Genomic DNA, 275,530 nt, shown 5'->3' with positions numbered 1-275,530 from the left:
TGATCCAGGAGAGGGCACCCAGATGAATTAATCAGAGGGCTAGAGCTGGTGATGAAATGAGGAGAAAGCAAGGTTGTGCCATGGACCTGCTTGAGACCAAGCTGACAGTCTCACCTGAGCCCTGGTTGTCTGCAGGTGGAGTGAGACACCAGGGGGGGTCTGAGTATCTATTGATAAAGTGGGAAAGTTGGGAAGAGATGTCACGTGCCTAAGGGATGATGACCTTGATTAGAAGCCATGCCTAATAGACTTTAGCTTTGAGTTCAAAACTCAGTTGTGATGTGAGCTGGGTATGGTGGCCCTCACCTATAACCCTGGTCCTGTAGAAGTGACAGCAGGAGAATCCTAAATTTCAACAGAGAACATAACTAAATAAGAAAAAAAATACGAGAAGACAATATAATGGAACCTTGGGCAAGACCTGACTCAGATCCACCCTCCACACCCGATAGGGACCTCCAACCTCTGACTCTGTCTTGTACTTTCATCCACTAGGTCCTCTGGCCACAGACATGCAGCAGTTGGCTTAGAAACCTCCAAGGACCCAGAGTTAAGGACCAGACTGCAGGAGCTAAAGTCAAATGGGAAGCTGGTGGATTGTGGGACCTCAGCCAAGAAACTACTGACTTTGTTGCAAAGGAACACATTCCAGTCTGGAGCCCACATTGACTTCTATGACAGTTAAGACCATGTCCTGCCAAAGAGTCCCAAAGCTAGCCTAACACAGATATAGCCACTCAGACACAGCCAGGAGAGAGTGGATGGCACTACCAGTAATCAGATGGCTTCATCAGGTCTTGAGAGATAGGTGATGGGTACTGGAGATCTCTATCCCCAGGAAGAGAACTTTAGAGCTGGGAAGAGGAGGAGAAGCTGAAACAATGGACAGAGGAGGCTGAGTGTCTTGTCTGTGGGGTGAGTAGGATGGGATCTGATGCAGAAAGAGGACCAAAGGCATCACATTAATGCTCCTTGAATTTCTTGTTTGTTTTGCTGTCTTCTTCCTCTGGTGTCCACAGTTTCTCCCTTGACTCTCGTTCAAATACCTAGGTATTAAGGCAGATGCAATAGTGTGTAGGTTGTCCTTCATGAATGCCTGCTGACCTATTCTAGTGGACACAGGAGTGACACCCCAGTTCCTTAGCTAGAGTGTCCTGGGAACTTGCTTCTATCACTTCCCAGAGCATTGCCAGAGAGCTGTCTCCCTCCTGGCATCCAGGCACACACAGTGGTAAGTGTAGTTCCAAAGACATCAAGATGGATCTCCCAGAACACCTATGCCTTTGTCATGCTTCTGTCCACACTGACTCACTTTCCTGCCATTTTCTTAGAGTCCTAGAGCTAGTTGATGAGTCTCCATGCTCAGGGCCCAACACAGCAGACAGCCCTCACCAGTGGGTGCTGGGATTTCCAGTTCTACCCCTGGCCAACATGCTGTACCATGCTGTACCAGGCTCTGGCTCCTGTGGTGACCACTCTTGACACTGTCCCTGTGGTTCATTGTCTGCTGTGGGGAGGAGGAACAAGAATCCATGAAGGAAGTGCTGAGAGATTCGAACCTTTTGCAGAGTGCAATCCTGACTGCATGCCTACCTGCAAATACACACACACACACACACACACACACACACACACACACACACACACACACACACACGGGTCCATAGGTCCATGTCAGGCATCTTTCATTCATTTATATTTTGAGGTGTGATATCTCACTGACTCTAAACTCACCAGTTCAGCCAGACTGGGAGAGTGGCAGCCAGAAAGTCTCAGGATCCTCCTGTCTCTACCACCCAGACTGGAATTACTGATTGTGTCACTACACCTAGCTTTTTACAATTCTGCTGGAGATCTGAACTCAATTTGTAATGTTGAACACCAAGTATTTTCCCTATGAGCTGTCTCCTCAAACCCCAAGACTTGCATGAGACCCAAAAGGGAGGAGCAGCACTTTGGTCTCTGGAGAATTCAGATACAGAGACCAAACCAGACCTACTGAGAGTCAAAAAGTGGGACAGGTGAGCATAGACACAATGTCTGTATAGAGAGTTGAGTGGATAAAGACAGTTGTTATCAAATGGTCCCCTGGAGTTCCATCCCCAGAATCCAAATGATTGAATAGGGAACCAACTTGCACAGGTTCCCCAGACCTTCACAATCATTCCCCCTCCCCCAAATATAAATAACAATTTGTTTTAAAACTTCAAAGTGACACTAAGAAGCCTGAGGCAGGCAGATCTCGGTGTAGTTCAGGGCAGCATGGTCTACAGAGTAAGTTCCAGGATACCTAAGGATGTTGCACAGACAAACCAAGTCCTGAAACAAACAAACAAAAAAAAATGCCAAATTTAAAATGGAGCTGGTCAGTGGGCTTTCATGCTAGCATTCTGGAGGGAGAGACATGGGAATCTCTGAGTTTGAGGCTAGCTTGATGTTCAAATTGAGTGCCATTACAGCCAGGGCTACCCAGAGATATTACACAGATGCTGCATTGGGAAATTAAAAAAATTTAAACGGGAGCTGACCTTGAACTAGAGGCCAACATCCTGTCTCAGCCTCCTAAGTGATAGGAGTATATTTATGAAGCACGAGCCCTATAACCTAGAACCCCTAAGGAAATAGAAACAGTCATCAAAAGTCTCACAATGTAAAATCTCAGGGCCAGATGGTTTCAAAGCAGAATTCTACGAGAACTCTATGAAGCCTTTTCTTATAGGCCACATATCCTACTGTTTGGCAAGTCTCTAATGCTCATGCATTCCCAGATGTTAATACTGTTATATTAGAATTGAAGTTTCAACAGGGACTTGGCAGGACTCAGACACACTTATACACACACACACTACACACACACACACACACACACACACACACACACACACACACTCACCACAATCAGGCATGATTCAACTAGCTGTGCCCAGTCTGAGAGAGCCCTTAATGGTCAGCTGATGCACCATATGTAGGAGATCAATGGGAATGCCAAGTTACTTAGAGAGTGTGTTAATAAAATTAACCTTGGATTAGAGGGTGGAGCCATCACCTAGTGGACAGAAATTAGCTATACAAAGGATGGAGGAGTCAGGAATAGGGATAGAGAGACACACAGGAAGCAGTAGGGAGGGACTTAGATATATGGAGCCTTTTTGATTTGGGACAAGTGGAAGAGATACTTCTCTTGTTGGACCACCACTCAAAATGGAAGGTCCACTGGTTGCTTCTGGGCTTTCTTGATCTAACAGGTTTTCAGCCTACATCTGACTCCTGCGTCTTTATTGGTAAATAGAACAATAGAGTCTTAGTTACAACCTACATTTGGCATCTGTGGTCAAGCTTGTGCCAGCAGGACCAGATATCCTGCTAGGCCCAGGTCTCAGAGGTGTGGTGTTGACTGTGGGTCCTTGGAGCAGTGTTGGTAGTTAAAATATTAGTAGATTTCGGTGCAGCTGCTAAGCTGACAGAAAAACAACTAAGGTCTCATAAAGGTGAATACATGGCAATTATTAAATTAGGAAAGTGGATGCAGGAGGACCAGCAGTTCAAGTCATCTTTGGCTATACAGTGGCCCTGAGGCCAGCCTGTGCTATAGGAGATGCTGTCTCACCCAACCAAAAAGCAAAGGCAAAATCAAAGAGCAGAAGAGCAAGGACTGCTTTTGTTTTGCACATGATCAAGGTAACCGATGCTTCATAATAACATTTGCTGTGAGATACAGCTGATGGACGCAAGCCTGTGTCACATCAACAACTGAGCTGGCATGGCTGTGATCAGCCTTTTCCTTTTTCTTGAAGCTAAGCTGCTGTCACCTCCAATCAGATGTTATCAGTTTAACACTTTAAATGGACCTCACAGGACCGACCCAGAGCCAGCTATGTGACATAAGCCACAGAAAGTGGATGAACATTTACAAGAGATCAAATACAGTGTTTTCTGTCAATAAAACATTCACACCACTGAAGGCATCGCATGTCTACACAATCCACACACAAGCACTGGTTAGCAATTCTATCGAGCTAAATCATCACATGGTGAAAGACAGACATGGGTACTGTCCAGCAAAGGGCACCGAAGCTGTACTTGCCAGTTCTCTATCAGAGATTAGATTTTTTGAAAGTCACAAAGGTAGACCCTTATCATCAACACCTGGGAAAACCAAAAAGGAGACTCAAGAGCTCTGTTGTTGGACAATGAAGGTTATGCTTGTTATTCTTTTGTTTAAGCTGCAGCTGCTGATATAAAGAAAGGAACAATGGATGAACAACCCACGTGGAGTTTTTATTTACCAGAAAGGGGGGGAGAGGGGAATGGGTAGTCAGCCAACCCAAAAGGAGCCAAAAGAAGAGAGAGAGATGGGCGGCAGGACCTTTTAAAGGGGATGTTGAGTATGCGCACTGGGGTTTTGCACCTCACAGGTCGCAATGCATGGCGGGTGAGTGCCCCGTTGTTAGGGGGCGGGGTCAGGGTCATCCAGGTGTATTGTTCTTACAATCCTGGCTGTTGTTTATTATAAAAGTTGGAGAATTGAGCGTGGCAGGTTAGGGAAGTAAGGGCGAAGATGTCTCAAGGCTGCTTCCTGCTGGCCTGGGGCGTTGACCGTCTTTGGGGGGTTGGGGTGCTGCCACGTCCTGGAGTTGATTGTTGTTTCATTACAGTCCAGGCCATATGGTAGTCTCTGGTGCCTTTTAGACCTGGCAAGATGGTTGCAGAGCAGAGGGCAAGGTTTAGTTTAGAAAAAAAAATTTTTTTCTTAGGTCCTGTCACTTAAGGGGAAGATTGTAAGATGAGGGAGGGGTCCCCGAGGTGTCCCAAGATGAGGGAAGGGAAATTGGGACTGGGGAAAGGTTGGATATTACCTGGAGTGAATCTGACCTGTTTGGATCTGATTCAGCTCCCTGGAACTTATAAGAGTCCTTAAAGTTTGTGAAAACATAAAGATTAGACATATTAGATCATATCTAGGTGGTATGAAATCTTTCTGGTTACCTTTAACCAGAAGGCACAAACACTTGTATCTTGGGCGCCAAAATGTTATTCTTTTGTTTAAGCTCCAGCTGCCGATATAAAGAAAGGAACAATGGATGAACAACCCACGTGGAGTTTATTTACCAGAAAGGGGGGGAGAAGGGGATGGGTAGTCAGCCAACCCAAGAGGAGCCAAAAGAAGAGAGAGAGGGATGGGCGGCAGGACCTTTAAAGGGGATGTTGTGTATGCACACTGGGGTTTTGCACCTCACAGGTTGCAGTGCATGGCAGGTGAGTGCCCCTTTGTTAGGGGGCAGGGTCAGGGTCATCCAGGTATATTGTTCTTACAATGCTACCCACCAATTCTCACCCAAGATGAAAAGTTTAAGATTGGAGGTGGTGGCACATGGCTTTAATCTCAGTACTTGGGAGGCAGAGGCAAGTGGATCCCTGTGATGTCAAGGCCATCCTGGTCTACAGAGAAAGTTCCAGGATAACCAGGGACACACAGAGAAACCCCATCTAGAAAAATGAGAAAAGATTAAATGAGGGAGTTTTATTTAAACCCAGGCTTGGGAAAATCAGGAAAGACTGTCCTTGTCAATAAAATGTCCCTGTTTTTTTTCAAAGGGACTGTTGTTTGGGGATGGGTCTATGAAGTGCTGCTCAGATGATTCTAGTCCTAAGTTGTTTTGTCCTTGGACATCTTTTTTGAGTCCTTGGACTAACAGTACTGATCTTTTGCTTCAAAACCATTATTATCCACACCTCCTTGCCTGATAACACAGTAGCTTTAGTACTATAATTGACTCACCAGTATAGATAAAAAATGAAAATGTCCCATGAAGGGACAGCTTCAGTCAGACAGAGAGACAAAGAAGGTGAAGGACACATTGTGTTATGTCCCATCAAGGAAACTTCTTTTCTTCCTCAAAGAACAGGCTGTTGTTAGACTTTTATTTATTCTGTTCTTGATGCTTTCCAGCTGCCCTGTTCCATGCATAAGTGATATAGTGGAAGCTTTGCCCCAGCCCCTGGCATCCCAAGAGTCTGGAATGTTATAGTGGGACTTTCCACCCAAACCTCCCTTCCAGAATCTCCTCCAAACCCTGCTGCATCTCAGAAAGCCTGCCAAATGATAGCCACACCCCCAGAGATACTCAAGACCACTCCCACAGGGTATTTAAACTGCAGCCCAGAGAACAGACTCATGGTTCTTCTAGTCTCCCTTCCCCATATATTCTTTGGGAGGCTAGAAGGCCACCCGGGAGCACAGTATTCATTAAATGTGGGCTTTTTCTAATTTGGGGTGATTTGATTTGGTATTGATTTGAATTGCTGCATCGGAGGAGAGGCTAATCAGGTATAGAAACTTTTCAATAACATCAAATGAATGGGATCTGACTGTTACCTCTGCCCTTGCCAGTCATGACATTTGAACTGCCAGGAAGATCCTAAGATAACCACCTAGCAGGAGGCTTTCTGCTAGATCACAAAGACACATTTGTGCCCTTAAGACACTAGCTAGCCAGGTGATGGTAGCACATGCCTTTAATCTCAGTAGTGGGGAGGCAGAGCCAGTCAGATTTCTGAGTTTGGGGCTAACCTGGTCTACAGAGTGAGTTTCAGGACAGCCAGAGTTATATACAGCAAAACCCAGTCTTGAACCCCACCCACTCCCAAATAAAAGAAAAAATAAAGATCATCCAATGTAACCTGTCAGTCCTAAGAGTAGGAGTCCACATGACTTGTGGTATACATAGAAAGAAAGGGGCTGAACAAAAAAAGAAGAAAAGAAACACTGTGTTACTTGGAATCAACTTGGGCCAGAGTTAGCGAGATCAGAGGGATGTGTTCAAGTTCATATACATATATGGAAATGTCACTGTGAGATTTCTTACTCATGTGTAGTTAATATAAGCTAATGCATATTTTTCACTGTGAAAAAGGGACACATAAAAGTGGAAATGACATAAACAGAGAATATAAAAATAAAAGTGGGAGATTATAAAGAACAATAAGTTAAGTACAGTCATTCCTGAAACCAATAAATGATTAAATAAATGTGAAGGCCACAGCCTCAGAAGGGAACTCACTCTGCAGAGCTTCAACAGCTCTGCAAAGTCCTTAGGCTGCTCACTAGTGTAGAGATCCACCAATCAACAGCTACCACACTGTATGGCCAGAAACTATCCCCAGGGCATTCTGTATATGGCCAGGTGTCTATCATTTCCTACAACGTCTCCTTGTGACATCAGAGCAATAAATGGACTAACCATTTCTAGGCACAAACCATACGGATATCCTCAGTTTCTGCTCTCAAGGACAGGGAAGGCATGGTAACAGGAAAGGCAGGTAGCTAGGGCAATAGGAACCTGAGGAGGCTGGTTACATCCAGTTCTCTCTTGTTGTCAGTGACCTACTACTTCTGGCAAGGCTCTAATTCCTAAGGACCACACCTTTCCCAAACAGTACCACCAAACAGTTCAAACACATGATTTTGGGACATCTGCCATCTAAATCATAAGAAGGATACTTTCCACTTTAGTAACAATAGAAGGATGGTGAAATTGCCTGCAATAGGCATGAGAATGTTATGATCCAGTGGGTTGTGGACACCGATGTTCATCTATTAGTGGAAAGGTAGCACTAACAAGTATACTCTAACAAGTATCCACTCACAGGCTCATATTTTTTTGGAAAAAAAAAAATGGTTTTATTTTTTTTCCTTAGGAGAAGTAACAGAAGTTAGGGAAACACAGTTTTTTACAACCCACATTAACTTGCAGTTGGTCCTAACCCTTTTGGGAACAGATGTTAAAAATGCTGATTCTACCAGAATGAAGGTATTCACCACCCCAGGTAGAATGTACATGGATGCTTTAAGACAGTATTTTTTTTCCCTGAGAGAAGTGTAAGACAAACAGAATTTGCTGAGAACCATCTTTCCAAGCTGCCTCTCCCTATTCACTTTGGAGGATTGTTAGACCCCCGGAAAACTCAGGTATCCGGGGTCCCAGGCCACGACTACGGTCACCCCAATTACCAGGCGGATTTGAGAGCTTGATGCAAACTGCACGAGGCTTTATTGTAATTTAACAACGAGCTAACCCCATGTTAGCTCGGGTCTTTCACCCACCCGCCATGGCAGATGGCTAGAAAAGATGGTTCCTAGGCCTCCCAAGAGATCTTATAGGACAGCATAAGGGGAGTTTCTAGGGGTACGCACAGGCTCACGATTGGTGTGCCTCCAGGCTTGGAGGGCTTGCCCTGTGTTGATTGGTCAACTGGTTGTTATGGCCCATAGGCTCTCCCAGGGTGGTTGCTATGCTTTGTGTGTCATTGCTGTGCACTTGTCTGTAAAGCACACTCAGGGTCGTAAAGCATAGCGCCACTAGCTAACTTCTGATTGGTTCCTTCCCATGAGGCAGGCATCTGACTTTCTAGTGTCTAGGACAAGGTCACAGAAGCAAGTGTTCAGCCGTTATGGCTGCCAAAAGGGAAGCTGGTCCCTTCAGGATGTCTCAACCATTCAGCTAGTCAGCACTCAGACCATTGTGCCTCTTCTCTAAATAAAAAACCCCTTTCTCAACAACTTGGGCTCTGCAAGTCTTCATGGCCCTGGCACTAAAACACCTGTCTGTATAAACACAAACTCGCACAACTGGATATGGGGCACTAGCCTTTAGTCACCTTAACCTGTAGGGTTAATTAAGCTACATAAAGTGCTTGTAAGTCCAAGAGATAAACATAAATAAGCAATGTATAACCAAGGATAAATACATACGTACAAATGATTCCAGCAAGATGACCTGTGGCTGAGATGGGCAGGCAGGGCACTTCTTCCCCAGTACATTCTTAGTCATCTGATTCATGATTATTTTTCTCTGCAGTCCTGACTAAAGGTCACATTCTGAGACTGAAGCTTTCAAATGATCCTAGCTCAAACAAACACCTCAGTTTACCAGTGGCTATTATATAACTGAAGCTCAACAAAACTCACCTTTCTCTAAATTTAAGCGAGCATATTGACATTAGGAGGAAACTGTAGAAAAAGTTCATGTATGATGCAGCTCACTCCAACTTCTGAAATTCCCAAGGGGACTTTTGCCCAATAGGATAAACAGTGAAAAAGATACCAATCCAAGGAAAGGGAGTTTCACCCCCATACCCATTACTGTTGGTCATAGGGCTCAAAGAGGAAGTATTACTACCCTCTAAGGAGACAAAGTTCTGCTGACTGATAGGATGGGAGGGAGATCACTTAGGTTCTTAGTTGGAGGGTAAGGGTGGGGGTTCCAGGGAGGAAATGTAGACTTGGATTATATCTAGAGGGACCAGAAGGATTGTAACAAGTCAGTATGTAAAGAAAGGAGAGGAAGTAAAGGTTAATATAACAGGTGGGACATTTAGAGACTAATACAGAAATTCAAAACAAAGCTTGGCAATCATTAGTAGAAAAGAAATACATATTTGTTTTATTGACACCACCAGGCTTAAACTTGTGTCAAACAAGTAAACCTTGTGAATATCATCATGGTTATGAGTCTAGCCTGTGTTACCAAACCACTTTACAATTTAAAGTCAACAGGGGGTCAAATTCCTTACATCTACATGTGATCCTTACATACAAAATCAGACTGGAAAATTAAGCCTGCATAGTTATGAATCCGATTTGTTTCACTACAACCAGTCCACACACACAACTGGTTCTGTATATACTCTAGAGCTGATCATGACAAAGTTTTAAAAAGTTGTAAGAAATAGATTTCTAACTAGAGAAGTTGCAAATTTCAAAAGGGTATGGAAAAACTAAATTGGAGTCCCTCGTTTTAGGTCCAAAGAAATAGATTTTCTGTAAAAATATATATACAATTTTTACAAACAAATACATTTTATATGTTGTTTACCTTAAAAATTGAGGCTTTTCAGTTTTGTAACTAATTAGTGAACCTTAAGTCAAGTATTTTGGCCATGACTAGGCTAATAAACTTAAGATTATCACAAAACCAAGCCAAAGTAGACAGGTCTACACGTCCTGAGCACTTGGACTCTATCAAGAAGTACACCAGGGAAATCTCACCACAGAGCCTCCTTTCACATTCTTGTACATTACTGCAGCTTCTAGTCATGGCCTGGTTCCTTGTAGCTTAAATCCATCTTACACAGATCGCCACCATCATTAGTGCTTCTTTCAACACCACAGGAGAGTGATAGACTCTGCACATTTATTGAGCTCTATGACTAGCCTGAGGACTGGCCACTCTTCTAGACAAGGAAATCAAGTCTGTCCACCTAGCACTTCCATTCAATCTACAAGTCCTCCTCCACGGCCTCCCAAAGTTTGCTGAGTGAAAACTTGGCTTCTTTCAGATAGTAACTCTTCAAGAGGGAGCACTTTTGCCATGTATTTATTCTTGTTAGCCACAATCTGTAGCCACTTGCTTTCTTTCTGGCTATGTTGCTAGAGTGGAACTCCTGGATTGTTAAAGCCCGGGCTGCTTCAAGTCCAACTCCATAAATACATTTGTTTTCACAGAAGCATGTGGTTTGGTGGCTGGAGTTAAGAGTCCCCTACTGCACTCACAAGGCTATCTTATTTGATATGCCAGACCAGCGCCTACTCCAGCAACACCCGCAAAAGCCAGCAGCACATTTCTGATGCTGCCTTCTAGGTCCTGTACCTGGAAGAACTCCACAAACCCATCCCAGCCTCTTTGTTTGACCAGCCAGTCCCGTTTTGTCCTTACAAGAACATCTGTGATACTTTCTGCAAATGGTTCGATGCAGCTTTCCTGGTTTATGCTCTTCAAGTGTTTTTCCACATAGGCACCAAAAGAAATGAGTCACAATCCTGCCCCAGTTTGTTATGCCATCTTTGAAAACATGGACCATCACTCGAGAAAAAGATTTGACATCGTCTTCGTTTTTAATGTCCATTTTCTGAAGCATGCCCTGGAAGGCCGTCTCATGGTTGCCCTGCACGCCATCCCACACGCTCCGCAGGGTCTTTTACAAAAGTAAAAGAAGAAGAAGAAGAAAAAAAAAAAAACAAGTCCAGACGGATAAGATAAATGGGATAATTTAACATAAGAAAAACTAGCAAGAACAAGCCAAGCTAAGGCTGGACATTCATAAGAAATAATAAGACTGCCTTTGCTTTATTTGGGAGTTGGGTGGCAGGCCATTAAAAAGAGCCAAAAAAAGTATGATACACACACACACACACACACACACACACACACACACACACACACCATTATACAACATGAATGCTTGTGTTTCTGGAGGTTGGCAAGTCAAGATTAGGTACCAGTAGATTGTGAGTGGAGTGAGGGCTGCTTTCTCCATCTCCTATGGTTCTATGTTGTGTTTTCCCACATGGCTGGGAGAAGAATTGAAGACAGCCCTTCAAGTTCTGATGGTTTTGTTTTGTTTTGTTTTGTTTTTTTGTTGGTTTGTTTTCGAGACAGGGCTTCTCTGTGTAGCTTTCTAGACCAGGCTGGCCTCAAACTCACAGAGATCCACCTGCCTCTGCCTCCCAAGTGCTTGGATAAATGGTGTGTGCCACTACCTGGTCCTTCAAGATTTTTTTGTTGTTTTTCGAGACAGGGTTTCTCTGTGGCTTTGGAGGCTGTCCTGGAACTAGCTTTTGTAGATCAGGCTGGTCTAGAACTCACAGAGATGCACGTGCCTCTGTCTCCATTATGCTGGGATTAACAGTGTGTGCCACCACCAACTGGCAAAACTTTTTTGTTTTCATTTTAATTTGCATTGCTGTTTTGCCTGCATGTATGTCTTTGTGAGGGTATAGGATCCCCTGGAACTGGAGTTACAGACAGTTATGAGCTGCCAAGGGGGATGCTGGGTATTGAACCTGGGTCCTTTAGTAAGAGCAGCCAGTCCTCTTAACCACTGAGCTATTGCTCCAGACACCCTCCAAGATCTTTTTAAAGACAGCATATTCTAACTCTGCAAACACTAGACTCCTATGAATGTAATGTTTCCCCCTCTATGGCCCAAATCCTCCTCAAAAGTTTCAATTCCTGAAACTTAAAGGTAACCCCCAAGCTTAAGGAGCCTTTCCAGTCACTGCAAGAGTGCTGCTTATCTTCAGAACCCCAGCTGTAAAACAACCAAGAGAGTTCTTGATCATGAAGGAGCTGGGATTTGGATGCCCCAGCTCAGCATGGTAGCTAAATTCCGATGTAAGGCCTTGAAGAAACTTGAGGATGAACCCTTAGATGGAACCCCAGAAGTGGACACAGGCCATAAACCTCCTAAAACAAGCATATCCCTGCACACTAGTGTCAGCAACCACGACTTTAGTAAACCCTTTCTCCACATGTGCAGGAGTGATAGGGGCTGGCACTGGGAGTTTATCATCTGAGTTTGTTTTTATTTTATGTGTGGGACTTGTCAGGTCCAAAGGAAACTCCATTTCCCTAAACTGCAGAAGGGCAAATGGCTATCTGCAGTGCTTGTTAGCATAGCAAAGTGCACGCTGGCCTTCAGGGTCCCTCAGTGTCATAAGTACTGTTCCACATTGCAAAGTCCATGCATCTTTCAAGCCATTTCTCCTCCTCCCCTTCCCTCACCTCCTTCCAGCCCACAGCTTCCTCCTCCTCAGCTATTCACTCTCCTTATAACATTAATAGTTTGCTTCCCCTCCCTTCCTCCCTTCCTCCTTCCCCACCTTTGTCTTTGTCTCTGCTCCCCTCCTCCCCTCTCTCCCTCCCTCTCTGTTTTTTCTCCCTCCCCCATCTCTTGGCTCCTGTTTCTATCCTGGACTGGTTGGGTCTGCTGGCCATGTTCAATCTACTACTTTCTCTCTCTGTTCTGGAGTCTTCCAGATGCCTTTGGATGTTGCCTTTCTCTCTCATATATACAATGAACACCTTACTCTTAACTATATTATGGAGTGATCTTCTTGTCAGTTTATCTATGCGTGTTTTACCTAAATGTATGCATGTGTACCATGTGCATGCCTGATGCCTGTGAAGGCCAGAAGAGGGTGCTGGACTCTCTGGAACTGGAGTTACAGATGGTTGTGAGCCATCATCTGCATTCTGGGATATGGGCCTAGGTCCACTGCAAGAACACTTAACTGCTGAGCCAGCTCTCCATTTCCATAGCACCGGATACTTCAGCACAAGTTTTGGGGCCTCCCAGCACTCAGTCACTTACTGTTTTTAAATCCTAAAGATTCTTTTCAGGCTTAACAGAGAATCATTATAATGGATTTGATTCCCAGAACCAACAGGGTAGTTCACAGTTACAAGGGAGATGATGTCCTTGTCTTGTGTCTGCAAGCACTGCATGTGATGAACATACAAATTTAGGCACAATAACCATGAACACAAGATCTCTCTCTCTCAGTCTCCTCCTCTGTCTTGGTCTCTGTCTCGTTCTCCCTCTTTCTGTCTCTCTCTGCCTCTCTCTCTCTCTCTCTCTCTCTCTCTCTCTCTCTCACACACACACACACACACACACACATGAAAACACGCACAAACACAGAGGCCTGTTGCAAATAAACTTTCTAAACTTTACTTGCATTTCTAGACAATGTTTTCCAACTGTTAACAAACAGTACTCAAAGAATTATATAGCCTAACAAATTTTAATGGTGTTAAGGAACAGAAATATGGTGGAACCTAGGGCTGGAAGTGGAATCACTTTGCTTCATTTGAATGTCCTCTACTCTGCCCCTCCTGTATCGTTTTAAGACACAGTCTCCTTTAGCCCACAATGGTCTCTAACATGCTGGATGGTCAGGGCTGACTTTGAACTTATACCATGCCCAGTTTTATCTCTTTGAGCACTTCTGGGACAGGGTTCCTATCTCAGCCCATTCTAACACAGACCTCTCCTCTTAAAAAATTATATCTGCAAGGTCATTTGCTGCTGTTTTCTGTCTGAGTCAGAAAGCAGCCACTTCAACATTTTCTTCCTGCTTAATAAAGGAAAACAGGTGTTTGGGTGTAGTTTGTGCCTAATCCGGGGTCTGGGAGGAAGTCTGGGGTTGGGGAGGAGTCTCCTTTAAACATGGGAGGGAGTAAAAAGATAAGGGAAACTGCAGAAACAGCCAAAGAAATCTAGGACTGCAGTGAGAATGTCTGAGGATACCAGTGGAAGAGATCTCTCAACTGAAGGCTGGCTCTGAACTTACATTGCCATATACATGACACTTTATCAGGTTCCAATGAGAGACCCAGGCCCCAGAAGATCCCTGATCCACAGCCCCTACAAAGACCCAGAAAGGCTCTGCTCCAAGCCCCAAAACAGTGAAAGAAATACACCCTGGTTTTGGGACCGGAGCCAGCGAAAGAGACATAGTATCCCTAATCCTAGAGCCAGGGAGAGAAACACCCTACCCCAGAATTAGCGCCAAAAGAACACACTTTGCCCTAGAGCCTGTAAAAGAAATTTGCCCAGGCCCTAAAATTGGTGCCTAAAAAGCCAAAAAACAACTATAGAAGGAAACACAGTTTGGCCCTGAAACTGGAGCCATCTCTGCCCCTGACACAAAACCAGCCAAACCCTGAGCTGGAAAAACCGACCAATCCCTGAGTAGTACAGTAGTAACCTCCAGCCTGGGAGTGTGAAGTTTCCGGCCCAGGGAAATATGGAAGTAGTACCCTCTAGTCTGGGGGCACGACTCCCCATAGTTCTTAAGCCTAGGAAAGTAGTAATCCCCCGCCTAGAGATGTCCTCTTGTCACCCGGACTTGAGCAGGAGGCATGACTGCCCCTCCTCCCCAGGACTTTATAGACCATGGGGGGGGGGCAATCAGAAATGAGTAAACAATCCCAGGTGTCCTCATACTGAGCCCACAATGTTACAATGCAGTTTTGGAAGGTTTGAGCCAATCCCAAGCCTGTAACTAGGCAGGTTTGGAGTTCCCCAAGCCCTGCCCTCCTGCCTGGCTGCTATATAACCCACCCACCCCTTCCCTCACTGCTCGGAATCTCTCCTGTTCTGCTCCTGTGGCCGTTGCTGCCGCTGTTCATTGACAGTTGGAGAGACTCACAAACTCGCAAATAAAGACTCTGTTTCTGTGTGGGAGTTGGTCTCATGGTGGTGATTCAGGTTGTGGATTTTTGGGCTCTAACACCAGAAGCACCCCCACCCCTCACCCCCAGCAGGGTATCACTGAACTAAACCTTCACTTCTAAGGTATTGGGTTTTTTTGGTTTAATCCTTTACTAGTCTAGAATTTTGTACAAGTATTTTGTTGTTGTTGTTACTTGTTTTGATTTTTTTTTCCTTTCTGTTTCTTCTTCCCCCTCCTTCCCTTCTCTGCTTCCTTTTGTTTGAAAGACACAATTTCTGAGTCCCAGGTTGGCCTTGAACTCACTCTGTAGCTGTGGATGGATGACTTTGATTTTCAAATCTTCCTGCAGGGATTACAGGTGTACACAGCCACATCCAGTTTATATAGTGCTTCATGAGTGCAAGGTAAGCCTTCTACTAACAAAGGGGCATCCCTACCCCTTCTTATATCATATGTGTGCCTGAGTCTTCACACCCCAGCCTATGCATACAGAGGCCAGAGAAGGGCGTTGGGTGTCTGTCTACTCCTCTGAGACAGGTTCTTTCACTGAACTTGGAGTTCTGTGGTTTGTTTTGTTTTGGGAAGGACTGCATTTGCAGCTCAGCTTCTGGAGTCTTCTTGGCAGCTCAGTTGGTCTGAAAGTGTTCTTTTCAGCCCAGCTTCACTTCATCTGGCAGGGAGGGGTGTAGTAATTCTGGTCAGTTTCAGGGACTTCCTGAAGCTATTTTGAGTTGTTTACTTTGTGTTGAAAGAGTTCCCCTCCAGATGGAATGTTAAATCTCAGAGGAAATGGTTACACAATGTGGGAAACTGTTACACAATGTGCAGTTGTCTTACTTAGGGTTTCTATTGCTGTGAAGAGACACCATGACCACTGAAACTCTTATAATGGAAAACATTTAATTGAGGTTGCAGCTTACAGTTTCAGGGGTTCAGTCCATTATCATCATGGTGGAGAATATGACAGCAGGCAGACAGACATGGTGCCAGAATAGTGGCTGAGAGTCCTACATCTTGCAAGCAACAGGAAATTGACTGAGACACTGGGTGGTATGCTGAGCATAGGAAACCTCAAAGCCCGCCCCACAGTGACACACATCCTTCAACAAGGCCATACCCACTCCAACAAAGCCACAATTTGTAATAGTGTCACTCCCTATGAGATTATGGGGGACAATTGCAAATTCAAACTGTCATATGGGCCAAGCCTAGTTTTTATCTGTGCGTTTTCAAACTGTCTTCTGGGATAATCAATTTGGTTGTTTTGAGACTACAGATTTCCCTTTATGGGTTGCTTTATGTTATAATGTAAGATATTTGAATTATTCAGTTCAAAATGTTCAAATTGGCATTATGAACTTAGAAGCGTTTCTTAATTTCCAGACCTGTGGTTTTGTTTATCTCTTTGCCCCTGAACTCTAGCATGGCCAGGGCACATGCTCAGGGGTGTTGTTATCTTCCTACTTTTGGAGCTTACTGTCAGGGGGGTGGACGTTCAGACAGTATTTTCAAGTATTTCTTTGTGTTCAGATTTCATATGGGAAGTCTACTGATGCCCACTGCATCACCTGTCCTTTGTGTGTTCCTGAAATCATGTTGTTCTCATTGAATTCCTTTGTTTGTTTGTTCTATCAGCTACTGAAAGAGTTGCTTCAACACTTCCATATGGGCTTGTCTCGTTTCCTCTCATTGCTATTATGTGTGCTCCTTTTGCTGCATTTTGATACTGTTTTTCAGTAAATGCACATCTAAAATTGTTATGAATTCTCTTATGAGAAATATTAATTTAATCCATTAATTATCATTTTTACTTTAAAATGTTGCTCTGGATCTTACTGCAGTGGTCCCAGTCCGTGCTGTTGACCTCTTCACATCCAAGTATGTCTACTTGGTCCTCTAAACCTCTGTGGAAGGAGCCTGCATGCTCCTGCAGATCTTGACCTCAAGGAAATGAGATCAGAGATTCCTTTTTAATTCGAAAATGTTTACTTTGAGGAGAATAGTGATGCAGAAATCCTAACAGATTCCAAAAAGTCTAGTGTCTCTCTTCCTGCTCTTTTGGTGGCACCAGAGCAGAGCTTCTCTTCTCTTCTTCTCAGCTACCCTTGCTGAAACTAGTGATGTACGACTTGAAGCCTGAGCGGATACTGAAAACATAATAAACTGGAGTCTTAAAGCTTTTAAATGTCTTTTTTTTTTTTTAAAGGCCTTTCCGTGCAGGAATGTATGTAACACACAAGGCTCATTCAGAATGTGAATGGGGAGTAGGCATTCGAGAGGCATGGCCTGCTTCTTTAGTAAGAACTTTCAAAACATTAAAAAAAAAAAGCACAATTATAGTGACCCAAATAAGAAAAACAGAGAAACCCGAAATCTGCCCAAACTTGATAAACAACTGTAACTTGATTTATTGCCGCATCGGAGCCTGCAATTCAAGCTTCATGCCAGGACATCTCCTTAGTATCTTTGAGACTGTTTCAGGTCAAAGCCATGTCCCATGTTCAGCCATAAATCTCACACTTTATATGCTTGAAAGCAATAAAGCTTTCCATCCCGTTGACTTTGTTACTAACACTCATCCTGTAGAGTTGGACTGTGGCGTGCAGTGTGGCAAATGTTGAAGTGAACCACGCCGTAGGAAAATAATCTGCTGTCAATTTACTTTTCTCTTGGAGTGGAGCAACCCTTCCCTCCGCTGCTGGGTGCCAGCTCTTCTCCACTCCATCAGATGGCCACAGGGTGGCTGTCACTCTTGCATTCTTTAGTGGTCTCTTGTCACATGGACAAGGGACTCCTGCTTGGGACTAAGGGTACAGACCTGCTTCTAATATGGCTACATGGAAGATTCCAGATCTCATGGGCAGATACGACGAGGGGACATAGTCCTAAGAGGTGTTATCACATCCTGGCCATTGGATGGGTGCTGGGTTCTCTGCATGGCAGGAGTATGTGAGTACAGTTTAAGGCCACCACTGAAAAATGCCAGGATGACAGAGGGCACAGAGTGTGACCAACGGAAATGGGAGGTACTTTTCCAGGCTGCTTCACAGGTTATCAAGTGGTAACCTCCTGGGAAGACCTCGGCATTGATGGGAGAAACTGGGGACATTGGTGCTGATAGGCCAGACTGCTCTTGGGGTTTTTGTCAGGGCTGTGTCAAAGAACTCCCTGACCCCCAAGTTCTCAGGGGTATATGTAGGAGGCTCAAATCCTTTGTGAGCAGGTGGGAGAAAAACTCAGAGAGAGGGAAATAGGGGTCACTATGGGTCACATGCTAATGCTGTTTCCTTGGCCCTGAGAACTTGTAAGGCCCAAGGAAACTTGGGTTACATAAAAATTTTTTGAAAGGGAGAGGCATACTGTAGTTTGGCAGACAGAATGTGTCTGTGTGTCTTTGTGTATGTGTAGAAATGACTTTCATTTAGAAACTTTGGCAGTGATTTCCACTGTGTCCCTAAGACTTTTAAAATGATATTTTCTGGGCTTGGAAAGCAGGCAGGCAAATTGTGGAATTTTGGCTTCAATGTTTCTAGAAATGTTGTCTCTAGGCAAGCAGAGAGAAAAGTGGACATAATTTGGCTTTGAGGCTTCTATGGGTTGCAGAACAAACCAAGCAGTATTACCATGGCAATACTTCTACTGTTTATAAAAGCAAAGGTCCCCTCCCCCCCAAGCATACTTCATATTTAATAAACTTTAGTCCACAGGGGCCTCTTCATGCTATTTTAACTTGGGAAGAATTTTATTGTTGTGTTGTTTTCCAACACCCAAAACACTTGGAAACAGAGTGTTAAGTACTGATACCTAGAAGGGCAGAGCAAGAGGTGCTTGGGGTGGGGGCTGTGGGCGATGGCCAAGCAACATAAAAACACAAAGCAGGCCTTTCGAAGAGCAGGCGTCGCCTACTGGGCTGGTCCCCAATTGAGCACTCAGAAATCGAAATTTCTCCTTTGATTCTGTTCATGTGCTGTTCAAAACTTGCACTCTGCTCACCGAGCTTTCCCTCCAGTGCCCTGCGGCCTTCATGGGGCACTGTGTAGATGTACATCCCTTCCCTGTTTTAAGCCCTGTCTGGTTATCTGTGAAATCTTAAATGCTAGTGTGGTCAGAGAATGCCATTGTAATAATACTCTTCTATGAGACTGGAGCAGAGGTTAGAGATGGATCCTTGTAACTGAAAGGCTTTATTTTGGATCACACAGCTGGAGAAGACAGAGGAAGATCCAGGAACCAGTGTCCACACATCCAGAGAGCCCAAGCTTCTGTCTGTCTGCATTGGTTACCACTCTCAGCTCCGGTCTCTAAGACAGTTTTCTTGTCTCAGTTCTAGGGATCAGGGCCTCATATACACTGAGTAAGTAAGTACTCTGCCAGAAAGCCACATACCCCGGCTTACAGGTTTTGGAAATTTGAGTTCTGAGGGAAGACTTTTGGGCATCCTTGACCTGGGAATTTACAGATACCTCAGCAGCTGAAGTAAACCCATTTGCAGATCATGCAGAATAGCCCTTAGCTCTCGGCAACCCAGAATCTAGGAGCGGCCCATCATCCTCCCAGGGTCCTTGTCTGCCCTCTGGGGCTTCTAGACCAGTGGCCAGGGCCCGTTTCCAAGCTCAGACACCGACTTCTCCACAGAGGCCGCTTCTGGTCACAGTCTTTCCAGGAAGACCAGGGCTGGGATACCATGTCATCACCACTCACTGCCTTTCTCTTTTATGTTCAACCAACGCTTTCTCATCAATAATAACTGAAAGGTCTGTTGTTTTAAAATGTCAAAACAGATTGTCCTAATAAATCTTACAGCTGGGTTAGTCTGAGAGGCCAGTCTACGAACTGTACAGGAGCAGTTTGCCGGGGGTAGGGGGGGGTGGGTCTGAGGAGCCTCCAGGGAAGGAGCTATATATAAGAAGGGGCAACTGGCACCCCTTACCTAGCCACTATCACTGGTGTGAGGAAAGCGCCCCTGGTCTTGGTGATAGAGGCTGGGCTGCTGGGACAGTGTTGCTCAGACCTGAGCTCTGGAAAGAGGGAGGCTCCGTTGGACTGTACCGGAGGCCTCAGCAAGCGCAGCTCCCCAGCTGGGGCGGACCCAGACAAATGCTATTTCCTGGTGTTCTTGGGGCCCTCTTGCACCCAGGGCCCTGGAGAGGGTCTCAGAGGGACAGCTTGGAGCATCATTCATGTAGGGTAGCCAGCAGGGGGCAGCACCCTACCAGTCCCGGAAACTGCCGGAGGGGGACAGCACTCCTTGACCCCGTTGAAGCACCAGGGACGCCTGTCCCCGAAAAGTGGGGCTGCTGAACCACCCAGGGCAAGCGAACCCACCTCGAAGAAACCCTGTCCAGCACCTGGGGCAGCGGACCCGGCTAAGAACACAGCCTGCGCCTGCTGCCCTCTCGCCAGAGCTCCTTCCTGCCGGGAGGAACAAAGTTGTCTCCGCAGCTCCGGCTCTCCTGTCGCCTCTTTACCTGCACGGGAGCCTCAGGTGATATTAAGAGGGTCGGGGTCACCCGCAGCCTGGCACTATTTAGATCCCACACACAGCGGGGACAGAGAGGTGCAGGGAGCATATGGCCGCAAGGCGGCGCCCGAACCCGGGGGACCGAATCCTTAGAGCTCACGGAGGTGGCTGTGGCAGCTGTAAAAATGAAATTATTGTATAAGAAAGTAATCTATTTTCAATAAAAAATAAAAAGTAAAATGCTGCAATTATTAATAAAAATCACTAATAAAAATAGCCAATGTTATTGCATGTAAGAGCAGGAGAAAATTTTCTCTAACAGAATTGTTATTTAAATGAGATGTTTTTATAACAGTATTTATAGAATAAAGACTGATAAAGTTTTTAAAAATGCAATTATTACACTCGCCGGAAGATGGGTGCAACTGGATACCATTATGTTAAAAGAAATATGCCAGACTGCAGAAAGGCAACTGTCCAGTGCTTTCTTTCATATGAGGAATCTGTATCTAAGTTGATATAAACATATAAGACATGGACATAGTAGCGGGTCTAGTAGTAATAGCGGAGAGAGAGACCTGGGGGCTGAGGATGACACCGAGAGAGGGTAATGGGACACATGTGGCCATGCATGCCATGTCCACAGGAATATATACCCTTTCCTCTACTTCTGCATCAGGTAGAACTGGTGTTTGCCCATAACATCTACATTCAAGGTCCATGTGGCTTCCAGCAGGGGACCCAAGGTGAGCTTTTGCTTTTATGCAAGATGGTTTCCCAGGAAAGGCAAATCTTGTTCTGGAGTAGATCTAAGTTATAAACACAGACTACCTGGAGCCTTGACACTCAATGTATGTGGTTTCAAAAAAAGCAGACAGGGGAATATTTAGAGGAAGAGGGAGAGAATGGGAAAGGATGATAAAAGCAATGTATAATTACGTAAGTGTATAAAAATGTCACAACGAAGCCCATTGCGTTGTAGTCTAATCATACTAATTTTTAAAGACAAACATGCACTCGTGCGTGTACACACACACACACACACACACACACACACACACACACACAAGGTCCCAGAAGCAGAACTGGCCAGTTTGCCTTTGGAAGGCCCCACCCTTGGCTCAGAGCATCCCAGTTCTCAGAGCACAGAGACCCACTAAGCAGTCTGCAGTCTGCAGAAGCCCAATTCTGGGCAGAAACTGCACCTGGACCAAGGCCCTTCCCTTCCTGCTCTGTAGGTTTCTTTCTGCCTCCTTAACTGGAGCAGGAAGTGACCGTTCCCTGGGAAAGTCTGGCTTCCTGGGAAGAGGAGCAGCAGGAAGTCTGCTCCAGGCTGTGGGTCCTGAAGTTAGATGTTGGGGGACACTTGTATGCTCTTCTTGGACTGACTTTTAGGAGAACCCAGGACACTGGCTGCTGTTGCCTCCAGCTAGGGGGCATCTGACATCTGATTGTAAATTTACCTCTTCCTAAGGCTTTGGAGAGCAAGGGCTGAAGGCAGGACTGGGCCTTTCTGCCCACATCTTTCTCACCAGGGCCTTGTTTTCACACTGCTTTCTGGGCTTCTATTCCTTTTGGCACCAGGAGACTAGCAGAAGTGAGGGAGGGTGGGGCAGTTCTCAGTCCATAGCCCATTAGGGACCCACAAAGAATGCTGGTGACTGAGGTAAGCAGGCTGCCTGCCCTAGAGCAGGTGGGGGTGGGGAGGTGAAAAGTACTGGCTTCTCTGTGAATGATGATGGAGAGAAGGGCCCGTTCCAGTCTTCACCTCCTGTGTGGAGATCTGCCTCAGCTGGGATTCTTGGCAGGGGAATTGGTCACCCACTGCCTGGGGACAGTGGCCATGGGCTCAGATGTTTCCCTGGCCCTGCAAACTGGGCACTGTGAAGTCACAGTGCACCATCTGCATAGGGGGTGTGCCCCTTCCTCTGCCTCCTGCATCAGGCAGAGCTCATGTCTGTGTACAACTTTTGGAACCCAGCCCGCATGAGGTCTCTAAGAGTTGTTTTCCAGCATAACCACAGGTATCTCTTGTTTTCCTGACCTCACCCCACTGGGATCAATATCCTGTTGTGAACCCTTTGACCTGGAGGTTTTGTAAGTTTGTATATAAGGCTGCTCCACAACAAAGGTGAGAGACATTCTCTCAGAAAAGGACCGGGAGTGTTGTGGTTCATCCAAATCTCCAGGCTTTTGCCCAATACTCGACTTAGTGGCCAAGAGCAGCCACACACAACATCCACATTCAGGGACCCTGTCGTTTTACAGTGTCCTGCAGGGATCCTAAGATGGAGCTTTGCTGCATGCCAGAAAGTTTTCCCAGGAAACAGCGAATCCGATGCTGAGGTAGGTTTAAGTTAAGGACATAGACTACCTGGAGCCTTGACGTACAGTGTATGTGGCTTCAGGTTCTCTGGGCTCAGGTCCCAGCCACAGCACGGCTTTACATGAGCTCTCTTCTTCACACCTGACTTCCTTCTCCACACCTGGGGTGGTAAAGCCCAGCCTTCTCCGAAAGCCTCCCATTATACCATCTGTACCCCACCCCAATCGCATACTTCCCTGTCACACTGGAGAAGACCCAGGCCCCAAACCTATCTCTCCACATTCTGGAGGATGTGTGTAAGGGAAAAATTAATGGCACACTGAAGGGATATATCTGGATAGAGGCAAGAAAAGAGATGAGAAAGAGATGATAGAAAGACCCTGAAGGTGTATGTGTGTGTGTGTGTGTGTCTCTCTGTGTGTGTCTGTCTGCCTGTCTGTGTGTGTGTGTGTGTGCATGAGTGCAGTGAACATGGAGGCCCGAAGAAGGTTTCAGATACCATACATCTAGAGTTGCAGGCAGCTGTGAGCCACCTGACCTGGGAAAACATTATCATTGGGATATTTAATTACACAGGGGCATGCTGACACTCAAAGAGACACAGTCACCAGGATGTAGCTGTAACTTGCTTCGCTATCTCATATCGAACTCCTTGAAGCTCTTCATGGTCCAATGCTTTCATGACTATCTGTTAAGACATTTTGTCATCTTTTAAAATGAAGCTTCATGACAAAAATTGGGGTGAGGGCTTTACAATACTGTGTCAGGCTGTTTAATCAGGAATAGGGTTTGGGGTTGTCCTTCAGAACCTCTATGTTGACTAGTTCCTATGTCAACTTGACACAAGCTAGAGTCATCTTGGAAGAGGGAACTTCAGTTGAGAAAATGCCCCACCAGATTGGGCAAGGCTGTGGCATATTTTCTTGATGACTGATGTGGGAGGGCCCATGCAACAGTGGGTGGGACCACCCCAGCAGGTGGTCCTGGATGGTATAAGAAAGCAGGCTGAGCAAGCCATGGGGAGCAAGCCAGTAAGCAGCACTCTGCATGGCCTCTGCATGGGTTCCTGCCTCCAGGTTCCTTGTCTGACTTCCCTGGATGATGAACTACAAGTTGTTAAGATGAAATAAACTTGTTCCCCCACCCTCTGCTAAGCTGCTTTGACTATGATGTTTCCCCACAGCACTAGAAGTCCTAACTAACTAAAATAACCTCCTTCCCTCAGCTGCACAACTTGTCTGTTTTCTAAAAGATGGGTAGTGCTGTTCTAGCAGCAGAGACAATGTCACCTTCTTGCAGCCAAGGCGCTAGGACTTCCTCCTGGTCCCTCCAATACCTGCTGCTTCTCCGCCTTGAGATGAACCATCCTAGTTCTGCCCAGGTTCTGCTGCATCTCAGTCATGGGCAATTCTGCAACAGCTGCCACAATAATTCTTCCATGAGCCCCCCAGCCTGCGATTCCAGATTCATTTGCCATAGTTTTTGGAAAGACCATTATGTATTTCACGCTTCCCTTTATTGCATTGTCATTTTGCTCAGGTTATTGGTGATGTCAACAATGACATCACTGAGGCTGTAGATTCTGTGTCTCTCCAGGCACTGTGGTGGCATTGTGGGGTTGGAGGTAGCTGCTGGTAGTGGCTGGGACCCCAGCTGCATTTCCATGGCTGCTCAAGGCAGTGGACAGTCACCTATTACCTCCTGCTTGGAAGCTATTTAGGTTCCCATTTATTCCTCTGAACTTCCCTCACAGAATGGCCTTCTAAATCTATGGCAAGTTCACTCTGGAGTGTTTGACTGGGGAACCCATCTCATCTTTCCCTTCAGTTTACCCTCTATGGGACAAGACAATGGCTTTGTGTTGCAGAACAATCCTTTTGTACACTGTGAGGATGTGCCATTCTGATTGGTTTACTAAAAAGCCAGACGGCCAATAGCCAGGCAGGATTTCTGAGCAGAGAAGATGGTGAAAAAAAAGCAGACGAGCCAGAGATCGAAGTGCAGAAATGATGAGCAGCGTGTCACTGAGGTAATAAAACCACAAGGCAAAGTGTAAATTAATAGAGACGGGTTAATTTAAGTTATAAGAGCTGGTTAGAAACAAGCGTAAGGTAAGGCTGAACTTTCATAATTAATATAAGGTTATGTCTTTTTTTGTGAGCTGGAGGCCCAAAGAGAAGCCTGATTACACATGGCACCATAACATATCTCCACATAAGGTCTGAGGACTGTGATCTCGTGGGTAGGTTCAGTGGCATAAAGAGACATGGCTACTGGGCCTTTCCTGCAGGCTGGAGCCAGATGCCAATGCTCTGTGCTAAGCCAAGCTGCATGGAGCCTGACATAATAGCTTAAGATTTGTCTCACATGGTTAGACAAAAACTACAGATGCTCAGTTAAGACATATCCAATGGACAAAGCCTCTAAACTTGAGTTTTAAAAGTGTGCATAGGCTTAAAAAAGAAAAGATAATGGGTACAGACAGTCAGAGAAAAATAATAAGATAAAGTCCTTAAAGAGAATAAAATAATATAAAAAGGACATGCCGTGTAAAGATGGAAAACATACAGGAAGTCAGGATCCTATAAAGTGTCTGTTGACTTTGTACTTTTTGAATGGTAATGAACAGAGAACAACAGCTGCTGAGAGACATTGTGGAAGGGACTGCTGAATTATGCCAGCATATCTATTTTAGGAATGCCTTAATTTTAAAATGGAAGTCAAAAATATATTGCTGTGGGGAAGAGGTTATGCTTTTGTTTCCACAGAAAACAAAAGGCTATGGGCTTGTTCAAGGTTAAAGAGGATTAGGTTTGATTGGGGTACACATCCTGAAAACCCTGGCTACAGACATAAAGAAATAAACCTAGAAAAACTACAAGACACGTGACATATATTTTACCTGTTCAAAAACAAAACAAGACAAAAAAATCCATCTTTGGCTGGGTTGTATAAAACTCACAGTCCATACTTATGTTAATACAGACACGTATGTTACCTTTGAAAGTTTGTGTATTTTCAGAGTAAGGGAACCAAACACCAATAAAAATGGGTGGCTCAGGTGGATTCAGTCTTTCAGAGGTCTCTGTTGAAGTTTCCACAGAGATCTGCATCCAGAACACCTTCAAGGCTGCTGGCTGATCCAGCCTCACAGACTATTCTAGTTAGGACTACAGATAAGCCTTGCATTTTCCCATTGCACAGAAACTGGACAACAAATGTTATGGCTAGTTTCCCCAGGACTTGACCATTATTTTAATTTTCTCGGGTTCCATAAAGATGCCATCACTCACAGAGAGCAGGAAACAGTCCAGAGAACACAATGCCCACATTTCCAAGAGGTGGGGTGGGTGGGTTTTGGTCATTTGGTGGGTTATGGATGTTTGTCATCATTTTGTGGAGTGGGCTACAAATTGTCACTGGCCATGGTTAGGGAGAAAGCCAAACAAAGGAGACTAGATTCAGGGATCTCTTTCTGAAGGGTAAAGGGGGGATATATTATAGAAATGATGGGATAAAGGGGTGGATTATTGAGTCTACTTTTGAACAACTACTAATCTCAAATATTTTACATTGGTATGGATTTTTGTATATTGACACAAATTTAAGGTTATTTTGTTGTACTGTATTATATGTTTCTATTTCTTGTTTAAAGTTTGTACCTATGAAGCTTATTTAAAAATATAAGGTTCTAGTCCTTGAAAACTATTTAGGATAATAAAGAAATACAAGTTAGTATTTAGTTATCTGTAACAATCAAGTTTATAGTCATGTTAGGCGTACTTTCAAGGTCAATCAAAGGCATATTTTAAATAGGTTTCTTCAAACACTTCAGAACATGGCATTTTTATGTTTTAATAACATCAGGCTTTTCATGACAGTGAGTTAATGTCTGCTCATGGCAACACCAAACTACTTCAAAAGAGGATGGCATGCACTGAAAAACCTCCGTATGGAGTTTGCTTTCATTTGTGGTAAAGTTAGCTACTGGGCAAAGAGACTATCCTTGTCTTAACTGCTGACAGTATGCTGTCCAAATTGTACAAGCAGGACACAAAAGAAGGAAACTGCCAAACTATGCCAAGACAAGGTGGGACAGTCCTTCAAAATTCCTGCTTCACAGAAAAGTCTGTCAGATATTCTAGGACTGTAGGCTGAAGATGGATGTCCAATCTTTGCAGAGGAAACTTGGGTGATTGTCCAGGCAGCCAGCTGTTTCTGTCATTTCTATAGTTTTGAAAGTTGCTTGCTCTGTACTTCCTGTTTACTTGGGTAATATTATATTTTCCTCAGGTCTCTGATAGGGTTTAAGAATAGATAGTTATAGTTACAGTTTTCCTTAGTCATGATAGAAAGGTAATTAGGAACAAAACTTTGGACTCATCAAGAGAGAATAGATAATGGAGTATTTTCTCTGAATTTGCCAATTGCAAATGGTCTGGACATTATAAATGTAATTCTTACCTGATAATTGTTCTTACTGTATATAGTTTTACTATGTTAGAGTTAAAACCTTTCCTTTATTTAAATAAAAAGGTGAAAATGTTGTTCAGTCTTGGTGTGATGGGAGGGTGCTAAAACCTTTCTTTTTTATTTAGACAAAAAGGGGTAAGTGTTGTGGAATAATCTCTTTGTACACTGTGAAGGTATGTCACTCTGATTGGTTTAATAAAAAGCTGAATGGCCAATAGCTAGGCAAGATTTCTGGGCAGAGAGGATGCTGGGAAGAACAAGGCGGAGACACAGCAAGCATTATGGGCAGTACATAGATGAGGTTATAAAACCACAAGGCAGAAAGTAAATGAATAGAAATAGGTTAATTTAAGTTATAAGAGCTAGTTAGAAACAAGCCTAAGGTAAGGCTGAGCTTTCATAATTAATGTCTCTGTGTCTTGTGTGTGTGTGTGTGTGTGTGTGTGTGTGTGTGTGTGTGTGTGTGTGTGTGCTGGCAGCCCATAGAAAAGCCCAGTTACAGTTCTGCTTTCTCTTTATACCCCCTTTTAAGCTTATACTCTCCTTGTGTTGCACTGCCCCAGGTCCACCTCTGGCTGGCCTGTCTCCCAGAATAACTGGTTTGTTTTAGGACAGGGTGTCAAACACATGACCCTCTCCTGGGCTCATTTCTAGGTGAGCTGTCTTTTACAGTAAGACATAACTAGAATCATCTGTGGGGAGAGTCTCTTCCTTATAGATTCTGCCATAACCTTACTCTGCCAGCCCCTGCCCCACAGACCCCTCCTATATCTCTGCCCAGCCTGTCAGCCTCCCCTTTTCTGAGCTTTCCTAGCCTTCTGACCACACAGTTCTGCCTCTTTATTCACTGACATTTTGAACTAGTTGGTGTGAGCATTTTGGTTCAAGTCTGTGCCTCCAGCAGGTTCTACCTACTCAGGGCAAGAACTGCTTCCCTCTGAGAAAGAGTCTACAGAGGCAAGAGTGGCCTTGAACTCACTATGTAGAACAGGCTGGTGTTGAGCCTCTCAGGCTGGTGTTGAGCCTGAGAGCTGGGATTACAATGTGCACAAATATGCACTACCATGTTCAGTTTATGTGGTGCTGGGAATAGAGCCAGGGGTAAGCACTCTACCAAATGATCTTTGTTTTTGGCCCAAGCATTGCTGTCTTGTTCTTTCAGACCCCCTCACCCACAACCCTGGGGAGCATACTGGAGGGGAGAAGCCATGTGAGCCTGAGATCTTGAGCTTCTTTCTGGCCTTCTCCAAGTTACTAATATCATGTCTGACTATGGTAAACTGTCCACAAATAACTGTAAATGTGATACTTTCAGGGACAGGCCATACTCTAGAAGAAGCTGGTGGGACAGAGAACAGCCCTGTTCCCCGCAGGCAGCCATGGCATTGGTTCTCAACCTGTGTGCCAAGCCTGCTTTAGGGGTTTCATATCAGATATTTTGCTGTGAGAATAGTACAGTGTCCTGAAGAGATGCTATAAGGCAATGGTTCTTAACCTGTGGGTCATGACCCCTGGGGGGGTGTCAAACAATCCTTTCACACCTAAGACCATTGGAAAACATAGATATTTACTTTACAATTTATAACAGTAGCAAAATTACAGTTATGAAGTAACAATGAAGATAATTTTATGGTTGAGGGTCATCACACCATGAGGAACTATATTAAAGGGTTGTGGCATTAGGCAGGTTGAGAAACCACTGGTATAGTCAGAACTCCCCTCACACTGGCCTTCTCTGCTCATTTGCGACCTTGCTCTTATATATGGGACACCACAATGCCAGCACTTTCCAGGCATCTTGGTGAAACTCACCCTTTCTGGAAAATCTGGGCAGCTGCCTGGGTATGTTCCCAGCCTGGGAAAAGGTCAAGAAACCCCACCTGGCTCATCCTACACTCCTGCCGTTTGGAAAGGATGGCTACCTCTCTGCTTTGAAGAGAACAGAGGGGTATGTGGTGGGAGCAGCAGGGTAGGGCCTGGGTATTGCAGAGTGAAGGTCAGGACAGGGTGTTCTGGATGGGTGTGGAACTTCCAGGAGTTGCTGCCCACAGTCAGTAGCACTCAAATTCCCACAGGAAAAGTCTGAGTACCCTAAATGTAAGTCACACAAAATGCAACACCTTCTTGTCCACTCATCACCAGCAAGTACATGGGACACAACTTCACATCTTTCACAGTCTTGTTACCCAAAAGATGGTGGTCCAAGACCTACAAGGTGGATATCTTACAGGGTTAAGATGTGAGGGTTTGGGTAGGGCATGACTGAAACACAGTACTTGGGAGGTAAAAGCAGGAGGATCAGAAGTCCAAGGCCATCCTTGGCCATGCAGTGGGTTAATTACTTTACACCTAGGGATGGCACTACCCACAGTAGTCTGGGCCTTCCTGCACCAATTAATAGTTTTGTTGTTGTTTTTTAATGCCCCATAGACAAGACCACGGGCCAATTTTATCTGAGCAATTCTTGCAGGTTCTTTCTTCTCAGGTGACTAGGTTTGAGCCAAGTTGACAGCTGAAGCTAACTATGACAGTGAGTACAAGGTTAGCCTGGGATACTTGGGCTCCCATTTCCAAAAAGCAAACAATACAAAACAAAAATATAGTCTTCCTGGGATAGGGTACACACTCAGCCTTGGGCCGATTACTGTTCAAGTGCAGCCATGGTACCTTTGACCTTAGCACTTACAATGTCTCTACAGAAAAATACTCTGGCTGTTTGGAGGGGGCTTTAAAAGCTGGACTCCTCACAACTCCTCTTCCCTGAAATACTGAGTTGCCTCTTGGCATCACACACTGGAAAAGACACTTCCAAATACTGCAAATTCAGCTGTGACCCTTAAGCCTGCTCAGCCCTGAGGAGATAATGTGCTTGCTGCTTTTTAAAAAGTCAAATAATACAACAAAACAAAAAAACCTGAAATGTTTCCTTTCCCACAGCTGAGCCCTCAGTGTTGTCAACAGCTGCAGCTGCAGCAACAGCTGCAACAACAGCTGCAGGATCAGCAGCAGCTGATGCAGTGCTGGTGCCTGCTAAACAGCAGCAGCAGCAGCTGCTGCGACAGCGACAAAGGCAGCAGGAGGAGCATCAACCCTACCACCACCACCAAGGCCGGCAACAACGCCAGCTGCAGCAACAGCATCAGCAGCGGCAACACCATCAACAACACCGTCAGCGCCAACAACAACAGCAGCAGCATCAGCAGCGATAATCACAACACCACCCATACCTCCAGTGGCAACGGACCCCCCGTAAGCTATAGCACCTCCATGTAGCACCACCAACAACCATAGCCACTGTCTACCAGCTACAGCACCGCCAACAACCAGAGCACCGCCGCCAGCCATAGCACCATCGCCAGCCATAGCACCATCGCCAGCCATAGCACCGCCAACAGCCATAGCACCGCCAACAGCCATAGCACCGCCACCACTTCAGCAGCCCTCCTTAGGGATGATTTCTCAAGAGTTCACTGCTGTGCTTCTTGAGTCTTACAGGCCACATGTACTTCTTTTATAAAAGATTCCTTGCCTGAGCATCTCCCCCAGTGCCCCGTGAGGATGAACTCATCCTCTGAAGTTGGCAGGCAAGAAGCATTCCGATGTGGTTCAGCACAAGCACAGAAAGGTGATTGTTAAGCACAGTTATCCAGTCAGACAGAGCCAGTCCTTTCTTTACCCAGAAGATGCTGGCCAACTTCTGGAGAAGTTTCTGCTGGCAGGATTTGCTTAGACCCACAGATCCTGCCTTCAAGTAGAGGCTGTAAGAGCTGGTTAGCTTTGAGGGCCTCTATAGAGGAGAGGAAAGGGGGACCCAGGAGAAGCAGACTAACATGAAAACAGAAATGTAAGAGGAAACCAAATCAGAGAAGTTGCTGGAACCCAGAGACTGGAAAAGGAGAATTTGGAGGAGAGCAGGACGCTCAGCAACTGAGATGAGGGTGTGCCTGTCCTGCTGTTGTTATTAGGTGGGTGTGGGGATCAAGCAGATGACAGTGAAGGCCTCGGGCCAGTTCTACACAGGAATCAGAGCAAGAAAGCAAACAGCTGGGCAATTATGGGGCTGCATGCTCAGTGAAAGGGGCCTAAGGTTAAAAGCAAAATCACCCATTGAATTGAATTGGAAAGATGTCAAGAAAGCTTTTCCTGTACATTTTTGAGTTGTTCTTTGTGTTTCCAGTGGCGAACCCCCCCCCCATTTTTTAGATCGCTTTATTTTTATGTGTATGAGTGTTTTGCCTGCATGTAATGTAAGTACAGTGCCTGGTTGCTGCAGAGGCCAGGCGAGGGCTCCAGGTACCTGGAGCGGGAGTTCTAGATGGCTGTGAGCCTCCATATGGGTGCTGGGAGCTAAACCCATGTCCTCTGAAAGAGTAACATGTGTGCTTAGTGGTGGAGCTATCTCTCTATTCCCCCAAATAAGTCTTCCATAAGAAAGTAAAGTCCTAATTTACATGTTAAGAGATAATAAAATAGATTTAAAATGTATTTTTATTTTTAAATTATGTGTATGCATACATTAGGTTAGTGCCTGTGGAGGCCAGAGGCATTGGGAAGCTGGGGCCAAAGTTACAGGCAGTTCTGAGCCACCTGATATGGATGCTGGGGATTGAACTCAGGTCCTTTCCAAGAGCAGAGTCTGCTCTTAACCACTGAGCCATCTCTCCTGTCCCTCTCTGAGAGATTGTGAAGCCTGAGTGTGTACCATGGATTGACACCCTTTAAACAGGTAAAGAATGATATGCATGATTTCCATGTAGACGCTGACTGGAAATCACTTGATCATGAGTTCTGAGGGAAAATAAAAACTCAGTTCAAAATGAGTTTTTACAAAAAGCCAGAGGGAAACCAAGGCATTTGTAGACACACTGAGCAAAGTAGGAGTAGCTCCAAACCTGAGATCAGAAAAACAGTCAAAAAGAAATGACAGCAGACTACAGCATGCAGGAGTGCTGTAATTACTAAAGAGAAATAACACAAAGAACCCACAACAACAACAAAAATAAAGACAGAAAAACACCAACAATAAAACATACATGTGTTCAAGCTCAATTGTAGAAATAACCAAGCTAAAATTAAGGGCAGTGGGGGCTAGAGAGATGGCTCAGTGGTTAAAAGCACTGACTGTTCTTTCAAAGGTCCTGAGTTCAATTCCCAGCAACCACAGGGTGGCTCACAACCATCTGTAATGAGATCTGGTGCCCTCCTCTGGCCTGCAGGCAACATGCAGACAGAACACTGTACACATAATAAATAAATCTTAAAAACAATAAGGACAGTGGATGCCACCCACCCCTGAAAACAAACACAATACCCAAACACGCAAACATACATACCCAGGCTTTGGAAAGCAAACACTGAAGTCTTCACCATATGCTTGCATCTGAGTTTCTCACCTACTAAAGCTCGTAATGGTCTGTGCACCCCTGTAACATCTACTCGCTATCTCCAGGTTCCTTACAAGGCAGAGACAACGTCTAGAAAACCACATGATCTTTGTTGTAATGATATGATAAATGTAGGGATGGGGGATATAAGAGCAGTAGGGTTTCTGGGTCAGCTGCCCCATGAGATCATAGGGTAGGAGGAAATCAGAATCAAATGGAAAATGTGTGTGTGTGTGTGTGTGTGTGTGTGTGTGTGTGTGTGTGTGTGTGTGTGTGGAAGGTATGAGTGAATACACATATGGTGTGGATGTGGAGATTAGCGGTCAGTCTCTGGTGTTGGTCCTCAGATGTCTTCCACCTTTTGTTGGAGACAGGGTCTTCTACTGCCTACAAGTTTACATGTCTAGATCTCATTTCCATGGAGACTGTAAATCCTATCGAGTTGCAAGGTGGTGTACAACTTTAATTCCAGTATGCAAGAGGCAGAGAGGCATGTGGGCCTCTGTGGGTTAGAGGCAAGCATGGTTTATGTAGGGAATTTCAAGCCAACTATGGCTATAGAGTGAGACCTTGTCTCAAACAAAGCAAAACAAAAATGAAATTTCATCAAGTTGACAATCAGGATAACTGTAACACTTAAAAAGAATAAAAGGGTTACCATATGTGAGATGAGGAGAAAAATGGATCCTGTGACATCTACAGGCAAACTCATAGAAATGACTCTAGAATTCATCAGTGTTGCTGGAAACATGATCATCAGTGTGGTGATCTGAAATAAAATGATCCCCAAAGGGAGTGGCACTATTTGGAGGTGTGGCCTTGTTAAAGTAGGTGTGGCCTTGTTGGAGGAAGTGTGTCACTGTGGGGGCAGGCTTTGAGGTCTCTTTTACTCAAACTTCCCTCAGTATGACATTCAGTCCACTTCCTTTAGTCTTCTGATCAAGATGTAGCCAGCACCATGTCTGCCTCCATGCTGTCATGCCCTTCATCATGATAATGGACTGAACCTCTGAACTGTAGGCTGCCACCTTAATGAAATGTTTCCTTCATAAGAGATGCTGGTCATGGTGTCTCTTCACAGCAATAGAAACCCTAAGACACAAGTTGGTATCAGGGACTGGATTATTATTGTGATAGGCCTGACCATGTTTATTTTTATTTATTTTTACAGGAATTTGGACTTTGGTACTTTGGGTTTGTAAAGCAGTGGAATGCGCAGCTTAATGGGCTGTACTAGTAGGAGCATGGAAGACAGAGGTGTTAAGTTATTTAACTGTCAGGGGCCCACTCAAGAGGTTTCAGAGAAGAATTTTAATTTGTTCCCTAGAGATTGCTCTTGTGGTATTTTGGTGAAGAAAGTGGCTGCCTTTGCCCTTGTCCAAAAAGTCTGCTGGAGGCTAAAGTGAAAAGTTTTGGATTAATTCCTTTTGCAGAGGAACTCTCAAAAAGTCTAATACAGATTCTCTTGTATGGTTATTAGTGGTAACTATAATGAAGATTTATAAAGAAAATGAACAAGCAGAGCAGGGTAAAATGCAAATATATAGATTGAGAAAAGGGGCACCAGGAAGTAGAATAAAGCTAAATCCTGTATTCAAGGAGATAAATAGATTAAGAAATGGAATAAAGAGAGTGGTGACCTCAGGGCAAGACCCTACCTAGCTAAGTTTCCAACTTGTGAAAAGGACCTGGACCTAAAGAAAAGCCCAGAGCTGGGTATGGTGGTGCACACCTTTAATCCCAGCACTCAGAAGGCTGGCAGATCTCTGAGTTTGAGGCCAGCCTGGTATACATAGCAAGTTCCAAAACTACCAAGCTTAGGCAGTGAAGGAAACCATCAAAAACAGAAAAGTTGGTGAAGATGTCATTAAATGAAGGGGCCATGTTCCAGCCTCAGCGAGCAGCAGAACTTGGCAGCTTCAGCCATGTGATTCTGGCTTTAGAGTTAAGGATAGAAGAAAAGGCTATGGAATATACCTCCGTGTCTAAGGAAAGCCACTGAGGCCAGGAATGTGTTAGGGGTGTCCCTGCATGGAGGTCTAATAGACCATTTCATGAGGCTGTGAAGTTGAAGCCCAGGTTGCCTTGGAGACCCCAAGATTAACATTAAAGATGCTAAAGCCATGGGGCACCTGCTGAGGAAAGCTGATAATAGGAAGTGGAATGAGCCCACGAGAAAGAAGTGTGTCAGTCAACAAAGCTAAAAGGTGTTAGAGATCTGAAGAGCATTTTCTGGGAGTCCATCTCCCAGAACTGCACCAGGGTTGCATAAGGAATGCTTTCAAAGTTGTAAGTGTTATCTCTCCGAGGGTCTTTAGGAATAAACTCACAGATTCTGAAGATAATTTTATTACTGAATCTTGAAATTTTCTCTTTCCCCAGAAAAACTCTGGACAATATATATGAGCTGCATTTTGAAGGTCATATTACATTTCTTTAGTAAACAATAGAGACAGATCCATTCTATAAACCTTTAGGAAATCACACGTTTTCTCCTCTCAGGCTGGAAAAGTCATGCTGACCATAACCATGGCAATGCTTGGCTGTCAGCCAGGTTCCCTGATTCACAGTCTACAAAGCATAAGGAAAGAATACAGCCAGAGACAGCTGCCTAGAAAGTATTCCAAATCTTAATACTCTTCTATCCAGCATAAACAGCTGGCTGAATGTTGAATTTTGTAACATAAAAATGAAGTTAGAAGTACATGCAAAAAGTCTATTGCTGACTTTTAGTTATGTCTACTAAAGTTGCTTCATGCCTGACCTCGAATCATCAAACTCCTGGGAAATTGTCCTTGCATATTCGTCTCCAGGGGCAACCAGTTTGCTTTGAATTTGTACTGAAGCCTAAAATTAGCTGTCTTTGTGACTGAGAATACTATTACTTTCCTATGTTAGTCTGAGTAATGAGAAGTATCCTAGTATTATTTCTATTTTATCAGAATTATACAGTTAAGCAAAAATCATCTTCCTGACTATTCACAGCTATATGTGTGCCCAGTAGATGGAATATTTTCATGAGATAAAAACACAAGCAATGGGGAAAATACTCTTAGCTATATTTTTAGGGAGGACTCATGGTAGCACATGAGAGAATTACAGGCAGAAACAGATTCAGAGTCAGTGACACCCACAGTCTCTTCTGAGTGGGAGCTCCCCATCAGAGACTCATTCATCTGACAGCCGACTTACTGAATATCAGTTGTTATCTTCTGTATATTCTTAATGGCCTTCGGCAAGTGTTTTCACATCAGACACGGAGATGCGGAGTTTGGAGTTTGCCCAGCTCGTTTTCGGTCTCGCTTTGACCCAGTATTTCTTCACTGTGCTCCTTCCCTACATTTTGGAATGATAATGTATATCCTGTGCCATTATATGTTGGAAGTATGTGATTTTTTTTATTTTGATTTTACAGGGGCTTATAGTTAAGAGATTACATGAATCTCAGAAGATACTTTGGGTGCTCCCTAGTTACACTGTGTTCTTGAAATAGCGGTCCCCTACAGAAAACAGTTTCAGCCAAGCAAGAAATGGAGCACTAGAACTAGGCAGACCTGATACTCCGATTTTGGATCCGGGAACCAGTTTATGGGCTGTGAGCGGCAGACAGCTCCGTCTGCTTTTCTATTGAGGAAAGAGGACCACGGTCTTCAGCTCTAAAAAGATCAGATGCTTCGCGCATCCTGGTCTCTCCTGTCTGGACTGTTTGTCTCAGAGAATGAAGTTTGCAGAAAGCTAAACGCTCAGATTAGTGCAAGGTAGCTGTGACTAACTCAGCTTCTCCGGGGGTCTGAGAGACTCCAGGGAGGTCTAAGTAGGTGCTGGGCTTTTTAAGAACCTCTCTTTCCAGGGAGGAAAGCTCCGGCTTTGCCAGAGCTGAGTGTCCGGACACTGAGTGTTTAGCTTTAGGTTGGTGACAGTGCGACTCCGGTCCCTTTTCGGCTCACCGAAGAGCCAAAGGAACTAGCATTTATCTGACTGTGAACTGGGTGAGAGTCCCTTTAACCGTTTGAATGAAGGCTTCAAGTCCTTTCATGGTTGAATTTTCTGAAGTCTGAAGCCCTGTACTCTTACTCTCCTTGCAGTGTCAAATAGAAGATCTGGGACGCTGCTTCACTGGTTTCATTTGTGGCTTGGAAACAGAGTTTTGCACAAATGGCCGTGAATGCAGCGTCTCTCTCCATCCCGGCCCTCGTTGCTATGGATGGAATCCAGGTCCGGCATCAGTTATTTTTTAAGTGTTTTCAATGTTTAGCCAATTACATGAAAATAAAATATATTTGGATGAAACAGAAAACTAGAAGAAAACAAAAATGGTAGTGGGCTATTTGGTTTGCTTTTTGGTGTTTTGAGACAGGGTTTTGCTATGTAGTCCAGGTTGGCCATGAACTCATGGTGATCCTTCTGCCTTAGCTTTGAAAGTGCTAGGATTATAAGAATGTACCACCATATCTGCCAATTAAAAAAAAAATGACTAGATTTTTTCTTTTTGTTTTAAAACACATTTTAAATTTAATTTTATGTGTATGTGTGTGTGTGTGTGTGCCTGAGTATACACATATGTACTGTATTAGTACAGGAGCCTGCAGAGGTCAGACCCCCTGGAACGGGGGGTTACAGAAAGTTATGAGCCATATGGATGCTGGGAACTGACCTGGGTCCTCCTTAAGAGCAGTGAGCACACTAAATTGTTGAGCCATTGCTCCAGCCGCTGTTGTTTTATTTTGAAATTTAAAATTTCTTATTATTTCTCATACAATGTGGGTATGTGGGCACTTTGCCATGGCATGCATGTGGTAGTCAGAGGATGATTTTTGGGAATCAGTTCTCTCCTTTCACGCTGGGTTCCGGGATTGAGCTCAGGCCATCAGGCTGTCATGGCATGCTTTTACTGAATCACATGTTATCTCATCAGCCCTGCTTTTTAAAATTTTAATTCATTTATTTTGTGATCCATTGAGTTTAATTAGTGTTGTTTCCATGAGCACCAATGGTGACTTACTGGAGTGTGGAGAACTTGCCAGTGGCAACACCAAGAAAGAAAATGACTCAGCTGCCCCCACCCCACAAGAGTCAGTTGTATATTGTCACGTCCACCCTTGACCAGCAAGAACGATGCAACACCGAGGAATCCTCTTCAACACAGTTTAATCGGGAACTTCTTGATTTACAGTGAAATGGCGGCAGCCCCGGGTCGAGGGAGACGGGGCCTGATATAGTCTACATCTACCAATCACCTAACCCTACGTGGTGCGCCAGGATTGGTTGTCTCCAAGCATAATTAAGAGGATACATGACCTTTACCAAATTAGGAGTTATTTACCACTGAGAGCACTCCTGCTGTCGGGCTGGCGGAGGGCGGAAACCGTCGCCATCTTTTGGGTGCGGTACTTTGCAGCTCCCAACAGTATCAGATCTTTCTTTCTTTCTTTTTCTTTCTTTCTTTCTTTCTTTCTTTCTTTCTTTCTTTTTTTGGTATTTTTTTTTTTGAGATAGGGTTTCCCTGTGGCTTTGGAGGCTGTCCTGGAACTAGCTCTTGTAGACCAGGCTGGTCTCGAACTCACAGAGATCCGCCTGCCTCTGCCTCCCTAGTGCTGGGATTAAAGGCGTGCACCACGCCCGGATATATATATATATATATGTATGTATGTATGTATGTATGTATATACATATATATATATATATATATATATATATATATATCACATAAGGTGATCATTAGTGAAGTGAAATACATTAAAGGAAAAATTAGCTACATTGTTTTATTTTTTGTCTCTTATTAATTATATCCTATCAGGTACTCCATTTCCCTTTGTGGGTATGTATATGCATGCATTTTTGTGTGGTTCAAGTATGATTATGCCACAGCATGCTCGTAGAAGTTGGAGGATAATCTCAGGTATCATCTTCACCCTCTGCCTCACCCCACTGTGCAGCATCTCTTGTTCTCCATTGTGTAGGCGGTATGTGAGCTGCCAGGGCTTTTTCCTGTCCCTCCCTGTCATTGCGCCATAGGGGCACACTGGTATTACTGCTGTGTGCTCTGTGCCCAACATAACATGAGTTCTTGGGATCAGAACTTAGGTCTTCAGGCTTGCATGCAAGCGCTTTACCCACCAAGCCATCTTTCCAGCTTCACTTTGGATTTCCTCTGTTTGGTATTTCCCAGAGTTGAAGCCTGCCTCTCCTCGGGGTGCCTTCTCTTGTAAGGTCTTAATGTGTTTTCTTTGCTTATGATAAAAACTCTCTCTCTCTCTCTCTCTCTCTCTCTGTGTGTGTGTGTGTGTGTGTGTGAGGAGAGAGAGAGAGAGAGAGAGACAGAGAGAGAGAGAGAGAGAGAGAGGAGAGAGAGAGAGAGAGAGAGAAAGTGGAGGCAGTGGAGTTGAGAGGTCAATTTCAAATGTCTTCTTCTCTATGTAACCTTGGCTGGCCTAGAATTTACTATGGAAACCAGGTTGACTTTGAACTCAAAAGAGAGCGGCCTGCCTCTTGAATGCTGGGATTAGGTGTACACCACCATTCCTGGCCATTCACTTTGTATTTTGAGTATCTGGAATCCTCCTGTCTCCAGAGCTGGGGTGACAGGCATATCCCACTACCTTGGCTTTCTATCTGAGTGCTGGGGATCTGAACTCAGCTCTATTTACCCACTGAGCCTTCTCCCCAGTCCTGATGCCTTCTGGTTCTTTGTTGCCCTGGTTCAAAACTACAAGCTAAGCCTTTCTGGGTGTATAATTTGTGTTGGCATGGCTTCCTGTTGGTTACCCCTCTGGACCCAGGCAGGGAGGGGTTTAGCTTCTTTACAGTTGAGAGCAGTCAGGCAGGGCAGGCTGGGTCAGGTTGAGCCTTTCCACTCCGAGGTTCACTGGGCATCTGGTCTTGTCTCTCTGTAGGATTCCACACAAAGCTCTCAGTCTGACACCTACTTCTTCAGTGTAGCTGGAGAAGGCCTTGTCCGACTGGGTAACGTATTTGGAATTTACAAAGGATGTCTCACTGTAAATCTTGATGCCATCAAGTGTGGGGGGAATTAAATCTCGACTTTCCCCCAGCCCTAGTGTGGTTTCTTGAGGAGCTTAATTCTCACTGGTTATACTGAATGAGGATTTGTCAGGATTTGGGCTGAAACCTCACATTTTCCATTCCTCCCTTCCCAGAGACCTGGGGCTGGTATTGTGATAGCTAGAGCCAGAGAAGAAGCAGACTCTTGGGAACGCAAAAAAAAAAAAAAAAAAAAAAAAAAAGTCCAACTTGGGGGCCATTTTTCTAGTAAGTGTAGGAAAATGGAATATTTAAAAGAACACTGTTGGGCATATTGGGTATGTTGGATGTCTACCATCCCAGCACTTGAAAGCACCTGCCTGTGACTGTGAACACACAAGGCACATATCCTGGGTGCTTTTCCTTCATCCTCACCAAAGCCTAGAGCTCTGCCCTTGAGCACCCCACAAGTACCTCAACAATGCTGCTTGTGGGTCAATCAATCATCCAGGTGGTACCCACGCCTTCTGCAGCTGTCACTATGCAGCTGCTGATTCTGAACTGTCCTTTCCCATCCAACCCTGTCCACAGCTGGAGCACCAATCATTCCTCAAATCTGCAGGGCACCTCAGACTTCCACCATGCTTTTGCAAAGGCTGCCAAAGCTAAGCTTCCATTTTTTACTAGATTTTTGTTCACGGAATTACAACTTTTAAAGAAAATTATAAAACTGAAAGTGTGTGTATACTGATGTATATATAGTCTATTTTATATTTTATATATTTTATAAATACATATAATTTTATGGCAGGACCACATCTCTCATACCATCATTTTCCTCCCCAAATTCTTCTTCCTTGGGGGAACCCTTCTTAGATATTTACTTACCATTTTATTTTTATTAATTTTTTTTACTAGCTAGCATATGACACAACCCCTTTTATTTCTTGGTTTTTATTATGGCTGTAGCTAGGATTTCTACCATTAGTCTGGATAGGAGAGAGAATGGGGACGCTTGTCTACTCCAGATTCTAGAGGAGATGCTTTCAGTTTTTCTCTCACTTAGTGAAATGTTAGTGTATTATTTTTCCTGTCCTTTAAAAAGCAATTGAAGGAAGGAGAGTTTATTTTGGGTCACAGAGGGTACCCACTGAGGTGAGTAAGTAAGGTGGCAGGGGTATGGTGTAGCTGGTGACATTGTGCCCACAGTCAAGAAGCAAAGAGCAGTGGAGGCTGGTGAGCTACTTTCTCATTGTGTAGCTGAGGGCCTGAGACCAGGGAACTACTATGCTCTCCTATATGATGGGACCACTCAGTCAAGATAACCCCTTAAAGATGTGTCCAGAGGGTTGCCTCCTGTGGTGATAAATTGATTGTACAAATAAAACCTGTCTGAAAGTCAGAGAATGGAGCTTGCCACTAGCTAACCATAGAGGTTTGGAGGTCTGTATAGACAGACAGGAAGTGAGATAGCTGGGCAGAAACAAGATATAAGCAGGGAGAAACAGGAACTCGCTCTCTTGTCGGCTGAGACTCTACGGAGGTAGGGTGTGGCTGTGGCTTGCTCCTTCTCTCTGATCTCTCAGCATTTTCCTCTATATCTGACTCTGGGTTTTTATTAATTAGATCAATTAAGAACTCCATTTACAGCCTCCTTAGTGACTGATACCAGATCCTGACCACTCTCCATCACAGCTGCTATCCGCTTATTGTATAGGGCCTTAGTATGTTCAGGAATCCTGGGAACACTTGTCATGCAGGGATGTTCAACCTCGTTGAAGGCATTTGTGCATCTATTGAGATGATTGTGATTTCTGTCTGTAAGTCTGCCTGTGAGCTGTGTTACATTTATTAATTTGCATGCGTTGAACTATCCTTGCATTCCTAGAATGGGACCATGATGTATGGTTGGCCTGGAACTAACTCTGTAGCCCAGGCTGGCCTCAAACTCACAGAGCTCTGCCTGCCTGAGCTGAGATTAAAGGTGTACAACACCACTCCTGGCTCCCCAGTTTTACTCATTTTTTTTGTGTCTTTTCCTGGTTTGGTATCAAGATAATACTCACTTTACAGGATATTAACTGTGTTCCTTCCATTTTGTGGAACAGTTTGAGGAGCATGGGTGTTATTAGCTCTTTTCTCAAAGACTTGGTAGAACACAGCAGTGACTTTGGGATTTTTGTTTTCGGTAGACAATTACTGCTTCAATCTCATTGTTTTTTATGGGTCTGTTTAAGTTGCTTATATCCTCTTGATTTAATTTTGCTAAGTTTCAGGTTAATGCAACTCCCCCCGCCTTTTTTTAGACATTCTGGGATTTTCCTGTAGTTAATGTTTAGAACTATTCTCTAACAACCCTCAGCATTCCACAAGCATGGCTTCTTTCTCAGCTCTGCTTTTTGTTAGCTTGGGCCTTCTCTCTGTTTAGTTTGATCTCTTTGTTCATTGACTCTTATCATTCTTTTAGGACCCTTTTAATTACTTGCTGCTCTGATTTTAATTATTTCTTTCCACTAACTGCTTTGGGATTGTTATTGTTTTCCTAAGACTTTGGTATGCATCCTTAAGTCATTTCTTTGAGAGCTCTGATCTTCTAACATAAACACTCCATAGCTCTGATTTCTCTTCTTTGAGCCACCTTTGCTGCATTCCAGCAGTTGTGACAAATTGTGCTTTCTATCATGATTTCGTCAATGACTCACTGGTCATTTAAGACACTAATGTTTAATGTGTGCTCTGCAGCGATTGGGTGGCACATTTCACAGCTGTCTGTTCAGCCTGTGTGATGTATGAACTCTGAAGTTTCCTTTTTTAAAGACTAATTTTCATTATTTTAAATTATGTATATCTGTGCATGTATCTCTGTGTCGTAATGTGCACCTAAGTGTGGTTGCTCTTAGAGGCTAGCAGGGGGTATGCACTGAGCTATATATAGGTCAGTGTGAGCCTCCTGACATGGAGAGTAATCGAACTCAGGTTCTCTGCAAGAGCAGATGTGCTCTTGACCAGCGGGGCAGCTCTTCAACCCAAGTCTGAGGTGTCTTTGTTGATTTTCAGTTTGGCTGAGCTATCTATAAGGAATGGGGTGCTGAAGGTTCCACTGTGATGGTATTGGGAAATATCCCAATCTTTTGTTCATTAGTGTTTGTTTTATGAAATGGGGAGCCCCAGGATTCAGTGCATATATGCCTAATACACACACACACACACACACACACACACACACACACACACACACACACATATGTGTACATGTATTTGGTATATTGTTCTCTTTATTGATATGTAGTTACCTCTCCTGACTTGTTTTGGCTTGAAATCCTCTTTAACAGATATCCGAGGAAGGTAGCATTCCAGAGAAGTTCTGAGGTGAGGAGAGGTCCTTTGATTGACTAGAAGGTGGGTGGGGCAAAGTAGGAAGAATCCCAAACTGGCCTCTGTGCTCTTAGCTGTTCCTGGTCACAAGTCTGCTCAGACGGTGAAAGGCACAGATTATCAGGGTGAAAGCTGAGTCCTGAAGCGCCAGCTCACAGGGTCATTGTTTCTGTTCATGGTGTGTATCTTACTCTTCTCCCCTGTGGACAGAGGTGGAAATAGTGAGCCTGGCCAGAAAGGTAAGTAAACAGAGGCTTCCAGTGTACACCTTCCTCTGTTCCAGCTGGAATGCCAGGACCAGCTCCACTCCCTCATCTGTTCTGATCCAAGGGAAGTGGGCTGCTGCTGGATCTCACTTGAGGCAAAGCATACCGACTGTATGCCGTGTGTCCAGTTGAGTAGGCCACCACACACACACACACACTTGGTGCCACAGGCCACACTGGTGGCCTCACTTCAGTGGGGTAAGTCTAGGAAGGTGTCTGGCTGGCTTCCAGGCATCTTGTGTATGTCATACCTTCCCTGAAGATGCTCTGACAACTTGTCCAGTAGGCAGCATATTTTTTTTTTTTCTGGCTTGAAACTGGAGAAAAGGGGGAAGCTCAGGCCACATAAATAGGGTGAAGTGGGCATTATTTTATTAAACTTTTCTCTTGTGCGAGTGGTGATACAGCTTGGTTAGCAGAGTGTTTGCCTAGCACATGCAAAGCCAGTGACCTGGGTGTGGTGATACAGGCTTGCAATCCTAGTACTGGAGAGGTGGGAATCAAGAGGTTCAAGGTCATCCTGGGTTGCAAGGACAGTCAAGAACAGCATGGACTACAAAACAAATGAAACAACTAAAACCCAAACACGATTCTTTTGTTTCAAATATTTTAAAGATTAAGTAAAAGATACATACATACATACATGCATGCATGCATGCATACATATATGAGTTTCTGTGTGGTTTGTACATGTGAATGCAGTATCTGCAGAGGCCAGAAGAGGGCATCCGATTTCCTGGAGCTGGAGTTAACAGTGGTTGTGAGCTACCTGACATGGGTGCTGGGATCTTAACTCCAGTCCTCTGCAAGGGCAGTACACAGTGTTCTTTTTTTAATTATTTTTATTTATTTAACTTTATTTAATTAATATTTTTCATTTAATTTACATACTGAGCACAGTTTTCTCCCTCTTCTTCTCCCCCTCCCATCTACCCCCTCCCATCCTCATCCACTCCTCCATTCAGAAAAGGGCTTGAGCAAAGTGTGGCACATCCAGTCGAGGCAGGACTGAGCCCCTCCCTCTGCATCAAGTCTGGGCGAGGTAATCAGCATGGGAAACGGGTTCCCAAAAGCCAGTTAAGCACCAGGGACAGATCCTGATCTCATTGCTAGGAGCCCCACAAATAACACCAAGCTACATAATGTCAACACACGAGCAGAGGGCCTAGGTTGGTCCCATGCAGGCTCCCTAACAGTTGGTTCAGAGTCCATGAGCTCCCACAAGTTCAGGTCAGCTGTCTCTGTGGGTTCCGGTCATGACCTTGACCCCCAAGGCTCATACAGTCCCTCCTCCCTTCAGCAGGACTTCTGGAGCTCCGCCCAGTGCTTGGCTGTGGATCGCAGTATCTGCTTCCATCAGTTACTGGATAAAGGGTCTCAGATGACAATTAGTATAGTCATCAATCTGATTACAGTAGATGACCAGTTCAGGAACCCTTTCCACAATTGCTAGGCATCTTAGCTGGGATCATTCTTGTGAATTCCTGAGAGTTTCTCTGGCATCCGTTTTCTCCCCATTAAGACATCTCACTCTGTCCCATCCCCAGCTCGACCAACCCAATCCCTCAAGTTCCCATCCACCATCTCCACCCTCAGTTTACCCAGGAGATCTTTTCTATTTCCCCTTCCCAGGGAAACCCATTCATCCCTCTTTGGGCCTTCCCTGTTATCTAGCAGTACACAGTATTCTTAACCACTGAGCCCTTTCTCCAGCCCCTGTTATGAAATATTTAAACAAACATTCTATGACTGTGATAACTGGTGCTCTTTACCTACCAATAGCTTTACAAGCCTCCAACATGAAGCCATTCCTGCCTCAGATTTTCTTAAAGGAGAATGAAATATTAACATGCACAGCTGAGGCTTTGTCTTAGTTAGGATTTCTATTGCTGTGATGAAACACTGTAACCAAGCAAGCTGGGGAGGAAAGGGTTTATTTGGCTTATGTTTCCACAGCACTGTTCACCATCAAAGGGAGTAAGGACAGGAACTCAAGTAGGGCAGGAATCTGGAGGCAAGAGCTAATGCAGAGATCATGGAAGAGTGCTGCTGCTTACTGGCTTGCTCAGCCTGCTTTCTTATAGAATCTAGGACCACCTGCCCAAAGATGGTACCACCCATGCTGAGCTGGGCCCTTCCCCATTAATAAATAATAATAATCACCAATTAATAAATTTCTTATAGGCTGGCCTAAAACCCGATGACATGGAGGCATCTTCTTAATTGGGTTTCCTCCTCTCAGATGACTTTAGCTTATGTTATTGATGTAAAACTATCCCATGTAGGCTCCAAATCCCTTTCCTGATGTTTCCATTTCTTGAGGAGTTGCCACTATTTAATGCTGGCATTAATTTTTTCCATGAATGTGTATTTATGTATATGTTTGTGTATGTGTGTATACACGTTTGTGTGTGTATGTGCACCCATATGTGTGGAGGTCAGAGATCAGTCTCAGGTGTCTACATTGATTGCTCTAGACCAATGGTTCTCAGCCTTCCTAGTGCCATGACCCTTTAATACAAGCTCCTCCTCCCGTGGTGATCCCCAGCCATAGGATTATTTTCACTCATAACCATAATTTTGCTACTGATATGAATTATAATACAAATATTTTTTGGAGATAGAGGTTTACCAAAGGGGTCGTGACCCACAGGTTGGGAACTACTCTCTAGAGGATCTCTCACTGAGCTTACTGATTCGGGTGGGCTGGCTGGCCATTGAGTTCCAGGGACCTGCTTATATCCACCCCTGTAGTGCTGGGATGCCAGACCTGTGCTGGCACATTGTGCTTTACATCAGTGCCGGCGATCTTAATCAGGGCCTCATTCTTAGGTGACAAGCACTTCACTGACTGAGCCATCTTTCCAGCTCCAAGTGACTACACATGAAAAACAGCACATGGGTCATTTTTCACATTTTCAAACATTGAATAAATAGCCTCAAGCTCTGTATTTATTCCTGGTCTCTACCCCAGTGATGTAGCTGGTGTTATCTTCAGCTTGTGCCGAGCCATCAGCCTTTGTCAGCTCTGCCATGAGCTGGTCACAGGTTCTGGAGGGCTCTGTGTCTCACGGTTCTCGCTGTCTGCATGAGTCAACGCTCCAACGTTTTAGTTCTGAATGCGAATGTTTAGGTCAATTTCCTTACTTCCGTGGATAATATTACAGGCTGTATTATTGGAAGCTGTCTTGGTCAAGAATTATTTCTGCCAAACCATTCTGTGTAATGGATAAACTGTGAGCAGTATTTTCCATAGTGCAGAGGTGGGGTGGCTGGAGGGGGATGGAACACACAGCTCCACCAGAAGTTCCATAGGACTCCACAGCTTGCGAGGCCGCCTGAGGTTCTCTCTGCCCTTCTTTCTCTTTAACGAAGAGAGCACTCCCATTTGGCACAAGGAACTTTCCTGGTATTGAACCCAACAGGAAGTGGAATGTTTGGGTTTTGTGGAAGGCTATTTCTCATGTTTTGCCTGATATTTTCCATGAATCAAGGACTATGAAATAAAAATCTACAGTTATCTTTTTCAGCAATGAGCTCTTAGTACAGTGTTGAAGTTCAGTCTCTCTCTACAACTCTGCCTCCTTTCTCTTTCTTTAAGGTTTTTTTGGGGGAGGTCTTGTTTTTTGAGTCACTAAATTAGCTCTGGCTGCCCTGAAACTCACTGGGCAGAACAGGCTGGCCTTAAACTCACAGAGATCCTTCTGCCTCTGCTTCCTGAGTGCCACCACACCCAACTAAGTTGTTTTTTTTTCAAGGTCAACAAACCTTTGTTAGATCAACTAAGAAACATAGAAGTCTCAGGAGCAAAAAGGATAACATTAATTATCACAAGGGAATTATGAATAATTATACACTAATAAACTGGATAACCTCAAAGACAAGGGTGATTTTCTGACTTGCAAACTTATCAAAATGGAATGTAAGGAGGAAATCTTAACAGGCCAATGATTGTGAAAGAAGAAATTCAATTAATAAAAAAAAAAGATACATCCTTTATCAATGGAAACCTAAGAAACTGATGCAGCTGTGTGAGTCTCTCATGAGAAGCCGTACTCAACTCTGGTGTGTGGTTTCTCCCAAGTGCTCTTCCTCTGTTAGCACCTTTGTTGGATTGATGTTAAACTATCTTCTCAGTAAACTCCAGCAGGGCCCCACACTGACTCAGAAACCCAGGAACCTGGCTTCACCTGCATGGAGGTCTTGGCCCATGGAGCTCTCTGATTTCTCTGGGACTTATCTGGATGACTCTGAGTCTTCAAGGACCCTCTGAGGACAACATTGATTGCATCTGCAAATGGTTAAAATACTTAAAAGTCCTTTTCAAACTTGATGTCCAAACTTGATTTCTGTAGAATCGTGGAATGTCTGGATCTTTCCACAATGATGGAAATTTCTCTGTCTATACTGATGGTCACTTGCCAGGTGACTAGTGAGACAGAGGGACTGATCTTAAATTTTACATATTTAAGTTGAAATAGACACATATTGGATAGTGTCGCTCTGAAGGCATTGTACAGGTACCTGCTGCCAGAATTTCCAATCTCACATCGGGTGAGTTCCCATTAAACTGTCTGCTCCATTGTTCCAAGTGCACAGTAGATGCTGCAAACTGCACAGCCTGGATCCTTGCTTCCTCTGGACACTCTTACATGAGGACTGCTCTTCTAGAGTCTTGTTCTGTTGTGTGTAGTTGGTAAGCTTTGCAATTTTGTAGGTGTTAAGTACCAGGCATTGTTGGTCTAGCTGTCTATACCCCATTGTTGCCTAGGGCCCCCATCTCTGCTCCCTTGGTCCACACCTCAAGCCTTCAGTTCTTATTCTTCAACCCAGCTGCCCAGGGTAAGCTACCCATGTGACTGCTCCACTCTTTCCCTATCCTATTAATATCTGCATCTTGTATCCCTACAGCTACAGCTTCATCCATGCCCATGTCTACAGCTCTCTTTATGAATGTGTGTGGAACCCTCAGACAGGTGTATTCTCCCACATAACTACACAACAGTGGGACAGACCATAAAATGAATACTGCACCTGTAGACCTCATTTAAGCTTTTCCAATTGCACCATTATGTTCCAGAGCCCTCCCCTCTTTCCCACTATTAGCACTTATGATCATTTTAAAAATTTTTTATTTAATTTAATTTTATGTATATTGGCATAAGAGTTTCAGATCCTTTGGAACTGGAGTTACAGATAGTTGTGAATGGCATGTGGGTGCTGGGAACTAAACCCCAGGTTCTCTGGAAGAACAGCCAGTGTGATCTTAACCACTGAGCCATTCTCTCTAGCCCCCTGCACTTATGATCTTTAGTAAGTGTTTGAAATCATAGGCTACTTTTCTCAGAAAGTCATTTGCGATGACAGTGTTCCTAAGTGTAGAAATTGTTACACTGGATAGTTTTATGTGGACTTGACACAAGTTAAAGTTATCTGAGAGGAGAGGGAACCTTAAAGAAATGCCTCCAAAGGATTGGGCTGCAGCCAAGCCTGTAGGGAATTTTCTTAATTAGTGATTGATGGTACAGGCCCCAACTCAAAATAGGTGGTGCCATCCTTGGACAGGTGGTCCTGGGTTTTATAATAAAGTAGGCTGAAGAAGCCATGAGGAGCAAACCAGTAAACAGCACCCTCCATGGCCTCTGCATCAGTCAGGTTCCTGCCCTGCTTGAGTTCCTGTTCTGACTTCATTTGATGGTGAACAGTGCTATAGAAGTGAAAGCAAAATAAACCCCTTTCTCCCCAACTTGCTTTGGTTACAGTGTTTCATCGCAGCACTGTAACCCTAGACAGCCCATGAGGTGGCATTAGACACAGTCAAGAGAAATGGGAGAAATATTACAAGTTTTGTTGAAACACAGGCTCTCTTGGTGTTGTTAACCCTTTCAACCACTATGCAGTCATTTAGCTTCTGTAGTATTTTCTAGCTGCTTTTCTTTTTTCCTTTGATTCCCTCCCACCCTTATCCAGAACTCAAAGGTTCTGAGTGAAGCCGCCACGTTTTGTCTAGGGTGTGGATAGCAGTACTCTTTGGTAAAAGTGTGAATTGGTACAAAATCTGAATTAAAAAAAAAAACAGTCAACGTTGATTGATGTTGAAAAGCGTGTGTCTTATGACCCAGCAATTCTATTTATTGGAATGTTCCCAACCACTGTTGTGTGATGTGGTAGCTGCTGGCCACATGTGGTTCTTGAATCTGTGAGACGCATCTAGCTAGCACTGCAGCACTAAATATAAAACACCCAGTGGGCTGTGAGGAGTTATTAGAAATTGAACTATCTCTTTTAAATTTGTTTTAAAATATTGAGTATATACTGAAATTATAAAAGTTTGGGCATATTCACTCAAACAAACAATTTTATTATATTTTCAGTTTTAAAATATGGCTGGTATGTAATTTGTTAGGTTGTTGGTGTAAACAAGCAAGGGGCAGTAGATGTTCAATGTAGGTATAAGAGGTCTCGGCTGATGCAGGGGAGTTTCAGGGCTGGGAGTCTCTCAGAAAGTTCTGAAATTGAAACACGGGGGAGGTCTTTGTGGCACTCTACCAGCTAGCCTGTGGTTTTGTCTGTCTTCCTGGACAGGAATGGAACTAAGGAGTCCTCTGTGGTGGGGAGGGAGTTGTCTCAGAAGGGACTCAGCCAGGAGCCATTAGCCCTGATAGTCCCAGCAGCTTTGGAACAAGGCGCTGGCTTTGCAGAGAGGTCCTGAGCAGAGCACCCACTCTGCCATGGTTGCTTTGGGTGTCGCACCTTCAAATCTGAGTATTCTATTTCTAGGTTCTCATTTCTTGGGGACTTATGTGAGAAATAATTGGTGGGATGCACTCTGTGTGGCTGGCAAGATGATGAGACTCTGCGTCCATAGGTTTGCTAATGGACACAGTTACTGCTATTAGAAGAAATCTTTTGCAGCAGCTTGAGTACTTCTGGATTTTTGATGCAGCAGAGATGGAGGTTCCACCTTATTTCTTTTTCTTTTCTTTCTTTTTTTGTTTTTTGTTTTTGTTTTTGTTTTTGTTTGTTTGTTTTTTGAGACGGGGTTTCTCTGTGTAGCTTTAGAGCCTATCCTGGCACTCGCTCTGGAGACCAGGCTGGCCTGGAACTCACAGAGATCCACCTGCCTCTGCCTCCTGAGTGCTAGGATTAAAGGCGTGCGCCACCAATGCCTGGCCCTTATTTCTAATCGCCATGTGATCATAACACTGAACCAGATGAGATGCTAGACGCTCCTTGCACCAGCTCTTGTCTGGAGGGAAGAAGACGACCCAGGGTTTGGCATTAGGAGGATTGTTTGTAGCAAACACCTGCCAGTTTGAAGTAAGAAAGAAAACCTCTCTTGTTGGAGAGATAACTGCAACCTGCCCCACTCCCCTGCAGGGTGATTTGCCCACTGGATGCTTGAGGTCTGCAGTCTTTTCGGTCATCGGGAACCTGGGGAATGGAGTGCAGTGGAGCCCAGGGAGAAGCCAGTCTCCAAGATGATGGATCATGGAGTGGCTGAGCTCCGTCTTATAGATGGACCACTCAGGATTTGCCTGACACCCTTATCTACATGAAAGCATGTCTGGAAACATAAGGCTATCATTAATTACAGTTCATCTTTTTTTTTTTTTTTTTTTGGTTTTTTGAGACAGGGTTTCTCTGTGTAGCTTTGGTGCCTATCCTGGCACTTGCTCTGGAGACCAGGCTGGCCTCGAACTCTCAGAGATCTGCCTGCCTCTGCCTCCTGAGTGCTGGGATTAAAGGCGTGCACCACCAACACCCAGCAAAAGGGTTTTATTTTTAATACATGTTTGTGTGTGTGACATGTGCCTGCAGGTGTGTAAGTGTATGATACGTACATGTGCACGCCCATAACCAAGGAGTCCAGAAAGGGGCATCAGATTCCCTGGCAGTTGTGAACTGCCTGACATGGATACTGAGAACCAGACTCCTGTCCTCTGCAAGAGCAGGAAGCCATGATTCCCCCAGTCTTTTATTGCATTTACTGGTATCCTGTAAATAATACAAAGAATAAAACTAAGCAAAAGCCCGTGAACTGTGAGTCCTGCAGTGTTGGGGTAGCGTCCACAGATGGGGGTGTCAATATTCTTGCATCTAGAAGACTGTGAAGGGGGCAGAATAGGTTGTGGTTCTCTCGAGGTGGACAGTTTTGGACAGGACTGAAGCATGGATAACTGACAGGCTCCTCATTTTATGACTTTCTCTGTTAGAAGAAAGCACATTTTCTGCACTTATGGCACACACAGCTAACGATTCCCACGCATTTAAAATCTTTTGCAAGAATGTAAATGTTTACACGAGGGAAACTGCCTTTTCTGAGTTCCTCCTATTTTAGTGTTTGCAGTAAGTTCCCCACTAAGGATGTGTTAGAAGTCCTGATTGTCATTAATTGGGCAGTTTTCAAAGGAGCTTTGTTTGGACTTCTCTACTGACTGGCGAAGGTCTGTGGACTGCTGCCACGGCTTTACCAGAATGCCATGAAGTGGCACTTGAAATATGAGGAAAATGTTGCAATTTTGACTTCCACATATTAAAATAACATGTCCTACCAAGCAGAGAAGACAACATCTCTAATTCTGTGGCCATGTGAATGTTGAGGGGACAAGAAGGTAGGTCACATAGGGTAGAAGCTCAAGGCTTCTTAGATGTGGTTAGCTTTGGCACGAGCTGTGGTGGTTCCAATGATCACAGTGCAATTGTCAAAATAAAAAGCACGTGTTTGGTGTATGCCAATCCTGCCTGTATGTCACATGTGGTGGTTTGAGGGAGAGGTGTCCCTCATGGACTCATGGGTTTGAACACTTGTTGCTAGTTGGTGGTGCTGTTTGGGGAAGTTTTGGGACCTTTGGGAAGTGGAGCCTTGCTGGAGGAAGTACACCACTGGGGGCAGTCTTTGAGGTTTTGTAGCCTGACCCCACTTCCTGTTCCTTCTGTTTGCTTCCTGTGTGCAGAGGAAGTGTGACCTCTCTACTTCCTCCCTTCCAGGCTAGCCTCATGTTTCTGCTGCCATGCCTTCCCCACCATGCTAGGCTGAATGGCCCAGGAACTACAAGCCAAAATCAATCCTTTCTCTTCCACGTTTTTTTGTTTGTTTGTTTGTTTGTTTTTGTTTTTGTTTTTGTCAGGCTATTCTACCACAGCAACAGAAAGTATAGTATATATTTTATATTATTTATATTATAATGTATATATTATAGTATTCTCATTGTTTTATACCTGAGTACAAATACTTCAAAAGAGTGTGCTGGCTATTTTTTTCTTGTCAACTTGACACAAGCTAGAGGCAATCTCCAATGAGAGCATGCTTCCATGGATTTATTTATAGACATGTCTATATTGCATTTTCTGGATTAATGATTGAGGGCTCAGCATATAGGATGCAGTACCACCTCTGGTCAGGTCTAAGAAAGCATTGGGATCAAGTCAAGCTCAGCAAGCCAGCAAGCATCATTCTTCATGGCTTCTGCTTCAGTTCCTGCCTCAAGGTTCCTGCCCTGACTTCCTTTGATGATGGACTCTGATAAGGAAGTATAAAATGAAATAAACTCTTTCCTCCCCAAGATGCCTTCAGCATGGTGTTTCATCACAGCAAATGAAACCTTAATTCAGACAGGTTGAGATGGGATCAAGTAGTGAGCACCCCTGGGACTCAAAGCTCTTGTTCACAGTCTATAATCTCATTCCTGTCCTGAAGATTCTTTTGCTTATTCAAGTCAATGCATCATGACACTATTCAGAGAACTAGAAGCAATTTTAGGAGAAAGTTGACAGGTCATGTAAGTGCAATGTAAAAATTTAAAATTATTTATACTACACAGAATATTTTTTCCATTTGAAAAAGATTATTTTATTGCCTTTATTTATGTTTATGTGTGTATGTATCTGTGTGTATGTGAGCATGTGAGTGCGGTGCTCTCAGAGGCCAGAAGAGGGCGTTGGATCCCACTAGAGCTTGAGTCGTAGGTGCTTGAGGATGCCCTGACATGGGTGCTGGGAACTGAACTCAGATCCTCTGGAAGAGCAGCAGATGCTCTTAACTGCTGACTATCTCTCCTGCCCCATTTTCCCAGTATAAGACAATTGGAATCAATGTTGGTGTAAGGAGTAAGATAGGATTCCAGCTTTCCTTTTTTCCTTTCAAATTGCTAGTTAATTATCTCAGGTTTTGTATTAAGGTTGTGATTAAAAATGCATACATTACCCAAAACTTTAAAGTGAATATTAGTGAAAACTTGGGGAAAATGGTGGCCTGATTGTGTTTACAGATGTCCTTATTCTGATTAATATTAATTTAGGCCTGATGAAGTCTTACAAGAAATAAACCAGGGAACTAGGAAAAGACTATCTCCCTAAATGAAAGCAGCTGCATTGGGAGGGCTGGGGGGGCAGCATAACTGGGGCCATGAGCAGAGACAGGATAAAAAGAGTGACATATTCTGTGATGGACATGAAATCATCACAGCATTTCCTGACCTGTATTAGTTACTTCCCTATGAGGTCAAGTACTCCCTGGTTATATTAGTTACTTCCCTATGAGGACAGGTATTCCCTGGTTATATTAATTACTTCCCTATGAGGTCAATACCTGGTAGGGGCAACTTGAGGGAAAGTGGGTTCAGTCACATCTGTCATGGCAAGGAGAGCATGGCTGTAGAAGAACATGGTGGCTTCTCACATGGGAGAAACCACAGATTTAACCCTCAATGCTGCTGGGTGACTTGTCTCTGCCATCCAGGTCCCACTTCCTGAAGGTGTGGGAGCCCTCCAAAACCTCGGAGTACTAGGTGTTCAAACACAGAAGCCCATGGGGGGATGGTATTTCAGACTCAAATCATAAAACCAACACAGTATTTATGTGTGTTTGTTTATTTGAGACAGGAGCTGACTATATAGCCCAGCTAATCACTAACTAGCAGCAATCGTCCTGTCTCTGCCTCAGTCTTTTTTTTTTTTTTTTTTGGTTTGAATTTCTCCATCTTCACTTTATTTTTTCATTTACCAACTGAAATGAAGACCATTTTGAATCTTAGAGCTAAAGAAAGCGTTAAAAATTTTAGTGGATAGACCAATTTGAAGAAAGATGTATTTCTGTATGGAGAATGACAGCCATTTTTTTTTTTTTTTTAGTTATTTTATATTTACTTTGTGTCTGTGCTTGCATGTGTGTGGATGCTTGCATGCTTCAGGGTGTATGTGGAGGTCAGAGGACAACTTTTAGGAGTGGGTTCTCTCCTTCTCCCATGTGGGTTCTGGGAATTGAACTCAGGTTGTCAGTCAGGCTTGGCAGCAGGCTCCTTTACAGCTGAGCCATCTCACCAGCCTCTTCTTACGACCCCTTGGAAAACACGTACTTTATTTTTACGACAAGCACACAAATAACAAGTGAAAGAGATGGTTTTAGGTGTTTATTATTATTACTTTAAAAAAGCAACTTCCAGGGTATACCATTGTACAGGTTCAGCCCAGTCTCCTACAGCACGGTATGGTGATGACAGATCTTTCATACAATGACTCAGAGACGCTGAACATCCATAACTAAATTACCATAGAAAAAGAGAAGAGTTTAATGTTATGTGCATTCAGAAATCATATTCTAATTCTTTTAAATTGGTTCTCCAAGCATGATAATGTAGCCAGACTCAGATAACTAAGACGACGACTGACCAGAATGCTCCCTTCCCTTCCTCCTGGTGAGTACGGACAGGCTTTATATAGCTTACAATCAAATTCCACCCATTTTACACAGCATTAATTCCTTCTGCTCCTGAACTCTTGTTAAATTATGCTTAACAGACTTTCCACCATCACACTGTGTGCAGGTGGCAAGTGAAGACCACTTCTGCTCCTCCTGAGGGTTCTGGGGAGACCCCAGCCCTGGCTGGAGAGCCAGCATTTCCATTAGTTTATGGGTAGCTTTGTCCCTGGTGCTGGGGAAAGACTGCTCTTATCTGTCTCCCAGAAGTGTGTGCCCAGCTCCAGGCAGGACCCTGGTTGTGAGCCAGCTGTCAGCACAGGGACTGGCTACAGTTTTCAGCAAGGTGTCATTGATGTTGTGTAAACAAGGGCGTCGTCAGCTCAGTAACTATTTGTACATTAGAGCAGTATGGTCATGGGATATCAACAAGCACAGCTTGGTAGAGTAACCTGCCATGAAATATCACTGGCTTTAATAATTTACTACAACTGTTCTTTTTATTCACACCTATAGGACGTGCTTCCATCTGCCATGTGGAATATGAATATATACAACAAAATTTGGCTTTTATATAAAAAACTTCATAAGGACAATAACAAGGGGTCAAACAAATAACACACACAGTTTCCTAATTACAACCACTATCTCCTGTTGCTTACAGGGAATGACACAGAACCGATGAACTTTAAGCCAGGTAGACTTTTCCTGCTCAGAGTAGCCAACTATGAAAGGTAGTAACCTTGTTCAGTTTCTAGAAACTTCTAACCACAATTCTGAATGACCATGGAAGACATACTGGGTCAATTCTAAGGTTAAACCTTGCAAATTCTTCTCAGAATCACCATGTATCAACATTCCTTATTCCTCAGACACTTCACAACAGCCTCTTGGAAAACTGCACAGGGCACAGGGTGGCCTCCTCTTGGGAGCCTGCTGCCTTCCCTGGAGCCCACTTTTATTGGACAGCAATGCCAGCATCTTGGTTTGGACTCTCTAATGGCTGCACAATTGTGCAGCAGTGATGTGGGGGGGGGCTGTTTTGCACTGCCAGCAGTCAAAACAGTTGCCATGAGGGCTCATTGTCAGCATGCTGTGAGCCTGGGGAGCCCATTCTCTTAGGAATGGTTTTCTGGGGCCCAGCAATGTCACCACAGGTGATGGAGACATTCTGACCCTTGCTTAATGAGGGACTATACTAAAAAAGCTTTGTTCTGCAAGCAGATGGTACAGGGCACAGTAAGAGTGAGAGAGGTCACTTGTCGTAAGTCCTGAAAAGCAGGGAATGACAACCACAGGGAGAAGGGCGAGGTCTGAGGTACACTTGGAAAAGTGTCACTTTGGAATTGGCACCACAGATGGGACATCATGGTCACGGACTTAGGTACTCCCAGGTCAGTTTTCCCCAGATAATACCTTTTATGCTGGTGACTCCCCCATTCTCCTCTGCTTCTCTAAGGTAGGGATTGTAAATAGTTTATCTCTGTCAGTTCCAACTGATGACTGACAGGTTATTAGAGCTGTGGTTTGAAATATTGTGGAAACATATCCTCGGGCTAAATTGAGAAGTAGTGCTGAGACTGATTAATAATGTCTGCCTTGGAAACAAGAATTGGTGCGTTTGGAATGCACCACACCTGATGCCTCTATTCTAAGCAAGCTGAAAGAAGGAGGCTAACTTCAGTTCTTACAGGATCTTTGTAGATTGCAGCCCAAAGCACAAAAGCATGTGTTGATTTTATCTTTTGATCCAGGGGAGAGCTGAGAGTTTTAGGAGCCCGAGACAGGAATTTCAGGGCCCATGGGAAACTGAGGGCAGAAGCATGACTCTGGATGGGTTGTACACTGCCTTTGACAATGACCTCTGTCTTAATGGGTGACAATGTCCAGCTTTAACATGAGGTTAAGGGCTCACTGATGAGGCCGCTTCAGAATGACATGGAGGAATGGGGTGGCAGTTTCAGGCAGAGCTTTTCTGTGTTACACACAGGGTGTATTTCCCCCTTGTTTAACAACTGGTAATATTTGAGAGTGCATTGAGAGCCAAGGAGAACTACACCAGCCTCTGCACACAGGGGCCTGTTCCAGAGTGGACTGGGAGCAATTTTCTTATCAAGTCAGGACTACTGTCTCTCAAACTTGGAAATCTGGTCCTTCACTGATGAAGGACCTTGTAATCTCATGTGGAAGGCACCACGTAATCTGCTCTGATCCATGCCAGAGCCAAACCTCAACATTGAAAGTGAATCATTAGCAGGTTGCCTTTGACAATGACTTGGTGGTTTAGGGTCTGTGCCTGGCTGAAGCCACCCACCTCTAGATGTAACAGCTGGATGCTCCTGTCAACGTTTCTCCATCAGTGTTAAGGACTGACTCCACTAATGTCTCAGCATGGCAACCCACCTTTCCCATCGCAAACAATGCTTCCCTCCTCCCTGGGAAACTGGGAGGTTTGGGAAGGAGAATAGAGCATGTGTTCTTATGCAAGACAACCTGCAGACCCCACTGGATACCTGCACCACACCTTTTTGGAGTTGCTGGGTGGTGTCCAGGGGTAAGGATGGCCGGGTTCCCAGTCCAAGAGTCAAGTCATGGAGGAAGGCGGTATTCAGAATCTCAGCCAGGTTATTTCTTATCCAATGCTGCATTCCGTTCTCGGAAATGACTTTCTTCCTGGTCTCCATGGGACACAATCTGGTTGAGAGCATCTTGGCAGTGTAGCCATCTCTGGAACCTTCTTCTAGAGGTGAGGGGTCACAGGCTAGAAATGTGACTTCAATTGTCTCATTGTTTGTCTTTAGGCAGTTCAAAATTTCCATTTTTGTTCTGCCCATCATGACTTTTAAGTCCTGCGAGTCAGTCACCACTCACCACCTTGGGCTGGGAAGACCTTTCTGACAGTAGAGGAGCCTCCTCCTGGAGTTTCTCAGGCAGCCCAGAGCACAGACGTCGGGTTCTAGTTCTAGACAGAAGGCCTTGGAGGAGGTCGGGAGGGAGGTGGTGCCCTGTTAGGGGGTGGGGCCTGAGGAGGAGGGGGGAGGGTGGATGGCGGGGAGGGGATGGGAGGAGTGGGGGCGCTGGGGGCTGGAGGAGGGCAGTGGGAAGCAGGGGGTGGGGGCGTGTAGATAGGAGCAGGAGGTGGGGAGCTGGGGTGGTAGGCGTTGTTAAGTGGGTACTTGGCTGCCTGAGTGTTCTTCACTCTGGTGAAGTTGATGCAGCGCCCCTGGAAGAAAATCAGAGGACCATGAATGGACATCTTCAGACAGAGCAGGTGCTGAGCACAGTGGCCCTTGAGAGAATGTATGAGGGACAAGAGACACACTGACATGCTGCTGCTGACCTGGTGACCCAATACCACAGTAGCCACAGGTCCCTTTGAATTCATTTCCCTTCCTGGGCTGGCTGGGTCTCAGAACTGTCACAGCCATGTCCTTTACAGTCCTTCACCTTCCTGAGTGGGGAGAGGGAATCGAGGGCTGACGCTAGCTGGACCATAGCATTATGGAGAGAGTCACACTGACTTTTAGCCTTGCCAGTAGGGTGTGACCAGCATTCCCTTCCCTGGAAAGAAGTTGAGGTTAAGAAACAAGTCCCTTTCCCCAAGCCGTTTGGGGGTGGAGGGGGCTGGTCACAGGACTCCTCAACCTTTGTAAGAAATTCAACAGAGATTTTTATTGCTAAGTGGGCATGCCTCCTGAATTTGGCTTTTTTTCCATGTGTGGCTTCCTAGGGACTTAATAGGTCAATGCTGAGAGACCCCTGTATTCTCTCCCCAGACAGACTCTGGAGAGTATAGCTCTGAGGTAGCTCATCTCCTGCTGTGCCCTCTGCTGCCTTTCACCAGCCTCCCACCCCACCCCACACTTGCCCTGTGACAGTCTCCAGCTGTGTGGACTCCATGTTCCTGACAAGCTTCCCCATACCCCCAGCCAGGAAACGGTACAGCCACCCTGTATGCTCCTGGCCTCCCTTGGCTTCCGAGGCCCATGGGCATCTGTGGCTGTGTCCACCGTGTGTCACGGAACCATCTGCCCTCCAAAGAAGGCTATGGGGGGGTGTCACCTCTGAGTATGCCCTTCTCTTTCTCCTGTTCATTTATCCACTGCTGGCAGAGAACACAGCCTAGACGTCTCTCCACACTGACACACAGCCTGTAGTTCTATCTTTGATGGAGGCATGTCTGGAGAGCCCCCAGTTCCCCACATTAGACCCCAGGGAAGGGCCAGAAGGGGAACACAGAGGGCCAGGCAAATTTAAGGAACAGTGTGTGTGTGGGGGGTGTGTGTGTAAAGAGAGAAAGAGAGAGGGAGGGAGGGAGGAGGGAGGGAGGGAGGGAGGGAGGGAGGGAGGGAGGGAGGGAGGAAGGAAGGAAGGAAGGGAGAGAGGGAGGGACGAGCACCCTGACACTTGGCCTGTTATGACAGGCGGACAGCTTGTGGGGGATGGGAAATGAGGAGGCCAAGAGTACCTTTCCTCTCTTCTCCCGTGCCCCATCCTTCAGGTCATATGTCCACTCTCCTAGATAACGCTGGCCTCCACTTTTTATTTGCTTTCTTGGGTATTTTCCTAGTTTCTGTCTTTAGCACACACCACAGCCTGCACACTGCAGTTGTTTTATCTGTAAATGCTTAGCCTCTCATGACAGAGGAGACTCTTTGCTTTTCCACAAGAAGAAACCTCCCAGGATGCTTTGTGCGGGAGGTCATGAGAGTCACAGTCAGAATGGAGTTGTTTGAAGCCACTTGGGAAAGGCAGAGGCATTAGCAATGGTCTGGAAATGCCTTTCTAAGACATCATGTTAGCCAGAATGTCTGGGTCAGAAAGAGCCAGACCCGGCCAGACTGTATCTGTTTAGGAATTATGACGTCACACACAGGTGCCAGCGCCTGGGTCCTTGGTGTGGACATGTCACAAGATAAAGCCAGGGCCAAGCTTTACTGGGTCTCTATTGGGGCTCCATTAACGACAGCAACCACCTGGCATCTTCTCATTTTCTCTCCCAGAGCTCCCCACTCCGGCCAGCTTTAAGGGTACACACTGCAATTGTAAAGTCACCACTGGCCAAGCAGCTCTCTTTTACAGTTGAGTGAAGCTAAGTCCTGTTACAGTTTTCCAATGACATTGTATAGGGCTCTTTTCCTTTAGGATGTTATGGCTGTCTCTGATAAAATCCCACACTGACAGCTCAGAGTCGGGATCTACGGAGCTACCTTCTCTTCCTTCCTTCCTAGACACCTAACATACATTAACGGCTTCTGGAACTTTGGTCCCTTTAAAGATGGAGATTCTGAGCTGTGGGAGATGATGTGATGAGGTCCCCTCTGCCTTCAGATCTTAGAGTTACCTCTGAGCTAATTAGTCCAGAAGTCCACATGCTCACTGTAAGAAACAGCATACAGCTTTCCCCAGAGGTTCTTCTGTCTACAGGCTCAGGAGCTCCTGGCCCTCCACCAATGTCTGCTCAAAGCCCATGTTGGGAGTCCAAATCTGTTATGTGGAATGGGGCTCTTGAGGACACTGTGAGAGTCCTTTAATCACCCTCTGAGAAGGGTCTAGAACAGTGGTGCTATATCACATTTGGGAAACAGCTGAAATTAGTGCTGCCCTCTACTGATGAGGAAACAGATGTTGGAGACAGAACTGGCCTCGCCTGTGGTAGACATGCAGCTGGAGGTAGCATCAGGTCTGACTCCAGGTTTAGTGCTGAGTTGCACACCACACACGGCTTCTATGATAAAATTAGTGAACAGAGAATAAATGAGGCACAGGAGGTGAAGGAAGCAGCCTCAGTGGCCCCTCCTGTCTTCCTGTTGCTACATAACTGCTGTCACTCATTTGGTGCAGGACCTCCCACAGTGCTTTGCTCATGCAGCTGACAGATGATACATCTGGACTTATCTTACTGAGAAAAGGTGCAGACTCAGCACAAATGTGCCCTGAGGCAATTTACAGTAAGAAATGACTCTTCAGACAGTGGCATGGCTCCCGAGAGTTCTAAAAACCTGGGCCAGAGGCGCCAGCACAAACATGAGACACATAATTGGCCTAAAGATTAGTTCACAGAGCATTTTCTTTCCCTTTTCACTCTTATTTTTTTGCTTGTGAAGGGATAATAGAGAGGCCAGATGTTGTTAGTGTTGTACACGCCAGCAGATCTCCAGTGTTTGGTTAAAAAGGTTGCTATGGCAACCAAAGCTTTCTCTCATGATACTGGCCCCTTGCAACTCAGTTTAATTCTCCGCAGCACTGTTTCTGGGTGGTTTGAGTCATATCCAAGGTTGGCTTTGACCTTAGTTTACCTTGCCTTCTTCATTAACAAAATAAGATTGCCATTTTTTTCCCACACACTAGTAGCAATGCTCTGGTAGAATTTTATTTTTTGAGTTTATTTGTGTGTATGGGTGTTTAGCCTGCACATGTGTCTGTGTACCATGTATACTCCTGGAGGTTAGAAGTTGTTAGATTCCCTAGATCTGGAGTCACAGATGGTTGTGAGCTAACATATTAGTCCTAGGAATTGAGCTTGGGTCTTCTGCAAGAGCAGCCAATGCTCTTAACTACTGAGCCACCTATCTAGCCCTTTTGGTAGAAGACCTGGGAATATAGCTGAGTGATGGAGCACTTGCCTAGCACACATGAGATCTTAGGCTCAATCCTCAGTACCACACACACAAAAACCCCAAAAGGAAAATGTGACGATATCCTCTAATACAATGGGAGAGTTATCAGAAATATTCCACACACACACACATCATCATCATCTTCATCTATGAAGAATCCATGAGCACTTCAAAATCCTATGATCTAGGCATCATAACCTCCCTGGGGAGAAATGAAAGAGAGGGCTCAGGCCTATTTAAATAATTTGTTCAAAACCACACAGGCAGCAACAGGTTGGGTGGGAATAAAGCCTAGTTCTGCATGGCTCAGGAATGCAGCCTTTTAACTATTATCCTGAATACAAATAATGAGTGCAAAAAGATTCTCGAAGGACCAATGGCTAGCTTTACACATTGTAGCACTTGGCCACAGTCCAGTAACTCTCCACACAGATGTGAGAGGTTGTTCCAGAATGCAAGATTGTCTGCTCAGTTCACCTCTAGTGCAGAGCTCTTCAGTGGCTCCACTTGCGATAGAGTCCACAGCCTCCAATGGCATGAGGTCCTGTGATGCTGGCTTCACTCTATCTGCAGGATGTCCAGCCGGTCCTGTCCTAAGCTCAGTCAATTCTTTTCAATGATATGAACAGCACAGAACTTGGTGTTGTTTTCAGATATCTCCCAGGCAGCCTCAGGGTCTCTCCTTGAAGCCAGGGCTCCTACTAAGATCTCAAGGTCCAAGTTGTCACTTGACAAATAATCCCTACATAGTTGTGGGTCTCTGAGCCGGATACTCTTAAAATCTCATGTAGTCTGCATAAATTAGCTTTTTAGAAGTGCAGGCTATAATAACAGGGCTATATAGACATCCTTAAGTTACCTTGCCATGCACTCTCCCCAGTTTTGAGGGAGACATGCTGAGGATCCTATATGCTCTCTTTCTTTGGTCTCTCCTCACCTCTCTTGGCAGGGTTTCATGTAGCTCAGGCTAGCCTTGATCTTGTTATATTGCCAAGGACGACTCTGTTTCTATTCCCAAATGCTGGGTTTACAAGCATGTACAGCTGCACTTAGTTTTTATGTCATGCTGGGGATAGAACCCAGGGCTTAATTAATTTTTTAAAGGTAATTGTCTCCATAACAAATCCCTTTGCCTAGTTATGGTGTGGTTGGGATATAAGGTCTTGTTGACCACATTCCGGTTTTCCCTTGAATTGTAGAGGGTATGGAGACAGGAAACTGGCAGTATGGTCTATCGGGGGGCTTTGTTTTGTCCCTAACACACTCTTGATGTGAAACCCGGGGAAAGTCACCATCTCTGAGGCCCTCACTTCCTTGGTCTTCTGTACTGGCTAGACATATCCAAGGGCCCTTAGTCCTGAGCTCTATGATTCTAGAGGTGGCTGTGCCTGCAGTTTAATTGGATTCTGTTGGGCAGCCAGTTTGCACATCTTTTTATGTTGCTTAGTTTGGCTAGCTCCAATCCTTTGTGCTGCATATCTTCCAGCTGTTTGTTAGGTTTCTGAAATATTAGGAAATTGGAAGCTTAAGCATTGGAGGCTTCATCTTCTGTTTTTAAGCAGCTTTGCTGAGGATTCAAGCTGGCCCCTGAGTTCTGAGTTTGAGCTGTGGGATGCTGGGGAGATGGGGGAAGAGCTTTGGGGTGACTGTGAGCAAAGAATGTGCCAGGGGTGAGCTCATGTATGCTGAGTGTTAGGAAACATCTGGCTATCAGGCACGCTCAGCAGACATGGAGCTGGCCTTCGGAGATGGTTAAAAATATGCCATGGCTCCCACAAATTAAACCGAATAGTTTCCTATGAACAGAGGTCATTCAAGGAAATTGGATTTCACAGAGAATACTAAAGTAATCATGGAAAAAGTTAACATACAAGCCAAGTTTCTCCTACAAATACCTTTTCTATGACCTAGTTCTCACATGCACTGTCTTGTTGGGAGAGCTGTAGGTATTCAAGTTACAAAAAGATTAGCCTTCCAAAGTTTGTTTGCAGCTGGCTGTTTAGGATGGGGGGTCGGGGAAAATCAGTCTTGTAAACAAAGTCTGGTTCTCAGGCTAGACCACAAAGCTCGTTGGTTCGCTGATGTAACTGATTTAACTGATGAAGTCCGTGCTCTAGTGATGCCTTAGGAGAGATGGCATCAGAGTAATGTCTTCCCACGTATGCCTCTCTCCACTCTCCAAGTCACTGCACTCTTTCCTAAGTGGTTCTATTGTCTGTCAATCACAAGGGGCTTTAGACAGTACTGAGCAAGCATCAAAGTCTTGCCCTCATGAGTATGTAGACTAGAGGTGGAGACAGAGTCAATGACTCACAAACAGATGGACCCTAGCAGCCATGTCTGTGATCTGTGATGTTGCCATCGTTGATTGACCAGAGGTTGGCACCTAACCTGGGCTGGGTAAGTAAGATTCTCTCTCCTGGGAATCAGAACATCCAAGTAGTGGAAGACAGGCAGGTGGAACCGACCCCTAAATTAGAGTGAATGGAAGTGAGAACTTGTGTGGGGAAGCAGCGTCTCTGTGTGTCAGAGAGAAGCAGAGAGGACATTAAAAACCCTCCAACTCTCCCCCATTCTTACTAACTGCACCTCTAAATTGGGGTCAGGTAGTAGACAAGTCTCCCAGGCTGCCTTTCCCTTGATATACTGGTTTCCACATAAATCTTCCTATATAAATCTACATACACATGTGTACACACATACGGAGAAGTATATAAAATGTGCACGCAGTAGTGTGCACACACATTCTGTTTTCTTCCTGCTTAACCCTCAGTGTCTCCCACCTATGGGATATCCAAGTTCTTAGCACAAGCTGTGGCTGGCTCCTCTGAATCTCTCTGGACTACTTTCTTTTCTGTCTTTGAACTCTACACTTTAATGTTGATCCATCATTTCAAAAGATGACACCATTCTCTGGCTTTTCTCGTGACAACATTCACATTATAGGTTCAGTTCTGGGACAGAGATAAACAGTACAGGTATTGCGTGAGCTCTGGGCAAGAGAAAACGTGCTGTCAGGGTGAAGCAGGCATTCACACCCCTCACCCCCCCCAAAAAAAGAGAAAAAAACTCGGCTGGTCTGTAATACATTTCCTCTCCTAGCCTGCTTTTTATGTGCTGTCCGGGAAAAGGAGCCAAGGTCAACTCGCTCGGTTATTTGATTCATTCTGCTGACACACAAGCTGGCGTGCTCTCTGTAATCAGGTCTTCTGATGCCAAAACTAAGGGTAAGATGAAAGCATAAAGGAAATATTCGGTAACATGAGGAAGCTAGAGAAATGAAGGAAAGGGTGGAAATAAAATGGCCTATCTTTAGCAAGACACACATGATTTGTCAGTAATTACTACCGAGATATGATTTATTTAATATAAATCCCCTCTCATCCGATTACAAAGTTCTGTATATGTTCTAGATTTGTTGAAAACTTGGATAATACATGAAAGAAAGAGGAAAAAGAGGAAGGGAGAAAAACACAGGTAGCAGGATTCAAAATCGTCTCTGTGCTTTTCCTTTTTAGAAAGCACAAACACCCATGGAATGCATGTATTGACGACAGTTGAATCAGGCTGTGTAAAAAAATTAAATGCCACTCTGTGGTTCTCTCTCCCTTTATTCTGTCTCTTGCACCGGGACCTTACGCATGCTTGGCAAAGGCTCCACCGATGAACTAGGTGCCCAGCCCTTCACTTCCCTGCTATTCTCTTGCTTTATTATTGGAAACTTTCATTGATGTCTACCACTCACCTTAACCATATCTGCCCCTCCTCCCCTCCTCTCCCTTTCTGATCTTTCCTCAGCGACTTTCCTTTCCTTCCTTGCTTTAGGTGCGCCCCCCCTCCGATCCACTGATTCCAGTTAGCGCTGCCCACATGCACGCGGCTGTGGGGTGTCTACTGGTGCATGGGGAATCGGCGAGTGGTCAGCTCTGAAAAGGAGTGAGTCTACCTTCCTCCACAGCCAACAGCTCCTCAGCTGTGGGTGTGGCTCCGGAGCTCCCCTCCCCGCTCATGCTGGGATTTCTTACTCATCTTGCACAGGTCCTGTGCTTCTCTGACGTTTTCAACCTTTTCTCACACAGAAGCAACAGGTACAGCTATTAAAGTCTTTATTCAGAGGCAGTAGGAACCCAACTAGCTCTACTACAAATGATGCTGTGGTTAAATGATAGGTGTGTTTTTATTTACCCATCAGTCGTGAAAGGCAGTCACTGCATTAGCTAGTAACATTAGAACAGTTTTTGATACTATTGTCAACTTTTTGTCTAGAAAAATGGATAATAAATGACAATTTCAATTATGGTTTTCTGCGGGGAAGGTTTTCAGGGTAACGGTCAGAGGGAATGGAATCATTTCTAGGGTGGTTGTTTCATACATTCAAGACTATGTTTCTATCCACACCCTTAGTGACCAGCGGTTCACGGGCTCTGCTCACTTCTCTAGTGGGCTGTTGTTCCCTTAACAACTTTTAAATAACTCACTGAGTCCAGTTTGTGCTGCCCACACGTGCACAGGTGTAGGTCATTGCCTAGAGCCTAGGTCATTGAATACAGCTCAGTAGGACTCAAACAACTGTCCTCCCCCGGGGGCCATCAACGCCAGTACTGCCAAGCTGGGGGTGTAAGCTCTGTGCCCATGTCCATTCTGTACCAGAACACTGACTGGCCTGATTGTACACAGGAAACAACAGTTACTACTGGCAGTTTATGAACAGTGTCTTTTAAGTCCTACTTTGCTGAGTCTAAAAATGTACAAATAAGGATTTTTTGATATAAAGCAAGATAATCATATTTACAGGTATTTTTAATCACATTAATTTTCTATTCAACTGATGGTTTTAAAAGAAATATTTAATCCTGGTATATTGGCACATGCCTTTAATCCCAGGCAGAGGCAGTCGAATCTCTTTGAGTTTGAGGCCAGCCTGGTCTACATAGTGAATTTCAGGATAGCCAAAGCTGTGTAGTGAGACCCTATCTTGAAACAAACCACCAACAAAGTAATATTTAAAAATTTAATCAAATATTTTTGAGATTACTCAAGTTCATGTTTTTCTTTATTTTGATCTAATAATGTAAATTTTATGATTTGTCTAATGAAAATTATCTGAATATTTTGAAGTAAACTAAAAGCTCTAGAAATCATATCATTAACCTTTGATTTTGTGTGTGAATGTGTGTGTGTCTGTGTTATGGTAGGAAAATGTGGCTTATAATATAGTCAATTTAATACATTTTAAAAATGTATTTTCTTTCTGCTTGAGAGGTGCTGATAAATGGTTCTCTCCTATGAAAGCCTCTCCACTTCTGTCAGCTTGATCTTTGCAGCCCAGGGGTGGTGAGGGCACAGTAACTTTCTCCGCTAATATTTTACACAATTACACTTGCTCAAACTTGACTTTGTCGTTCCAATCACTGGGCCACCCAAGAGCAGCAGGGAGGGACCCCTCTCAGAGCCAACTGGGCAGAGAATTCCTTTTGCTCTCTGTGGTGCTGGCTTGTCTGAGAAGACACTGCCTTAGTTTTCTCTTCCCATATTCTGCCACTCTCTCAAGGCCCAATGTCACCTGCACCTCTGTTCCTCAGATCCTAATTGCCTTGGCAGACCTGTGATGGAAGGGCTGTGCTAGCCTTGAGTCTGATTTTAAGGGCCTGGAAGTTTCTTTTCCTGGTTTCTGCACCCTGGGCATCAGCTCTGGGCTATGCTACTCCAGGGAGCCAAATGAAGCACACTGAGGCACAGATAGGTGAGTAAGAAACCCTGTAGGATTCCTAGAACAGGTAGCTCTGGGAACTTCAGCCCCAGTCACTATCTGGTCACAGCTTTACAAGAAATCTCAGATGACAGCTATCTAATGTGTACCTGCTCAAACCAGGCAACTCGAAGAAAAAAATTAGTTAAGTTAGTACCTTTTGGAATAGTTAATCATGGAGCAATACAGAAGTGGCAGCCACTCATCTTTGCCTAGCAGGTGCAGGCACAGCTGTGGGAAGCTGGTGTCAGAGCTATCTTTGGCTTCTCTTTTCCTTTAGAGTCTGAACTCAACACTTCTCAAGGTACCACTGCCTGAATGGGTAGGACTTTCTACCCCTGATCCCTGGGAGGAAGGTAAGATTGTCAAAATGACAGAAAGATGCAGCCTTGGTGGTAACCAGAAGATACAGCTCCAATGGTAACCAGAAAAGACAATCCCAACAGAACCAGAAATTACAACTCCAGTGGTAATCAGGAGACACAACCCAGTGGTAACCATGGTAACTCTGGCAGAAAGCAGCATGCAGACCTGACAGCTAAAGAAGATGCAACATTGACAATAACCAGAAGGTGTAACCCTGAAAACAAAAGAAGACACAACACTGACAATAACCAGAAGGTGTAACCCTGAAAACAAAAGAAGACACAACATTGACAATAACCAGAAGGTGTGACCCTGGCAGCAACAGAAGACACACATTGATAGTCTCCAGAAGACACAAACCCAGTGATTAACAGAAGATGCAATCCTGACCATAACTGGAAACGCCAACCCTGACAGTAGTCATGCTAAATTTCTCCTGTTCCCTTGATGACACCTTGCAGTGCACATTTGGAACCTGAGGCTGCTGTGGCACAGAGGACACTGACTGCAGAGAGGACTGGAAAAAAGCTGTGATGTTGAAATCTGCCAGTGGATGTTCACTCTTCTAATCTGAGCCTGTGACACTCAGCCATATACTTCCCTATCACCAGTACAGCAGGGCTCAGGGTCAGGCTCCCTCAATACTGTAGTCATGCGAAGCACTTGTGTTTGAGGTGCCAGTTTGGCTGAAGCTGTCTTTAAGCACAGTTTAACAAATACTATGTCAGACAGGAAGTGCAGTAAGACAGAGTTATGGCACCCCAAAGCAGGTGAGTGAGCTGTGTCATGGATCTATGAAAGGCTAGCCTACCAATGTCTGACCTATGCCTAAGTTTCAATAAGTCACTTCTCATATAAATTAAACTATTCATATGCCCAAGTTGAGAAGGACTTTGATGGATAGTCAGAAAACCATTGTAAACAAGAAAGAGAAAATGTATCAGATGACATACAATGGTTTTACACTCTCCTAATCTTATTAATACATGAATTTATGACATGTTCTGTTGTATTCCATGCCCCATGTGTGTTCATGTGTGTGCAGGTGCATGTGTGTGTGTGTTCATGTGTATGGAGGCACATGAATGTGTGTTCATGTTTATGGAGGTGACTGTGTGTATGTGTTGTTGAGGTCAAAGGACAAACTTGGGGGTCATCCTCAGGAGCCATGCACCTTTTTTGTTGTTGTTGTTGTTGTTGCATTTTTCAAGACAGGGTTTCTCTGTGGCTTTGGAGGCTATCCTGGAACTAGCTCTTGTAGACCAGGCTGGCCTTGAACTCACAGAGATCCACCTGCCTCTGCCTCCCGAGTGCTGGGATTAAAATGTGTGCACCACTAATGCCCGGCCCATGCAACTTTTTTTAAAGTTAATTTTATTTTACATCCCAACTGCAACCTCCCCTCCCTCCTCTTTACCCTTTTACCCTCCCCCTCACTGCACCCCTCCTCTGTATCTGCCCAGAAAGTGGCAGGCCTCCCGTGGGCATTTGTGTTTGAGTGTGATCAGATAGAGGAGACCAAGGGATTGTGATCAAGAAACCAGAGTGAGACCCACTAAACAGGGGTCAGGTCTGAAAACTCAGACCTTTTACGGTAGGAAAACATGGGCTCAGGCAGATTTGTGGGCAGTACTTTGGAGTAGGGTTAGGTTGGCATCATTTGCTGGAGGGAGGAACTTGTAATGAATGGGGGCTCAGCATGGTGCACCCTAAACGCTGTTTAACTTTGCTCTTGTAAAACCTAGCACTGGCATTGAACCACCATCTCTTCATTGGAGACATGAAGTTCAATGTGTACTCCATCGGTCCTGCCAAGTAGTGCAGAGATTACTTTGCCAAAGAGTCTGGTTCTAATTGTCATTTGGATGGGTCTCAGCAATGCCATTGCTTTAATGCACTTTTCTACGATTTAAGAAAACACTGTGGCACACTGTACTGAGTGGAATCTGAGCCAGGATGCATGGACTTTGCTCCATCTTCCGTCTCTCATTGTCCTTCACTGTCAAGTGTCTCTGCTATTTCTCCTGACTTCCTCTATGGTCCAGTTGACAGCCTCTAACTGCTTAGACCCATCATTAGTGTAATATTCCTATTTATTATTTTATTTATGTTGCGGTATTTGCCTAAAAATGTTGGTGCCAGAGATAAACTAAGATTGCTTAGCCAAGAGAATTATTTAGCTTGGATATGAAAATGTAAAATTATAAAATGCGTGTGATTCATTGAGTACATAGCTCAGATCTGTTCCCATTCTTTTTTTTTTTTTAGACCAATATGGCTGTTAATTTTTGTACAATGCCAACTCAACACGGTAAACTGGGATACTTTTTTCCAAAGTTGACAGCACAGCTAAAGTTTCCAAAAATTCAAATTATATATGTATATTGTTCCCATTCTTATGTTCTCATGTCTGAAGGGAGGTAGTTTCTTCCTCCTCCTCCTCCTCCTCCTCATTCTTCCCCTCTTCCTCCTTTTCCTCCCTCTCCCCCACTTTCTCACAGGGTGAGCAATGCCATCTTTAGGAAAGCTTCTTTCCCTATGCCTGTAGGTATTTAAAACACTTCTCCCTAAGCAGAGATAATGATGATTTAAAAAGAAAAAGAACACATCTGCATTTGTGATTGTCATACTGTTGCCAGTGAATGGCTTCAGTATAGACTCTGTGTTTGTTCCCCTCAAATTTGCACAATGAAGGACAAAATCCCTAATAGGATGACATTTGGAGATGGGGTTCCCGGGAGTCAACTAGAGCTTCATGAGTTCTCCAAGGCAGGGCTCTCAGGATTGACCAGTGCCCTGAGAAGCAAAGGCACCAGAAAGCCCATTCTTTCTCCATGTGTGACACTGGAGACAGACCTTGTGAGCTCACAGCCTAAAGGGAAGCCCTTACCGGAATCTGAGCACATCAGCTGCCAGTCTCCAGAAATGGGAGTGAATAATCGTATGTTGTTTAAGCCACCCAGTCCACAACATTTTCTTATGGTGGTCTGAGCAGATGAGATGGGCACCCTCAGTGGGTATGTACTGGCTAAGGTCTCAGCACTTCACACAAGGACCATTGTCCAGCCCCACATAGGGACCAGGTATGAGACAGAAAGTTACAGTCTCATTGAACCCTCCACTTACTAGGTCCTGACACTGGACCAGGCTTGGTCCTCATTGCTTGGCACCAGTCTCCCATGGTGCCTGTCCCTTTGACTGTTGGGTATCCTGACTTGAAGTGTAGAAAAGTCTCTGCAGGCCTAAAGAATGCGCTAGGGTCTCTGCATAAGTGAGTGACACACTGAGGGGTACATACAGGTCTGTCTGATTCTACCATCTTTCTTTTGGATTGGAAGGAAGAGACAGCACAGCCACCCTGAGTCATCTTTTTTCCTTTGGTCCCAGGACTTCTTAGCCTCCTCCCTCTTCTCCCAGATACTTTTTCTGGAGCATAGCCCCGGGCACCTTTAATCAAAACCTGTCTGCCCCCCATGCCTCTCCCTCACAATCCTCTATGCTTCCACTAGGTCAAGTGTCTAAACTGGTCCACGAAATTGATGCTGGTGGTTTCTTCACAGGTTTAGTCTTTCTGTGGACACAAAAGATTACAAGGACAGAGCTGGACAACTGTCTACTGTTTCTTTCCCCCTTTTTCTTTAACAGTAGAGACTGAGTTGCACTGGGCATGTGACCATGTTTCCCAGCTTGCCTTGTACAAGGTGGTTAAGACAGAGTCAATGACGCCAAGAGAACTAATCTAGTTGGTGGTGAATGGGTGTGGCCTCCTTTACAATAATATGGATGAAAGCAAAAGTGACATACACAACTGAAGGCTCTGTTTTAAAAATAAGGGACATAGCCTCTTCTTACATTATTGGGATACCCAACAAAACCCCTAGGGGCTGCTGGGATGGCAAGGTAGAAGGCCTCTGGACCCCTGTCCACATAGGGACACCATATTGACCATCTTGTTTGGATTTGTTATTTTGAGCTTTTGCTGGGTCAACCAACTCTATATGGGAAATTCTATAATTTAAGAAAGACACTCCTAAAGAAAAGGTTCTGGCTGGGCGTTTAATCCCAGCACTCGGGGGGCAGAGGCAGGCAGATCTCTGTGAGTTCGAGGCCAGCCTGATCTCCAAAGTGAGTGTCAGGATAGGCAGGTTCTGTTGCAAAGGAGAGCCCATAGCACTAGGTATCTGGGGCAATGGCAGTCTTTCACAGTGACATCCTGGGGTTAGGCAGAGCTTTGGGGATGATTCCCAATTTTGACCAGGTAGCTGGCTGTTTAGCAGGAGCCCTTGACTATTCCATGGGTTCTTCTGTTCTCAGGTGAGGCTTGCTATGACCCTGCCTGCCTCCTAAACTGAAACCAAAGACACAAGTCTCCAGAGCCCTGTAGGCTCACAGATGACATCTGCAATTGCATGGTCAGAGAAATGGAAAATTTATAGCACCAAGAATCTGGGATTCATTTAGGAGCATTAATTTAAATTATCCAACCTCAAAATTGTTTTCAGGCCTCCACTAGGTTCTAATATCCTTCTTATTATGAAACCATGTAAAGTCAGGCCTGGAGTGAACCTGCACTGGTACCCTCCAGCCTCGTTTCTGTGGTTTAGGAGACACTTCACCAGTTCAGAATCTGTGGTGCCTAGGCTGAGCTGATGTTCTCTAAGAGCCTGAGGAAAAATCACTCATTACACTCCTAGTTAGATTACACCAAGACTCTTTAAAAGGAAGATCTGCCCCGAACCCTTTGGGAAGGGGCAGGGTATAAAGGACAGTGAAGTTATTTTAAACCTGAAAACAATAGTCTTGATAATTAGTAAATGAAAACAATCTGGGTGGTGGTGGTTGAGTGGATGGGTAGCAGAGCTTAAGCCCAGGGCTGCAGGCATGCTAGGCAAGGGGTAGGTGCCCAGCCCTGATTACACTGATTTGTTCATTAGTACCAGACTCAGGGAAGGACTCTGCTGGTGTCTCCTGTCTGCAGAATTAAGGGCACTAAGATGCAGGCTCATTGCAAGCCCAGCCCTTTACCTGACTTCTTAATGAGGAAGAATATTGGAGCCTAGTGGAGGCCTGAAAACAATTTTGAGTTTGGATAATTTAAACGAATGCACCTAAATGGGTGGCATTGCCTGGTCCCTCCTAGTTGTACAAGGCCTTAGGAGGAGGGCAGAAGTCAATCCAGGTGCTTACTGGGCTGCGGCTACTTATTCTCCCGTTTCCCACATTTTCTGGTCACTGTTTTGGCTCCCAGACTCTCCTCTTCCAATGAGCCAAGATGCTGGGACAAGGGTGACCTGTGTGTCCTCTTTGTCTTTATGTCCAACTCCACAGCCTTCTTCAAATGACTGGCCTTTCACCAGGCTCTGACTCACAAGGGACAGAGATAGAGCTAGGGTCTTACAGGTCTTCCTAGAGACCACCAGCCCTAAGTGAATTCAGCCAGGGAACCCAAATAACCCCAAGACTCCCGGGAGAGGAAAGGTGACCTCATGCTTAGTAAGACCAAGGCTGCTCAGCCTCTAGAGATCCCACTGGGGGTGGGAGTGGTTTGGCCCACTGTGCCTGCTGCGGCTGTGGTCACTGACTCCTTCCCATCTAACTAAGGAAGAGGTTCCTGAGGCTGACAGATGTGGCTGGGGAGGAGGCAGCTGAACGCAGCTGTGGGATGGTGTGAGAAGGGCATGATGGTCCTGAACTGTTCCCTGGTTCTCTGGGAGCTTCTGCTGTGAAGTGGTGAAACTATAAATAGACAAAAAAGTGGGCACCTTGTGTCCTTGTGGGCCATAGCTATTCCCACCCGGTGCCTTTGTGTTTCCCAGCCTTTCTTTTTGAAGCTTGGTACCTCTTCATGACATTTGGTCTTAAAGAAGCCTCTAGCACAGCACCAGGTGCCTCTCAGTGTACAGTCACAGGCTTTCTGAGGGAATTGAGCCAGGGTGCTGTGGGGGACCTCAGGGGTTTGCACCCTTTCTCAGCTCAGGTCATTTCCATCCTGTCTCTTCATACATCCCTGTTTAGGGAGTGTACAGCCTGCCCTGTCACATGCCCCAGAGGCCACAGTGTTCTATTCAGGAGCCAGCCAAGTTAAGATCCAAACTTCTGAAACAGTGGGCCAACACAAACGCTCCCCCTTTAAGGTATTTTCCTCAGGTATTTTGTCATGACAATGAAAGCAGACACAGCCTCTGGTCTCTTGTCCCGAGACACCCTCTTCCCATCCCTATACATACGATGAGTTCAGACCACCTCCAGGTTTGATAATTACCAATTGCAGAGTCCTTTAGGGGGATGCCTCTTAAGATGCCAGACAAGGGAAAGTCACTAGAAAAATGTGTCAGCCAGTGAGGGAGGTATCAGAGTAATTATCCACACTTTTGAGGCTATGCCATGGGCATTGAAGACTATCAGATCTAGTGATGGTGGAGGTCTCTGGAAAGCGACACAGGGATAGGACAGGCAAAGAGATCAAAGTATACGGAGCACTGAAGGCTGGCTGGGTGGTTAGCACGGGGGCTGAGCTATCTTGCTGGCCTGGAGAAGGGATGTTTTGAAGGGATCCAGAAGCCCCAGGTGCATGCTTTTGGGGGTGGAGAAGCAGCTGTGTGGGATCTGAACTGGATGTTGCATGAATCTGAGCACTGCCCCTTAGCTGTCCAGCCATCAAGCACGCTTGTGCAGAGCACCTGATCTACTGGGGGGGCCATGGGCACTGGGATGCAGAACAAGCCAGGCTTGCAGTTTCAGGGCTCAGCCCTCAGAGAGGAGAGTCATATAAACTGTGCTTCTTCTTTAGTAGTCAGACACAACCTGACTCCCAATGGGGCTATAACCATATGCGCACAGGGGTGGGGCCAGTCTCTGACTTCCTCCATTGCTCTCCACCTTACTTCTTGAGACCTTCTCACTGAACCTAGAGTTTGCTGACTGACTCAGTGAGGCTGGCTGGCAACTTAGGCCCAGGCATCTACCTGTTTCCACATCCCAATCCAGTGGTGCTGGGATTACAGGTGTGCACTGCTGTGCTTTGTAAACAAACAACAGACAAAAACAACAAACACGCATGTTCTGGTGTCTTCCTTGCATGGCTGTGCTGGCGCCTCTGTCTGTCTGTGTCATAGTGAAGTGACAAAAGGCAGAAGGTCTGTCTCTCCAGGTTGGTAAATTAGTAGGAAGGAAACTTCCTACTAGGGGTGTGTGGAGGGGTGCAGATATAGGGGTGTGTGGAGGGGTGCAGATGTAGGGGTGTGTAGAGGGGTGCAGGTGTAGGGGTGTGTAGAGGGGTGCAGGTGTAGGGGTGTGTGGAGGGGTGCAGGTGTAGGGGTATGTGGAGGGGTGCAGGTGTAGGGGTGTGTAGAGGGGTGCAGATGTAGGGGTGTGTAGAGGGGTGCAGGTGTAGGGGTGTGTGGAAGGGTGCAGATGTTGGGGTGTGTGGAAGGGTGCAGATGTAGGGGTGTGTGGAAGGGTGCAGATGTAGGGGTGTGTGTAGGGGTGCAGATGTTGAGGTGTGTGGTAGGGTACAGATGTAGGGGTGTGTGGAGAGGTGTACAGATTTAGGGGTGTGTGGAGGGGTGCACAGATTTAGGGGTGTGTGGAGGGGTGCAGGTGTAGGGGTGTGTGGAGGGGTGCAGATGTTGGGGTGTGTGGAAGGGTGCAGATGTAGGGGTGTGTGGAAGGGTGCAGATGTAGGGGTGTGTGTAGGGGTGCAGATGTTGGGGTGTGTGGAAGGGTGCAGATGTAGGGGTGTGTGGAAGGGTGCAGATGTAGGGGTGTGTGTAGGGGTGCAGATGTTGAGGTGTGTGGTAGGGTACAGATGTAGGGGTGTGTGGAGAGGTGTACAGATTTAGGGGTGTGTGGAGGGGTGCAGACAGGGCAGCAGCACGTTCCCCCGAGGAACCTCATGTCTCTTAAACAAGAGGAGCTCGTTCTGAGGAAGACGTGGTTTCTCCTCTGGTCTATTAACGTCCACATTGTTGGTCACATAATACTGTGAGCATCATTTCCTGATATCCCTGCACCCTTGAAGCCGCTCAGTTCCGGACCATGTCCTAGCCTACTCAAGCTCTGTAGGACACAGCTGCTCTAAGCTAAGTGGAAGATAGCTTTCCTCTGCCCCTCTTCCTCCCAGAAATGCTCCTCTGTAGCTGGCCTTGAACTCATTATGTAGCCAAGGATGACCTTGAATCTCAGATCCTCCTGCTTCTGCCTCTTGAGTGCTGAGATCTCTGGTGTGTGCTACAAACTTTGGTTTATGCAGTACATCAGGGTCTTATGAATACTAGGCAGGGACTTTAGCAACTGAGTATGTGCCAGCCCCTAGAGAGTCCTTTCCTCATTGTCCACCAGGTCTGCAGGCTGTGGAGCACGCTAACAGAACAAGGCTCCTCTCAAAAGCTAGTCACAAAGGCTTTCTTGGAATATACAAGTGGATCCTCTTTCCCCTCATGTCTTAGTGTGAGAACAGAACCTGTTGTAAAAGTGACTATAAAATTGTAAGTTAAACAAAATGGAACCTTGCAGAACGTTCTGGACCATGCAAAAGTAGTCCAACCCCATTATTCCGGAGCTCAGCCTATCCTCCCGAACAGGGAGGGTCTGGGCCTGTGCAGGGCACTCACCCTGTTCTGAGCCTAGAGATTGGGGCCTGATCCCCAGGGCCTGTTTCCCTTCACCCCTTTCCTCACTTCAATTAACTCCAAGGTCATTGTCACCCCTCTGGCTTTTGGGCATTCTGCTTAATCCTAGAGAAGCCTCCTAAACAGCCTCTGGAGAAAAGAATGGTACCCTGGGATTGTCTCTTTGTAACTAGAGAATTGTCACCATTGTTTCAGGGAACAAGAAGCCACAAACCTTTCAGTAGGGACACTTGGGGACAGGGATGGCCTCTCACACAGGAGTTAGCATCTGGGGAAACATCGCCATCTATTCAAGTCCACTGAAGGAACAGTGAACACAGAATCTTGGCCCCCTCTGCCAAAAAGCATTACCTCATGGTGCTCTGTCACTTCATGAAGAGCAAGATCATAAACCAAACGAAGACAGCATCATACCAAACCCCTGAGTCCCATACCCTGGGCAATCATTCAGCAAGGAGAGTGGCCTGGCGAGATGTGACTGTCTCTGAGAGACCTAGCTGCAGAATCAAGGCAGGAGGCAGACATGATCACTGCAGAGATCCCTGTGCATTCCCGGTGCCCCAAGCCCCTCACTTAGTCTGGAATCTTCCATCCACCAGGGTCTAACTCAGACATCAGCTCTCTGGATCTAGAGCTACATATGTAAGCCTGAATCTTCTTCCTCTATCTCTTTAAATGACCGCTTCTTTCATTAAAGAAAAGCAATTAAGGGCATAAATCAGGAGGGAAGAAAAAAGGAAGCCCTGTGTTCACTGCTCAGCTGTGGAGAGTGCTTGGAATCCCCGTATCTTTCCCCAACTTTCTTTGGGCCCCTCATTTCCAAGTGATGGTATGGGAATCATGATTTTTCTCCCAGGAAGAATTTCACTGACTGAGGATGTCTCTCTTTGGTGAGCTGATGCATAATCAGAACTAAGGACTCACTTAGCTGTAGATTCTCCTTTTGCTCTTACATTAAAAGAATTGTGAGGGCTGGAGAGACGGCTCAGTTAAGATCACCATCTGCTCTTCCAGAGGACCCAAGGTTGATTCTCAGCACCCGTGTTGTAGCTCACAACTGTCTGTAATTTCAGTTCCAGGAAATCTGATGCCTTCTTTTGGCCTCTGTGGGCACCAAGCATGTACATGGTACACAGATATTCATGCAGGTAAAATGCCCATGCATTTACAAAATTAACCATCCACATACCGGTGTGTGGTGCTGTGTTATGTGACATTTGACTATATTTCAGGTGCATAAAATTGCACAGCTACTTTTGAAAGATGTGTGTCTCAATAGGAGGTGACTGTGTTCTGTGTTCAGTTCTGGTGTTCTAATCAGAGAGTCCCTGAATAGCCCTTGGTCCACAGGCAGCTGTTAGGAGCAGGTCTAAGAGCCACATACTCCTGCAAAAGATGTCTCCCCCCCCCCATGTTCCCACTTCTCAGTGAATAAATAATGCCAAGTCTTCTCTGTGACATTCACTTATTTCTGCTCTTTTTGTGGGTACACACATGTACATGCTAAGTACATGTGCATATGTGTGCGTGTAGGGGCCAGAGATCAACATGAGGTATCTTCCCCTTTTCCTGTTCACCTTGCATTTTGAGATAGGGTCTCTCACTATCGCTTGCCAATTCAGCTAGACTGTCTACCCCCAAAGCCCCGAATTCTCTTGTTGCCTTTGCAACACTGCTGCTATGCTTTGACATGGGTTTCAGGGTTCAAGTCCTCTTACTTGTGCAACAAGCACTTTACTGACCAAGCATCTCACAGCCTCATTTCAATTCTTTAAGTGACACTTTATTTAACAGGTCTTCCTTTTATCAAGGCCATTCTTATGAACTGCGCCTGGCATATAGCAAATAAAATCACACTTGATATTTTGCAATAACAGTGATCTCCCTGTGTGGTGCAGGAGAGGAATCATTGCTACACACAGATCCTCAGGGGTCAACTACTCCATTCTCTAGTCTCCCAGTTGGCTGGGACAGGCTCCCAATAATCCCTCTGTCACTACCACACACCAGGAGAGTGACCGTGCTGCATACGTTCATTCTAAGGTGTACATCTGACTTAAGCCGAGATGTGGAATGCTCATTCTGAAAAGTCATTTCAAAGAGGTAAAGAATAAAGCACCCATGCATGTTTTAACAGAAATGACCCAGCCTTTGAGATGTCTCGGTGGATGAAGATGCTTGCTACCAAGTCTGATGACTGAAACTCCTTCCCTGGAATTTCTGTAATGGGCAAAAAGAACTACTGCTTTCTGTCCTCTGACCTCCACAGGTTGCTATGTATTGCATGTGTTCTGGTGTACACACACACACACACACACACACACACACACACACACACACACACACTAATACATAAAAGTTAAAAAAGAACAATGAACCCAATATGTAATAAGCACAAACTACAAAGAGGCTTTTCATGTTTGGGTTATACTCCGTCACTTTGCTAGTGCCAAAGATTTCAAAGCAATACTTTTCATTGCACTCACCACTTACAGGAAGATGACTTTGTCTGCCCACACCCTGATAATTTCTCACTCCTCCAGGTGGCTGATGGATGAGAAAAGACTTCCAGAGGATGTTGCTCCCATAGCAACTGCTTATTTTTTCCTAGGAAACTTGACCCTCCTGTATCTATGAGTTGAGCCACTAAGAAGATGGTTTAGGCACAGCATGATGTTTCTCTAAGGCTACAACACTATTGGGGAATCCCTACATTAATATTGGATGCTTGTGTAATAGGCAAAACAATAACACACAAATGTGTTGGCTGCACACATTCATGAACCAAGATTCTAACTCTAGGTTTAATAAAGTGCAAGCAGATTCTGTCTATAGTTTGAGACAACTTACCAATAAAAATTTCCTTCTAGTGTCTGGCTTTTGTTTTCAACAAAAAAGCCTATTTAGAAAAACACACAGGGTTGGGCTGGTGAGATGGCTCAGTGGGTCAGAGCACTTGTTGCAGAACACAGTGACCTGAGTTTGATCCCCATGGTAGAAGGAGAGAACCAACTCCCACAAGTTGTCCTCTGGGCCTCCACTTTTGCTCCCAAATAAATAACACACACACTAGGATGCTTATTGAGGGTCTCAAGATATTAACACCACAAAATCCCATGATGGAGTTTGTGATGAGCTTACTCCTGTCTTGGCAGCCCTGGCCTCTGCTGGACTGCAGGGCTAGCTTTGAATTCCCATGCTGATGACCTGCTTAGCTCAGCTCGAGGGTGGCTTCCACATGGGAGCATGGGGCAAGGGTGGAACAAGAGGCTTCATTAACATGACAGTAGTTAGGAAGAAAAGCCAGCTCTGGCATATAAATAAAGAGAACCAGTTGAAGAAGTACCCCTGAGCAAACATGGAACCTATGTGCTGTCACAGTCTGCACTAAGAGCAGCTATGTGATGTGACTACCGACTTCTCAGGACACCCTGAGGGGGTATTAGTGCATCTCCCCCAGGTGGGTACCATAGTCGAGAGAGCTTTGCACAAACTATGAAGTCTCTCAGAACAGTGACCTGAACACAAACCTCCTAAGGATTGCTTGCTAGAGGTTAGTGCCAGAGCACCGTGGTCAGTCAGGGTGAGCAAGAGAATCTGACCTTTAGAAGATTGTCAAACAAGAGGCTGTCACCACACTGGGCTCATAGTGAAGGGCCAATGATGATGCAAGAATGGTGGGAACAGAAAGTCCTACTGAGGAAAGATCTACTCTTAGCCGATTGGTTAAGGGAACAAGATGCTTCAGTTTCTTTCATGTGTGTGTTTGTGAATGAGTGTGTGCACACACTTTGTGCATGTGTGCATATGCTTATATGTATCTGTGTTTTTTTCTTTAAAACATGTATCTCTGTGTGTCTGGGTTTTGTATGTGCACCATGTGTGTGCAGTGCCATCAGAATTCAAAAAAGTGCTTTGGTCCCCTGGAACTGGATTACAAGCAGTTGTGAGACACCAAGTAGGTGCTGGGAACCTAATCTGGGTCTTCTGCAAAAACAATGAGAGTCCTTGACCCCTGAACCATCTTGGAGAGTGCATCCTATTTGCTGGGTCATCTCCCCAGCCCCTTGTCATTTTCTTTCTGATAGGTAATGGGAAGCCAGCTAGGTCCCAGGGCCTATTGTCCCTCTTAAGAGGCTACATAGGTACAAAGAAGTCATCCTATAGTCATGACAAGGGCTCAAGACCCATCATTATTCATGCAAGTTCTGAATGAACACAAAGCACTGACAGGATCCTCAGGACCTGGTAAGAATCAGGGTTCTTCCCATTAAAGGCTGGTGGGGGAAGGTGCCTGCCATGGCCAGTGAAGAGGTTGTGCTGTGCCCTGAGTGCATGCATCTGAGAGGATTTATGTTTATGACGCAGTCTCTGTACCACAGCACGAGCAGACCAAGGGCAGCTTTCTGATGTCAAAACAGAGTGGCTATTAAGGTGCCTGGCTTGTTTTACCTGGGTTAGGGCCTTCCAGCCTTTGGCACCATTTATTACACTGCTCCTGCCTTGAGGGTCCCCGCCCCAATTAGAAGTTGAGTGTAGGTGGGGTGGGATAGTTAACAGCCTGAGGGTTTCTGTAAGTCTTTATTAACACTGTGAGTCACAGAGGCCAGATTTGTTGGAGCTGTTGGGTTTCATTCTCAATGCGACTCCAGACTCCTGCTGGAAGTTGGTCAGGGTTAGAGCAGGGAGTGGTGCCTTTTCTGGGTCAGGCTAGGTCATCCAGACAGGAGTAGGTACTTTAGGAAAAAGCAACCTGGCCCCACCCACCCAGGTCACTGCCCAGCATTCAGCCAGGAGAGCTGAGTGTGCCAGAGTTCTCTGATTGTCTGAACCCATGGCACACAGGAATGGTTGCTTTCAGATGACAGTGGCATCTCCCTGCTGGCAAATCTTTAACATGAGACTATGAGAAGGGCTCCCAACTTCCATATATGTATGTATTATATAAATGGAGTTTTGTTTTGTTTTGTTTTGTTTTTCGAGACAGGGTTTCTCTGTGTAGCTTTGGAGCCTATCCTGGCTCTCACTATGGAGACCAGGCTGGCCTCGAACTCACAGAGATCCACCTGCCTCTGCCTCCGGAGTGCTGGGATTAAAGGCGTGCGCCACCAACGCCCGACATAAATGGAGTTCTTAATTGGTCTAATTAATAAAAACCTGGAGTCAGATATAGAGGAAAATGCTGAGAGTTCAGAGAGGAGGAGGAGCCATAGCCATGCCTTACCTCCTTAGAGTCTCAGTAGACAAGAGAGCGAGTTCCTGTTTCTCCATGCTTATATCCTGTTTCCATCCAGCTATCTCACTTCCTGTCTGTCTGTACAGACCTCCAGACCTCTATGGTCAGCTAGTGGCAAGCTCCATTCTCTGACCTTCAGACAGGTTTTATTTGTACAAATAAGGTATCACCACAATATTAGAACTGAAAAAAAATAAAAGAACTCCCAGGCATTCCCTTGCTCAACAACTTTAAAAACAAGTTGGCTCTAGAAATCAGCCTGAAATGCCTGGGGTGATATTTCTGCACTTTTCATACAAGAACTGTCTTTTCCATGGTAGCCTTGCACCTGTTCCTGTCTCTCTGAGACATGAGACCTCAGGGAATACCAGACTCTTAGGAAGTTAGTTCCCTAAGGAACTAACTAAGAGTGAGTTAGTTCCCTAAGGGCTAGCGACAGCCTGGAAATCTCTGCCCAAGAGACACCCAGTGGGTGTGTACCAGGAAAGGTGTATGAAAACAGAAGTTGCCTTAGGAGGATGGTCTTCGCTGCATGCTTCCCAGGACCTAGAAAAGTAACCTAATTGTGTACCCACGAATGTCCCTCTGTACATGTGGGCCTCCATCCATGTCTGCTCTGCCTTCTCCCAGCTCTGACTTATAGGAGTGGATGGATGAGATCACTTCCTTACAGTAACAGCCATGCCGATATGCGCCAGCTACCATGTGAGCGCTTCCTGTACAGAACTGTGTTGGCTCCTCGAAGCTCTCCAATGAGCTCATCTTTAAGGATCAGGGAGGTAATTAGGGAATGGCACACAGTGAGGAGGTCGGCTTGATTGTGAAGTCTGTTCTTACACTCTCGGCTGAGCCACCTGGAGCTCTGACTGGGTGTTGCCGATATAGAAATAACTACATGGAACTGAACTCTCTATGGGGGAATAGCCCATCCCTCTGATAAAACCTAGAGGGACACAGATGAAGAAGCCATGTCTGTGACTTGGACATGGCCCAGCGGCAAGGGCAGGAGGTCCTGAAACTTTAAGCAATTTTGGTGGGAACTGCTGACAGGAGTCCTTGGCAAGGGCCTAGACACATTATTAAACAGATGGCTCCTAAGTCCCAAAGACAGGAAGCAGTGGTCACCCTTCGAGCAAAGGTTTGCAGAGAACAAACTGTGCCAAACCTCATTTTTTTTTTCTGCAGATCTTACTGGATTCCCAGACTGGCTGACAGATGTAGTTTATCTGTACCTCAGCAAATCATCCCACACTGCTGCAAGGCACAGTTAGAGGAAGGACTGTGAGGGGGCTGTACAATTAGCTACAACTTACATGGCTTTGGGAAGAAACAACAGCACTGCCTGAGTGTTGGCTAATGTAAGAGTGACTGATGACAACGGGCATTTGTTCTGTGAGCTGGGTAAATAGTTGTTCGTGGCACTAAATCTATGGGGAAGCACTTAGTGGCCCTATGAAAGGGCTCTTTCTTGGATTCAGCAAATGCTTATAGAATAGATGACCTTTGGGATGTGGGGGGGACAGTTACTCTGTGATCAAGGGGGAGGTTTGCATCTACTGCTCATTTCCTCCTGACCTCTGCATATCCCTTGGTCGTGGTGATGGTTGAGGGCACTCAAGGCTGCCTACTTACTACGTCTGGACATAATATTTCATGAGCACCCAGGACCTTGTGGGAAAACTGTGTATCATACGTACATTTGTATATGTGGATATGTATGTGTGAATGTATGTATGTATGTATGTATGTATGTATGTATGTATGTATGTGTGTCTAAGTGTGTAGGTATGTATTTACGTAGACGGTGTATATATGTGTGTGTTCATTATCCACTTAGAACCAGATCAGCATCATTTATCTGCTTTTCTTATTGACTGCCTGGTAAAGATTAATTTAAATAGGCATCTTTCTCTTTGGATCAGATCTGTTTGAAAACCACAGAATCTGATAACATTTACGATCCCTTCTAGCTCTAAAAACAAGCCAGTTAACAGTTGTGTGGGAGGATTAAAGTGCTGGCAGGAAGCTCTTAAAACATATTGGCCTTACTTTGCATTTCTCTTTACCTTCTTGCCAACCCTTCTGAGTGCCCCCTCCCTGCCCACTGCCTCCTTGCTTGGGACTTGAAGGCCCTAGAAAAGCCTTCTTGTCCCTTTCTTGTGTCCAGGGCAGTGGCTGATGGCTGCCTTGTACTGAGTAGACAGATCTGAATTATCAAGAAGAACTCATCAAGCAGAGAGGATCTGTGATTGGCACTTTGAAGCAATATGGCCACATGAAGATTTGTAAGAACAGGAAAGACACTATGGTTTCATGGATCCTGCCTAGACTTGGGCTGGAGGTGTGGCTCTGTCGGTAGAGTGCTTGCTTAGCATGCACAAAACCTGGGGTTCAATCTCCAGCCCCTCATAAAACAGATGTAGTGGCTCTGGAGGAAGAAGATCAGAAGGCCATATTTTATTCACATCCATTTTTAAAAGAACTTCCTGTGGCCAGCACTCTCCCAGATCTCAGAGGTGCAGCAAGTCTTGAATAAAAAATGGTTTTGGAGGTGGGAGATTCAGCTCTGTGGTAAAGTGCTTACCTAGCAAGTGCAAGGCCCTGGGTTCCTTTCTCAGTTCTAGGGCAGGGCTGTGTCTAATGCTTGTAGGTTGAGGACACAGGACTCCTCTACTTACTGCTGACTCACTAATTCAGTGCTTATGCAGTGAGTGCCTAATATATGCTGGAATATGGAATAAATAGGTTGAAGCCAAACCCCCATGAAGCTTATATTTAAATGCAAATAACTAAAATCTGAGGTGGATGTCATGAATGTTAAAATGGACGTTTTGACTGAGCTCCAAGATGTAAGAGACAATAATGAGATGCTTGACTAAGCAACTGGCAACTGACCCTAAAATGCATGGCCTCCCAGGTTAGGTGAAGGCTGGGAAAGCAGGTGGGGCAGATCTGCAGGGACAGCAATGCCAGGCTGTGCATCTCCAGTGGTTCTCCCTTCAGGGGTACAAAGGAGAGCTCCCCGGCATTCACCTGAACTAGAGGGACTGTCCCTACCCAGTGACTCAGAGCACTTGGCAATGAGTCCTCTGAAGGGTGGACCCAGAAGGGGCAGGGTCAAGACAGCCACCTGCCTGTTATAAGTGAATACCTGTGGGCCCATGTAGGCCATGTGGAAGGGGACCCAGTGGGCGGCACTGTCAGTCTGGCCAAGAGGCTATTAAGTAGGGCAGGAGCTTCAGTAGCCAGAAGCAGGTAGTAAGTCCTGGACCCAGAGGCTATGGAAGTGGTCACGAGCAACATTAGGGGGAACTTGCCCACACCCAGAGAACTGCATGCAGAAGGGTCTCAAAGCTCTACAGAGCACAGAAGGGTCTCAAAGCTCTGAGCTGACTCTGCTTAGAACTGGGACAAAAAAAAAAAAAAATCCGTCTCAGTGAATTAATTGTGTAAATCATGAGCAAAACTAAGGTCTTTTGTTTGTTTGTTTGTTTTGTTTTTTGTTTTACTTTTTGTTTTTCAAGACAGGGTTTTCTGTGTAGCCTTTCTGTGTACTGGACCTCACTTTGTAGACCAGGCTGGCCTTGAACTCACAGAGATCTGCCTGCCTCTACCTCCCAAGTGCTGGGATTGAAAGCGTGTGCCACCACTGCCTAAGGTCATATTTTTGTCTGTCCCACAAACTAACATTTTATGTGCACGTGTGTACATGTGTGTGCATATGGCTGTAAGTGTACATGTGTGTGCATATGGCTGTAAGTGTACATGTGTGTGTACATGGCTGTAAGTGTACATGTGTGTGTGTGCCTGTGAAAATCAGAGATCCTCTAAGCTTTTCACCTTAATCTTTGAGACAGGGTTTTTCACTGAGCCCAGAGCTCACCAATTTGGCTACTCTGGCTGGCTAGTGAGCTCCAGGGAACCTCCGATCCCCACTCCCCTTTCCCGGCTGCTACAGTTACAGATGCGTGTCACCTGGTGTGGCTTTTTCCGTGAGTGCTGGAGATATAAACTCGGGTCCCCATGCCTGCACAGCAAGCACTTTACCCATCCAGCCATCTCCCCAGGCCCTGGCACATGATTGCGGGCCATTCTAGGGATGAGCAAGCAAGGAAAATTGAATTGAATTGAATCGGTCTTTCTTCATGCCCTGTCCCTGGCATTCAGTGCTGCTGTTCCCTGCTGGCACCTGAGCTGTGGCCATTGGATTGTTGCTTGTAAAAGTGATAGGGAATGTGGATTAGAAACTAGTCCCTGACACCCAGGCCCTAGAGCCTTCCATGAACCAACTTTAGAAGACTGACTTAGGTGTTGCTCCGACACCCTGAAATGGAATTTGTGCATATGCATGAAAGAAATACATCTGGGCACTTAACAGACTGCTGGAGAAAGGAGTGAGGGACCCGCCTATCTTGGGCTTCCATAGGACCAGCTTTTCCAGGGTGGAACCCTGGCAGGGGTACTGGCCTGTGCAGAAGGTAACCACGTCAACAGACTGACTTTGTGCAAAGCAGCACTCCTCCAGGGGATGTCTGCTTAGCCTTGTTGACAACATGGTTTTTGTTTGTATTTTTAAAAATAAATGAACAGGAATAAAAGTCTGGCCCCTTTAGGAAACCGGGTTTGTTAAAAGGGATGGTCACTTGTGTGCCTTAGCAGCATGAAGCTGGTGTGAGACACTTCTCATGTCTCCATCTCCGGCAGCTGGCCATCTGGCTGAGGAGGCTGTAGATTGCCCAGCCAGCCCTGAGAAGCAGAGCTCCAGGCAGCCACGTAGGCACACTTGGGCCCAAATTGCTTCGGGCTTCGGCTCTGAGAAAGGCAGAGCCAGGCTTTAGCTTTTTGCAGCAGCAGCTCTTAGCTGATTTTGTATTCCTCGGGTAATTACTTTCACATTTAGTACCATTGTAAATTGTATATTATACTGCTTATAAAACCCCAAAAAATCAATACTTGGGCTATCCTCATAATAGTATAAATATACAGATAATTATTAAAAATCTCTGATTATGTTGAGGGTCATGGCCTTAGCATACCCACTCCTCAGAGCTAGTGCCCTGCAAATGTGCCCTGCCTATCAGTAGAGCATGGCCCGAGGCCAGCTCCACTCCCAGCAGTAGAAATGGCTGGTTTTATGAGGAGCACCTCCTGGACCCTTTCTGTCACAAAGCAGTGGAGCCTGCTTTCCCTGGGCTCTGCTTCCCAGCTACATTGGCAGAGGTTGGCTAAGACCTGGCAATTTTCTTTCCTCTGCCACACTCGTTTCTTCTCCCCTCCCTCCTTCCTACCTCTTCAGCTTCATCTCTCTTCCCCACCCTTCTGCTTCTTGACCTCAAAAACAACTTCCTGGATGACGCCATATTCTAGGTGTCAGAGACAGAACGGGTAGAAAGCCTCTTCCAATTCTAAACAAGTGTGACCTGAAGCCACATGAGGACGGTTCTGAGGCACAAACATCTCCAGCTTTGGGACCAGGCCAAGCTTTTGAGAGAAGAGGGGACTCCAGCCAGTTTTAGGAGTAGCGGCAGGAATCCAGAGTCAGGAGTACACAGGTCTGTAGGCTGAAGCAGGGTCATAGGGGGGCAGTGTCCCCAGAGCCAATCTGATGGACTAACTATGGAGCCCAGTGACTGTCAGAGTGCCTTCCTCAGAGCATCAGTCCCAGGTGATGCTCTGTGAGAACAGAAATGTACCTACTTAGGGAACACTGTGTAATAGATTTTCCTTGAAGATTCCAATGCACCTCAGCTCATTAGAACATTTTGGGAGGGAGGGAGGGAGGTGCACACACGCATGCACACACACACACACACACACAGAGAGAGAGAGAGAGAGAGAGAGAGAGAGAGAGAGAGAGAGAGAGAGAGAGAGAGAGAGAGAATAATTACTCTATTAAGTGTATCACTCCCCAAATTCATTTGACACCTGTGAGCAACTGTAAAATAGGTGTTCGAGAAAACACCTCCTGTGGGCAGACACAGAGAGCCAGAGATAGACTCAGAGGGAGTAGATGAAGTTTGCTGATTTTAGGAGAAGAGGCTTCCTGGGGTCTAAGAGAGGAGGGTGTGGAATGGACACAGATGTGCCTCACACCTGCAGCCAAGGCTCATCCCTTTCTTTCTTCTGTTAAGAAACTGGCTGTGTTGGCCGCATGCAGAAGGGTGAGTCCTCATTCCTTAACACTGAGCACAGCTACGGCCCATGGGTATTACGAAGCTTAGCACACGTGCCAAGGAACTGTTTGAGCTGGCCCGAGGAGGGGCTGCAAATGCATACATAGCACACGCAGCCTCTGAGGCCTGGCAGCTTTTTAAGTTGATCCTCCCTGCTTCCTCGGTTTAGCCAAAGCCTGAGCACATGCCTCCAAGGGCAAGCTTGAGCCACACCTTTCAGTAACTCCTACGGCTAGGCCTTGGGGTGACCTTAATTCTTCCTCCACCCAGGGACTATCTGTCCTCGTCCTTCTAAAAAAGTGATTTATTTTATATGTCTGAGTGTTGACCTGCTCATATGTCTGTGCACCATGTGTGGTGCCAGTGGAGGCCAAAAGAGTGTGTCAGATCCCCTGGAGCTGGAGTTATAGATGGCTGTGAGCTGCCAGGTGTATGCTGGGAACTGATCCAGGGGCCTAGGCAAGAGCATTGAATGATTTTAACCACTGAGCCATCTCTCCAGCCCCTCTCTCCTTGTCCTATGTCAGGGCTAATGATACAACTTTATGATACAACACCTGGTTCTTAAATACAGCTCTCCTCCATGTCCTCTGCTCAAGAGTCATGACTCACAGGGCATGTAAGCTCTGATAACCAACCTGTGTTACAAACCAGAGCTGGGGAGGTGGGCAACTGGACATTCAAACAGCCCAGCTTCCTGCCAGCAAAAATGAGGACAGAAGAACACAAGCCCTTTGCTTTGATCTCTATGGAGATGATCTTGGGTACCAGAGTCTCAGGATTTATCACAGACATCTTTTTCAAGGCTGATTAAGAAGAAGGCAATGGCTCCAGGAAATGAGTTAATAAGGCACAACCAAAGGGCACAAACCTTCAGCCTGGCCTTGGCTCCTCCTGCTTTTCAGGTGTTACTGTGGAGGGATGACTAGATGACCCAGTGTCATATGATTGGGGAAAGACACTGCAGGGAAAGAAGGGGGCCAAAGAGACTTTCAAGTGTCAAGAGGGTTGAGCCATCCACCAGCCAGTCTCTCTCCAGTACTTCCAGGATCTATCCATTTGTGACCACTTTTGCCGTATGCATGCTGGTCCATCACCATGGCCCTTACCCAGCACTTGTGTGGATCTCTTGACTCCTAGTTTCCACTCTAGTTTCCTGGCTGTTGGCTCTCCCCTTTGTCAACATCCAGGGAAGTCTTTGCAGAACTAGAGTTAAATCACATTTCTGCTAGTCCTCCACTCTGAACACTTTTGTGTGCCACTTTCATGTGCCATAGAAGAAAAGCCACACAACCGTCCCTGGCTCAGGAGCCCTGCCCAAGCTGGCCCCTGCCTTTGCCTCTCTGCCCCTGCCTACCTGGCTCCACTACCCTTGCATTCCCCAGCAAGTCAAGCTTTTTCCATCTTTGCAAGCTTTGCTCAGCTGCCCTGATCTTGACATGGTCAGCTTCTTTCTGTTCCCCATGCCTCATCTTCAATGTTCCATCTCTAGTGGGGGTTCCTCTGACCACATGGGCTAGACATCCATTCTCTTCCTGCCCATCACACTATTCCAATTCTTAGTGTAACACTCAGCATTTGGGTACTGCGAACCTAGGGTTTGAACTTATGGAAGGATCGCACTGCTCATCAATGCTGAGCACCACCATAAACATACTGAATGACTGAACTCTAGTCCTTCCTTTTTTGTTTTTGTTCTTTTGAAACAGGGTTTCCCTGTGTAACCTTGGCTGTCCTGGAACTCACTCTGTAGATAAATCTGGCCTTGAACTCGGAGATCCATCTGCCTCTGCCTCCTGAGTACTGGGATTAAAGGAGTGTGCCACCACCTCCTTGCTAATTCTTCCTTTGATCAGCCATAGGCAAAGGTTCTGGAACCTTTTACAGAGCGAGTTCCCTCCCCTGTAAGATAGGAATGAGAATATCTACTTAACAGAGAAAGAGGAAGTGAGTTACTGGAGAACCACAGTCCACAGCCCCCTATAAACACAACTCTCTAATTACTTGAGTCACGTGGATTTCTGTTTGTGTGAAGTGAACATACTTGTTTTCTGGGGAAAAATGTGAAGACAAAATAGAGCACAGGCTCTAGTAGATGTACAAATGTGTAAAGCAAAGTTTTAAAAGAATACTCGTGCTTTCTCCTCGGTAGCAATGATGCAGGAAGGGCTTCTGGCTGCGACTAAAGATCGAGTAGGAACTGACCCAGAAAAGCAAAGTCACAGCTGACTCAGCAGAAATCTGAGAGGGGAAGAAGAAATTGCTGGAATTCTCATTGTGTCCACAAAAGATAAACAGTGGAGAGATTAAAATCATGTCACCTGGGCTGTCTGGACCTGTGTCATCCAATGCAGAAATAACGTAAGCCACAGGGTCAGTTTCCAGTATGATAGTAGCTAACATTTATAAAACATACAGAGAATAGGCAAAATTCATTTAAATAATATTGTACCTAAACTAATATTGTACACCCACCACTCTCTACCACTGACAATCCAGAGCATATTTGCATCCACAGCGCATGTTACCTCTGACTCAACAGCCATGTTTAGGTTCTCCTAAGTGGTAGGACTGTTCTTTTGAAGTGTTCAGTCATCTCTTGTAATTCTTATCTATAAAAAGCTTTGATTATGTGTATACATGTGTATGATTGTATGTGTTTGTGTATGTACATGTGTGCAGGTGCCTGCTGAAGGCATCGTATTCCTTGGAGCAGGAGTTACAAATGTCTGCGAGCAGCTTACTATGGATGCTGGGAACTGAACTCTGGTCCTCTGCAAGAGTAGCAAGTGCTCTTGACTGCTAAGCCAATGCTCTAGCCCACAAGCGATTTTTAAAATACGAATCTATCTATTTACCTACCTATGTGCCCATCTTCTGGAAGCGATGACTAGGTCATTTAAGACCAAATACTGTTTTCTTCCTGTAGCCTCAGTATTTCTGGAGAGATTTATTAGTTGTTTCTCCGAGGAGAAACAATCTTCTTGCCAGTGGTTTACAAAGTGCAAGGATTTTAATAGTCAAACTATTGCCATTGAAACAAAATCAAATTTGGAAATGAATGAGAATGGAACGTGCTGACAAAAGAATGGGCTGAAGAGAGCAAGAGAATTGTTATAGAATTAAGTCTGAAAAGGCTGGCCCTCTTTTGACTTATAAATCTATTAGCAACCTACTTTTGGACACAGACTGGGCAAGCTTTATGAGGACAGGGCTCTCAGCCTAGTGGTGGCAACACTGTGATGGCTGAAGCATTTGCTTTATCACTGGTATCTAGGGAATCTGAGCCATATTTCTGGTGAAACCACGCAGGCAGTTCGGCTCTTCTGGAAACCTAGGTGCTGCTTATTAGTGGCCCACATGGGATGCTGGTGTGATGCCAATCACATGCAAGAATGTGCTTTTGCAGGAGATTGGTTTGAGTGATTAGCAAACTCATTTGCAACACAGCCCCACCCCCAGCAGAAAGTCCAGTTCAGATCAGGTGAGGCAGCCTACAGCACAGTGAAGACCACAGGTTCTGGGGGCTTCTGTGTTTTTTGTGCTGGTTTTGGGGAGCGTTGTGCTTACTGTCTGACACCACTGAAGGTGGCCTTGGTTCTGAAGTTGCCTTGGGCTGGGTAAGGCCCACAGCATGGTGGGTATTGAGCTGCTAGCCCCTTAAGCCCTGGGGTTAGTTGTTGCTTTCCATCTCTCCCCTGCTACAACACGGGAGAACCCCAGGCTAGGTTGGCCAGAACTGCTCCCCAGATGGGAGGAGAAAAGAGAACCACTGTTCTATGAAGGAATAAGCTCCCTGTGGACTGTGACTTGCTGTCTGGCTCATGTTCTTGGGGACACCATGGAGGCTGTTTTTCCAGACTGATGTTTAGGATTTCCCAGTGGGATTATGTCATTTGGCAAAGTTCACACAAGAGTCAAAGAACAGCGCGCAGGGGGAGCCTAGAGTCAGGGACTAAAAACAGTGGCTGGTGTAGCCTCTAGAGCCATACCACCTGGGGGGCAGCTCAGACTGGACGCTGGGTGAAACTCACAAATAGAAGAGGTGCTAAAGTCTAGAGGAGTGGGTGAGCACCCCCAAGGCTAACTGTCATCACTGGTGGGCTCTGGATGTGGCATTGTTCTTAGAGGTATGGGCTAAAAAGGGAAAACTACAAATTCATTCTTTTGATATAAAGTGGGAACAAACTTTAAAAAGTCATGTTAATAACTGACACTACAAAAATGTCAGGAGTGGTTATAATGAACATTCTGAGCTTCAGTAACCCCACACCCAGAGCTAGTTGCCCCAGGGACCCTGTAAGAGTCTCTCCTTGGCTTGGTACAGAAATGCAGGATCTCATAAAAGGGGGTGTTACAAAGTCTTCCTCAGAACAGGAAACAGTGTGAGCCATTTCCTCAGGGTAGTGTGGGGAAAGTGAAAAGGAAAAATGGGTGCGATCTCTTCCTTCAAAAGGCATTTGGCTATTTCAGGGAAGGACAAGTTGAGGAAACAGTCAGCACTGTGGCCTTAACTGGAAGTACAGGAGGCAGGAGGAGCCATCCATGAGCAGAGAGCAGGATGGGATCCTAGGGGTGGGAATTCCATGGCGTGCTGGGCAGAGAGCAGAGCTTGGAAGAGAATGTGACTACTCTCTCTCCCCTTCAGTGCCACCTCCTCCAGCTCCACACCAACTTGCCCCCCTCCCCCATTCTCTCTAGACAGAAGGCCATCCCCTCCCTTTACTGCAAGTTCATCCTTTATATCCCAGACAGAAGGCCGTTCTTTTTCAAACTCTCCCCTGAGCTCCTGGCTTGGGTTAAATCTCCATATTCTATGATCTCAAAGAACCCTAAACTCCAGCTTGCACTATTTACCATTTGGAATTGTGATTCCATGAGCTTTCCCAACTATTCCACTGTACACTGCACAAGGCAGGGGCTCTCCTGGCTCCCACTGTCTGCTTGGTCTTGTGCCTGCCAGAGAGGAGGGACCCTAGAGTTGTTTGTTGAATGAATGGATATGCTCTTTCCTAGACAGTGCTGTGGTAAGAAGAGAGACTGAGAGGGGTGAGAACCAGGGAGAGACAAAGACAGTGGGTAGCCTAGAAACACAGCAAATGAGAACAGGTCCAAGTTTGCCCTTCAGAAGGAAGAACATGTTAGGTAGGGTGTAAAAATGAGAAGGTGCCAGAAGGAAGGGGGACAGGAAGGACTTCCCTCTGTCTTCCAAAAGTGGTCCAGGTTTTTTTCTTCTCAACATATGAACAATGATCTCCAAGCCCTTTCCTTCCCTCAATCTGAGAGGAAGATTCCAGAAGGACTGGGCAGTGCAGGGTTCTACTTGTGTTTTGAACGTTGCAGGGGCTTTAAACCCAATCTTTCTTACCTGTCTGCAAGAGGCCAGAGTAAGGCAGTGCTGGGACTGTGTGAGATGCTGTACCTGTGGACTGGGGACTTCCCAGCACCTATCTAGCTCTCAACTGCCTTACTCCAAAAGAAAGGGACTGGGACACAAGGTTTGTCAGCCAGCCCCTCCTTGAGACTGAGGGTCAGGTTGAGGTGACACATGGTCATGGAGACACAAGACAAAATGGGCTGTGTAGGCTGTCCATAGCAGCCTGGCTTGCTCCATAGAGAGTCCTGGAAGTCCAACTCCCAAGTCACGGATTGCCATCTATGATCCAACCCCACACCTTGAAGCCGGAGCAGAGCTTCCTGCAAGTGATTCCTGACTAAGACCCATCACAGAGGCCAGCATGTCCCCAGACAGGACTTTTCAGTGACATCAGCTGAAGGAAACCAGGAGAGCTAAGTTGCTAGACACAAGTATGCTTAGACCAAGCATCAAACTTCCAGAATTCCTATGCACTTGGGGTGAAATTTTGACCCTAGAGTCAAGCCCCATTTCCCTCAAGTACAGTTTGGATTGGAAGGAAACAACAAAACAAAACATGAGGTCAGAGAATTTGGATGGTGTTTTCTGGCTCAGTCTCCTTTGTTCGTCTCTAACATTTGCCTCCTCCTCTTTTTGCTGATTGCAACCTGAAGCTAGAAATCCACTTTCTGTTGTTGCAGCTGCTGGGAGATGAGGCAATGTGGAACTTGAAGTCTTGGGTGGAACTTGGAGGACGAAGAGGAAGAGGGTGTGAGTGTCGATGGACAGGCTTGTGGGAGAGGGGGGTTTTAATAAGGGGGCTGGAAGAGACGGAGAAAAGGAGGGCGACAGAGAGCCCTCAGCATACACATAGCTTTCACATTCAGAGACACTCGCTACTGTGGAAGGAAGTTGGCACAGAAAAATTCAAAGATGGAATACGTTCAGTCAACTTTGGGCTGATTTCTCTGAAGAAAGTTAGCTTTGCAGGTTTTGTGTGTAGTCCGGTTTTTGCTGTGGGGAGAGAATGTTTTGATCGTGTTCTTTCTAAACTCAGGAAAGTAAGCCAAGAATTCCAAGTACTTGTCTCCCCCTCCAGTGAGACAGAAGGAAAGATTTCCAAGGGTGAGAACCCAAGCCATCCTGGGGGAATTCGGCTTGCAGAGCACATCTCAAGCCAAAGCAAATCACACCCTCTAGGAAGAGTTCCCATAATTTGCATTCTTCTTTCCTTTTTTTTTTTTTTTTAAGTGACCCACTTCTCACAAAAGTTTGTAAGAGTCAAGAGCCAGCTGCCAACTCACTGGATTTTTGTTCTGGATCTTCAGACACCCACCGAAAATCTCAAGATGCCTGTTTAGTCACAGGCAACATACACACGTTGTCTATTGTGCAAGAAAAACTTGACTTTCACTAATGAGATTCTTTCTGCTGTTGTTTTTGAGACAGGGTGTCACTGTGTAACTATGGCTGCCCGGGAACTTACTATGTAGACCAGGTTAGCCTCGAACTTACAGAGATGCGCCTGCCTCTGTCACCATTGCTGGGATTAAAGGTGTGCTCCACTACACCTAATTTAGACAATACGATTCTTCTCATTATTGCTGATTTGAAAGTAGGAAAACAATTCTCAGAAAAAAAGTTTTTATTCTATTTATTTGAGAGAGAGGGAGAGAGAAAGAGAGAGAGAGAGGAGGGAGGGAGGGGGAGGGAGGGAGGGAGGGAGGGAGGGAGGGAGGGAGATACGCCATTACTTCTCCTCTGGTTCTCCCTCCTTTTTAGTTTCCACAATCCCTCCCCTTTCCTTTTTCTACCCCACTTAAGACATGTGACTGACCCTGGGGATTCCAGCTTTAACCTGTTTCTCCCTGAATCTCCCTTGTTTACTCAGTTCTCACTCCCACCCCTCATCTGGACTCTAGCACCAACCTCTGCCCTCCCAACTCTCTTCTTCTGTACCTGGCAGCAGAGGCAGCTCTGCCATGTGGGCCAGCACCTGGAGTCTTTGGCACTGGTTCTCTGTTTTCCACACAGGGTTGGTACCACACCAATAACTCTGTCTCAGTTTCTCCTACATGGAGAATCAGTCCTCCTTATTGTTCTCCTGCTCTGCCACTGTGTACATACCACAGCTGTGTGCCCTTCCTTAGACACAATAATGAACATAACTTGCTAACATTTGCTGGGAATCGCCACTGTCCCTGGCTGGGGTCCTGTGACCATTACCCTACATGTCTCACTGTCCTCCACTCCACCTGGCTTCTCTCTCACATCCCTTCTGAGCTCAGATGTCACCTTAAGCAGCCACTTTTGACTCCACTGCACACAAGATGCTTTCCTGAGTTTCGGCCACATCCCAGCGCCCTTCATATCAGGCTGTGCTCAGGGACCTGCTTGTTTGTTCACATTCCCTACTCTGGGCTTGTTATGGAATAGCCAGCACCACACAGGGCTCAACCACTGAATGAGAGAAAGAACACAGAAGACCGGAGTGTGTGTTAAATCTAGGAGCCGTAAATTCATCCTCCAGATGTTCTTTCCAGCTGTGCCTGAGAGCTGAGCCCTTGTCTTCAGCTTTAGCTTCAGCTGTGTGAATGGATGTCACAGGTGCCCACATCACCACGAATGGCTTTGTGCTCCAGTAACCGTTTACAGTTAGAGCAGTGACCATACACTGAACTCCAGATGCCAGAAAGAAGTGCAGTTCTACTGGGCATCACCAGTGCCCATCCCAGAAATGAATCCTTTGTGGAAATATGGCAAATGTTTAATTGAGGAAAAGGAGCCATGGAAAGCATTAGAGATGGGAAGTGAAAGAAACAGTATTAAAAAGAAAATGGAAATATGAAAATGAGGGAAAGCAGGCCTCATGAAGAAGAAACTGGAAGACGAGGCAGGCAAGCTTGCCCAGTGTCTGTACCAGAGGCTCACCCGTTTTGAAGGTAGCAGGCTGAGGACATTCTAGGAGACATCCTACTTAGCCCATTCTTTTCTCTGTGACAGTGAAGACATAGTGCCCACACAACCAACCTTGGTCCCTTGTTGCAAACAGCTGTGCGGAAGACAGCCCTGGGGCTAGAGCTCAGATTGCTCAACCTCCAGGGCTGGCTGCCTTTGGGATGAGCAGCAGACATTGTTTACATGAATTTACATGTGCGTTTCCTCCAATCTATTCTGACTGCAAGGAGTTCCTGGTTCAAAACAAGCTCAGAGTGTGTTGTTTGCTGGGAGTAATGGAATGTACCAGCCCCCAGATGCCAGATCTGAGAGCCACCAAGGAGCTAAAAACGAAACAAAGGTCTAGCTCTGTGGGTCATCCAGGAGCACGTGAGGGACTGGAGTTGATGCTGGAGCAGAAGGAGGGGGGAGCTTTGGCTGTGGAAATATGCAATGGCTTCCATCCACAGAGACTCAAGGTGGGGTTATTCTTACCCACACAATCACAACATCAGCCCCCAGAATCTATTCTTGCAACCTGTTCCCGGGAGGAAAGGGGCTATGAGATTGAAGGAGATTGTGACTTGTCTACTTCCTAGATAATTACGACACACTTTGAGTTTCAGAATGTGGAAACTTTCCCTTAAATTGTTCCCTAAAGAAAAGGATGACACTTATGTGGAACCAATTCACTTGCTCTCAGCCCTGGATGCATGTTAGAGCCGCCCAGAGAGTCCAGACTACAGACAGAGCAATTCAACAGAATCATGGGTGGGACCCATGTGCCTTGGTGCCAGCCTGGAAATCACTGGAGCCAGAGACCCTAACCTACATCTCACCAAGCCTTTCTTACCAATTTGTTTGAAATTAGTGATCTAGGCACAGGACTCCCAGCTAGGGAGACTTCTTGGCAGAAGGTCAGGGTTGTTATTTCTTATTAAGCTAGATAATAGATACTTTACAACTGGAAATAGGTCATGGGGAAATACAGGAAGCGATGACTTGGCAGTCACATACGTATAGATACCTTGTTAAAATCCAAGCTCTCAGGGGTGGGGAGTGGGGTGTTCTGATGGCACTGCATTAGGTTATCTCCCTGGCTCTAAGTGTGAACCCCAGCCCTCCAGCATTAGTGTCATCTGAAGTCACTTCAGAAATGCTAATTCCCGGTCTGACTCTGACTCCTGCTTGAGCTTGAGTCCGGACCCCAGTGTGCTGGTTTAATAAAACCTCTTGCTGTTTGCATCAAAAAAAAAAAAAAAAAAAAAAGCTAAGTCCCAGTGTTGTCATAGGAACTGAGTGGGAATCTGTGAGATGGGTCACAGCAACCTGTTAAACTTTCAAAGTGATTCTGAAGCCCACCTTTGAGAGCCACTGGTCTACTATAGGATTCCCAGCTCTGTTGGATTAATCTTGGCCTGCTGATGCACCTTGCTTCATTCCTGTATGCCAATCTTAATTAACCTCACTCAAGAAAGTGTCTTTGGAAAAGTCAGTCTTAAAATACTCAATAGAAAATTGGATCAATAGGGCTGAGAAATGGCTCAATGGTTAAGACTATTTGTGCTTGCTGAAGGCCTGGGTTCAGTTCCCAGCATCCATGTCAGGCAGCTCACAACTTTCTGTAACTCCAGCTCCGTGAGATCTGATGCTCCTCTGTGGGCACCCCTCAGCCACATCCAGCTATCCCCACACATACATTAATTCAAAAATAAAATGAACCTTAAAGGTGGACCAAAAGCACGTACAGATAATTGAAGAAAGAGAGAAGTACCATCTGCAAAATGGTCCTCAAGAGAGCCTGTAGCAAACAGATGGCTTTCCTGAGTCCTGTGAATTTGCTGAAGACAATGCCAGAAAGGAAACTTTTAGGGCCGTGACTTGGGAATGCCTATGACAGCTTCAGGGCTGTTCATGCAACTGATCTGGTCAAGAATCAGAATCCAAAGAAATATTTCCCAGTTTTAGTATAATAATAATCACCTGGGAATAAATATCCCAGGAGGGAAAATACACAACTAATGATGGCACAGTCTCTTTAAGGCAATCTTAGGAGAGATGAAGGGTACGGAAAGGTCACTCTGTGGACATGGTGAGGGGATTAAAAACAGGTTTATTATATGGCACATAATGACTAAGAAAATGGCCACTGAAAAGTCCCCAGGAGCCTTCTAAGTTTTCCTTCTAAGGCCAGACATTCTGAATTCCCCCAACCATTTGTCCTTGGAAGATGAGTAAAGTTCCTGAAGTCCGAGCTGCTCACCTGTGCAGGAAGCCTTGGGGACAATGTACAAAATATACAAGGGATACTTCATTATATGTCACATAGGTTCTGCTTTGGCACTGCCATGTTGGAGGCATGGGTCTAGCTTTCTGGGTTGAGAGGGTCACCATGGAGATGGGGAACCATGATGCCAAGCTAACAGAAGTTTGTTAAGTGGAGGGGATGGGAAGGCACAGCAAGCAGAGAAACAGGACTATTGGGACAACAGCAAGGTCCTAGCATGTTGAGGGCTCAGTGAGTGTCATGTGACTGGCATCTGGAGTTGCTCAGAGAATGAGAGTGAATAGCAGATGAAATAGAAAGGGAGACTTTTCTCGGTCAATCCAAGATGTTGGAGCTTCTTTTTCCCCTTACTTCTTGCAAGTCAGAAGTGAAAAAGGACACACTGAAGGCTTTGTTTTAGAAAGGGCACCCCTGTGGCTGTTTACTGGAAGCAGGGATTGGTGCAAGCAAGGGACCCCTATATAGTAAACTTAAAATGTTAGGATCCTTTGGGGCACTGGCTTGCTATTAAATAGTTCTGTCACTTTCTCATTTACACTGACCTAGAGATTTCCTGGTGGGATTCAAGGAACCATGGACTGTGCGCTTCTCCAGGGCTGAAAGAGGGTGTCAGGTGGGGAAGCAGCCACATCTGTTATGTGGGGCGTGGTCAGCTCTGAGGTGATGGGCTCAAGTTTCTATAGGCCTTGCACTGGTGGGCTGGGCCTACACCTGTCTGTCTTTCCAGGTGTCTGGAGAAGGACCAGACAGAAGCCAAGGGGAGGAGCTACCAGGCTTCAGGAGTTACAACACTGCAGCAGCTCAGAGTGTGGCTGAGACTTGTTTTTGTTTTGCTTTATAGGAAAATTCAGAACCTGTGACTCTTGTTCACAGGCACATGGCTGGTGGGAGTGGCTTCGAGTTGATGGAAAATGTGGTCAGCCCCATAAATCTTGTGCAGTCATCACCACACGTCTGTAGTGAGTGTCCTGAGGTTATGCAAAACAAAGCAGGGGAGGAGCATGGCCAGCCACGGTGGTCTTTTCTGTCCTTGAACTCTCTTAAGCATGCCTGTGGGGAATATTAGCAACAGGCACCTCAGGCACACCTGTGTGTGTGTTTGTGGGGGCGTTTCTTAGCCTCAGGTACACCTGTGGGGGGTTCTTAGCCTCAGGTACACCTGTGGGGGGTTCTTAGTCTCATGCACACTCGTGGGGGGGGTCTTAGCCTCAGGTACACCTGTGGGGGGTTCTTAGCCTCAGGCACACCTGTGGGGGGTTCTTAGTCTCAGGCACACTTGTGTGGGGGGGGGGTTCTTAGCCTCAGGTACACCTGTGGGGGATTCTTAACCTCAGGCACACCTCTAGGGTTCTTAGCCTCAGGCTCTATGAGGGACTATGTTGAGTAGGTTAACTGAGGTGGGAAGACCCACACTAAAGGTGGGCAGCCCAGTTCCCTGGGTCCTGCACAGGAAGGAGGGGTGAGCTGAGCTCTAGCATTCACCTCTCCCCACTTCGGGACTGTGGGCACAATATGACCAGGACAATATGACTTCTTCCATGATGGACTTTAGCCTCAAACTGTGAGTTAGAATGCATGCTTTCTCTCCTAACTTGCTATTTATTTATTTATTTATTTATTTATTTATTTATTTATTTATTTCGGTGTGTGTGTGTGTGTGTGTGTGTGTGTGTTCTGCCCGCATGTATATAAGTGCACCCACATGTGTGCCTGGTGCCCACAGAGCCTGGAAGAGGGCAGTGGTGTGTTACAGGTGCTGTGAGCAGCCATGCTGATTCCCGGAAAGAGCAGCCAGGGCTCTAACTGCTGAGCCTTCTCTTTAGCTCCCATACTGAGTCATTTGTCTTGGGGTATCTTATCATAGCAACAGGGAAAGAAAGCAATACAGACAAGAGGTTACCAGTACCTGCCAGCTGTCCCACTACATGGTTACCATTATCAAATTTACAAAGATGAAACACAGAGGCTGGGGGGTTGCCTGAAGTTTTCCTTGCCAAGAAGTTACTTCATTTTTAATCTGCCTGACTCAAAGGAGTCCTTAATGAGACACCTTTATTCTGTGTGTGGGTCAATGGGCCAGGTTCCCAAGAAAGATGCAGGTGGCTGGAAGCTAAGAGAATTTTGTTCTGAGCCTGGATGTGAGACCACTCCTAAAATGGGGCATTATTCATTTCTTTTGTCTCCATTAACAAAGAGAAGATGCTGGCTGCCTAATTTCTAGGGCGGCACTGCCTGTATAACTTCCCTAGTGGGAGACTATTCAGGTTGGCCCCTGATAGATCCTGGTCAAACCCCCTTGGAGTAGAACCCACCCCACCCCTAGAGTCCTGAACAGCTGGCCAATGCCCATGGGCAGATGGCTGGAGCTCTCTGCAGCCTTCGTGCCTCTCCTGGGTTGCTGGCTCTGTGTCTCGCCAGTGGCCTGTGTAGATGATGACCGCAGACCTCCCGCTGGAGGCTGCCTGCAGCAAGAGCCTACCTGGAACTGTCATTCACTTCACTCTAGACTGAAAATCTCAAGTTCTAGGAAGCAAAACCTGGTGTATTGCTGTCAAGTCCTTTTCAGAAAAGCAAGTCCAAACACAAGGTCTGGCAACAACCAGGAGTTAAGAAATTAGCATCTGATTTGTCATCAGAGGAAACAATAGCTGGAGTTGTACATGAGCAGTTATTCTGGCATTACTGAAACAGAGGGAAAGAAAAAGAAGTGTGTGTGTGTGTGTGTGTGTGTGTGTGTGTGTGTGTGTGAGAGAGAGAGAGAGAGAGAGAGAGAGAGAGAGAGAGAGAGAGAGAGAGGCCGTTAGTATATCCTACCGTATCTCCCGGCTGTGGCCTCATCACGGACACTCGGTCATAGCCTTTCCTTAGCAGAACCCACAAGGCATCGAGTTTTCCCTGAAACAAAACAAATGCAAGAAGATTATATAAAACCAGCCTGGTAGACAGCCACTGTAGATATGAAGAAGTCTCCAGGTCCTCCCGCCATGTCAGAAGCGGGCTCAGGAGACACGGTCAGTGTGGGTTAGGGACTCTCCACTCTCAGTGCAAGGGATACACACTAAGAGCTGAGAACAGGGCTGGGAAGATGACTTGGAGGATACAGTGCTTGCCATGCAAGCCTGAAGACCCAAGTACAGATGTCTCCCACAGGTAAGCCTTCCCAGTGCACGGGAGGGCAGGCTGGCTAGCTTGACTAACTGATTGGTGAGTTCTGGGTTCAGCAAGGGACTCTGTCTTGATAAATAAGGTGGACAGTGGCAGAGGAAGACACTCAATGTCAACTTCTGCCTACACGCGCACATGCACACACGACACACACAGAGACTTACATACACACAGACACACACAGACACACAGACGACATACACTGAGGTGGGGAAAAGGTCAGCTCAGTTCTAAATCTTCCACAGTGAGGCCCATGCAGTCTCTTGGATTTTGCTCTCACTATACTCCTGGGGCTATATCTTCACATCACAGAGGCATCCTCTCAATTTTCACTAACCACTTGGTGGCCAGATAAAAGAAGATGATGATGACAACTATAGGACAATTTCTTGCCCTCCTCACAAGGGAAAACAACAACAATAACAACAACAACAAAAGGCCCCTAGACGGAGGCCCATGGCCAGGCCATCAGTAGCTATAATGTTCAGTTTATGATAAAAGTCCACCTCAAAAGGGACTCCTTTACTTTATAGGACAAAAGGGGCTCTTCTGGCACAACTGAATGATAGAGATAAGAAACCAGCCTGGAACACCCAGCATAGGCCCCCGGAGGCCACACAGGTCCCTCACTGTGGAAGACAAGGCCAGGGTCAGAGATGTGTCTCAGGGGGACTCATTTAGAGGACCCAAACCAAGGACACTGGCCTTAGGGAGGGAAAGAGCTCCAGCCAATTAATTGCAGGCAGCCTCCAGGATCTGGTCAAGGAAACAGATTCTCTTCTGGTAACTCCAAAAGAAGAACAGCCTGGCCCCAACCTAGGCTTTTAGCCCAGTGAGGCACATGGGCTTCTCACCTTCAGAATTGTGAGATAAATCTGTGCAGTTTAACCTCTTGGAGTCTATAATTTATGATAACTGAGATAGGAAACCAGGCCTGCCCTTGCCACCCACTGCTATATTCTGTGGTCACCAGCTTACTGTGTATCTCTGCCCACTGGAACATCAACTTTAGCAAAGCAATGGTGTGTTTGGCTCTGTCTACTGCTATGTGCCTGTCCCTCAATGCATGTTGGTGGGTGAGGAATGACCCAAGGTGCTAGGTGCTTTCACGTCGTATCCTCTCCCGTGATTCTTTCAGCAGAACAGTGTGGAGAAAGTGGAGACTCAGGTGTGATCAAATGACTTTCCCACAGACACTCTGTCACCAGGAGTTGCAATTGTCTCACTCCAAAGCTGATACAGCACCACCCCAGCTGCGGTCCTGCTCACGGAGGTCTGTCTGAAGAGCTTTACCCCACGGCACTGGCAGCGGGGCTGCAACCCTTCAGGTTCTCACGGGATCGATTCTGTGTGATAGGGCTGGAGATTTTGAGAACTATAATAGAACATGATAGGGCGAAGAGCACATGATGAGGATGGTGTCATCTTGTGAAAGCTGTGTTTTGGTTGTGTGTGTACATACAGGGGTGTTGGGCATATCTGATTACATGAGTGTGTGTGGTGTCCTGGAGCATGGTGATAGTAGGAAGGCAGGGGATATCTGTAGGGTGTAGCCTCAATAAGCACTTAACACTGACAACACTGATCATCCCAGAGAATGAAGCTACTTTCTGGTGGGTTAGACACACACCTGAAAAACTAAACTCTTGAACACTGGCCAGCTGTTGCTTAAGCTCCTGTGGGTTCAGTGTTGAGTTTCTCATCTCCTGTTGCAAAGAATCTACAAAAGTCTTTGAAAATATTCTAAAATGGGTTCAGTGTCCTGTTGGACAGAACTGGTGTTGCGTTCACAACAGTTTTCTGCATGAGGCAATGCTAAGTGTCAGCTAAATGTTTTCTTGAAGGTTCTTAGGGACAAGTCCTTGAAGCTCAGGATATTATTAGGTAGGTGGATGGTTTGTTTTCTAGGAGAGAGCGACTCCTAGTATTCAGCTCGTAAGTCAGCCCACCTGTATCCCCTTATTTGCTAGTCACTCCAGCCCTGATAAATGAGGAACAATGGCATGAAAGTTTGGCTGTTGAAGAAAGGAATTAATTAGCTCATCAGAAATGGAAAGCTGCATGCACAACAAAGAGCAGCTTAGCTATGCAGTCCCAGGAGAAAGTGAACTATGTTCCTTGGGGGAACTGGTGACCACACAGAGTGCTCAAGTACCCAGGAAACTGTAGCTGGGCCTTCTCTTCTCCAGCTGGCAACACAGAGCTGTCCCAACTCCCCAGGGCTTGCTCTTCTTAAAGTGTGTGTGTGTGTGTGTGTGTGTGTGTGTGTGTGTGTGTGTGTGTGTGTGTGGTGGGGTTAACAATACTGTCTCCTCTATAGACTAAATTATAAATTAAACATTGAAGTTATCTCCTCATCTCAGGAAAAGTATTCATAACATGCTATCTGTAATCATTAGTCATGAAATGGAAGAGGGTAAGGCAGAATGAGTCCAATTCGTGGACATCCGTAAGCGAATACCCGTCTTCCATTTGTGTTCTGCGACCACCTCCTCCTCAAGGTAAAGTCACAATGCTCTTCATTGCACCCCAGCTGTGCTCTGGCTCCAGGCACTCCCTCACAATGGCTCTTTTTTAGGCTACCCAGGACATCTTGATGGTCAAACCCATTCATATCCTGGAGATCCCCTGGGCTGTCCTCTGATGGGTCTTCCTTTCCCTTGGCCTTGGCTTTCTAAGGGTTGGCCGTTTCCTCCTCCCTCTTTTTGTCCCTTCAGCTCCTTTGCTCCCCCCCACCCCCCGCCTGTTTTTGACTTGGACATGGTGGTCCCATTGGCTCCGTCTGTGCTGTACCTGGCCTGACTCTCCCTTCTAATCTTATGCTCCATGCATTCTGTCTTCATCATGGGCCTCTCGAGAGGTCCAGATCTAGGCACAGCATGGCCTATTTAGGTCCAGATCAAGGCAATGGAATGACCTGTCAAATTTTAATTATGATGGAGATGTATAGATATATAACAGGAGCCAAAAGCAAGCATGGTAAATCACATGTACCCCTCTTCATACCCTGTCTTAGATCATGGAGGTATAAGCTATACAGCATGGGGTTGCCCTCTCTCCACACTGCTTCAGGTCCAACATCAGCCATGTTTTAGGAGTGCTCTAATGCCCCAGCTCCCCTGTTGCCTCTTCCCATCCCACTATTTCCACAGCCTCTGATGTTGCCAGGGCTCTTGTCCCATGCCACTTAGTCAGTGAAACACTCCCTGCCTGGTCTTCTACCTCAGGTTCCTGTCTTCTTTCTCTGTGTGTGCTGATGTAAGATTTCCCTACTAATCCAAATGGATGCATAATTGTTAATAAAATAAATCTCAGACCATCTTACCAGCAGGGTTCACTCAAGCAAATCACCTAATCTCTTGGTACTTGGTTTTTCTGTTTATAAGTGGTGTGTGTGTGTGTGTGTGTGTGTGTGTGTGTGTGTGTGTGTGTGTGTGTGTGTGCATGTATACGTGTATGTGGTGTGTTCATCAGGCACAGCTTGTATACAACGTGTGCTTTAGACTCTGGTCTTCATTCCCCAGGCTAAATGCCAGCTGCTTCTGTGAAACTATGACAAAGACTCTACCACAAAACCCAGAGCTCCAGCCAGGGGTGTGTTAGCTGACATTTAAAAATAGCTTCTTCCATATGAAGTTGACACAGCTTGACTATAAAATGGGAAATTTACCAGTGCCAGGCTCCCACAACCACACCTCACTCTGCCTCAGATCATAACTTAAATGCATGGAGAGAGGTAAAAGCCTATGCAGCTTGGCCTGTATAATGGTGAGACCTAGTGGATCACCATTCTGAGCACACCCGGTGCTTTGCCGTGTTTCTTCTTTCATTTGTTGTTCTTTGGGGCTGTCTGTCTTAGCTAGTGGATTTGGCTCTGAGATGGAAAGTCAAGATAGCTCAATTTATAGCACTGCTCTGAATTCCTATGCTTTGAAATACATGATAGTTTAACCCACAACCCTGTCACTCACAGTCTGCCACTTGCAGGGAGCAGCCTGTCTGTCTTTCAAGGCAGGCTATGACTTGGCCCTTTAGCTGCCATTTTTCTCACTTCCTGACATGTGGAGAAGCTACTGGAAAAAGAGATGGGTAGTTTCTCTGAAGTCTGCAGTCAGTCCTAGTTTTAATCCAGCTGGTGGCTGTGTATCTGGGCATGACTTAACTTGTCTGAAATGACCAATTCTGTTTAATGAGAAGCACGGGGTGCTGTAAATTGAGGAAGTAAAAACCAAGCAAAGGAAAATGTAGCTAAATACCAGGGGAAATTCCCCCAGCACGGGCCTGGAATGAGGATGGGGGAATTGTGGTCAGCGTGGTCAGTGTCTTAATATAGCATGGGATACAAGGGGGGACAAGAGGAGAAGCCCATTGTAACCCTTTCCCCTCAGCTCCTGCAGGGCTGCTTAGCAAGCATGCCCACCTGCTTCTCAGCTCTCAAGAATGAAGCAAGAAGGTGGGTCTGTTGCAATCCATTTTACTGGGTTGATGATTCTAGCCATTTTTGCTGGAGAGCTAGATGTGGCTCCAGGATCTGCTGAGTTTTGTACTGGGTGCAGGGTTCTCCCTGTTCACAGTAGACAGTGTGGACTGGCCATTCCTTAGGAGCTGCCTGTCCTCAGCTACTGTCTGCATTTCTTTGCATGCTGCCTTTGCACCAGCTAGCGTCCCTGGGAGAACTAAAAGGACACGAGAGAGTGAGATGAGGGTGAGTGTGTGTGTGGGGGGGTGTTTCTTCTGTCCCCTTCCTTCTTCCCTGTCTCCCTGTGGTAACTGTATTTCTATAGGGCAGGGGCCTATACACACCTTCTAGAAGGTGTCAAAGGACTGGAGGCTTCAGGAAGAGGAAAACTGAGGAGGGTATGAAAGAACTTATTAAACCAGTTAATACTGTCAAAGCCACAGTCTCTGGAAGCTCACATGTGTGTCAGAGACAACAGAGTGACATACAAAGTCACAGCACTTTGACAGCACACACACAGGACCTGCACAAGTTCAAACCAGACAAAATTCCAGCATGAAGGAGGGCAAGTGGGCACAAAATCCCATCCCTAACCAACAAGCTATTTGCAGTTGATAGCTGCTAAAAAAAAAGGGAAAATCAGAAAATTTCTCCAATGGAATGTCATTGGGTCTATTGACCACACTCCAGGGCAGGTCCTATGTCCAGTAATTGACCAACTCAAAACACACTACACGCTTTTGGTGTGCCTTTTGTTTTGTTTCTTGTCTTATTGTTTTTTTAAGAGAGAGAGAGAGGGAGAGAGAGAGAGAGAAAGAGAGAGAGAGAGAGAGAGAATGAAGTTGGGCAGAGGGAAGGGAAAGAATATGGTCAAAATATGTCTTATAACACTTTTAAAAATAAAACAAATGTCAAAGTCATCTTTTGCTTGTGGGCCATGAGAAAACAAGTGGATGGGTAGATTAAGGTTGCTGAACTCTGCCCCTTAGCCATAGCTCCTGATGGCTGTACCCCTCTCACTGAGCCCCTACAGGCCTAGGGGTGTTATAATTCCTCTTGTAGCTAGTCCCTGGTGGCCTCCCTGTGGGGCCTCTGAGCCTAGTTCACCTTCTGTTAGCCCTGCCATTTGCAGTGTGCCTTCTGTGTCAGTGCAGAGGGTGCCAAATGGGACTTAATGAGGTCCTGTTGATGCCCACCAGCATCTTAACTAGGAAAGGCTCAGCACGAAACGTTCGCGTTACACATGGACCACTGGTAGAAAAGCTACTTTTCCTCTGGACTTCTCAGGTCCTTTCTGCACTCTGCCCCGCATCACAGATCTGTCACTAAATGTCCTCTTCCTGGACAGAGCATGCCAATGGAACTGCATGGTCTAACGTTATAGGGCTTGGGAGTGGTTTCTTCACCATACCTCATGCTTAAGCTCTTCAGCAGGAGCTGGTGGAGTCCCTGCTCTGTGTCAGGTTACATGCTGTTTACTGGGGCGTCAAAGCATAATTGGTGCCCGCAGGTGGTGAGGTGCAGTGAGAAAGCTCATAAACCTGAGATAATCTCCTTTAATTTCCACCCACCCATCTCCTATCTAGCAGAGGGCATGTGTGAGTGCTGGCATTAGCTGTTTCACTCAACCAGAGTCGTGTCCAGACAAGAAGCATAGTCTCACAGGGCTTTCTCCATCTGTCCGGTAAGGTGTCTCCAAGACTTGGATTCCAAGTCACTTCACATCAATGCGGTGGGTATTAAATGGCCCTGATGTGAAATGCAGCCAGGGTTTCCTTGCTGAGGCTCCTGACATATCACAGAGAAATGGTCAAGCTCTTTGCTCATTGCAATAACCCAGGTGCCCATTTCCTATCCTCTGAGGTCCAGTCCTGCCTCAGGCAATGCTGTCAGTGACCTCTGGTGACAGCCTGTCTACTGGGCTGATTAAAACCCAGATTCTGGGCCTGACACTGGAGTTTCTGATGCAGAGAGTCTTAGGTGGGATCCTTCAATGTGTGTTTCTAATAAGTTCATGGGGGAAGTCCATGTCAATGGTTTGGGGACCATACTGTGACTAAGGAAACTCAGGAGGTAGGATCCCAGCGTGGTGACACATGCCTGTGATCCTCTGCCACGAGTTCCAGGGCATCCTGTGTAACTTAGCGAGACTCTTTCTCAAAGAGGAAGGGGCACAGGAGCACCAGCCATAAGTCCTTGGAACAAGAGAAAGGTATTGGACGGGAAGTTGGGGGTGTGGAATCTTAAGGCTTGCCAGGTGGGGTAGTTTTGAGCTGGCAGCTGAAATAGGCAAGGCTTGGGCATCTTGGAGATCTTTTGTGAGATTGGGCCTCCAAGCCTGGGATCCTCATTCTGACCTCCTCTTCCCACCATTACCTGGCTCATACAGGGCTGAGAAGACCCACCACTCAGTATCTGTGCCCGGCACAGCAGGGACTTGACAAGACCCACTGAGCAGATGCAGATTCCAGGAGGGTGCTGGCAACGTTTTCGGATTTCTAAATGTATTTGTCCACATCCTGATTCATTTAGCAAAAACTCAGTCTGAAGCCACCAGTTAAGAAAGGATCAACATGCCCTTCCAACCTCGAAGATTCCAGAAATGAAAATTCAGCTACAACCAAGGATGCGGTGTTAGTCACAAGGTGGATTCCTGAAAACAGCAGGACAGAAAATCCCACTTCTTTTCGTCTCCAGGGATCCTCTCGGCTCCTTCCTGTCTGCACGACACTGCACGTTCCTCACTGGCAAAGAATTAGCAGCAACAGCCGTTCCTCCAGCCAGCTGTGCTTCACCCACAGCTCACCCTTTGCCTCGGGGAGGCTTATCCTAAAAAAGAATCTCATGGCTTTAAACAAGCCCACATGGAAACTGCACCGGAGTTCGTGTGAGCCTGAGCTCATGCCGCTGAGAAACAGCAGCTTCCAGCTTAGTCTCTTTCTATCTAGAAACATGCGCATGTGCGTCCAGTCTCATTCCACCTAGAAGCATGCGCATGTGCGTCCAGGCTCATTCCACCTAGAAGCATGCGCATGTGCGTCCAGTCTCATTCCACCTAGAAGCATGCGCATGTGCGTCCAGGCTCATTCCACCTAGAAGCATGCGCATGTGCGTCCAGGCTCATTCCACCTAGAAGCATGCGCATGTGCGTCCAGTCTCATTCTACCTAGAAGCATGCGCATGTGCATATGCATGTGGAGGCCAGAGGTTGACTCATGTGTCCTTCCTAGTTGTTCTCTGCTTTACTTTTTGAGACGTGGTCTCTCTCTGAACCCAGAGTGCACTGATTTGGCTAGACTCCCTATCCAGGGATCCTCGTTCATGCAGCAATCATTTTCCAGACTCAACCATCTCCCCAACCCTGAGATTTGTAGAAGGGCTGGTCTAAAGCTAAGAAATACTCAGAAAGGGAGAAAAAAAAAGTTCCGGAAGGAGGACAAGGCTGTAGGCATGTGTGTGGTCAGGAAAGGAGACTACCTGGTTCTCACACTTTTTACCCGAGGCTCATGAGTGGGTCCCGCTGGAACCTTGGAGAAAAGACACTGCAGGAGTTGGGATGGATTTTGTCCAGAGTCCTTGGCTATAAGTTTCTAGGGTTCTGATGGCTGTCACAGTGCAGGTGCAAAGGGGCAAGGACACAGAGAAGGGTGCTGACCCCTCACAGGAATTCAAAGCCATGTGCACCTATGGTGACAAAAGGCTTAGTTGCATGTGTCCCCTCCCAGGGTTTTAACTTCTCGAGAAGCCTGAGTCGATTATGGCCTGGAGTTGATGGTGGGGTGAGAGGAGAGAGATTATGGAGAAGAAAGAAGACTGGCTCACAGCTGGGAAGAGGGAATGCTGAAAGGATTCTGGGCAGAGACACACCTTGATGGGCGAGTACCACTTCCGGGGGGAAGAGGGCCGGCGCATGTTGTTGTTGAGATTGCGGGGCTCCGGGAACTCATATTCTTGCTCTGGCATCTTGACTCTTGCATTCTTTGCCTTTTCCAACTTAGCACCTTCTTCTGTGGAGCCCTTCTCTCCCCAGCGAACCTAACGGAAGTGAAATAAGTTACGGTATTGCAGTTTGCCCTTGAGAACCAGAGTGACAGGGGTGATGTGTGTGCCACCGGCTCCTCTGTTCCTTTAGGATTGTGAGCCAGAGAAGTCGGGTGGGTGGAAAAAGGGAAAGTGGAGAGCAGGAAGGGTGGCAAAAGTGGGGAGCCATGGGCTGGAAGAATTAGAGAGAGAACTGTCTGGGTGGGGTATAGAAGTGGGGTTTTAGTCCAATGAAAACAGAAACCACGAGGGTGGGGGTTTGGCAGACAAGTGACCTCTGCTGACTCATGATGGGCAAGATGCAGGCCTGCAGTAAAGACCAAACCATTCCAACTCCTCAGCTTTGTATCTCAGAAGCCACCTCTCCCTAAACCTCAAGCATGGACCACCAGCATTTGCTCTGTGTTTCTGTCACCAGGTGGCTGGCCACACAGACAGCTGTGCAATGGTTGAGCACTAACCTCCATCCTTTTAATGCCTCCGACTCCTCGTCCTCCGTAGTAAGAGGCATCTACTGTTGGCCATTTCTTCTTTGGCAGGCCATCATCGTCTTCTTCCTGCCAAGAGATGGTGACACATAAAGACAAAGTCTCCTAAGGTTGTATGTGTGTACTATGGTGAGGTGGACAGGAGCAAGCTGGTACAGTCAAACCACAGTTTCAGGGCACAGTAAAGTCCGAATGCTCACTGACTCTGGAGCTCACACAGCCTCTCTCAGTACATTGTTCTGATCCACGGAATGGGTGTGGACAGCCCCAGAAGCCCCTTCACAGCAGCGTGCTATTTGAATGTGCCACTAAACTTCATGTGTCAGGAAGGTAATTCCTAAGGCAACAGTGTGAGCAGATAGGTGGTACTTGACCAGAAGTGAGTAGTCTGAGGGCCGCCTGTGTCCTCACAGAGTGAATTATGGGAGTCTGGCCTTGTCGTGTAAGGTAGCAGCAATGGCAGAGGCACGGCTCGGTTGCTCTCTTTGGCTACACTTTCTTGCCCTTCCACTTCTGCACTGGACGATGTGTAAGAAGGTCTCATTAGATGCAGGCCCCTTGCCCCTGGACTTCCCGGAACTGTAAGAAATTAGTTTCTTTCCCCCCATAAATCATCCAGTCTTGGCTATTGTGTTATAGAAATTCGGCATTGGAGGAGATGGTTTTATGAGTGTCGTCATTTGTTAATTACAGAAGTGCAAACACTGGGCACCATGTGCTCCAGCTGTTCTGTGATAAAGTAGCTGTCATATTCGGTGCAGTGGAGGTGAAGTTCTGATTTGGTGTCTTGGTACCCTGTCCGGTGGATGCCCCCCCACCCTTAATACAAGAGCTTCATTCACATCTGTGTTTGCTCTTTCTCCCCGGATTTGGAGACACTCTGAATGTTTATGTACAGAACACACAAAATCTCATCTCTATCCTTTTCTTGGCTTCCTGGAACACCCCAGGCACCCTTCTCTCCACTTGTCCACACTTGTGTGCAGGGACCCTGGGGAAGGAGCTCGGGTCATCCAGAGACAGGTGTACCCCCACTTCATGTAGATCCACAACAGGAAATACTCAGACATACGCTCAGCTCCACCAAGCCCCACTTTAGTCCCTGACCTGAGCGTTGCCTCCAAACTCAAACAACAGCCCAAGGTCTGAGCAAAGGGAGAGTCAGTGTTTCCCTGAAGTAAGCACAGCTCTGTTTATGTACCAGCGCCTGCAGAGTTGCGCAATCCCAGGGAACCGGGAGAATCTTTGATGTGCCTTTTCACTTGGCCAAAAGTTGATGAAGTAAACTCACAGGGCTCAGCACATACCCTTGGACAGGCAGCTGTATCTGAGGGTGATGAGGGTGCAGTTCAACATCTCATTAAAGATGAAAGGCTTCTGGGAGGTGTCTTCCCCCAGTCACCTTCAGGGACATATCCAGAAGGAGCAAACGTTGGCACAGATTTTTTTTTTTTTTTTGATAAATGAACTTTGGTGACCTTCATAGTTCTTGGAGGTAAGGATTGGCTCAGCCAAACTGTTTCACAATATCAAGTAGCAGGAAGGAGGGCCTTATAGGAAATCGGCAGGGGGTGGTCAGAAAAGAATGGCTGAGCCACTATAATCTGTGAAGGTACCCACAGCAGATGATCATGTAGGGTATCTCCATAAAGGAATATTGTGACCTTAATCCTGCCCTATCATTCTGCTTCCTCACCACCTCCTTTGCCACCGGCTCCCAGTGTGGTGTGCTGTAACCACAGTGAAGAGCCACGTAACCACAGACCAAAATCCCTGACACTAAGCAAACTTTTCTTTTGAGATTGCTTGTCTCAGGTGTTCTGTCCCAGGGATGGGAATTTGATTGACACACCTATCTTCACCTTATTGTACCTCAGTTTTTTACTTATAAAATGGGCTTATAACAGGGTAGCTTTATTCTCAGCCTGTTGAGTGACTAAATGAAACAGTAGAGAAAGGTTATCTTCTGTGTACAGCTCCCTGGATAGTCTTAAAATGCTAGAAAATATTCTCTCTATATAACTATTCTCTTACACATTTTAATGGGTTCAGATACACTATATCTTTTTCCCTGCTGGGAACTGAGATAGAGACCGAGGGACTGAGGTCGTATTTACTGGGAAAGAAGCTGAAATGAAAGCCCAGGCCATGCCATCAGCTGGGGTCAGAGTAGAAAGGGTCTGCACAGACTAGAGGTATGAGATCATGAAAGAGGCCAGTGAGGAGAGAGCAGAGGGGAGTAGAGTCAGAGTGCAAGGAGAGAGAGGCCAGAAAGGAGGTGGATGCCTGGGCCTGCTTGCCTTCTGTGTTTGCCAACCACACTCTCCCTGGCTCTACCCATCTCTGTTTAAACAGTCAATAGTGATATGAAGTCAAACGTCTCTCTGCCATATATGTATATGTGTATGTATGTATATATATATATATTATATGCATATATATTATATATATTAAGCTTAGTTACTGAAACCTTTATTGTTGGATAACCTTGTGCTTGAGAGAGCCATGCTGTCATGAAGTAAATGGCACAACCCTAATGCAGATGTAGTCTTGGCATCCGTGGAGGTGATTATAGCCAGATGAGCCTCCAGACGGAGGGCACTGCTAACACACCCTACCAGTAACTGCCAACTCTCTGGGACAAAGTTAGTGAAGATTAAGCTTCACTCTGGTGTCAGTGAGAGAAGACCTCACTCCTGGTGCCCCTCTTGGATGTTATCCCAAGCTTCCTTCCTTCTGTTGAGATCTGCAAAGCTCAGGTGACTTTCCTTTATGCTGGCTTAGTGACTTCACTTCCAGTGATAGGCAATCCCAGAAAGGGATGCCTTTTGCACTCTGCATTTTGTACCTATTAAAGAGGGGTTCCACAGGAAAGTGGATCACTATACAGAGTCCTTGAGCTGCTTTCATCCTAGTTTAGTTATTTATACAGTGATCTCCTCTGTGCTGGATGGTTTTATGTCAGCTTGACACCAGCTGGAGTCATCAGAGAGGAAGGAGGCTCAATTGGGAAATGTCTCCATAGGATTGGGCTGCAGGCAAGCCTGTAAGGCATTTTCTTAATTAGCCATTGATGGGGAAGGGCCAAGCCCATTGTGGGTGATGCCACCCTTGGGCTGGTGTCCTTGGTCCTATAAGAAAGCAGGCTGAGCAAGCCTTGGGGAGCAAGCACTCCTGTATGGCCTCTGCATCAGCTCCTGCTTTCAGATTCCTGCTCTCACTGCTTTTGATGATGACCTGTTCTACAGAGCTGCTTTTGGTCATGGTGTTTCATCACAGCAATTAGCAACCCTGACTAGGACAGCCTCCCTTAGGATGTTATGGTTATAGACCCGGTGAAGGTCAGTTAATATCTGGCTTGTCCATTAATACAGCAGGCAAGGGGTTTCCTTCACAGGGCATGTGCTCTCTCTCTCTCTCTCTCTCTCTCTCTCTCTCTCTCTCTCTCTTTCTCTCTCTCTCTCTCCTTTCCTCCCTCCCTCCTCCTCTTTCTTTCTCCTCTGCCACATGTACAATGATCTTTCTATGTAGCCCAGGCTGACCTCAAGCTTGAGGTACCCCTGCTTCAGCCTCCACAGTGCTGGGATCACTAGCACACACCATCACTCTAACCTTGTGCTGAGATTAACTAGGTAGTTCCTGATCTATGAGCATCTAATGTCTTAAGCTTTGATGCAGAGGGAGGATTTAGTGCAGTATACAGAGACCACCAAGAAGGAGAAAGGCAGGAGGACTTTCAGGGCACTCTCTGAAGACAAGCACACAAGCTGTGCTTGAAGCCTCAATGGGATCTTCACATGGGGCTGGATTGGAGAAGCATCTAGAGTCCAACTGTGATTCTCAGAGCACTGAATAAAATACCTAACATGGTCTAAGTTAAGTTTTTCCTTTCTGTGGGATTTCTCTCTTTTCTTCCTGCCAGAGCACATTAGGAAGGGGACTAGGGCCCCAGTGAGCCCCAGGGCCAATACACATGCTGAAGTAATCTTCCTGGCAGTAAGAAGTTGCCTTAAGCCTCCCACAAGCCTTCAGGTCCCAAGTGCCCATGGTCATCATTATGTTTCAGGAACTATGTTTGCCTTTTTCAGTCAAAATATAATCTCCATAAAAATATTAGTGAAGATGAAAAAACTCAGTTTTTCTACATGTGAAGCAGGCTTGTTTCTAATTTGAACTAATAAAAAAACCAAAACAAGACAAAACAAAACAAAAAAAACCTCAGTTTCTTCCTTTCCCTTGCTTTTATCTGTTCTTTCTTGTTTGTGCTCCAGCCTTGCATCCAACCCATGTCTGTGCACTCATGGTGTCTGTGGACCCTGTACTAGGTGCTAGATAATGTGGAATAGTATGTCAGAGCCCACAGTACCCCAGTACCAAAATCTCCAGCATTCACCTTCTAAAGGCCAACTCAGAGCGAGCACCAGAAACAGCAACACTGAGGGAGGGAACATTTTCTACCCCAGAGCAGACATAGTGGCCCATCAGGGAGCTTCACTTTCTGTTTTGGGATTCCAAGAGACAGATGCACACAGCATAGGCAAAGCAAGATGGAACTGCGGGACTAGCTTCGGCTCCTGCTCTTAGAGGGTTAAAAACAGACTCAACAGAGAGAGAGGATTCTCTTCTCTCCTCTCTACACAGCAATGCAATTTCCTCCCTTGGTTTCTGGGCAGAGAGTTAGCATTCTTGCAAGATGTGCTTTAATTGATTGCAGCTATTAAGTCTCTTGGCGTTCATGCACCATTCAGCACACGAGAGACACATGGAATTTTAAACCTAATCATCTTTCTTTCTGTGAGGCTGGGCTGGGACAGGGACAGCTGAGAGGTGGTATCTGAGGTGCATATGGACAGTCTAAAGGGACCCAGTTAAGAACCTGAAACCTCACCTTAGCACCTCTTGGTCCCAGTAAGGTTTCAGATCTAGGGCTTCTACACTGGTAGTGTTACTCCTAAGGATCCTGCTGCCTCAGGTTGGGAAAGCCATTTGCTGGGAACTCCCGCCTACCAGCAGCTGTTAACACCTCTGCTGGTTTATTAGAGCCGCCCTTGCACCACAGCGGCTTCCTGGCCCACTGAGTGGAAGAGTCTGAGAGTTTGTCTGTAGACCGTGAGGATTTGAGAGAGAGAGGCCAGGATATTAGTATATCCTGCTCCAGCATAGATTCATGACCACCTGGCAGATTTTATGCAATACTGTTTCAAATTAAAGAAAAATGGGATACTTGGCACCAGCCTTAGAGGCAGTGATTATTTGCAGAATGTGGTAAATTTACCATAACCTATACATGTAAAGTGTATATCTGCAAGGAGACAAGAATTCTAATACATTTCACAGGAAAAATTAGACCCTTAAAATCCCAAATTGTTCATTGTACTGATTAAAAAAATTATACTGTATGGTGAGACATGTCTGCGATTCCAGCACTGGGGAGGTTGAGGCAGGCATAACACGAGTTCAAGCCCAACCTGTACCACATGAGAACCTGTCTCAAAAAAGGAGTGGGGAGGAGGATTCTGGCTGTCTGTGGCTTAGGTGGAGAGCTTATATTAATTAGCATTGTGACATCCTGGATCCAAGCACAGAAAAGAGCTAACAGTCAAACACATCCCCTCAACAGAAAACCTTCCAAAATCCTTGCAAACAAAAGAGCAGAAAGATGTATGCACTTTAAAATTTGTCTTTGTGGAAAGAAATCAGCAGGCCTCTGGCTGCCTGTGTTGCTCAGTTCATGTTCACCATGGTTAGGAAAGGCCCAAAGGCTCTGCTCCACATGCAGTGGGCCTAGCCCTGCTCAGCAAGGGGCTGCATAACTGGCCATTGCTGCCCACTCTGCCACCTTCCCACCCCATGTACCCTAATTTGGCCACTTACCTCACTCTCCTCAACAGGGGGTGGAGGGACCTCCTTGATGATCTGTAAATGAAAAGGAGAATTGGTTAGTGGGGTCTCTAGCCTCCTGCCTCCTAAGATGTCTGCCACAATCACCATAGGAACAGTCCCAAGCATGGGGACTGAAGTTTGTGCCAGGACCTGGCTGGACAGAGTAGCCCAATGAGAGCAGGAACTGGGATGAGGCTTCATCCCCAGTGTCATAGTCCTGTGTAAAGAAACATGTTCCACAGCTGTTTTGTCTCACAGGGGAGGGGGGACATTTAGTCCCATTCATCTGTTCCCTTGGTCACTCATGCCTGAAGCCACTGCTCCCTCCGCTGTCTACACATTAACATAGGATGGTGATACACGTGAGTTAATGGGTGCTGCAGAGACCAGCGAGGTTCAGACCAGGCTTATGTGGCTGGAGGTCCTCTATTACTGGCCCCAGTGGGTCCATGCAGAGAGAAGAAGGGGCCTGAGTAGCCCTTGAGTAGCCCCAGTGAGGAGGAGGGCCCAGGGGTCTCTCCCAGGTACAGACAATGCAGAGGCAAACATATTTCATTAACTATTTATAAGACTTCCTCAACTGCTCTGTCCGCTGTATGGAGAAAGACAAACAAAACAGACACAGTTCCATCAAGTCACTGGGAGTCCCTTCACCGACACAGTGGTTGACCTGATAACTGCACTCATAAAAGGACAGCCTGGCAGTTAACTAGACTTGAGTTCCTTTCTAGGGCCCTTTGGCGATGAACAACTATGATCCTGTACTTTCCCTGGGGACCTGCTACCCTCACCCAGGCTTACTGTTGGAATTTTAGAACCCAGCAAGGAACATTTTCTTTAGGTGAAGTCTAGCGAATACAAAGCTTGTCCTGTAACCTTTGCTGTCTCAGCACCAGGGCTGCTCATTTTGCAGGTGGGTGTTCAGGCGCCTTTCAGCCTTTAGCCCAGGAACTCCGCTAGGAGCACTGAGCATCCCTCACCTTCTACTGAGTGCATGACCCCTCTAATTTAACAATACCTAGTGCTCACTAGGGCTCTGGTGCCCATCTCTGTCTCCACCCTACCATAATCTGTAGTGTTATCCCCATTGATTAGACAGGTTACCAACAGCAGCCAGGGGCCTGAGGAGCCTCCAAGCATCTGAGGACAGCATTCACTAACTGCAGAGGCAGAGCTGAAGGCCTCCTGGGGTTTAGAACTACTGTTTCATCTGCTTCCACTTCCTTTTGCTGCGAGAAGCTGTGCTTTCCTCACCCACTCAACTCCCTTCTGAGACCTCTCAGGGGAACCTCTGGGGAAGACTGCTACTGCCTGGATGCTGACTTGCCATCATTCCAGAGACAGTGAATTATTTTAACACAGGAAATGGCTGGAAGCTGGAGGAAGGGATGAGGGGGTGGGGGCAACAGCTTGAATGGGAGAAGTGGGGGACGGCAGGATGTTTGCAAACCAGCAGATACAGTGGGTAAGACAAAGTCTCCAGCTCTGAAGAGGCTCAAGGTTGCTCCTTCACTGCATGGAAGCCTAGCACCCGTTGTCAAATGTAAATCCAAGACCTGCCTTGTCACACTCTGAGGCTTTGAGAAGCCTCTGGGTCTCCTGGAGCCCCATCAACTAAGCAGAGCAAAAACATAAACCTTGCAGGAGTTGTGCCATCCTGAGCAATTGCCATGTGCAGTGCTGTGAAGACAGCGCATGGATCAGAGCACCCTCCACCATCCGTGTCTTCCTTTACTGCATCAGGTGACTGTATGGCTGGCTCCACAACACATGTGAGATAGGGGCCTGTTGTCTGGACAGCAGCCATGGGATTCAGAGATGTCTGCAGCCTCATACAAGTTAGTACAGGACAGGGCTGGAGAAATGGCTGTGCTGGTGAGGTGCTTGCTGTGTACGCATGAGAACTGATGAGTTCAGTCCCATCTACCCCTGTAAAAGTCAGATGTGGCCTTTGGTGCCTGTAATCCCAGTACTAGGGAAGCAGAGATGAAACAGTCAACCCAGACTAATCCACAAGCCCAGGTTTGTCTAAAAAATAAAGTGGGAAACCACTGGGGAAGACACTCAACATCTAACTCTGGTTTCCACAGGCATACATGCACACACTTACATGCACATGAACACACACACACACACACACACACACACACACACACACACACACACACACACCACTCAACACGTGACAATGGCTGGGACACAGCACAGGGAACCCACCACTCAGAGTGACTCTGATTTAATTTACTCCACACTTATTGAATATCTACTCCATAGCCTACAGAGGACCGGATATGAACAGAGCCCCAAAGATAATTCCATCATACATGATTCACTAATATTAGTTACAAGGAACTAGTTTGTAATGCAGATTCCACATGAATGCATGGTAAATTTGGCACCTCAGTTTCTGAAAATCAAGCCACCATGTTCGGCTAAACAGAAAGTGGTCCTCTAACCTGGCCTTGCCTGTTGTGTGGCTGGCAGAGACATTGAAGAGGTCCTTCAGTTGCTTTGAGCTGGTGAGCCCAGCCGGGCCTGGGCCATGACAGCCAGAGAGCGGCATCCCTATGCCAAGAGCAGCACGTGGGCCACACTGAGCACTGCTTGAGGGGAGAAATGCCCATTCTTCTGTATTCCCTGCAGTGGGGGCCTCTGTTCCCTGAGATGATGCTATTCACAGCTTCATGAAAACACAACCCTTGCTACGCCGCAATGAAATTTTATTCAGCTTTAGAGAAAAATGAAGCAATACAATTTGGAGAAAAGTAGCTGGATCTTGAAAGAATTATATTATATGAGGTGATCCAGACTCAGAAAGATAAGTAGCACATGTTCTGTCTTGGGGTGGCTTGTAGCTTTTCATGCCTTCATGTATGCATGAGCATACATGTACAAGAGAGGGTGAGTGTGGGTATTGGTAATGACACTAAAAGGGGTATGTTAGAGGGGACAGAGGTGTTGAGGAAGGAGGGACAATAGGATCATGTGATATCAAAGCAGAAAGCAGGTTACTGAGGGTGGAGGGCACAGGGAAGGATGGAGATGGGGGAGGAGAGAAGCAGGGAGGAGAATCAATGGAAACAAACTTGGTACTGTCAGAGAACCAAACCTGGGGTGCAGCCCATGTAGGCAAGTGCTCTACCAGTGACTTACACTCAAGCCAAGCTCGGCCACCTTGCGAGCACCCAAGGTGGTTGCTGGAGACACAGTGAAGGCAGGTCAGATAAGACATGTGGCATGACAAGCTTGGGCTGGTTTGACATCTGCAGTTTAGCCTTTGTGGCTGATGGTCAAGTTCAACTGCTGTGTCTCCGGAAAGCCCTCTCCACAACTGTAAAGTGAAGTGGCTCAATGGAGCTTGACTGTGGGTGTTCTCTTCCCCTCAAGTGCTCGTGTGAACTTCTTGAGGCTCTGCTGGTCTTGCTGACCCAGCTGCTGCAATCCTGTGCTTTGGGACTGACACATGTTCTCTGGCCATGTGTGAGCGCTGGAGCCACCTTTCCTGCCTGAGAGTGTCCCCACTCACAGGACAGTGCTTGTAAAGTGCGAGTCAGACCGCCACATACATGAAGGGCAGGCTATCACAGACTCTCCACTGCAAATTCCCATATGCATTTAAAGACTTATTTTATGTGTATGAATGTTTTGCCCACATGTATGTTAAGTGCACCACAGAAGTGCCTGGTGCCCTTGGAGGGCAGAGGAGGACTTTGGTTCCTTAGAACTGGGCTTCCAGAAGGTTGTGAGCCTTTCTGTGGGTTCTAGGAATGAACCCCTATCATCTGCAAGAACAGTCAGTACTCTTAACCACTGGGCCATTTCTCCAGACTCATGACTATATCCCACCCTTGCCTGTCTCTTTTCTCCATGACAGGAGTTGGCTGTCAGCTAAACTGCACAAATTCCCGGGAGGCAGAAGCTTATCTCATGGTACAAGACATGGAACTAACAGAGCTAATTTTCTGGTTCCTTTCTCTAGAGTCTGTTTACACCCTGGCATTGTTTGTGTATGAGCTGCCCTCCTAGTGCTCTGCCCACCTCCCCTGCTTTGTAAACCTGGTCTTTCACAGCTGAGCAATGCATTGTAGATACATGGGCCTCTCTGTGGCCTACCCAGGTCCAAGTGGACAGCAGAGGCTAACGAGTCTGTTACAATTAGGAACCTGTCCTAATTTTAAAGAGCTCGGCAGTTGCCAAATTTTCCAATATTACAATCATGTTGAGCCGGGCGTTGGTGACGCATGCCTTTAATCCCAGCACTTGGGAGGCAGAGGCAGAGGATCTCTGTGAGTTCAAGACTAGCCTGGTCTACAAAAGCTAGTTCCAGGACAGCCTCCAAAGCCACAGAGAAACCCTGTCTCGAAAAACCAAAAAAAAAAAAAAAAAAAAAAAAAAAAAGAATCATGTTGAGGTCTTGTTGCTATACAGAACTCCAGATGCACTGTCTCCGAAGCAGGCTGGGGCCAGACAGTTGCATTTCTAACAGGTTCCCAAATAACACTGACCCTGAGGGTCTGTGGACCACATTCTAACCAGTTTGTATCAATCTGCTCTAGGCAGGGGTGTGTTTTGTGTTAAGTCAGACATTCCCACAGCTGTGCTGTAGATTTTTATGGCTGAACAGAAACACCAGCACTAAGTCCTGTGTGACTCGGGTTTGTTATTTCAATACTTGGAAGACAAGGGAAGGGGATCTCAGGTTCGAGGCCAGCCTGCGCTACATAGTGACACCCTGTCTCAAAAACAGCTGTTACCGTTAACTTTCTGTTAGGGTAATATAACACTCGACTAAAAGCAACTTAGAGGAAAGGGTTGATTTGGCTTAAACTTTCAAACTCCAGTCCATCACTAAGGGAAGTCAGGGCAGGAATTCAAGCGGGAACTTGGAGCAGACTGTGGAGGAACTTTGCCTGCTGGCTACACTCCCATGTTTAGTGAGAATTCTTATACAATTCAGGATCACCTGTCCAAGGGATGGTGACCTCTACAGTGTGCTGGGCCCTCCCACATCAATTAACAATCAAGACATGCCCACAGGCCATCTGATCTGGGCAAGCCCTCAGCTGAGGCTTTCCTCTCAGACAACTCTAGGCTGCCTCAAGTGGACAATTAAAGCTAACTAGGGCAGGAACTAACCAATACATAAACCCAAACCCAGAAGCTTTTAGATACTTGGCTTTTATAATGCCAGTGTGCATGCCCTGCTCTCTCGTCTCTCAAGTGCCTCTACTGTCCAGGGGTGAGGACACGAGACCCTTGGCTCCTTTTGAAGGCATGCCTTTGCCTCCTTTCTTGGGCTTATCTGCATATGGAACTGTCTTAGCCTGGGCCAAGTCATCTACGTGGCTTCCTGGGACTCAGATATCATCGGTTGTGGTCCACACCATTGGAGGTGAACTCTGATCTGCATTCACACCTCTTTTTGCCACAGGGGCCTCTGATCTTCTAGGAGATACAAACCCTCATGGGCAGCTTTGTCTCTGCCCTGCAGCTCAGAGCATGTTGCTCAATCACTGTTTCTGGAAAGCATGAGAGTGTGCTTCCCTAAAGGAGAAGGTGCAGGAAGCATTTCCTCTTGCTTGCAACATCCTTGTTCTCAAGGGAACATTGGGCACTTAATGCTACAAGACTTACTCCTGGCCTCTCAATCATCTGGTGTAATTTGGGGGGGGGTAATTAAGATATTCGAAGTCTCTTTTTATACCACAGCAGCCTGGGACACTGATGAGGTGGGAAGTCTCCTAGCATCTGGGGTAGACTGAGGGCTAACTGATGCTTTTCTAGACCTCACTCAGGCCCATTCTGTTTCTCCACCCCAGCTTCTAAGTCCATTCACTGTCCCATGGGTTGATATTTCCATTCTCAGCCTGGGTCCCAAACTGATTTCCTAGACAGTGAGCTGACAAACTGAACACTGCATACACAACCTGTGTTGTTACAACACAGTTCCATCACATGTGTATTTGCTTATGTGTGGTAGTCATAACAGTTCTTTTTTTACAAAAATAAATCACAAAACTGAGAAATTGTATTAGCTTCAAAGAGGTGCTATTCAGAGGCCAAGAAAAATTACCATTATTTGAGCTTTGTGTGTGGTAGTGGTATCGTAGTTCATGGAATGTCAGATGTAGAGAAATATGTCACAATTCTATTTAGCGTTACTGAGGGGAAATGATTGACTGCCTGGGAGTGAACTGGGCAGGAAATGCAAAATCCACACACGAACGCACACCCCATCTGCTTTCTTGCTTCCATTTATACATGAACAATCAAGCAGGGACAGTGGTCCCTAGTGTGTGCTCTTTTCTTTATAGAACATTGTATACAACACCATGAGATAGGGGTGTGTGCTGGATATATGAACCAAGGACTGAATGAAGAAGAAAGCCTTCAGCACCTGGGAAAGGAGCTTATATGGAGGTAAAGGAAGGGGGCTGCTGGGAGAGCCACAGGTGTGAAGAAGCCTAACGGGGCTTCATGGGAGACCTTGCCAGGGAGGGGACAATGGGGGCTCCAGACAGTGGTGGTCTGCAGCTCTCTTTTGCTCTCCATGGGCCACAGGTATGTGAGGGTATAGTGCTGAGAGCAAGGTGGATCTTGGGCTTCATGGGAACCACACACACACACACACACACACACACACACACAGATTTTTTCCTTTTGAGATAGGGTTTCTCTGTGTAGCTTTGGAGCCTGTCCTGTCCTGGAACTCACTTTGTAGACCAGGCTGGCCTTGAACTCACAGAGATCCCCCTGCCTCTGCCTCCTGAGTGCTGGATTGAAGCCATGGATCATAACGCCTGGCGATTTTTTTAATGGACCGGATAACCAGACAATATAACAGCAAAATTTTTCATCTCAGACAGTGCTGAGGCAATATGAAGATGGTGAGCCCCAGCCATTATGTCCTTGCTGGCTAGTCTCCAGCCTAATGAGACTTCATGCTTACAGCCACAGCATGTGTGCAAACTCTATATACACCAGACCAAATTTTCTGTAATATTTTTATTAATAATTTGTGCTTTCTTGGGCCAGAAAGATGGATAAGGTGCTTTCTGCCAAGCCTGGTGACCTGAATTTGATCTCCAGGACCAACATAATAGAAAGAGAACTGACTCTTGTGTGTCCTTAGCTAACTTACACACACACACTAAGAAATGTAATAAAAATTAAAGCATTCAATATATTGAAAAGAATGAGAATTTTACTGAGTTTAGCATTGCTTTGGTGTGTTGTTCCCATAAGCTTGTGCGTTTGATTTTTAAGATATACGCGTATGCATGTGTCCCTGCTTGTCTGTATGTGTATTACATGTGTGCAGTACCCAAAGAAACCAAAAGAGGGTGTCAGATTCCTTTGAATTGGAACTAGAAAGGCATCCCCAAGGACTAACACTACAGAGGAGGGGGTGCTTGCCTTTTACATTCTAGCCTTCTGTTCTCATCCCCAAGCCTTAAGATAAGTATTCCCATCAAAGCCAGGAAACCTTAGGAAGTTGGGTAACTCTATATGAAAGACCCAGACAGACAGATCAATGATCCTTCCCACAATACAAACTAGCTGAGTTTAACACAAACGTTAAGTCTGATTGTGGAGTTATTACTGCTGGCCTAGCACAGCCTCAAGCTACAACTTTCACAATGCACAAGTCTAGCAAAGGCTAGTGCTGAGGTGTTTGGAAGGAAGCACACTACATCTTCAAAGAGATGAGATCGTTTTAAAGAAATGAGATCTTCTGTGTTTCTTTCTCCATTTGGAATTCCAACCTGAAACAGTTTTGTGCCTCTTACCTGACTAAGGCTGGGATTGTTTAAGAGGCTACACTTATCAATATCTAAAGTGACAGCCACAGTAGGAATGCTACCAGGAGTAGACAAGGCCTAAGTGACTGACTTGGTGATTTAGCAGAACATCTGGGCACTGCGGAACTCTGGGAAGTGGCATATTAAAATAAATCCATGAACTCAGAAGCCCTGGCTTAGAGGAGGAGCATCTCTGGCCCCTGTCTGGGCTATGGGCCAGCTGTTTACAGCTGCCAGAAGGGTCAGTGGAGTCTGAGCAAGGCCACAGAGGTCAGTGTGTTGATGATACTGTGGTATTTTTAAGCTGGGAGACACTGAGGCAGCCTCCAAGGAGGGAGGGCAGAGGCCACCCTCACTGTCCCAGATTCTGCATTTGGAGTTGCTTCAACCTTCTCTGGGTTTGTATTTCTTCACTATTTCTGGTAGAATGCCAGTGTCCTTGGTGTGAGCATGCCATGGTATTGGGGATTGTGGACAAAAAAGGGCCGAAAAGGAGTTCCGGAGTCAGCATATTTGGGGATTCGCCACACATATCGTTATAACAAGGCCCACGGGGGCAATTCTTCAGCTTAGTTCAAAGGCATCTTTCAAGATATCGCCTAAACCCCTCCTGTTTTGAGGTGTGCTGTTTCCACCTAGAGGGGCATTACTGTCCAGTGGATGCGGTTTGTAAGAGCTGTCCCTGATCATCCCCAAACCAGGTACCCTCCAGAGGGACTCAGAGGAGATGGAATGTAAGGAGGTCAATGGGAAACAGCACAGTTCCCAGTTTTCTGCATGGAGATCAGAAGTTAAAGGCTTTACCTATTCCTTCAACTGACAGAGGAAGAAGAGGCTTTGGCCAGCCTCTTTCCACTGTAGGCACAGGAGAAAGGTGGGTGGGTGGGTTTCAAGGTAAGCCACAAGGCAGGCTCAGGTGGAAGGAAGCTGGCAGGAGAAGGTGGAAATGCAGAGGGGAGGGCAGGGATGCAGAGAGCAGAGCAGGGATGCAGAGAGGAGGGCAGGGATCCAGGGCAAAGCAGGGATGCAGAAGAGAGGGAAGAGATGCAGAGGGGAAAGCAGGGCCCTGCATAGTGAAAACTAATTTCCCAAGTAGCAGAGTGAGAGAAGCAGGCTGGAAAGCATTCAGGGAGCACACCTGTCCGGGCCCACAACACTGTCTGTCTGCACTGAGTTCAATCACACAAACCATGAGTCAATTCCTCGGTGATGCTGGGAGTGGGTGTCTGGCTCTACAATTCAGTGCTATGACATGGATGGAGAGCAGTGTTTGAAGACTTTATTCTGGTTTCACTTTAAGGCACATCAAGTTATAATTGGTCACTAGTGAGGCCCAACAGGTTAATTTGTAAAACTGTCCCTGAGATTCAAGAAAATGAATTAAATGTGATCTTTTCAAGGCTACTAGAAAACTGCTCACAAGGTCACTTGGAAACCAAAGGGAACAGGTTTTGTACAGAGAACATGATGAATGAGCATGCCGCCCCTCCCCCCAATACCAATGTCATCAGCCAGAGACCAAATGTTCAGACATATGAGCCTCTGGGGACATAGGAGGCCAGTGCAGGCCAGTGCAGTTGGAGGTCACTGGCACAGCCACTAGGGACAAGCAGGTCCAAAGATAATGTGATGAGTTTAGTTTGGACATTTTGAACAAGATGCCTGTAAATGTGATACTCAGTGATTCCCTGTAATGGGGCCTGGCCTGGTCACTTGCAGCTGCACCAAGGAGGGGTGATCAGATGAAGTAGTCAGTCATTGAATTTAGTGACACTGTCTGGGGATAAGATGCGGAGAGAAGGATTGGAGGTAACCTGGAGAAAATGACACAGAGTACAGGCAAAAGTGAGTAGAGACATTGGAGGTGTGAGCAGAAATGGGGCAACACAGCACCTACTCACAAGGCACGCATGGGAGCTGTGAACAGAGAGCAGGAGCTGGGCAATAAATTCACTGGACACTGGCCAGGAGGGATGGAGGTCGGGTATGGATGGATGCATTATTTGTGTTTTCAGAAAGAGAATTCAAGGGCCTGATGTCTCGTCCCACTTTATGCCCCTACCTTGAATAAGCAGTGATTAAAAGGTTAAGACTGATCTGCCTGGGATGGGTTGTTGGACACTGTGAATCTGATTCCTGGAGAGAGTGCTATGGTGGGAGGGAGAGGCCTCATGTGCACACACTTTGTAAGTTCTCCATGGCTCTAGCTGTTTCCTTAACACGGACAAACAGCTCAGCTACTGGGTCAAGTGACATTTCCCACACTTGGAGGCGGGGCAGGGAGAATGACAGAGGGTGGTTTGGGGACCATGACTCACAAAGACACCTTCTGTTAGTTAGAGGACCATGGGGTGCAGTCTCTCAGGGTGGAGGAACTTTCCAGAATCCTCTGAATGGGCCTCTGTGGGGAGGCCCTCTTTCCTGCACACCACACTCCCATTCCGGAAACACATGACTTCATCCAGCCCCAGTCAGGGTCCCTGAGTGAGACCAACATGGAATTTGGAGGGCACAACAAACACCAGGGTGCAGGTTAAGGGTCAGCAATAAGGGGCAGGGCAGTCAAGAACATTACAAACAGGAGAGGCTGTCTGTCTCCAGGATCTTTCCTCACACAGGAACCCTCAGACTTACAGAATGAGACCACATGAAGAAGACACGCTGGCTGCCTTCCCAGGCAACAGGGACTTAAAAACCAGATAAATTCATTTTAAAATTATTTTGAAAATTGCAAAACAACCCTGCCTTGGATGCTGCCGCATCCTGTCATGAAAAGTTTATTTTGGGAAACACTTCCCACGGATAGAAACCCAGCATCATACAATGTATGAATAGATCCCAACTCCAGCAAAGTGCTTTTGGATAATGACAACACCCAGCACTGTCTGTGTGCTTTTCAAATACCAAACACATATCCTTTAATCTTTGCCTTCTATGTAGCTGTATCCAAAGGCTTTGCCATTGGTGGTCTTGCCCCTAGCTCATGCTGACTTTGCACACTCTTAGGTCCAAGTGATCAAGCCTGGTTTATGCTGCTTTTGTATAATTTGTTTTAGAAACAAATGCAAGATTTATTTCCTACTGTTACAGTTCCTGGTTACCCCTCTCCCCATACACACACTGATGTACCTGGGGTCTTCATGCGACCCTGGCCTGTTGTGGCCTGAGGCTGGTCTACTTACCACTGTGCAGCAGAGAGGCCAGAACCACCAGAGCAGTGCCAGGGCCAGCAACAGGAAGAGGATCAGCAGGGCAATTGCCAGGATGGAGCCATCTGACTGTGGGTGAAGAGAGTGGTTAGTGACAGGTGGAACGCCTGGGGTTGTCCCTTCCACCCCCCCCCCCAATACAACGATGACCTAGATAAGATCACAGTGCATGGCACAGCTGAGTTGAGTCAGGCTCCACCCATATTCAGGATCAACACATTCTCTTTGGCTGATTTTCAAGAGAAACGGGTTTGATGTTTCTTTATTTTGGGATCATTCTGAATGATCCAGCTTACAGGTGCAGAGGTGGCTAAAGACTGCCCCTAGTCTCTGAGCACTGTCTCCAACCTGGGGACAGATTTCAGACCTCAAGGCCTGGGGCTCTGGCTGATTCAGAGCAATTCCACTTAGGAATCAGACTCACACCCTACACAGGAGTGTGTGCAACAGCCTCCTAGGCTGGGTGGAAAGTCTAGAGCCACTGATGAGAAGCCACATAGGAAAGGGGACAGGGCCACTTCTGTCAACCTGCAGGTGAGGGTAGAGTGGCTGAGAGACTGCAATCAGCTCATGTGGCCGTGTGTGGTGGGGGAGCCAGGTAGCCTAGGTCAGTTTTACCCACTTGTACAGTTCTCAGACCAGTCCTGCAAAAGGGCAACAGTTGCACAGCCTGAGGTGTAGCAGACACAAGTCCCACTTGTCATCAGCTGTCATAGTCATAGACTGCGGATTCGGGAAGCACCTGGGATTAAGAGTCTAAGTCCTTCCCTACCAGCTATACAGTGCCATAGCATCCTGGGGGCACAGGGCGCTGCTGTGCACATCAACAGCCACTGGAGTGAAACTGCTAGTCTCACATCTGGTCTAAGAACCACCAGGGATATTTGCTTAGCTAATAATACTATTAAAAAGGATGGCTGTGCAAATTCTGAATGTACAATATCATGCTATCAGCTATAATACTGGAACATGCTGTCAAATAATATTTAAACAATGGTAACAATTCTTGGTATAAAGAGATTTCTGTACACTCTAGTCAAGAGTGAGGGGAAGAAAGATTGTCTCTACTATTTACTAACAATTTCACCAGTAGCTTTTTGTTTGTTTTGAGCCAGGGTCTCATGTGGCTCAGGCTGGCCTTGAACTCAGTATTTGGCTGAGGCTGGTCTTGAACTCTCATCCTTTCATCTCCATCTCCCAAATGCTACGGGAGTGCTAAGATTATAGATATCTGCCCCTCACTGGGCATTTTCACTGACAGTTTATTGGTATGCACTGAAATGATAAAGTACCTTCACTGGTAGGACGACTTACTTCTTTTTAAAATATGTATTTTCTCTTTCCTTTAAAATTTCTACATAATGAGAAATATCCCAAGAGGCTTCTTTGAATATTCGTGTTGGGGTTCTCCTCTGGGACATAAGAGTGTGAGCACGTGGAATATCGTCTATGGGATCTGCAGCTGGGCTCAGGAGGATGGAAGCTTGCAACTCAGCCATATCCCCACCATGATCTTTAGGGAGATCATTTACTCTCAAGGCTGACCCCCTCCCACAGCCACACAGAAGGGAGGCAGGGTGGCCTGTCTAGGGTAACCCCACAAGCTAATGGCAGAGCCAGGATATGAGTCACTCCCACTTTGAGAGCTCAATAGAGCTCTGGAAGAGGTTTAAAGACATCTCTCATTCTCTGGAACTCTCTGGAATGTCTTTGACCAAAAAGCCAGGGAACTAAACACCCTTGGCTCCAGCCAAGAAGCCAAGGTTTGGGAATGTGGGATGGCCCTCAAGGGAGCCAGGCCTCAGGTTCAGGTGCAGGGCTGGGCAGCCAGAGTGTGGGGTGGGGGAAAGCAAGGGTCCAACAGCAGACAAGGCCACGACAAAAGGGCCCATTGGACCCACATACAGAAGTCTGGAATGGAGCATATAGTTAGTATTGTCTCGGGAAGTCTTGTGGCCTGTCTGTCTCTGTATTCTAGAGGACAGACAGAAGTAACTATCTGATGACGTGGCGGTAGTAGAGAGGAGAGGGCCAGGCCATCCCATACAAGTGAGCACTTCAAACTCTGAGCTGGAACTTTCCTCTGTTTCCCATAGCAACCAACACAGTGAACACTTCAGATCATAAACCTGTCTGCACTTGGAATAATAAGTGGTTTGGTCACCAAGAGGCTTATAAAACTTCAGCCTTCCATAAAGACTGCAGACTACAGCTGCTCGCATTGTATACAACACCCTCCTCCCTCATTGTTTCTGCCTGAGATAAACTGAAGCAGAGACTAAGACGCTGTGCAGCACACTTCTGCATTCTCATGGAAGATGGAGGCAGTTTCTGTGGGCAGCCAGGGTGAAGGACTGGCTCATGGCGGTGGAAGAAGCTTTCAAGATTTCCAGAGTGGACATTGTTGGCTGGTTCTACTGCAGCCCTTAGGAGTCATATTCCACATAGCCGTAGTGGAGGAGGAAGATGGGTTTCAGCAAGGAGCCCAACCCACATGCCAATGCTCAGGGTTGGGTATTTAAACATTTTTTTGTGCCTTGGAGAAAGCTGCTGCCTGGCTTCCTGAAGTCATTGGTGACACGTTCATAAATGCCACTACCAAATAAGAGTGTACGCACTTTGTTTTTTGGAAACAGACCAGGAGCTAATAGTTTATCAGGAACTGACATGCACAGCAAGTGTGTATTGTGTCTCTCCTCTGTGCTTAGAGGACACAGCTGAGGGGCATGGGACCAACTGACTAGACTAGTCTAACCCACAGTGCAGGAGGACATGGCTGCTTAATCCTGCATACCTGTCACAGTCTGTGACGTCATCTAACCCACAGTGCAGGAGGACATGGCTACTCAATGCCTGAATACCTGGCGCTGAACTAAACACTCACTCTTCTTTGCACATTCTGAAAGGATGATGACAATGATGGCGATAAGAATAATTACCAATAGCTAATATTTATTGGGCATTTATGTGCAGGCATTATCCTTATTCATTCTGTATACTAGGCTAGCGCATTTTGTTCTTATCAATAAGTGGACGAACTCTAAACTTTATTTATAGTTAAATACACGGAGGCAAGGAGAGCCAGAGAAAATTTGAAAGCTTACAGAAAGGCCCAAGTTTTTGTCTCTCTGTAGCTTAGGCTGACCTAAATTTCCCTCTTCGTACCTCAGCCTCATGAGTGCTAGAGAAGCCAGAATTCAAGTGTGGGCAATGGGGCTCCCAGGTGTAAGCAGCAGACTGTTGCCATTAGCAAGCTACCCTGTGCTGGGGACAGTGCCTGGGAGCCAGCACTTCATACACACACAGTAGCCACCCTGCAGGGGCAGGGAGAGGCTGGCACTCCTGCTCAGAGGCAAGCACAAAGTTTGCTCATGCAGGTGCAAGTGGGGATTCATGCAGTGGGAGCCTGTGTGCATGGAGGAAGGTGCAAAGTAGCTGGATTGGCTGTGAGTGGCCACTCAGGGCAAATGGAGGTCTGTGGCTTCTTTCTACACCCAAGGGGAACTCTGGGTAGCTTTAACTTGGGGGTTCTGGGAAATTAACATTGTTTAATCTGTAGGGTTGCAGAGCATCGGGAGAAGCTTAGGGATCAGGGCAGGCTAGGGCTCCCAGTCTGTCAGGTTCTCATGGGTGACTTTGGACAAGGTCACTCCCAAGGTGCTCCCCTTTTAACGAGAGTATTCAGTGCTCGTCTTACTGACCGAGGCTGGCCAGTGCCTTGTGGTTTCTAGATTCTTGGTGTGGGGCTCAGTGCCTGAGGCTCAGAACTATCTCAATTGCTCTAAATCAGTCATTCCTTCTCCATCTTCATCAAGGTCCCACAGGTAGTCCTCACATCGCCACTCTTCTCAGCATGCCAAGGGGCAGGCTCTGTCTGTGGCCAAGAGTTGTCTGGAATGTTCCCAGATACACAACAGACTGTGGCCAGGTACTATGGAAGGTGCTCTGACTTGTGCTCTGTGCCTTGCTCTGGGGCAGATTGCCTGGCCTCCTTTAGGTCTGACCTCCAACAGCCCTCAGGGTTCCCAGCTCACTCTTGACCCATTCTGTTTTAAATGACACTGGCTATAGAAGGCCTCTTCCTGGGTGAGCATCCAAAGGCTCAAGGGCTGCCATTGCAACCTGACTCTGGACCAGTGTGTGCTGGGCCTCTGCCCTGCCTGTCCTCAAGGCCTATGTGGACACAGCCTGCGGTTCAGCAGGGCCATTTGGTTAATGTGTCTGCCAGGCCCTGTCTTGGCTGGTGGTGTTAAGTCAGACTATGCCCTATTATAAGTTATTACATATTGCATATAACTGTACTTGTTAAAGGCTGTACAATGCCTGAGAAGACTCCACTTTACATGCATCTCCTGACTCCATTTTGAGGGAAAAGGAGGAATGTACCTCCTGGGTGGGCCAGAAACTACACCATCTGTCAGGCACCACCCCTCAGCACAGACCAATTTGTGACATCTTCCTGGGCAGGGATCGGATCACCCTATAAGTTCATTGGGAACTTCCATCATAGAGGTACATGGATATATTAAAATCATATCATGGAAACCAGGCTCAACTTGTTAGATACATCAGACCAAGAAAAGGGTGTAACTCCTTCATCTGGACCCCATTAGGCCATGAACACATAATACTTTGCTGGTATGGCTCCATACCAACCTATTATCTAATACTTGCTTAGTGTATCACAGACCGACAAGCAAAGGACTCCCTGACTGCCCCTGGAGTGTTAGCTTATTTGGGTCCCCTATGGTTGACACTGTCTACACAACTGTTCACCCATCTGGTCTTAGACCTAAACCCACTATTTCCAGCTCTGGATGCTTGCTCAGTCTTTCACTCACAGCGGCAATACTGTTACTCTCACAGCCTGATGCTAGCAGCCTCCTTCCACCACTGGTCCAGCTCTTCAACAGACTCTCTCTTGGCTCACTCCTGACACCTCCTTTACGCCGCTGCAGGCTCTTTAACTTGTATTTATTCTGTAAGCCACATATATGCGTGGAGATATATGGATTGTGTGCTGTATGCTATGAGAGTTGCTATTAGTCATTAAGATTGGCATGTGCATTTGTCTCACCCAGGCCGCCAGGGTAGGTGGATTGTAAGACAAATTGCTGTCATGGAAGCGGCTAAACCGTGTGAATTATTGTTATTCAATAAATGCTGACACGGTGGGAAGACACAAAACTGTTTGCCTATGTTTTTGGCGCAGTGTGCTCAGGAGACCAGTGCCTAAGAAAAGCAGGTGGCCTGTGGGGTATACTGTGCAGCTGAGGAGGGCCGAGTGTTTTCAGTGAGCCACTTCAAGCCTGCCTCCCTCCCCCCCCCCCCGCTCTAACAGTGCTGCCACTGAAGATGCAGACAGGTGGCATTGAATCAGAAGGTGAGAGGTGCTCAACCCTGCTCCTTCTTGGAGGGAGGAGCACAGGGGTCCCGGTGGCGTTCTCTGAATGTCAGATTCATCTGGCTTCTCCAGGCTCCCAAAATGAGGGCATCCTCCCTCTTACACTCTACTCAAAGGATAAGATTTAAATATATATATATATATATATATATATATATATATATTTTATATATATATATATATATAAATGAAACCATGTCTTGGTGGGTGGAGTCCTGGAATTGTGGATTTCTTATGCACAGATCAGCATGGAGGGGGGTGTGTGGGAGCATGTCCGGGCTTGTTTGCTGTAGGAGAGAGAGGCTTCTGGATGATACAAAACCCAACAACACTGCCTTTTCCTGTTTTGTTTTGGGGGTTGCCATAGTGAAGGGAGGAGGAATTAGCAGGAGGCTGAGTTTGTTCAACCTAAAGAAATGTGAAACCCAGTCTTCAAGCTGTGCTGTGCTGTGAATCTGCCTGATGCCCATGGTCTGGGGTGCAGCAGAGAAAGCATCTCCCTGCAGGGCCTGGGGACTGTGCCAGTTAAGGTTCCTTCCTTACTCTTGAGGTTTCCTCCCTTGTTGGGGCAGAAAGTGTGTGTGACTCCAGGTCTGTGGCTTCACTCAGCAAATAGGGCAAGAGCACAGGGAATGCTTGGATCTGCCCTGCCTTGTTTCTTGGGTGCATGCTGCCCCAGGGTGGATTGCCCTGGCTGTCCTGCTTCAGCAGGTTTGGTGAAACTCCATGCTTCCAACCATCTGAGGAGGGGCTCTCTAGAATAAGAGAAAAGTCTCCCTACAACCTTAGGAAGCAAGGGGCCCCAAATTCTAACTAAGTAGTTTTGGGTAACTAACCCCCTGATTAGTGTCTTCTCTGGCCAGGCCCATGTCCAGCGCAGTTGATAAACCTGTTCAACACAGTTCCAGCCCATTTTTGGCCACATCTAGCCCCATCCATCCCCATAGTTTTAAAGACAACATTGAGATTCTCCTATGCCAGTTCACTCACAACTGAGGCAGGAGGAAGGCATGCTTTATTGTCCCAACTATGTGGCCCCTAATATCTTTAACCCTAGCATCAGTCCTGGTGATTGCAGAAATGGTGTTCTGAGAAGTATGCGCTGTAGGAGAGATGGGGCAACAAGAGCCTGTGCTCATTGACCCTGGTTTGCAGCAGTTCCGAAGTCTCTGCTAAGTTGGGCAGTCTTGATGCTAGAATCATTGAAGCCGCTTGTGTTTTCAGAGGGCTGGGCTGTCTGGCAGACACCAAATGTTTAAAATTGACACGATTCTTATTGGTCTCTGCTGGTGACCCCTGAATGTTTGACCAATTGAAGGATATCCAGCTGATCTCCAAGCTTTCCCCCAGAGCATATTGGGAACAGGTTGATGACATGGGGCTCCAATGGTCCCCTCTTCTCTTCCTTCCCATAGCCCTCCTTTCTCTGCTACAAAGCTGGCTGTTTCTGAAACACTCTGACAGCCCTGAAGGGAAAGAGGCCCTCCAGCCAAGGTACTCTGGCCACCCACCTATGACATCACTGCTTGTTGTAAACGGGGCTGTTGCTGGTGAGAGGAGCATGCTCTCAGTCAGGGACTATGAGCATGCCAGCTTATCCCTGCGTCAAGGGGGACACTGGCAGAGTCGGCGGAGGTCCGCAGGGCAGGGGCTGCAGAAGGGCTGCACCCTGCTCTCCTCTCTCTCTGGCCAGTGCTCTGGAACAGACACATCCCAGGGCTCTGAGGAATGTAGACCTTGCTAGCTGGCTGCTCAGAACCGTGTTTCCTGCCCAGACAGAGCCAGTGGAGCTTGGGCAAGTTTTATTTTGAAAGATGAGATTTAAGTCATTTTATTGCCACTGAGAAGTTCTTGATGGGCAAGGCTGGAGAATAAAATCCTCTCGCCTGGAGCTTGTATCTTCTCATGTTATTTCTGGCTTATCTGCCATACCTGTCTCCTCACTTCACTGAAACTATTCCCCTGCACCTGTGTCGGTCGGCCCCACCCCTTCTCCCATCTCGGATCATTCCTTTCCAGCTTCTTCACAGGTTTCTGCTGGCATGTGGCTTTGGAAAAGCTGGCATGCCCTATGGAGCCATCCTTCCTCACCATTAAAAATGCTTTAATTTTCTTAACTGTTAGTTTAACCATAGTTATGTCTTCATTTGATGGTGTTGGGTTGGCATGAAGTCTGGTTATAGTGTTGTGTGACTGACTCATGGACCCATCCTTGGGCTGTTGCTTTCTTTCTAGCTTTCTCCAGAAGTGGCTCATTTCCTGGTTCAAACCCTCATCTACATATAGACACACAAGTCTTTATCATGAGCCTAGACTGGTCCCCTGTTCTCCCTCCCACTGACATCCTAAGCACAGTGGTCCAGGCTGACCTTGCATTTCCCCCTCAAATTTGCTGGCTCTCCTCTGTCAACCCTAGCTGGAAACCTGAAGTTAAGTGAATCTTCTTCTTCTACCCTTTCCTCTCCCCAACTACCATACCCTTTGTCAGTGTATCCGGTCTCTCTGATCCACACCCTAATTCAATCTACTGCTGCCCCTTCCACTGCCAGGAAAGGTTTGGAATCTCCAAGTGCCCTTCCTTACAGGTGCAGTATAACTCCAGGGTTCCAGCATTTCACTCTACTCAGACCCATGACACCTAACCTGTTCCTCTTTAGCCACTTGTCAATGCTTACAAATGTTCCTAACGTGGGAGATGACACACCCCTTTCTTCAGAAAAGGGTATCACATGTACACACAAGCTCATAAGTTTCTTATTAAAGCTTGGGGAATCCATCAAATCCTTAGGACCCAGTCCCGAATATGTGGGTGCATGGTTCTGGCTACTCCTCACCAGCCCTTTCTCATTTCTCTACTGCTCCCCAGCTCCCTCCTTACTTGGTGCTTTGACGATGACACTTGGCTTTGTGTCCACTTTTCTCCTGCTTTCTTCCTGAAACACCCTTTCTAACCTTCATTGCTTGGGCAACTGATTTTTGTTGTTAACTAACAACCCCATGTTGTTAACTAACAGCCCCATGTCTTTCATACCCGACACTAATGAAGCACCTACTATATGCCCGGCCATCTCAAGGAACACCAAAAACACAAAGGTGGATATAGTTTGTGCAATCCCAAACCACGAAGCTGGGTGGAGAAGACAGAGCAGTCGGTGTCAATGCTAAACCCCTTGCGTCTGTGCTTACCTTAGCTCTGAGAATTTCCTACATCTTCCAGGGGTTCTCTCCTTCATTCACTGACCATAAGCAACCAGGGCATACATCTGAGTTAGTCACTTTCCTACTTTTAAGCATAGTACAGTGTTTCAAATGGAAGGACTTGTCAAAAGGTCACTCAAGATGGTCACTAAATATTGGTGAGATAGGAAGAAATGAGAACTTAGCAGGTTAATGCCTGTTAAAGCGTCTCCTGAAGCTGTGCCCCTGCCGCAGACTCTCGCTGGGAATGTTGTATCATCCCCTCGAATGAATGTGGGGGATTTGGCAGGCCATCCAACCCCTTCTACCTTCTCTGCAAACATAAAACCAAGACAATCACTCCTCAGGCCTGATTACCTGAGACAGGTCTGTGCAAGTGCCCACAGCTGTTCTTTAGTTCCCATAACTGGCTTTCCTGTTCTCTCCTCACTTCCATGCCCCATGGGTTTCTTCATGGGCTTGGCTCAGGAGGACGAGGTTGATTCCTGTGAACAACCTTATGCTAACTATGACTGAAACGTGTGTGTGTGTGTGTGTGTGTGTGTGTGTGTGTGTGTGTGTGTGTGTGTGTGTGTGTGTTGAGGAGGCCATTGGTTACATATTTGAGAAACCCAAATTCCTAGCTTGCCACCCAGGTGTCCATGAAAACACAACCCAAGGGGATTTCTAATGGCAACCTAAGGGCCCCCACCAAGGCTGACTGAACACTAGTGAGGGTGACAAGTGTAAAACTAAACATGGAGGTTCATGCTCGTCACATGAGAGGCAATGTTGACAATGACCTTGACAGCACTGGAGACATTACAGTCCTCAACTGGAAAAGTGGGCAGTACAGAAACCCCCTGGGTGTGTTACCTCAGTCTTTGCAGAATTCCTTCAAACATGGGACTGCGAAACAAGAGGCTGTTCCCATGGGAACACAAGAGAAATCCCACATCTGAATGGATTGAATATCAGGTAAGCACAAGAGGAGAGACATGTCGGTGGGTTTCAGAGTCTCCAGTAGCTTTGGAAACTGAGACTCCCTCTAGGTTACAACTACTGGAGAGACTCTGAAACTCACCGACAGGTCTCTCCTCATGTGCTTTCCACCAGGTGATTCCCAGCTTTAAAGCCCACCACCTATCTGCCTCTCCAACTGATGGAGTTTTTAAAAATCAAACGATGATGACCTCTCTTTTGTCCTTACTGAGGATATTCAAATATGATGTCTTAAATTCTAGCAGTTTCTAAGTAAAGCATAAGAGCCATTTGGAATAATGACAAGATTTTGGAGGAAGTCTGTGACTTTCTGAGTACTCAGAAATCATGCAGATGTGTAAACTCTCTCTCTCTCTCTCTCTCTCTCTCTATATATATATAATATATATATATATATATATATATTATATATATATCCAGAGTTTACATTCCAGCCCTGAAATGAATTCTAACCCCACAAGGAAGGCAGGGTAGAGACACAGGGCTGGCTCAGAGAGAAACACAGGTTACAGGCATCTCAGTTGTAGAGGATGAGATAACAAAGCTGGAGTTCACAGCACAGTGAGGATAAGACACTAGCCAAGGTCAGGGCACAATCTGTGGCACGTCCAGATAGCCCTCGGCTGGCCTTAGAGGCACAGAGAAACTAGGTGGGTGGAAAGAGAACAGGGCATTACAGAGGGAAGATGGGCCATAGTCAAAGGTCCAAGCAGTGTAGTGGGGGAGTGTGGAATGCAGGAGCTCACCACACAGTATCTGCAGGAGATCAGACCCACTCTACATTTTAAGGGACACCATGTCTTCTTGAAAACACATTGGTGTATATCTAGGTTGGCCTTGGACCTTCTGTGATGATCTCAAGAACATCAGTGTTACGGGTACCTTTTCTAAGTCCACGAATTTGGATGATACAGATAGAACACTGCTTTCATGCTTCCAGGCTTGAGACAGAAGCCACTTTCCTGGTGTTGGGTGTGTTTAAAAGAATCCTAGGAAATATTTTTTGGTTGTCACTTATTCAAGTGCCCTTTAATTCTTGGAAGAAACTGAACAAAATATTAAGGTCACTGCTCTAGGCACTGAGTAAATGAACATCTGCTTTAGCAGCCACGATGAAGGCAAAGGAATGCTGGCTGGAGTCCTGCTGCTGTGGCACTGGGTTTAGGGAGAAATGAGCTCTCAGCTTCTGAGTTTCCTTGGTGCTATAGTGAATATGGAGAGGCAATTGTTCCTTAAAAGGTGCTTATTGAGCCAGGCATTGGTGGTGCACGCCTTTAATCCCAGCACTTGAGAGGCAGAGGCAGGTGGACCTCTGTGAGTTCGAGACCAGCCTGGTCTACAAGAGCTAGTTCCAGGACAGTCTCCAAAGCCACAGAGAAACCCTGTCTTGAAAAACAAACAAAAAACAAAAAAAGAAAAAAAGAAAAAAAAGAAAAGGGAGAAAGGGAAGATTTGCTTGCTTTGGGGAAATAGGATGATATGATTTGTGTCAGTCCCACATAAGATATCTTTATAATTAAAAAAATTACGTGTGTGTGGGGGGGTGTATAATGTGGTGTGTGGTGTGTCTGTGTGGTCTGTGTATGTGTGGTGTTTGTGTAGTGTGGTATGTGTATGTGTGTGTAATGTGGTGTGTATGGTGCACATATGTGTGGTGTTTATGTGGTCTGTGTATGTGGTGTGGTGTGTGTGTAGTGTGTATAGTGTGTGTAGTGTGCAGTGTGGTGTGCATGTGTCTATGTGTGTGGAGGTGGAGGGCAACTTTGAAGAGTTGGTTCTTTCCTCCTCCATGATGGCTCTAGGGATAGACTCTGGCGACCAGGTTCGGTGGTAAGCACCTTTACCCATGGAGCCATCTCACCAGCCTCTGAATAAGATCTCACCAGCCTCCAAATAAGCCTACTGATTTTGCATTTAAATATTAGTCAGCTAGCTTAGTGTTGGGAGAAGATCATCTCAGGCTCCCTCCACTTTGATCCCATTTCTCACAGCTAATCTCTCCTCTTTCCCCTTCTCCTCCTTCTCCTTCTTTTGATGTTTCTTCCCACTGATTCAGCTTTTGATCCCTCTATAAATTGTGCATGCCATGTAATCAACAGTCTTTCATAGCTGGCCACTAATCCAGAATGCTCAACCTAAGGCTCAACCCTCTGGCTTAGCCTGGGCCACCCAGGAGCAGGTGTGAGTGGACACACTGGTCATTCACTAAGGCCTGTGTACTTGTGGCTCTTACTCAGAGACTGGGCTTATTAAATAATCAATTTACACAAGCCTGGCTACCTGATATTGGGGTACCTAAAAGCTTAATATGTCAAAGTAGAACAGGGGAGAGACCAAGAAACAAAAGACTAGGAACAGTAAAGCTAAAATAGCACAAAGGCTTATCAGGAGAGTCCTGCCTTCTGACTCTCCAATGCTAAGGCAAGCAAATCCTAAAACAAAACAAAACAAAACAAAACACAGTGGTCAGAAACTGCTTTAAGGTCATACGGCCTCACCACTCCAGGGGCTCAGAGCAATTTGACAAATTTCAGTTGGGGATGAAAATAGGAGATGAAATGTAAACTACAATATTGCATAACGTTCCCTGTGATTAGGGAGGAAACTGAGAAGGGGAGGAGTGATCCCAGTGTGCATCGCTCTCTCAGTCTGCAGTGGTAGTGACCTCACCCCAGCCCAGCCCATGACAACACTAGGTTTGCCTCATCTTCCCATCCAACCTCTGCAGCAAGCACACAGCTCTGAGGATGCACACCTGCTTCTCTTTTCACCTCTGCTATGCTCACCTAATAGCTACCTTGTTCTCAACACCATCCTTGTCTTACTATTTTTGTCTTGCTTGCTTTAAAGACTTATTTTGTTATTGATTTATGTGCATACATGAGTGTCTGTATGTGCACATGCTTTTGGGTGTCCATGGAGTACAGAAGAGGGCACCAGATTTCCCAGCGCTGGAGTTATAAGTGGTTGTGAGCTGCCTGACTTGGGTGCTGGGAACTGAACTCTGGTCCTCTAAAAGGTCAGCAAGTGCTCTCAATAGCTGAGCCATCTCCGTAGCTCCTGCCCTTGAAAAAAAAATACTATTTCTAGGTTCTTACTATTTTGTTGTTTGATCTCTCCAGTTCTATTCAGAGAAGATTTATAACTATTTTTCGTTTCTTATGCAAACACTTAAGACTGTGAGTTTCCCTCTGAGCGCCACTTTGGCTACACTCTAAGTATTGGTATGTGGTGTCTCTGTAATCAATCAGTCCTAAGTGTATCTTAACTCACATTGGCTCATAAATTACTCAGATGTGTGTTTTGAATTTTGAAGCATACAAGATTTTAAGATTTGTTTGGTAACATTATTAGCCATTGGTATTTAGTTTTTTTTTTTTTTTTCATTCCAGAACATGACTATGTTCTGTATGATGTCAGTCCTCAAGTGGGTGGTAGAGAGGAAGTGACTGAACAGAATCTTTTCCATATATATATTTGCTTTTACAATAAAGATGAATGGAAGATACTCTACCATATCCCAGTCACTCAGTCTAGGGTGTCTCATTATTTTATGGGCCACTAAAGAAAACACTTGTCCATTAATTCATGGTGTTTTATTGATTAACAGAATCATCTTAACTTCAGAGAAGTTAAAGTGTGGGCAAAGCAGCGCGTGCGTGTCTTCTAACCAAAGCAACTATTTCTAACTATTTAGCCTCTCATCTTATACAGCCCCCAAATTCTAATCACCATTTAGGATTTTTTTTCCGGATCCATAATCTGTCCGGCAGCTATTTTTAAACTGCATTATTCAAATCATTTATATTTTATTCATTTTTTGATGGTTGACCTATTAATTGCTGAGAGATGTACATAAATCTCTCTGAACAGAAGGTGGTGTGTGTCTATAAACTTCTCTGTCTTTCTCTCTGATTTGCTTTCTACTTGGCGTGGGTGTGTCATTCCATGTAGACTAGAATCGTGGGAACTTCCAGTGAACCACTACTACCCACATCCTGCTGTGGTCCTCATGACAGTAATATGTCATCCTTGTCTTCTTCTCCTTCCTCCTTTTGCTATACAGTTTAATCTGCCCTTCATTAGACAGCCATACTAGTTTCCTTTTTTCTTTTCTCTGAATATAACTTTTCTCATATTTTTATTTCAACATTTGTTTATATTGATGATTTATGGAATGTGGTCTTATTGTAAACAGCAGATAGTCGGGCTGGTTGACCCTACAAGCCACCATTCTGTGTTTCCTATTGGCTGAGTTTGTCCCACCTAATCTATTTTGTTTATAGACTATTGGATTTAACTTGCGTTTCTACCCTTCTCTGTTTGGGTATCTCAGAGTCTCCCAAAGCACAGTTTCAGAGAAACATTTTTTTTTCTCTCTCATCAACTCTCAAAACAAGGAAATTTCAAACTCAGGGCAAACATTCTTTAAAATACTTAGAGATAAAATAGTGAAGAGTCAATCATTCAACTATCCAAGAAAAATAAATCAGCATGAGTCCTCCCAAGCATCTTCAAATATATTTTTATGCATCTGGGGGTTATTAAAACAGAGGAGCCGGCAAACTCCTTCCATTTCAGCTTGTAAGCGGTATTTGAGAACTGAGCTCTGCACTCCTGTGTTCCTGCGGTCCTCTGCCCTCTCTTGATGATGGTGCACCAGACCACAGGTATATTATTAAAGTAACTTTTTAAAAAAGGACATCGCTTAACCAAACAAAGCTTTTGAGTTTTGGGTGACTCTTGGGGGTGGCGGATGAGTAAACAGAAGTGCAGCCTAGCAGGGTGGCATACCTTGAAAACAAGAAGGTGTGCTTGGAGCACTGTGGCTGAAACACGACCTCACTTGTATTAGGTGGAGGCTGGCTGACCTGCATCTCACAGGGGAACCCTCTCCAACAGCAACAACAAAGGTCTCTCAAATTTATTTCCTACATGTAAAAGCCAGGCTCTTCGGTTACACTCTGAAGGGCTGTGTTTACCCTTCTCAGTTCATGTGCACTTAGATCCACAATTGCAGGCTCTCAGCTGTGGAAGGAATCTGTAGGTTTTGCCAGCCCAGTCACCGATCTGATGCCAAATGGCCTTTACAGAACTCTGACAAGCTGCTAGCTACCTGTGCTTGAATAGAACCATGCTAGAAAACTCACTCCCACCTGAGACAGACATCTCCACGCCTGCTTTAGAATGGCCCTTTCTCTCTGTTCCAGATGTGTCTCCAGACTAGAGCTCCAAGACCATATTCTGCACAATACAATAGATTCTGCAATGTTTCTCTCATATCCAGCTTCTTTGGGCTCGCTCTAAAGAACACTAAACTCAAATGGATGGTTTACTTTTGTCAGGTCCCAGGGGCCCATCACCGCCTTAGTTTTAGGAAGCACACTTCATTACTGTATCCAGAAGTCAGAATGTCTTCAGAAACCACATCGCTAGGCCCAAGTGCAAGAACACATTATCCCAAGTCTAACACTGCACACCCTGTATCAGGATGGCAACAGATCCATCTGGTCCAACGCTGCACTTATTTTCATTGTCCTCTCCAAGCAAGTCTTCCCCGTTTTCCCAACCCACACACTTTAGAGGACACACCACCTATAATTATAGCGATGAAAATTATGTCACTGGTCATCCTTTTTTCAAGGCTGAAGATGGACCCTAGGTTTCCTGGTCACCCTAGGCACTAAGCTCCTTCGGCTAAATAATGGAAAGCAAAAGAGGGCTCATTCTTTCTTTGCTGACCAAGTGCACAGAGCCGTGGTCTCCACATTAATGCCCCCTGGTTACAGTTTGTGCATCGGCACCATGCAAAGGCAATGCCTTGGGCTTGGTTTCTATGGCTTCCCTTTGCCTAAACTCCACATTCTGTCACAGAGTCCTTCCCAAGACCCCTCTCTACCTCTCCTCCAGTGCAGAATTCCCTTCCTCTTCCAGATGATGTGAAGTTTAAGGAGAAGGGTGGGGGTGTGGGAGAGAGCAGGGCACAAAGGGAGATGCTTTTGGCCTGTAAATCCTGTAGTGGTGGTTGGAGCCAGAGCCCTGGCCCTACCTTTCTTTGGCATTCAGAAGGGCCTCCCTCCTTCAGAGGTGTTGATTTGGGGAGCCTCTTGTTAGGGTGAAAGGAACTCACAGGCCAGCTGCATATATGTTCTGACCCATTCTTCCCGTGTTTCTGGATGGAGCGGTCTGGCTTGGCTTTGCAGGAAGGCCATCGAGTGGCTGGTTGGAAAGCAAGCCCAGATGTGGCGAGTCTGTGCTAACTCATTATCCATCTAAAGATGCACAGACATGGAAGCCTCTCGTCTTTAGAACTAAAGGGGGAATTTTGCAGGCCCCATGTCCTACTGCACTCCAAACTGTGCAGTGTTTACATCTGGAGTATTTTCCACCGAGCATTTGTGTCTTAGTTTCTGGAGGTTAGGGGCTGTCTGCTATTCCAAGACTCTCTGACCCTCTGTCCACAGTACTGGTTTTACACACACCAGGCCTAATATGATATCTCTGGTTTCATTTGTCCTGGTGGCCTTTAACTGGATTCGGAGCTTCACCAGGAGCCCCCTATGCTGCTAGCTGCAGCACACATGGCCCATCACAAATGCTGACTTTGATGGATGCTTTGAAGGATGGACTGTTTACTCGACCTTGGAAAACAGAAGGGGAACTGTCTGCTCTCATTTGTACTCTGAAAAGTGCACAGTTATTTTTTTTTATTATGTTGGAAGATGAGCTTGCCACTCAGTCCAGGCTACTGGACTCACTCCCCACTCGGCTGGTGAAACTGAAGCAGCTTTAGCAATGGTGGTCATGCCAGCCATCTGTTTACCTAGAGAGCTGACCATAAAACCAAGCTGAATTTGTGTGTTCCCAAGTTCTTTTAAAGCTATTGGTAACAGATCTGAATCAACATAGGAAATGGGCCTGGGTAGTTGCAGCTGGGTGGAAGTCTTCAGACAGCTGGGTAGTGGACCCTGTCCTTTATGCCTGCAGCCATGGTGGCCTGTGTGGCACACCCCTTTCTGATCAGCAAGACAGACTGTCCACTCAGGCAAATACCAATATTTACATCAGATAGAGGGCTTGAAAAGGAACATGCAGGATGGGCTTTGAATGGAAGGTCATGGGACTCGTGTGTGAATGGACTAGGCTTAAGTCAAGAGAAGAATTCCTATTTCTTACATGGATTTTAGTGGCCTTTTCTCTTTGTGAACTTTGGATGACAAAGTACAAATTAGGTGGATAAGAAGGTAGGAGTCTTTCCTGTTTCAGATACAGTTGGGTGGCTTGTTAAAAATGTGGACTCCTGGCTAACTCTGATTCTTAGCGTTTTCCAAACATTGTACTATGGACACTTTGAGCCAGACAATTCCCTATTAATAAAAATCCTTGGAGAACAAGCTGGGAGCTGGATCGTATCCACAGAAAGGGAACAGTACCCTAAGTGTGGCACAACGACCTGTGGTGCCACCACAGGTAGGGACACAGATGTCACCTGCTTGGCAGGGATTTCAGAGGAGACAGAAAGAAGCCCTCTGCCCTAGTGAACACTGCTTCTCGTGCTTCTAGCATCTTGACTGCTGCCCTAAGGCTACTGTTTATTCCTGCACCGAGGAAACATTTTTATACCAAACTAGCAAAGGAAAACTGCAGCCAGCCCTGTTTGACTTATCAGTAAACAGGACTTATTGGTTTCCTGCCCTTAGTTATCTTGTAAACATCATCTTCAAAGGTTTTTCCTCCCTGATTCTAAACTCCAGGCTTATTACACCACAAGAGGGATCGTGCCTCTTTATCAGGAGGAGAAGAAACTGCCATGGGGCCTGTGCAGCAGAGTCTGTAAGGGGGTTAGAGAGATATGCCAATGAACTAATGAAGCCTTCATTCTTTGATAGGTGATCGTGGCTTCCAGTCCCTTAAACATGTTACCTTTATCCCGATGACAGCTGTACAATGTGAGGTCTGAAAACAGACAGATTACCTGCCCTGATCACACTCCAGAGTGGTGGGGGCTGGGGTTTTTTGTTTGTTTTGTTTTAAACATGTCCTCACGTAGCTTAGGTTGGCCTTGAACTCATTCCGTAACCAAGGATGATCTTGAACTCCTGACCCTTCTGCCTCAGTCTCACGAGGGCTGGGATGACTAGTGTGCATCACCATGCCTGACCTTGGAGGCCGGTCTTCTAACTCACTGACTCAGTAGCCCGAATGAATCCCTCCATTGTTCCTAATCACAGTACATCATGCCACACCCACAACACACAGGGTTTCTTGCTTTGATGCCTCAAGCTGGAGATGATTGAATTTTTTTCATTAAAAACAATTTATCTGACCAGTGACACCACATGGGATTCTTTTGAATTATTAATTACTGTTTATAGCTAGGCTCTTTTGCATATAAACTGGGAGAAAATGAAAGCGTATTCTCCATTTATTTAGTGGCAAATTAGACTTAGAGCCTTAGGTATAATTTTGTTTCCCACTTTTCCTTAAAGATTGTGATTTTTACAACCCTGGTAAGAAAGGCAAACAAACCTTCACAGTGTGCTCAAAGTGAATCTGGTCTTGTGTCATTTACTAGGTGGCAAGACCAAGGGTGAGTGTGTGTCCTGGGAAGGAGCCGATGTAAAACTAAGAAATGGCCTCAATAAAAAGGCATCAGTCATAGAAACAGAAGCAGAGGGAAAAACACAAGCTGCAGATCTGCCAGGGGCCCCGAGCCCTTGCAAAGGCTGTCTTCCTCGGAGCAGAGCCTCTCTGCCCATCACCACTGTGGCATTGCCTCCTCCATGGACATTTCATGACTTTTTGGCCCTCTTACTTCATCCTTTCAGAAATCCTACAGCATTTACACCTGACACATGCAACCCTGTTTTCTCTGTGTATACACCCATGTGTGGGTATGTACAGAGCCCAGAGGACACTCTCGGCTGCCATTTCTCAGGTGCTGTCCACTTCATCCTTTTTGAAAGTGCCTCTCGTTGTCCTGGGACTTGCAAATTAGGCCAAGCTGGCTGGTGAGTGATCCTGAGGGGTCTGCCTGTCTCCATCTCCCCCAGCTGGGAATGTAAGTGTGCACTATGGAGCCCAGCCTTTTAAAGGTGGGTTGTAGGGATCAAACTCAAGCACTGACTGACTGAGCCATCTTCCACCCCCATCCCATCCTCATTTGTCATTATTCACAAGCCTGGTGGGCTCCTTCCTCCAACAGCAACTTTGTGGATTGGATATTGGATACTTAGTAAGCGTTTAAGAAATGCTGGTTGAACAACATCCTGGATTCTGTCCTCTTTGGGCAAAACATGATGGAGTTTTACTATTTATTTAAAAGAAGATGACCTTCAAGGAAAGCTCCTCAAAGTCCCAAAACTTGCTTTGTACTGTACCAAATCAGTACTTTTTTTTCCCCTTCAGCCTTAGGCTACAGTTTGGGGAGGGAAGGGTGTCTAGGTAGACAACCCAGCTGAGGTGTGTTGGAAATGCTGGGGAAGGGACTGAATGCTGGCACTTTCTATAGCGGAGCAACTCTGCCAGGTTCACCCTGAGTGTAGACTCTTTTAGTGCTAAGTGGAAAAAAATCTCTATCCTGTAAAACTGCATGGAATTTCTGCTTCTAGCCAGGGCACTGGTTATTCATGGTGGCTCTTGAAATGCTGGGGCACACTTGTCCAAATGGGCACCAAATAAAGTGAGAAAAATCTTAGCTTCATATTTTAAAATGAGTTTTGCTTCCAGGTGACAGGCTGGGCAGGCTGTGACAGGCACAGGCAGGGCTAACCCTTTGCTCAGGCCCCAGGGACCATTCTGATCTAAAAACCATGTCCTCCAGACAAACACTAGCCTGAGACTTGGTCAGCCCTGGATGACCACGCCTTCCACCTTCCATTGAATCTCTGCTTTGCCTCAGGCAGTTTTAGTGTTTAATCTGAGCTTTTTCTTGGGCCTGGGGGGATTGGAGCTCCGTGTTTGGAATGGGAGATTTTAGCCATCTTATTTGTCTCCTTCCTACCACATAAGTGTGTTGGATGACAAGCATGTACAACACAGAGGTATCTTTTCTCCAAAGAGTCCCTCTGTTACCATGGAACCCAAGATAGGGGACCCAATTCTCTAAAGAGAATCAGTTAGTCCACACTGTATGTGTGATTTAGGTTGACTCTGAACTCAAGATCCTCCTGCCTAAGTCTCCAGAGAGCTGGGTTACAGGCATTCACCACTGCACCCAGCTAGCTCCAAAGGTTTGTTTAAGCTTCCATGGTAAACACTGAGTGCTGACTAACTGCCAGGCCTTCTGCACATTACTGAGATCATCTGTTTAACACTAGCAATAGTGTCAATGTGTAAACTCTTAACCATCTTCTTTTTCTTTGTTGGGAAACAGAAGTACAAGAGGGATAGAAAACCTAGTCAAGGCTATACAATGAGTAACCAGAAAAACGGATGTCCTGATTTCCCCTCACCCCTGGTCATCTCCTCAGCTTTCCTCCTTCCAGTCATGCCATCCTGTCAGATACAAAGTCTGGCTCTTGGGGACATCCTGATCCTTCTTTTCTCGAGTTTCATATTCAACATTTCAGGAAACCCATTGGCTTCCTTCCCATGCCACTGAGTCAATACAGAACTTTCCTTAACAGCCATGCCCAGTCTGCCCATTGGCTAGCTCCATAGAGTGGGCTTTCAAATGCAAGTCAGACCTTACAGCTCCCCTCCTCCAAAGCCCAAGTTCTCACAAGGTCCACATCCTCTGTCCCTGGTCACCTCACTGACTGTGGCTGTCTTCATCTAATCCCTTGCAGAGACCTGCTGCTAGCTTTCTCAATTTGCCTTAGATGTCAGAGGTCTCTGACCTGAGGGTCTTAGCACTAGGGCTCTTGGTTTGGAACTTTCCACTCTCCTCAACCCTCCTGCGGCCTCACAGTTAACTTCCTCACTATCCAGGGCTCTACTCAAATGCCACCTTCTCAGTGTGTCCCCTTTAGTGTTTACACTGGCGCCTGCCTGCTTACCGAGACAGTACCAAACTCTCTTATTTAGTTTTTCCCTATCATGTATATTGTTTTAACACAGCATGGAATCATTTTTTCTCTTTATTGCTCATTGTGTATCCCCCACCCTCTGTCTACTAAGTACCTAGGAGGGAACATCTTATGATCAACAACTGTTTGTTGAGTAGTGAACAATGGACTTGTATCTCAAATATTAGGGTGGTGATAATTTTCTTATAGACTAATAAAACAAGTGAAAAGGAAACAATGCAGAATATAATGGAAGGTAGCTTTAATCAAGAGTCTATTGAACAGGAAACTTGGTGACATACTCCAACAAAGGCATTATGAGGTGTAGATGGAGGTTGGAGTGAGTTGAGAAGATACATTGGACCTTTCCTGGGAATTATTTAAACCTTGCAAAATATTGATAAGGCCGCCCTTTCTTCTTCAGAGACTCAAATTTAAATTAGTAGTCTTGTATTTCCATACTACAAGCTAGGTCAACTTCCCTTGTCCCTGTGGTCTCAAGGGCATAACTATTTGTCTGTGGTGTGGTCAGACACAGTAATTATTAACTCCACAGGGTGGAGAGTGTGTCTAAGCAGAATTAAGAAGGACAGTCATGTCCCTCATGAAACTCGGCTTCCTGTGCATTTACAAGGCAAATCATTTTTACCTTGGAAAAATGCTATCTCTCATCTACCTGAGACATTACTAAGGACACAACATCAATTACTAAAGAGTTCTATCAACATGTTTTCCAATGGCTAACCAGGAAGGACCTTTTTTAAATATACTCACTGGCTTCCTTCATTGTTAGAAAGATCTAAAGGAGGGCATGCACTTAGTTAAAGAAAGAAAATATACAAATATAGGTGGTATTAGAAACACTCCTATTGGGGGATGGGTTCTTAGGATGAGTGAACTGAGCCCCAACTGCCCAGGGAGGCTGAGCTTTGAGACAATGACCCTGGTCAGAGGGACTTCATAGGCCCAAGTGTTCCTTGTCAAGTCTCCCTTCCCCTAATTATCTTCTCAGAAGGCTTTGGGTTCACCAACACCAGGGCTCATGCTCAGTCAGTGTAGCATGAGGTGAAGGTGTCACACTCCCTCTATTTTAAAAATACATATTTGATTTATTGGGCATCACATAAAACAACAAAAACCAGCTTCTCGGGTGACTTTAGGGTATCCAGAAATGAAAACTGCCTGACAGGAGGATCCATGTTGTAGGAGCCAGCAGAGAATACTTTGTGCCTCTTTAATCTCTCTCTCTGGCTTCATTGGTTTTCCATTTTCCCCTAGTTTATTTCCACAATCACATAGCCAAGTTTCGATTTTTTTCCCCATCCTTAAATAATAGGTCCTCTATACATTCTATACCTTTCTTTAGCTGGTACCCATTTGCTGCTCCTTAAAACAACACAAAGCAAAACACCAAAAGTCGTTAAGATACATTTTTCTATGTTGCCTAATTCCTTCCTGTCTCCCTGGTCATGTGTATCTGACCTGGGGCCTACCCTCACTACAGCCAATCATATCACCTGTGCAGGCCAATACAATCAGGGCTCCTCCTCAATACCTGGGACAGAGAGCCTGAGGACCTAACACATGTGTCACTGATCCACAGTAAACCACACCCAACCCAATTGGCATCAGGGCTCAGTGGACAGAACAAAGAATCAGAAAACACTTCATGTTTGACATTGGAGAAGGCTGGGGTTTGGGAAGAACAGTTGAAAAGATAATGGTGATGAGGTGAGAGGTTCTCACTTACACAGTGTGTGGTGGTGATGATGACGGAACTGGAGATGAAAGACAAGCCATCATTCATGCTGACCTGCAGTGCAGCTTTCCTGCAATGACAAGAGAACCAGATGCACTTAGCAACCGCTTGAGAGCCAGACAGAGCTTGTTTACTTCCCTGTGGGGCCTGAGAGTCTTCCTTGCAGCATGGAGAGGACAGTCTCTCAGGGCCACACACCTGTGACATCCCCGAGATACTGGGATGTGCTCAGCTGATGGGTCAAGGCAGATGTTAACTTTGTGTTGCAGTGAACTGCAATGGACAAGGAAAGCCTGTCTCTATTTGACCTGTTTGCTATACTTTGTGATAAGATAAAGTTTGCTTCCTTCTTTCCTTCCCTGTTTCCTTCCTTCCAGACAAGGTTTGTCTGTCAAGCCCTGGCTGTCTTGGAACGCAGCACTGGAGAGCAGGGTAACCTTGAACTTAGAGATCCACTTGCCTCTGCCTCCTGAGTTCTGGGATTAAAGTTGTGTGCTACCATATCCTGTTAGATAAAGCATTCTTAAGAGCCACTCAAGTCAATAGGGATAATTGGACAAACTGTAGGCTGCATGTTCAGCTCTTGTTAATGTGGACTCTGTGGTCTGATGAGACAGGATTATGGGCCCTGTAAGATTCATGGATATACAGCTGTGGACAGATTCATTTGTCTTCTCTAGGCTTCTGTCTATCAAGTCTCACTGAGATAAAAACTCATGTCACACTATATGATTTTGGGCTGGGTAGCAGGCCCCAGTGTCATGAACTGACTGCAGATACCCAGTTGGAACAAATGATGAAAGAAGACTTGAATGTTTTCCTTGGAAGCCATCTCCAGACTGGTAGGCATGGTTTTGTTCTCTGTAACAGTCTGGGCTCTCTGGGCCCCATAGTCCTACCCTAGTTCAAGGTGTTGACTCTCTTTCATGGCCATCTCTCCAGCACTTATTTTAATAGCATCATGAGATGTCCCTATGAGATCAGGGAACATAGGTGAACACTGAGGCCCTGTGGAGGATTGAGAGTGGTGCTGAAGGTCATGAACCAAACATGGCATTTATTTTGCCTTTCTGTTTCCTTGTCTTGAAGGAGCAGATAACAGCCACTTTCCAAGACACAGATGATGACAGGGTGAGGTAATGCATGTGAGAACTTTCTAGAAATGTGGTTGGGGTTGAGTCAGCAGACCCAGGCTTGAGCTCAGACTCTTTCACTGGCTGCTGTGTGACCCTGAGCAAGGTATTCAAATCCTTCTAGTTGGTCTGAATGGAAGTGTCTCCTTTGTTGTGAACTACAGAGGATGAAAGGAATGTCCAATCACCCTCCTGGTGGCTGCTTTGCCATAGCTTTGTCACCATCGTCATTGGCAGAATCCAGAGAAAGATTCCATGATGACAACGACAGAAGATTTTGCTGCCCCTCTATCCCCTCTGCCAACTCTTCCCTGGCTGTAGAACTCTGTGGCTGATGAAAACTTACATGCCAACTTCTTTCAAGATGGGTGCTGGGCACAGCAAGTAAGTGTCTTCCACAGCAAAGGGCTTCTCATCTGAAAAAAGGAAGTCACAAGGTTATGTTTTCCAATTCTGTATCTTTGGAGGTCATCAACCAAGTCAAGAGGGACCTGATGAAAACAGAGAACTGTGTGAAACAAAAATTCCTCTTGCGCCGAGTTATGGCTGGAATATGAAATGTCCCCTGAGGGCTTACTGTTGAAACCAAGTACCATGCTGGTGGGGGTGGGGACTCAGCTGGAGAAGTAGTCACTGAGGGGCTGTGGCTAAGGCTAGATATTGCCCTAGCCCTCCTGGTAGCTCTCTCCTCTTTCTGGTAGTGTACTCCCTATCTCCATTTCTCTCTCTTCTCTCTTTATCTATCTATCTATCTATCTATCTATCTATCTATCTATCTATCTATCTATCTCTGCCCCATATCCCACCCCCTCCCTGACTGACAAGAGGTGAGGAACTTTCTTCCTCACCACCTTCCAATTCTATTGACTGAAATTTCTAAGAAACAATTGTCGTCCTTGTTTATCTTGTGTATTTGTCAGAGCAGCAGAAAGCTGACATATGCGCTAGACATCCCCCCCACACACAGTAGCACCCTGACATGAATAGCAACATCCACTAGATGAGAACTCAAGGCCTCCTTCCTGATGCTAGTCTCCTGGACCCATGTCCAGCTGAGACAGCCCTTCAACATAGTTTGAGTTTCCTTTCCTCCTAGAGCTAGCTGAGGGGTGCTAAGGAGACGCACATCTCTATCCAGTTTGAGAGAGGCCATCTTCAGAGAGAAAATGTGCCAGCAAACAAAAGCAGGCACACCCAAGAATCCTTGGGTTTGAGAAGACAGGCAGCTTCCTTTCCATGACCCTGTGGTCAGGTTTCAGGAAAATCTAAACAACAGTTGTGCTTTATTGGGGAAATTGGGGAACTAAGAAGAGGTGGGTCCTGGCATGAGCAAGGATTCAGCCCTAGGGTAGAAGGTCAGCGTGCATTGTAGAGACTGTAGGAGAAAGTTACTCAATACACTCATCTTTAGTACAAAGTACAGCCCTTTTGAAGACAGCTAGTGATCAAGTACTGTTGTGCAAGCATGAGGTCCCAAGTTGAGATTCCCTGCATCCACATAAAAGTCAGGCAGGGTGGTAGGTACTTGAAATCTCAGTGCTGAGGAGGTAGAGACAGATGGATCCCAGGAGCTCTGACTCGCCAGGCTAGCTGAATCACTGTTTCCTTCATGGATGGCATGCAGGCGGATGGCTGCAGGGTCTAGGAGCCTAGACAATAAATAAGCTGCTTGCCACCTTGATAGCACTCTGCTAGTGACATCCTAGGGAACCAAGGCAGGAAGGGATCTTGGGTTTTCTCCCCTACTGCTGTTGTGTGTGTGTGTCTTGTCTTCCTCTATGGCTCTCCATTTTAGTTTTTGAGATGGGTTTTCTCAGTGAACCTGGATCTTCCTAATTCAGTAAGGCTGTCTGGCCAGCCTTGGTTATCCTCTTGGCTCTACGTCCCCAGTGTTGGGATTGATGATAGGCACATGTTGCTGTGCCCAGCTATTTATTTCTGTTTCTTATATGGATGCTTAGGGATTCATGCTTCTGTGGAGCCACCTTCCCCATCCCAGGATCATTTTTCAGATGCAAAAATGGAGGTTCAGAAAGACAGGGTACCGTCTTGTCTGCACAGCAATAGAAGCAAAGCTAAGCTCAGACCTAAACTCTGCAGCATCCTGTCCTCACGGAGAGACTTCCAGCTCTAGGGAAGTCCGTATGAAGGAAGAAGCCAAACTGCCAGGCATGGCTGACTAGAACCTGTACTTATTTCCTTGTGGCTGTGGTTTATCCACAACTTTTGCACACAGTACCCATGGTGCAGCCCCACCCACAGAGCCACAGGCAGCCCCAAAGTGGCCTTGTGACTCTAGGCTGCATGCCATGAACGGTTAGAGCGGGAGGGCTTCTGAGGTGGCCATAGCAGTGCCCTGCAAGGGCTCCACACACTGGTCCTGTGAGCTTCTGTCTCATCTCCCTGTCCTAGCAAACAAGGGGCAAGGGGCGGGAAGCAGGAGGCAGACCTCGGTCTTGGCAGCAGGACATTTTTAATTCTCCTCCTCTTTTCATCTTCCTTTCCTGGTTGAGAGACCAAATATTTCTGGGGCAAAGCAGACAGAAGGATGGAGAGCTGTGGCTGCTTGGGGTACAGCTCTGATGTCCCTGAGGTTGAACCCAGGCTGGGAGGCTGTGGCCTAGCTCTGTAGAGCTGGCATTTTCTGCTTTGAGAGGGACTGTTTGGTTTGGAGCCTGTTTTCACTTTACCACAAAAATGAGTGGCTTTTTTCCCTCTCTCGCTAAACAAAGGAGGGCCATTTGGTTTCCATAATTCAAGTCATCTGACTCCTTCCTGGAATGGCCACTTGGGAAGCAGGGCATAGACTTCCTCCTCTGCCACAGAGGGGCCCGTGCCTGGTTTGGGGGCCATGCCAGCCTCACTGCAGCCTCTGCCAATGCCAGTGTGTTGTGCTGTTTATGGGGCAATAATCCATTCTGAGGACAATGCAGGCCCTGCTTCTCTGCTCACTGGGTGGCCATTTCACTTCACCACTCACTGGCACCAAGTAGGAAAGGGTAATGGAGACCAGGAGCTTGGGGCACTCTGCATGGTTTTGTTTGCAACAAGGGAGAAAATTAGAGAGGGGTGGGAGTTGGAGACCAGAAGTCGTCATCTTCTTCTTTCTTCTTTCTTCTTCTTCTTCTTCTTCTTCTTCTTCTTCTTCTTCTTCTTCTTCTTCTTCTTCTTCTTCTTCTTCTTCCTCTTCCTCTTCCTCTTCCTCTTCTTCTTCCTTTTCTTCTTCTTCCTTTTCTTCTTCCTCTTCTTCCTTTTCTTCTTCTTCCTCTTCTTCTTCCTCCTCCTCCTCCCTCTTTTTTTTTATGAATTCAAAATGTAGGTATTTCAGAATTCTAAGCACACCTATGACATATTAGCCTAAATCCTTTGTCACAGGAGTCTGATAATCAGACAGAAATCTGAATTAGGATTTAAGAACCAATAACTGTCACTACATTGACATGCTGAGCGTAATCTGGGAGGCAGACATCCTGGAAGCCGGGTGCAGGTGTGAGGAGGACAGAGGAGACGCTGGCCTGACTGATTCAGGTTCAAAGCCCAGGTTTCCCTTTGGTTAATGTGTAACTGGGGCCAGGTTCATGGTGACTATGACATCATTGTGCTATTGTGTGCAAATAAATTAAGAATGAATTAAAGCACAAAGTGTAGTATGTGAGGTTCAATAAGGACTCCAGAAGCTTCCCTCCACTTTATTACAAGGCACCCAAGCCTCCTTTACAATCCACTGCAAATGTGAAGACCACAACTTTCAAAATGCCTGGTTGCTTATTCACATCATCAGGCCATAAACATAGTTTAGACATTAATTAAGTTTGGAGAAATTGTGTGTGTGCGTGGTGTGTGTGTGTGTGTGTGTGTGTGTGTGTGTGTGTGTGTGTGTGTGTGTGTGTAGCTAAATAAGTATGCATAAGAGTTCATCCATCCTTTTTATACACACAAATGTGTTTATGATGATTTTGATCAACACTGAACAGCCATAGTTTGTTTGTTTTTCGAGGCAGGGTTTCTCTGTGGCTTTGGAGCCTATCCTGGCACTCACTTTGTAGACCAGGCTGGCTTCAAACATACAGAGATCCGCCTGCCTCTGCCTCCCGAGTGCTGGGATTAAAGGCATGCACCACCAAAGCCCAGCCCAGCCATAGTCTTATAAGATGTTTCCACACTCATCTAGAAGGGAGATAGATACTAGTACTACAGTTTGGTGCTCGCAAATGCTAATTATCCCAAATGCTAGTTAATTGAGTTGGTGCTACACTACTAGAGGGGCCAGAGCTGGAATTCGAATCTATGTTTTGTTGAATTGATCAAGACCTTGAATAGGCAAAGCTGGCCCCCAGCATTGAGTACACCTTTCAGGGCAGATGACGAGGGGTTCAGTGCCATAGTGAGCCTCAGGAGTCTCCATGGAAACCCTGGTCTCAGGAGTCTCTCTGGAGGCCCTGCTTTAAAGACAATGAACTAAGAATCTGGAACCACACAAATGAGCCCAGTCTCAGGGTTCTCACCTCACAACAACATAACGTTCTTCAGGCTGGGGGAGAGGTTCCCAGTATTCTTCCCTACAATTTGGTGACTGTCTATGGATTTGGGATGAAGCCAAGATTAAAATCCATTAGCCAATCCAAACACCACTAAGTAGGCTCTTTTAAGGCTGATGAAATAATTCGAATCCTTTTCAAGGCTTGGCAACTTTTCTTGCTATAAATGTGTGTTCTGGTGCAAATAAACAGAAAAATAGTCCCTAGTCTTATCTAACTCTCAAAGAACTCATGTAAGCCCCAGAAAGGAGTTTACATTCCTGCTGTGCTATTTGCATGAGGCCGGAGGACTGAACAGCAAGCTGGGATGCCAGCTGCTGCTCTCAGAAACCCCCTGGGTCTAGGGAGCATTTATGAGGCTTCTCAGAGCCAAGTAAAAGGTTTCAGTACCAAATTATCAGCTGCTTTGTCAACACTGGTCCAAATTAAGGGGGAACAGAAGTTAGCAGTGGGCTAAACACCTCCCTTGGTCTCTGCCTTCAAAAGCTAACAGCTTGAGGAAAATTACAGGCAGGGCAACCCTAAGTTGGTGAAATTCAAAACATCTGGGTTGAGCTTTAAGGAGCCACAGGCTGAAAGAAGGTGGCCAAGTGTCTAGCTACCTCAGTTGTCACTTATGAACAATGTCATTATTTTGAACTTTGAGCACAATCTGGGAGGCAGGCATCAATGAATGGGTCCTTACTGGGACCCACTACTGACAAGAGGAGGGGTACTCTACCTGGTAGTGTTGAGTGTGGGCCCTATGCTGGAAGGTTTTCATAGATGGGGATAACAGCCCAGGATTCTAACGTCCTGCTTTATGGTACAAAGCGGAGTCTGTGAAAGTAGAGCATGACTTCTACTAAGAAAGGCTGAGCAGTAATGGTGAAGTCAAGGGAAAGAGGAGTCAAAACCTAATGTGGAGAGGGCACCGTAACTGCATATGGGCCAAGACTTCAGAACCTGATATGTGAGCCTCACTATAATGTCTTCCTGTGCTCATCAGGAACCAGGGGGACACCTTCCAAGAAGTATAAGTGGGAGGTCAACCTGGTGCTTACATATGACCCAGAGCTATCTAACCCTCCCGGCCTGGAGCTGGAGGGTTTCATGGAGCCTTCAATAGCCAAATGCTGTAAGATCAGAGGATGAGTTTGGCCACAGGTCCTGGGTCAGCAGATGGCAAAGTCAGTAGTTCCAGCACATGGGTCTCCAGGGTATGGCTCTACTCTCTATGTCTCTATGTCTCCATCCTGTTCTGTGGGGCAGGCTGGAGCAGGACAGAGTCATAAGCACATGAAGAACCGAGCTGCAGAGGTCCAGGATATAACCCTGGGCAATGCCTTTTACCCTGTTCACAACTTAGAGTTCTCATCTAGAAGATGGCAACAATACTCAGCTCTTGTTTTATAAATCTAATCACCGGGAATCATTATTAAAAGCTTAGCATTTGATAAACACTTAACACATTATCTTCTATAATAAGGTGGACTGCTGCCAGGTCCTCCATCTGGGAAACACAAAGTGAGTGCTTCTGAACTGAGGGGCTCTTGCAACTCAGTCTCCAAGTTCTAGAAGGACCATGGTGTGTGTGTGTGTGTGTGTGTGTGTGTGTGTGTGTGTGTGTGTGTGTGTGTGTGTGTGTACATATATGAGACCCACCTATCCAAATAGGATTTTGGGAATATGCATATATAGTACAGTAGTTCTCAAAGGGGAGGGGGGATTTGAGATTTGCTCTATAAGGGACAGTTGGCAATATCTTAGATAAGATGAGGAATGGTATGGACATCTCCACAAGAATTATCAGCTCCGGACCTCAGCACTGCTGAGGGGGAAATGCCTGGTGTTAATGTCTGATGTGGCTCAATATAGTTCTTCAGTCCATGGCAGCAAGGCTACAGGCACCACTCAGAGGTCAGAGCTTCTGGGTTGCTTGTGCAATGTCCAGAAAGCTCAGAATTGTATAAGATAATGAGTAGAGGAGGGAGAGGGAGCATGTCTGGCTAGAGGAAGAAGAGTGTTTCTCAAGTAGGCTCAGTGGAGCCCAGGCAGGTGGCACAGCATCTGGGCACCGTATAGATATGGCTCTTACAGGCACTGGACTGCTGTCCAGGTCACACAATGGGGGTGGGAGAGCAGTAGAATCTGGCCCCTGATATACAAACACCCACACAGGGCTCAAGGCTGAGAGTGACAGCAGGAAATGAGGGTTGTCATGGTCACTGTGGTTGAGAGGAGGCATGTGTGTCGCGATTACATCACTGCCTCGTAAGAGAAGGAGGTAAAAGAAGCCAGGTGACCCAGGCAAGGGTCACTTGCCCTGCTGGTCTCTGATGGTCCCCACTGACCTTATGCACAAGTTTTGATCTCCATAGATATTGACACATCAGTGTTCAAAACTGCTTGTCAGAATGTTTCTCCTGAATTCTCAGGAGAAAATTTTATTTTTATCTATTACAAAAGTAATGTGTGCAGTGTCAAAATTCTGAGTTGATAAAACTCTTAAAGTATTTGATAATCCTAATTCCCAGTGATAAACATTTTTTTTTGTATGTACCTGAGACAAGCTGTACCCATACATCTCAGGCTACCCTTAAACTCTTGATGTAGCCTAGGCTGGCCCTCCCTTGTTAGCCTCCTGAGTGCTGTAATTATTAAGGGTGTGAGCCACCACAGCCAGCTGATAAACATCATGGAGGCCTTTGGGTTTAATATTTCATTCTCTGTGTAGTATTTTTATAGAATTAGGATCATACTACACATAACTTTGCGGGATTTGGCACTCATGTCTCTCTGAAGTTATCAGAGCAGCTTTGGGTATTGCAAGAAAACTAAATGAAGGTAATGGGGCCCAGTGCTCTCACAAAGCGTTTTCTCCTCTCTATAAATCCACAACAAAAAATTCTTGACTGTTGACATTTGTAAAACATACAAATTATCTTCTCAGCAAAGAATCAGCCTTTTAAAATGTTGTAATTCTGAGGCCAGAATCATTGCTGCACTCCAAACAGCTGTAATTTGCTAAGAATAAATATACTTTTAAAAACCTTGTTTTTCATTGTCATGTAAAACAATCTTGTTTCTAATTCAAATAAAAAAACCTGAAAGAAAAACAAAACAAAAACCCTTGTTTTTCCTCCATAAAGGACAATCGAGGATTCATGCACAAGGCATGTGCCTTGTGATACACAAACTCTTCTGGCTGTGCACAATTAGATTCAGAAAATGTTTACCTTCGGAGCTGAGATTAAGAGGCAAGCCCAACCCAAAACCTGAAGCAATGACCACATGTCACAGCAAGATCTTGAAGGGTGAACTCTTCACAGAAACCCAGGATGGAGGAGGGCAGGAGGGCTCTCAAATTCACACTTGAGCTGTGTGGCACGTGCGTAGCAATGTGCTACCCTGGTATGCAAGTTGCTGCCCAAACTGAATTGTACAGGGAGCCAGTCACCAGAGCACTTTTATTCCTTTTCCTCAGAAGACCCTACCCAACCTCTCCAAATGAATGCCGAATAGATATTTAAACAACATAGACTAACATCCTGCCTGGGGCTCCTGGCTCTAGCTGTTTCTGTTTTCAGGATCTTCCCTTGTATCATCCTGTGGAAATGATAAAGGAGCAGAGCTTCACTAAGTCCCCATCTGTCACTATATACATCAGGACAGTTTCCACGAAGGTTCAGCCACCTGGTGCAGAAATGGAAGGGGACGCCAACTTCACACACAGAGCAGAAGGGTAAGGGTGGAGGCAGGGTTCAGGGCATTCATAAGCAAATTTGCCTCAACATTGCCTACAGAGAAGGACGATTGTGCTTGAGTCCATGCAGGGCTTACCACTGAGCACTTGGTGGTCCCACGTCAAGTCTGACTGCACACAGGCCCCTGCTAATAACTCTGTAACCTGCCTCTGTGAAAGTCTCTTTGGTGGCAAACTTCACGGATCTACATTCCCATGGTTGATTCCAACCTATCTGCTGTTTGTCTGAGTTGAATGATGTGAACACGTGGTGTGACACACTCTTTCCAGGAGCTGCTTCAAAACTGGGACAAAAGCCACGCTCCATTTGAAAGCAGAGGTGATGAAAATGCACAAGCAGGAAAGAAGAGGCTGTCAAGGCTCTACACACTGGGATCTGCCTTCCCTGGACTGGGGTTCAAGTCTCTTCTCTCCTCTGTGCGATATCAGATAGGCAATTCAATCTCTGTGAAGCATCTGAACACTGGAGCTGGGACTTTGAGATCTTGGGGAATGTGTTTCATGGCAAAGTAAAGATGTGGTCCAGAGCCTTGGGATGAGATTGTCCAAGTTTAAGTTGTTAACCTTGCCTTCTAGTGACACCTGACAATTCACTCATCTGAATTTGTTTCTTCATCAGGAAAAATGAGGGCACACGAAAATCTTCCCTCACAGCTTGGTTGTGATGAAAATGAGATGACATGGGGAGGAGATGTCACAGAAGGGCCCTTGGGCAGCACAGAGAACCAGCTAGGTACTCCACGGTCAGTAGCTGCTACCTCTTAGATGAAGCTTCCTGGGGAAGCATCCAGACCCCATATCTCTTCATTCTGAGTGACATAGTGACTTTCTCATGGGACGTCAGCTCCTCAGGAACTCATCCAAATTCATGTGGTGCCCTTGACCAGCACATGCAATACCCTAACTCACAGCAAAGGTTTTTGTTGGGAAGTTTAAGGTTTCCTTTTCCTCTGCCTTTCCCTCTATTGGCCGTCACAGATATACTGGTGATTGTCTCTGGGTGCCCACAACAGCTCTAGCTCCCAGATGTCTTCTAAGGTGAAATACAGTTTCTGGATAATAAGACAGTTTAAAAAGCAAAAACCCTGGACCATCTACATCCTGATAAGGGCATTTTTTTTGGGGGGGGGAGCCGAGCCTCTTAGGGGAACTTTCAAAACTGCCTGTTGGAAAAAGTATCTTCAAGGGGACAGAGGCCCATCCTTTGGAGTGTATTAAAAAGTAAGCCATGGCCAGGCCTGTTAAGTAAGAAATCAAGCTGGGAAGTAACATTTTATATAAAACATAAAGCATGGCTGTGAAACCATACAGCAAGGCTTGTAAACTGCAGTGAGTCTGTAAAAATGTCAGTCTTTGTTCCTAGCTGTTGTCACAAAGCACAAGGACAGTCTAACATGTATTATTATTACATCAGTCAACTGTCCATTTTTTATTTGCCGTGCATAAAATGGGTCATTTCTCAGCTCATATCCCAGTGTCTCCACTTCAGCATCCTAATCTCTAGGCAAAGTGGGTCTCTGATTGGAATCAGACCTTCTCCTAGTGTGGTACACTGAATACTAAAGTAGGAGGGTGTGCAGCAAGGGTAAACTGATAACATTTGTGGTATTTCCTAGGTATGTTCTTGACCAGAAGGGACCTTTAACCTGGTGATCAGAAAGCCAACCAAATGCTAAATTTAATAAAGTATGCTATGCCTAAATAATTATTAAAGCAATTTAAATTAAGCTTAAAATAACTTTAGTGAGTTCTCTTCTAATCATAGGGCAAGTGTGGTTGTGTAGCAATCTTAGAAAGCAGACAGGGAGAAGAAAATATAAATTTACTGTAGTCTTATTTAGGGGTGGCTGATGCTGACAGTTCAAGGTGTGTCTTTCAAGTTTGCACGTGAATGTGCCTGAAGAAAAACAGATCCAAACCCAGCTTCTATGTACTGCTTGTAACTTTGTTTTAACACAAGATGTAACATTCCCCCAGTATTAGTCATTCTTCCAAAATACTAGCTAATTATGAAGGGTGACTTGCAATTTACACGAGGCTCATCTACCATGAAACCTTTATGCTGTTAGTTAAAGGCCCTCCACCGCCTCTTCTGTCTTCCTTTGCTGTCAGGAGCAGTAGTGTGACAAGCAGCCATGCCACCCATGTGTCTGTAGACCAGCTCTTCTCCCTTTAATACAGTTCCTCATGTCTGGTGACCCCACACAACTTTATTTGTTTGCAACTTCATTTTCATTGCTTCATATTTTTGTACTTCACAAGTGTAATCTTGCTACTGTTGAGAACTGTAATGTAAATATCTGTCTCTTCCAACAGTCCTAGGCGACCCCTATGAAAGGGGGTCCTGACCCAGGTTGAGAACTGCTGCAATAGACCTTCCCAAGCGTTTCCTTTGAAAGACCTGGGGATTAAAGTGTGGGTCGGGAATGTACAGAAGGCAACTCTCTAGGAAGGAGCCCATGCACACCCACACTGGGGTGGGTCTCACTTCCTGAGATTCTCCCTTGAGAAGCTCACCTCCATGCTTGCAAGGGTGTCTTACTTTCTTTCTAGCATCCCTCTTTCTCTTAACCCTCCTGCTTCTGTCTGTGTGAAGAGATCTCTATTAAATCCGGACTGCTTCATAAAAACAAATGTGTAAAAACAGTCGGCTCATTTTAAGAATTGCCTTCTAAGATTTCTGATGGTGTCTCACTGACCATGTATGAAAATGCCATTCATCTGCATCCCTGCCCATTCTAGGCACTGGGTTTTCATGTTTGCTAAAGCAAAACCAGCGATGAGGCTCAATGTGGTGGCATATGCCTGTAATCCCAGTACTTGGGAGGCTGAAGGGTTAGGAGTTCAAGGCAATCAATCCTCAGTTACTTTGTATGCTGGAGGCCATCTTGAGCTTATGGGGACTTGTGTCAAGAAAAAAAACAAAGGAAAAGCAAAGACAGCCTCCTCTTGCACGTCCACGCTCACACGGACACGTTCATACTAAGAACTCTCTGTGTGGTTATGGACCACTGTTTTTCTTATAAGTTTCCTTTTCATAATTTCACCTGTTTTTGTTTTTACTTCTGTAAACTATTTTATTATTTGTGTGTGGAAGTCAGAAGAAAACTCTGAGGAGCAGTTTTCTCTCTCTCCACTGTGGGACCCAGGGATTGACTGCCAGGCTTGCAATTTTACCTGCAGAGTCACCACATCAGCCCATTTTTTTTTTTTTTTTTGTTTAAACGTGCCTGACTTCAGTAGATACTTTTGTACTAAGCTTTTTGACCCTGTATGATATATCTTACAAATAACTTTCCTTTATTTCCTTTTCTTTTCTATTTTTGTTGGGGCTGGTAACGGGAGAATTTAAAACCATGTGCTTACACTATCAAATTTTTCCTTCGTGCTCAGTCCCTTTTTGCTCAACGTCTTTATCCGCTGGGTAATTATGTAAACATTTACTTTTCAGAAATTTTATATTTTCATGTTCACATTAAAGTTTTCAGGTCATCTGGAATTTGTTTAACTGTAAAGTGCAAGATAAAAATCAAATGTAATCATTTCTCTAATCAGGTAGCCAGTTGTTCCAGCACCATGACCTGAACGGTCATTAACACTAAGTTCATACCAGAGTCTGGCTCAGCTTGGGGCTCTACTTCATTGCTGTCTGCCAATTAAACCAGTCACACTCTGTTTGCACGATCATGGCTTTTTTTTTTTTTTTTTTTTTTGGTTCGTCTTTTTTTTCAGCTTGGGCAGTTTCTGCATTTTACTTGACTAGCCTTACAGTTTATTCTTCCATATAAAGTTTAAAATTATTTTGTTAACTTAAAAAACTCCATGGGAATTTTCACTGGGATTGTACTAAAAGTCAATGTTAAGTTTAAAACAAGAGATATCTTTACAATGCTCATTTACTTCTCGGTTTAGTAAGAGTGACACGGTCACTGGTAATCATGAAATAACACCAGCAGCAAAGACTGGGCAACTGTCCGAGGCCATGCCTGTTATGAGTCCCACCTGCCACACTAAGTCTCTTAACAACCTATAACATAGATGCTATTGTCACGAGCATTTCACAGAGAAAAGCCAAGGCACAGAATTTTGAGTAACTTGTTACAGTAACAGCTGGAGGCCACTGAGCCAGGATTCCTTCCTGGTGTCTGTCTCCAGATATTGCACTATGCCTGGAGTGTGGACTATTTATGCTCATTTTCTTTATGTTCCTCATAAAGTTCTTTCTTATATGTCACTCACGTGTCATTAGCATGTCTGTACAAATTGTTCTCAGGTTTTGTTTGTTACACTTTCCCTGAATATTTTTATTTTAACAAATATTTTATTTCCTTATTTGTATATGTACACGATGGAGGGGGGCGGATGGTGGGGTTTTATGCCCTGGAGCTGGAGTTACAGATGGTTGTCAACCACCTGATGTGGTTGCTATGAACTGCACTCAGGTCCTCTGGAAGAGCAGACAGTGCTCTTAACTGCTGAGCCATCCTTCCAAACCCCTGTAATAATTTCTAATGGTTGCTGTTGACGGACAAGGGCGTCGATAAAGGTTGAATTGTTTATAGCTGGGGACAGTGGTAGGGTTAAGCACAAGCAAATGATACATAGGTATGGAAAATGTCACAATAAAGCCCATTATTTTGTATGTCAACTAAAAAAATTGAAAATTAGAAAAAAAATAACTGAGGTGCCAATCTCTGAAACATTTAGTTCAATAACTCCCTTATTGTCTAGCAATTCTGTCTAGCAATAGACTAACAAGTCTAGTTTTTTAGGAACCCGAGATCATTCCAAAGTGTTTGAAAGTGTGATGTTGTCAGTAGGTCCCCATGTCTTTAGTGATGTCATGGCATTGTCTAATGTGGCAGAGATTGGCCATGTGCAGCTTTGAACACTTAAACAAGACCAAGTGAAATTAAAATCTAATTTCTCAATAATACTGGGCAGGTTTCAAGAACCAACAGCCACCTTCTGCATCTGGGAACCACATCGGCTAGCTCTCCAGAACATTGCCGCCATTTACAAGATGGTAACATTAGAACCATCAGATCACCGTGACAGAGGAGTGAGGTGGGATGGCTTACTATTTCCTTTCCAACTTTAAAGTGATTGCCTCTTCATAGTGATTTAGTATTAGAACGACCCTGAGTCTCAGATCTGTACATGGAGATGTGTGTTGCTGTGTCATGGAGACAGATGATGGGTGTCACTGTTATTGTGTCAAAGCAGTCCTATCCGATCTGTTGCTTTCTAAGTAGTTTTAAAAATTTGAATTGATAGTGAATTCAACATCTTCCGTATCCAGTGTCGCTATGTGACTGGCAAAGTCTCTCAGGGATCAATTCACTGTCTCTGCCTTCTGTAGCCCCCAAGGCTGTGCTGGAGTGGGATGAAGTTTGGAGCTCTAGCTGCTTCTCTACTCCAACGGCTGTATTGATCTGTGAGTTGGTGGAAGGCAGGGCACAGGTGGTGAGTGCAAACCAGGAAAGAAGAGGGACAGAGGGATGAGAAAGCAGGCTTCAGGGATCAATTGGCAAGTGCTGGCTGACTGCCTGTTGTGTGCCCCCCTGTGATGCACACACACACACACACACACACACACACACACACACACACACACACACACACAGTTTGCCCCACAGAGGCAAGTTCAAAGACCCCCTCAGAGCTTTTGGCTTCTTGGGGTTTGGGCTCTGGAGAGAAAGTGGGGATTTACAGCAGCTTGGAAAGCAGCTTCCACATTGTGTCTGCTCAGGGACACTGGAAAATGATTTCAAATAGCACACACATTTTAGACATGTGAGAGCATTCCAAATTTTTAATAAAGCTAACTGAATGTTTTCAATGTTTGATATTATCCCAAGCTAGAAATTCCAGATGTCTATGAGGAAGCCACCACTTGTGTTTAAACTATCAGGAGGGTTTCAAAGTGTCAAGGAGAGAAAAAAAGGTGTGTCCTTCAATTTTCCTAATTTAAAAACAGGTCCAGACCTCCTGTCTTCTGGGGCTCCAAGGGGTGAACACAAGCAGAGAGCAATGATACACAGGTATGAAAAATGTCACAATAAAGCCCATTATTTTGTATGTTAACTAAAAATTGAACTGAAAATTAGAAAAAAAATAACTGAGGTGCAGTGAGCTGCCTGTGGGTGGGGGTCTGCCTTCCTTCCCTCCTAAACCTCTGGGCTGCAGAGCAGAAAGGATAAAGCCAGAGAGGGCACAGCATGATGGAAAATGTAGCACAGTGTGCTGTTGTTTATCACTGCAGTCAGGGAGCCAGTAATTGTCCGTGTGATGGACGCCAGATGCAAATAATAACCAGGCTGCCGGCATCTGCCTTCTGGAACCAGACCTCCCATCTCTCCTGGACAGCCACTGAGTCACACGTCTTTAAATTCAGATCTTGCCTGCTGCAAATGTCTCCCGGAGGTTCCACTGTTATGACAGTTCATTTTCCCTCATGAGATGCATTTAGTTTTACTTCCATCATCCTGATTTCATGTAAAGTACTCACCACAATGACTTGGCGACTTTAAGCAAGAACCTTCCATATTGAAGAAAGTCCCAGAATCCAACATGCAAGCCCAGTATTCTGATTTTTGCTTTATTCAGAATTAATCAATTTAGACCATCTTGTTTTCATTCTTACTCCAGAATCTCCAGCGCTTTGCTGAGAAGCCTGAAGTTCCACAGGCCCTAACTAAGCAGGGCCTGCCTGCACGGCCAACGGGGAATGAGGGACTTGGTAGACCACAGGAAGGAAACAGGCACTCCCTGCCTCCTTAGGGCTGCTTCTGTGCTGGGGGACATGGAAAGCTTTTGTCAAGCCTTGTCCTGATCCCCAAGCCGAGTACCCTTGGACTGTTCCTACCCAGTGGGGTCCAGACTCCGTCAGAAGCAAGGGCATCAACAGGACCAATTGTTCCTCACTGGAGACCTCAGTAGCACGGAACAATTCTCTGAAGGCCACTGTATGTGGCTATGCTGGTAATCCTCGCCCCCCACCCCCAATGTGGCCAGGACTTACTGAGTGTGACTGAGTCATTGATCTTGAAGCTGCAGAGGACCCTGTCCACGTTGCGGGCGTGTCGGAAGCCGTTTCCTCTTACAACAACTTGAAAAGATTCTGAAACGGGGAACAACAGCACACATTACTTGATCATTGCCCGTGTGTGAACTTTCTTTCTGCCCACTATCGAGCCCATGGCTTCTGTTTCCATAGGCTTCAGAATGCCAGGGATCAGTGCAGGGAGGAGACCAAGAACCACACAGGCTCCTTTCTATTCACTGACCCCTTCTCTCCATCATCAAGGAAGACGCAAGGTTCCCTGCTCAGAACTGCCACTCCCTACTTTTGCTCCTGCCTGCCATGTCTTCCTCCCCTCCTCTCTATTCAGATCTTACCCACTTTTCAAGTCTAGACAGTTCTAAAACAGCCAGAGGGGACCCAGGGAAGGGTCCTCCACTTCCTCCCCATCATCTCTCCTTGAGTCTGATTTACATTTTGGAATCTCCTGAAAGAATTTTTCAGAGCCAAGATGCCTCATAAACTTCAGGAACTACAGGCCATGGCACTCAGAGCCTATGGTCAATCACTGCTGGGGCATGCAGCTATGTGGCCTCTGGTAGTGTCCTTTTGCCTCTTTCTCCCCCACCCAGGAAAGGATTCCTTTAGTTAGTAGTGGTGTGACACTTTTGCAGCTTTCCTCTCTCCCGGTGCACTGCTGTCCTGTGTAGCATGGTGCAGGAGTCACTGTACTCAGCACAGAACGCTATGGAGGTCAGATGTCATGCATGACCTGCCTGAACTGACACTGGGGCCTTCAGGGCATGGCCATTTTTCTATGACTAGGAGAGACCTCAAGGACTTGCATATCAACTGCACACTGGTAGAATGTATGTCCAATTGTTGGTATGTATGATTGACATTGTTATAGGTTTAAAAACTCTTTATAGCCGGGTGTTGGTGGTGCACACCTTTAATCCTAGCACTGGGGAGGCAGAGGCAGGCAGATCTCCTCTGTGAGTTCAAGGCAAGCCTGGTCTCCAGACTGAGTGCCAGGATAGTCTCCAAAGCTACACAGAGAAACCCTGTCTCGAAAAACCGAAATAAATAAATAATAAAAACTCTTTATAATATTGTCCTACTAAGGAAAAAAGTCAGTGAAATGCTTAAGAATGCCTGTTTATATAGATCCATATCTATCACCATGCACAAAACTTAAGTCCAAATGGATCAAAGACCTCAACATAAATCCAGCTACACTGAACCTTTTAGAAGAGAAGGTAGGTGGTACCCTCAAACGAATTGATACAGAAGACTGCTTTCTGAACATAACACCAGTAGCACAGATACTGAGATCAACAATTAATAAATGGGACCTCCTGAAACTGAAAAGCTTCTGTAAGGCAAAGGATATAGTCAACAAGACAAAACGTTTCCCCACAGAATGGGAAAAGATATTCACCAACCCCACATCTGACAGAGGGCTGATTTCCAAAATATACAAAGAGCTCAAGAAGCTAGTCACCAAAACACCAAATAATCCAATTAAAAAGTGAGTTACAGCAGCCGGGCATTTGTGGCGCACACCTTTAATCCCAGCACTCGGGAGGCAGAGGCAGGGGGATCTCTGTGAGTTCAAGACCAGCCTGGTCTACAAGAGCTAGTTCCAGGACAGATTCCAAAAGCCACAGAGAAACCCTGTCTCGAAAAACAAAACAAAACAAACAAACAAAAAAGTGAGGTACAGAACTAAATAGAGAATTCTCAATGGAGAAATCTAAAATGGCTGAAAGACACTGAAGAAAGTGCTCAACATCCTTAGCCAGCAGGAAAATGCAAATCAAAACAACTCTGAGATACCATATTACTCCTGTCAGAATGGCTAAAATCAAATAACAGTTTATGCTGGAAAGGATGTGGAAAAGGGGGAACACTACTCCACTGCTGGTGGGAATGCCAACTCGTACAGCCACTTTGGAAATCAGTATAATGGTTCCTCAGGAAAATGGAAATGAGTCTACCACAAGATCCAGCAATTCCACTCTTAGGCATAGACCCAAAAGATGCACATTCATACAACAAGGACATCTGTCCAACCATGGTCATAGCAGATTATTTGTAATAGCCAGAACCTGGAGGCAACCTAGATGCCCCTCAACTGAAGAACAGATGAAGAAAATATGGTACATATACACAATGGAGTACTACTCAGCAGGAAAAAAAAAACAATGGAATCTTGAAATTTGCAGGCAAATGAATGGAACTAGAAGAAACCATTCTGAGTGAGGTAACCCAGTCACAAAAAGTCAGATATGGTATGTACTCACTCATATATGGATTTTAGACATAGAGCAAAGGATTACCAGCCTACAATCCACACTGCCAGAGAAGCTAGGAAACAAGGAGGACCCTAAGGAGACATACACGGTCCCCTGGAAAGGGGGAAAGGGACAAGATCTTCTGGGCTAATTGGGAGCATGTAGGGAAGGGACAGGGAGTTAGGAGAAAGAGAAGGGGAGAAGAGGAGGGGAGAGGAGGACACGAGGGAGCAGGAAGATTGAGTCAGAGGAAGAACAGAGGAAAGCAAGAAAAGAGATACCATAATAGAGGGAGCCATTATAGGTTTAAAGAGAAATCTGGCACTAGGGAAATGTCCAGAGATCTACAAGGATGACACCAACTAACAATCTAAGCAATAGTCGAGAGGCTACCTTAAATGCCCTCCCCTGATAATGAGATTGATGACTACCTTATATGCTATCCTAGAGCCTTTATCCAGTAGCTGATAGAAGCAGAAGCAGACACCCACAGCTAAACCCTGAGCTAAACTCTGGAATCCAGTTGCAGAGAGGGAGGACTGATGAGCAAAGGGGTCAAGACCAGGCTGGAGAAACCCACAGAAACAGCTGACATGAACAAGGGGGAGCTCCTGGACCCCAGACTGATAGCTGGGAAACCAGCATAGAACTGTTCCAGACCCCCTGAACGTGGATATCGGTTTGGAGGTCTGGTTAATCTATGGGGCCTCTGGTAGTGGATCAGTATTTATCCCTAGTATACGAATGGACTTTGGGAGCCCACTCCGCATAGAGGGATACTCTCTCAGTCTAGACACACAGGGGAGGGTCTTGGCCCTGCTCCAAATGATATGACAGACTTTGAAGATCCCCCAAGGAAGGCCTCACCCTCCCTGGGGAGCAGAAAGGGGATGGGATAGGGGATTGTGGGGGGCAGGAGAAGAGGGGAGGGAGACAGAACTAGGGTTGACATGTAAAAGAAGCTTGTTTCCAATTTAAAATAAAAAAAAAGGAAAAAAGAATGCTTGCTTATGTCTGGTGATACCAAGTGATCCATTTTGTTTATTTACTTTTATTTATGCAAGCCTGTGTGTAAGGACTCAGGCACTATGCTGGCCTGCCCCTGTCATCAGGCATTATCCTGGTCAGCATGCAGGTGCAAAGGAGTACTTTAAAAGAAAGATCCCGATCCCTACTCCCTTACCTCCCCCTTGTTTTCCTGGGGCAGAAAGGACTTTTCCCTTCTCCCACTCCTCTTCTGTCCTCTCTGTCTCTGTCTCTGTCTCTGTCTCTGTCTCTGTCTCTCTCTCTCTCTCTCTCTCTCTCTCTCTCTGTCTCTCTCTGTATGTGTGTCTTTACCTCTTTTCTCTCCCCCCCCCCACCCAGCCTTTTCCCTTTCTAATAAAACTTCTCACTAAGCTCTGTCTACCTGTCTTGTTTGTCCCCTGCCTTGGTCATCCTTGCCTGCCATGCGATCCACGGAGGTTCCCCACAGACTTTATCCTAACACTGTGCACCTGCACATAGCAGCCAGAGGTCAACTTAGTGGTTGTTCCTCCGAGAGTCGAGAGCTGTCTACCTTGGGTTTTGAAGCAGGGTCTCCTATGACTTCAGCCTAAGCTGGATGGCCAGTGAGCTCTACATGCCTTTGCCTTCCTGGCGCTAATTTTTTTTTTTCGAGACAGGGTTTCTCTGTGTAGCTTTGGAGCCTATCCTGGCACTTGCTCTGGAGACCAGGCTGGCCTCGAACTCACAGACATCGCCTGCCTCTGCCTCCCAAGTGCTGGGATTAAAGGCATGCGCCACCAACGCCCGGCTCCTGGTGCTAAAATTTAAAGTGTATGCCACCACACTGTTTTAACGTTTTTTTTTTTTTTTCCTTTAACCTGTGTCCTGGGGATTGACCTTTAATCCAGAAGAAAAACTGCAGAGTTTGTGAAAGTGGATCTAAAGTAAATTGCTACCCAAATTGAGACTTCATTGGAGGGAGAGTGGAAGTAAAGAGCCAGCATATGGGACTCTTTCAAAGTTAAATAAATGTCATGAGCTTATGTCACTTTCATTCCATGGAATTCAGAGATCTTGTTTGCCAAAGCTATAACTGATAGTTAATGGCCCCTTTCTGTGCCAGCCCAGTGGTGAGCGGTGTATGGATCTGATGTAATTTCCATCTCCCTGCAGTCCAGGGAGTGGAGCTGAGAAAGTGATCTCAGAGAGGTTATGTAACTGCTCAAGATCACACCAATAAAAACCCTCAGACCCGATCTGGAATCCAGGGCAGTCTGTCAGGCACCAAGGGCCACTGTCGTCCTTGCTGTCGTCCACTATCTGGCTGAAACAGAAAATGGACGCTCCCTGTGTTGTGACCTGGGAGTCCTTTAGGAGCTGGGGCTATGATTTCTTTAAAGTCCATCTTATCCTAATTTTTCGTGGGTGTGCTCATTTGTCAGCCATGTTGGGCTGACCTATGCACAAAACAAGAAACTAGCTGTGAGGAAGCCAGAGGTACCATGGGTTGAGAGTACAACTAAGAAGAAGACTTTCAGAAGAACTGGGGCCAGAAGAGAAGGGGGTAAGAGTCTGACCTTTGGATGATTTGCCCAGAACCAGCAAAGCTGGACTCCTGTCCTCAGAGTCAGAGCCTTGGTTGGAAACATTATTAACCAGTGTGGTTTCTAAGGGCTGCAGGCACGGGCAGTGAGGACGCATACATGCACATTGGTAGCCGCACACATTTGCTGAGTTTAGAGAACTGGGTTCAAAACCTTAGATGCTTCCCTCCCTGGCACATCTCTGATCCTCAGCAGGTTCAATGGATGGGAAGACTCTCACTGCATCACATTTCCTCAACGAAGCTCAGGGAAGCCTATCTTGTGTTTCTTGTTTGAATGCCAGACATATAGACATCTGGTTGACACTTCTGCTGATTCCACATGTTTTCTGCCTTGCCTTTGGCCTCCCCCTGGTTTCTTCACAGATGAGCAAAGAGAGAGGAGATGCTGGAACAGGCTGCACGCCAAGCTCTCTTCTCTAACACCATGTTCAGCACTGCCAGTTCAGCTGTTGAACCCTCTATAAAAGGAGCTCAACCACATGTCTGGTTGGCCCAGCCTCAGGAAGTTGAGGAAGAAAGACAGCAGGGACCCATGATGGGAAGCAAATCATGCAACCACTTAGGCCTGGGGAGAAGATGCTGGTGTGAGGGGCAGGCTCTTACTCTGCCTGGTACAATTTCCGTGTCAGCACACACATTTGGTTTCCAGAGCAGGTCAAACGTCTGAACCAGCAGCCTCACTGGAATGTCAGATCCTTGTACAAAGAAGTTATATAATCCAGCTCTGTATGATGAACTTGTAGCAAGGAGGAGCAGGGTATACCCCACCTAGGACACCTCACTCTAATGTCCCTTATCCCCAGAGCCCTACAATCTAACCTTCACAGTCTACACAGTTCAGTGCTTACAGGAAATGTGAATACAGGATCCTCTGCAGGATCCCAGCTCCTGCAGGAAGTTCTGGGATGGACTGTAGACCTTCAGGGAAAATTGTCTGTGTGCAGTGGTCTTTGATTAATCTCTTGTGTTATTTATTCTTTAAGGTATGTTTCCTCAAGACATTAGCATCCTTGTGTAATTCTTCTCCCTAATGATAACTTAAGGTACTTGATGATAGAAGTTAGCATTTCTATTTCTTCTCGATGCTTGCCTGTGCTAACCTGAGTTGGGTTACCTCCATTTAAGCTCACTGGATGAATGAAAGGCAACCTCTTTGGCAATAGTCTGGCAGCTTCTCAAATTTTTAAATATAATTACCCCATGAACCAATCTTTCTGGTCCTAGATATATGTCCAAGAGAAATGAATACTGTCTGTCCACACAAAAACTTGCACAAGAACTAACAATAGCATTGTTCCTAAGAGCCTACAACAGAAACAGCTGACTCCCATTAACTGATGTGTAAGAGTTCTCTACATAATAGAATATTACCTAACTGTAAAAAGACACCAATGCATGCTGTGACACAGGAGCTAAGCTACATGAAAGAAGTTAGATGCAAAAAGCCACACATGGTAGGAGTCCATTCTTGTGAAATGCCCAAAGACAGGAAGTAGATTAGTGGCTGCTTTGGTGGGGGATGGGAGTGACTCCACACTAGGTAGTTTCTTTCTGGATGCTGAAAGCACTGTGGAATTAGGATGCTGCTGTGGTCACACAACACTTATATGTTAAAAAAAAAAACAAATAAATTATATGCTTTAAAAAAGCGAGTTCTATAGTTTGTGAATTAAAAAGGGCAAAAAATAAAGGGTTTGGCAAACCTACTCTGTCCTCTACTCTTTCCTTTTCTTTCTTCAGTTTTCTTTCTTTTTTTGTTTTTTGTCAATTAAAGCACATAGTTTTGGGGTGGTTTCTGTCACTCACTGGACTGGAAACAGAGATGTCTGCATATGTTTCCCTTGCTCTGCTCTCTCAGTACTGTTGTGTCTGACGACCGTCTGGACTACTTCATCCTGTAAGTCAGTGTGGGTTTTCTTTCCTAATAAATGCTCATTGCACCATGTAACATACTTTAGAACATTTTGATTTTGTAACAAGGTCTGTGAGACATAACTGGCACATGCTAGCATGCGGTGGAAAGGTGGGATTTGACATGAGAGACACAGGAGGGCAGACAGGAGGTGACCTCTTGACCATCACCTTCATCGTTCCCCTCTGTTGCCTTTGACTTCTCTCTCTCTGTTCCTCCTTCTGTCTCAGGAGCCGCTGGTCTGCTTTCTAATAAAGCACTTTCGAGAAATTCATGCAAATGGAATCACACAAACAAGCTGTTTTTCTCGGTACTTCCATCAGTGTAGTTAAGGTTTGCCTCTAATCACTTTGAGGTTCACACGGGTTTGTTTCAGGGATGAATATTATTCCAACATACAGAAAACTTAAATATTTTTTTGTTCATTCACTTGCTCATGAATATGTGAGTGGTTTACAGCTTGGGTCTATTAAAAATAGAGTCAGTATGAGCAACTGTAATTAGTTTTGTCTGGTCATAGATTTCATTTCCCTTTTTATTTTGGGTAAATGTCTAGGGATGGCAAGGCTGGGCCATCCGGTCAGAGTATATAATTTTTTGAGAAACTGGTTTTCACTGTGGGCTTCCTGCTTTGCATTTTCATCGACAGTACATGAGAGTTCTTCCAATCAGAACTATCTTAAATTAAGGGTGTGTGTATGTGTGTGTCTAGAAGACCATGAAACATTCCATTCAGAAGAAGGTCTAGCATCAGACACGAGTGCTTGCAAAACACTGAGAAGGTCGAGAAATGAAAACACCGTCTGACTTTGCCCGAATGAGTCTATTTCAGGCATCTAAATTTCAACAGCAAATGTGTATGGCTTGCTTTTGTATGAACCTTCCCTGACTCATCAGAAGCAGGGGCACACAGTGGGCTACTCCAACCGCCTCTGAAATGTCGTGTGAGGGACTGAGTATGACTTCCTTTCTGGAAGTGCTGGTAAGGACTTTAAATGAAGGCCAGAGTTGATCCCAGTCAATTCTTGCCTGGAGTCCTTGCTTATGGAGTATGTGGTGAGCTCTGAGCCTGAGGCCCACTGAGCTCAGCACAGCATGTGTTTCCTAAACAGGAATTCAGTTAGGTGGAGCCAACTTTCCTAATTACACAGAGCCTGACATGCAAGGATGTTTAGTATAAACTTTTAAAGGAAGGGAGCAAAGTTATTTAAGTGAAGGTGGTGTCAAAGCTATCACACAGCAGGTGACTACTATGTGCTTTGGAACAGGGACTGGAGCAAGACAAAGTGACATGTTGAATGGCCACCATCTATTGGTCTGAGTTGGGGGTGACAACAGGCCATGGAAAACAGCAGGGCATGGAAAGGGACTATCGAATGGGAAGGAATACGTGCATCTCATGTCACTCATTCCCAACAACGGTTATCCTGAGCAAATACAGCTCCACCGTCACTAGATTTGATTTTCCAAGATAGTATGAAAATTGGAATCTTTAAGTATATTGGTGTTTTAGCATCTTAACAATAACTGTAATTTTTTTAAACTGCAGTGTAGATAAAAAAGAATGCATGTGACTGTCATTCAAAGCTGGCAGACTGGCAGTTTTAGCCTCTGAGCCTGGAGGCATTCTGCAAAGGCTTTGCTCCCTAGATACTTTGACTAGTGACACACCCTTTAGTGACGTGTACTTTCATTCCCCTGCATCAGTGAAATCAGGTTTTCCCTAAACCTGCTTGTATATGAAGCTGGCTATTTGAGTCCAGATTCTTCCCTTAGTACTTATCCTGTAAGAACCTTATTCCTCTCCACACCCCGCTGCCTTGCACAGTTCCTGACACTGGACAACCCACCCAGAGAATCTGGCAGATCTCGTGGGCCCTAGTACACATTAAGTTTATGTGTATAATTTTTTAAATTGTTTCCAACACCTTAGCAGTATGTGAGGGAGACTCTGAGCAATTTGTTGAGTCTAGAATTATTGAGGAGAGCTGTTTTTCTATTGTCTAAATGGTTATTGCTTTTTAATTGTGTTTTGTTCTACCTAAACAGTTAAAAAAAAAAGTGTAAGAACCTCTTTCAGTCATATGGAAGGAGTTAAAAAGGATCAAATAAAATATATAATAAAATAAATAAAATAAATAAAAATTTAAAAAATAAAGGATCAAATAGAGAAAAGTCAGTGGTATTGTGTTTTGAAGAAATACATGAATGAAGACACTCATCAAACTTCATTGATGGCCTATTTAGCACCAGGTGCTTTGGTAGGCAGGGGGCCATGGAAAGAAATCAGGTGCTTAGGGGAAGGAGCTAATGGTTCAAGAGAATTGGAAGGTGCCCATCCCCTGCAGGCTTTCTGATGTATCGCAGGGTTGCTCCACATCCAAGACTGCAAAGCCAAAACCTGGTTTTCTTCATGCATGAGATGATTGCACAATCAAGGGACTTCCTTGTCTTCTAATTACTCTAAAGTTCAGGATTATAAAAAAAAACATATTGTATTCACACACAATACATGAAGTTCAAGTACTCTGAATAGCCCACTCCTTTACAGGAAGCTCACAAAGCTCAGGACTGACTGACCTTCAAGTCAATAAAGTCTAATCCAGTTTAGGCTCTACCCTGCACAGGCCCTTTACATAGCTTTGGCATGAGTCCACCTGGCTCTACCCAGCACAGGCCCTTTACATGGCCTTGGCATGAGTTCACCTGGTCATATCTGACAAATTTCTCTCCCCTGTGTTTTTGATTCATTCATTGTGTGTGTGTGTGTGTGTGTGTGTGTGTGCCTGCATGTATGTGTGTGCACCATGTGTGTTCTTGATACTCTTGGAGTTTCATCAGAAGAGGGCATCAGAGCCCCTGGAACTGGAGTTGCCGATGTCTGTGAGCCAACATGTGGGCGCTGGGAACCAGGGTCCTCTGCAGGAGCAGCCAGTGCTCCTAACCCCTGAAATGTCTCTGGGGGTCACCCACTTCTTTCTTTCTTACAAGCCACACAATGGAGCTCAGGCTGGCCTTGGACTGGCCATCCTCCTGCCTCGGTCTCCCACGTGATGGGATTGTGCATGTGAATCACCCCACCAGACTTTCTTTGAGATGTTCTCCTGGAGTGATCTCTGTGGTGAACACATCCCCCTGCCATTTGTGTTGCCAAACAATTTATATGGATATAGGAAGGAAATCTTTTCATATTGCTTTTCTTTGGGAAATTAACACATATCTCTGGATAGCCTCCATGTATGTGGCTAACAACTTCACACACATGTGTATGTATACCTGTATGTCTATATTCATGTGTGCACATATGCACGAATATATGTATGGAGTTCATGCATATGTATGCACATATGCAGACATAGGTATGGAGTCTTGCTAACATGTTATTGTTTATGTTGACACAGGTTTAGTGTCTACCTCTTGGCCATTTTCAATTGCTCTAAAATGCAATCAAGAATTGAGAAGGAAATCCTTGAGCAAGCCCCTCGATTACACCAGTAAAGTATGCCACTAGCAAGCTCTTCCTGCAGGATCTCATCTGGGTCAGGTGACATATTTTCTGTTGATAATTAATGACTGGCATTTGGTGTTCAGGGAGGCTAGAGATGGAGCATCAACAGGGACTGACAATAGTGAGTGACAGGGACCACAGAGTCAATCCTTGTATCTGCAGCACCCATCAATGTGCCTGGCCCTCTGCAGGTTAAAAAGACTATTAAAGGAAGGAAGACTGACTCCTGTGTATGAGAGGAACAAATGTTGAAGCCATAGGCAGCCCGTTATAACACAAAGCTGGGCAAAACCCCAGTGTTCATCACTTGGAGACGATATTGTGACTCAAAGAAAAGGCTGCTCTCTAGAAATGTCCCCCCTCTGACAGTAACTTCTTTTATTTATTTATTATGTGTACAGTGTTCTGCTTGCATATCATATGAAGGCACCAGATCTCATTACATATGGTTGTAAGCCACCATGTGGTCCCTGGGAATTGAACTCAGGAACTCTGGAAGAACAGCCAGTGCTCTTAACTTCTGAGCCATCTCTCCAGCACCCTGATGATAAATTCTAACAGACTTTACAGTGATGCCTGGAGTTCTATACCACCATTTTATAGTCCTGTTATATGGAATAATTAAGACAAAATAATATATCAAGCACACAGAATACTTAAGAGCAACATTTCAGGGAAGGCTCAGGGCTCTCTGTGACCCTCTGGTGTAATCTGCAGGATTGTCGCAAGGAAGGACAATTCTACCACTCACAGTGTTGGGATCAGCCTTGCATCAGAGTGAAAATCCAGTATTTCTACACTTTTCCTCTTATTCATATCCCACGAGAGAAGGGATTTTGACAGTTGATTGCAGGCTTCCCAGCAACTGACATGTTTCTCCTTTCTTTTCCTTTCCCCACAGCAGATTTTATTAGCAATTTCTGATTTTTAAAAACATACCTGCCTCTTGTCACACTCCTACTCCCATCTCCTTAAAGCAAGTATAGGTTTGAGCTCAAAAGTACCACCAAACGAATGTCAGAGATTAGCACTTAATTTCAATTTACCTCCTGCGCATATGGTAGATGGTTCAGCCGCTAGAATTTCGATGCAGGATTTCTTTAGAATCTAGGTGGAGAAGAAATAAAACAGTCAATGATGGGCTTGTTTTCCTAAAAGAGAGAATTAAGACCGTGCTTTAAGATACGAGAAAGAGGAAGTTCAAGGACATTAGAGTGCAGGAGAAACTGTGGGTGACACACCATTGTCAATGCCACACGTTAATGAGCCAAGCTGTGCCAGGTACTGCTGAGTGCCCAAACAGAATAAGAACCATTCATTCACTTGGTCCTTCAGTATTTATTTTAGGTTTTCATTGAACCTATTATACAGGAGTCCTGTTTTGAACCAAGAGATTCAATAAGGCGTTACAAATGTTATCTCTACAATTCCTTCCCTGGGGTAGATGTGAGCATGTCAACAGTTGGGAGGCCCCATCAAGAAGAATTCTCAAAGGAGGCATAGTTCATCTTGTGAAGATGGCAGCTGTTTGGCTTGGAGGATAGTGACTTACAGCTAAATGCGGCTTTCATGTGACATGATAAACAATGGCCAGTCCTAGGTAGGACTAAAGCTAAAGGGGCAGCTGGTAGGGGACAAACCAGAGGGTTTATGGGGAGACAGTTGGGGGATAATATGCTAAGGGTTCCCTAGAAAAGGCAGCTAAGAATGGGACTTTAACAGAGAGCATTTGGGTCAGCTGGGATACAGTTGGGGAAAGTGGGGAGCACAGCAGAGGTGCAGGGCACAAAAAGAGTGAACTGCAGCGAGGAGGAGCGAGCACAGACATGGCTGGAGAGAGATGGAATGGCCCCCTTGCCACAGGCATAGTGGTTGCACTGCTCAGAGGTCCTTTCATAGACAAAGTCTAGAAAGTTGACTCAGTGTGCTTTGCAGGTTGCATGACTGCCTTACTCTTCAGGTGGACCCCCTGCCCTTCTTTAGATGGAACATATCCTCTAGCTGAGTCAGACAGGACTGAAAGAGAGTCTGGGGGCTCTGAAGGCTCTGACTTGGCCCTGTAAGCTTCTCTCCATCATCTATTCATTTACCCCGTGTTGAGTACAGAATAACATTTCAACCAAGTATTTTAAAGAAGTAGGGGGCACTGGTTTAATCTGCTAACCAAATATGGTTGGGGCTTATTTAATATGAAAGCTGGAATGTACCATGTCTGAACTTGTAAAAGGGTATTTGTTAAATCAACTAATGGTGTAATTAATAGAATTCAGTTTGTAAAAGACAGACAGAAGAGTCTTTTAGAACTGGTAGATGCCAATTTGTCTGCATGGATGTTTACTTAGGTAAACTTCTTATTCCAGCTTACAATCCACCCTCCCCAATATATGATCAAAAGGAAAATAAATTACAGTTCAGAGAATGGATTCAAGGGTAAATGAACCAAAGACAGCATAAGGAGTGAGCTCGGGAAAGACATGCAGGGTGGGGCTTATCTCCTGTAACTATGGAGTCGGCTGCAAGCCTTCCGGAAGGCACTTCAGAAGAGGTACTCAAGAACGACACAGTCCGTGGAATGAAAACACACCAGTTTCTCAAGAAAGACAATATTTACCCGTTCCAGGGAGAAATCTGGGCGTCCTTAAAGAGCAGCAGTGTAAAAGGAAATGAACAAACAAGCTTAAAAATTTATCTGGAGAGCAGATGATGAAACAGTAATAGTTACTTAGATACATTAGTAGTTACAAGTGTGACTTCTAAAAAGTAAAAGTTACTTAGATACATTAGTAGTTACAAGGGTGACTTCTAAATGTAAAAGTTTCTTAGATATGTTAGTAGTTACAAGTGTGACTTTTAGGAAAGGAGATACCTGGAAGGTATGAAAAGCAGCATTTCTTTCTTTGTTAACTTTATTTTTAATCATTCATTCATTCTCTCTTCCCCAACCCACAAAGGTGTGGCCTCAGTGCCTCTTTCCTGCTAACCTCCGTCTCAACTGCATCGACCATGTAATGTTCTGGATGTCATCTCTCTCTCTTATGCATCTCTGTTAGAGTTAGAAGTCCCTACATACCTGGCTCTGGACACTTCGTTTCAAGGCTGAACTCTTAATTCCCCTTTGTCATCAGTCTGACTTGATATTAGGGACAACCCCAATGCTACATCTGGGGAACAGGCATGTGGCTTCCCCATCCTATGGTCCATCTATCTTGGGCCTTTAGTAGTATCCTAGAACAAGATATTATCTTCCTCAGGTGGCACCCTCCCTGAATGTAATGACTACCCTCCCCCAACTGTAAACCGCTTGTTGACTCTCCTGCCTCTTGGGTCACTGTACAAGTCTTCAGGGACAGATCTCCATACAGACCGCATTTAAAGAAATGAAACATTTCAAAGGGAGTGCCCCAGTAAACAGTAGCGTCAGAACAATACAGAGCTGTGTTTGGATGTTTTGCAAAAATTCCTCAGATTTCTTCTAGAAAGTTGAATCAATTATTTAATCATTCCCAACTGAAGCTCTATTTCAAAACAGTATAAGAATAAAGCCAAGCTATTGGGTCTGTCTTTTTTCTATTCCCCGAAACAAGTACATGACATGTCTGCTCGTGTAAGTTCCTGAGTTTCCATCGCCACTTCTGAACCAATTGTAACATGTAATCAGAATTTGGTAAAAGAAATTTCCATGAATCTTTGACAACAGACACACTAACGGGCTCTTGTCATAATAAACACACACCTTATTATTCTCTTGAAGTGTCTGCAATTGGCTGATAACTCTAAGGAGCATATAAAAGGAAAAAAAAAAAGTCAGCCAAGCACTGTGATTCAATCAAGTAAAAACACAGCTTTCCCAATCTTAATTTAAAACATCTGGAAGGGGCCATGACAACCAGTAGAGTAAAATTCACCAGTTGGGGGATAGGCAGGGTTTGTTCGGGACTATAGCTCCTGCTAGCTTGAAATCTCTGCTTTCAAAAGGTAGGAAAGTCTTAATAGTACGGGTGGCTCTTTCATTGATTATCAGCAGCTCAGACTATATTGTCATCAGTCTGCCTGAACTGCAGCTAACAGCAGGTCAGTTCAGAGACTGGAGACTCTGAAGGTGAGGAGCTAGAGGGCCCCCCTCCTGCACAGGCAGCAGTATGGCTATATTGTTAGTGCCAAATTCCCTAAAATGGCAGTGCTACTAACTATGACAATGTGGGCTCAGTTCAGGCTGGGCACAGGGGGATTGCTGGATGATAGACAAACGCTCACATGCAGCATTCCTCAGAAACCGGTTCCTGCCAAGAAGACCCACTTTCTTTATCCCTTCTTACCTGGACAAATGGGGCACCTGGCTCCCTATGAACATGCATCGTTATGCATACAAAGGCCCCATGCTATCTTCCTGGCCTTCTCTTCCTCCCTCAGCCTCCGCTATGCTAGCTCCTAGGTTGCTCCAGTTTACAGGGTTCCCAAAGGCTCCCTTTATAACCTGCAAGACCTTTGCCTGCTTCAATTTTCTCTCTGCTCCTGAGAGATAGCCCTAGCACTCACCAGTCTGCTCCTCTCTGTCCCTGGGAGATAGCCATGGCTATCTACAGGCTCCTCCAGATGCCTCTGGCTACTCCCTCTCTACCACCAGAGAGAGTCATGCAGCTATCATATTTATAATAAACCTTACTTTCGACCCATGGAACCATCCAGTTTGGTGAATCTGTGGGAGGATAACTTCCCATTGGCTGGCTGAATCTAGGTGCCTCGAGCATGAAGAAATTTGGGTCCTCTCACAATTCAGATCAGCTGCTCTCCTTCAAGGACGACTATATGGCACTTTGTAAGTATGCTTGTTTGTAATAAATAGGCTGCCGCCTTCGGATAAAATGCACTACATAGGTTAAGATAGCATCTGTTCTTACCCACTCTTGTATTCACAAAGACTACCTGGCACATAGTAGGACTAAATATGTATTAGATTTTAAAAAAGAGAATTCAAGAACACTTTCTGTATGCCCTTAATACAGCAATCCATCACGTGCTCTTGTTTCGTTATCTGTATAATTCCTGGGCCTTCTGAATTCAAGGCCATTTTCTACACCACCACCACTTACTGAACACCTCTGGTCTGGACTGCCTTCCCAGGAGGACTGCTCTACCTCCTCCATCTCTTTAATGGGTAATCTTCAAACCATAATGTTGTAGGTAGCTTGCTTTTAAAAGACCTTACCATCTCTGCTTGGGAAGACCCACAGAGGTCTACATTAGAGGGTGGGCTTCCCCAGAGGGGCCATACAGTGTCACAGCTGATGGAGAAGGCATGTTGGATAAGCCTGGGACTCTCTGCTTTTAGAAAGAGTCCGACAAGCTGGGTGGTGGTTGTGCACACCTTTAATCCCAGCACTTGTGAGACAGAGGCAGGCTGATCTTTGTGAGTTCGAGGCCAGCCTGGTCTACAAAGCTACACAGAGAAACCCAGCCTGGGAGAGGGGAGAGAAGAGTCCGACAGCCTGGGTCATGCAAACTAGTCCATTCATGTTTTCTAGATCATCCTGTAAGTTGCGATGATTTAATCTGTAATTTATGAGTTAAATATGAACAAAGCCAGACACCATTCCTAAATCAAATTCCTCCCCACACTTTAAACCAATGGCCACACATCTGTTAACAGCAGAAATGGGTCAAGGTCCATGTCGATCTTTAAAATAAATGCTGACTATTTTACATGTGTCTTTCTGGGACACAGTGATTTTATGTGCTCTTATACGATATACCAAGTAAAGAAAGCATACGCTTATGACATGTGAAAGTCTGGGGACATATCTCCAGCCTGTATAAGTAAGTCATTCTTTGTAACTTTCCTGCCCAATGGGAGTCTGGTGTGGAGGCAGACAGGGCAAGCCTGGGAAACTGAGGACATTGTTTCTCTCCCACCAAACCGTGTTCCCACCATGTTTTCAGGAGGAAAGCTCAGATCGCCATGACCACTGGATCCCAGTTTGCTCGGCAGGAGAACCTGCTCACCTCCTCCCCATTGGAGCACCCCACTAGTCAGCAAGCTTGCTTTTCAAAAGCAATTTTTCTATGAAATCATGACTATTTCCTAGAGAGAGGGAACAGCAGAGGCCAGGGAAGGAGGTGTGACTTGCTGAGAAGGCTCCTGTAGCCTCTGCAGCTGCGGGAATCTGTGTGACTCAGGACTTTTTAATAAGAGAATAAAAACAATACCAGGGGGATGCCTGGCCCCAAAGTCTGCAAAGCTTCTGCAATTAGTGACTGCTGAGGCAAGTGATTTTTTTTTAAAGTCTTTCTGCTTTACTCCAGCAACTACAATTTGATTCTATTTTTATTTTGTATTCCAGCCTGCCAGTATGAACAGAGCTGAGAATGATATCTCTTGTCTCTTATAGCTGTGTTATTGAAAGCCAGGGTAGGGGAAGGGCTGAGGGCATTCTGCTCAGCCACAAAATGTCCATCTGTTGTTCATTGTGGGTCTTCCATGGGCCACGGATGCCGTGCAGCCATCTGGGCAGCTTTTTATGGGTAAATATGTAAGGCATGGTGCCAGAAACAGGACAGACCGGCAGCCTGTGGGGCATGCAAAACTTAGCAGGGAGGGGCTGGCTTATGGTAGAGAAGAGATCCGAGAGACTCCCTAAATGGCTGCCACCGGGGTTCTGAGAGGGGAGAGCTCCTGCTGCAGGAGACACCAGGGCAGTCTCCAGGAAGAGACTCCACAGTGCCTTGGGGTTGAGATGAGTCTTGAGACAGGAGCTGGGTGAGGCGCCAGAAGGGAAGCAGTTCTGAAGATGAGAAATGACCTGGCTTAAGGAAAGAGCTACTGCTGTGGAGATGCTCGCTCGGGAAAGGGGTTTTAGCTCCGTGAAGCAGGACAAAAACTGCAGGGCTGTGCTATGGACTCTTACTGAGACAAACCCTTAGCTCCCCATCAGGACTTAAAAGACAAACTCTGCCTTTTGTCATAGTTTGCTAGGCTCCAGGACAGGTTTGGGGGGTTACATCTTCTGCCTTCCTATGAACAGAAGGGAGAAATCAGCACAGGATCTGGTTGCCATAAATAAAAATAAATTTTAATATACTTATGGGGCAGATGTGTCCCCAGTTTGCTGATCCTACAGATTTCCTCAGAAGAGGAGATTCCTGCCAACATTCGCTCAACACTCGTTTATTGTTGATCAAACACACAGGCTGTGTGCGCTGACTCACTCCCACTAATAGGAAGCCAGGCAGACTCTTCAACATCTATTGAAGAGGAAGCCTCTGAGGTGCAGATGCTGAGGAGCCGGTAGCTGGGCTCCCCTTCCCATTCAGACACTGCCCTCAGCTGCAGTAAGTGGGGACAGCTGGGGACAAAACATCACAGTAATTGGGTCAAGTGCCAAGAATCAAAGCTGTCATCCCATTTTAGTATTATCGGAATTTAGCTCTCATGCATTTTCTGGTGTGATTGCCCGCAGCATTTTGAAAAGGCAAAGGAAGGCCCAGGAGCATGGTCGGATCATTGCATCACAGTTTCACTGGAAAATCAGTGATAAATTCAAGTGGTGGTCAGTGGAAATTCTCCATTGAACAACAACGAGAGACGACAAAGGAGTAGGCTCTTTAAATTTTATCGCTATATTCTGAAATAGCAAGTGGGAATACTGCGAGGGTCCTGGGAAGGTGAGTCTTGCCTACGTGTGAGGTTTCAAACATTTCCACCTGAATGGCCCCTGCCCCTGCAGTCTTTAGGATGTGGGAATTTTATTACCTTGGGACTTTTAAACATGCTGAGTAGAAGTGGTAGTTTACATCTTGAGCCCTACCACCCAAATGTTCCTGACCTTGGAAGCTAGGCAGAGCTGCAGCTGTCTGAAGCATCATGGAAGAAATAATGGCTTAGGAGGAATTCCTGCCCGAAAGAACCACAAAGTCTAATTGTCAAATTGTCCCCTTCTCATGAGCCACTGAACACCAGTTGAGCTTATGGAGGTACTTGTAGCTCATTGATAGAAGGCGAAGCACTCCCCACCCAACCAGTGTGCTCCAAGATTGGGACCCATGGATTCTGTTGCTTTTGTGTAACCATGTGAGTTGTGTTGAGACATTTCCTGTGTTTGGTCTTCAGTCTCCCTCTCTGAAACGGAGCAGTTTCTGGCTTCCACTGCTTGGCAGAGCTGGGGGCCATTCTCCTGAGTAGACACCGGCAGCAGCTCCTGGACTGCTGCTCACTTTCTGAGATGTATGGTCCTGGTCAATTCACCAAACCATTCCAACCACACAACATCCAATTTACTGATGGTTCCAGTGAGGGTTGAATGACATAATCAGCCCAGTGACTGCACAGAGGGGCTTTTACTTTTACTTTCTTAAAGTCACAGAAAGGAAGAACTGTGGGCTATCCGTGCCCATGAGCTCTGTATCCATGGGAACATTACCTGGACATTAGCTTCCTCATCTGCAAATAGCAACAAAATAGGTACTGTATGGCAATGGTAGGGTTTTTAAATGGATAGGGTTTAAAATGGGTTTAATATTAAATGGGGAAAGGGGGCATTTGTTAAAGTAGCTTTACTCCAACTGCTGACTTCCTTCTGTCCTCTTTCTTCCACAGATGGACATGACAGATTCTGTATTTTTGGCAGGTCACGTGATTCCAGTAAGTATTGGGAGGCTTGAAGGGTGTTGAAATGACCAAATCAGGCATGCGAGAGGCATCAGAGGTCCTGGGGATGACTGTCCTCTGGGCAAAGAGCTCCTGGGTATCCAGTATCCACTGAACCTCTCAGATGGAGAAGGTGGGGCTTCTGGAGACACCAGTGGGTTCAAGCTCCCTGGCCCACAGTTATGAGTATGAAGTAAGGCAGTTTATCCAGCTGCCTGTGGACCCCTGGCCTGGCCTGTAACTCAGGATAATAGGTGATTCTCCAGAGAACAGTTATAAAGGGGCCCTGGGAAGTTCAACAGCCAGTGACATCACGTTTTCCTCACCCAGACACAGACCTTGTTACAACTGGTTCTGAGTACTTAGTCATCTCCCAGGGGATTGTGGGTTAGATGCCACCATGACTTCCATTCTTAAGCCTTAGGGAATGGCTACCCTATTTTCAGCCTCTGCACATGGTTAGAGCAAACATCACAGCCTTTAAGGCTGCCTGCTGCTTCATCTCATCTGCTAACCTCTGCCTCACACACCACCCGTTCATTCTACCGGACTTCATCTCAGGACCACGTGTTGGCAGTTCCAAGCCTGTAACTTCAAGGAAAGCTACATTTCACCTTCTTAAAGGATAAACTTCTTAAAGGTTATCTTCCTAAAGAATGCTGGATCACTGCCACCTCCTTCAGTAGTCACCTGAGGCATTCGCTATTTCTTCCTACCATTGGTTACCATTTAACTTCATATATTGTTTTTTACAGCTTTCTCCCATAGACTTCCTACCTTGTTGGGACAGAGTCACTTTCTGCCTCACTTATAACTGAATGGTCAGTATCTACAATAAGAAGTTTCCAGTCAGCATTTTCTTTTCTTCTTTTGGTGGGGAACAATGCTGGGGACAGAACACAGGGCTTCACAAATGCCAGGCAAGCAATTGTGAGCCACCTCTCCAGCCTCTGAGCATTGGATTGAAGAATCAGTATTACTTCTTGTACCTTTATTTGGGGCTCAAGAAAAGCAGAAACCTTTGTGACCTGTTTGAGTCATCAGAAGCTGCTCGGCAATCTTATTTTAGATAATTAAGTCCAGTCCTATTTTATTACAAGAAGATAACCAGCCACAGGCCAGAGATGGGACTGAGCAGGAGGGGGTGCCTCGGGTGGGGGGAAATGATGGCTTTCATTTCTGATACTGGAAAGGGAACAGAACCCACCTCTTAAAAGCAGTCAGCCAGCTTAGGCCATAATTATTTCTGTCTGACTTGGGAAGGATGAGCCCTGCCATACTTGTCTCTTTCTCTGTCCAAGTGAACCAGTTAACAACAGCCATAAACATGGGTTTCCAGTCCTGGGAGGATCCAAACCAATGTAACTCCCAGATAAATGCTCATAAGAATGCGGCCATTCAGTTAAAGTTTGGAGACTGAAGTCTGCAATGGGGGACACTGTTCTGCTAGAACTTGTAACACACCCTTGGATCTACTTTGGTTTGGGGCTGGGGAGGGTTACAAACACCCTGGCTCACACTGAGCCACTTATTTGAGTAAGAATTGACTCTTAAAGGACCCTGGGCATGTGGCTCATGAGAGCTTTAGCAGGGAAAAGAATCCCACCCTCTCCAGAAGCTGCCCTGGCTGGGTCTCTGATCAGATCATTGTCTCTGGTGTCCCTTTGCTCCTATGTACATGGACAGAGAAGAGCTCCTCCTATGTACACGGACAGAGAAGAGCTCAAAGACCCTAACATAAAGAACTGATATGGATGCTAATTATGCTGGCTTGATCAGAGCACATTGTGTAAATGTTCTGTGATACCACACTGTCTACAGCTGTGTGTATGTACTGAGACATCACGAGTCTACAGTTGGGTGTCTATACTGAGACACAGAATGCCTACAGCCACCCCACACTGAGTGTGCTTGATCTCCTAAGCTAAGCAGGGTTGGACTTGGTTAGAACTCAGAAAATAGATTGGACCATCTTACATTAGACCCCAGAAAATGTACAACTATTACATGTTAATTTAAAATAAATAAAAACAAGTGTTTCAGTGACACCACCCACTGCCTGAAGGTGCAGTTAAAACCCTTTGGAAGCTTTTGCAAAATTGATCCAGGCCAATGTGCTAGCTTACCTACCTCCTGAAGCCACCCACAGTCAGTGTTGTCATTGTCATTATCACCCTGTGGATAGACTCCACTCTTCTCTAGCTACTTCTCCTCTGTGCCACCCACCTCCTTAGGGGTCTTTCAGCAATCTGGGTCAGCCCACCTTCTCATGAAGTGCCCCCTCCCACACAGTCATCACAGGATCCAAGGTCAGCCCGAATCCCACTGTTAACGTTTTAGAGCGCTAGGTTGTTGTTCCATGTTGTGGTTTAGTTCTGGTCTTACATTATCAAGCATGCCACAGTGACCCAAGACACTTTTACACACAAATACAGAGTTGACAGGACAGTTAGAAAGAACTGCTTCTGCTTCTACCATGTGGGTTCTCTGGGGATTGAATTCAGGTAGTCAGGTTTGGCAGGAACTGCCGCCACCTACCGAGCCATCCTGCTGGCCCACCCAAACATGCAGGAAGTCCCTACCCTTGTGGACTTCAGCTGGTTCTGATACCCCTCCATTTTCCTAATTCTTTCTGCTTTTTCAGTAGAATAAATCTGTACATATCCAAGACAGGAATTCCCAGCCTGACGTGAGACTGTTTTTCATATTTCTCCAAACTTCTGCTTTTAGAAATCAATGTTCTAAAAGCATTCCTGCTTCCACCTTGGCTGACTACAGTGGTGTGTTTAGGGAATGATCTCAGAGTTGACTGGAACAGCAAGTGGGACTCCTACCTACCTGACTTTTACTTTGAAATTTTCTAATTTGTAATTTATGAATTAGATGATTTTTTGCAAAAAAAAAAAAAAAAAAGGTGTCATGTCTCTTCGAGCAGCTATATTTAGTCATGGCTGGGTAGTCTGGGAATCAGTCAAGTTCAGACTCTGAGAACAGAGGCTGCCTGTGGTTTGGCATGCTTACCCGGACAGGGTCCTCTTCAACTTGTAGGATGGAGTTGGCTCGGGGGAAAAGAAAAGAAACGTGATTGAAAGGCTGAAGGCAGACAAAGGACATAGTAGACGAAAAGATATGTGAAGGAATGTTCTCTCAGGCAGAAAAAACCAGCGTGCATGGCAGGAGGGGGGGAAGGGGAGAGAGAGCAGCCTTAACTGCAGATCAGCCCTTCGGAAGGAGCCTTACTCACTGAGTGGATGATGCCTTGAAGAGCCTGGAAGCCATCGTTCACAGGAAACACATGGTCCTTACTGTCTGCAATCCGAGCCAACTGAGAACAGACAGACGCATGTACAGAGGCGTATCAGGCATGGACGTGAAACTCAGAAAAGTAATGCCGTGCTGCACAGGTTTGGGGTACCTATGTTCAGAACCCAGAGGAACCTGGAGCCTTCACCAGGCTTAGGGCCTCACTGAGGGGCCCTCAGCAGTAACAAGTTAACCAGGGACCCCCTGGAGCAGGCTGAGCATGATGCCAGTTCTTGCATTTTTTGGGGAGCAGATGTAAGACTGCTCAGCAAGATGAACACATGACTTGGGGTGATGTATTTGTAGATTTGGGGAAGACTGACTTGTTTCTCACCCAAATATCTGCTGGTAATTTTATTCAAATCAAACGGACTGATTCAAAGCAATCAGAACCACATTCAGGCATTCTTATAACACCAGGCTGATGAAAGGGGTTCCACCTTTCACCCCAAATGCCATGAGGGACAGGCCCATTGCTTCTTCTGCTTCATGAAGCAGGAGACAGAGGACAAGGAGCAGCTGACCAAGGACCCTTAACATTCACAGTTCTGGGGCTTCCATAGAGGCCATGTCAGTTTTAAAATTGATTTACATTGTTTTTATTGATTGCAAGAGTAACCTACTCATTATAAAAACTTAGGGAAAATGTAAAAGTTAAAATGGAAGAAAAACAAGGTCTGTTCATAACAGATCTGTACCTATGTATTTGTAGTTTGTTCTTATTGGTAATTGGGTATGTATAGACTATTGAGTATGTATAAACTGTTGTGCTCTTTCAATGCAAACATAAGTGTATTTATTCTAGAAGTGGACAGGCTATTCTCACTGCTTTGTAATCCTATTTTTTGTTTTTTACTCAATGACTTATTGAGTATACTGTGCCACTATATCAAAAACAAGCAGGAGACACATGGAAGAGCTCTTATTTAGGATGTTAGCAGGTTTCTACTTCTGGGCACACTTCTCCAGCTAGTCCTACATTTTTGTATTGAAAATGCATTACAGTTTTTTTATTTTTTTATTTTATTAGTTCAAATTAGGAACAAGCTTGCTTCACATGTCAATCCCTTCTCCCTCTCCCTCCCCTCCCCCCCAACATCCCACCTGCCCCTAGCCATCCCCCCTCCACTCCCCAGGCAGGGTAAGGCCCTCAAAAGGGGCTCCCCAAAGTCTACCACATCATCCTGGGCCAGGCCTAGGCCCTTCCCCAGAAAATGCATTGCATTTTTAATAAGCAAAAAAGAATGTCACTTATAGAAGAAAAATTGTATTTGTCAAATTAAATTTTTTAGAAAGTTTTCTAAGTTAATTGAGACCTGTGTTGACACCTTGGTAACTTAATGTTACCTAGACAGTTAAACAAAAGAGCTGTGCCCTGGATGGTCTATGCTAAGACCCCAGAAAGCTTAAAAGATGATGTCAAATTCTTCACACAGCCAAAAGTTTCTTCCTGCCTAGCTTCCCAGAAACATCCTATTAAGGGGAATGCATTCCATAGATGCCCCCACTACGCTGAATGAACTTGCTGTCCATCACTCCTGAGCTCAGCACATTTCCAAACAGGGGGAGATCCAGGCCCATACCTGAGTTTCATTGAAATCCTTCACACCAACACAGTAAACAATTGCGCCAAGGTTTCGGGATCTGTTAGCCTGTGTGAGGAGACAAAAAAGATTAAAGTGAGATGTGGAGGTATCTCTCTCTTAATTTTAAGACTGCTATCACCCAGTCTTGAAGTGTTTCCTGCTACTCTGTGGCAGGTGACACAGTGAAGGAGTAATCTTGATCCCAAGGAGCCCATACTCTAGTGACCATGAAAGGCTATGTAAAGCATGTGGACCAATGGGCAGTGGTTTACTTAGGAGGCACCCACCAAAACAAACTTCAGTGACAGTCTTGGAAGGATTTGGGAGGAGGGAGAATGACAGGGGCAGATAAATCACATGACACAGCCAGGAAAAATGTCCACCTTTGCTATTCATGAAGTAGGTTTTATTGGCATATTTTCATCTTTGGGGGATGACAACACAGTATTACAAAGGAATGTGGTTTTTGGCACCAGATGTCCCTGGGCGGATGCTTGGCTCTACTCTGTAAAGTGTCTGGGGGATTAACTGTGGTCATCTGTGCAGATCTCACTGGTACTGCGATGTTCCTATTGTCAGCATCTTTTGTGAACTACAAGATTTTATCTTACTGACACAGAGCAAAGCCCATATCTGAATAGGTAGCCAGGATCTTTTCTACAATGAGAAGGCAACATACTGAAAAAAAAATTCCCAGGTTTTGGTTTAGTGTTTTATTTGATGTATTAAAGGTATTTTGATTTGCTTTGGTATTTGTTTTCCAGATTTCCTGTGTTTCAGGACAGAACACAGGAACTCCTCGGCTCATGGAGCGGGTGCTCAATAAATAATGGATAGTAAGTGTAAAGTGCCCAATATATGCATACTGATTTGAGTTGTAATTTCTCCCTTTATGAGAAGTCAAACCCACGTGTTTCTCACACTGACTTGCAGAAGGGACAGAACATGTCTTTTCTTCTTTATGTTGGAAATACTTCCCGCTGCCCTCAGAATGAAATGAACCTCGAGACAGTCTAGCCCTCACTCATCTCCATCAACGCCAGACTCCTCTCCTCTAGCTGGGCTTCCTGGAGAGTCACAGAGAGAGGAGGGTTCACGCTCTTTGTATCTTCTCTGGGAACGCTTTCTTCTGTTGGCATCAGGATGCTGAGTGCTTTCCAAGTCTGTATGTGCCATACCTAAAATTGCTTCCAGCTAACGTCTGCTTCAAGCCCCTCACACTCATCATTTGTTTTATTCCAGTTCTTTCCTTATTAGGGGTTTTACTTTATTTGACAGTTATTTAGTGCCTAAATAAGCCACTTCACATTCCATCGCATAGTGTTAAGTTTAGAATACAGAAACGTATTGCTCCCCAGATGCTCAGGGCATCTGTCATGTTGGCTTGTATTTCCCATGCCAGGCATGTGCTCGTGGGAGAAGGAAGAAAGGAAAGCATTTCATGGCAGAGCCCAGAAACTGTGCCTTGCTCTCTTGTGTGCCTCTAGAGCGTGACCAAACCCAAGTTCAGAATGAACAAGCACTCTGCTTAGCATTTGTGGATGGAGTTCAATTTAAACTAAACAGTGGTCCAAAGACCCAGAGAACTGTAATGCTGCCATTAATGTCTTCCAGCCTCTGACCCACCCCCACTTTGTATCTTTTTCCTTCTGTGTGAATTTCTGCCTGGGCCTGAGTAAGCCTGTGTCTGTAATAAGACTTCAATGTATCTGTGGGCTTATCCACCAGGACACAGGCTACCTACCAGTGACCATACCTCTGAAGAAAAGTAACTTTCTCTCAAACAGCCATCTACTGCTAATATCTCCTTAGCAGTGTCAGGGTTGGGGGGCCGAGGCCTTGGGAGCCCCTCCTCTGGGGGAATAACTTTTGAGAGCATAAAGAAAAGGAAAGGAGGGCTGGAAAGACAGGTCAGCAGTTAAGAGTATGCAATGGTCTTCCAGAGGACCCCGATCTGATTCCCAACACCAATCACAGCCAACTGACACTCCAGCTCCATGGGGAGGCCTTTGGCCTCTGAGGGCACCCATACCCACATGGTGGTTCACAACTATCCGTAACTCCAGTTCCCGGGGGTCTGGCACCCTCTTTGGACTTCCACAGGTACCAGGCACACACATAGTACACCTACATACATGCAGGCAAAATACTTATACACAGAAAATAAAGGTTTTTTTTGGGTTTTGTTGTTTTTTAAATATATAGTAAAGACAAACCTTAGAAAAGGGAAGGGAAGGAGAAATACAGGAGACTAGAAGTGTTTCCCCCTCTCTGCGAAGCTCTGTCTCCTGGACTGAAAATCTGTTTTGTTGTTGTTTGCTTACTTTTTCAATACAGGGTTTTTCTGTTTAACTTTGGAGGCTGTCCTGGAAATCTCTCTGTAGACCAGGCTGGCTTAGAACTCACAGAGATCCGCCTGCCTCTGCCTCCAGAGTGCTGGGGTTAAAGGTGTGCACTATCACCACCCCTTGGCTGGACTGAGAATCTGAATGTCACTCTGGTGGACTGGTTCTTATGTACCTCTAGGAGCCCTTTCTCATCTAATGTTTTAGTAGAAAATATGAGCGAAAAGGGAAGAAAATTGGTACCAGCACTTTCTGTTTAAAACTGATATATGATACTCTTTAAGCTGCTAAAGTAATACAGTACCTTCAATAAAGGCATAGTAGTTTTTTTTTGAAAGGTGGAAAACATTTACCATGTGGGAGACATGAAAATTCACTTTAAAATGGATTATTATGATTATTTTTACAATGAAACAGTTCCATTCAGGTTTAACCAAGAATGGCTCTTGTTTTGCCTGAATACAGAGTGGGGTCATGTCAGAGAAAGGCCCTGGTCTCCTCACACACCCAGACATACAGTACACACTCTAGCTCTGAGCTGCATGCCCAGTTCCACGTCCACACAGACACAGCGGCTGTCACTCACCTCCCTCTCTGAGTAGAAGAAGAGATCTTCATGCAGTTCCCCATCTGTCAGTGCAATGATGACACTCGCTGTCCTGTATCCTGCTCAAAAACAACAGAGACCCTCTCACTTGTCTGGTACCCCCAGGACAGACACCTCCACAGAGACCCTCTCACTTGTCCTGTACCCCCAGGACACCCTCACGAATCCCTGAGATTTTACCTCTCATAAATTCGATCGCCGAAAAGGAACATGGTGATAATCACCAGTCTTGATTTGGGGTGTGGAAGCTACTCCAGCATGAGTTTTGTAGGGTCAGACTTCTGGATTTCTCAACCTCATCCCAACATACAGGCTGACCCTGTGACATGACTGCCCAACCAGTCAGTCACTGCAAACAGCTCCAATGACCAGTGGCCCCCGGGCCTGGGGCAAATTCCACATTTGGACTGTATTGGTCCTTCTTGAATGCCATAGCTGACCACATACACCACACTTGGAAGACGGTTTGCCAAAACATAATATTTATCAGAACTTGCAAGCTGACCAGAAGTGTTACAGCTGTTGGCAAAATCTCCTGGAACTTCCAAAGCGACTTAGACTTCCAGTAACAGTACTTACAATTGATTTTGCTCGGCAAGTTTGCTCGGCCTAACCTATTTGCAGCAGTTTAATTACAATCAAACAGGAAGTGGCTATTAGGAGGAAAGTCCCCACAGTTATATGGAATCCCATCGAAGAGACTAGTGTGACATCCTGGAATGCTCCCCACGAGGGAGACTAGAAGAATGACAGTATTATATTCTTTTCTAAGGACTTCATTAAGCAATCATACTTGATGCATTTATATTTGAGTGAAGGGCCATTTAAGTCAAACTTGATCTAAATATCAGATTCAACCACCAAAGCTCAGAGAGAGACAAGATAATTAAATCTGACACAAAAATCCAAAACCTTACTAGGCCATCCAAGTGTTTATTAATTTAATGAATTCATCATGCAAAACTATTTATGCGATTTGCAGATGGTAGCCATAATGAGATCTGAATTGTTTTTAAAATAATGTTTCCTGGCCCAGCATGGCAGAATTTGGCTCCATAGAAGCCACCTTTCAAGGCACTCCTCAATATCCCTTCTTTGTGATAAAATGAACGTACAAGATTTATGGACCATGTCACACATGTACTTTAAACGTAAAAATTCTCTTTCAGAAGCAAACATGGAGAGATGAAACACTTCATAATGTGGCTTTCTGTGACAGTCTTACCTTGGCTGTTTTCATAGTAAATCTGCTCACTGGCCTGAAAAACAGACAAAGAAGCCATTAGACCATTAGCCACACAATGCTGCTTGCCAATCCAAGAGCATGCATGCAGGCCTGAGGATCTGTTGCTCGTCTGCAGCCAGGGTTGTCTAGATTCTTAATAGGACTTGCCCAGGTCTCACACAAAATGCCAGTGCTGATATTCAGGTAAAGTGACTCTCACACTTAGGTCAGCTAACTGTTGACATGGGTGGAGATCTTCTCAGAGGCTTGGAAAGACCGTTCCTTACAGCCAAAGGTACTGAAATTCCACCTCAGCCATTGGTGAATTGGGAAATTGAGGGGACTTGTGTGTGACACAGTTCCTGAGTCACATCTAAGTCCTGTCTAACAAACCCTTTGTGTGTATCAGTTAAGGAGGAAAAAATCCATTCCTTAGCACATTTGAATGTAGTTGTCAGTGAACTTATGGGGGAAACCGTGTTCCCTTAACACTGGTCATTATTAGTCCCCTTAATACACATGCTTTGTCTCATTAGCCATCTTTACGATGATATTCCAATGTGACACTTTATACTGGAGAGTTTAAAACTGTCTTGAAATGAATTACCCTTTCAAATCCTTCATGCATGTAAGTGTCTCCTCCTGGCAGAACTTTCTGGAGTTCTTCTAGGCCTTGTCGGATCTGTTCCCTGAAACCCAAAAGTATCTTGTTAGCCTCATGAGAGTATTTTCACCTTGCTGTTGACAGTCATATGAACCAGTGTGCTTTTCATGTGCATACTGTATTGCTCCAGTAGCTCCCCAAACTCACCAGTGGGAAAGTAGCAGCTAGGAGGAATCCAAGCAAACGATGCCAAAGGAAACCGCGCAGTCAGCTTTGAAAGCAAAGAAGCACATGGCATCCATACTTCCCACACAAGCAGGGGTGAGTGGTAGCTGATGCTTGTGTGCTGTTCCTCCGTTTGGTCAACGTAACAGTAGGGGCAGGAAGAGGAAATGGGACAGAGGTGGAGTGGCTTCTGGAGCCACGTGGAGTCTTGTAAACTACTCTCTCTGGAGGGTAAGACACACACATTCACGTTCCTAGCTCTGCAGCAGCACTGTACTATGCCAGAATTTCTGAGCCCTCACCTCACTCATAAACCACAAGCCTGTGAGAGGGTTCAGGATGGCCTTCTCCTGCTTTGGTTTTGTGGTGGAGGTAGAAAGGTAAAATTTAAACCAGGAAGAAAGCGCCTTCAAGTCGGAAGAGACTATCATTCCTGGGGATGCTGATTTTTGCCTCCTGATAACCTCTCAATTTGGGTGCTATTGTCCCTGTATCAAAGAGATAAACCTTGGGCTCAAAGAGGGCAAGAAGGAGAGCCGAGACTGGAAGCCAAAGATGCTGCTTGGATGGCCACTGCACACACCTGCTAGGAGCTGTCCAGAGACAGACTTCTGAGTACCAGCGATGTGATGTTCTCACGCACTCAAGCCTTGTGATCACTCTTCAATTCCACAGCTAAAGACACTGAATCACAAAAACCCCCGGGAACCTGTCCAAGGCCTCATCACTAGCCAGTGCCGGGGGTGAGATGGGATCCTAGAGGTCCTACTATTATAGCTTCACGATAAGCTTTTTCTTGAATGGACGAACCAATGAATGAAACACCACCTGTTTATCCCAGCAATTGTTTGGGTAGAAGTTCTAATGAAAACACCAATCCTGCATGAAAACTGATGTGACAAGGAGGCCTGGTGGGGTTGGGAGGGCGTGGATCACCAGGCCGTTGGAACATTTTAATGGCATGCTGAAAGAGTCTGGCACAGGTCCCCACTGTTGCTGCTTTCAGGTGGACTACTCAACACCACGTCACTCAAACTTTGGGAAAGGTGCAGACCATGATCTGGCTGTCCCAACAGAACCCAGCTGCCCAAGGTGGCCTCAAGAACTGGAGGCCTACCTGGGCCACCGCCTGACTCATCAGTAAATTGTCTTGGTTTGCCTGCAAAAAATATCTGGAAATGGATCCACATCCAGGGGCTGCACCACCGTCTGACCTTGCAAAGGTCACTGGGATAATACCTGCCCCTCTAATTCCACTTTCCACTCACTCTGTGTGAGGCTGTTAGAGTCTTCTTAAAATGAAGATCAAATCATACCATTCTTTCCTGTGCTCAAGACCCTCCCTTAACAAGTCATTGTGCCCGAGGTACCTCTCTGTTTGTGGCTTTGAGACACCTATGGGTATGACCACTGCCTCCCTATCCAACCTCACCTTTCACCTGCCTGCCTCCAGTGCCCCAGCCTCAGCTGCACTGGTCTTGTTAGACTCCTGGCTTTGAGAGACCCTCTGTGTCATCGACCTCTATAGCCTGACCTTTTCTTAGGCCAGGTCTGTTTGGGTCCCTGCTATGTCTTTTAGGTCTTGTGACTGGAACTTAACAGACATTCAACAGAATCTTGTGAAGTAGGAGGAGTAACATGTACCGTCACTGCCAGTCATCTCGGGAAGAGAATAGCCTCACTTGGCCACTTGGCCACGTAGTGGAAGGCCAGGCTGAAGTGGGCCCTTGTGGTGGATGGAAGCCATCCTTTGTGCTGTAATTCTTCCATCACCTCCAACAGTTCAACATTCTATCAAAAAACACAATTTCAACTGTGATGTTTGGTTGCTTGATGAGAAAGAAATAACGTATTTAGTAACATATTTACTAAAGTATTTAGTAAAAGAGATAAAGACATGAATGGTGTTCCCCAACAAGGCCACAGGAGGTGCAGGGATGGGGCAGGTACCAGTCATCACCTGGCAGAACTTTGTCCTGTGGATTGGCAATTCATGAGTTCCCATCAGCAGAGGCAGGGATGGGAATTCAGAGTCTGTTACTGAGCACACACAAAACAGCTGGGAGAAAGGGCAGCCATGGGGACGAAGACTCTCTGAAAATTAGGTTTGGTGTTGAAAGTAAATATACAATCCTAAAATACACAAACAGAAAACATCTTGGGAGTCTAAAGCAATCCTGAGCAAAAAAAGCAAAGCTGGGGGACTACAATACTTAACCTCAACCTATACTACAGAGCCATAGTGACAAATACAGACATAGAGACCAACAGAAAACAACAGGAGATTCAGAAATAAACCCTCATAGCTACAGCCACCTAGTTCTTGACTGTGTTAAAACAAACAAAAAATAAACAACAAAAAACCTCCATGCATTGGAGAACTAGAGAAATGGCTCACTGGTTAAGAGTTTGGAGTTTGGTTTCTTAGCACTGACATCAGACAACTCAAAATCACCTATAACTTCAGCTCACAGGAATCTAATGTCTCCCAGCCTCTGGGGACACCTGCATTCATGTGCACATACACTTCCACATATACAATTAAAAATAAAATAAATCTTAAATATGTATTGGAGACGGAAGACAGCCTCTTCACAAATGATGCTGGGAGAATGGGTTATCCACACACAGAAGGATGTCATTTGATCCCTACCTCTTTCCTGGTACATAAATCAACCCCAAATGGGTCACTGACTTAATTATAATACCCAAAACTCTGAAATTACTAGAGGAAGAGGCAAAACACTTCATCAGAAGCAAGACAAGAGACCTTCTGAAAAAGGTGTCAGCACCTCAGGAAATAATAACAAAAACTGGGATTGTATCAAACTAAAAATCTTTACAGCGAAGGAAACAACCAAACAAAGAGAAGGCCTATGAGTGGGAGAAGAGATTAATGTCTAGAATCTGTAAAGAACAGGAACAACAAAACACCCAAAGAACAAATAGTTCAATCAACAAACAGGCAAATGAACCTTACAAACAAAGAAACACAGAAGGCCAAGGCATACATGAAAAAATGTCCAATAGCCTCAACCACTGGGAAAGTACAAATGACATTACATTGATAGTCTATCTCACCACAGATAGAATGGTTACCCCAAGAAAATGACGAATGCCAGTGAGGATGTGGGGAAAGAGGAGCCTTCTCCATTGCTGCGGGAGCTTAATGGCTGAAGCCACCAAGGAAATCAGTATCAAGTTCCTCAAAAAACTGAAAAGAACTGTCAGTGGCAAAGCTATTCCACACCTGGGTAGCACCTGAAGGAATCCAGTCAGTCTGCAATAGGGATACGTGTGCAGCTGTGCGTATGGCTACACCATTCATGATATCCAGGAGAGGGAACTAGTTTAGATATGCACAAAGAGATGGATGTACATAGAAGACACAGTACATATATACAAATGCATAAACAACAGATGTTATGACCAAGAAAATGGACAGAAACAGGGATTATAACAGTAGGTGAAATAAGCTACATCCAGAAAGATCAATACTGCGTGGTTTTGCTTCTATGTTGAAGTTGGAGGAGAAAAAAAATTAAACAGTACAATGTGGGGTGTCAGGGCTGTGGAAGGGGATAACGGGGGGGGGGTGGGATGGGAAGATCAGAAAGCACAATAGAGGGAACATGTGGCTAAGCTGTGTCACATGCAAGTAAGAAAATATCCTGACAAAACTCATTACTTTAAACTTAATAAATGCAAATGGAAAAATGAATGTGATCTTGTTCTTTGGTCATGGACTAGTAAAGCCTGGAGTATTCTTGGTAGCACTAAAACTGGAATATTATGTTAACCCCGAGCTTTAAAAAGAAAACTTAAAAAATAGCATGTTGGGGGTGTGGAAAAGGTTCCTTGGCTTCACTGTGTTTTTCTCCTGCCAAATAAAGAATGGGAACCAGGGGGAACTTTTCTTCTAAGCCCATTTCTTTTCCTGAGCTAGTTAGTGTTCTAAGTACCTCCTTCCCTCCCTCCCTCCTTCCCTCCCCTCTCCCTTTGTCTCTAGAAACTTCCCTGATACACCAGCTTGTTAACTGGTCACCTGTTTTGTTGCCTGTCTCACGGCTCCCTGCCTCTTCTGCAAGTTCCCATTACATCTAGAAATCTGAGAAGAGACAGTGACCTGGGACCCGTGGGTCTGTTCTGACATTGTGACAGCTAGCACTAAGTCCCTATGTCATCTTAGAAATTTAAAGTAGTAGGGAGCCTTTATGGGCTGACAACCACTCTGGAAATTTAATTATCACTACAACATTAACTTCCTGGGAAACGAGAGGCTGGGAATCCTCCATAAGAGGCTGTTATTAAAATGTCCTGTTTTCCTTGGAGGTCTCTCTGTTCTCCAGTGTTCCTACTTAGAAGCTGGGGGTTTTCAAGCCACACATCTTATGTTCCTTTTGCAACACATAACACTTAAGGACTGGTGTAGTGCTGGCAGCTGTTAGATGAGTGAGTTCAGCTTCCGGGCATCATTCATTCATACATCGATATGCTAGTGTCCAGAGAATCTTTGCATGCAGCAGAGTGGTGACCTGTAGGGTGATGGTGAAATGACCAGTCAAAATGCCCTGTGGACACGAGGGTGACTTTCTGGGGCCATAGTCATGCTGTGGCGCTTTGATAATGTCTGCTGATAAAGTATTGAAGGAACAGCACACACAAGCACACCAGGACGCACTTCCTGTATCTCTGCTGGGAAATCCTCCTCGAGGTTCTGCTCTGTCCATCTTATTTTTTGTGCTGTAAAAGTAACCTCCACTGCCGGGCAGTGGTGCCACACGCCTTTAATCCCAGCACTTGGGAGGCAGAGGCAGGTGGATCTCTGTGAATTCGAGACCAGCCTGGTCTACAAGGGCTAGTTCCAGGACAGCTTCCAAAGCCACAGGGAAACCCTGTCTCAAAAAACAAAACAAAAAACAAAACAAACAAACAAACAAACAAACAAAAAAACCTCCACCAAGCAGGGCGTTGGTGGTGCATGCCTTTAATCCCAGCACTCGGGAGGCAGAGGCAGGCGGATCTCTGTGATTTCAAGGCCAGCCTGGTCTCCAGAGTGAGTGCCAGGATAGGCTCCAAAGCTACACAGACAAACCCTGTCTGGAAAACAAAAAAACAAAAAAATAAAAAAATAACCTCCACCACACAGAGATAACCCAGCAAATGAGGCCTGCACTGCCAATGTAGCAGCTCTCTGTGAAGGAGCATCTGTGGAGCTGGACTTTTCTCAAATGCTTCGTCTGGGGCCTCACGTATACAGTCACACGTGACTGTTCATGACCCAGCAGTTCTCTCAGCATTTCCAGGTGACCTGTGGCTGCAGTGTGACAAACAGACCCACACAGGTCAAGACATTCTGCTGTTACTCTGGCACCACAAGGTCTAAAGTAAACGGTAATAATTTGCTTATTGTGCACAAGATCATGGCATCCATCAAGGGTTGGTAGAGACAATGAATGTCGGAGCGTTTGCTTGAGAAGGCTTTCCCAGTCTATTGCTGAGTTTATTTCTGAAAAGGACAATATCCCCTTGTTTTCTCTCATCTCTCCAGCAAGATCCTCTTTTCGTTACTGATAATATCTGTAAGTTATATTGTCTCTCCTCTCTCAAAAACTTATCAAATGTTTAGCAGTTCATTCTTTTAATATTCTCAACTCAGAATTTTTACTTTTTTTTTCTATTCGAGTTTGGCAAGTGCTTCTTGCTTTTTAGCTTCATAAAACAGAAAAGCTCGTCACTGCTGTTAAACCCTTTACCTCTTCTAAGAGACACCTTTGCTATTGCCTATCACACACTGACCTGTGTCACAACTTCTGATTCCCGAGTTTTTATTGTGGTTCAGTTAGCAACACCATCTAACTTCCCCTCTGCTGTCTTCTTCATCAGTAGCTTGCCTTTGACATCATGGTCTTTGAACTTTGCCTAGTAAATAGTTTTTCTTCGGGAGTCTACTTTGTATAATATTAATATTGCTACCACAAGTTTTATGATTAATGGGTTTTTTTGTTTTGTTTGTTTTGATTTGGTTTTGGTTTTGGTTTTTCAAGACAGGGTTTCTCTGTGGCTTTGGAGGCTGTCCTGGAACTAGCTCTTGTAGACCAGGCTGGTCTCAAACTCACAGAGATCCGCCTGCCTCTGCTTCCCGAGTGCTGGGATTAAAGGCGTGTACAAACACCGCCTGGCTTGATTAATGTTTATACAATGCATATTTTCTATCTTTTCCCTTAGTGTGTTGCTGTTATCTATTTCATGCACCTCTTGTGAGTCATATGGAATTGTGTGTGGAAGGCTGCTCTCACAATGTCCTCAACTTCTGGGTTCCCCTGCTCTCATGTCCCTTTCCACACGGTTTTGTACTTGGCTCTATTGCTCTCTTTAGCCTGGAAGACACCACCAAACACAATACCCAGGGGTTTGCTCTCTGGGTTTGCCATCTTCAAATGTGCAGCCTCAGGTGACAGCATCTGATCTCCTAGCCTTCGGAGAATGTCCCAGATCCTCCTTGGTTTTTTATTTTTATATCTAGAGTTATTTGGAAAGAGTAGCCTCAATGCTTCAATTGAGAAACATGTCTCCACGCTGTAAGCAAGTCTGTAGAGCATTTTCTTGATTAATGTCAGAAGGCCCAGCACACTTGGGGCAGTGCCACTCTGGGCAGGTGGTCCTGAGTGGTATAAGAAGGCAGGCTGAGCAACAACAACAACAACAACAAAAAAAAAAGGCAGGCTGGGCAAGCCATAAGAAGCTGTCTTCTATGGACCCTGCTTCAGTTCCTGCCTCCAGCTTCCCTGCCTTAGTTCCTGAGACTTCCCACAGTGCTGCAGTATGACTTGACAGTGCTCAGAGAGAATAACCCCTTCCTCCCCATGGCATTTATGTGTCATGGTGCTTTATCACAGCAATGGAAACTAACCTAAAACAAGACATATTAATAACCCTTTGCAACTGAGGCCATTCCTCAGTTCACCCTCTAGAGAAATGCAGCTGCATGGACAGTCCAGGAAACTCGGCATTTTTAATGGTAGGTTGGCTCTCCCTTCTTTCTCTAGTGTGGCATTCTCGGTCCTGTGGTTGAAATATGTTGGTCACCTTCCATTAATTGTAAATATTGGCACAATTGGGATGAAGTCTGCCGTCTTGTTATTTATCTGCAATGGCCAGTTCTTTTGTTTCTCTTCTACATTCTTTTGTTTGATCAAGTACCTCCTGCTATTTCAGCAAACACCATTCACCTTTGAAAACATAACTAGCTGTTGTGGGTGTCTCTTTCTCCATCATCTGCCTCCCCCCCCCCGCCGCCACCGCCAGTTGGTCACTGGGTTTCAATACACACCCTTATTTTGTTAATCTTATGCCTCTTCCCATATAATGAAATGCTTTATATCAATATCATCCACTACATCTTTTGCTACTGTTGTAATATATTTCATTTATATGTTTATGAAACTCCAAAATATAGCAGATGCCTTACTTCAGTTGAGATATGTCACAACCCCTAGGAGATGGCCTGAAACCTCAGATAACTCCGAGGCCTCTGTGCACTGTCATTTCCTATGTGTGCAGGTCCAGCTCATCCAGTGACGTTTACAGTTCCAATCCAGTCTTCTTCACGGCTCTCTGACGCCATCCCTTACTAATAGTGAGGTGTGGTGATGCTGGCCCCAGGAGACCTCTTGCAGAAGTCGCCACAGAAGCTTGGCGCTTCCTGGCATAGTATATCCTTATTGCTTGGAACACCTTCTCAGGTCTAGTTGGCAACCCTCAAAAATCACTGTCCTCCCCATGTCAGTGCACTGTAAGTAGGACTATAACTTTTGAAGTCTGAGGTGTGATAAGAAAACTAGCAACATTTTTTCCCACAATTCATTGATTTGTTCTTGTCTTTGATCTTCTCTTTGGGATATACAGATAGCCGCACCATCATTCCTGTCTATTGGAGTCACAGTAAATAAAACAAGAACTATTTTAACAAAAGCAAGATAGTCCCACTCCAGCCGGCCCATGACAGAGACAGCTACTACTAGCTAGGTGGCCAGGGGATGGGTAGCATACACAGTACAGACACAAGGGGTAAACAGTGACTCATTGAGGAAAGACAGAGGCTGCTGTTAGACTTCATCACAGTACTGAGAAATGCACACAACTTAAAACCTACACATTGTTTGTATAATTTTCTACTCAACAGTGAGCGCTATAGTTCTCTACCACACAAAGTATGTTTCTGTCCACACTCTATAGCAATGCTGAGCTGGAGGGAGTGGGTAGAAGTATGCTAGATCTATGCTGGATAATCCAACCCAAGGCACATGTGGGCAGGAAGGGTTTGCAAAGACAGAATTAGAGGAAAGAACCAAGATATCGATGGGATGTGGGGCATTGAGAACTGAAATCAAAGTGGGAGTTAGACTCACACACCACACCGCCTTTGAGGAACAACTAGTAATGCAACCCACTCATCCACCCCCCATCATAGAGCATAAAAGTCCCTGCTTCTGCGCAGCCCAGCCCTCACAAGGAGAAGAGCATGCCCAGCTGATTGAGTGTTTGCTACACAAGTAAGGACCCTGAGTTTGATCCCCAGAACACAAGTCAAAAGCTAGGCATGGCAACATGTGCTTGTCATCCAAATGCTGGGGAGGTGGCAACAGATGGATCCTTGGGGCTCACTGGCTAGAGTTCCAGATCCAAGTGAAGGACCCCCAAGGGTGACCTCTGGCCTGGACCCACATACACATGTGTATCCAGCTTGCCACCCCAACAACATACAACACACACACACACACACACACACACACACACACACAAATTTATTTATTATTAAATAAGTACTTCAATATGAAAGTATATTGTTTCTAAGGATATAAAAGTACACGTGTTCATGGAGATGACAAACTCCAATTCTTTCTGTAGAAGGAGACAGTGATTGTGTCCCCAGGATGTATCCCCTGTGACATTCTATTTTACAAGCCTAGAGGTATGCCATGGGTGTTTATGATCCTTTTCTCTATACATTTTTCATGCCCCAAATGTTCAGCCATTTAAACGTTTTCTGGAATGAGCAGCAGAAGAACCTGGGGGTTGTGATTGGGGCCTGTCAGAGGCAGCCCTAAATGCAAGGTTCAGCAGGTCTCCCAACCACAGCAAGAGTGTCAGCTCAGATGACAGTGTCACCGCCGGGTGTAACCAGGATTTGGGGGGAGTGAGGTGGTGTGGGACAGAGCAACTCCTTGATTTAGCATCTGCCCTTGCATATGAGAATGCAGTCACCACTGGGGCCAGTGACACATGGATAACACGTTAGACTATGGATGATTTGGGGTGCAACATTCTCAGATTCCCCTGACCATGCTGACGTGGTTTTCCCACCTTCAGCCAGACATCAGAAATGTTCCTGTTCACTTTTAGCCTTTATGTATTTACAGCATGAGGGACAAGTAGCATTTGCCGAGTACCTGTAATGTGTTAGAATCCCCAGTGGGCATTTTTCATATATGAATTCATAGTAGCATCACAGCTGCACCCTAGAGTGGGCACAGGAGGAAGAAGATGCTGGCAGACACACACTAGAGCCTAGAGATGAGGCTCTGGATACAGTCATTCTCCTGTACTGAGATTGGGCACATCCCAGAGCACCGCAGCCAAGACATGGGAGTCACTACTTTCCCCCTGAAGTATGGTTTTCCAAGTTTTGAAAAACCATCCATCATAATTTTATATGAATGCAAGCATTGGCATATTATACTTTTAGGTGAAAAACTTGGAAGAAATGTCTTTCTTTTGGCAATGTCTTGCTATATCAATGACAACTTGGGGTTGGAGAGGGAGATTTTACTTTCTCCTATTCACAGGATTCCAGAGGGAGAGCCGGGAAACACTGGGCCACAGCACTCCCAAAGGCACGTCTGAGGGTCTGTCTCATGGCGGACTGTCCAAGGTGGACTCTGTCCCCTCAGCATTCCTGTGACTTAGGCTGGGGGATTGCAGACAAACGTGCTGTGAAGACAAGGCCTGTGCATTCTTTTACGGAAGAATTCCCACTAAAGCTGTTAGGCAAGGAAACAATGGTGTTTATCTTGCTTTATGCTGAAGAATTGATTTCCACCTGTATCTCTGTACACAGGGATAGACCAATGTTCAATGCTTCAGAAAAGGATGAGCCAGAGAGATGCAGGACTCACTGTGATTTTGCTGTTGGACATGCTGTGATGATGTGAGGTGGGGAGGAATTTAGATGACCCTTAGCTGTTGATCAAACTCCTAGCAACAACCACAGTAGTAACCACTGTCCACCGAGCACTCTCGGTAATAACCACTGTCCACCGAGCACTCTCCATAGTAACCACTGTCCACCGAGCACTGTCCATAGTAACTACTGTCCACTGAGCACTGTCAATAGTAACCACTGTCCACCAAGCACTCTCGATAGCAACCACTGTCCACTGAGCACTGTCAATAGTAACCACTGTCCACCGAGCACTCTCCATAGTAACCACTGTCCACCGAGCACTGTCCATAGTAACCACTGTCCACCAAGCACTCTCGATAGCAACCACTGTCCACTGAGCACTGTCAATAGTAACCACTGTCCACTGAGCACTCTCCATAGTAACCACTGTCCACTGAGCACTGTCCATAGTAACCACTGTCCACTGAGCACTGTCAATAGTAACCACTGTCCACCGAGAACTCTCCATAGTAACCACTGTCCACCGAGCATTCTCCATAGTAACCACTGTCCACCGAGCACTGTCCATAGTAACCACTGTCCACCGAGCACTGTCCATAGTAACCACTGTCCACTGAGCACTGTCAATAGTAACCACTGTCCACTGAGCACTCACCGTAGTAACCACTGTCCACCAAGCACTCACCGTAGTAACCACTGTCCACCGAGCACTCTCCATAGTAACCACTGTCCACCGAGCACTCTCGATAATAACCACTGTCCACCGAGCACTCTCCATAGTAACCACTGTCTACCGAGCACTGTCCATAGTAACCACTGTCCACCGAGCACTGTCCATAGTAACCACTGTCCACTGAGCACTGTCCATAGTAACCACTCTCCACTGAGCACTCACCGTAGTAACCACTGTCCACCGAGCACTCACCATAGTAACCACTGTCCACCGAGCACTGTCCATAGTAACCACTGTCCACCGAGCACTGTCCATAGTAACCACTGTCCACCGAGCACTTACGGCACATCTGCATCGTGAATCCTCCCAGCATTTACAGAGAGAGAAAAGGAGGCATATTCAAGTTCTTCCAAACACTAAATATTGGAAACTCCTCTCCCCTCTTACTTTAAAAATTAAGATTAGAAACCTGTCTCTCAGGAATAGCAAAGTGGAATCACTTTCCTCCAGACGAAGATGTGTCTCCAGAGCATGGCACATTTAGGTGCCACAGCAAGCTGAGGTAACTGAGGGGGGCACAGGAGGCGTCTAGATTTCCACTCATTGCATGCTGGTGTTCTAGGCATCTCTCCTGCTTGCGGAAGCAGAGCAAGACCTTCAGCCTACCCTCCTCACACCTCCACTGACTCAGTGATGCAGCTCTTTCCTCTGAGAAGCACTGAGCTCTCAGGGCCATGAGGAAATGTGTGCATAGGCTTCAGGGAATTGTTTTCCCCGAAGCAGTCAGGGGTGTGGGGTGGTGAACTGTGTAACCCTCTTTTCTCAAATTTAAAACTGTACGTAATAGTAAAATTGTGGGAAATTCTCAAGTACAGTCAACAAATACAAGGACACAAGGGCCATGCTTCCTGGGCTCCAATCCAGGTTCCCACAGTTACACAGCAGAGTGGCCTTGAGTCTTCCCTGCCTGAATATCCCCACCTACAATATGATATAATAAAGAATGCAGTTCTAAACAGAGCCTCACAGGTAGTCATTATTTTTCCCTTATCATAGCTGAAGAAAGTCTACTTACTAGCACACGGTAAGCCCTTACTACAGAATATATGTAGGCCCTCCCCACATATTTGCGTGTATACACATATGTGGTTCCATGTGAGTGTCTCACAGACAGCAGACCAGAAGGCAGTATACAGTAGATGCAGGTAGACTGAGAAGTCTATATGCAGCAGTGAAGTAGAAAAAATATCTGAGTTAAAAATCTTAAATTTGTGCATAAAATCTTGTACTGAGCACATAGATGGATCAGCACCAACAACCCTGACCTTCTGGGAATCTGCTCCTTGCTAGGGAAATGAGGCCAGTGGGTTGAATAAGATATGATAATCCTTTGACCCACAGCTGTTTTGTTGGCTCCGTGTTTGGATCTTGGAAAGTTTGGAAGAAAGGTGAAATTTCCAGTCCAAACCAGTCCTTTGGGAGTACACATCTAACTCACTGCCCTTTCCAAACCATCACAATGCAGCTAAACTACCAGGACGGAGCAATGGTTTTCACTGCCTGAAGGTAAGTAAGTAGGGGTGTCAAGCCCAGATCTTAGCATCCCTGCAGGAAACAGGGATGAGGACAGAGGAAGACACATCCTCTCATTCCAGGTCACAAGGAGAATGGCCTGAGCTTCAACAGGAGAGGGATCCTAAACCTGTCACCCAGTGAGGGGCCAGGAGAGGGGTCCTAACCCAACTACCCAGTGGTGGGCCATGGGAGAGATTCAATTCAATCACCCAGTGGTGAGTCAGGGGTCTGGAGAGGGTTCCTAACTCAATCACCCTGTGGTGGGTGGGGAAACCCTAAGCCAGCCACCCTGTAGCGTGTGGAAGAGAAACCTAACTCAGTGACTTGCCACTTGCAGCAGACCCTCTGCTTCTGGTGCCTGCTTTTCTTTCTTCAGAATGACTACAAGGTCTCTAGTCAAGGGGGAGGGTGTGTAGATTTAAAAACAGTCCTTCAATATTCACAATTTTCTTTGTCTTGTGGATCTGAACATTTTCAGTGATGAAAACCCACTTGATTCCAGTCCCTTCTCTCCCTCTCTAGGCTCAGAGGAAATCTCAGGAAGACAAGCGTTAATTTTAGGGATGGTGAAATAACTCACAGGAGAAACGGTGGTACCCCTGTGAAATATCCCAGTTCCTACTGATGCCCCCCAAAATTGTGAATAGAAAAGCATTCACAGAGATGAAAATATTTGCTAGTCGAAAATGCAAAGGAGAAAGCGCAAACAAAGCTGAGTGCTGTAAACAGCCAATATAATAATAATAATAATAATAATAATAATAATAATAACAACAACAACAACAACAACAACAACTCGATGATGACAGGACCAGTCTGAAATGTGCTCAGAGAACTTCAATAAAAGTGATAGACTGAGACTGGAGTTATACAGGCGGTAAAGTGATTGTCATGTAAGCATCAGGGCCCAAGTTCAAACCCCAGCAAGCACTTTAGTTAAAAAAAAAAAAGCCAGGCATATTGACATGCAGCTGTAATCCCAGCGCCATGAAGGTGGGGTGGGAGAATGGGGTGTTGCCTGGGACTCTTTGGCTAGTCAGACTAGCTGAATCAACCAGCTCCAGGTTCAGTGAAAGGGCCTGTCTCAAATCCATACACATTAGATAAAAAGAATCTCAACAAGTTAAATAAAAAGTGCTGGAGCAAAACGGAGAAGGACACCCAACATCCCTTCCTGACCTTTACATTCATGTGCACACATGTACACATAAAACAAGCAGATTAAACATCTACTGAGACCATATAAGAGACTTGAGTAGGTCAGAATGCTAATAAGCAAACCAAAGGGATGCGATGATAAAGAAAAAGCTGTTAAGTTGGAGAAGTTTAAGTATCAGATAGAACGACTTAGATACTATACACAGACACTTACAGCATCAATGACATGACTCACACCCAAGTATATCACATTAGTAATTTTTAAGATATTTGAGATAAAGAAAAAGTCTCAAAACTTCTGAGAAAGAAGATCATGGGGGCCTGGGGATGAGGGGTGCAGCTCATGGATCACATGGCAGTCCGTCAGCAAAACCAACAAAGTCAGAAACTAACACCCCAAATTAAATTATCCTAATGGTTTTCTTTGAACCAAAAAGTTGATTCTGAAAACTGAGTGAAGGTTAAATAAAAACCATGTGGGAAGCACCTTCCTGAATCATTCTACAGCAAGAGTAAAGTTATAACTAACTGCTACTGAGTCAGAAGTTAGCACTGAAAACAAGACACATCAGTGAGAATGAGTATTAACTTCAACAGATCTGAAGTTCAATTTACATCAACAGCAGGTATTATTATTATTATTATTATTATTATCATCCTCTTGGTTTTTCGCGACAGTGTTTCTCTGTAGCTTTGGAGCCTATCCTGGCACTCGCTCTGGAGACAAGGCTGGCCTCGAACTCATAGAGATCCACCTGCCTCTGCCTCCTGAGTGCTGGGATCAAAGGTGAGCGCCACCAACACCCAGCTTTTTTTTTTCAGTTTTTATTATTAAGAAAAGATAAGATACCAAAAAAATAAAATCCCCTTCATCTCAATGTGACAGAAATGGGTGAAACAGAAGGAATGCGAATCCATAATGGTAATATAAAATAATAAATCATAAAATTTAAAAACATACAACCAGAAGTGTTGATAAATTTAAGAAATAAACCATTTAGTCACTGAGAAAGTTAGAACTAATAAAATATTTTATTAAAAATGGTGTGTTTGTGTGTGTGTGTGTGTGTGTGTGTGTGTGTGTGTGTTTGTGTGTGTGTGTGTATGTGTGTGTGTGTTTGTGTACACTACTGTACAGGTTTGTGGATGAGGCTCAGTGATGGAGCATTTGGGTAACATGACCAAGCCCTGAGTTCCAGCCACAATACCCAAGAAAAGCAGAGAAGAAGAGTGAGGGACAGGCATGGGAGAGCAGAGAGAGACAGAGACAAAGAGACAGAGAGGAATATATAGAAGAAAAAATTCTGTAATTTCCTCCCAAAACATTGTTTCTTGGGTTACTTCTGGAGTCTCGGGCTGAACTGATTGTCCATGTTGAAGTCCCACGGATGCTCTACAAGCATTTTACGCTGCTTAATAGAAGCTCATGGGCTCCAGACACTAACGCCTGTGAACACTAACAACCTCGGCGATGTAACGGAGATGTTCCATTCACAGAGGGAACAGAGTTAACCAACACTAAATGCAACTAAGGAAAAGAATAAAACCTTCCTGGAGTACCCAGCAAGAAGTGATAAGCACCTTAAGAACAGTGAGTACTGAGCAGTAAGGATGCCTTGCCGTCGGTGCCAGGACCAAGCCTTTCAGAGGACTCAGATGAAAACCCCAAGAATATTTGGAACACTAAAGAAAAAAATCTAAAAGCACATGGTTGGAAAAATACACTGAAGACCAAGGAGATTTTTGCTCAATATTAGAAATGAGGAAAGACTGGTCCTCCAGATGTTGAAACTAATTAAAACAATGTGGTTTCAGTGTAGAGCTGTAGAAAAACAAAATGGAACCATAACAGCAGAAAGCAGTGCCCAAATCCACCCAGGCCAATTTTACGTGGCTGGCTAAAAGGTTGTTCCACAGCAGCGCTGGAAAAACCAGTTCCCTGCACAGGGGAAATGTCAAATGTTGGCCCTATATCTTGCATGGTAATAACTTGTGGCAATACTTAAAAATTAAAAAATACAAATTGCCATAAGCAAAAGTAATAATAACAGAACAATTATGAATAAGAATGCTAACTTTCTGAATAATATACAGAAGACAGAATTCCCTTTCACATGAAAAGAATACACCATAACCAAACACAACCAGAAACATGAAAATCAGCCAGCATTTTAAAATCTTTTTGATGGCTTCTACTCCCATGGTGTATGTAAAACAAAGAAGAAATATATGACCACGTTAACAGATGACACATGGACACTCGGTTAAATCATCAACTCTCTGGATTTCTGTAAAGTGCTAGTTAGACTCTTTGGACATATCCAGACAATAAAACATTTGAAGTGTTTCAAGTAACGTCACATCACGATTAAGACTTGGAGTTTTCAGGGACTCATCTGTATTAGTTTTGAACTGCTGTATTATAATGATGTTTCAGCCAGCATTATACATTCTCCTATGCTAAAAAGTGGCCCACAGACCTTGGCTTACTTAAACTGAGGAAGCTGAGAAACCGTGGAAGGGGACATGATCTCACAAAGACTCCAACTCAACCAAGTTCAGAATCCAGAGATCAGAAACAAGTCTTGCCATTGGTCTGTTACTGGACCTCAGGGGACTTCTGGTATCTCGGTGTCCTCACTTGTGTAAGGGAAGGAAAGCCCAACCTGCCACAGCCAGCCATGGCCTGCCACAAAGCTGTAAGGAGTCAAAACCCTGAAGGTGGCCCACACAAGTGAGTTCCAGATTTTCACCTCCTCTTTTCCCTTGTGCTCTTAATCTGAGAACAAGTTTCATGGTGTGGTGGTGGCTGAAGTGTCTTGTAAAAGGCTGAGAAAATCAACATTTCTGGCAATCCTGGGGAGATGGGCCCCTCCTACTCTGGCTTTGCCTCAAATGGGGGCTGCCTCTTGGCAGCTTATCTGACCAAAATGCCAAGAGACACCCCCCTCTGGCTAGATTCTTGGGGTGATTCTGGAGAGGCTGCAGAAGGAGGTTCCCAATTCTGTGCCCAAAGCTGAAGGTCTCAGGTCACTCCTGTGCTGCACAGGGGTGGATCCAAAACAGCCTGAGTAAGAGTTCAATAACCGAGAGGACACTGAAACCTGTCTATACTAGAGATAGAAGAGTGGCCTCCCGGGGTTACAGTGAACTGAAGCAAAGGAAGGAAGGAAAAACCCCAAGAAACCCCAAGGTTTAAGCAACAAAAATAAAGCCACACCCTAAAAACTTATTCAACAAATAAATGCACCTAAAAATGTATGATCGGTTCTCATAGGGATTGTGACACCAGTCCCGAGACCTGAACGCAGTTACAGTGACCATCCTGTGAGGCACAGGCACAATTGGGACGAAGATAAAGATGAAACAGTGTTTGACAGAGGCATGAAAGTTTCAAGAGGAATCAAATGGAAATTTTAGAACTGAAAATGTAAATATCTGTAATTAAGTAAAGGAGCTCAATGGCTGATGGAAGATGACAGAGGGCGGGACCACTGACCCAAGAGACGGCAGCAGAAACCATCCACTAAGAACAGACAGAAAGACTGGGAAAGAGCTCAACCCACTTCAAGGCCATGTGGGGTGCACCTTGGGACTCCCAGAAAGCAGAGAGTAAATGCCACAGAACAGCAAACAAACAAACAAAAACCTTGCACAGCGGTGGTTGTGAACTTGCCAAATCTTGGACTTCAGGGTTCTCTCTTTAGCGAGAACGTGCAAGGAGAAGAGGAAACAATGGAGCCATGGCCTAGTCTGGGTTCTGTTTGGTGTCCATGGGAAGGAGGAGTGGTCTTACTCCCTTCTTCTGTGAAGAGGAATGGCATCTACTTTTGAAATGGGCTTCCTGGGCATCTCAGCAGCATGCATGCTGAGGGAGGAAGATTTGAAAGTGGAGTTGTAGATGGAAACAAAGGCATAGAGAGCCATGGGCAGTGGCTTGGACTTGCTGGTCTGAGCCAGAAAGCTTGTTAATTCTATTCTCATCTCTATAAAAGGGTGTTATCAGCTGAAGTCTTCCAGCCCTTCTTACACTTGCTAAGGTTTGGCTTGAGGACTGTAAATTGGACACTCAGTCCCCAGTATGGTGCCACTGAGAGGCAGCCACTAGGTGGTAGGGCCTAGGGGAAGTAACTGTGTCACTGGAAGATGGCCCTTGAGGAGATTAAAGTGGCTCTTGTAGGACCCAGAGTCTTTCCCAACTTAACTGTATGAAGAATGGTCCTAGTCATTGATACTCTGGCTTCCATCACACCATGTGGTCTCTGCTGCTGTGAAGTCATGTGTCACATCTGATGTCTATATAGATGCTGGCATATACTCCTGACTGTCCAGAAATGTGAACTAAATAAACCTCTTCATAAAGTACCAAGTCTGTGGTATTTTGTTAGAGCAACAAAAAGATGGACTAACCCTTCTCCTTCCTCTATTTCTTTTTCCAATATACCTATATTTAAGTATAGGTATCCCTACAGCCAGGAATCCCACGTCCCTACAGTGCTTCTCTTGTATGAACCATGGCTCATTTTTCAGAAAAAGTATGCAGTCACACAAATGCAAGAAGATTATCTTTTGTCCTTCCCATGCATCATGATAACTATGAATAAATGGCACGTGTCTGTCACCAATGGTCTTCATGTGTGCAGTGGGATGTGGTTAAATTTCAGAGGATGCTTGTAAAAGCTGACATTTTCCCATGCTCCATTGAAATTTCCTCCTAATGACTTGGTGCCACAACTTTCCTTTACTGTTCCCATCCTTGATAATGACACAGGGACACATTTCAGGCTCTTACCTTCCTAGTGGAATGTTCACTACATTTCTGAAACTCTAGTTTACAAAATAAATCCAATTCAAATAGGCGAAAACAAAATCCCCGAAGAACCTAATTTGCCAACATTTTGCTTCAACTCAGCAGATGGAGTTAACATTCAAATGCAAGGTTCATCTCAACATGGTCTAGTCATTTAAAACATTTCACCAGTGTCAGGAAATGTAATCAGAAGTCACTGCAGAGTGAGCCAGCAGAAGGGCCTACATGCAAAGGTAAAGACTCAAATTAAGAGAAAGCTCTTAGATAGAGCAATGGACCGCTGAGACACCATGTGGCACAAGTCTCAGGGCTCCTCAAGAAAACAGACTTTGAAATGGCATTTGTGGAGTCTCTTTACCTGTCCTCAGTTAGTTTCATTAAGGTTGTCCCTCGAGTAGAGAAGACGATGAAGGACATCCTCAGCTGTGGGCTGGAAAAGAAAAGAAACTTTGTTAAGTCAGACAGAACATCTGGAGCATGTCAGTCTCTTCCCAGCTTCCTTCCTGCCTTTATCTTTGTATCATGGCTCCCAGAGTCCTAGAGGGTGTGGCAAGAATTTAGGCAATGGCCAATTTGAAGCTCTGAACCAAAGGCACCTGCTGTGTCTCCCTTCTGACAGGACACTGTTACAGCGTGGATATATCACAGTAAGAAAGATGAACTCCATCCCAACCCAGGACTGTCTACAAGTATCTTTGAGATGGGGAAACCTGTCACATTAGTCTGACAGCCTCTCCGAAAGAAGGGAGTATCTCAGAAGGATCACTGTTCACTTAGTTCCTTCTCAGCAGCCTCTGAGGGAAGAGGGAAGAGGGGCTGCTGGGCCACAGAGTCTCTTCTGTTCAGTGGCTACATGACTTATTTGGTACCTAAAAGTTTTCAGTGTGAAATTCACTCTCTGGGTAGCAGGGCAGTCTCATCTGAGGACTGGCAAGAAGCACCAGTAATCTGCACAGGGTTTGACAATTCACTGCCATTCTGCTGGCCCTCATGGGGAGGCCAACTGGTCAACCAGCATAGAACCAACCTGTGTCTTCACAAGGCACTGGCCACAGAGCTGAGCTGGCTCTGATTGTTGAACACATAGACCTCTTTTCATCACTTAGCTTCAGGCCTGAGCCTCAATCACCTGACCATCACAGCTGTCTCCTAGCACCAGTGCTGACTCTGCTGCAGTCTCCATGCCACTCTCCAAATTATTTATCATGAAACATAAAATGCTATAAAAGCTTTGGCTACTCTTAGGATGAAACTTCCATTATTTCTATGTGCTTGACATATCTTTGATTGGAGTTTTTCTGTGACTGTTTTAGCAGAGAGGAGAAGCAATGGAAATTAGATAGGGATGAAGGAGTCAGAAGGAAAGTAGAAGTTAGAAGAGGAACAAAGACATCCAAGAGCCTAGAGTCAATGGCATGGAATGGACAAAGTAGGAGAATTCCCTTAAAGGGAGGCAGCTGGCCCTCGTGGATGGGAGGAAGGAAATGCATGCAACCCTTAGGAGCAGGACTGGGTGCTAAGGGAATATCTATCTGTTTCCTTCTAGGCTCTCAGTGACCAGGAAATGGGTCTATTTTCTGAGAGTGATGGATATGAGGTATCGGTCTGGAGTTCAAGGAAAGGGTGAAGAATAAGAATTGTTCTTAGGAAGGTGAGGGAGTCAGAATAAAGGGATATTAAAGGAATTCAGCTCAGAAGGATCCTCTGCAGTCAGTAGTGACATATTTATGCTAGAATCAACCGACATTGTTGTTTGGGTTCCCTCTACTCCATAGTATACTACTTAAGGAATAAATAAAATCATTCAGCGTTTTGAGAAACTCCCATTGATTTCCATAGTAGCTGCATCAATTTATGCTCCAACAACAGTATATAGGGATTCTCCCTTCCACATGTCTTCACCAACATTTGTCTTCTTGGTAATGGCCACTCCATCTAGGATGAGATGGAGTCTCAAAGTAGTTTTGATTTGAATTCCCCTGATACCTTTTTTGATTTTGTTTTGGTTTTTTTTTTTTTTTGAAATCTCTCTGCTCAATTCCATTTCCTTAGTTTTTTTTCTTAGTGATCACTTTTTGAGTTATTTGTATGCTTTGGAGATAACTCCTCCTTCAGACCTGTAGCTGGCAAAAGCTTTATCTGCCTTTGCCTTTTTTTCACTTGATTGACAGCTTCCTTTGCTGTTCAAAAGCTTTTGATTTCACAAGGCCCCACTTGTTAATTATTTGCCTTATCTCTTGAGTAACTAGAGTCCTGTGCAGAAAGTCCTTACCTATACCTATGTTTTGTAGTGGTTTCAGAGTTTCAGGTCTTCAGTTGAGTTCCTTGATCCATTTGGAGTTTATTTTTGTTCAGGGTAAGAGATTTGGATCTACTTTCATTCTTCAACATGCAGATAATCCAGTTTCCCCAGAACCATTTGTTGACAATGCTATTTTTTCCCTCCACTTATTCAAGAGTGTACCTGGCACTGCTAACAGTCCTTGGGCTGTTGCAGAAACAAAACTCTGTGACAGTCTTGGCCCCTGCACACAGGGGGTCTACTATGGTCTGGATATGAAGCATTTCCTTAAAAAACTTATGTTTTGAAGCTGATGCAAGCGACATTCAGAGATGGGGCTTCAGAGAAGCAATCAGATTGAATCACAGGACCGTACATTCATTGATGGCTCAATCCATTGATGGATTCAACATTTGAACAGTCTGTTGAGAGGCAGAGAAACTGTGGAGGGTGGAATAAGTTGGTCCTGGGAACATTCCCTTGAAGTTCTGTTAGGTCTCCAGTCCCTGCCTGATGCTGCCTCTGCTTCCTGCCCAGCATGAGGGAAGCAGTGTTGCTACACCACATGCTTGGGTGAGGAAGCTCTACCTCACCACAGTCTGGGAACAGTGGAGTTAGCATGTCACGAAACCTCTGCAATCATGAACCCAAACAAAATTCCCTCCTTCTAGGCTGTTCTCCAAGGGGTTTGTCACAGAGACAAGAAATATGACTGACACAGAGTCCACAGCCAAGGGATCCACAGGGAGGAGGCCATAGGAAAGCACCTTGAGGTCTAAGAGTAAACCTTGGAGATGTTCCTGGTTTTTTCTTTCTTCATATGTAAAGCAGGGGACTGGGGTAAGTGCTCTCTCATAGCCTCACCCGTGTCTTTGATTTTAATATAGTGAGGAGTATGGAGTTGCTGATGGGCCTGGTGGACAGTGCTGGATGCCCACTTCCATGTAGATACTGGGCAATTGGGTGTGCACACACGTCATCTTTGTATGTTTCTTTTATGGAACCTCAGCTTCAGCCAAGGTTAAGCCAATGGCTAGGGTTGCACAGGGAGCTCAGATTCAAAACTCATCTCGCCCAACTGGATCCTTTCCTACTGGTTCCTCTGCTCAGAGGGAGAAATGAGGACAGCTAGTGGAGACAGAGCAGAAGCTATCAAGGACTTGGATGTAGATGTGCTTTATGTCACTTCAAAGGGTCACTGGGTAATAGTGCAGGACAGGATGTTTGGCTCCATAACAAAAAAGGCTTTAAAGTGAAATGATCCAAAAGGCAGAAGTTTCTCACCAAAGTTTTCAACATGAGGCTCCCCAGATGTCTCTCAAGCTAGACTGGGAAGTCTCTCCTATCAATTCAAAGTTCAATGATTTCTCTAAATGTTGTATAACATCACACATACACTGTCTCTCTCCCGTCTGTACTTCTCCATGTTTTTCTCTCAACCCCCACTTTCCTAAGTCACCTGGGTTTAGGTGATTCCTGCAGCAGATTTGAGGCCACCCTTCCTTTCCTGTTATGGAGTTAAGAGCATGTTGCTCAATAACTAATTATGGGAGGAGACTGTGACATTACCCTGGGCTCAGAGGACCCTGTACTATAGAAGTGGACTGAAGGGTTTTGTGCTCACTCACATTGGTCTCCATGGAGACCATCTACCACCAACAAGACTGCATCAGCACCCACAATGCTCACACCAGCTGCACCAAGGTCCTTGACAATGTGCTGCAGATGCATCCATGAAAGCTGTGTGATCCCACAGTGTGATGTCACCTCCTTTACTAGCGGGTATCCTTAAGTAGCACCTCCACAGTTCATAATGACTGTACTCAAACCCGTCTGGGAAGATGAGGTCAAGTCTACGGAGAGAAGATGCAGGGGCATGTGACTAGCCACGGCTTGCTCAGGGCTGTGGTGTTTTCATATTAAAAACCAGAAAGTTTGTAAGCAAACTGGCACGAGCTGGTCACCTAGCGTTTTGTGACACCTTATGCACAAGTCGGCTCAGTGTGCATTCCCACAGTGTCTGGGAGTTATCGGAACAGCAGATGGGCTGGATTCACCAGCAGCAGTGAGAGAAGGGATTCTGGAGTGACACTCACCTGATGAATCTATGAGCCAGCTGCTCCACGAAGTAGTAGATTTCATTCCAGTGGTGCAGCACGCTTCCTGACCTATGGGACAAAGTGGCATTCTGTTAGCACTTTGAGCTGTTTCTTTTCAGTTCTGTGTAGAACCAACCCATTAACTGGGTCCCTTCATTTCCTGAAACTGGTGTAAATGTGGAAATTATCTAAAAGGCTGTTTTAAAAGTTTTGAAGAATTCCTCCAAATCCATCTCCCATTGCCAGCCTGTCCTCCACTCCAAACTCTTACAATGAAGCAAAGCAGACAAATAAAAATCCTGGGGCCCAAACAGACCACAGGCTGGCTCCAGGTCTTAATGGCCCTGTTACATTTATGTGCTCCTCTAAGAGACCCTATTCCAATTCCATTGAATGGAGTTAGCAAAATGACTGTGGCAGTTTGAACAAAAATGGCCCCCATAGACCCGGAGGGAGTCTATTAGGAACTGTGGCCTTATTGGAGGAAGTATGTCACTGGATGGGTTTTGAGGTTTCAGATGCTCAGGCCAGGCCCAAAGTCACACTCTCTCCCTGCTGCCTTTAGATGCAGATGTAGAACTCTCAACTATTTCTCCAGCCCCAAGTCTGCCTGTGTGCTGCCATGCTTCCATGACAATCATAGGCCTGTCCCAATTAAATCTTTACTTGTTAAAGCTGCCATGGTCATAGTTTCTCTTTACAGCAATAGAAACCCGAACTAAGACACTGACGAAACAAATGACACAGCAAGTCTTATTTCATTTGTACATACAGATATCTGTAGAATTTTAAAATAAATTGTTGGAGAAATGAATCTAGCAGGTTACCTAAATAATAATTGGCCAGTTGGTGGAATTCATTTTAAGGGACTGAAAGTTAAGCATGCAGGAAAATCTCTTGAACCTAATGTGGTTATTCAGAACAATGAAGAAAATGGCTCAGCTTCTCACTATATCAAAAGGCAACGCACTCACCCAAGAGAGGGAAAAGTGTTCTCTGAAAATAGGCAGTTGTGGGATTTTGACTTGGAAGGTTTTTTTTTTTAAATCTCCTGAATCTGATATTGCTTTATGATCTTATTCCCATCACCTTGATTTAGTCTGTTTCCCCACAGGGTTCATGCTCAGACTCTCATAGTGGGACTATCTTAGCCTTTGTCTACTCAAATCTCTTATGCCTTTTCCCTTTCACACACAGATCTGCCCAGCAGAGTCCCCGTCTGCCTGCCCTTCTGATAGCTGAGGCTGTAGTTTGCTTTCTGCTCTGACACTTCATATTGCAAACATTTTCCACTGGTGTCTGATGACATCTATTTATTTATTTCTCTGTGTTATGTGGTTACATGTGTGTGCAGACATGTGTGCACATTTGCATGGGTGTGTATGGTGGGATATACACGCACATGCAGTGTGATCTGAGGCCAAATGAGGGCATCAGATCCCCTGGAGCTGAGCTGAACTTACAGGAGGTTGTGAATCCACTAAAGTGGGTGCTGGGAGCTGAACCTGGGTCCTTTAGAAGAACATTGAGCTCCTTTAACCACTGAGCTGAGCCAACTCTCCAGCTCCCTCATTACAGAATATTCTTTTTAAAAAAGAATTATTTGTTTTTATTTTATGTGTGTAAGTATTTGCCTGCATGTATGTAAGTGTACCACATGCGTGCTGTACCTATGGAAGCCAGAAGTGGGCAGCAGATCCCCTGCAGATAGAGTTGAGAGCCATCATGTGGGTGCTGGGAACTGAGCTCTGGTCCTCTACAACAGCAGCCAGTTCCCTTAACTAAGAATTCTCCTTTTACTTCCATCTCTCTGAAGAGAATTTATTTTTCTGTTTCACTTCTTTTCACCCAGAAATGCTCAGTTTGTGCCATGTAAATGAAACTGATTCAGCACACCAGGGAGGGATCTGTATTTAAGACTGTACACTAGTAACCAGGTGTCCCAAAGGTCATAGGTGTATACTGTACACAGGACACAGAAGCAGAAAGAAACGGGGTACCATATGCTTAGGGTCTGGGCTGTCCCCACAACCCACGTGTTAAAAGCTGTGCCCAGCTATGCACTGTGGGAGGAGTGGATCCTGTCTAATAGCCTAGTCACTGGGGACGGGGCTTTAAGAGGGATCATGGATGCTGGTCTCTTCCTCAAACTGTGTACCAACCCTATGCTATGCAGTGAAGCACTTTCTTTCCCTTTCTTCTTCTTTTCTCGGTAGGTATTATTCTAGGCCTTTTATTTTTTATATTTAGTTTAATTATTTTGAAAATTTCATACACATATATATAATGCACTTTTGTTCATTTTTTTACACCAGCTCCCCTCTTCTGTCCCCCCCCCAACCCTGCCACCCCCACTGAGACACTTTCTCCACCATTCTCATGCTGCCTACCAGGAATGACCGCTAAACCATGAGCCCCAGGAAATCTTTCCAGTGTACCACATTAACGTCAGACCTCCTTTAGAAACCGGGCCACAGAGAGTGGAGATTCAGGTCCTAGAGAGAGGAGCCCTTTAACACACCGTGTAACAACGGGGTTTCATACCTAACAACCTTAGCTGAACCCAAACTCCCACTCAGGAGGCTGACCTGTCACAGCCACAGCCCTCCTCCCCAACCCAGGACTAATAGGTTAGCACTCTGTTCTTCCTCCTCCCTTCTGGAAAATACCCACGGGAACCAGGGGTGGGGGTGGGGGAGCTCCTGCCTCTTCAGTAGTGAAAAATGCATATTCTTTGACTTTGCAGGCTCCATTCTGCGCATCTGCCCTTGCTTGGCCTTGTGACTGATTTTCTGGTTTGAAACTACCACAGAGGCTGGCCACTCCCAGCATAACTGACCCCTGGTAGCTCAGAAGTGGCCGTTCTCACTCAGAAGCAGATTCCTGATCCCAACAAGGAGAAGCCGGGTGTTGGCTGGGAAAATGGCAGCTTGTATTCAAGTTCGACTTTTCTCCACCCAACTGTGTGTTGTTAATCTTATATGATATCTTACGTGTCACACGTGTCTGGTTAAGACTTACTACCTAAATCCAAGCTGTGTTGGACTAACCTAGCCATTGCTATCCATGCTGCAAGTAGAAACAAAAACTTCCTCTTAAACTCAAATATAAATGGAACCAAAAGATGTTTTCCATTGGATTTGGTGGGTTTGAGTGGTGACAGGGTTGGTCAAGGGTCTCTTCTTGGGATTTTGTGTCTCTATTCTGCAAGTATAAATTTCATCAAAATTTGGAATTAAAATAGCCTCCCAGGGGTTCTGCCTGGAGACAGCATTGCAGAATTCTCTGTTGAAGATTCATTTGATATACTTGGGATCCAATCAGAGCCAAGATCAATGTCCTCTTCCAGTAGCTACTGAGATGGGTTTCTGAAAAAGGGCTCACCATCCCCCAGGGAGGGAAGCCACCAACGTCCACTCTAGGTCTCTAAGAACGATCACTGCTGAGGGCAGTTCCAAGGCTCCTTACTTACTTTTGTTTTTCTAGTTTGTCTCCAGCATTTGAAATACAATAAGAAGCCAAGAAATATTTGACATCACACTCTGTGGGGGGTTCTGTATAGAACAACCTGACATTGCTCTCAGTCACGTCCAAGGCCTAACACACAAAGAGAGGGGGCAAAAGCAGAACCTCAAATGTTATCATTTGTTTTCTGAACAAAACTGCATTCTTTCTGTTTCTGAGAATTTCTAACCCTCCTGAGGTTAAATGCCTTAGAAAACACATTTGCTATACCAGCAACCAGAGGGTAATGAAAAAGGAAAGCAAGCGTGTGGCTGGCTCCACCACCAGCAACCTCTTACCCAGGGAGGGCAGAGTAACTAAGATAGAGATTACAAAATGGTCAGGCCCCACTCATCCTTAGTCCCATCTGGCTTAAGACATTGATGCCAGTGGCCTTCTTGGGGTCCCAGACAATCCTGGGTGGGTATGGATATGTTCAATAGACTTCAGGGACACTGGGTGGACCCAAAATTAGCGCCAAAGGCCACTTGCCACTGTACTCTTTCCCAGCTTCTCCCCACCCTCTCCTCTCCTCTTCCTAAGAAGCTGGAGCCCATTGTGGCCCAGGCTTATCAGTTGTTTTCTGTGGCCACAGCCAAGTCTCCCTCCTGGACCTTGTTGACTCTTGCTTGCCCTTCTCCAGACACCAGTTCCAATCCAAACCATGCCACTGGACATGTTTCTTTGTCCTTTGTCTGGGGACACCCTCTAGGGCTGTGAAGCCTCTACCAGCCGTGATGTTCAACTTCTCCCCACTGCCATGTGACTTCCCCTTAGTCAATCCAACTGATGGCTTTGAAAACAATGACGCGTACACTGCAGAATGCAGCTAGAGAGTTGGGAAATCAGCTATTGGGATATTGCCAGCTTTTTTCTTTCTCAAAGAAATGAAGCAAAATAAGATTGAAAAACCAGACTGTGCTGTTGAAAGTAACCGAAAACAGCGCTGTAGGGAACTTCTGGTCGACTGTAAGCACCATCCAGGCGCCATGTTAGGATATCAGGGTTTTTCTGTGGATGATGATTCAGTAGGTATTTTACCCAGAGAGGTACTCCCTTCTCCTCCACTCTGCCTTTCCAACACACCTATCCCACCCACCCCCCCACACACATGCAAATTCATGTGCACACACATATACGCATATCACACACATATACACACACAAGCACGCTCACATGCATAACACATACACATGCATACATATACACACCACACACTGAGACTCTGCACAGACACACCACACAAACACCACACACACATACACCGCACAGACTCTCACACACACACACATGCACATCACACAAATATATGCACACAACACACACTAACACGTATGTATACACATGTATGCATGCACACACACCCAGACATGCATGCACATACACTGCACACACTTATATGCACCCACACATGAATGTACACACATATGCACACAACCAAAAAAAGCTTACACACATTTTTGACATGAGCTACTGGTACTTTTGTCACAGATTCAACACAAAAGTGACACCCTTGTTAAGACAGAAGTATTAAATTGCCTTAAGAGGTGCTTCCGCAGCTGAACTTCATGGCCCTGGATCTATTTCTCACACTCTCCAGGTTCAGAGATGATTCCATCAGAGCTGCAGTTATCCTCCAGAAGGCTAAAAAGGGGTGGACCAATGTCACCCAAAGATTGCTACTGTGGAATGTTGTCTCTTGTGGGGAAGTGACATACACTGAGCGTCCACAAGACAGGACTTTAAAATACAACATCATCAAAGCATCAATGTCAGAAATGCAGAGTTGGAAGATAAGGTGGATCACCACAAGGTTCACTTCTTACCACAGTCAGAACACGGGCACTGCCCACTCTGCAATGACCTGCTCCCAGGCATGAACACTAAGGCCAGGGACCCTGCTCTCTTCACCTATGACCACATTTTCATTTCCTTAGATGACATTGCCCACATCATCTGTCACCTCTGCATCTTCTCCATTCAACATAAGTATCGGACAGCGGTAGAATGTCTTCTCCTTGCACACTGCCTGGTTTCCATCCCTTTTCACTTTTATAGCACCAATAAGTGAGCATTTTTTGTACAATGCCCTTTACACATAACGGAGAAGATGTCGTGAATTTCTGCACTGCATTTCTTTCTGGCAATTGCACAGGAAGTGATCCTCTCTGCATCACTTGCTTAAGAAGTGTGCACCCGAGAGAGGCAATTTGATGGAGTCTCCTCCTTGCTCCTTGAGAACCTCAGAGGAAAGGAGGGCAGATGCTAAAAGGAGGGGTTATACTGGGTCTAAAGGGGGCAAGCGCCCCCACCCTTTATCAGGCACCCACCTCACAGTGAGCTGTGTTAGGCAGACAGTGAGACAAGAGAGGGCCGAAGATTTCATTATAGTTTTAATGTATTTAGTAACCAGAAAACTCTAGAAATACTTATTGTTCCTTTGATTTCCCTTGTTAGCAGTTAGGACTAGTGCAGAACGAAAACTCAGCGCCCTTGTTGGAAAGTTATTGAGTATTTCAAGATGGTAATAACAGACAGAGCATGTGGCCAAATGCCAGCCTTTCTCACCGAGGGCACGGGTCCCAACCACACAGGCAAACACCCAGAAAGCCACCTCACTCATGATATTCTTTGCACATCCCTACTGAGTTTCAGATGTTTTCTTAGTTCAGGGGCCAGTTAGCTTTTTCAGTGAAGAGACAGAAATTAACTATTTTAGGCCCTCTTCGGGGCGAGGGGTGACATATGTTCTCCATGTCAACAACTCATTTTGTTTGTGTGTGTGTGTGTGTGTGTGTGTGTGTGTGTGTGTGTGTGTGTGTGCATAAAAGCAACCATTGAGCCCTAACAAATGAACATGATTATACTACAACAAAATTTTATTTATAAAAACAGGGACTGGGCCATAATTTGCCAACCTCTGTCCTAGACAGCTACTTTCTTCCATTCTGGAACTTTCTAATTTTTTTGAACTTATTGTTTTGTCTTCCACATACTGATATAAAAAAACCACAAACATCTTCTTGATAGATGAGGTTCTGGGGTACTTTGCTGCTCATTTCCTGTTCTTTGTTACTGAGGATGTGGATGTAAAAGCTGTGTCTTGGGATAGAAACATGAGGGATTCTCTGTGACCTAATAAATATTGCATGGGCATTTGAAAGGAAAGTTTATTCTCCATGGGGTATAGCGTTTAGAACATATTTATTAAATCAGTCTCATTAATTATTATTCATATCCTGTCTTCAGAAAGTGTAAGTGTTCAGAGACATCGTTCAGACTCAGACAAGAGCATGCCATGGCTTCCTTCTTCACAAAGAAAGCAGCAGCCATCTTGGCACATTTTCTAAGAGTCAAAGCACTGTGCAGCCCAGGATTTTATCAGGCATTAAGATCCTATTATTTGACTACACTACTATTTTGCTGATTTCAAATTTAGGATTCAAGGTTTTTATTCAAAATTGGTAGGAAGTTTTGTCCCTGATGATGCTATCTTCAGTAGATGCCAACTTCCTAAACAAACTGAGAAGATACTCATCTTCACCTGTGCCAGCTGTGAAAGTTCAGCACAGAAATTGTAGTCCTTGAGCCAATGTGTCCAAAACCAGAGGACCCCGCTCTCCAGGTCTCCCTCAAGGAAATGCATGTATAAAAGGTAGAGCATATCACTTGAAAGGGTTTTGGGTAAAACAAAACCAAACCTATAACATGAGGTAATTATCATCATAGTGTAGGGTGTTCTAGCTGTCTCTCACCCAAGCACATGAGTCTGACAGGAGGAGGAGGATGGGAGCAAGAAACAACATTTCTTAGCTTCTGTAAATGCAATAAGAGAAATTTTGGTTATTTTAGATAAAATGTGTAGTTTCTCCTTTGAAAATCAACCAAGTCTTGCATTTTGCTCTGTAATCTCACTGAACTTTGTAAGGGCCATTACATACTTCTGTCTCTTTGGACTGTGCCTTTTTTACATCTTATTTTAAATATATTTCCCACTTTGATACCAGTATCTTCAAGTAATTTTTCAGTAGGGACCATGGATGGCACTTATTTTGAAAACTACATGCCTGAGAAGGCTAGCTAAGGGATTTAAAAGCCACATTCACTCAAGAGCTACAATTACTGAGATTTTTAGAGTAATTGATGTTCTAGAGTAAAAAAAAAAAATGTCAATCTAAGTCTTACTTTTTGGGGGAGGGGTAGGGAGATCTTTTGTTCACTTTTAGGAAGATTGTAGACTTTTTTTTTACCTACTCCTATGTTTTAAGAATTTGTCTAAGATCAGGTAATCTGAGGACCATTTAAAAATTCATTTGGCAGAGTGCTTGGTGAATCATAGACAGAAGAAGCCAATCTCTGTCTCTCTTGGGGGAAATTGTCTTTTATCATATTTATTTATTTGTTGTACTATTTGTAAATAAATTCTATTCCTAGAAATTAATGTCAGATACACATTTGCACACCCACACACATGCAAACATACACTCACAATATACTTCATTCACCGTTAGTGTTCTAAGCTCCATCCTCACAATTTTAGTATTGGAATACTTTCTGCTTAGGTTCTTTAGATGAACTGACTCTGCTTTGGGCACTTTTCAAGGAGGTGGTCTTTATTTCCAAGTATTTTAACATTTAGATATGGTATAAGCTTCCCCCCCCAAAGACTTCCTATTTTCTTTCTCATGATAGACTGTTCTTGTTTGTTGATAAAGTTATCAATTCAACATTGAAAATATCAGTGAATCTCTTGTTCCCTTAAAAGGCTTCAAATGGCATGGTTTATTTATTTATTTATTTATTATTTAGCTTAAGAGTTGGGTACAGCCCAGACCAGCCATGAATTCTCAGTCCTCCTAGTACAGCAATCTGAGAGCTACAACCACAGTCTCACATCCCCACATGCATCATCTCTTCTTTGACGCAACATTATGTTTTAAATGTTTCTGTAAATCTCAATTAGCTTTTTGGATGATCTCCATTTAAAAAAGACAATAAAACTCCCCTTTCTAGAACAATCTGTATCTATCTGAAAATGCTTTCATGTTTTCTTCACTTGCAAGTGACACCAAAAAAAATTTACCCCTTATAAAAGGTGAATTTTAGCAATCACAATTCTTCCCATTTAATGTTTGAGAGCCCTTGTGGGTAGCCTGTGGTTTTCTTTCTTCTTTTGCCTTGAAAATTAATTTCTAGCCAGAAAATGTCTACATATTAGTCTTTTCCAATAAATGATTAATTTTGATTCTCATTTGAGGGACCTGTCCAATCTGTATTTTCAAGCTTTCCTTTAGCCAGAAACATTGTCTTCCACTAAGTTGCAAATGATTTTTCCAGAATGTTCTTCAGCAATGAGAACTATCCGGCACTCTGGATGTCTATTCCTGTCATTTGTTATTGTCTTCCCCTCCTTACTTTCATCTAACTACATCTATTTCCTCTTCAAATTAAGCTCCTCAAGCTCGCCTTTACAATTTCACTTTCTGCATGGCCAGTTCTGCTCCTCATTGCTTCTTGGGTGCTGTTAACTGTTTCCTTATTGCTTTATCAATTGTCCCAGATCCCTTGATTTCTATTGCATATTTTATCTCCCATTTCACAAATTCTTGTTTTATTTACTTCACTAAAGCCAGGTGGTGCTAACAGACTTCCTTTAGTTGCTTTTGCCTCAACAATTTTATTTAATCACCTGTCTTAAGGTGTTGAACTCTTTAGGCTCCAACTTCACCCTTGACTATGAAGTGTAACTGAACTCCAAAATACAACAAATGACTGTACACAAAGAGTTCTACTGTTTGTGCCCTCTTACAGTTTTAAACTCCTGTGAGAACTTAACCTAGGTGGTGCGGATGGTCTTGATAGGCTAAAGTCTTGATGACAGTCTTCATCAGGTTAGGGAGAGATGGGGATGGACTTGACCCTTGACCTTGGCCTTGATACAAGGAAACATTATCCTTGTGAGGTTTGTCTGCTGGTTTGGGACACATTTACACCACTCCCACTTTTTCCTCTTATTTTCTTGATCTCTGCCTGAGGTTCTCTCTGGCTGTACCTGACCCCATTCTGGATCCTATTGCAGCCACATAATCAAAGAGAAAAGCTCCCATTTCCCTGGAATCCACACTGGATAGAATCCCTGACCCAAAGATGCCCAGGCCATTTTCTCTGTGCCAGGACCTCCCCTCAGCTCTCCCGCCAAGCCGCTCTGAGAAGTGACAGCAGACAGTGGCATCTGGGCTCCAAGGGATAGTTTTCATACTCAGGCCCCATTCTTTACTATTCCATACTTCAAATTTATTTGTAGCTTTGATACTGTTCAAGAAACCCTTGGAAGTATTTCTCTATTTTTTTTAACTTGGCCACAGGGTTGAAAGAAGACCCTGGCTGACCTTTTTAAAACCCAGTCCATCTGCTTTGTGTCTCATATTAACCCTCGAGGCTTTGTGTGTCATTATCCCCCAGATGTGATGCAGGCTTCCATAGTCACTCCCCAAGACCTCTGTCCGGAGAATGGGGCATCTCTAGATGGTGGCAAGAGCCTGGTGAAGCTGTCTATGGCGACCTTCCTGTCCTAAAGTCACAACTTTCTTCCCTTCCTCCCCTTTCATCAAACTCCTCAGATCATTGCGTTTTAGCTGCTGCACTCATGAGGTCCCCAAATAACACTTCTAAGAGCCATCAATGTCTTTCATTTAAAATAAAATCCAATACATTTACTTATTTGTGGGAGGACATGCATGCCATAGTGCACGCGTAGAGGTCAGTGGGCAACTTGCTGGAGTTGGTTCTACCCTTCTGCTATAGGTCTCAAGGAATTAACTCAGACTGAGGTTATCAGGCCCAACAGTGAGCACCGCTGAATCTTCTCCCGGCCCCAATGCCTTCATTTCTGCTAAAACATCTCTGTCTTCTTGTTCTTGAGGCTCTTTACAGAATACATTCATTCAGCTAGTCACCCATGCCTTCTATGTTCTTTGGAGTCAACAGAGGTAAATAATCAAGACTCCTTGTACTCTGAGTACCTACAAACAGCAGGCTCTATGCTGGCATTTGGCATTCTTTGCCATTTAGCAATGGCAGTTGGCACTTTGGGTGTGGCCAGCTCTGCTCTCTCTGCCCTACTCCACCATCCATCCATTTCCCTGATTACAGGTGAGATATCTGAGTTCACAGAGAAACCAAGTAACTTCTTCAAGGATGCACAGCTATTAAGCGGTAGACTTGGAATGTGATCCACAGTTTTGCTTCAAATCCTAAGTCATCACCATTTAACCCTGTGCTCATGATTACTGTGGAATACTGCCTCCCCATGGTGGGGTTAGGAAATGTACAATTGCAGTTCATGGTGCGGATAGAGAATTTCCATACATTGATGTGGGAATGTGAGAGTGAGTCTTCCCAGGAAAGGCTTAAAACTGGGGCATTGAAATGGCTGACTGTTGCCGCATTAACAGAAGAAAGGGCGGAAGACTAACCACAGGTTTGTCTTCCATCTGCTCCCTCTTTGAGGACAGTTAATAATCACAATTACCATATAACTAAAAACCCAAATGGAGCTAGTTTTGAGAGACAAAGAGGAAGCTATTAATTACATTACGCTGGGGCAACAGAAACACACTAGGCTTCTCCTGGGCAAGTCAGGATGTTTGGCCACCTAGGTCATCCAAGGGTTCCTACCACCTCAGGTGTACTAGATGACGATCTCACTTTGCCTGCTGGTTGTTTGGTTGTTGGAGTGTCATAGCTCCAACTGGGATCTCGTGCTCTTCTCTCATTTACTTTACAATCTCTACAACCCTGGACTTGTTGTTTATGGGCAGGGTGACAGCAAACTGATCAGGATGCTGCTTATAAATGTTTGTCATCCCCGGAGGTCCTTTGTACACCAATGGGGTTCTACATCAATGAACAGAGGACAGTGGACAAAATAAGGTCTGGATGAGATGTTTCATGACCATCACTAAGCATGTTTTCCTTGCCCCACTGCTGTCAGAGAGGAGGAGCTGTCTGGAGTTGGGAGATTCTGAACAAGAGAAGGATTTTAAGTAAAGATGCAATGCAGAGGGGGTGATTGTTCTTAATTATTTGGGGGCCATAAGAAGCCCCACAGTTCATGTGTCCTTAAAGATAAGTGGGCTTCACTTAGGTGGAGATGGAGTGTGGACAACTGCACTGCGGCTAAAGGTGTGACTTAGTTACAGAACTCACACAGTGGCTTCAGTGTAAGTTTAAAAGTTGTGAGATGTGGTCAGAGATGAAACTTGGGAACTACATAGTACCCAAGAAAAGTCCTGAGTATTTTACCAAGGCATTCACACTTTAAGTGTGTTCAGAGTATATATGAGAGGTGGAAGTTGATGTCAAGGTTGATTTGTGGGTGTTGGCTTTTATTTAATTAATTAATAAATTAATTTATTAAGATTGATTTGGTATTAGAGTAAGATGGATGAGGTATAAAAAGAGATCAATTTGGGGAAGAGTTCACTGAACTGGTAAAAACAGTGGCGCCCTGAGCTAAAGTGATGGTCAGGTGGAGAATGGCAGACCCAGGATAGATGTGGGTATACACACAAGGCATTGCATCATGAGGAAGGATTGCTCCCAGGTCTTCAGTGGAAGTTCCCGGCTTACAGAAGCATCATACTTTGAGACTAGAACCACAAGAGGAGATGACTTTAGAGCAAGTGTGCAGACAATCATCCTTGCCCTGGCTCTCTCCCCCTTCTTTCCCGGGGCTACAGTCCTGCACTGCCCCTCTCCCCACCACCCTGCTCTGCCCTTCTGAGTGCAGTTTCTTCTTTTGCCTAGGCAACAGTTATTGGCGAGTCCTCTAGGTTGGACCTTGGCCATCTTCCTCTTCAAACCCCACCTCTTCTTGACATTTTAAAGTCCTTGTATCATCATCTTTATATTAATTATTAGCCGTGCCTACATTTTAACTGCTGCCCTTGGGCTAACAATATTCAAGGCTTTATTTTCAGTTCCAAAGCTCCAATGAAGCCGCCTACTCAGTGTCTCCACCCAAATGCCCTAACATGCTCAGACTCTGCCCATCCGTGACAAGGTTCTCTAGCATCCTGAAACCTGTTTCTTCCCGAGGCAGCTTCCCCTCCTACACACCCAGCCTACTTCTCATCTTCCTCTCACAGCAAAAAGCTTCCAGGTTCACTTATTCTTTTGTCTCCGTCCCCACCACAAGAACAGGTGATTTATATAACCAACAGACATAAGCTCACCACCACTGCTCTCAGAAATTCTTAATCTTAAATAAAAGAAATTACCAGTCTACAAACTTATTGCTGGAGGGATAAAATCCAAATTCTTCCTAAGGTCTCTCCCTGTCACATCACACTCACACTCAGATAACGTCACTCGGCTTTCCCGTACATTGCTTCTTTATAATCTGGCAAAATCTTGCTCAATTTCCAAGTTCCTGGTCCAAAGTTTAAAGTCTTCTTTAAAGCCTGCAAAAATTTCTCTCCTATCAACCCAAACTATTTCACTGAATTTCTCTTGGTTCGTCTCTTCCACTGAACCCTGAGCTCCTTGAGAAAGAGATATCTCGTTATAATTCCTAAGGCTTAGCACAGTTTCATTAATACTGAATTGAGCCAGGTTCGTGATGGTACATGCCTGAAACCCAGTACCTGAATGACAGAGGTAGGCGTGTCAGGAGGAGTTGAAGGCCAGTTTGGGTTACATGAGATCCTGTCATAACACACACACACACACACACACACACACACACACACACACACACACACACAGGGGTGGGAAGAAAAGGAGGAGAAATGAACAGATATGATATGTATTTCACCCTGGCCAGATAGTATTCATTGCTTGGAAGATAGGGAGGCATCATTGTTAGAGGACCACAACATTTCTCTAAGGGGTAGCTATCACTACTAGCACCATGACCACCAATGTCATCATCTCTGTTATGCCTGCCATCTTCTTTGTTGCCATCATCACTATTGCCATCACCCACCACTGTCAGCATCATGACATCATCATCTCTTTCACCATCACCACTATTATGATCATCCCTGTCACCATCAAGCACCGTGTCAATGATCCCTGTCATCATCACCATCATCATGAACTCTTATCACTACCGCCACTGCCATCACCCTTGTAATTTTCATGACCATCGTTATTATCTGTCACCATCACTATCATCCCGGTCACCATCATCCTGGTCACAATCAGTTACCACCACTTTCATCACTGTCGTTATCATCACCTCCATCATCCCTATCACCTTCAGGTCTCTAACCATCATCCCTGTCACTGTCTCTATATCACCACCATCAGTATCAGCACCGCCATCTTTAATATTACCACCTCGCATCCTTTGGTATGTATTTGCCAAATGTTGGTTAAAGGTGTTAATCTTTAGAACATTTCCATGAGCATAAATTTTAATGCCTGTTTCATTAACAAGAAGCATCAGAGGGGTTAACCGATTTAAAACCATTTCCCCAGGTTCATAGTGCTTGGCTGAGGTTTAAAACGTGGGCTGTCTACCCCCAAAGTTGGCATTCACAGACCCTGTGATTGAGGCACCCTGGAATCTTGATGGGAATGGAGCCAAGGTCCATCCTAGTTAGTGAGCATCATGGCTTGTATGTGTGTGTACAAGATAGGATTTGTCAATACTAACGGACAAGAAGTGGTCCACCTGCTACACCAGCTCTCCGTCCTCCCCATCATGTTGGCTTCCTCATCGCCACCCAAGCAAGGATTCTCCCTGGAGTTCAGTTTGTAGGAGCATGCTGCTTCCGCTACCGTTTGTTCTCCAGGAAGGAGGAAGGCCATCATCTCAGAGTGGCAGCTGTTCTTGTCTTTATACTCAGCCTCACAGCTTACTGTAAGAGTGAAGGACCTACAACACCACAATCATCTGAGAAGTGCTTGTTAAACATAAGTGCCTGTCCCAGTGAAGACTGGACCCAACCTGGCCAGAGAACTACTACTGCTCTAGCATATTCACTTCCAAGGTCAGCACTTCTCATTGGTTCTCTATACTGTCACTCCCCCAACCCCACCCCATGATCACTTCTGTTGGGATAGATCTTTGGGTACTAGGAATAAAAAACTTTAAATTTTTTTAATCAATTAATTTGTTGAGGGGGGTTGCTTCTGCATGGATATGTCTGTGCCCATGTGTAGTGCCTGCAGAAGCCTGAAGGGGGCATCAGAATCCCTGGGATTGGAGTTCAGGGTGGCTGTGAGCCACCACGTGGGTGCTGGGAGTGAAACCCAGATCCCCTGGAAGAGCAGCAAGTGCTCTCCAGCCCCGGAAGCAACAAGCTTAGCATGTTGTTGCTCTACTCTATAACCTTTATCAGGGATTCTCAACAAAATGTAACCAACAAAGTGGAACCAACCCTAGTGGCTCTTAAAAATAAATGCAGAGGCATCTTTTAATTTTTGGTTATCACAATGGTCAGGAAGAATCATGATATTTAGATAGCAAGATTAGGAATGCTAAGTGCCCTTCACTCCATAATGAAAAAACTGTCTCACTCGCTATAACCTCATGTCCATCAGGAAACACTGGTGCGAGTCTAAAACCCCAGAGTCACATTCTGAATCTGCCTCTGTGTGAGAACTCTTAACCCAGCTGCCTCAGTGTACCAGGGCTGTATTCGCTGTGCAGCCTGTCAAATTCCCTTTGGGTTCCACCAACTACATGAAGAGAAGTTCTTGTCTTTCAAATATATCCATGGAACATCTTGGTGACAGAGAACCACGCCTGATGTCTCCCTCCTCTTTCCACACTATCAGGTTTACTCCTGCCTCAGCATTAAGGTTTTCCTCTCCAGTATGGAGAGAGTGGGAAGGAAAGAAAGGAGAGGTGCACCACCTCCCAGGTAGATCTGAAATGCCATGCCTTGTAGTAATTTCCAATTGATTAACACGCTCTAGATGAGCTCCAAACTGACCCCCGCCGGATGTGTTGGCTCCTTATCCTACTCAGCTGCTATTCTTGCTTACTCAGGCCAGTGGGGTGTATAATTATGTTTGCAGTAGAGGCAGCAAGTGCCCACACAGATGTGGCGTTTCTTTCCTGTGGCATTCATTTCTTCAATCCCTTTCCACAAGGTGAGGGCACATGACCAGTATGGGTCAGTGGGCTGTGAGTGGGAGGATCTGAGTCCCTTCCCTCCTCCAGCATTTACTTTCTTTGTAGCTGTGATGGAGAAGGAACAACCTTGGCTCTCCCACAGTCCTAACTCCCAGGACAGCCATGAGTGGATCCTGTCACTGAGACTTGAAGGTTGCTTGTTACCACAGCATAGCGTAGCTTGCCCTAATTTAATGTTCTTTTGACTACTCAGTCTTGCATTTTCCAAGTAAATCGTGGGTTTGAGGTTGGCTTTACCACTGAAAGTGGTCTCGGCCAGCCTCTCTACACTTCAGTCTCCCCACCAGTGAAGTGGTGATGGTGACTGTACAGATGTTACGGGCCTGCAAAGGCTAAACAGGCTTGTACGGGCACCATTTATACCATAGGGCCTGGCAGGGAGCCAGGGCTGTGACAGCCACTTGTTATTTTTCCTGCTGATCTAAACTTGACTTTGCTTGCCCTGCCCCAGATCCTCACTTGAGCCTTCAGCTTTGGCTTCCCAGGGGCCTTCTCCTGTCCTATGCCTAAAAAGGCCACCAGTCCAGACTGCTTCCGGCTTCAGCCTTCTTTGCACCTCCCAGGACAGGACACGGCTTGTTGTAGGCACTGTGCTATCCAAGTTTTCTTTTCAGGGCCAAAGTACTTCAATCACTTTGATCACTATTGAGAACATACCTATGCCAAATACAGGAAAAGAATAAGCCAAGAGTAACGGAGGAAACTGAGTGACTTTCTCAATGAGAACTTGGCATATCTGAGAAACATGTCAAAATGTCCAAATATCCTCTTTGTCTTGTGTTCGGGAATAATTAAATTAGTACAAGCAGCTAGATCTCGCCTCCTGTTCTGACACCCAAAACAGACACCATTTTATATTAGTATAAAATGAGTCTAATTTGCATTTTTGTGTCAGCTCTGCCTGTCCAAGGGCTGACAGAATTTGTCCCTAAACACTGGGGAATAATTACAGGTGATAATTATAGGACAGATGCCTTCTTCCACCCCCCCCCATCCCCACACAGGACTCTATTCTCAGTGTAACACTGAGTTTTCCCAGGTTTCCAGAGTTAAGAAAAGTAGACATAAATTACTTGGTAAATTACTCACCCCGACAGAAACACAAAACAAATATTTTCATCTTACTTGGTTCCTGTCTACACACCAAGTCTTCTTATTTGTAGGCAGTCCTACAAACTATCACCTGGCCCCATAGGCCCTCCTCAAACCTGGAACCAAACTGCTGGAATATTTGCACAAAATAAAATCCTGGCCCTGGAGAAATGTTTGTCCTGGTGTCTTTCAAGGTAAGTATTGCAGCATATTCCAGGTATCCCCTAAGGCACTCTGCTTCCATCACATGGTGCCAGCTTTGCATTTTCATCACTCTAAATGACTTTCCAAGGCGTTTCAGAAAACAAGGTACATCAGTGTGCCTTGACACATCTACAAGCTTGAATTTCCCCTTTCCATCAAATTCAATCTGAACAAACTACTAACTTATGGAACCTCAAAGTGCAGAATACTCCCAGGCACTGATCACACCCCAGAGTGAGAATCACTAGCCCCAGGTCTCTGGGAGGTGGGAGGGGGTGGAGGCAGGAGCATGTGAATTTCCTACCAGCTGTAACTGATGAACAGTGGTCCAGTAGCTGCTCTATAATTAAGCAGTCTTAACTGCTTGGGCTCCATGATTTACTGAATCATGGTGCAGGGATTTTTCAATTTCTGGAACCTACTGGATCTCACTGGCTGTACTGACATGTGTTTCTCATTACAGCCCAAGAGCACAGGGTAAAGATGAGGAGAAAGGGTCAGGCTGGGAGGCCAGAGCAGACAAGGTCCTGCTCTGCTGCTCTGTCAGGATCTAGTCCTGATTGTAGGCAGTTCTAACAATGGGTTGGTCGGGGTCTGAACAAAAGTTTCTCCCATCTACAAAATAGGGACCATCTGTCTACCTACCAGCAGCTACCTCGGGCCTTGCGAAAGCACACGAGAGGCTGGGATGCTCACCTAAATTTGGACTTTCAAAATTTCCTTTGTAAGCTAATTGTTAGGAACCCAGATTTTTCCACAGAAAAACAATACTCTACATAGGCAGGTTCCAGTCTAGGATGACAAATATTTCTCCGTATCTATTACTTAAGTGTCCATGTCCCTGGGGTCCCACACTCCCTCACAACCCTGCAATCAGCACACCTCAAAACACCCAGTGGAAATCTGAGAAAGTGACAAGATGGGCTTACTTTGTTTGGGGAAAGGAGATAGAGACTTAGGTTGAGTAAAAAGTAAGTCTCGCCCTGTAGCCCCACCCCCTACCCCTGCTCTTTTCTTACTATTCTATTTTTTAAGTCTTTATGGCACACGTATCATGGCCAGCACTTCCCTGAGACTGGAGATGGAAAAATCTGCCTTCTCCTTCTACATGAAGAAGATTAATATGTGGTGTGTAAATGCACATTGCAGTGACAAAGGGCCCTGCCAGGAAGGAAAAGTACAACCATGTCCATGGTGGGTACTGAAGACCCCCTGGGAGATTTAAAAGATGCTCTGTTGTTCTTCTCTGGACAGGGGCCTTCCAAATCTGACTTTTCACATCCCTGATTGAATTCCCAGCAAATTACTCTTCCCAGCCATAACCAGAAAAGCATGTTTATATAAACATGAAATTCCATCAGTGTAAAGCCCTGTGCAGCCCAGTTGCCAGAGCTGCTAATAACGCCCTATTGTGTTACTGTGGTGTTCTGGGTTATCATTATACAGTCTTTGCTCCTGGTTGAAAAAACATGACGTTCCATTAACTATACAATCTGGTCTCTCTCCAGGCCAGAGATGCACCCTACTCAAAGCTGAAATGAGCTGAGCTTTAATGCCACAGAAAAGTGAACTGACTGTAGGAGGGAAGGGAATTACCGGGGTGGGGAGAGCAGCCACAGACTCAGCTCCCTGTGACCCGCGGTTCTGCCTGTAGCTAGCCACCCCAGCAGCCAAGGGGCTCAGAAGCCCAAGCACAAACCAAGTCAGCATTCTTTCCCTTCCAACTTTGCTGCGGTCTGGTGATGCACAGTGGTGTCTAGGGAGTTCCTTTCCAGGACAGAGGACTTTGTCTGGAGGGACTACCCTGTGGCCTGTTTGCCATGCCGGCCTGGTGGCCCATCCTCCAGCTCTGGACTTAGAAATCACATCAACTTGCCTGGGTGTGGGTGACAAGCTGGAGGTGTACACACAACGTAAAAGTTCTAGTGAGCTTTTCATTCAGCATAAAAATAACCCAGAAAGATGCTGGTGGGAAGACAGAGGCTTAGAATTGAACAGTGAGGGGTTGGGAACTCAGTTCACTGGCCAGAGCTCCTCTCCACACATTTCTTAAGAATTCAAAATTGCCTGGTGGTGGGTCACACCCTTTGTCCCAGCACTCAGGGAGCAGAGGCAGGCAGATCTCCATGAGTTTGACATCAGCCTGGTCTACAGAGCAAGTTCCAGGACAGTCAAGGGCTATATAGAGAAACCCTGCCTCTAGAAAAAGAAAAGAAAAAACCCAAAACCAAATAACAGCAACCAAAAAAAATAAAAAGAATTCAAAATCATATTTTGTTGAACATAAAATTGGTACGTTTATTGCAGAGAAATTTGCAAATTCAGAAGTTAAAACTCTTGACTTCTAGAGAGGAATTCTATCCTAATAGGAAGTCCAGACAGGCATATGCAGGTGGTGGCTTTGTCTTGCACTTTTCTGAGATGGGATCTAGTTACTGAGCCTTAGTTGGCCTTGGTCTCCCCAGGGTTGGCATCAAGCCTGGCCTCACTGCTTACAAAGGTGGAATGCACACAATGTTTGGAAACATAATAGTGTAAGTATTATATATTTCTCCTAAAATATCTTGCAAACATGCACAAACTGCAATGGATAAACAGTACTCTGCATATTTCATGTCTAACTGAAATCCCATTGTTAGACATTTAGGTAATTCTCAGTTTTTTACTATAAACCTCAATACCATAGACACATAGGAAGGGCTCCTTCTTGACTGCGTTTCTTTTCTTTTCTTTCTTCTTTTTAAGGTAAGGCCTTGTTGGATGGGAAAGCAGCCCCTTAGCTGTGTTAAAAGCCTGTGCTACTTCCTGCCGAGGCACCGCCTCACTGGCACCGCTCACATGGCCACCACATGTGACTATTTAATTTAAACAAAATTAAAAGTTCACGTCCTCATTTGCATGGGGACCACATATGGTGAGTAGCTACTGTTCTGGACAACAGGAACACAGAACACTTCTGTCCTTCTAGAAAATTCGACCCTGCAGTTCAAGTCCACAAAGACCATAAGTTATACTGTCCCTAGAAAGACAGGACACAGGTGGCCAATACTGGACACTGTGATGTTTTAAAATTCTCTGCCAACCTAATAAGAACAGAATCAGGTTTGGTCTTTTCCATTTCTTTAATTACTAGTGAAACAGAATGTTTTTGTTCGTGTATTAACTTTCACATATTTTTTTCCTTGGGAAATTATGACATAAGGCTGATTTCTAACCAGCTTTTCCATACTAAGGTCAGACTTCAGAGAGTAAATTAGGTTGCAAAAACGTTTTCATCTTACTACATTTCACTTATGCTGTCTTTCACTTATATATTCAAATCTCCCTGTGTTTTCTTCCTGTCATTCTCTGTAAGGTGTAAACCTGAGGCTACACAGACATTCCTCACCATTTGCCAAAGAACATCTTTAGAAATAAGGAACTCATTCCCCACTTATTTGAAATTCCACCAAGCACTCACAGGTACTTATATATTCTTCTACTTTGTACACATACACTTTGAACTTCACCAAACTGTTTTCATTAATTTGCTTTCTAAGACATTTCTATATTTGCTAAGAAATTGTCTTTATTATTCTTTCCCCAAAATGTTGTATAGCCTTTGGCTTGGTCCCCCCCCCCAGAAATAATTCTAAGATGATTCTGCCAAGATTCCTCCATCACCTCAATAAATTCGTTTATAAATTGAACCAAAAGTTGAACTCAAATTATAGATTTAGGACACCTGGTCATGTTCACAGCACCCGGCAGACCTCTGGGGAAATGGTGATGTTTGTTTGTTTGTTCACGTTTCAAGTTTCCCCATGGATTCCTTAGGATCTGTGATGCTATGATTTTTGTTTCTTTTGAGACAGAGTCTAAGGTAACCTAGTTTGGCCTTGAATTCACTATGTAGCTCAGGAACCCAGGATCACCTCCCTACTGCAGGCATATAGGCATGCCCAGCAACACCACAGTGAGTTTATGGGTTTCTGAGGTGCTAGGGAACAAGGCCTGGGCGTTCTGGGCAAGGATTCTACTGAAATGCAGCCCTCAAGCCCTCTTAAGGAGCACAATGGGGAGCATCTTTGGTTTCAGACAGAGTCCCAGAGTTTCTCTGACCCAGGAGCTCCGGCTCCCACCTGCTAAAGCAACAAAAGATTTTCCATTTCTTAGCCTGGGCCTGAGTTTTAAGTATCCACCTTCTCATAAATCTGTAAGAAAGAGATCTCACTTTTTATCCAAAGAATCTGGAGTTCAAAACAGTCTCTACGGAAAAACCAAACCCCAGCAGCAACTGCGAAGCACATTTGGTGTCCAGCGGCCAGCTTATTTTTCAGGACTCTTGTTCCAACTCCCAAATACTTTCCAGTCTGTGAAATTCATCTCCCCACCACTGTAACTGCAAGCGCCTCTCCTGGCACCGGCACAGATCTAAGGAGCCCGGATCTTAACGGACCTTTTATTGTTGGAGCTGCTTTTCAGCTGAGCGCCCATAAGCGAACTTGAGTGACTGTGGCTTGGCAGCCCTGTGGGGATCTGGAAAGTGTTGAACTGGTCTTAACTCCCTTCTCCCTTAAAGCAAAGTCCATTTTAGTCAGAAGGCCAACCATGCTGGCTTCCCTGGCAGCCCATCAGTCAAAAAGCCAAAAGCCCAAATTTACCTACATCTCAGCTCTGAAGGCAAAGGGCGCTTAGGACATTTGCCAGTATCTGAAAGCAATGGTTGACGCCACTCAGGAGGAAGGGTGGCAGTGAGACTGGCATCTGTCTCTAGGGTAGGGGGCAGGGATGGTACTCAGTCCCTACAAGGCTGAGGTCCCTACAAAGGGACCAGCTGGAATCCCAGGGGTAAGAGAATCCGTGACTTGGACTTCCACTAAGTGCCCAGGGTCATCAGGCATCAAGCCACGAGAACAAAGACTGCATTTTGTGACCGAACATTTGTAAAAGGAGATGGCTAGCTTTGAAGAACACCCTTGTCTCTTACTTTGGAAGTGTTTGTAAGTTCTACTCAGGTTGCAATCCCTCATCACCAAGGTGGAAAGCAATCAGACAAATAGAGTCAACTGCATCCTCCTGGGACTCGCAAGCTTGGGGCCAGGGACAGCAAGAAAAGCAGGCAAAGCAGCAGGGACTGCCTGCACCTGGGGACGGGAGCCCAGCAGTGGCGTCCCTGGGGACCACCCGACAGACAGCAGCATCCTCTAAGCACTTACTTGTCCAGGATGAAGTAGAGATCGAATCCCCCATAGCAAGCTGGTCCCCCGTCCTCGCGGCGTGCCCCGTGCCCGGCGCACACGAGCACGAGCGCAGCCACGCAGAGTCCCCGCAGGCCCGCACCCAGACACCCCGCGCGGTCCATGCTGCAGCCGGAGCGCTGGCCTCTCTTGCGTCTGCAGGACCTCAGGGGCTCGCCATACGCGGCCGGGCCTCCCGACGGGTCCCCTGGCTGCCTGGAAACGCCCGGAAGCAATTGTCCAGAAAAGTTCAAGGGTTTCACTCTGGTTTCCGCCGGTTCTGCGCTGGGGTTTCGGGTTTCAGGGACCCCAGGGCGCTCTACTCCGTGGAGAGGCTGGACTCGGGCCGTCAGGCCGCTCCCGGGCTGAGCGTGTAGCTTTGCAGTCGAAGCAGTTCCGTCCCGAGGGCTCTTTGTCCTAGATTTTAAGAATGATGGGGTGGGTTTGCAAATTGTTCTTGGTTGGGGCAGTGCGGTGTCTTTGCTCCCTCCTCTCTCCCCTCCTTTCTTAGTTTTTTTTTTTTTTTTTTTTTTTTTTTTTTTTTTTTTTTTTTGGTGGGAGGGCGCGGGAGGAAGAAAGTCCAAAGAGTGCCACCTTGTGGCCAAGGGCTGCGAAAGTGTTGTTGGGGTCCGCTAGACCTTGGCGAGCTGGGACAGGAGTGGGTGGGGAGTTTTGGTGGCAGGGGAGGATAAACAAATCTCAGAATCTTCAGGTGAGGTGTAGGCCTGTAATCGATGCTTCCTTTTTGTCTTGCTCCTTGCCTTTCCCACGGCTACTTCTCCATTCTCTCTAGCCTTTCCAAGCTTTCTTTCTTTTTCTTTTTTTCCTCTTCTGCATCTGCGAATACAGTCACTGTAAACATCTGATGGAAACTCATTTCCTTCAAGCAGGGTGGCTCCAATCCCAGACCAGAACTTTTCAAACACGAGCCTTTGTGCAAACGAGGCAGGGAAGAACGAGGCCTTTGTGATCTGAGCCATCGGGCAACCTTGCATAGTATTATTTCCTATCATGAAGAGCTCGAGTTGAACGCTTTGCACACACAAGGCCACCAAATGTGAGGTTTGCCTTGAGCCTGCTGCAGGCTTGGAATGGCTGAGGCCTCTGGATCGTCTCGTTTCAGGGAGTCTGTGATAAAGGTCTTCCTTTCTGCCTGTGAGCTTTGTTATCCCTCCCCATCTTTGATGAAGCACTGAGGAAGTAAACAGCTTTCAAGACTGTCAACAGTTCAAGCCATTAGGCGCTGTCCCACAGTCTTGTGCTTGCCTTTCTAGACCCATGGGTCTTCCTTAATTGGAGTCCCAGTTCCCACAGGATACAAGCTTTTCCACCACTCCGGAAGTCACCAGTCAATGTGAACTCTCGTCCCAGTTTCAAGGCTCTTCTAGACAGGCACACTTCTCGACCTCCATTCAAGAGCCTGTGAGACCTTTATTCCCCACCATGGCCATCCTGGTACTTTTCCGCCAAATCATATTCCAGTATCTTGGAATGCCCTATTAATCATTGGTTATGTTTTCAAATAAGCACATTATTAGTGAATCACACTAGCTCCCCTCTGGGGTGGTCTCCAGAGTGATCCAGCCTCAGTTCACACACCTCCCACATAAAGGAAGTGACTTATTTGATAGTGCCTATTTGATGGTATCTGATTTTTAAGGCACAAGTGTGAGAGATTGTGGCTTCCCTGCTTCTTCAGTCGCTTACTCTGAGGAGACTCAGTCGCTATGATGGATATTCTTGGTTGTCAACTTGACTATATATGGAATGAATTACAATCCAGAAATGGAGGGCACACCTGTGATCCAGATCTTGAAGCAGGAAGACACTGAGCCTTTAATTCGGACCTTTAGACTGGAAGACACCTTTAATCTGGGCCACACCTTCTGCTGGAAGCCATATCAGGATGATGGAAGAAGGAAGGGCCGTTCTTGCCTCTGTCTTGAACATATCAATTCCTTCACTGGCATTGGGACCTACTTCTGTACTCCAACAGATGATCAGCTGAGACACCCAGCCTTGTGGGCCTGAGCAGCTATTAGATTCTTGGACTTTGCATTCACAGCTAGCCCGTAAGTCATTCCAATAAGTTCCATATCTATATAAGGAGAGAGAGCGAGATTCATTCATTCATTCCACAAGTTCTCCGTGACTCTAGAGAACTCTGACTAATACATTGGTATAGTATGAGAAACCCCAGACCCCAGTCATGTGGCTGGACACTGCCATCTCTACCGACAGCCAACATCAGTCACCAGCCTGGTGTTTTGGGAGCTGATTCTCCAGGGCCTGCCAAGCCTTCGGGTGACTGCAGCCTTTGAGACCCAAGCAAGCACCTAACTTGGCCCTCCCCTGACTCCTGACCCATTGAAGCAGGGGACAGTGTTCTCAGCTGCTAACCTGGGGGCAGTTTGTTATGTGACAACAGGTAACTAACAACTGCCTATTGTCACTTTAACCCTTGAAGATTTTCCGTAGGACAAAAGTGATTTGACAGTTTCTCACACTTACTTGTCTACGAAGCTGTTTTCGGGTAACACCTACTGGCACCCACATTTTGGGAATTTCTCTTTGTGAGAAAAAAATAATTAGGGGAAGTAAAAATACTCTAACTGGTCTAAGTTGGCCTTTTCTTTACCTTCTCCTGCCTCAAATGAGGAAAACTCATCTTGGCCCCACCAAGCTCTGTGGTAAGAAATAAGGAGGGAAAGTCTACAGAAACTGTCTTGACCGATGAAGGCTGGAAAACCAGGGGACAATGGTCCAGGAAGAGAAGGAACTTGAGGACAGTGTAACAAAGAAAGTGTTTGTGAGATTGGCAGGTAAAGCTTGAATATCCCTGCAGGGAAGCGAGGGACAGGAGGAACCAGTGAGGTTTTAGGAACATCTCTCATCTGCATGCCCTCGTGATCTAAGGTATCTAAGTGTTTGGGTGGCAGAGGAATCCCTTGAGAATGTAGCAGGGACAACGGTTTAGGAAGTCAACCTGGGAGAGAGCACTGGGTTGTGACAGAGCTCTCTAAAACCAAAGACACCATTACAAAGGACAGGTAGAGGCATAGACTCCAGAGCAGGAGGAGGGTCCATTTAAAATATTCTCACAGAGGAGCAGGGAGGATAGAAGAGTGTGCCCCCCACCACTCCCAGGACAAATGTGGCCCTCAAGAGGGTAGAGACACTCAGGCATTGGAGTGTTCCAGCTGCCCCTGGCCTTTCCTCCAGGTTTTTACAAAGAGCCCTTTTTGGTGCAAGCTGGTCATCTCCAGTTTGCTACCTTAGCCACTGCAGCTGCCTCCCCTTCCTGGTCCTCCCCCTCCCCCACCTATACAGGTAGAAACCAGGGTGTGAAGGGATCAAAACAGTACCACAAGCTGTGGAAGTCAGGAGAATAAGTCCCAGGAAACCTCCATTACTTTGACAAGTGTCAATTTCACTAAGGAGTGTTGCTGTGGAGAACAACAGAGGGAGGAGGCCCTGTGCTCAGTCACTAGCAAGGAAACACCTTCCTTTCCGGGGAAATAAGAGAATAAGTGGGTAGTCTGTGACTCTTGTAGATGTTTTATCTGCAATAGGAAAAGTATCAAGATATTTAAGGATTCCATAAATCTCAAACTCTTTGTTTTTCAAGAGATTAGAGAATTTGCCCCTAGACTGACATGCCAAGGCTTCAGTCTGACACAGCGATTGCCATACCAGAGGGGGCAGAGTTTCTTTCATTGAGATAGTAGTTATTAAATATGACATGCCTGCCTATCAACTTCTTACTGACTCACTGCCTTGTTGACTTCCCTCCCGTGGTCCAGGTCCCGCAGTCAAGCTTCAGACACCTGCTAGGTGCCGCATCACAACCATCTGTCTATCACACTGCCGTCTTATCTTCCCAGAATCTCACTGGGCACCAAAGAGATCCTTGGGCTATTGACCAAGGCCCTAAAAAAGGCTCCAGACAATGCAGACAAATAAAATTTGTTTCTCTAATAAATAGTTGCCAACAATATGGACAAATCTGATACATTCTAGTACATTTCATGTCAATCGGGTAAACCCACTATTTGTAGGCTCTTGGATGTCTCCCTGGTCACCCAGACCACACACCATGTGTAAAAAGGTCAGGAGAGTATTTATCTTGAACAACAGAATTTCTGAAGAATCTGAGCCATGTTGGCTTTGGTAATAGGATAAACAAAAGTGCCAGTATAATCAAGCAAAGCCCAGGCGCTGAAGTGATCTGAGAGAGATGTCATGAGGGTGTCCTGGAGGCCAGGCAATCCTCAACTGCAGTCCAGAAATGGCCAGAGCTGTTCAACTCAGGAACATTAACACTCCCACCAAAGCCAAGCTGAGTCTAGTTCCAAGTAGGTTCAGCATAAAAAAGCTCTTGATTCATTCCAAAGCCCCAGCCTTTGGGGCCTGCTAACAACCCTTGCCATGAAGGCATGAAACCCACTCAGGATGGAATGTAACTCAATGCTGACTGATCAAGAACCCTCTAAAATATAAGCTCATATTGTAGATGGGTCAATTATCAGTCCAAGACAGATCCTATTTAATATGTTTCACAAGCTAGTTTTGCTAGGGATATATGCCATCTACATTAGTAAATTCTCTCACCAATGGGACAAAAAAGCAACAAGGGGGTCTTTAAATAGGAAGGGATACAGTCTCCAATGGTGTCCAGAATTTGAGGCAGCTGGTCACATTGCATCCAAAGTCTGGAAGCAGAAAGCAATGAATGTCAGGACTGGGCTGGAGCCCCAGCCTGTGGAAAGGTCTCACCCACAGTCAGGATGGGGCTTCCTACTCCAAATGACCTAATATAAAAACTCCCTCACAGATTTACTCCAAGGTTTAGTTACCAGGTAATTCTGTAATGCTGACAGTCATTATTAACCCAGCCTTCAGAAGAACTCATTCTCTGGCCCTTGCTGAACAAACAGTTCATTTCATGTAAAGACGAGACCAGGCCAGCTAAACTCAAAACTCGAGCTGAAATAGGTCAGTACAGTGCAGGGTCCTGACAAGCCTGGAACTTATGTACAAATGAGGGAAAGTTATCTTAGATAAGCTGAAGCCAACACAGAGCTAATCACAAACCAGGTCAGCTCAGTGCCAATTCTGCTCAACTCTGGCATATTTAAGGGTCTTACTCACAGATTTCAGACCAATCCACACTGGTGAGAGATCAGCGGAAATCTCTCCAGGACCGTCAGTCCATAATCGTTTTGACCCTTGTAATGACCCATGTTGTGAGTTTCTCCAGCAGAGAAGACTACTTGAACATTGGTTCAAGCCAATAGAAAGTTTTTATTAGCCAGCTGGTGACTGCACTAGGTGCTCAATACCCCAGTGTAGCCCAGAGCCTTTCTCAGGATGAGCTTTTAAGCACAGAAGCCACACACATCCTGGGTTGACACACATCAGTCAGCAAGAACAGTTAGCCAGAATTGGAACTACAGAAGCCAATGAGCAAGGGTAGTTCCTTTAGAGACTTTCCCAGAACTATGGGCTTTGATTGAATAGGTCTTTGTTCTTCCTCTGTCAAGTTTTACTGCCTTTGTGCTGGGTTTCAAGGCCTGAATGATTGATATTTCCATCATTATATCAGCTGTGCTAAGGTCTGGGCGGGGGGCTGTTACAATGCCTTCTAAATCGCATGCAAGTGGCCCTCAGAGTGTGTGGGCACATGGCCCATGTATGAGTGGGATGTGTGGATGGGTGCTGTAAAGGAGGCTTGCTCATTGAAGAACAATCCCATTGAGCCCTTCAACGTACAAATATCTGTAGAATACCAGAAACAGGCTTAGGGATTTGAGGAATACAAATATTAGTGTCCGATTTTGTTTCCTTCCTTGTCTGATACCCTCTTCTTCCCTGATGAAAGCTATCAAAACAGGCAGAATTAATGTCAGAACTAGACAGGGTGACCCGCAAGTGAATAACAGAGTCTCAAAACAAGCTGTTCAGGCAAAGTGATTCCTCCCAGGATGGCTGTGCAAGCTTCTTGGCTCCCTTAGCTCAATTCCCTGCATAATAGAGAATAATGTTGGCTACCTCACTGGGTTGTTCAGTGGCTCAACAAGATAATATATCATCCATAGCCTCAGAAAGAACTCAACAGATTTGGGGTTTTATTGCTATTGGGAGATCCTGAAAAATTGTACTCGACCTTCTTCTGGAGCCATTTGCAGATCATGTGGTTTTTCTAAGAATGAATCAAAGCTCACTTTGTATGTAGGCTATTCATACTATAGACTTGTGAAAATGCAAAGACTTTAGCTCATCTAGGAACAACTGGGAATTGGTGGTTTCCTAGGATGCATGTAGGAAACAAATGGAAAACAGACTTAGGCTATTAATGATAACCCATTGGCTAGCATCCTATTTCCATCAGCCAAGAATGTTTAATAGCTCCAGTGAGATGACTGAGTGTGATCAACAACCAGTGATATTCCTTTCTCTTACTTCTTAAAATCTTTTTATTATTACTGTGGTGTGTGTGTGTGTGTGTGTGTGTGTGTGTGTGTGTGTGTGTGTGTGGTGTTTGTGTGTGGTGTGTGTAGTATATGTGTGTAGCATGTGTGTGTGGTATGTGTGTTGTGAATATGTGTGTGGTGTATGTATGTGTGGTGTGTGTGTGTTGTGTGTGTTGTGAAATGAGTGTGTGGTGTATGTATTGTGGTGTGTATGGTGTGTGGTGTATGTATGTGTGGTGTCTTGTGTGGTATGTATGGTGTGTGTCGTGTGTGTATATTGGGGGGCTGTGGTGTATGTGTGTTATAGTCTATGTGTGTGGTGTGTGTGCATATATATGTGTGTATGTATGGTGTGTGTGTAGTTTGTGATGTGTGTATGGTATGTGTATGTGTGTGGTGGTTTTGTGAAATGTGTGGAGTGTGTGTGTGGTATCTGTATGTGATATGTGTGGTGTGTGTAGTGTGTATGTATGATAGGGGGTTGTGTGTGTGTGTATAGTGTATGTGTGTGTTGTATGTGCATATGTGTGTCTATGTATGGTATGTGTGTGGTGTGATGTGTGCGTATGATGTGTGTGTATGTGTGTGTGGTGTGTGCATGGTGGTGTGTGTGGGGTGTATGGTGTGTGTGTGTGTGTGTGTGTGTGTGTGTGTGTAGGGTGGGGAACATGTACATTTGTACATTGAAGGTCAGATGACAACCTTGTATAATTTTTCCTCTCCTTCCACCTTTTTGAGAGCTCTAGGATCCAATTCAGGTCTTCAGGCCTGCTTGGCAAGTACCTTTACCCACTGAGCCATATTGCTGGCCCTTATTCTGTTTTTTGAGATATATAGATCCATTTAAAAAGCACAGATTGGGGGGTGGATCTGGGAGGAGCTAGGGGAGGAGTGGAGGGTGAATATGATCAAAATACATTGTGTGTGTGTATATGAAAGTCTCGAATACTCAATAAACATTACACTAATAGTAAATACTCTTACTCTCCATTCTGATTAACTTCTTCACTGATTCAAGTACTTTTCAGACATCTACTGTGATGGCTTATCTTTATGGTCAGCTTGACTAGATTTGGAACCCCCTGGGAAGTACATTTGGGGGTGACTATGAGGGTTTCTAGAGAGTTAACTGAGGAGAGAAGAACTGCCCTAAACATGGGCTGGGTACCAAGACTGAATAAAAAGGGGAGAAAGGAAAACCTAATAAGCATCTGCGTTCATCTCTCTGCTTCCTGATTGGATGCAATGTGACAGTCGCCTCACATTTGTGCCTCTATCCTTTCCCCACCACTATGACCTGTATCCTCAAAATGTGAGCCACAAGAGATACTTTCCCTTTCTCAGGTTGCTTTCTTGTTATTTTTTGTTGCAACAAATGAGACAAAGTAACTAATATACTTATTATGTGTAAATCCCTGTGCTTTGAGTGGGGGATACATAACAATTGCTTGTGCTTTAACAGAGATTATCAGGAAGGCAGAAATGTATAACCACTATTGGCCCAATGATTTTCATCCTCTCTTTGAGAGGAAACTCAACATGTCCCTTCCACACACCATGAAAAGTCCAAGAGAATAATAACATCCTCAGTGATACATTTATGAGGACGAGGACGACTTGTTCCAGAGGTGAATGAACACAAATGTTTCTTTCTGCTCTAGGGAGCTCCTTCTCACTAGGAGACCTAAGAGTCATCATGGAAGAGCCCATGATAATAAGACTAAAATCTGAGCTATACCAACTGCCTCCGGCATATGTGAGAGATCCAGGATGCTCATGCCCACTCCTAACCCATCAGAACTCACCAGAGCAATGTGCAAATGGAGCTGTAGCTAATGAAATATCCGTTTATCTGATGTGTTTGCTCTAAGTGTTGAGCCCCTTGTGAATTGCTTGAGAGCAGTAAGAACTGGGACAGATTTTCAGATGTAAGGAAATGTGTGCCCAACCAAGATGGCTTTCTAAGAGGTTGGCTCATCCTGGATCCTCGTATTTGAAAGCATTGCTCTTTCCCGTGGTCAAAGTAAAAACCGAGATATCATGTGTCACTTATTAGGCATGAGGTCAGCTAGTTTCCCGAGTAGGGGCCAATTCCGAAGCCAGAACACACTTGTCAAAATGGAGAACCCAAGGCATGAAGGGTGTTGTGATTCCAGCCTTTGTTTTCTTCTCTGTTGTATTTCTCACCATGGGTGATTGCTGTGCAATCTTAACCATCTTATGAATTTAGCCATATTAACTTGTGCCTTAAACCCAAAGAAAACAGTGCAGTAAGTGAATAAACAAAGAAAGAAAGATAAGGGAAATTATTATCTTTGGGTCGAAATAGACAGAACACTCAATGGAATTGTTACAGGTCTGAGAGCCAATAAGGAAGAAATAAAGACCCATAGTCAGAAAACTGTTTCTTAACAGTCAGATCCACCCAGAGACAGAAGGAAAACCTTGGGTGGCAGATAAGGAAGAGCCATGATTTAGTGATGGAACAGAAACTTACAAAGCAGAAACATCATGGGAATTCATTACATACTTCCTAAGTAATGAGGTCAGTTTAAAGCACAATTCTTGATCATGCACTCAATTCAGGAACTGTGGGAAAGAGAAAGAAAACATCGAAGCCCAGCAAAGCAACGGCACTTTAGGCACACATAGTAGATATTTTTGGAATGCTTTCCCCAAATGTTGATAGTTCCCCATAAATCTTGTTTTTCTAACATATAACTGTTACAATTAAATTTTCTAGTCTTCATTGCACTTGAATCTAGTTATATGAATCCAGTTATATGAGCAGTATAGCTCCCCAGTTGAACTGACTGCCCCCTGCTCTTGAGATGTCCCTTCATATATCTTCTTTCCAAAGATTCCAATATATTCTCCATCCCTCTTAATTAATACCACAGCTTTACATTTAATTACAAAATTATAATCCAGAAACTAGCTCCGTGCATTTTACATTCAGGATCAATGCATGGGTGGAAGAACTTTGGAATTCGTGACTTATGGGAGTTGGAGCTATGTGTGTGCTTAAATACTGCCTTAGGTGATGAAGAGGAGTAAGAAATGAGTAGTGAGGGAGAACCCAAGAGAACACAGATGTTTTTGAAGAGCTTGGCATAGAAAGAGAAGAAATAGGGGAAAACAGTCATGTGTGTCAGTTGGAGCACAGATGCAGAGTCCTGTAAGGTCTTCATTAGACTTAACAACTACAAGTTCTTTGGTGATGGATAAAATGTAGTGAGGTGTGGAAGAAAAACCCACAGTGCAGCTTGTGTAAATCAACACACAGCATCAGGTAGAGGTAGTGTGGTGGTTGGTTTTAAATATCACTTTGCCACAGCTCAGGATTACCTGCACAGGGATCCTCAGCTGGAGGATGTCTGTCAGGTTGGTCTGTGGGGAACTGTCTTGATTGGTAATTGATGTAGGAATGTCCAGTCCACTGTGGGCAGTATTATCCCCTGGGCAGGTGGTCCTGAGCTGCAGAAGAGAGCCAGCTAACCATGAGCCTGAGCAATCCAGCAAGCAATGCTCCTTCGTGGTTTCTGCTTGCTTTCTGCTTGAGTTCCTGCCCTGACTTCCTTTGCTGTTAATCGGTGCCCTGGAGGTGTAAGCTTAACAACCCCACTCCTCTCCAGCTGTGGTGAGTTTTATTGCTCTTACTGTCCCCACTTTGATTTTTAGCGAGATTCTGAAAACAAAGTTGCACGAGTTCATCTCACCATTTGTTCCAGTGATAAACTCTGAGTACACTGTTCAGTCCCTGTCACCCGAGAAGGGCACAGAGAGTCACTTCCCTCATCTTTACTTCAGCTTGACGGTGTGGCTTCAGTCTGCCAGCTCCTGGCTAGCTGACGGTGCCTGGTTGAAGATGCTTACTTGTGTGTGTCATGAATGCTGCTGAGATGCCATGATGGCTTTAGTCATTGACTGATGGGGCTGATATAGCTCTGCTCTGGAGCAGTTAGTTCATTTGTGTAGGAACCAGTGTGTAACTCCAGCTTTGCCCAAAGCATCAGCTTACTCTCTGCAGTGGGTACCACAAGAGATGGGCTATGCCAGCTGTGCCCAACTCTGACACTGCCCAGATGAACCTTGTAGGGAGGGGGCAGAAAGGGGAGAGGTTCTCTGTGGGCAGTCCCCTTCTCTGTATTTCTTCTCTAGGACATTCTTAGCAAATTGCTGGAGAGATGTCTGTGCTGAATCTCACTGTTTCTTGAGCAATTTCCATGGAATGAATGAATAGAGGAGGGAGGAGCCACTTGCTTTCCTGGAGCATGAAAGGCAGTATTGTGGATTTGGCCTCCCTGGGTGGTTAGCTAAAGGATTCAGAGGCTCTGGGCAGGCATAGATCTTAATGAGATTGTACGTGTGTGTGTGTGTGTGTGTGTGTGTGTGTGTGTGTGTGTGTGTCCCCTACGACTCTGGCTTCTTACAATAAGCTTAAAGGACATAAACCTCATCTAAAGCTTAGTTTGTGATGTTGATGCAGATCACAGCACTGTCTTCCAAAATCCATGCATGCCCTGTCAATAGTATTGAGAAATTTGTGTGAGAAGAAACATTGAACTTATACTAACTAGGCTAACTAGGTTAGGTTAACTAAACAACTAAAGTGGAACTAATCAAGGCTCTGTCTGATCCTTCAGAATTTTATATTTGATTTCTATTTTAATGATTTGTGATGTTAGTTTTTATTTTTACTTTAGATATAGCATATTTTCCCTCACAAAAATTCCTATTTATTTTTAGTGTGTATGAGTATTTTTCCTATATGAATTCAGAGGCCAGAAGAAGATGTTGGATTTCTTGGAGCCTGAGTCATGGATGTTGTAAGCTGCCATGTAGGTACTGGGAATTGGGCCTGGGTACCTAGGAAGAGAAGCAAGTGCTCTTAACTGTTGAGCCATCTCTTCAGCCTCACTTTTCTCTCATTTTTAATGGTGAAGGCCTGGCTCAATGTTCAACCTTCTCTTTTGTACAAAATGAAGATTTAAGGCTCCAGATTCCCTCTTTACATGGCCATGGACACTACTCACATGGTTTTCTGTGTAGGGCTTTCCTTATTTCATGTTATAACATATGCTCTGCTTGTAATCATTAACTTTTCTTCAATTCTTGTCTTATTAAGAAACATGTCACACAATTTCAGGACAAATGAAATTATTTTGTTTCATTTGGGGAAATATTTGTTGTCTCAAATAAGTCAAAACTAAAAGAAAGTGTCATGTATGATGCTAATGATTTGAATAAATTGAATCTGATTTATATCTTAGTTTACATAATTTCTATATGTGCTTATAGGAAATATGTATTTTGTGATATTCTATATATTCTTATTCAAATAAGGTAATTGATCTAAGGACATTTGCCAATGTCCTTAGTTCTTCATGCATAAGCAATTAAAAGATGGGTATACAAAATATTCAACTAGGATAGTAAAATTGTTTTTCTTTGAAGTTATTATAGTTTTTCCCTTGTATATTTTGATAAGCTTATATAATCTAGAATTTTTATCTTCCCAGTAGGTTTTGTTTTTAATCCAAAATAGATACTAGATAATTCTTCTACAAAACATTGACTTCACCATTTCCCAAAGTCAGGTACATGACGCTGAACACACTTTCTGGAACTTAGTTTTCTTTCTTTGCTTCCTTCATCAAAGCAACATCTGCAAGTGTGGTCTTTTCAGGTGTATGCATTTTTGTCTGCATGTATGTATGCACACTGCATGCATGCCTGGTGCACACAGAAGTCATAAAAGGGCATTGTATCAACTGGGGCCTGAGTTATAGATGATTGTGAGCTGCCATGGGGGTGCTGAAACTTGGGCCAGGGTTAACTGGAAGAGCAGCAAGTGCTCTTAATCACTGAGCCATCTTTCCAACCCACTACAGCTGTGATCTTTGATGGATCTTTGACAGGTTTTTTGCTTTTATGGGCTTCAGAATATTTCAGAAGTAACACTAGTTTACAAAAAGTGATGAAACTACAACATAGTGAAAATAATTACTATAACTTCCTACCAGTGGACACTAGCCAATATAGATAATGTCTAAGTGGTGGAACTCAGTATCTTGTTTAGTTTTGTTAGGTTTACATAGGGATAACTCATACAAAGATAAAGAAATGGAGTAAGAATTTTCTGATGACTTCCAGAAACATACAAAAAATGTATGGAAGCAACTTTTAAAATGAAGTGCAGGTTGCTACTATACACAATGGTGGGAGAATATTTTCTTCCAGATCTTTCTCCTTTGGTGGAGACCCTTGTGCTTGGGTACCCTATGATGTCACTCTTGGTCTGTCAAGGAATGGAGGTTGTAGACTATTGAACCAGATATGGTCAAGGGGATACGGAAGTGGGATTCAACATTAGGCGATGTTTCTTGATCTGGGAAGGCATATGAACATGAAGACTGAGGCTGACTTTCTGGTCTAGCTATCCTGTCCTATATATGATGAAAAGCAAGCTCATCTCAGATGAAGGAGGGGCTGGAGTTTACAGGGGTGGAACATGCCATTCTGGGGAAAGAAGCGATCTGAGGTTCTCAGTATCAGCAGGAGTATGCTTCTAGTCTCTAGTCTCTCATTCCCAGCATCTCCTTGGGTTGTTACAGATACTCCTGGGTCCTTGTAGAAGACGCCCCTTTCTGATTATGGCCACTTTGAGTGGATGTTTGTCCTTGCTGATTTGAAATGGCATTTCATATACCAGCAAGAGAGTGGTGGCATAATCTAAGCCCAACCTCAGGCTGTGGTTTGTGGTATCTGAAGCCTCTGAAGGGGTCCTTCCTAAGGGAGAGGTCTTAAATACGAGAGGTCTTAAATACAGGCTGACAGGTGTGTCTGACATACGCCATGTTGTACTCTCATAGAAATCATGAGGAATGTCAGTACAAACTGTATGTGGTGCCAGGTGGGTTTATTGAGCCTTAAAGAAGTTAATCAACTCTCAGAGAGCATTCTCATAGTCGGGTGTAGCAATGGTCAGAGCCCACATTTTATTTCTCTGATGATCAAATCCATAGTGACTTCTAATATGTTTCCTCTGACGTTCCACAGAAGGACAACTTGATGATCCACAGTATATTAGCAGTGAAGCACTTCTGTGCGTACAAAGGCTGGTTCGGTCCTGGCGAAAACAAAAGTTTGGATCAGTGGCTGTCCTGGGACTCTTTGGGGACTGTGGGGAGTGTCACATAATTTCTAAGGTACACACTAACTTCAAGATCTCTCTCTCCTCTCTACTCTCTGTCTCTGTCTCTGTCTCTGTCTCTCTCTCTCTCTCTCTCTCTCTCTCTCTCTCTCTCTCTCTCTCTGTTTCTGTCTCTCTCTCTGTGTCTCTCCACTTCAGAGACCTGGAAAGTTGTAGATAGATTATGTTCTTACCTTGTGGCTAGTATTCTTTGAATGCCAAGAAATAAGCATTGGAACTATAGGAAGTCAAAGGTTTTATTGGCAGTCTCCTTTCATTTATCCATCCATGTTTTTGTGCTTTCTTTTGAAGACATTTGGATTTTTTTCTATATCCCACCCACCCAAGAAAGACAGTATTCTATAATGTTTAAACACAGAATCTGAGCCAAATGCTTGGATTAACCCTGACAAAGGCTTTGGGACCTTTCTCTGTGCCTCAGTTTCCATAAAGTAAGACTCATAGAGCAGTAGAGCCTGTGGATTCTAAGATTGCTTCCGGGAGCTTATGAACTAATGTTTCTGAAGCACATGCTAATGAAATGTCTGCTCTGACGCTCAACCCCACAAGGTTGGTACCATCTGGGGTCACACTACAGAGTCTGATGGCTCCACCAGCACTGACTTGGGGTGCACAGCATCAGGGGGTACACACCTGGAATCTCCTCGGCTACATAGGTTGGGATGCCCTGGCACATGCCAGCAATCTTTGGCCCGAATGTACTCAGGTCCTCCACTCTGGTAGGGTTGATGGAGAACATCAATTCCTTGGGAGTTGCTCCTTCAGGCTCTTTATCCTGAAGTTGAGTGTGAAGAGGAAAGAAAGAAAATAAGTGTGCGCTGAGTCCGGGGATTTGCTGATCTAAAGGGGACAAGGGCACTAGGGGTGTTTCTTGGCTGCCATTTTTTTTTAAATCAAGGAAAAGAGAGAATTCTAGCTTTGAATGTCTTGGTGTTTCTAAGTGCCCCGAGGGACTTAGATGGTTTGAAATCATAAAAACAGAAGTCTGAGGCAAAAATGTATCCTGAAATGTGAATCAAACAGCTTTCTTAGATTCTAGGGGAGGACTATGTGATAACTTCTGAGGATAGAGCTTATTTACATTCTCTACCTTGTGGGTTATAGGTACCTAGGCATCTGCCTGTGAAAACTATGGATTCCCTCTTTGCATCTACTGCAGCTATGATTGACAGGGGATATAGGACATTTGATTTTCAAGCAAGCAACAAATCCTTTTAAAGTTAAGAATATCTCAAACATTGTATAGGATGTACTTAGGCTCTAAAAATGATTTCTTTTTATCTGAAATCCAGCTTATCTAGGCAGTCTCTGTGCTTGCCAGTTCTGATAACCATGACTACTGCAGGGGTGTGTCCTTGAAGTACTGAGGGCTTGCACTGAGGTGTGCAGACCTTTTGTTTGGATGGACCCTGCAGAGGCAGGTGTGTGCCATAGCATGTGGTATAGTGGAAACATCCCCCACTCAGGCAGTCACCTAGCATTCTTTATACCGTGCCATTTACCATGACAAACATGGTGGCATGCTGTGCAAAGAAGGAATGGGTGTAACTTTATTACTGGAAACCAGAAGACCTCTCACTCCAAATGACAAGGCTTGCCTTTACCTTTTGCTCCTTGACCAGTGTGTCGAGTTCTTGAAGAGAGGGCATGACATTCTTGTTCATTTTGTGCACAATGCACGATTTCTTGGCAAAGATTCTGGTTGCAGCAAAACTCTGTTAAAGAAGAGAGAAAGCACATGTGAGGCACAGGTTCCCCAGAAGCTTCATGCCTAGTCACAGCTGAGGGAAATCGAGCTCCATTGTCATGAGGAGCTGGGATAAGTGATCTGCAGCCTGCTGTCCTGCAGTTGTGCCTGTGGTTAATATGTAGAGATGGCCTGCGAGCTCTTAGAGGGTGGAAATAGGGATCTAACCCACTACCTCGGCTTCAGTTCTAACACGGTAGGAGGCTGTGTGTGTGTGTGTGTGTGTGTGTGTGTGTGTGTGTGTGTGTGTGTGTGTGTGTGTGTGTGTGCTGAAATAAACTTTGTTGGGTGTCCCATCTTAGTCAACTTCCACCCTTGAAGTTTTTAGGAGGCAGAGAAGATGGAGTTTGTTTCCAAAGGTACAAATTGAAAAACAAAAATAGTAAGTGCAGAGTAGGATCAAATGGTGTTAGCTTTCCTTCCTTTTTTTCTCAGATTTCTTTTATTTGAATTAGAAACAAGATTGTTTTACATGACAATCCCAGTTCCCTTCCAACTTTCCCTCCTTTTACAACCAATATTGTCATTCATATTTCACTTAGTCTCTTTGAGTTAAAGATGAAATGTTGGACCTTCCATATCATGGACCTTTCATACTATGGAGGCTCTCTGCAGGGAAGGCCAATGGATCCTTGTATTCGTCTTTGAACATAGTTTCCTTACTGCTCATTGGTTTGAATGTTAGCCTATTGTGTAACATTTATCACCAATAGTTAAGTGTAAAAAGTAAAATCGTCTGGGCAACATGGTAGCTATGCTCATGGACAACTAGAATTCACATTGAAAGTTTTAATGGCTGGTGAGTGTGCAGTATCTTTGCTCTGTATGTCCAATACCTACATTTTCATAATCCCAGAGGGCATTCCAGGAGCCCCAGCCATTGTTGCTGTCGACGTTGGCCACATTGTGCTGGTTGTTGATGCTCACTGCCTGCGGACCACTTCCTCCTACGTTGCTTTCATTGTTGCTGTTGATAGTCTGAAGTGAATGAGAAATGGAAGCTGATTTAAGATCACTTTTTTTTGTAAATGCATTTTGGTAACAGGTTTCAGAAAATGAGACTTACGTAAGAAAAACCAGACGCTATGAGGAGCCCAAGCAGGCCGACGAAGACCACCTGAAAGCACAGACAACAGAGCTAGTGGTCACACACTTTACACCACCTGCTCCCCCCACCAAACTTGTCAGAAATATTTATTAATTGTACCAACATCCCAAACCATCCATGTTTTCTTCTTCCACATGTATTTTCTAACTACAGAAAAAATTAATAATAATATAGAATTGTTGATTTATTGTAATTATATTAATATGTAGTTTTAGAATTTTGAATTAGACACTGAAAACTGATGAATAAAACATAAAATTGATGCATACACAGTATAATGAAAGCTCTGGAAACTGTTCTTTCCTCTGACCTGGGATGCTTTCTTCCTAACAGAAGGAAATCTCTTACCATTTTCTCAGTGGGTTAAGTGTTTCTATTATTTTTATTGTCAGGTTAACAAAGATTTAAAATCTGTCTCTTAAAGAACCAGCTATGGAAGAAGTGTCTGAGCACAATGTCATCTCCTGTACCCAAGGCAGCTGCTGAGGAGCAAAGGGCCCTAGACCAGTGGTTCTCATCTTGAGGATAGAAATCCTTTTGGGGGATCAAACAACCCTCCCATAGGGCTTGCCTAGACCATCAGAAAACACAGATATTCACATTATGGTTCATAACAGTAGCAAAACTACAGTTAGAAAGCAGCAATAAAAATAATTTTACGGCTGTGGATGACACCATGAGGAACTGTATTAAAGGGCTGAACATGAGGAAGGTTGAGAACCACTGCCCTAGACAAAGGCATGCCCCTGCTCAGGCTAGAACTAGAGAAGTCCAACCCTCCAGCCTGTGCTTGGTACTCTCCTTGATTTTATCCAACCTGTTCTGGGGAGGACACTTCTAGGTCATAATTTGCATAATTTATGATCCCATCATAAGGCAGAGCCCATGGAGTCTGCTGCAATAGAAAATATCCATTTGGTTTCAGCCCCTCTGCATTCTAGGACTTGAGAGGAAAAGCTGAGCTTGCTTCATCCTCACACCCTTTCTCAAAGAAATGCTGGACAGGGCCTAAGGACGCTTATTTCTTGGAGGGCCAGTTAAAAGCCAAGAGTCTTGAAGACTGGTTTTAACAACAGACCTTCTGAGCCAACCAGAACCTGCCCGGGACTCTTGACAAAAGCAGAATCAAGCATAAGAAAGATCAGGCACCTTCTGGAGCCCAGAGACTGCTTGGCCTGAGTAGAACCCCGGAGCCAGTGCTGTGGAAGGTGAGCCGATCACAATTAGCTTGTGCCGGACCCTCCCAGAGCACTTACTCTTCTCTGTGGACATACTTGTAAACGCCATGATTCCATAAAAAGGAAAGAATTCTTTCCATTGTGGTAACAGCGCAACAAGAATCAGACCCTTCTCTCACCCCTACTAATGGTTTCCAGTTGTATTGAGTTTTAGAGGAGGATCCGACTTACTGTGAACTTCATGTTGTCAGCAGTGTGGTGGCGTGGAGAACAGGCAGGCTTGCCTACAGACACGCAGCCTTCTGGTATTTGTACCTGACCAGCTTTGCTCAAGCTAGGTGTGCTCAGGTGGAGCCCATAGCTTATCTTCTGCCCCTTCCTGTATCTACACGGCAGAGTCCCCGGAAACCTTTAGCTGCCTGGTCAGCACAGCGCTTGGCCCTGAGGCAATCTGACTCATCACCTGCTGAAGGTGCCTCAGTAAACTCAGTGTGATCCACGATAAGTTCTGATCCAATGGAAGCCATGGGTGTGGATACTTTATGCTTCACCACTGCTCAGATTCAAGAAAAGGGTAATCCCTAAGCCAAACACCACCACAGAAGAGATCTGTGTGCATATCTGCCCTTCCAGATCCTGGGGCCTGTGGAAATTCGTGAATAGTTTCTCTTCCTTCCCTTGACCTGATCCTATTGTAAGCTGTTACATCTCACCAATGCCTCTTCATTCCGGCCTTTGCCAGGCACTCCTTCATGGATTTTTACCAGCATTGTAGGACCAGCTGGCCTCACACCAGGTCTCTGATACTTTAATGTATACCCCTCATTTTCCCCAGAGCATGGATAGTAAATAGATATTAATCTCCAGAGCTTAACAACTTTCACTGGCAGTCCTTAAGAAAAAGTTCAAGTGTGTTGGGATGGCCTTCATGGAATTTCCTAAAGGGGTTTCCAGCTCCCCCAGCTGCTTGTGTCCTGGGTGCCCAGCATGCACCAAGGTTTCCACACTGCCATACCATCAAGGTATCCCATGTGCACTCAGCCTTTTCGCACCCTGCCTCTTCTCCTGGACTGTCACTTGGCAATGCTTTAGTTGTTTAGACTCCACACTGTGGCCTCTACCACACCTCCCTCATTTTCTGAATGGAATGGAAAGCTCTTTGATGATGGATGGGTGCTATCAAAGAACTCTGTCTTCTTATTTGCTTCTAGACAAGGACATTTTCAAACATCATAGTAAAATAAGGGAAGATTTCTATAAGGAGAGAGAGTAGAGATTGTCACCTGGGAAAACGAGGAAATGGTCTAAGTAGTTTTGAAGGTGAATTAACACTTAGCCCCCCCCTGCCAGCCCCCCCCGCCCTGCCAGTTCTCTTCTACAATTGAAACTGGTGGTTCAGATTTGATAAAGGGGAAAAGTGTGTTTCATCAGTACTGACCCACAGGTTTCTACTCTGAAAGCCTTGTGCCCACAGCCTTTCTCTCCTACATGGGCCAGAGCTGAAGGGGCTGCAAAGTTCCAAAGCTCGGCTCACTCAGTATGTCTTCCACAATGCTAGAAGAGCTAGATCAGGACAGTTGGATGAAAGATGACCTGCTGTTTTAATTCATACTCAAATGACTTCAAGTTCTTTCTTTAACTGTACAAGGTCCAGATGCCTGGGTGTGGGGAGCTATGGAGAGCTCTTCCTCGGCTTCAGAGACCGTCATAACTCTGTGGAGGTCAGAGTGGCAGTGTTGGCCCTGCTTTTAGATCTGACCTCTGATGGTGATTTGTGGGTACCTGTCCAATTCCCAGCACACATTTTGTGTGTCATGCCTTACTAAGGACTCAAAGTGACATGTGGATTGGTGAAAGGCTGGTGTTGTAGATGCTCATGATGGGTGATAGATTGACAGACAGCCAGACAAAGATGTTCAGGGTCTCTCTTTTGGATAAGAACAATTGATATTCACATGGCAAGTGAGCTAAAAGATCTCTATGTGTACATTTTGTTCCACATCACGGCATCCTAAATATAAATGAGAATGGAACCTCATTGCATGTCTTATTCATTATTTTCCAGACACACTTTAGCCTCTATAAAGATTCGTTTCTTGGGAGAAACACTGCACTTAGGTTGTACCTTGGGTTTGGAAATCTGTGTGGGGAACTACTGGTTGGAGCTAAGAGCTAGGAGACTCAGATCTGCTCCCTCATCCCCTGCTTGGGCTTTCACCTTCCCATGGGTAGAAGAGAAGGAATTCCCCTCTCATACAGTATTGTTAATCAGCTAGTTTCAAACCCAGGAGATGTTCTTCCCATGGCCTCTATGTGGTGTGAGTGTGTGCCTATCCAGGGAGATGTAAAATTGCTATCTACCTCCCGGCTGGGATGGTACCAGCAACTCAGCACCTATGCAAGTTTGTCAAAATGAGCAAAATGGCTTTATCAGGAGTTACTTATGGAGCAGTGAATGGCAATGCACAACCACAATTTCCTTCTCAGCCTGAGAGCTATGCTTTCTGTGGCTTGTATCCCCTCAGGGGAGGAAGACATGGCAATGTCTTTTGTCACCTCCATAGGTCTTAAGACTGACACCTACACAATGCTTACTAGGTGCCTTTAAATTCTTTGAGTAGCCAGATGGCCAAGCTAGAGACTACAGTATACATCATATTCATCCATATCTGGTTTGGGATATAATCTGGAGAACTGCTGCTGTGTACCGGCCATAGTGACACAATGGGGAAATCTTGGGTGATAGTGTGACCCCATTACCCTGGGGTTAGTGTGGAGCAAGTCGGGTCATGGGTAAATAGAATCTGCCCTTCTTTGGAGGTTAACACTGGGCTTTCCCCCAAGCAAGCCCCTATCATCACTTATCACCCAGTGCACACACCCATGGCTTCATTCCAGCCCACACCCTGCCACGTGAGGCTGAATGAAAACTCTCTTTGTCTGGAACAATCTAGATGCATTCTGTGTACAGCATGCTCACACATGGAGGGAGAGTTTCACAGAATCAGGCTTCTTACATGTATCATTCCCACCTCTCTGAGTGGAATGTTTACCACCAGGACACATTTCCATTCTTAAATATTCAAGTGCCCCTGCTGTGTGAACTAGCCAGTGTTATTAGTACCCTTGAGTCATGTTCTTATTTTCTGGTACTTAGGACTTGTTGGCCAAAATGACAATCCTGTTATGTATTAGTTGAGTGAGGAATAGCCCTTCATGTTGACATTCTGTCTCTGCCTCCTTGTTGTTTCTCTGTGAAGCTGGCTTGATAGATGGATCCTGTGACAGTCCCAAATTAGCTGTTATGTGAAATCTGAACACGTTGCTTTCCTGTGAAAGAGCTATACTGTGCCTTTGTTTACCTTCTTGTTGCTAAGACTTTAACACAAGCTCAGGTGCCAATAGCCTTTGTGTTGTGGGATAGTCTACACTCATCGCTCGCTCCATTTGTGCTTCTGGCCAAGAAGAATACACCCAGAAAACAGTAACAGGGAAGTATAAAATAACCATTGAATAATTATTTCTAGAAAGTTTCTAATTCCAGAAGATCCAAACTTATTACATAGTTGTTTTTGTACAGGAGGGAAATTCTTTCCAAATTACAGCAGTGTTGGGACGGTCCTTCTTGAGGCATCTTGAGCTATTTCTCTCGGGACTGGCACCTTCCAAACACACACAGCTCTGCCTCTCCACGGCTGCTTGTCTTTGTCCATCCACATGCATTTGCCAAATCGTCTGCATCCCTGAAAGCCTCTGTGCATGCCTCAAATTAGTCATTACCTGGAGTGTTTGAATGCTATACACAGGATTTGGGGTAGGAGGGTGCTAAAGAAAGATCTTGTGAGTAATTTCATCATCTGTATACAGATAAAGAGAACGTTTGTTAATAGCCTTGTTTTTCATCATTGTGAAAACCTGTCAAAGCTAGCCATGCACTTAATGATTCTGAAAAGAAGTTTCTAGAAAACATGAGATGCCCATGTGAAGAATGGACACCACAGTGTCAAGGGTGTCGTTTATAACTACCTCTTGGCCATTTGGAAGCAATACCACAGTTCTCCAATCATTCATATTGAAACAGTTTAATGGTGATGTGTAAAAGAACTCATGAATAAAGTGTGTTCATCCAGTCTTAGCCATCAGGCCTCTCATAGAGGAATGAGCCTCTCATAGAAAGATGAGCATCTGTTAGATCTAGAGAACCAGACTTAGCGGAGCCACAACCAGAGCCAGGGCATTGCCCTACAGCAGTCTGCCTTCCACAGTTCCCCTAGTGGAGGACAGTAAATTAGGACAACAGTCCCTCATGAACAGCAAGGCATGACTTTGTAAGTCAAGGACAACGGTCCCTCATGAACAGTGAGGCATGGCTCTGTAAATCAGTTTTCTGCAGAATGACTGGTTGGCATTGCTTTCCTTCTCTTTATCGCCACTAGACGTGCATATCTGTATGTGCCTTCTTCACTTCTGGAGGAATCTATACTATCCTCAGAGCCTCATGGAATCTTGACATTTGCAGTTATTTACCAGTGTTCTCTTCTTACTCCCATCCCCATCCCATAGTCTCCAGTTCCTGAAAGTTCTTAGTGAAATGGATCTGTATTCTGGGGTGTTTTCCCCTTGCTGTTTCCACTGGATTCGAATAAAAAGCAACTCCCTTCATCTAGTTCAAGAAAGCAATCCCATTCACTGCCCCCACAGGGTGTTTCTGGGTTGGTAACTTTATGCTTGTGTTGGAAGCCACTGACTTGTGATTCACTGTGCTCTAGTGGGGCAAAGCTCCGTGTAAGCCTAAGTGCTAAAATATTTCAAGTTGTAAAGCAACCCATGCCCCACATCATGACACACTGAGATGTGCCTGAAAATCTGTGTTGTGTTAGCGTCACAGGACCAGGGTGGTCCTCCAGGGCCCATGTTCTAGTACAAGAAGTGGCAATGCATGCCTACAACTCCAACACCAGAGAAACAGAAACAGGAGACACTCTTGTGCTTGCTAGCCTGCCAGTTTAGGCAATCAGTGAGCCCCAGGCTCAGCAAGAAACCCTGCCACACAAAAACAAAGTGGAGAGCAATTGAGGAAGACACTTGACACTGACCTCTGACCTCCAGGCATAGATGTATGTATACATGTGTGCATGTGGACACACACACACACACACACACACACACACACACACACATATACATGCACACAACAAGAAAAAAGGGAGATAGAAGAGCCCCCTCCCCCAGCAAAGCACCTTGTATTCTCATCAAGCACTGGGCTCCAAAGACAGGTCTTGATGAGAGGCGAAGCATGCGCATAGGATGGTTACTGAAGGATAAGAACAAGGAGAGATCCTGGGAGCCCTTCTAACTTGCAGAAGGCACACAGCAGGTGATAGTGGAACAGCCTTCACAAAACCCTAGAGCCCATGCTTTCCCCTCATTCCTCAGAGCTCCTTCACATGAGCTATACGACAAAAATGCTCACAGGGATGTAACCCCCTGTGCTGGTGTGGTTAAAGAGCTCCACCCAACAGACAAACCTGTAGTTGAAGCCTGTGGGACAGCTCCATGGAGTAACAACAAAGCCAGTGGTGTGAACCAGGCTCAATGGCCCTAAGGAGACCTCCTAGCATCACATTTGTGACACTCTCAGACTCAACTTCTTAACATTTAACTATTTCACTCAATCATAAAAAAGGGGTGGGAATGGAGTCAGAACTATTCAACTTACCAAGACCCTACAGTTCCCTAACAAGTGAATCAGAGACGTTACAGGATTTAAATTTTGCCAGCATCCTGCGCCACCCCAAGTGTGGCTCCCTCCTTCCTCTTCTCCACACCCATGTTCTGACAGGCTGCAGCTCCTCCCACTAAATTAATATTTTATTTAGTTCATGGCCATGGGTGTTACCTATAAAAGAAGCAATCTTGTTTAACCTTTTCCTAAATGACACACCCTTAAATGTCATAAGGGGATGTCAGGACTGAATAAAGGGAAGTCTACCCAAGAAGATAGGTAGAATAAAGTCCATCTGCCTGAGTGAGGAACACATGTGTAGATGCTGTCTGGAGTGTCCCTGGACTGAGGGTCTCTATGGCTTGACTTGTAGCCCATACCTGCTGCTGCAAGCTTGGAGCTCAATAAAGGATTCCCTCATCAAGCATGCAGAAATAAGATGGACCCATAGCATTAGTCTCTTTTCCCCCACATCTACAATAGGCCAAACGATTTTCCAGAAAGCCCTTCCCTCTTCTTGAATGGGGGGTTAAAACAGAAAAGAAAAAGTAAACAAAACCAGCAACTGTACCAGCAGAGCCCATCCTTCGCCACCTGTAGCCTGTGTCTCCTCTCCTCTTTTCATGACTGGTGGGGCCTCTCAGTCTATTTGTTCCCCACCCCCAGCCGAGCTGCCACTGCCCCAAGGTAATAGAAAGCATCAGGCTTGAGCTGCCACCTCTCTAGCTTCCCCATTCATCTAGTCTCCATGACAACTTCTCCAGGGAATGCATTCTTATATCTTATATCTTATATTCTTTTTTTTCTCTTTTTATTATTATTATTAATTCAAGTTAGGGAACAGGCTTGTTTCACATGTAATTCCCCTCTCCCTCTCCCTCCCCTCACTCCCATTCCTTCTCCCCCACCTCCAACCTATCCCCCACCCCATCCACCCATATCTTATATTCTTATTCTTATATTCTTATATCTTATATACTGGACCAGTATCTCCATCTTCGACTTGACTTTCTCCATCTAATAACTTCCCTTTCTTTCAAACTTCCATCTCTTCCTGTTGGTGTGTGGTCAAAGTGCTCCAACTCTAAAACAACAAAATGAACAGAGAAACCATCCCTTGTCTCTACCTTCCTCATAAATGGATGACCTCCCCACTCCAACACACACACACACACACACACACACACACACACACACAGTCTCTCCCCCTCTTCCTCTCCCTCCCCCCTCTCTCCAACTTTCAAAGGAGCCATGCTTTTTATTCCCCTCCTCAGAGCTCCATCTTCTGCAGTGTGGCATCAGGGTAAGCAGAGAAGCTGTGGTGGGGGAGACTCTGTCTCTGATAAGGTGGTGTCCTCTTTGTCCCCCTCCTCACTGTCTTCTTACACTGTGACTCCTTTGACTTTTACAGTCTCTTCCCTCCAGCGGCTGCTCCTACCCTCCCATCAACCACCTGCCTCTTTTCTTCTGTTGGTCCCTTCAGTGTCGCCATTGGATTCTCTCTTTGGTCTTTCTTTTTACGTGTTTCCTTCTTCCTGTGTGAGCCACTCAACACAGCAAAGAAACAGATCCCGCCACCATGTTTCAGGCTCCAAACCAGTCCATCCTCACTAGCTCTCAAATGTGCTGATTTTCTGCAGTTTCTATTTATTTTAATGGATTTTGAACTATGAATCTTGGTCACAAAAGATACCTCAGCCAACCTAAAACTCTGTGCTCTAGCACAGTTGCTTGCTGTAGCCTTCAATTCTACCTTTTAAATATCACTTGTAAAGAGGAATATAACACTTGCTTTCTGTTAAAAAAAGAGAGAGAGAGAGAGAAATCATAGAAAGTTGTATAAAATATGAGAAAATTTGATATGTAATATTCTACTTGACAGAAATATTTACAGTAACTCCTGAGTTTATTTCGTTATAATTCCCGTGAAGGCTTCTCTAATCTATGTATTGTATAGAAGTATATTGTGAAGTATCCCAAATGCTTTGTTAGGGTTTCTATTGCTGTGAAGATACACCATGACCACAGCAATTCTTACAAAGGAAGACATTTAATTGAGTGGCTTACAGTTTCAGAGATTTAGTCCATTACCACCATGGTGGGACAATGCAGTATGCAGACAGACATGTGCTGGAGGAGCTGTATGGGAGACCTCAAAGGCCACCCCAATAGCGACACATTTTCTCCAACAATACTGCACCTACTCCAACAAAGCCATACCTCTTAATAGCTCCATTCCTATGGGGGTCATTTTCTTTCAAACCACCACATCCCACTCCGTCGCCCCCGTAAGCTTGTAGCAATATCATAATGCCAAAATGCATTCAGTTCAGTTTCAAAAGTCCCCATAGTCTATAACAGTCTCAAACTTATTTAAAAGTCACTTCAAAGTCTCTTCTGAAATTCATGTAATCTCTTAACTGTAATCCCTGGTAAAATCAAAATCAAAAAGAAGATCACATACTTCCAATATATAATGGCACGGGATATGCATTACTGGTTCAAAACACAGGGAAGGGAGCATAGTTAGGAAATACGGAACTAAAGCAAGACCAAAAAACCAGTTGGGCAAACTCCAAACTCTGTGTCTCTGATATCAAATCACTCTTTAGATCTCTAACTTCTTTCAGCTTTGTTGACTGCAACACAATCCTTTCTCTTGGGCTGGTTCCACTCCCTATTAGCAACTCTCCTAGCAAGTACCCTATGGCACTGACATCTCCAACACCTTGGTGTCTCCAAGGCAATCCAGGCTTCACCTTCACAGCTTCACACAATGGCCTCTCTAGGCCTCCATTCAGGGACATCCCTGACACATGCCTGGCCTCAGCATCTTTCTTTAGTTACCCCTTGACTCTAAAGCCAGATCCATGTGGCTAAAGATGCCAAATTCTGCTGCTTGCTATGGATGGAACGTGGCTCCCTTGTTCAGTTACATCTTTATCAGCTTCCTCTTTTCCATGGTTTCCTTCACTGCCTAAGCTTGGCTGTCCTGGAACTTGCTCTGTAGACCAGGCTAGCTTTGAACCCAAAGATCTTTCAATTACATCTTAGCCAGCTTTCTGGTTTGGGTGGTTTCCTTTACTGCCTAAGTTTGTCTGTTCTGGAAATTGCTTTGTAGACCAGGATGGTCTCAAAATAGCCTCTGCCTTCTGAGTGCTGGCTTTAAAGGCATGCACAACCATACCTGGCTCTAAGATTTTCTTTAATTCCTTTTCACAAGTTGGAAACTTAGCTTCATGGGATCTTGCCCTGAGGTCACTACTCCCTTTATTCCATTTCTGAATCTGTTTATCTCTTTGAACACAAGATTTAGCTCCATTCCACTTTCTGGTGCTCATTTTCTCCTCAAATTGTGCATTTTGTATTTTTACTTATTCATCTTGCTCCTTTTTATTATAAATCTTCATTAGAATTATTGCCAGGCGTTGATGGCGCACGCCTTTAATCCCAGCACTCGGGAGGCAGAGGCAGGCAGATCTCTGTGAGTTCAAGGCCAGCCTGGTCTACAAGAGCTAGTTCCAGGACAGCCTCCAAAGCCACAGAGAAACCCTGTCTTGAAAAACCAAAAAAGAAAAAAAAAAACAAGAATTAATGCCAATAACCACATGACAGAGTATATATTAGGTTTCTTTGAGATTTCCTCTGGCAACAGAATTAATCTCCAATTTAGCCACAGACAAACTTTTCAGACAAGGACAAAAGGCAGCCATGTTCTTCACCAAAATATCACAAGAATGACCTCTAGGCAACATACTAAAATTCTTTCCTGAAACTTCTGAGCCAGGCCCTCACAGTTCATCAACTCACACTCAGCACCACTGCCATTCATGCTCCTACTAGTATGGCCCATTAAGCAGCACTTAAAGCATTCAACTACTTTTCTAATCCACAGTCCCAAGATCCATATCCCTTCAAACAAAAGCATGGTCTGGCCTATCACAGTATCTGGTACCAACTTCTGTCCTAGTTAGGATTTCTATTGCTGTGAAGAGACATCACAGCCTTGACAATTCTTATAAAGAAAAACATTTAATTGGGTGGCTTACAGTTCAGAGGTTTAGTCCATTATTATCATGGTGGGACAATGCAGCATGCAGGCAGACACAGTGCTGGAGAAGGAGCTGAGAATTCTCTATCTTGACCCATAGGGGACAGGAAGTGAACTGTGTCACTGGGCATAGGTTGAGCTTGGGAGACCTCAAAGCCCACCCCATGGTGACATAATTCCTCCAACAAGGCCACACCTACACCAACAAAACCACACCTCCTTATAGTGCCGCTCTCTATAGGGGCAATTTTCTTTCAAACCACCGCACCAAGTATTTAGGGTTTTCCAGTTCTTTTTCTAATAATGAATTCTAACAATTTCACTTTGGTCTAAGAATATAATTTCTGTGGTTTCTAAGTTGTTTTTACCTTGGTGAACATTTTATAGGTACTCAGGGCTGTGTTGTGTTCAGGGGTAGAGTACTTACCAAGAAAGCAAATGGCCCTAGGTTCCAGATCTTGCACTGAAAAAAATTTCCACAGAGGAACTTGAAATGGGTGTTCTGTTGTTGGTGAGTGAAGTATTCCATGAATGTCAACCACAACCAATTTATTGACAGTGCTGTGTAGTTTAATTATATTCCTACCCAATCCTGCCTACCTGATCTATTTACTACAGAAAATGCAGTATTGAAATCTCCAACTATGGTTTGTCTATTAACAGATTAATTGCAAAAAATGATGAGACAGTATAGCAATATATATATATATGTATATATATATATATATATATATATATACATATATATGGAAAAGACTGTATATATGGCCAATTAATTGTTAGACACATAAATGTTTTATCATTTTTATTTGAATTACAAACAAGATTGAACTACATGACAATCCCAGTTCCCTTCTCCCTCCCTTCCTCCCCTACCACCCCAACTAAAACCCTACCTATCACATATCCTTTCTTCTATCTACACCTAACTCAACCTTTCTGCTCCCTCATGACCTCTGCATCCTTCCTCTTCTTCCCTTCTCATTCTCGTAGCTCCTCCTCCTCTTCCTGTGCTCTCAATTAGACACATAAATGTTAAGGACTGATATATCTTGTGGGAGGATGATTTTTCTATAATTTTGCAAAGTTTCTCTATTGCTGACAATACTATGAAATCTGCTTTGTCAAAAATTTGTAGTCACTTCTTTCTATGCACCCTCTCTCTTTCATGTGTTTGTTGTTTGGCGACAGGATCTTGCCATGCACTACATGCTGGCATGGAATTTTGGGAACTTTCCTGATGCTAAGTTATCTGGTCAATCATTCTAGCATCCCCGGCTTGGTGATTATGGTGCCACTTCACATTGTGCCTTTTATCATCTCTTAGCATGTCTCATGGTCTTTCATTAAATCTATCTGTGATATAACTAGACTAATACATTGGGTGATAGGAATTGAGGTAGATCTTTTGTGTTTTGTTATTGGGTGGTTTTGTTGCTTTTCTTTTTGTCATTCTTATCAGGGGTAGGATACTATTTACTGTTTGTGCAAAGTTGCAAGATGTTTCATTTGGCATGATCTAGTTGGTATTCTTTTTAAAATTTTATCTTTATTTATTTATATTTTGTGTGTATCAGTGTTTTGCCTGCATATAAATGCATCATATATGTACAGTGTCCTTGGAAGTCAGAGGAGGGCAACAGATACTTGGAATTGGAGTTATGGGTGGTTGTATGGGTGGTTGACACCATGTAGGTGCCAAGAACCCAAACTTGGTCCTCTGCAGGAGCAGCCATTGCTCTTATTTGCTGAGCTAGCTCTCCAGGTCCCCTCCCCTAATTTGAGATTCTTATGTGCCATGGTGAATTCTTTCTTACAATGTTGTTCCTTTTCCTTTTCAACTACATAATGAGTTTATCTACTCATTCAGCAACTTAAAGGCTTGAGAGATGGCTCAGTTGGTAGAGTATTTGTCTTGTAAGCAGGACAACCCTAGTTCAAATCCCCAGAACCCATATTAAAAGGCTAGGCATGAAGGTATGTGCTCTTAATCCTGACACCAGGGAGGCAAAGACAGATAGATTCCCTGGGGCTCAGTGGTCAGACAGTTTAGCCTATTTGGGAAATTCATGTTAGTAGGGGATTCTGTCTCAAAAATGCTGGGTGGAAGGTTTCTGGCAACAACATCTGAGGTTGTCCTCTGGTCTCCCACCACCACATCAGTTCTTAATTGCTTCTGTTCTTCCACACTTGGATGACACTTGAACTTCTCAGCTCCTTTTCCCCTCTTTAATTTTTGAAATTAAAATATAATTTCACAATTTGTCCCTTTCCTTTCTTTACCCCAACCTTTCCCATGTGCTCCCCCATTGTTCACTTTCAGTTTCCTGGTCGTATTTATTTAATTGTTGTTACATATACATTGTCTTAGTCACTGTTTTGTTGCTGTGAAAAGACATTGTGACCAAAGCAACTATTATGAAAGAAAAACATTTAATTGGGGGCCTGTTTGCAGTTTCAGAGGCTTAGTCCATTATTATTATGGTAGAGAACATGGTGGCATGTAGGTGCTGGGGCAGTAACTGAGACCAACATACTAAGGGATAAGGAGAGAGAGAGAGAGAGAGAGAGAGAGAGAGAGAGAGAGAGAGAGAGACAGAGACAGACAGAGAGAGACAGAGACAGAGACAGAGACAGAGACACAGAGAGAGACACTGGGACTGGTATGGGTTTTTGAAACTCAAAGCCCATCCCTGGTACTTTCTCCAAAAAGGTCACACCTCGTAATTCTTCAATTCCTTTCAAAGAGTTCTACTCCCTAGTGGCTAAGCAAATACATGAGCCTATGGAGCCCATTATTATTCAAGCCACCACATACATGTATATAATAAATATATTATATATCCCTAAATTTATAACTTTCTCAGTCCATATAGTGTTACACACACACACACACACACAACACACACACACACACACACATATATATATATATATATATATATATATATATATTTATATATTTATCTCCAGGGTTGAGAACTTGGTACTGGATAACCAACTTGGGGACTTTTCTTTGGGAAAGACTATTTCTCCCAGTCTCAACATTTGTTTTCTGTTGCTTGCTGTTCTTTGTCTAGGGTTGAGGCCCCATGACATGTCTCCCTTTGGGTCGGCATATTCATTGGTGCTGTCCTTGTTTCAGTCTTCCTTAGGCAGCCATGTTGACTAGACTTCATGGATGTGGCTTTGACATTTCTAGGAGATGAAATGTCATAGAAAACTTCCTGTTCCCCTAACTTGCAATCTTTCTGCCCCCCTTTTCACTATGATATCTGAACCTTAGGTTGTTGTCTTGTAGATGTATTGTTAGGGCCAAGCACCACACAGTCACTTTTCTCTGCATTTTATTGGTTTTCTATACTGGTCTCCATATGTTGCAAGCAGATTTCTTTGATGAGAAGTGAGGTCTATACTTACCTATGGATATAAAGATAAATACTTAGAATGTTGTGAGGAATTGTGCTGGTTTAGCAAAGCGGTAGTTGTAGGCTTTCCTCCAGTGTTCATGACTTCACTAGCCCAGGTTATTGCCTAGGTTTCCAGTACCAAACATGATTTCCCTCTTGTTAAGGCCTTAAATCAAATTAGAGTGTTGTTGGTTACCACTACCAATATATATATATATATATATATATATATATATATATATATATATATTGTTGCACCCTCAGGGATATTTCATGCTGGTTGTTGTTTTAGTTCATAGGCATCATAGTTGGGTAGGACTATTGGTTGCTTTCCTCCTTTGGAAGCTTGCATGCTGTCTTCTGGTGTCATGGAAACTAGTCCTCAGGGAGGAGGCTGTAACTCAGGGACTCACAGCTTGGTTTCTGTAAGTCCTGTGCCCTAGGTACATGGAGTTTTCAGCCACAGGGACTTGCCTTCAACTTCTGAAAGTCAGGCAACCAAAGGCAATGGCAAAAGCCTATAATGTCTCTTGGGCGACCCTGACCAACACTCAAAAGGGACCTTCTCATGCCTGGTGTTGAGGTTTTTATTAGATGGTCTATGGATCTTGGAGGGGGGGGAACATTGACAACCCAGATGGGAATCCTTCAATTAAACTGTATATTATATGTATACACAGACGTATATGTAATTTTCGGTAGGTAATAATATGATTCCTTATTTTGTTGAATCCTTATTGTTATTTTACCCTTCTTTCACCCCCCTTTCCCTAATTAAAGCTCCCTCCCCTGCATCCTCATTTCCCCCTACAAGTCACTCAACCCTGCTCTTCCCCTTTCTATTGAGCAGCCTCACCCCACCAGTGGTCCCTTTTCACTTTGATGGTTTCTGCAGACTCCAGGTAAAATACTGAATATTTGGAGCCAGAAACCACAGGAGAGAGAGAGAGAGAGAGAGAGAGAGAGAGAGAGAGAGAGAGAGAGAGAGACAGAGAGAGAGAGACAGAGACAGAGACAGAGACAGAGACAGAGACAGAGACACAGAGAGAACATGTATTGCTTGTCTTCCTGGGTCTTGGCCACCTCTCTCGATGTGATCTTTCCTAGTTCAGTCCTCGGCATATGCTCAAAGGACTCATTGTCTCACCCACAGACACTTGCTCAGCAATGTTAACGCCACCCTATTCATATAGCTAGAAAATGGAAGCAACCTAAATGTTCTCCAGTTGACAAATGGACAATGAAAATGTACACATGCACATATGGAGTACTATTCAGCTGTAAATAAAAACGAAATCATGAAGTTTGCAGATAAACAGATGGAAGGGTTCATTTTGACCTGCAGTTCCAGGGGATACAGTCTATCATGTAGGGAGGGCAGGACAGCAGGAGTTTGAGGCAGCTGGCTGCATTGCATCCATAGTGTGGAAACAGAGAGTCGTAAATGCCCATGCCCACTACACTTTCCCTTTATTCAGTCTGGGACCTCTGTCCATGAAATGGTCCCATCCACATACAGGGAGTCTTCACATCTTAATTAACCTAACCTGGATAATCAAACCCCTCAGACTTGCCAGAGATTTGTTTCCATGGTGATTTTAAATTCCATCAAATCCACAACCAAGATTACCCTCACACACATCATGGTTTTCATTTACATTTCACAACCCCCCAACGAAGCTTCCTTCAGTATGTACCTCATGTCTGTGTAGATTTTTTTGTAAGTAATTTTCCTTTTGCTCCTGGTGGGAAGAGTCAATACCTTCCCCTCTTATTCTCTTGGACTGTTTGACTACAGGGTTTCAGCCTCACTGATAGTTTAAACAAGTCACAGGCACTTCTCATCCCTTCCATCTTTAGCCACACTGGCTTCCCCCTCTTGTCTTTGCTATTTCTCCCTTACCCTCTGCTTGAGGTTATTTTGGAGTAACTGTGATATTTGTGTTCAAATTTAGGGGTTTTTTTTTTTCATTTTTGATTCCTGGTATCTACTAACCCAACAAGTTATATGGCTGTACCCAACTTTAAGTGTTCAGAGAAAAATGCTATCTGTATTCCCAGAAGTAAAGAGAGCCAGAAATCAGAGAACACGAGCCCTGTTTAGGACTCTGTTTCCAAGAGTCTGGAAGCTGGGAGAAGACACCAGGATCCACAGTTGTGAACATCATAGGGAACCAGCAAAACTTCCCAGAGAAAACAGCTGCTACCTGTCCCTGATCCTGGCTTTGCACCCCACTCACCCAGAAGAGGTTGCTGGATTCCTTGGAACTGGAGTTTTAGACAGTTGTGAGCTGCCATGTGGGTGCTGGGAATCAAACTTGAATCCTCTGGGAAAGCAGACAGTGCTGTCCTCTTAACCACTGAGTCATCTTTCTGGCTCCCTTTTTCAAATTTCTTAAGGCAACTATCCTAACATAAACATTTGACATCATATTTTATGTCCATTTAGTTAAAAAGTTAAAAATATTCCTTCATTTCTTTAATGGCTTCTTCTTTCACCCATGGCTTATTTAAAGGTGATTTCTAAAGTTAATATGCTTGGAGATTTTCCCAGACATCTTACTTTTATTTAAAGTTAATAATGCTGCCTGAGTCCCAAATTCTCTGATGATTTATGAGGTTACTCTGTCTACAGTAATAGTAATGATTTTAGGGTGGCTCCATTCTGAGCTTACTGTGTTGGCCAGATACTCTTGGTGCATTTTGTCAGCCCTCCTGTCAATGTCTGAAGGTGATTTTAGGAACTCTTTGCTCTTTCTCTCCAGCTGAGGGTCAGGACAGGGAAGATGGCCATCATAGGAAATGAGTTACTATTTTCATAAAGAACAATGGATGCTATAAATGTAATCTTTCTTGTTTACAGTTGGTGCATCCGGCCAGTACAATTTATGTTTTGGACTCTTATGTAGTTCTACTCCTATGCACCCGGCCCAGGATGAAGTGCTGGACTTTGGGGAGCCCCCGTCACGGGCCCTACCCAGCCTGGGAAGTGGAGGGTGGATGGGGTGGGGGGCAGGTGGAAGTTGGGGGGAGGGTTGGGGGAGGGGAGGGAGAAGGGATTGACATGTGAAGCAAGCTTGTTTCTAATTTGAACTAATAAAAAAATCACAAAAAAATTCTACTCCCATGTAGAGGAAGCTGTAGTCACACCTGCTTAGGGGCTGGCTACAGCTTCCCCTACATTCCCATGCATCCACATTTGCTGTTTTTAATAGTTTTTTATATTTTCTGATAGTCAACAAATTCTCAGAGATCCTTGATTTGGGGTATCCGACTCTTTCTTCAGTAATTATCACTAGAATGATAGTTGTCAGGAATAGGAGAATGAAAAGTGATAATGCAGGATGGAGAGAAGGAGAGGGAAGGCAAATGGCAGAGGGAGCATGGGAGGAGGAGGACAGTAAGAGGCGGCCAGGAGTCTACAGCATGCTGGGAGGGCATGAGTGCCGATGAGTGACTTTTGGGACCAGCTCAGTGCACACACCTCTTTCTGCTCCTACAGGCTCTTCTTCTTTCCTTTATCTAGAATATTTCTTTCTGTGTTGTTCAGTTTTCTGTCACTGTGGCAAAATGCCTGAGCTAATGACTTGGAAGGAAGGAAGGTTCACTTTAGCACACTGTGTCATGGGTTTCATGGCTACTTGCCTCCTTGCTTTGGAATTGTGGCCTAGTTCATTGTGATGACAGCACATTGTAGAGGAGTTCTCTTCACTTTGTGGAAGCTGGAAAATAGAGAGAGGGAGGGAGGGAAGGAGAGAGAGAGAGAGAGAGAGAGAGAGAGAGAGAGAGAATAGAGAGAATAAAACTTTATATTAGAAATTGAAAAATACCATAATAATTGGGCTAAAGAGGAAAAATCACAGCAAGAGTTTAAAAAATTTTAAGGTAAAATAGTTACATGATGAAAATAAAATGTGCTTAGTGGTAAATACATTATTTATCAATGCTTCCATTTAACATAGCAAAAGAGACTCAATGTGACAGAGCAATATTCAACTCAAGATGTTAGGCAAAAAACAAAGTAATTCTGTCACAACCAAGGAAGAAAAAAACAAAAAGGAACACAACAGGTGCTTGAGGAAGCTCACAGAACAGACGGGGACATCAGAAATAGCAACACTGGGAGATTCGCTCTGCTGAGTGTCAGAACCCATCTGTAGATCTCGGAGTCATCATCACTGGATAATAAATGAACCAATAAAGCATTGAGGTAGCAGGCTGGAGGCTATTTCCATGGAAACTGCATGGCTTTAGAAGTTAGTGGCAAAGAGCTACACTATTTGCTAACAGATGTTGGAACTTCTGGATGTCTAAGTGGAAAAAAATTGCACTGGAACTCACACTACACTCAGAAGTAATAGTAAAATTAAATGTGAAAAGCAGGACTTTAAGAAAATGTAGGAAAATGCATTAAGGACATTGGAAACATTTTAAAAGCAAAACCAAAAGTAAAAATTATAAAGAACGATGCCTGCGGGAATTGAAACAACACTGTAAGTGCAAGCTTTGGAGGTCCACACGCCCACACTGCCTCACAGACCTGCGGAGCTGCAGCAGATCCCAGGTGAGGATGTGCTTGGCACCGGTCCCTCCATGTCTGTGGTTTTTCTCCCTCTGAAACTGGGAGGCATAGGCAGGGGTGTCATTCT

At 45.2% G+C, this 275,530-nt stretch overlaps 3 protein-coding genes across 3 annotated transcripts; all 3 read right to left on the bottom strand.

Moving 5' to 3' along the window:
- Positions 1–10,400: 10,400 nt before the first annotated feature.
- Positions 10,401–24,283, bottom strand: LOC113836994 (induced myeloid leukemia cell differentiation protein Mcl-1 homolog). Its single transcript, XM_035449038.1, is given in 4 exon segments — positions 10,401–10,809; positions 10,811–10,974; positions 20,488–20,691; positions 24,143–24,283. Coding segments are annotated over 4 exon segments (762 nt in total). The 3' UTR covers positions 10,401–10,556.
- A 30,398-nt stretch (positions 24,284–54,681) lies between these two features.
- Antxr1 (ANTXR cell adhesion molecule 1) lies at positions 54,682–240,465 on the bottom strand. The gene is made up of 18 exons (XM_027428734.2): positions 239,953–240,465; positions 217,801–217,872; positions 213,782–213,853; positions 194,800–194,881; positions 194,193–194,226; positions 192,947–193,026; positions 190,013–190,081; positions 188,371–188,451; positions 177,532–177,592; positions 166,176–166,274; positions 151,215–151,284; positions 149,727–149,805; positions 127,358–127,453; positions 116,365–116,406; positions 110,464–110,559; positions 109,829–109,996; positions 101,152–101,232; positions 54,682–58,206 (listed from the first exon to the last, which is right to left on the bottom strand). The coding sequence occupies exons 1-18, from the start codon at positions 240,096–240,098 to the stop codon at positions 57,946–57,948; spliced, it is 1,689 nt and encodes a 562-aa protein (XP_027284535.1). The 5' UTR covers positions 240,099–240,465; the 3' UTR covers positions 54,682–57,945.
- On the bottom strand, positions 240,274–257,938 carry Gkn1 (gastrokine 1). The gene is made up of 7 exons (XM_035449037.1): positions 257,927–257,938; positions 256,476–256,526; positions 256,250–256,387; positions 255,261–255,377; positions 254,296–254,437; positions 240,568–240,620; positions 240,274–240,390 (listed from the first exon to the last, which is right to left on the bottom strand). The coding sequence occupies exons 1-7, from the start codon at positions 257,936–257,938 to the stop codon at positions 240,274–240,276; spliced, it is 630 nt and encodes a 209-aa protein (XP_035304928.1).
- Positions 257,939–275,530: the final 17,592 nt, after the last annotated feature.

The sequence above is a fragment of the Cricetulus griseus genome, chromosome 8 (assembly GCF_003668045.3).
Source record: "Cricetulus griseus strain 17A/GY chromosome 8, alternate assembly CriGri-PICRH-1.0, whole genome shotgun sequence".
Lineage (NCBI taxonomy): Eukaryota > Metazoa > Chordata > Mammalia > Rodentia > Cricetidae > Cricetulus > Cricetulus griseus.
This window is presented reverse-complemented; position numbering and strand designations above follow the sequence as displayed.

Bases quoted from the DNA above. Each gene is read 5' to 3' on its own strand.
- Gkn1 (XM_035449037.1), bottom strand. The intron at 255,378-256,249 runs GTAGGTATTGGA...CTTCTTTAACAG, and splicing joins CCCTCTGGGATTATGAAAAT to AGTTTTGCTGCAACCAGAAT. The intron at 240,391-240,567 runs GTGGCACTCTTT...CTTAAAATCTAG, and splicing joins TCGCAGCCCTTGGCCACAAG to GACAAAGAGCCCTCGGGACG.
- Antxr1 (XM_027428734.2), bottom strand. From the start codon at position 240,098: ATGGACCGCGCGGGGTGTCTGGGTGCGGGCCTGCGGGGACTCTGCGTG. The intron at 151,285-166,175 runs GTAAGTCCTGGC...TCCTTTTTTCAG, and splicing joins CAATGACTCAGTCACACTCA to ATGAGAAGCCCTTTGCTGTG. The intron at 127,454-149,726 runs GTAAGTGAGAAC...CTTCACCCACAG, and splicing joins TCATCACCACCACACACTGT to TCAGATGGCTCCATCCTGGC.